The sequence below is a fragment of the Tasmannia lanceolata genome, unplaced genomic scaffold (assembly GCF_043159265.1).
Source record: "Tasmannia lanceolata isolate RefF3 unplaced genomic scaffold, GAP_Taslan_0.1 ptg000029l, whole genome shotgun sequence".
In the NCBI taxonomy this organism is placed as follows: Eukaryota; Viridiplantae; Streptophyta; class Magnoliopsida; order Canellales; family Winteraceae; genus Tasmannia; species Tasmannia lanceolata.
Genome location: NW_027518706.1, coordinates 3143223 through 3381383, shown reverse-complemented (window position 1 = coordinate 3381383; position 238161 = coordinate 3143223). Strand labels below are relative to the sequence as shown.

The following is a 238161-nucleotide window of genomic DNA, read 5'->3' as shown; positions in this document are numbered from 1 at the left end:
GTATTTCCGCGAAGTTGCCTAGCAAATCCTTTTTTTATATTGAAACGTTAAAAAGGGGCCAAATCTCGTGACTCGTAGACTTAAGAGAGAAGTAAACGAAAGAGGCGTTGGCTTTTACTTTGTCCGATTCAGCCGTTTTAAGGTAAAATAAATGAATCCGCGTTTGATGAAAGTGAAATTTTCGAACCCCGAACCCCCCCCCCTTTCTTCCCCCGGCCACCCTCTTGTTTATTTATGACTACACTTTTTATGGTACAAAGGTTGTTGGCCCAGTTAACAAAAAGGGGATGAATATATCATTTTCCCGTGTGATAAAGGAAGGTCAGTGTGGGGTCCACCCTTTAGGTAAGGTCGTTCCTAGGTAAGGTTGTGTGGTTAGGGAGAGAGAGAGGCGTGAGCTGGAATAAAGAGAGGCGTGAGCTGGAATAAAGAGGACTTAGTGAGGCTTGGGATCATGTTTTTGTATGCCACTGATATTTGCACGACCATTTTTATAACTGCACTAACTCATCTTGTCTTATATTACTTAAACAGCTGTCAAAGGTTATTATAGTTCCCAAAACCTCTGCAAAGTCAACTAAAAACCAAAAGACAAGCTGATATCGTGCAGTTGTTAAAACATGGTAGTCCCAATATCAGTAGCCTCTTTTATAGTATAAATCTACTTCATTTGTTGGGTTTTTAGACCTTAGTGGGCTTTATTGTGTAGTGGGTGTTGCAGAGGAGAGAGATCTCGATCTGGGTCTTTAATGGCATCCACTTTGGTTCTCGTCATCGTCTTCATCTTCGATCTCATTGCCTTTGCTCTCGCCATTGCCGCCGAGCAAAGGAGGAGTACGGTCAGTCCTCTACCTACCCTTTTCCTATAATATCAAATATCAATTGATCTTTGTTTCTTCTTCTTATATCTCCCTATATAGATTGATTATGTTGGGTTTTTCAATTAAACAAAAACTGGGTTCAACACTAGATCTGGGTTTTCATTGGATTTTTTAACGTGATAGCTAGATGGGGTTTAAACCAGTGTTTAAAAATGCGGATTCGACGCCGAACGCGGCCGAAGAAAATCCTTGTCGACTCGGCGCGGACACGGTTGACGCGGCCGAGTCGTTATTTTTTATTAAAAAATAAATGAAAAAAATACAAAAATCCAAACCCATTTAAGTAGGGCCCAACAAATGAATAGTTTAGATCATCTAACCAAGTGCAAGCCCGCTAATTTTAAAAAACATACATGCAAGAAAAACATTTTTGATGAGAAATTTTTCTTGGAAAATTTTTGAGTATAATGATATGATTATGATTTAATTGGAGGCATATTCTCATAAATTGAAGGTCCATCTAAGTAAATGTTGAATAGGTTTAGTTTAAGTTATCTTTTTGTTTTTTCAGGTGTTAAAAATGTAAGAAAATTTAGAAATATTTTTTAATAACCAAAAGAAAGAGGTTATATATATCAAAAAAGGAGATTTTATATGGTGTAAGCCCTTAAAGTCCCTTATTTTTCTAGAAGTACTGTACGGACCACACTAGAGGATGATCTAAACCGTCCATATGATCCAAACAGTCCATGGCCCATCACATGGACGGTTTGGATCATCCTCTAGTGTGGTCCGTACAGTACTTCTAGAAAAGTAAAGAACTATAAAGGCTTACACCATAAAAAAGAATTATATCCTTGTCTTCTTAAATGGCTGTCACCGACACCCAGAATGAGGTAGAGAATAAGACAAGCAAAGCTGCAAAAATCAGGCTGGAATTGACAACTTCACTGTGTACTGCACTGCTCAAAAAAATAATAAATTATATTTGCCCCTTTGTTTTATTCGAATCAGCCCTTGGTTTTACTCGGGACAGCCCTCTCTAGTGTATTTATGACTACTATTTTACATTGGAGGGGCTGTCTCAGGTAATGAAAGGGGGCGTATTTATCATTTCACAAAATCATATAATCAGATCCAGTAAAAAACGAACTACTTCTTCTTCTTCATGAGTTAGGTTATTACAGAGGGTTTTCTCTGCGGCTTTAGGTACGTTTCTCTCCTGTAAATCTGATCTTTTTTTTTTGAATGGTTGAAGTTAGGATGGAATATGAGTTCAAAATGGCCACGACTCGGCCAGGACTCGCCGAGTCCGGGACTCCAAAACGCGGCCACCGCAAATCCGCGTCGACTCGGCCGAGTTCCGAGCCGAGTTGCCGAGTTTTAAAACACTTTAAACAATAGATCTCATCCCCCCTTCACATAAACTCTCTGTTATTTTCATTCCTTTGTTATTTCTTCCTTCTTTTCTAAAAACTGATCACATTTTATTTACAAATTAAAAACCCACTCACCAATTCCTCTAAAACTCCTACCCAAGCCAGTCTGGACTCTAGATAACCTTAACTCTAAGGTCCTGTTTGTTTGAGATTGTCACAGGTGATTGTGAGCACTGTATTGGACTCAAAATTAAACATAATTTTGGGTCCTATAATCAGTTTGGGCCTCTCAATCGGTTGTCACAATCTCAAACGAACAAGGCCTAAGACTCTTATCCACACCGACAACTAGATAGAAAATACCAAAAATACAAACTAATTTATTCTACCTAAGTGGGGGACTAACTAGGCATATAACAAAATAATGATTGTGTGTGTGGGGATAGGCGAAGATCGTTCAGGATGGGGGGGCACAGGAGTATAGCCACTGCGTTTATGACTCGGACATCGCAACGGGATTAGGAGTGGGGGCTTTGTTCTTCCTTGCAATTAGCCAAGTCATTATTATGATTGCGAGTAAGTGCTTTTGTTGCGGAAGGGGTCTGAGGCCTGGAGGTGCCAGAGCTTGGGCTATCATCCTCTTCATCACCTGCTGGTATGTGAAACAACCAATTACTTTAAAAGCTTAAGTTATTAGAGATGGTGTTATTTAATCATTTTATCCTTCAACATTCCTGTCAGGTGCCCCTCTTTTGGGTTGGCTATACACGTGGATTTTTAACATCAAGGAGTTGTTGGGTTTTGAACCTAAGACCTGCCGCGAGCTAATAGCTCTCTGATACCATTTGAAACAACCAATTAGCATGGCATCAGAGCTATTGCCTCATGGCAGGTCTTGAGATCAGAACCCAACAACTTTCCTTGATTTTAAAAATCCATGTGTATAGCCAACCCAAGAGAGGGGCCACATGTGAGGGGGAGTGTTGAAGTAGCATGATTAATTATACTTCAACATGGTATCAATTACCAATTCCCTCTCTTGTTTTTCTCTTATTCCTTTGATTTGATGGGCTTGATGGGCTACTGACCAATTCCCATTTGTGTCTGTCTGTAGGATGACCTTCTTTATTGGGGAGGTGTGCTTGTTGGCGGGTTCGGTGAGGAATGCGTACCACACCAAGTACAAGGGGATAATAGGTGGGAACGATTATTCTTGCGAGACCCTCAGGAAGGGAGTTTTTGGAGCAGGAGCAGCTTTCATCTTCTTCACCGCCATTGTCTCGGAGTTTTACTATGTTTGCTACGGCAAAGCCAACACCGGCGGTTTCCAACCTTCCTATGGGAAAGAGTCCGGGGTCGGAATGAGCACTTACTAGTACCTTCATTTCCCCAACTGTTCATGAAATGATATGGTGATACACTATCAGACGATAGAGGGACAGAGAGATAGAGACTCTTTGAATCTAGTTTTTATGTGCTTTGGATTGGTTGTATAACTTTTGTATTATTATCCACTCTATGTTTCTTCCTTTTTTTTTCTGTCTTCATTTTGGGAGGATTCATTTGATAGATTTAGGACCTTGACAGCCGTGCTAGAGCATGTGATCTTCTTTTGTGTGTGTTTTTTAGTTTTTGTAATGTTGCTGTGGGTATCTGTTTTCCATTTCCCATTCTTATGTTGCAAACAAATAAATAGCAGAGGCAGGAGGGAGTTTATGATTTCTTCAATGGAATTCTAACAGCCTTTAATGGCTGATGGTGTTCCTCACTTTCTTTTTGGTGATGGGCTGTTAAAAGTAACCCAAGATTTGCTTCCAAGGCAAAATTACTTGTAATGAAATTTATCATTAGTCTCGCCCTGTGTTAAGCCCACCTGATTTCACTTGTTGCACCAGTGGATCTCTTCAGCTTGGAGAGCCATGTGAGGAAATTAGAAGAGGAGGGTTATTGAATCAATTTAAGAAGTGCTTTGCAAGCTCTCCTCTCATCTTTGAGGTCACCCTAATTTTATCTATTCTAGCATTGGAGGTCCTTATTAAGGGCACCTACATGTTTAGCAAGTTTTGTAAAACGAAAGTTCGTTTAGCAAGTACTTGTTTTAGTAGAAGTCAGTAGTCAGAGTTTAGGTTATTCCAAAAGTCCAGTACCGAACAATTGTAACCCAAGCATAGAGTTTTGAATCAACGAATTGCACAAGAGAAGTTCTCTGATGTTGTTAAGTTTTTCGCTTTGTTTAAGAACTGAATCAAAGAATCCTTAACGTCTTCTTGGTATTCAAGTTTGAGTTGAATCTTCTTGAATGCAAGTGTTTTTTTAGTTCAATTTGCCGCAAAACCAACGCTTAGCCCAGATGTCTTTGACATTCAAAGCCCACAATCTCAATAGTCATGGCTACTAATAGAGTTGTTTTTCTACTCAATGCATTTGCTACCTTAGTGTGCTAACCAGACTTATGCTTTAACACAAATGACATTCCCAACAGTGAAAAAAATCAACTTAGTGTGCATTAGATTTACCTTAGTATGTTGTGAATGACGATGCTTGGGGTTTAAATAGATAAAAAATTCTCTTTGGATCAAATAGCAATTCCAATGCTTCAAGACTCGAAGCACTGCATAAAGATTTTGGTCATAAGTTAACCACTTTTTGCTAGCATCACTCAACTTCTTATAGTAAAAGGCAATTGGTCTCCCGTCTTCGGAGTACACAACTCCTTTGCCAAACATATGAGCCATCACACCATTTCAAATAATTTCTCAAAGTTCATGCATAGTAAGACAAGGGCAGGAGAAAAAATTTCTTTGATCAGTGGAAAGCTCCTCTCAGCCTCCTCAAACTAATTGAATTTCTTTTACTACCACGCCCCAAACCCCACCCTGGGCATAGGACATGACAACACCGTACAACTGCAAGACGAATCCCACAAATGTACAAGGCTACATAGCAATAACAAAAATAACCTGACATTTCATAACTAAAATATCAAAGTTCAATTAATGCGGACCCATCAGAATCAAATCAAATCTCATATCTCCCCAAGAGTCAAAGCAAAAATAAATAATACGGTCTTTACATCTTATTCAAAGTACTTAGTTCCTAATGAACTGAAAACAACTATACTAATCTCTGAGTCAAAGTCCAATTCCAAAGTTAAGTGTCATGTTCCTCGTTAACCTCACGAGGGTCAAGACATGAAAATATGATATAACCGCAGTCAACTGAAAAGCTCAGTACATAATAAAGTACTACTCTAAATACAGATCTAAGCATGCCAAGGCTCAATAGGGTCAGATAGCCAGAATCAAAAACTAAATGCTGAAGTCTCAACTAAAGTAATAGGCACAGAAATAATTATAGGTGCAATTCAAATAGGATTCTGAATTAAAGATGAAATAAAGCAATTCAATGTTTAAGTTATGATCAGAATCAACATATGTTCAGAATTCAAATACACTTCAGAATCATCGGCATGGTCCAGAAGACATGTTATTGCTTATACACCGACAGTCCACGGTGTAGGAACTAGTTCCTCAGAGCTCAGATACAAGTCGATAGGGCCATTGGTTTATCCCACCGACGAGCCAGAAGTTCCAGTGTACTACCCCCATGGTGGGTTTCAGAATTGCCAATTGTGCTACCCCCATATGGCAGGGTTTCAGAAATACCCAAGCCTCCACAGAAGTGTCCAGAGATAGGTTTAGAGATTCATATTCAAATAGTTCCAAAGATTCAAAATTCAAACCGATAGTTTCAAAGGTTCAGAGTTCAGAACAGTTATCTCAAAGGTTCAGAGTTCAGAACAATTATCTCAAAGGTTCAGAGTTCAGAATAGTTATTCATACAGTTAATTCAATATGATTTTTCAAAGTTTTGCAAATTTTCAGGGCTCGGAAGTCCGATGGATACCTTCAGAAGTCCAAAGGCTTGCTTCGGAAGTCCGAAGGACACGGACCAACTCTACTGGTCCCCCTTCGGAAGTCCGAAGGTTTCCTTTGGAAGTCCGAAGGTCGCAGACTGGGATTTTCGAAAAAATTCCAGATTCGTCCCGAAAACTTCAAAATGCTACTTCTTCGTTTTAGCTCCGATTCGCACGTGGTTGGATTCGTTTGACTCGTATCGACGAGAGGAATCCATCTAATCCAATTTCATGCTCCAAAAATCTCAGATTTATTTATAATAATTTAATCTAAGATTTTAGGGCATAAATCAACCCTTGATTCTTAAAGTTCCAGAACTCAATTCTTAGTTTATTAGGGATCTTTAAATTCATCCCTAAATTCTTATACAATTTTTACGCAAAACCGACATAAATCTCACCTTGATTCACGGCTTCGACTCCGAAATCCCGATCTCCTTGATTTTCTTCTTCTCTTTTTCTGATTTCTCTCTCCAGGGCTGAACAAAACGTTTAGGGTTTGTTTTAGCCACAAACTGATGAATTTATAGGCTTTCTTAAGAAGCCCTAATCGGAGTCAAATTCAAATAGACAAAAACGCCCCTCTAATTAGAGAGGAACAAAATTTTAAGGGGTATTTTTGGGTATTTACATTTACTCCGTCCACTTCATCTTTAGTGCTACGATAGTGCTAAAGTTCGTAATGAAGCTCTTATAAAAGGATGCCAACCCATGGAAACTCCTCACATTACTATGTCTTTAGAATTATCCAATCCATGATGGTCCTCTCTTTCTCCTATCTGCATGTATGCATAGGGGCTCACAATAGCTGCATGTAAGCCCCACGCCTATATAAAGGAGGTTCAACACCTTAGACCTTCTAAATCAATGGCCGGGATTGTGAATTTCCAGTCTCTCAAGCAACGAAGAGACATGTGTCATCATCGTAAGAGAACTCTAGAATCGTCCTCAGAATGTGAAGAGGCAAATCAGGGTTTCGAACTTGAAAGCCCACCAAGATTTTTCTTTGAGAGCAAGGGGGAATATTCGCGAAACTTAAACAAGTTTAAGAGGGCCAGCTACAACAATTCAGCTCAGGTGTGATGAGAAACAGGTCGGCATATCTCGCTCGAATCTCGTTAAGTCCGACCAGAATAGATAAGCCGAGGAAGGTGTTAATCCGAGCATGAAAATGACCAGATCCATCCAAGAGTCAAGCCAATGAACTAGCCGTGCGGGACGGTTAACTGATCAAGATCATGAAGGCCGAGCTCATCTGATTGAGCTCACTTAAGATGCAGGGGTTCATCATCCTCTCTTCTCATTCGCATTCATGGTGGGCCATTCTTGGTGATCCAAGGGCTGGGAGAGAATTTTCCTTAAAGAATAGTCACCTTTTATTGCTTAATTATGCATTAGGCATCAATAAGTGCACTTGCACATTCATACTAAGGCTAATTGTCCTTTCATTTAGATTAGCTTTTATCTCCATTTGCATATCATTTGTAAAGAGTGAGGCATGTAAATTGCCTTTCCCTCTCATTAAGATTCAGTTTTTCATTTGTTTGAATTGAATTTGGGGAATGGAGATTTGTTGTAAAGGTGAGTTATCTTCTCTTTTAGAAGGACCTTTATGTGCTTGAGTTCGTGCAAGGGAGAATCTGAGTTTGACAATCAAACTCCTCACTTGCAAGTCTCTTGGTTCTCCTTGTAACATCAAGGACTCTTTGATCTGTATCTTCAGCTGAATGTTCCCACATTCAGCCCCTAGTTTGAAGAAAATTCAGTGAATTGGAAGCAGAACTGAACAGTTTCTGTGCATGAATCGTGCTTTTGCTGTTGATGAATTTCATTGCAGCTTTGTTTCAAAATCTTACAAGAATTGCATGTTCTTGATGAGATTTCTGTTCTCAATTCGAGAACTGCTTGTGGATTTCGAACTCAAATGACAAGTGTGTGGGTCCATGTGGGCCACACACATTAACAACAATATATAGGTCCAAAACTGCATTTAATGGGAATTCTCATACAAGTGCGTCTGATAGTATCAGTACACTCATCCATATGCAGTTTATTCATTGTACTCGGCGTACATGGTTCATGGAAGAGGAATGAAACAGTAGTAAAAAAAAGTGAAATCACTGTACATATATTTACATATAAACAGGCACAAGAATCAAATCCCATCAACGAACAAGTTGTGCAAAGTGAGATGGAGAGACAAACACCCTACCCATATCCTTATCCTCGTGTCTAAACTAGAACCCACCCTATGCCTATCTTGACATAATGTCTGTTATATTTAAGAGAACAAGTTATGAATAATAGAGAGAGAAAGTGGGAGACCCGAAGCAAATACTAAATATCCATAGCTTCAAACAGTGACAATTGATTTCTGTCTGCACAAACAGTCCACACCTCTAAAACATAGTGAAAGAGAGAGCCTAACCAATCACACCACTATAAACAACAGAACCAACAACACTAACAACATAGGTCCAGTAGAGAGAGGGACTACTTTCCTTGTGGAGGATCCTGTAATGGTGGTTTAACATCAGACAAGGCGAAGAGGGTGAGATCATCCCAATTCCAGTAGCTTGTGGAGCTGAAGAAATTGCCTGAGGGATTTGTCCATGGAGACAATTGTCGGCTGAATTGGACATGCTTGTCATTTCTGCTGTCTAACAGAGCGTTATTGAAGAGATTGGGGCACATTTCTAAAGAAGAGATGGTATTGAAGGAGGAGATTTGGGACATTGGAGGGAGAGAATTGATATAATTATGTTGCAGTGATGGTTGTGGGTTCTGATCAGCTAAGGTAAGAGGCAATTGTTGGTGCTGAATTTCCATATGGGTGTTACTCTGGCGTGGAGTGGAGATGGTGGTTGTGGTGGAGGAAGAGGTCTTGAGGCGCTTGTTCTTGCGGGCCCCACCGATGGGGACATTGCGAAGGGTGCCACCTTTGGTCCAGTGCCTCCTACAAGCCTTGCAGAAATGACGAGGCTGAGATCGATTGTAGTTGTTGTAGTAACAGAACTTGGTGTTGCTAGATTCGCATCTTGGGCATCTCAATGGGTCACCTGATTCCTGCTCTACTCTTGCTTCCACACCTCCTCCATCATCTACCAACAATTTCTATTCCATGTAATCAACACCCAACACCACCCTTATTCATTAGCTCTAATGATATATATAATCAATTGCATTGCAGAAGATGAAATAGGGACGAGTGCTATTAATACAAATTAAGAGAAATCCCATAATAGACATATGCCATATTCGTAAAATGCTCATCAATTGAAGTCCAAATTACATGATCTTGGGCTCGTTAGATAGGTAATTAAAAAACCTTTCTAAAGATACCAAAATCAAGCTAAATAGACAAAATTTGATGCTAAAAAAAATTGCTATAAATAAAAGAAAGTGTTTTCTGTACCTGGGTCCAATCAAGCCTTTCGCCAGATACCTGTTTGGAACTCAGACCCATCTCATGCCAATGACAAGCTTAATTGATGGAGGGACGACGAGATGTAGAGATCTAAACTCGACTCAACTTTGTTATATGGATAAAATTAAGGGGAAATTCTAATACATTTCTATATCTTAATTTCCCTCTGCCTCTTGGCCTTGCAATCGATAACACCCACTGCTTTGCTCCTACACATGATTTTATAGAGACCCACAAGAGAAGAAGAGAATGTTTGTTTGGCAGAAAAACTCAGGCATTAAGGAGAAGATACATGAACACAAGGGGAAATGAAGCACGTGGGAAGTAATACACAACAATGCTTATATTTTTCTTTTTTTCACTCCCATTCACTTTACAGATACTCATCCTCAAACATACTAATAAGTATATGATTTCACTTCTTAATATATTAATTAAAGAAATATTAAAAAAGAGTAGAGTCCAAAGATACAAGGACCAGGAGGCGTACCACGGTTGCCTACTTGCCTTCCGTATGTTGGCATTTGGCACTTGTTGATTACTGGGCTAAAACGAGAGAGAGAGAGAGAGAGAGAGAGAGAGAGAGAGAGAGAGAGATGGTGGGACCTTCTGTGGGCCTTTATTGGATATCTACTACATTTTTTCACGTGGGTAACATCTGTATATGCACGACTGTCACGTGCCATAGCCACTTCAATTTTTATTTTTAACATTGAAGAATGTTGTAAGTGGTGGGATCCATCCAGCACCTAATGGTGGGTGGGACCGTACATCTCCTGGATTGGAGGACCCATATATCCCCATTGTGTCTTCGTGATTTAGACAGCCCAGAATAGAACAATGGTAATGAGGTGTCTAACAATAAAACAACATGTTAACCCTATCATCATATCTACATTTATTAATGAGACTTACCGGGGGGGGGGGGGGGGGGGAGGAGCTACTCGCCCATGGGGTGGGGCTGGTGCCACAAAGACATCTGCTTCTGGCTATAAAGAATCTCCCCTAGCTGATCTTGTAGTTGATCGATTCGAACCGTGGGGGTGGTTGCATAGATGAGTTTTTATATGGTGTAGTATTTTTGAAAAGGTACTGTACGGCACACACCATAAGATGATCCAAACTGTCCATTTGATGTGCCACAAGGCCCACAATGTAGTTAGGTTGTTGGACGGTTTGGATCATCCTATGGTGTGGGCCTTAGAGTACTTTTAAAAAAAAAAAATACTAGAATATACCGGCTTACACCATATAAAATATAAGACACAATCTATCCTTCTAATACAAAGCAACAATGGTATTCTTCAATCCCTACCCTTCTCTTTTATTGATTCTATTTCTTCGCTAGTTAAAAAACTGAGAATTAGAAGCCTCGAAGAACACACCTAGTACGACAAAGTAATATCAGTGGAAGGGGCTAAATATCTCGGGTTTCTCGATGTAATGATTCATTACATGAGCTGGGAAAATGAGACTAGTTGTTAAACAACTAGCCAAATGGAACAGTCATGCACTAACATATCCGCTGATCAGTAGTTGTTGTAGCTTTGCTGGAATGGATAATCAACCACCTTTCCTTTTCTTCTCTCTTCCCCTCTCTAACTACCAACTTTTTTACGCTCTCAAGTTTCCCATTTTCCTTGATTTCTTTTTAGAGAGAGAGAGAGAGATTCTGAATGGCCGGTGGGTAGGGGTGCAACCTGGGTTGGGCTCAACCTGATTTTGTCTCGGGTTGGGTTGGCATTTCTTCGGATTGGGTTGGGAAAAGCCAACCTTATTTAATTTCGGGTTGGGTTAGGGTTGAGGCCTAGGCAAGCCGACCCGACCTCCGTCCTCTAATTCTATCTTGATTTTTTTTGGATTATTGTATTTTTCTCTTTGGCCCAAGGTGAACCCGAACCAACCCAACTTGACTTTGGGTTAGATGGTTTGGGTTAGGGTTGACCATCCTCAACTCTTGGCTTGGGTTGCATTGGCCTCAACCCGATCCAACCCGACCCGAGTTGCACTTGTTGGTAGGACATAGAAGTATTAATTTGTCCATACTTGGAAAGAAACTGTAACCCCAGCAAAAAAACGAGAGTGAATGAGAGGGTGGGGTTCTTCTTGCATTAATAAAATAGCCAGTTCAAAACCCACTTAGACCATCTAATCTGGCCACCACGTCCCTCATCACTCTCTCATTCAACACTAAAAAACTGCATCGAATTAAACTTTTCATTCCCTATTTGACTAATCAATTAGCATAGGCACACTTTTTGGCCTGCAGCCATAATTCGGTGTTAATATATGCTATTAAACTGTTAAAATAGAAGAATTAAGGGGCACCCTTGCAAAAATCTGGTGAAAGGGTGCCCCCATTGGTTGAACATGACCAAAATGGCACTTTAGTGATGTAGAACCAATGGGGGCTCCCCCTTAGTCTAGAATTCCTCATTAAAACATGGGTGTTTTTCGCCCACAGTTTCCTGAGGTCCAATCCATTGGTTCCTTGTACAATGCACTACCCAGCCGTCCATGTGTTATGGATATTTTTTTTTCAAGCTGTTACATCAAAATTCTTACTAATACTTCAAAAGGAGCTTAAGTTGGTGAATAATTATTTTAAAATTAAAACCGACATTTGCAAAGGAAATCTCTTGTCTATATGTTATACACCACTACTTGGGATTGAGACTCCAGCACCTCACCCAAACCATCTTTCTATTTACACTAGAAATCAATTGACGTCAATCTTGCCAAAGCAATTCATTGACCCCGATCGCTCCATCCATGCCAAATGGTAAACAAAGTTATCTCTCTCCCATATTTGAATTCTTCCCCTTGTATGGATTGGGATTCCTAACCGTGTAAAATTACTGCTTTTATCTATTGACTAGGGGTGCAACTTGGGTCGGGTCTGGTTGAAGCCAACCTGAACCCAACCCGAAACTCTAAACCGTCAACCCAAGCCCACCCGACTCTCAACCCGATGAAGGCTAACCCAATCTAATCCGAAAAATTAATATCTTAACCTGAACCCAACCCTAACCCGACCTGATTTACCAATTCGGGTCAGATTGACCCAGTTATGGTGATATCTTTCCCCCGTAGGAGTTTATGTTCTTAAATGAAAAACAGAAAAAAAAAATGGTAATTTTTTTTTCAAATGTCGGGTTTTGATGCGGGTCGGGACGCCTCAAGCTGAACATGAACCCGATCCGACTCGGGTTCAACTTCCGCAACCCGAACCCGACCCAACTAAAAACCAGCCCAACCCGTGATTTTTTCGAGTTGAACCCGACCTGAGTTCAACCCTAATATTGACATTCTTCCCATGCAAGAATAGGCAAGACAGCAAAAATCAAATCCATAGGTTCCTTCTTTTACATGGTATGGCTACGCGCATTTCTTTTTTCAACTCTCGTGATTACTTTCTCTCTCTTTTTTTTGGGTCCCTGCCCTCCATTGTTTTTCTCCTTGTTAGATAAATCCAATAATCTGACTACTAGGATTCTTAAGATTGTTGGATAATAATATAAATGAAGGGACTAACATTTTTGCATTGGTGTTGAAACCCTCTTCACACGCCTCTAGGTTTTGGGTTAAGTCAAAATATACCACAAAAGACAAGAACTTTTGAAAAGCAGAAGCTAGATTCCAATTTTGAATTTTCCCTCCAAACTTTGAGTTCAAAAAGTAACTTTTGATTTCAAAATTTCAACACTCCTCCGTTCAACTTCCCTCACGATTATCTATACAAGGGAATCATGACTAGATCCAAATTGATTTCTCTTCATGATGCCATTCTCCACAGCCATGATATGCGCATGCAGATGTAATCATTTTCACTCTAACAATGCCATGGCAGGAGCTCACTTTGGTTCTACCTACTGAGTTTTGGCCACGATTAAAGCTAGCAAAACTAGGAAACAACTAAATAATAGTTGAAAACGAACTTAATAATAGAAAAGGATAATAACTAAAGCTAGCTAAAGTAGGAAATCACTAAATAATAGGAGAAAATAAGGAAACCGTGTTTCCCAATTCTTTCAAACTTATGATTCCAAAAGATGGGTTGCATCAGACTCCCCGCATTGGAGAAAATCCATCCTCAGATTTGAATCTTCGAAAAGTCTACGTTTATGGGTGCAAGTTTGGCCCTGTCAGCCCTGACCCGCCCTAAGCCCGAACAGGGTCTGAGCTGGATTTTCCAACCCTGAGGGCGGGTCAGGGTTCATTTTTTAGGCCCTGACTTAGGGTCGGGTCGGGTCAGGTTTGTTAGAAAATTGATGTGCAAATCTGTAATTTAGGATTCGAGAATACCTTATAACAAATTAACCTCACAACTTGAAGACAGAGATCAATAATACTATTTTCTGCAATAATAATCTGTAAAGAAAAAGAGAAATCGTTAGATCACTTATCAAATTGAGGCACGAAGAATCTTCGCTGTCCTTAAGGCAAATCTCGCCCCCACTATGACGAATCAACGGTGCAGATGGGCGTCTCGGTGTATGCCTCCAGGATACAACAACTCTCGCTCCAAGGGTGTGCACTCACGCAACCCGGATGCCTAAGAACTCGCTTATATTTGCCAAAAGCCTTGAGCAGAAAACCAGAGAGAAAACCAGAGAAGAGAAAGAGCAAAAGAAGAATCCGTCAAGGATATCTTTCTGTTTTCTCTAAAACCGATTTTATAGAAAGATAATCGACACGTTAGGGTGAAACGTCGCACTCTTTTAGTGCGTGAGAGACGTTTTCCAAACGGTCACTAAACCACGATTAAGGAATCTCAAACGGTAAAAAAGAGTTAAAACAAAATAAATAAATTCTTGACCGTTAAAAGGAAAAAATAAATAATAGAAAAAGAAAAGCCTTACGTCCACGCGCGCGGCCGGCCGAGCCACGCCGGGCCGGACGGCGTGCGTGTGTGGTAAGAGCAAAAGCCCACCGGACCCAAGTGGGCGATCCGTGCGCGTAGGATCCCCATGACCTCTTGTTCATTCACAAGGCTAGGAGAGTGAAAGTATATATATAGCCACTCTCATCCTCTCACACTTCCATCTAGGACTAAAGTTTTCTCATGACTTTAGTCTTTTTGGAGGGTAGCCCAAGTAATTTAAATGAGAAGCCCAAAAGCATACATATAATGACTAAAAACACCCCATTGTAAGTTTGAATTACAAAAAGACTTTTTTCACATAAAAAGTCAACAAGGTTCAGGGTTAATACCTCGGGTCGGCCCGACTCTAAGTTTTCTACTATAGAATTGAACCATCTGTGCATGTTTCTTTTGCTAATGTTTTCTATTATCTTCGATTGATGTTTCTTTAGATTATTATTAATTGTCTCTGCTACCCGTCATGTTGTTGAATTCATATTGTCATATTTTGATCCCTTTCTCTATTGATCATTTTGTTCCATATGATATGTGGTTGCTTTATTTTTGGCACTTTTAACAGGTATTTGCACTAGGGTCAATCAGGGCCAGCCCGGCTCAGCCCAATCAGGGCCAATTAGGGCAGGCCAGGGCCGCGCTGAGCCCTATAGGGCAAGCAATGGGTTGAGGTTTTTTGGCCCTGACTCAGGGTCAGGACGGGTCACGGCCAAGATAATGGGATCAAGGGTTAGGCTAGGGTTTTGAAAAACCCGACCCGGTTGCAGCCCTATCTACGTTCTTACTAATGTTAGTCAGCATTATTCTCATGATTTATAAAAACTCGTCCTCGAATTTTAAAGTATCCAAAAACAATCATCAACTTTGTTTGCTGCCCTGCTAGGATTTCTAAAACAGTGCTAAAGAATGTATCCATGCTCAGCATATCTCTCATTTGTGATAAACCGTGCAGTAGGTCATCTAGGAAGACATCGGAGAATTCATCTAAGTAACAATAGAATGGTTTCAAGTCTCGTGGTACCTTCTCACAACTTCCATTATCAATAATAACATTGCAAATCTTTTCATTCGACGTACATCTTGTATGAAAAATATTATGCCGCAGCCAATCAGGCATTTCTTGAACTTTGGTTATATTCATAGCACGCCGAATAACCAACGCCTCGCCACGATCATTCCAAGTGATCTTGTCATCCTCATCTTCATTGTAGTCATCAAAACTCGGTTGTTCATCTAGAACCTTCGATTCGACCAACTCCTCAAAATCTTTTGTCAAATTTACGTACCTTTGGTTTGGGCACTCTACCATTACATGAGCGAAGCCCAAACACTTAAAGCACATATTAATATTACGGCAAGGTTGATTATGACCCATACGATTATAAACTTCCCTTTTACCCGGCTCACCGTGCGAATCACGATAAAAAAAAGGGTTAACATCTTCCAAGACGAGACTATTATCATCACGACTCAGTTTTGAAATGCGCTACACTTTCTGTAAGTTGTTAGACTTGCATCCGTAATTCTTCAACTTCATCGATTGAGTGATCTTGATGAGGAGTCTCAATACAAACACCCTGACGATGCCCATGATTGCAACCCATGGTAGTCGCCTCTTCACGGCAAATGCTAAGGATCAATGAAAGCTATGATACCAAACTAATGCAGAGTGGAAGAAGAAGAATAACAAACCAAAACTCAAATAGAATTTCCTGACCTTTGATATATGGTTTTTACAAAGGGAGATGATAAATTTCGAACACCCTACATGATAATTCACACCCCTTTTTACGTGAATTATGTAGCAGACTTTAATGCTTTTTCACGTTAAAGGGGTGCGAATTTATCATTGCCCTTTTACAAAACCATAAAATGAGAGAGAGAGAGAGAGAGAGAGAGAGAGAGAGGCTCACGGTCACTTTACATAAAATATTTTAATCTCCCAAAAAAGTCAATCTTTCTTAATCGTCCATCTCCTCTTTATAATAATTCTAAAAGATTCCTAAAAGCTAAAACTAACTAAAAAGCTAACCATTAAAGCTACCAAAACTAGGAAACACTAAATAATAGGAGAAAACTAACTAAATAATAGAATCGGATGATAATTAAAGCTGGGTAAACTAGGGAATAACTAAGGGGCCGTTTGGATACGCGGATGTTAGAATCCAGGTTCTAGTTTGAAAACAGTGTAAAAGAGGGTTCATGATCAGGCTGCTACATGCTGCCCTAACATCGTTTCTTGGATGGAGATTTCTAAAATCTGGAAACATGGGATGATCTACTGCTCTCTCGCTGACGGAAAGAAGGTGAGAAATCAGAAAACGACGGTGGGTCCGCTTCTTCTCTCGTCTCTCAACTACATTTTGAAGAAATCCCGGATTCTAAAATCCGTATATCCAAACGGCTCCTAAATAATAGGAGAAAATAAGTGTTTTTCAATTCTTTCAAGCTTCCCATTCCAAAAGATGCGGTGGACCTACCATTTACACGAGCAAGCCCTATGTGCCCTTACCCGACACTATTTCATATTTTTATTACGTCCAATTCATGGGCTCCCCACGCTGCCAATAACTTGAAACTATTGTATATATATTGTCATTAATCACTAGGCTTTGGGTGGCGAGCCCAAATATCCTCTGCCAAAAATATCATAACGAAATCCGAAATACAAATTCCCATTGGAGCATTGGAGTCCACATGGCAACTTTAGCAACCCATTACAATCTTATCCTATTAGTACTAGTACCAAATTCCTTGGCCTAGAAATCCTTCCCAACTTCTTCTTCAATTCCCACATTACCCATCTTGAAAGATTACTCATGTCCATGGCACTACAAGCCTCTCTCCTCCCTTCACATCTCTCCATCCACAAAGAGGTATGTATATCTGAGTATGCATGGCATCACCCATCAGATTCCCCCAACTCATTAAACTCAATTTGATTTGCTTTGTCTTGTAGGCCAAATTGAATTCATCAGCAAAGGACACAGCATTCTTGGGAATTTCATTTTCGGACCATCTCAGATCTGACTTGAGTCCTCTGGTTATCAAGAGCAAGGTATGAATGAAGATTTGCACGCCAAAATTCTAGTCCTCTTCTCTGTTTTTAACATTACTAAGAGGGTCTATTTGCATAGCATTTGGGTCCTTCAATTCTGGCCATCTCTAATTCATATTAATAACAAAGTCAATTCACATACATAACTCTTTATCCGCTCAAACATCACTCATCTTATTCGAATACTGATGTTCCATTTAGCACAATATTCACTAGAGATTGGAATGACCATGACAAGTTCAAAAGATAAAGAGGTTGTCTTTTTTAGTGCTTCTTTGGTTGAATTTTGAGGTTAACTGATCCCACCCCAAGTGGTATTTGCTAGTCTTAATTGGGTTCTTAGGAATTTGACATCATCATGGCTGTTTGAGCTCCCATCCCAAGTCAACTTAGGAGGCACTACCAGAAACTAATTTCGATTTACATCTCCCCTTCTTATTTAGAAGCACCCATTTAGTTACTTTAAACGTTTCTTTCCACTGCTCTAATTCCTAAGGAGTTGCACTAGTAATAGCTACTTACAAGGTTCAAAACAGAGAGGAGTTATGTGGTTTTGATTCCTATCTTTCCAAAGAAAAACAAGGCGGCCGGGAAGAGTACAAGCAGGGACCACTTATTCAATGATCTAGACCATTCATTTGTTGATCATCATCGCTGATAGGCATCATGGGTCATCCAACAAAAGGGAATCGAGTGCCTGAGTTGGTGAGCTCGAATAACATGGTTTCACCTTACATTTTCGATCTCTTCATCAAGGCTATGTTGGACAACAGTGAGAATAGTATTTTCATATATTGAAATGGAAAATTCTCTTTTGGAAATATTTATAGGGTATAAAAAAAAACTATCATCAACCTTGTGCCACTTCCTCCTTGAAGGTGATTGACACAAACTGCCTATCTTGTAATTTCATGATCAATAGACCCCCTAATTTCTAAGAACATTAGCACCCACAAGTAGCAATTTTAATAAGGGAATTTGTTATATCTAGCTAGTTTTCTCGATTTGGATAGATACTGTAAAGTGGAAGCTACTCAGCTATTACTTGAGAGAAATTTTCATTGCATAGCTATAAAGAAAGAAGTAAGAATGAGCCAACTCTGATTTTTTTTGTCAGTTTGAATATTCAATGAATTTCGTGTTTGCGTACTCATTTGTAATGTTTTCTCTTTTGTTTGCTAGTTTATTTTCATGTTGGCCGTGTGTTGAACTTGCAGAGGGAGTTGAACAAAAGAAAGATAGGTGTTGTAGTAAGAGCAGAAACAGCAGTTACGACTCCAGCAATCAACAATGCCACAACTGAAAAGAAGAAAACAGTGAGAAAAGGGAATGTTGTCATCACTGGAGCATCCTCCGGTTTGGGTCTCGCAACTGCCAAGGCTCTAGCTGAGTCTGGGAAATGGCACATTATAATGGCTTGTAGAGACTTTCTCAAGGCCGAGAGGGCGGCTCGGTCAGTGGGCATGGCCAAGGAGAACTATACTGTAATGCACCTTGACCTTGCGTCCCTTGATAGTGTGAGGCAGTTTGTAGACAACTTGAGGCGGTCCGAGATGCCACTCGACGTGCTCGTCTGCAATGCCGCTGTCTATTTGCCAACAGCCAAAGAGCCAACCTTCACAGCTGAAGGGTTTGAATTGAGTGTGGGGACTAACCATCTTGGCCACTTCCTCCTCTCTCGGTTGCTTTTCGACGACTTAAAGAAATCTGACTACCCCTCAAAGCGTCTCATCATCGTTGGCTCAATAACAGGTTCCTTTCTTAAATCAACCTACCCATGTTGTTTCACAACCAATTACATTACTCCAAAAGCTTAAGATGTTGGGGATGGTGTTCTTTATTCATTTATATTTCAACCTCCCCCCTCCCCCCCCCCCCTTCCTCCCTCACGTGTGGCCCCATCCTTTTTTTTGGTTGGCCATACACGTGGCACATGTGGCCCCTCTTTTGGGTTAAACCTGCACGTGAATTTTTAATGTAAAGGAGTTGTTAGGTATTGAACCCAAGACCTACCGTGAGGTAGTAGCGCTCTAATACCATGTGAAACAACCAATTACTCCAACAGCTTACGCTGTTGGAGATGTGTTATTTAATCATTTATACTTAAATACGTGTGAATAAGCTCCTAATTCAGCATTGAGTGAATGGATCACTGTTTAGAAACTCCTAGATTCCCCACCAGTAGCTATAAGCTATTGTTACTGTCATTTCAAGGTTTTTAAGTGTTACATCTGATATGGGTTTTATTTACTTTGGTGGATTAGGGAACACAAACACATTGGCCGGAAATGTGCCTCCAAAGGCAAACCTCGGTGACCTGCGTGGGATGGTGGGTGGGTTGAATGGGCTGAACAGCTCAGCCATGATAGATGGAGGTGACTTTGATGGAGCCAAGGCCTACAAAGACAGTAAGGTGTGCAACATGCTGACCATGCAGGAATTTGACAGGCGTTACCACGAGGACACTGGCATCACCTTTGCTTCTCTCTACCCTGGTTGCATTGCCACTACAGGATTGTTTAGAGAGCACATCCCCCTGTTCAGGCTCCTCTTCCCTCCCTTCCAGAAGTACATCACAAAGGGCTATGTCTCTGAGGATGATGCTGGCAGAAGACTAGCTCAGGTTTGAAATTCAGCACTTCCAAACACTTAACTATAGCTAATTCTCTGAATTATTGACAAGTTATTGAATAATGAATTTTTGTGCCCCTTGAAATCTTTTAAAAAAAGTGTGATTCAAAGACACTTGAATTTTTATATTATTTTTACTTTTCAAAAAAAAAAGACACTTGAATTTTTCAAATCAAATTTGAATTTTCTGAACTAAACACAATATTTTCTTAGTTAAGCGAAAAAATTAATGAACAATTCGTGTTTCAAATATTTGTGTCCCATGTCTTTCAGTGTGCCTTATTTGGAAATACACAAGCACTTTTTCTGACTATTTGCAGAACTTTCCTGATTTTTTGGAGCATTTGACTAAGCTGAATTATTCCTGAATCTGAACTTTATAACTACGCATAAACAGGTATTGACAATAGTTCTGCCTTGGAAGCAGAACCTTTACTTCAAGTTCAAACTTATTTGATTGGATTTTGGTTCAGGTGGTGAGCGACCCAAGCCTCACCAAGTCGGGTGTTTACTGGAGCTGGAACAAGAACTCTGCATCTTTCGAGAATCAGCTCTCGCAGGAAGCTAGCGATGCAGAGAAAGCTCGGAAACTGTGGGACCTTAGTGAGAAGCTTGTTGGACTTGCGTAAAGGACTTCCCACCGATGCGATCCACCCACCATGGGAGAGGACTTCAATTCATGGTTCAGATAGTGTGGCAGATCTGTTTCAGGAAGAACAAAAGTTTTGTATTACTTGGACAATAAAACATCTTGGATAACTGTTATTTGAAATCTGAAAATCTCAAATATAGATAGACAGATACTTCCCTCGGATGGATCGAGATTAAAATTGAAAAACTAGATCACCACTTAATTGAATCTGCTCCAACAAGCTTAGAAGTCCCAATAAGTTGAAGGGATGAACATCCAAACTTACTGTTGATAAATCTGACAAGCAAAATCCAATCAAATCGAGTGCACAAATAAATGGGACAGTAAAAATAAACAAGCTACAAGATGCACACACAGAAAAGAGAGGTGAGTTGGTTGAATGATAAAAGACGCGAAAGAATTTAATATAGTATGAAAAACTTTCAGTTCCATGGTGTATATGGCAATTATTTGAGTAAGTGGATGACTCGCAAAACTTAATATTGCTTGTCCTTTCTGTGCTTTTTCCTTTTTGATAAAACGCTATATTCATGAATTGATTAATTAACTAGCTGTGTTTGTTTGGCAAGAATAACCTAGTGTTACAAATGCAATATCAGAAGGAGCCATGTTGGTTTGAGCAAAGCATTGACGAAGTTTCTTTCAAACTTGTATTTTTATGAGAAAAAAAAGAATTTGTTTGGGAAGCCCAAAGCAAGATATGAGTTGAAATATTGTGAACGTGAGTGAATGGATAGCTGTAGTATGAAGAAGCGTGTAAGACCCACCCAAATTCCTCTTTCTTTCGAGATGTTCCAGATGAAAGAATTTTTTTACCTACGACGATCTCTGCAAGAGGGATGGGTGATGCGATTATGGGGTAGCCGGAAGCGCAACGAATGAGTTGGGGCTGATTGCCTTCGACCTCCGATCGGAATAATCTTTGAATCTACGAGGGGTGCTTGTCGAATCAACGAAGAGTTGTTCTTCAAAACCACAAAGAACGAGATAAACAACTTCTCTAACAAGAAAGAAGAAAAATTCTTAGATTTCAAAAAAAAAGAAAAAAAAGTGGTAACCGTGCAAACAACCCTTGCACTTGAGTATTTATTAGACCACTATTCCATACCCTAAGTAAAACTCCTCTCTGAGCCTTTGATCTAATCTAATGGTTGTGATTAAACACCTAAAAACTCAACTTCCTAAATCTGCTATGCTTGTAACATTAAACTTAACTGAAGTAACCTACTAAAAATAACAAGAGTTACGTTTCTTTTTGTTGCTTGAAGTTCGGAGACGTTCATTAGGTAACCACGTATATCCCCTCCACTTGAAGAGAATTGGACTTCGAGTTCAGTGGTGAATTCGTAGTACCATCTCCAACTTAAAAAACCTTGACATGTCGATGCTTTTCCTTCTTGGCATTGTACTTAGCATTAGCTTCAATCAATTTCTTCTGCTTCTTTTTGACACCTTTACGTATCTACTCCTTCTTGGCTTTGCCAAGGGATTCCTTTAGCATCAAACACGATTGCCTCTCCACTTGAGAAGCTTTGAGATCCCTCTCATCCTTCAAAGGTTGAAGGGAATAATGTTTAGTGTTCTTGCGAACAACAAAGACATTATCCCTTCCCTTGTGAATGGAATCCTTGTCAAATTGCCAGATCTTCCAAACAATAGATGACAAGTATCCGTATTTATAACATCACATAAAACCTCATCTTTGTTAGCACCAATTTCGAAAGGGATTCGACAACATTCAGTTACCTTATTTTCGTTACCTTTCAAACTCAACCGGGCTTGTAGGGAGTAAGGTGCTTCTCGGTCTTTATCTTAAGCTTTTCCACCATGTACTTCGACACAAGATTTTCCGTGCTGCCTCCACCAATCATTGGTTTGATCAATCTTCTGCTCGAATACTACGATGAGATGTTATGATTATGCTTAGGGGTGCAACTTGGGTCTGGATGGTCCAACTCCATTTTGGCTCAGGTTGGGTTAGGGTTTAGGCCTTTGGTAACCCGACCCGACCCGAACTTCACCTTCGTCCTCTAATTTTATAGTGATTTCTTATGGTTATGTTTCTTTCTCCTCCTTTTTTTTGTATTTTCTGTTTGACCCTAACCTGACCCGACCTGGAAGAAAACAAGTTAGACGGGCTGAGTTAGGGTTGAGAGATTTAGATGCAGGTTGAGTTAGGGTTGACCATACTCGACCCGAGGCTTAGGTTGGTCGGGTTAGGGTAGAGGGAATGCTATCTCGGTGTGGGCTCAGATTGGCCTCAACCCAATGCAACCGACCTGAGTTGCACCCTGCACCCCTAATTGTGCCCAACCACATAACATTAGCATCACTTGTCCAAAAAAACACAAGGTGCTGAAACCCAAGAAACCACTCCATTCAAACAATCCTAAACATCCAACTAAGCGTATTTTTGGCCATTAAATCTAGATCATTGTTTTATCCAAGACTCTTAACCGTCCATATGTTTTCTAGAGATCAAATGGTAACTATTGTCTGATTAAAACTAATTTCTAGGCCACATAGGAATTAAATGGGAACAGAACAGATAATGTCAGGGATAGATTCAATCAAAGTCATGTATAACTGGTAATTAAGAAATTTCTCATGTGATTCCATCAAATTAGGGCAGTCTTTCCAAAAATTTCTCCACCGACAATCATGTATTTTCTACTCTCTTGCTTGTTTTGAGTTTGTCTTCAAGGGTATCATGACCATACTTGTTCTGCCCTTTTCCTAAGACATTGCTCTAAGGATTGGGCAGTGGTCTTGTTCCTGCTATTGTATCGTCTTTCTTGATTTAATATACTGGTAGGGGTTTGCCTAACCCGAGCTTACCCATTAAAAAAAAACAGAATGCCTTTCCCAAGCAAACGGGAGGAAACTCAATCAACCACTCTATAAAGAAGAAAGAAGATGAATTTCCAATCTTAAAATTCCATCCCCAAAACATGAAAATGGTCAGACAGACACATGTAATGCATAAACAGCCACTTTTCCCCATTTCCATTTCTCAACATCCCTGCAATTCCATTGTTGAATAATAAAACAGTATTAAAAGAAAGAGGAAGCGGGAAAAAAACCCAGTTGCTTCATTAAAATTCCCCCTTCTTTAATTGGTAGATCTCTGCAAAATCTTCTGCAACACAAAACAATAAAATAAAAGGAAAGAGGCAGGGTCAAAACCAATGCTTCCCCAACAAAGAGGCCCACTTGCCTCCAATGCACCAATAAGATGAAGAGAAAGAGGAAAAGCAGCTTTTGTTATCTGAATTCCAACAGCCAGAAGACCCAGAAACATTCCTGCCTTTTTCTTTCTGTTAGAGAGAGAGAGATTGATGGGATTGGGTGATGGGAATGGAGATGGATTATCTAAGTTTTCTTGGCAAAGGGAAATATCAGAGGACGGATATGAAGCTTACACAGGGAGAAGAAACACCATAACATCAACAGAGCGGCAACAAATATGTATTTGCCTGTGCCATCTTTGCTTCTCTCAATTCTGTCCTTCTTGGCTACGGTAAACTCCCTTTCCTTTTCATCTTCTCTACCTTCTAATCTGCTAGTAGAGAGAAAGAGAGATTGATGGGATTGGGTGATGGGAATGGAGAGGGATTATCTAAGTTTTCTTGGTAAAGGGAAATATCAGAGGACGGATATGAAGCTTACACAGGGAGAAGAAACCCCACAACATCAACAGAGCAGCAACAAATATGTATTTGCCTGTGCCGTCTTTGCTTCTCTCAATTCTGTCCTTCTTGGCTACGGTAAACTCCCTTTCCTTTTCATCTTCTCTACCTTCTAATCTGCTAGTAGTGTTTCCTTCATGTTATTCGTCGTCTTCTCGACTCTGTAGTACACTTTTTTTTATGGTTAAGCTGGGGTTAAGCGGACCCCTACAAGTATATTAAATAAAGAAAGATGGTACAATAGCCAGAACAAGACCACTGCCCAACCCTTAGAATAATGTCTATCGGCAGAACAACTAGGGTCATGACACCCTTGAAGACAAACTCAAAACAAGCAAGAGAAAGAAATACACAAGCTGGATTTGAACGATTTGTGAGGCTTGGGACACGTGATCCCTAGAGCAAGACCCCATATTCAGGTAAAACCAGGTTTACTGTGATCCAGGTGGTCTATCATCTTCTGGCTTTACTTCCTTATTCTCTAGCTTTTCCTCAACTCCTAAACCTTTGGGGGTTCTGTTTTTCTTTGATGGAGGAGTTCTGTTTTCTATTGCTGGGGGTGCTCTTCTTCGCCAGCTTTCTGCTTTCCTTTTTTCCTTTAGACGTTTTGCCATGAGTCTTCTTCTTCAGTGGGTGGGATTGGATTCCAATTAGAAGGATGATCCTTCCATATTCCGGTTTCCTTCTTCAATGTGGAGAGTCCCTTCCTCCAGGGTATCTAAAGGCAAGAATCTATCTCCTTGACTCTTGAAGGCCTGTCTCTGTGAAACTTCTACATGGGACTCCATATGCTTCCAATTGCACTCCATTTGCTTCGGATTCCCCTTACATACTACGCTTTAATAGCTATTTCCTTATTCTTTTCCTTTCGCTAATGAGCAATACCCATTTGGGGAAATGCCAAATAACAGTTTTTGCAATGTATTCCTGCTTTCTCAGAAAAAAAATGTTCAACACAACTCTTTTTCCATATCAGCATCAACTTTTCCTTCTGCTCCATATCAGAGATCCAAGATTTGTCCATTCTCATTAGTATGGTCATTTTGGCAACATAATTGATTACATTTTATACCCAAGAAGAGGAATAATCTGTAAGTTAGAACTACAGTTTGTTATTCTCTTCAGCAGCGTAACTGACCTTATTCAGAGCCTGAGGTGTACGTTATCCTCCCGGTATTTATTAGTTGAGAAACTAAGAGAGTAGAATTTATACGACATGATCTTTCTTCATGAAAATAGATATAAGCAAGCTGATCTTGTTTCTCATGTTAGCCTTTTAGACTTTTTGGAAGAAGAAACATTCATTTGGAAATTCCGCTGCTCCTTGGTGTAAGAAAATGGTAACTGAATCCAATTACCGTGGAATGAAGTCAACAAACTGTGACTATCACAAGCAAACTTTCAGGTTTATCTGTTCATCCTAAAGTGTTCAGCTTTAATCAACCACCTTAGTTTTTCTGATATGCAAAACAGAAGGTTTTCTAGGTCAAGTTTTTGAACTTTTTCATCCCTACTTTCACCACGCTGGGCTGTCTTCTAATAAATAGAGATCAAGGAAATAGTCTCATGATGTAGATCACCATCGACTGTGAATCTCAAAGCTATCCATCTTACCAGTTTTTGTTAGGTCAGCAAGTGACATATTGAAAATGAGAGAAGGAACATCAGCCCAGTAACCAGACACAAGAACAAGAGAAAGACCCAATGAGGGGAAGTGGAACTAAGAGCCAGATGAAACTATTAAACTAAGCATCTTTCATCAAGAAATCTTGGAAGATGACAGTTGAGCAGAGACTCCTCTGCTATCAAGATAACCTGTTATATGATTTCCGTCCCAAGAAGTATGAGAATTTACCATTGGAAATCTAAGTTTTCTCTATACATCTTAGGCATGAAACTGATGGAGGAATTTAAGTTGCCTGTTATTTTGTGAGCATCTTTTTCTTAGTTGCACGGAAACTTAAAGCTAGTCTCCCTAATTTGAAATCAGTCCTAAGATCAATATTTAGATGTTTTAACTGAACAGCTTAAACAATACAAGTTCCGTGATGAGATGTATTGTTGCTTATGAGTTATGAAGCGGTTGGGCCCTAAAACCTTTAAGATGGAGAAATGAAGAAAAATTATCCTAATTCTTAACTCCTGCTTCAGTTTAGATTGTTCAAAACATGGGATTGACAGTGAAGCTCAGAACTAAAATTATTACACACAGGTGAACAGTGGAAATTCCCATATAATTATATTATTATTAAACATTCGAGTACATTCGCCAAAAAATAGCCTACACAACAATAATGAAACAGAGAAGAAAAATAATGAAGATTCGAATCAAATCAAATTACAATATAGCTTGTGGTTAGTACAAGTCCAAAGTTCCGTGGTCCACAGCCATCAAATTCCATTCCTTTTGGGGCATCAAGTCAAGGGGGGCAACCGAGTCGTAGGCTGAGTAAGAGAAATGGAAAGCTATATAGAATCTCTGCACTCAGTGGCCTCTACAAGATTCAATTACCTCGGTAACAGTCGCATGGGTTTCGGGCAATATCATATTCAATGTTAGATGATATGCCTTGTTAAAAGGTGTATTATGTACCCTTAAGGGCATAGTAGTCATATGTATGTTCTTTATATATATATATATATACACCAAGGGGAAGTGGACTTCACTTCTTCCTTTTCACTCTAATCTCTTCTCCTCTCAACATAGTATCAAAGCCCTAGGGGTTTTTGTGCCCTAGGGACCATTGGAGGAGCTCCCCTTCTCCTTCTTCTCCTTCCACCCTCGCCCCACCACCTCTCTCGCCCACCCTTCCCACTCGCCCCAGCCCTCTTTTTCCCGCCCCTGCTCCTCCTCCTCCCTCGCCCTCTCTCTCTTCCACCCCAATCTCTTTCTCTTTCTTTCCCTAACCCTCCCCTTCCTTTCCCTCATCCACCCCTTCCTTTCCCTCATCAAAACCCTAAATTTTCCCTACTAATCCCATTTCATATCCCTCATAAAACCTTAAATCCCTAACCCTCCCACCCTAAGTTTCTAACCCTCTTTCTGTCTATGGTCTAAATTTCTTCCGCCCCTCTTTTTCTTCTTCGTTCGCGACTCCGACCTTTCATCTTCTCCATTTGTGCCCTAGAGGCCCTATTATGTCTTCTTTTTATCCTCTCATTCGTCGAAGTCGCGCCACATTCTCTCACCACACATAGTGGTCTCTTTATGCCCTAGAGGCCTTCTCTTTTCTCTTCTCCCTTCCTTTGCTGTCGTGTGTTGTCTATTTCGCTTTCGTTCCTTCTATAGATCCTCCTACTGTAGACAATCCCTCTCTCGGGCAACCCCTTTCGACGGGTGTCCCTCTCACACACACGGCCTCTTCTTCTTCTATCCCTCTTTCCTCTTCATCGGGTGATACCTTCCTCCCCATGACCACGGTCAAGCTTGATGGTTCCAATTACATGCATTGGAAAGTGGCCGTGGAAGTGTATCTTATTGCCAAACGCAAGGTTTACACCATGCACCGTGACCTCCCGCGGCTTCGGATCCCACCTATGAGCAATGGGAAACGGATGATGCTCATATCCGTAGTTTACTCTGGCAGAGTATGATCCCACAAATCTCCGGGACTATGATGCAGCTTCCGACTGCAAAGAGGATTTGGGATCATACGACGGTTATGTTTTCCAACGTGGGTAACCTCTCCCGCATTTGTGCCACCTATTCTGAGTGGATGCATTTCGGCGTGGTGGCACCCCTCTTTCTACATACTACAGCCAGTTCCTCTCTCACTGTCAGCAGCTCGACGTCTTCATGCCTTTGACGACTGACTTGGTCGTCGCCGCTCAACAGCGGGATTAGCTCCGAGTAGTCCAGTTCCTCGAGACCTTGAGCCCCGCATTTATGTCTTTTCGCCAGCAGATTTATGGCTCCGGCACTATGCCTTCCCTCGAGGAGGCCTACCAACGGGCTCAGCAGTGCCTAGGTGGCACCTCTCTTACTCCTGTTTCTTTCGATGGTCTTGCTACAGCAGCTTATGCCCGTGGTTGTGGGATGGTTGGCCGCAGCCGTGGCCGTGACTCTAGCCGTGGCCGTCGTACCACGGGTTCGGATTTCTCTGGTGGCAGGGGGTATAATAGTCGCCCTCGTCCATATTGTACACATTGCCGATGCGAGGACCACCGTGATGAGACCTATTATGTGCTACACCTTGAGCGCCGCCCCCAGCAGCCATCTCATGCTAGCCGAGCAGCGCATCTTTCTACTCTAGACGATTCTACCCTCGAGCGTCTTCCTTCGGATCCAGCCCGGGTGTACCATCCTTCACTCAGGCCGACTATGATGAGCTTCAGCACCTTCGCTTGGCCACTCGTTCTCCCAGTGCTGGCTTTGCACAACCAGGTAGCACTCCTGCCTCTCTTCTCAGTAGCTCAAGCTCTTGGATCATCGATTCGTGAGCCTCGAACCATGTGACAGGTACTTCATCATCACTCAGTTCCTTTAGCCCGCTTTCATCCCAGTCTATGACCCTCGTTGATGGCCGCACTACTCCCATTTCTGTTACTGGGAGTACCTCTCCCATTTCTGGTACTGGGAGTACCTCTCCCTATCCTGATCTTACCCTCTCCTCTGTACTTTGTGTTCCCCAGTCTCCGTTTAACTTACTTTCAGTCAGTCAGCTCGCTAAATCTCTTAATTGCTATGTCTCATTTTATCCATCTTACTGCTTATTTCAAGATCTTGCGACTGGGAGGACGATTGGTAGAGGACGTGAGGTAGATGGGCTATATCGTTTGGATCGTGTTCCCACCCGTACCATTTTACACAGCTCTGTTGACGCTTACCAGTGGCACTGCCGCCTTGGTCATCCATGCATTGAACACTTATGGCGCACCTCTATAGTTTCTGTTCCTATTCAGTCTTTTCAGTGCAAAGCCTATGAACTTGAAAAACACCACCGTGTGTCTTTTCCCTCTAGGCTTGTTAGTCGAGCCTCACACCTTTTTGCTTTAATGCACTATGATGTATGGGGTCCTACGAGAACTCCTTCTATTTTTGGATATAGATATTTTGTTGTTTTCATTGATGACTATTCTCACATGACTTGGTTGTATTTACTTCACGGTCGTGCTGAGGTTTTCTCTGCTTTTCGTACTTTTCATTCTGAGGTTACAAATCAATTTGATTGTACCCTAAAATGCTTGCGCACAGATAATGCTAGAGAATATTTCTCCACTAACTATGGGTTCCAGGATTTTCTTTCCAGTCGCGGTATTATCCACCAGTCTTCCTGTGCTCACACCTCTAAGCAGAATGGTGTGGCTGAAATGAAGATGCGATCTTTACTCGATGGGGCTCGCTCTCTTCTTATTCAGATGCGAGTTCCCAAGAGCTATTAGGGTGATGTCGTTCTTACTGCATGCCACCTTGCCAACCGGCTTCCATCCTCGGTTCTTGGTGGCTCTTCCCCCTTTGCTGTGTTATACCCTGGTCATGATCCCTTTCCTATCACCCCTACGGTATCCTCGGTTCTTGGTGGCTCTTCCCCCTTTGCTATGTTATACCCTGGTCATGATCCCTTTCCTATCAGCCCTAGGATCTTTGGGTGTGTGTGTTTTGTTCAGCACCTTGGTCCTGGCTTTGATAAGCTGGATCCTCGAGCTGAGCGGTGCATCTTTCTTGGGTACTCCCGTACCCAGAAAGGTTATCACTGTTATAGTCATTGCCTGCGTCGACCCTTTGTGTCTGCCGATGTCACATTCTTCGAGTCCGAGTCCTACTTTGTATCTTCTCATGAGACTCCTTCCACAGTTCCTAACTCGGGCCTTTCTCTTCCCCTCACAGCCCTTCTGGCTCCTCTACTCTCCCCTCATGTATTGGTTCCTGAAACAACTCTTGTATGTGATCCCTCCTCTTCACTACAAGCTCCTGAGGCTACTGAGGCTCCTCCTCCCGCTCCTATGCAGGCATATCCTCGTCGGCCGAGATCTACAGCTCATCCTCGACGGCCGCGATCTACAGCTCATCCTCGACGGCCGCGATCTACAGCTCATCCTCCTCCGCCTGCACCATCGCCCTTGCAGCCGGAGCTCCCAGCCTCCACATCTCAAGTACCTATTTCAGATTCCACTTCCAATTCTCCCATTGCTTCTCGTACTCGCTCTCACAGTATTGTTCACCCCATTTCCTCTGTTGTTTCATATGATTCTCTCACTCCTATGTTTCGGAGTTTTGTTTTCTCTTTGTCCTCTGTTTCTTTGCCACAGTCTTTACCAGCAGCTCTTGATCATCCGGGATGGTGTGCGGCCATGGATCTTGAGATGGAGGCCCTACAGGACAATCAGACATGGGAGTTAGTTCCTCTTCCTCCTGAGGCTCAACCGGTTGGTTGCCGCTAGGTTTACGCTGTCAAACACTTACCTGACGGTACTATTGAGCGCCTTAAGGCGCGGTTGGTAGCCAAAGGATATACTCAGACATTTGGTGTTGATTATTTAGAGACTTTCTCGCCGGTCGCCAAGATTCCGTCTGTTCGAGTGCTTCTATCTCTTGCGGTTACACATGACTGGCCTCTACATCAGTTAGATGTCAAGAACGCCTTTTTACATGGTGAGCTTACTGAGGAGGTGTATATGGAGCAACCTCCTGGATATGTTGCTCAGGGGGAGATGTCCTCCTTAGTATGTCGGTTACGGAGGTCTATATACGGCCTCAAGCAGTCCCCTAGAGTCTGGTTTGGATGATTCAGTGATGCTATCATGCGATATGGCATGAAGCAATGTACAGTTGATCACTCCGTCTTCAGTTCTCATTCCATTGCTGGTTGTGTTCTATTGATAGTATATGTCGATTACATCATCATTACAGGAAGTGATTCAGAGGGGAGGTTGCGCATTCTACTAGAGGTCTCTCCCTCTCACAGAGGAAATATGTTCTAGATCTTCTTGAGGAGACAGGTCACCTTGGGGTAAAACCTGCATCAGCTCCCATGGATCCAAATGGGAAACTTCTTCCAGAAGAAAGAGATTTATTAGATGACCCTGGCAAATACAGACGGCTGGTGGGTAAGCTCGTATATCTTACAGTCACTCGTCCAGATATATCATTTGATGTTGGCACAGTAAGCCAACATATGAGCTCACCCCGTACTTCTCACTGGGCAGCAGTGATTCAGATTCTTCGCTACTTGAAAGGAGCGCCAGGGAAAGGCCTCCTATTCAAGAAGCATGGTCACATCAGAGTAGAAGGCTTCTGTGATGCAGACTGGGCAGGATCTCCAGCAGATAGGAGATCCACCACTGGATATTGCACCTTTGTTGGCGGCAATCTAGTGTCATGGAAAAGCAAGAAGCAGGACATAGTCTCCAAGTAGAGTGCCGAATCAGAGTATCATGCTATGCCTCATACCAGTGGGGAACTTATTTGGTTACGCTCTCTCCTTTCTGAGATTGGTTTCCCTCCATCTGCTCCAGCTCAGCTTTATTGTGACAATAAAGCTGCTACTCATATAGCTACCAATCCAGTCTTACATGAGAGAACCAAGCATATAGAGGTTGGCTGCCAAAGAGGCGAAATTCATGTTTCTTTCACGAGATCTACTAATCAGTTAGCAGATGTGTTCACAAAGCCCTTAAACTATACAAAATTGAGTGACATATGTAACAAGCTTGGAATGTACAATATATATACATTCCAGCTTGAGGGGGAGTGTTAAAAGGTGTATTATGTACCCTTAAGGACATAGTAGTCATATGTATGTTCTCTTTATGTGTGTCTATATATATATATATATATATATATATATATACCAAGTAAGGGGGAGTGGATTTCACTTCTTCCTTTTCTCTCTAATCTCTTCTCCTCTCAACATGCCTGAAAATGCAACACATCATCAAACCCAGCAGAGAACAAAATAGATGTAGTGAATTGAACAAGAGGCAAAGGTGACTTCACTGCCTTTCAAATTAGAAATATAAGAACTTACCACAAACCTCTCCAAAACGCGTACAACAACTCCCAAGTTACAATCGGGTAGGCAGCCAGCAATGGCGTCGCACACATCCAAACTAAGTGATTGACCACGAATACTCAGGTGTAAATAAGATGGAATAACAGAGAAATTACACTGAGGAACGGAAGACTTATTACCTTTCTGTCGAGAGGAATGCGAGAAGCAAGGCTGAATAAGCCTCTATGATCATCTTTTCAGCTTCTAGCTCTCCTTGCCTTTCTGTTCAAACACGACAGCAGATTTAAAGTACACTGGGCACTAAAAGAAAAACAAAGGAATTTGGAATGTGCATCCAAGTACCCCAAAGTGTCTTTTTTTTGGTAGGTAGAGAGCAAAGATGAAGCCACCACCCATATCAAGGTAGCTACCACCCAATCAAACTACAGGCTCGGCCCCAAAGATTTTTTCAAAACCTGTCTCTTCACCAGCTGCACTGCTTAATGTACAGCAAATGCAGAGTAATGCCTGCATGAACAATGGAAGTGAGATTGCCAATAATGTTACACCTGGAAAAACATTGTCCTTTTTAGGGAGCAGAGAGACACAAAAAGGACAATACTGAAGCATCCTAGGAGACTTCAGGTAAAACCATTAACCTATATATGCAAAGAGCACTCAAAGAACAATGCTGAAGTTCAGCTCCCAAACTTCAAAGTTATAAAGATATGCCTTCAGAAAATTAATGGCTGTGATAGTTCTTGAAAGTAGTATTCTTAAAAATAGTAGAAACTACAATGAATATAAGCTGATCCTTAGGCTATCAAGATCAACAATTTCCTTTTAATTTATTCACAAACTACATTTTAAATGCAAATTGCTACACTCGATAAATATTGTCAAAAGCAGTGTAAAAAGTTAAAATTCGAAGAGAAAGATATAGCATGATGTTAAAGTATAAAAAATTAAATAACGCCATTTCCAACAGCTTAGGATTTTGGAGTAATTGGTAGTTTGACACATGAGAAATGGAAAATGGACAGCTTATCCATGAACAGACAGAATTGAGAAAGTTCACAGAAAATTCTTCTGTCAGCATAGCAGAACATTAAGTGGTGATGATTCCACAACTGAAATAAAATGAAAAATAAAAATAAAAAGTGAAACAACATAGGCAACAAAACTTCAAGACTGAGTTTTTTAATTTCTGAACCGAGTGTTTGGTATTCCACAGCCATTTTCAAGCAGTATCTATCACGTAAAAGGATAGCTCATTACAGAGGTTGAACATTTTTACGATGAATTTGAAATACGAATAATTACAATGTCATCATTGCAAATGTACCAATTTTACAGCACAAATATCACTTCACCAGAAACATAGACAGAACAGCATGCCTCGTAAGACACATTGAAATGACATTACGGTGAGTTGAAACTTGGAAGTCACTAAAAATTTCTAATAGGAACATTTCATTTTCCCCATGTAGATTTTCAAAGAACTTACATCGCTTGCCAAAACATAGAAAAGAGCTGAAGCAGCAAGAGTGCTGGGAGGATCATCAAAGCTGAGACCGAGAATAGCATCAATGGTTTTTTTTTACCATCCTGTAAAGATACACAGAAAGATTTAATATGCATGAGTAAGCTCTTTTAAACAAAAAATTATACCAATAATTGAAGGAGAATAAAGAACTCTCTTGCTTATAAAGTAATGAATGTCAGGATGAACATTGCAAACAGATGGTGAGTAAGCACTTTATGGAATGTCAGGATTCTTGAAGAGTTCTCATATTGTATGAAAAATACTGCAAGATACAATCACTAAAAGCACTTCAAATTTATGCATCAATGCTGAGGAAAGAATATGAGCAATTAGAAGTTGAATTGAAAGCTAACTTTATTAATGTTATTGCCTGAGTGAAGGGACAGAAAGTCAGGGTCCGTGTTGAGACTCGCCTCCTACATTGCCGAAATACTGGACAGTTTTAGGTATAGTTTTGGATAATTGATTTGTTGGTATTGTTTGATAATTGATTTCTTTTACCCACATTCAATGCAGTGCAAATGATTTCACAAACAGAATTACTTATGAAAAGCAGTGTAATTGGTTTTTTTCTCTTAATGAAATCGTTATTTGTTTCAAAAAATTCTAAAGAAAGATAATACCCAACAGAAAATTTGTGAATTTCCAGTGGAGAATACCCATTACTGTCTAACAACAATTGCAAAAAACTCAAAACCCAAAATGGAATAACTATGTATAACAAATGTGAATTAAATTACGCTTACCCAAGAGTTCTAAGAAGCTTACACTGGTGTGAGGTCATACAAATGGACAACAAAGACAAGAGACTCGCCTGACGGATCCTATCAGGCTGGCCCGGCCCGAGCCCATCTAACGTGAAATTCACTTCGTCCACATGCTCCATCATCTCCCTGAATTCCTATGCTTCCATCAATGTCGAAGTCATCGAAGAATTAGGGTTTGAAATGGACGAATTAGGGTCCATGGATTCAGAAATTCTAAATTTTTAGGACCTCGGGCGAAAGGGGAAAAATGAAAGGGTATTAGGGATTTTAGCGTTTGGGTTCAAATTTAGCAGAAAGACGATTTGCTCCAGCTCAAATTCAGATTTCTTCCAGGAAGAAGAATGGAAGTATTATCTTTTGCTTTTTTGAGCTGTTTTTGAGGGTTTTGTTACGTTCTGTTTTTTGAAATTTCGTGCTTTTTCTATTTGGGGAGAATGATAAATTCGCACCCACTGTCGGATAATTCGCTCCCTTGAACGTGAATTGACCAAAATAACCTGCTTATCTCTGTAATGAAACGAGGGTATTTTGGTCATTCACTTCAATCGCATGGGTGTTTTTAAGTAGCTTTGTACGTTAATAAAAGTTGCCTTTCAACTACGTTCCACCGTATTATGGTGCAGCTCCCTTGAATTAGGCATCCGTACGGTTTGATCCGGTGGGCCCACATCTTCTGACCCTGCAATTTGTTGATATGGGCTACTACTAATAGGGCCCACCTTGCAATCTCTACGGTAGGATGATCATAATTGATTGATAGATAATCTCAGTCCAAATTCTAACGATTCTCCAGGCTTAATTTAATTGGATGGCTAGGATTGTGTCCAACTAGTAAAATGTTTTATCCACTCTAAGGCCCATTGCATTGATGATCTAGATTTTCTCTATTTCTCTTCATCCTCGATGAAATTTTTATTTATTTAAAAGGCTAGTTTTATAATTTGGTGGCTAGTTGCTTCATTATTTACCTGATAACATTCACAAACTCAAATATAATTTCTATCTTCCAACAAAGAGAACAGAGATCACATTTGCCTTCGAATTTGTTTTTGTACTCCAAAACAAGGAATATAATAATAAGAAACTTCAACCAGATTTTTCAGTTCAGTTAAAAAAAAATGAATAGAACAGACTTTCTGGGACATTTTCCCTTGCAGATACTGCTCTTTTTTCGCACTTATTTTTCCAACCCAAGTGTGATATCATAACTGGTGCATAGAATGGGACCAAAATTAACCATACCCATTTGTTTTTCTCTCTGTTATGATCCTTGTTTTAAAGCTTTAAACCATACCCATATCTCAATTTCCTCTCCAATCAGTATTCAACGACTGTATAATTTCTCAAAAATGCGAAGAACACTTAGTTAGCGGTTTTATTGAATTCTGTTGGGTATCCACAGGTGATTCCAAACTATATGCAATTCCAGCAGAGGATCATCTCAGAGAAACTAGCTGGCCCATATCAAAATGGACCAGTGGGGTCCATAGTTAGCAAGTTCCGATCCGATTAAAGGCGTAGTGCTGGCGAATTGCTGGAGCTTGTGGTTTTCATGCCTTCTCCAATTCTCACCAAGTCATGAATGACCCCTGGTGGGGTCAGTACCTTCTCATTGAGGCGAGACTGCTTTGAGAGCATAGCTATAGCCTGGGACATCGAAGGCCGTCGTTGGGCTGAACCCTGAGTGCAGAAAAGGGCTACTTTCAAATATCTAAGGGCTTCTTCTTCTGGGTATTGTTCTAGCTCTGGGTCCACCAGTTCTAACAGTCTCCCTTCTTCGTAGAGCTGCCACGCCTGTAAATCCAACCTTCAAAGTTAAAAAAAGGAAAGGTATTACAGCAACGGAAGCATCAGAATACTTTGAGAGAGGAGTACTGTGATTTTTGGTCTCAAATTCAATATTTTGATTCCCTAGAAGTAGCATAACTCCCAAAAGTTTGCTCGAATGACATTAAAAACTTAGGCCAAGTCTGCCAGCCTGGACTTGTTTTCATGATAAATTAGTGTCTCCAAGTGTTGAGAGGGGTAGGGTGAGTAGGAGAAGAGTGATTTGAGAGGGCAGGATTGAGATGAGAGTGAGAAATAGCTAAAAATCAGGAAAAAGTCAATCCTATTTTGAGTAGAGTTTTTTGTTTCCTGATTTTTAGCCACTTCTCACCACTTGGAGACACAAGTTTTATGAAATTTTCACCTAAATACAGTTGCGGCAAAAACTGTTTAAAGAATGGAAATCAGATGGTTTTCAGATTTCAGAGGTCAACTCATCCCCTTGAAATGAAGAAATGAGAACCATGGGCAAGACACTGGAAGATTACTAGAAAACAATGTAAACTAAAAAAAAGTTAAGCAGGACACCTTTTCTTTAATTGAGTTGTTATGCATCAAAAGCTAAGCACATGACCTTTTAACACTCATAAAGAGGTAGCCTTGGGTCACTTATGACTAAAGCATGTAGGTCAGTCACCTATCACCACCGCATACATGTCGATTATGGGCAGATGAGTGTCCCAATGGTGGACCTCGCTGTGGATGCACCATAATAAATGTCTGTGGGGCACATACAGTTTGGATCATGTGACCATATATAGTCATTTGCACGGTGATCATAGGGAACTAACCCATGGTTGACCAAGACCACATTTCCAACAAAATTCAGCCAAAATGTTATATTGGCCTTTTTCACTGATAGAAATATCAGCATTGTTTTGTTTCCTCCAAAATTTTATGATCTAGCCTGAATGGGTTTCAAAATTCAAATGCTAGAGATAAAACTAATTCTAATCCCAGAAGAAAAAATAGAAGTCCAGCATAATGAAAGAAGCAGATCAAGATCATCATATTATTGCAAAGAAGCCACCATAGATTTCAAGTGCTACAAAATATGTTAAAATGCAAGTAAAACTGACCCATTCCAAGAGATCTTTCTGCAACCCTGACCAGCTTGACCTTCCACTACTTCTGCCACTAACTATTTCAAGTAAAAGGACCCCAAAGCTGTATATATCAGCCTTCGTGGTCAATTGACCACGCAATGCATACTCTGGTGCAAGATAACCGCTGCACATAACAGTCGAGTTGGAATTGAATATACTAAACAAACAAAAAAGATGATGCAATCTTAATGTATGTCACACTATAGCATGGTTTTATTTGCTAATGACGAGATTGGACAATTCAATCAAGTGGAGCAACACACGATATGGACTATTGTCTCGGGAAACATCCTTGTTGCTTCTCAGTAAGCTATTATTAGAAGAAAAAAATATGATAGCTGAAGGGTAATATTTATATTTTTGCAATCAAATATGGTCTCTCTTTTCAAATTCGATTTGAGCAAAGACTAGCTTAGTGTTCTTGAAACTTGTATGCTGTTCTTTGGTGGTAGACCCGTGGTGTTGAGAAATTAAACACCAAACATCACTCTAGAAATGCATCGTTCTAAAGTTTTGGGTATTTTTGCCTAAAAAAATCAATTAGAAAGATAGCTAATGTCATTGGCAAGCCATTGTATTCAGATATCTGCACAAACATCTGAAGAAACTCAACTCACATTTGCTAGAACTTGTGTTGAAGTAACAGGTGGAGTTGGGTTTCCAAAAGAATAGTTATTACACCTATTAAACATGACTGAAAGCCATCATCCTAAAACCTTTGCAAAGCATTCAGCCATGGAATTGACTTTGGGCCTTTTCTGCGCAGCTTAAGTGGAGGGCAAAGAAGGCCCCATTGGAAGAATAACAACCAGACTCAAAAGATTATCACAAACCCAAAACAGAATCTTCCAGTCATGAAAGTCTAGAGTGATTAAGAAAATCAAGATAGAGCTAGTTCTAAAGCTCTCGGAGAATATAAGAATAGTTACTACACCTATTAAACATGACTGAAAGCCATCATCCTAAAACCTTTGCAAAGCATTCCCATGGAATTGACTTTGGGCCTTTTCTGCGCAGCTTAAGTGGAGGTCAAAGAAGGCCCCATTGCAAGAATAACTACCAGACTCAAAAGATAGCCACAAACTCAAAACAGAATCTTCCAGTCATGAAAGTCTAGAGTGATTAAGAAAATCAAGATAGAGCAAGTTCTAAAGCTCTCGAAGAATATAAGAGTACTCCTTCTTGGGATAGCTTTCAAGTTGTGGAAGAAATTGAAAATGTTTCCGCTGAAGATACTCAAAATCATATGTTGGATGATCAAAACAAACTGGCTGAAGAAAAAAAGCAATCTCATTGTGCTCTTCCATCTATTCGAAACAATTCTAATGAGGATCATGAGAAGATTGGTCGAGGGAGAACAAATAGAGGAAAATGGATTAATATAAATTAAATCTGGAGATAGACATCATTCCATGAATGTAGAACAATGGGACATGAATGATAATGATTAAACACGGTCGTTTAATGCAGAATTTGAGAATGATTTAGATGAAGAGGAGCTTAAAAATATTTTCTTTTATGAAGGTTCACCTAGAAGGAGGCTAATATCTACACCATTAAGAAAAAAAAGAAGCTATTCTCTAATGAGAATCCTCCTCCAAGTCCAAGAGTCAGAATTCTCGTTCGCACCTTCAAGCAAAAGCAACTTGGTCTAAAGCCAGCACAATCTATCATTACCATGATGATTAGGTATTCTAGTAATGGTTCAGCTCATTCTACTGGTCAATTATTGATCTGGGAGCTTAGAGTTTGGGCCGAGTTCAATTTCTCATTTGTGAATAAACTACTATCAATGATATTCTTTGGCTATGGTTTGAATGGTTTCATGGTTTGAAACTCCAGAATAACATCTAGTTTGAACTCGAAAAATTGGATGATGATGATGATGATGATTGGATTGTGAAGGGAATTCGATAGAAGACACATTGCCGTTGTCTTTTTTTTTTGCAAAAAAAAAATCTAATAATAATAATCATTACAATAAATGCAGATGGTGTCATTCGTACATGAATTACCTACGCACGACAGATTTAGAAAGCTTCTCGCTAAATCATTGGCACTTCTAGGGATGCAAACAAACGAAAGAGAAGAACTTGTATTCCAACGAATAGCAAGAGTCTCATCGATAAAATTCCCAAGTCTCCATGGTCCCACCCCGCAACTAGCATCCCATGATAATGCTTTTGATGAGCCCCCCTTGATGATAAACAGGCAATTAAACACTCTAGTGAAGATCCAAACCAGTTAGTGCCGCTCATATCTCTGCCTCAATCGAATCTTATCCGCCAATGGGTCTACAGGAGTATAATATGTTCCCGCGTGCATCTCTGAAGTCTAAACGCACCTCCATCTCATTTGATTGAGTTATCCATCTTGACAAGATCTTTCTCTTCAATTTATGGCCCTTAAATATGCCCATCTACTTTTTGTATATAAAATCCTTGTGAATTTCAATTCTCTAATGATCATTGTTTAGGAAAGGGATATATTCAAATGCAACTATTATCATTTTATTTTAAAAAGGGCGGCCCAGTGCACAAGGCTCCCGCCACTGCAGGGTCTGGCGAGGGCTAGACTCTTACCATTTTATTTTCTTTAGTAAAAATTGCTAGGGTTCCTGCCAAACCGTACCTTTCATAAAAAAAAAAAAGAAGCTTAACTTAGACAAGAGAAGCCCCTTCAAAATATAGATACAATTAAAAATATACACTTTTGCAAAACAAACCTCGTTCAACCTATCAATATATTTGACTTTAAATATTAAATGGTGTGTGTGTGTGTGTGTTTGTGTTTTCTAATGATATTCTTGTCCTACATGTATTATAAAAAAAGTCAAGGAACAAAGGAAATTGTTGCTTCAATTGTTTGTTAAACAGTCCCAAGGGGCACCATTAATGTATAGTGATGGGCCCTATTACCAAGTTAAAATCACTTTTTGTTTTGTGAAGAATGGTCCCTATCACTATGTTACAAAATCATGGGTATCTTAGTAAGAATTCAAATTGAATTGACATTTCTCTGGTAAATAAGCACGATCTAATGCCGAAGTAAAGAAAGGACATGGAAATATATTAAATGGAAAAATTCAACAAATATGGAAGGTCACTTACAGTGTTCCAGCAATTCGTGTACTGAGATGAGTAACATTGTCCGGGAAAAGTTTAGCCAAACCAAAGTCCCCAATTTTTGGTGCAAGGTTCTTGTCAAGAAGAATATTACTAGCTTTTATGTCTCGGTGCACTATATGCGGATCAAGTTCTTCATGAAGGAATGCAAGACCATTGGCAGTTCCCATACAAATATTAGATCTTCTATCCCAATCTAGTATTATCATTTTACTCTTTGAACCTACAGAAAAAGAACAATTAGCTATAATTATGATGCTTCAATTGGTATAATTGATATTAAGAATGTTTCACCCCCCCCCCCCCCCGGATTTTAGTCTTTGTTGTCCAAATTTACCTAATAATGCGCGATGAAGGCTGCCATTCTCCACGTACTCATAGACCAAAGCACGATTATCTCCTTGAAAACAACAACCAATTAGCTCAACAAGGTTTGGATGCCTAACGTTTGTAATGATATCAATCTCAGTCAAAAAATCATTAATCCCTTGGTTTGATTCGGTAGAAAGCAACTTCACGGCAACCTGGGTACCATTTTGTAAGGTTCCCTGGCAAATAGAACAAAAGAAGAAAATAAATAAAATTAAGAAACACAGGATAATCATCTGAACATAGAGAAAAAGTCGAATTTACATGCCGTATAAGAAAGTTGAAGTTTCAAGTAAGTACTATAGAGCTTGCAACAAACAACCATTAACAAGATGTGACATGTCATGAACTTCAACAAACAACTCCCCCAGCAATATTTCAGACAATGAAGCAGTCTCTAAATTCCATAGTCTTTGTATTTTTTATGGGAATCATTTTTCCTTGCCATATTTAACAATTAAAACAAGTGTGTAAGTGTGCAAACTGATCTACATGTTTAACAATTAACCAATCAGTTTTGAGATTTTAAATGCAAATAATAGTTAATTCCATGTCATCGACTGCTTCTCTTTAATAGACCAAGTACAGATAATCTTGAACCGAGTTTTGGATAACTGAACTTATAATATTCAGTAATTCCAAAAATGTATATCTGCTTCTATTCTCTATGTGAGGGCCCATCAAATGAATGCTTTGGATCACCCAACCAATGAGGCCCCACTGTATTTTAAGCCCACGGAGTAAATGAGTTATCTCTCTCTCTCTCTCTCTCTCTCTCTCTCTCTCTCTCTCTCTCTCTCTACATATATCTATATCTATAAAGTAAAAGAGAAAATAAGAGAATTATTTGAATTTCTCCCAAAATTCTATGAGAATTACACATCACTTTTTTTGACTTTTTTTAACAAAGGCACCCATTCAACCCACATATTTTCAATCCTACCCGCTCCTTTATGCTTTTTAACAAAGGCACCCATTAAAGCCACATAATTTCAATCTTACCCCCCTCCTTTATGCAATTTTTAATAAAAAATCTATAGGGTGATCTTAACCATCCGATTTAAGAGGAACAACATATTATGGAAACCTCTATAGATTGGAGGGCTAGGATCAGCCTATGGAAATGATTTTTGGGGCACAACCTATTTATGTTGTGTTATATCACATGGACGGTTTGGATCAACCTATGATGTGATCTGTACAGTTCTTTGTCGGGGTTTTTTTACTAGTGTGTGTGTGTGTGTGTGTATATATATATATATATATATATATATATATATATAACCATGTGGGCTCACATGGTTTGGATGATCCAAAGCATTCATTTGATAGGCCCTTACATAGGTAGGGTGTGCACAAAAAATCAGCTCCAAAGGATCATCCTAACCCTGCCATTTGTGGAGGTTAAAAATGGAAAGATTTGTGGGAAGTTTATAACTATCCATTTTAACCTCTCCAAAAATGTGGGCCCAGCACAGATATATCTCATATTGAGAAAATTGTTTCTGAGCTCGAGCTTCAAAACAGTGTGGGCCCACATTTTTGGGGTGATCTAAAGCATTCATTTGAAAGGCCCTTACATAGATAGGGTGTCCACAAAAAATCAGGTGGTTAGGATCATCCTAACCCTTCCATTTGTGGAGGGAAAATGGGCAGATTTGTGGCGAAACAGTATCTGTCCATTTTGCCCTCCACTTTTGGATGGGTTACGATGATCCTATGGACCTGATTTTTGGTACACACCCTATCTATGTAAGGGCCTTTCAAATGAATGCTTCGGATCACGCAAACAATGTGGGCCAACATTATATATATATATATATATATATATATATATATATATATATATAGAGAGAGAGAGAGAGAGAGAGAGAGAGAGGAAAGTGTTTCTAAGCATGTGCTTAGATAAACTTATCTAAGCACATGCTCAAAAACACATGTGGCCCACATTTTTTGGGGGATCCAAAGCATTCATTTGGAAGGCCTTTCCATGGATAGGGTGTGTACCAAAAATCAGCCCTATGGGATCATCCTAACCCTGCCATTTGTGGAGGGGAAAATGGGCAGAAACATGGACACACAGTGTCTGTCCATTTTCCACTCCAACTTTGATTGGGTTAGGATGATCCTATAGGGCTGATTTTTGGTACACACCCTATCCATGGAAGGGCCTTCCAAATGAATGCTTTGGATCCCCCAAAAAATGTGGGCCACATGTGTTTTTGAGCATGTGCTTAGATAAGTTTATCTAAGCACGTGCTTAGAAACATTTTTCTCATATATATATATATATATATATATATATATATTTGAAAGGGTTGGGGTGATCCTATGGAGCTGATTTCTTGGGTGTGCCACAAATTTTTTGGCCCCCACTGTATTTTAAGCCTAGGGTGTAGATAACTTATCCACACTAGGGTGTAGAAACTCTTTTCTCATATATATATATATATATATATATATATGTGAGAAAATGGTTCCTGCAAACGTGTGCAGGTAAGTTACCTGGAAACGTTTGCAAAAACAGTGTGGGGGCCACTTTTTTAGGGGGATCAAAACCATTCATTTGGAAGGCCCTTCCATGGATAAGGTGTGGCCAAAAAATCAGCCCCATTGGATTGTCCTAACCCAATCAAAGGTGAGGGGCGAAATGGATAGACACTGTGTGTCCATGTTTCTGCCCATTGTTCCCCTCCACAAATGGCAGGGTTAGGATGATCCAATGGGGCTGATTTTTGAGCCACACCCTATCCATGATCCATGGAAGGGCCTTCCAAATGAATGCTTTGGACCCCCAAAAAATGTGGGCCCCCACCCTGTTTTTGCAAACATGTGCAGGTAAGCTTACCTACACACGTTTGCAGGAACCATTCTCTCTCTCTCTCTCTCTCTCTCTCTCTCTCTCTCTATATATATATATATATATATATATATATATATATATATATATATATATATATAGGGAAATGTTATCAGCACTATTGTATTTGGATCAACCTATGGAAATAATGTTTGGGGCACAACCTATTTACGATGTGGTCCATCTAATGGACGGCTTGGATCATCCTATCGTGCGGGCCATACCGTACTTTTAATAAAGTGAGGAGTGCCCTCATCAAAATACAGCAGTGCTGATAACATTTCCCTATATATATAAGGGTTGTTCTGAAAGCCTATGATGTCTGGATAGTGGATAGTTCAAGAATAAACATATACACACACGCGCGCGCGCTCGCACACACACACACACACGAAACTTCAGCAGTAATTGAAAAGTGGCACTCAAACAGTATCCATATTGTATCTGAGTATCAGTCTACACAATGTAAGTTTCTTGGATAATTAAAAATCGGAGTTACATAGGCAAGATGAAATGTGAACATCTACAATCAGTGAAATGGTCATAAGAAAGCTAATAGAAGTTTATCTTGATGAAGCCATGGTCATTGCTTTCGTAGAACTAAAACAGGAAAGAACCATTTAAAATGTTTGTACTTGCATACCTTGTAGACTGTTCCAAAACCCCCTCGTCCTATCCTATTGCTTGCATGAAAATTCTTTGTTGCAGAACTCAGTTCATTGTAAGAAAAAAGCTTGATGTTCTTAGCTGACATATACCGTATCCAAAAAATCAAAAGAAAAAGAAAAATTAAATACCATTCAAAAAAAAGGGAAATTAAAATATAGAAAAGCATTGTATGACCAGAACATAGAAGCACATGCAGTTAATGGAACTAGACAAAGGGAAGAGTCAAAATACTTATGTTTATATGCAGTACCCCTCTTGTCAATGACCAACAACTCTCTGTGTTTACACTAACCATCATGAGGTGTTGAATTAATACACTTTCCATTTTGATTTTCATGTCGTTCATAGGAACGCATTCCTAGGTTTAACAGTTTTTTAGTAGAGATGTTACATAGGAGCCTAGAAATACATTTTTGAATCACACTGGACCACCTTTACAACTTGGTAAGAACAATAAGAAAAGAAACACAAGTAAAACAGGAGATTTAACCAGTCAATCTGGTACATTGGCTGCTTTTATACAGGCCAATGGACTGTTTAGTACGTTCAGTTATCGCAGTAGGATATATCGATCTAATCAGATGAAATTTCCTCCACTTCAGGCGAAAAAAATTGTTTTGCATTATAAGACTTGTAAAAGTGATATACAGTCACAGTTAGAAGGATGTCATCCTTCAAGAGTCTATCACAGTACAACATATGGTCTCGAATATAGAAATTTGTGGGCTTTCTTAGAGGATAAGGCAAACTGAACATTTAATAATATACTAGTTTAGGTAAACACAAATGAGATCCACACCCTGTGTGCTACAACAGTGAGAGACACTTGGAAGGAATGAATCATCATACAAATGAATTTCCCAAATTCGTATAAACAATAGTGATGGAAGTACTTACACTTTTGACAAAAAGACAAGGCCTAAGCTAGGACTAAAGAATCATTCAACTATACACCTCAACGATGATAACTATACCAGTATTCTTTCCTTAAGTGGCTGAAAAAGATACTAGCAAGAAAAAAAGAGGCCCGGTTAAACGAAACCCCAAGAGGAGTTGTAAAGACCCGGCCACACCAAGGGTCGGGAAAATTAATAACTTTAATTAAATCTTGGCCATCGATCCTTCGATCAAAGATCAACGGTCTAGATCCTTGATTTGGAGCCGTTCGACCGTCGGATTCGCACTTACTATAAATAGTAAATCCCATTTTTTCTATGACTAGTAAATCTCATTTTTACTATAAATAGTAAATCCCATTTTTACTATAGATAGTAAGTGGGCCACATGTGCCACAAAATTTAATTTCCCTTTTTGTCTCACTTAAATAAAAGATAAGAATTAGAGAGACCTAAATATAATGGACTTTCTATTAATGCTAGGGTTATAATAGGAAATAAATTAGAAGTTAGAGTTTAAGTTAGAAACAAACAACAAAACCCAACACTTGTGGGTTTTATAAAAACCCAAAACGTGGGTTTTATAAAAACCCAAAACGTGGGTTTCCTCCCAACTTGCGCACGCCCATAGCAAACCGAAAGAGAGAGAGAGAGAGAAGAAAAGAAAGAAAAAGAAAAATGAAGAAAAGAAAATAGAGAAGGCAGGGAGCCAACCATGGGCAAGATGCCAAAAGCCACCCCGACGAGAGCGTACGACATTGGGTTGGTGATGCATTAAGGTGACCTAGAGAAATCCTAGAAAGGGCCACACCTAAACATTGGTGGAGGGTCCTAGATGGTCAAGAGTCGGCGGCCGGTATATAATGCCAGGATATGAGAAAAAAAGGGGAAATGAAAAAGGGTATGTGTAATGTCGTATGACCTTGGCGGTAGCCATCTCATATGCTTGTGACATTTTTCTTTTACATGCATTCATATTTTTACTCTAGTCCTTATTCCTATTCATTAATTGTTTTGCCTATGTCAGTTCATTATTCATAAGAAATGTTAATAATATAATCTCATTCTTGTTTACTCTTATTATGTGAGCCCACTAAGTGAGCTTGCTCTAATTCAGTTTACTACAGCTTTTGCAGGTTGACATGATGGCATGAACACAAAATAAGGGAGCTTAAAGGGATCGAGGGAAGAGTGTTCGGCCAGGTGGCCCTGTTGGTTTGACTAGTTATCCTTGTCAGGCAATTGGCCTTAGCTTGTTTTATTATGTTGGTTAGTTTCAACTTATGTTAGGAAACTTTAGGATTTTAATGATGATGGCTTGTAATTTCAAAAGAAATATAATTAGTAATTTATAGATGTGTCAACTTGTTTCCATTTTGGGGTAACGATTCGGGTTATGGGATTTTGGAAAAAGGGAAAAAATTCATGTCTAAATATTTGCCCTAAATCCGGGTCGTTATACTTATAGGAGTCAATAAATCCAGCACTTAAACCAACACTAACGACTGCAATACCTCTCCGAAAATCAAATTGATAGCATTGTCTCCGAAAAATTAGGAGGCTTCAGAAATTCAGGATTCACCACCACAATTTGAAGAAAGAACCTTCGCAAGACTATAGGCATTCATAGAAACCTTTTGCAAAAAATAATGCTCAGTTTGGTGTCCCAGCTCTGAATAAATCTCAAGAACAAAGTTTTGGTTTTAAGTTGAAGAGAAAACCCAAATACCAAACCACTAATGATAGTAGAGTAGAATGGCATAACGGCTTAAGAGGATTTAGTAAATGATTTCTAAGAAAACCTTGAACAACCAAATATTCTAATGTGAGTATAATAGAATGAAATAAAGGCTTCAGGATCTTCATCAAATAATTTTGCTAAAAAGCATGAGATTTTGAATATAATTGAATCGTAGAAATAATAAAATAAGATAACAAATAAATAAATAAAACATAAGTCAAATTTCCACTGACAGCCATGAGAATTTTTTTTTGGTGACATAGTGTATCCCCCCCACCCCCAATTTTAGGGTGGGACTAATCCCTATGGATGCACGCAATCACCCGGACAGCTATGAGATTTTGAATATAATTGAATCGTAGGATTCATGAGTTGAATTGTAAGACACAATAAAGTTGCAGGATTAATGTTCAATGGGATTTAACTCAAGGATTTGAATAGTAAGTAATTAGACTCAGTTCAGAACTAAATTGTAAATCATAGAATTTTAACAATATTGAAAAATCTATATAGGAGAAGAAGGGAGCCTATCGAGAACATTTTTTTTTTTAAATGACATGTTAGACCACAAAAGTGTTCATAAAAGTCATTTCACAAAAACTTTCACAATAATGTTGTCGAGGCACTCATTTTTTAGAGAATCAGAAAGCCAATTACATATTTCCATGTTTGCTATTGTAAACCTTTTGATGAATGCTCTGGACTAACATTTGCAATCTTAATATCTTGTAACCAAACCAATTCACAAAATATATAAAAATGTTAAAATCTAAAGGATTGACACACTGTTCAATATAAAAATAACAATAAATTGCAAATGAAAGATGACTTCAAGTTATAATGGGGATCACACAAATAAAACTGATAGTAAAAGTTGTCATGAGAAAAAACATGAAGGTGAGAAAATAAAACTTTTTTCAGAAAATACGCATCAACAAAAAAAGTACAAACCTCAAAAACCTTTACTTACTGAAAGAGATAACAGAAGGTTGGAAAATAGGCCTAGGAGGATAGGAAAAAATAGTGGTACCACTGATGTTATCATGGACTATAACAAATTTAGTATGCTTTGGAGCACAAAAAATAACCATATTATATTGAATTAAGAAATAAATTCCAGGACCAAGCCAAAAGGATATGCATCCAAGTTGCATCTCAATTTCCAGGTCAGTGAAAGGAGTGTAGGATGCTATACTGACATAAAGAATCAATAAATTTGAAATATAAGTAAGGGGATTTGCTAGGGACCATCACAGAAGGCGTTTCACATCTGTGCTGTTGCATGTGAGAGCAGCCACACGGGCACGAATTTTGTCTTATTCATTTAATTCATCTGAGGTGGCTGCTCTCACATGCAACAGCCCAGGCGCGAAATGCCTTCTGCAATGGTCCCTAGCAAATCCCATATGTAAAACCTGCTACTTTACTATGCAATGTACAGAAAGGTGAAGAATAAATGTATAATAAATTTCTCACCATCAGTATCTTGTTTAGATGGACCCCTTCTCGATGATCTAAAGCAGCAACAACTCATATGCATGTGAGGCATCTGACTGAATCTTCTGAAATTCAATGTATGCCCCCCCGTTTATCTGCGACGTCGACCCCAGACCGTTGGAAAAATGAAAAAAATTCTATTATCTTCGTGAATAGTTTGGTTGGAATCATTCCATAAACTGTATAAAACCAAGACGTCGGAGTCAGGATCAAGGACACCTAGCAGAATCACATGTGAGAAAACCCAGGAACTGGTTTTATGCAATTTTATTCCTCTAATTTTCATGTCCATATTTCCTCCAACTTAACAACCAAAATTGAAAAAACAGAGCAGCATATATTATAAGTTTGATCGGAGAATCAATTTACGAGATATTTAGCTACAACCATTGACCCACATTAATCTTCTTGATTTTGTCCCATATTCCCACTAGATATAAACACAAAAGACTTCCCTTAATTTCCAATAAAATTTTAGGATTCTTTGTGTTAAAGTATAAAAGAATAAATAATGCCTTCTCCAACAGCTTAAGCTTTTGGAGTAACTGCTAGTTTCACATGTTATCAGAGCAAAGGTCTTGAGTTCAAACCTCCTTGGAGTCCAAAATCCACATGCAATCGTCAACCCAAAAGTCGGGCCACATGTCCCACGTGTAGGCCAACCCAAAGAAAGAGGGGCCACACGTGAAGGGGACTGTAGAGTATAAAAGAATAAATAACGCCTTCTCCAACAGCTTAAGCATTTGGAGTAACTGGTAGTTTCACACTTTGAAGTCTTCAATCTAGACCAGAGAGAGAGAGAGAGAGAGAGAGACAAAGAACACTCTTCCACATACATTAGTTGATCTTTCACTCAAGATGACATAAATATGCATATAGGCACATTGCGAATTTTCTTCCCTCCTCACTCACAAGATCCCAAAGGTACACCGGTGGGATCCCCAACCCAAAAGCAGACCAAAATATGAGATTCATTTTCAACCTAACATGTCCAAAAGTTCTTCCACTTGAAAATCTTCCAATTTTCCCTCATCGACCCCCAACTCCATCCATTGCACTCTTTCCAAACTTCTCAAAACCCACCTAAAGTACTTAGCTGCTTGATGAAGATGAGTGTGTCTCCGCATATGGAAGTATAAACCTAAGCGAGTGAAGTAAACCACCTTGAATGCTTCATTCGAACGCATGCTCTCCGATGTTGCAAGCATTATACTAAGCATTTTTATAACGCCCCGGCAACCGTGTAGATATTGTCTGGTTCTAGGCTGCAGCCCTCCCCGGTTTTGTTTTTCAGCAGAAAACGCGTCTGCACAGCGAAGGTTTGGGTCTACACATATAGCCCAGGAACTTTCTCTCTCCGCTTCCGATGTGGGACTATTACAATTTTGCCTAGTATAGTAAAGAGAAGAGGATAGGGGATCTCCTTGTCTTAGTCCACTCAAAATCTTGAGGAAGCAAGCTGATCAGTTAGCTATAATGGAGAAGTGCACAGATGATACACAAGCACTAATCTACTGACTCTCTTCCCCCAAAACCGGTTGTGGAATGAAACTAGTCCATAAAATTGCAAACAACATTAGCACAAGCCTTTTCTACATCCAACTTACATAAAACCTCTAATTTCCCCTCCCTATTTCTCGTAAGTCGTAACCAAGCCCTCAATCTAGATCAACACTTTAACCTCTGATCATAGACCACATTGATATTTGTTTACCACTTCAACCATGTGCAAAGGTGACTCCACTATAACCTTAAATGGACTACTCACTAAACCTATAGGTTTGAAACTCTTAATTCCACCACCCCTTAGAGCTCTCGCCTCCTACAATGGACTGTCTAACACTTCAATGCTATGCAAATGCTATGATTTACACGGACACGAGTGTCGCGTGTCGACACAGACACGGAGTGTTGGACACGGCGAACTTCCAATATTTAGAAACGGGGACATGCCTAAAATAGAAAGTACATATAATCATGATTTGTGGACACGGATTCGTGTGCCGAGTTTCGACAAGGACATGAGGTATCTAACATGGCAACCCTAAAAATCTCAAAATAGTGTCACACTCAAACACATACATACATATAAAGTTATTGTCACTTCTAGCAGTACACTTAAAAGTGTCTAAAGGAGTGTGGACACGACATGACACGTGTGTCGGCAATAAATTCAAAGTGTCGGCCAAATCACAGCACAAAGGTAACTCCACTATAATCTTACAAGCATTGTACTAAGCATTTTTCTAAGCTTTAAACTGATTTAATCAATCAGGGCAGTTGAGGACTGATTGCTATTGTAATCTTTATATTTCACAATACAGTGCATGAAGAGCTTTTCAGAGATAGAAACATGACTAATCTAACAAACAAGTGAAAAAGAAAAAAAAAAGATATTATCTTCCATGAACTTCTTCTATTTTGAATGGTTTCAATTCAATATTTCTTTTTATTAGCACAACCAAAGAATCATAAACTGAAGAATTGAGCTTTAAACAACCCAAAATCTCTGCATTAATTTAACATAGAAGAAGAAAAACTTATCTTTTAGATTCTAAACGAATTCAACATAAAATTGGAACTTCATAGGATTCAAGAATAACAAACCAAAGAGACCGAAAAGGATAAACAAATCTACAACAAATTCGAAGGGAATGAATACCGAATCTACTTACCATAACCATAACAACAGATGAGAGAGAAATCCTCTGGAGATTAAAATAATCGCCAAATGGATGTAATTTCAGACACCCCAGAAATTCAAAAGTGGAGATTTAAGTATGAAACCCCTTTTTCCTTATATAAGGAAATGGCCGTTGCCACGTTTAACTTGATTGACTTCGGATGAAGGCTGTTCTCATGTTTAACTTGTTTGACCACTTTCCACGATTTCTATGGCCCTGTTTGTTTCGGACTTTGAGAACCGACTGTGGGCACCGACGGTCGGTCAACCCAACAAATACGTTCATTTGTTGGGACGTGAATAGGTTGGGTTTGTTGGAATTTAACCGGGGGTGAGTTCTAGCTTTTACGGGTGAGTTCTACCCGGTTTGATTCCTTACAATTAGTGTATGAGCTGGGGCGTGGTAACTCCCGGTAAGATCTCAATAACCCCGGTGTAGGACGTTGGAATTCCCTCAGAGAAGATCTCGTGGTTCCTACGTTGCAACCACGTGGAGGGGCGAGATGGTCCACGTTGCTTACGCGTGGAGGGGGAAATTGTTGGGGTTTCACGCAAAAGCAACAGTCCCACATACATGTGAAATGGATGTAGATGGGTTATAAGGGAATGGGCACCCTCCCTCTAACAGCTAGCTTTTAGGGGTGAGTTCTACCCGTTTAGATTCCCTACAAGAGCAAAACAAAGACTAACTTTGATGATCCTTTATCAGGTAATTGCTAATTGATCTACTCCCCGCTAGGTGTGTTCGGCGTTTCTCAAACCCGAACTCCTCCGAAAGTCGAAAGTAGTGGCATCTAAAGCTTGTAAGTATGAAGGAGGTTGAAAAAGATGTTCTTGGGTTCCAAACTCAACTTGAAATCTAGCACCTACCCAAACCAAGTTCCTACTAGAACTAGATCTAGAACAAAAGACGAACTAAAACTAGAACTTAACTAGAAATTTTTTTTTTTTAAGATGACAAATATATTCATACTATGAAAATAACATTGAGGACCAGAAGTCCCAACTTGCATTACATAGTATGGCCGGTCAGGAGCTTACTCCTAGACCATAAGAAACTAGAATAAAATTAAAACATCTTCTTCTGGGTCCCAGCATAATGGATTTAACCATCCGATCATTCCGTTTACATTCCAAAAAATACCATCCAAACAAAAGAACCATCGTGCTTCCAAAATTTCACTTGCAAGAACCTCTCTTCACAAATCTCCTCAAGGACGAGCAGGGATCAAAACAATAAAATGCCTCTGGTAGCTAAAGACCGAGATCTTTCAAGCTGGTGAGGATCTGCTTCATTTCGTTCTCTCCTCTTCTTCAATGATCAAAACAATAAAATGCCTCAAGATGCGAAAGACCGAAGTCTTTCAAGTTTGATGAGGATCAGCATCGTTTCATTTGCTCCCAAAATCTACTTTGAAATTTTTTAATGAACCAACTAAAACAGACATCCCGCCTAAGAGACAACTACCCATAATCCTTCGGCCAATCAACATAAAGTACCCCCATCCCAACTACCCATAATTATCCTCCTGCCTAACAACTTATACTACTTCCAGAAAACTGATTCAAACATCATGCTTGACTGAGATTAACAATCAACAACTTAAACCCTAGGCCCACGCCCTTAACACCTGACAACATCTAGAGTCTTAAAACAACAAACTCTTCCCAGCATCTAATTGCTAATACCAAACCTAGTTCCAACACCATATACTTAATCCTATGCCCCAGACGCAAGAAGAGAAAAGGAAAAAAAAGAAGAGAGACCCAAAAACAAAGGACCCTAATCACAGGCAATTTACATTAGGGAAGTTGGCCTTCTATTTCCTACGGGCATTCAGCTCTCGCTTCCCCTTTCCCACTGCTTTTCCCTTTTCCATCTTCTCACGCAAATCCCTTCTTCCATTCTGAAAGACATTTTCTTCGTTTCAACAATGTTTTCATTATATCCTATCCCAAAAACATCGCCGATCTCTTTCTCCTTTGAGACTCTGGCCTCCTCCAAATTCACCTCAATCTCCTTCCCATTTGTATCTTCCACGTGAGCAAATTTCTCTGGAACTTAACTAGAACTTGAAAACTAGAAAGAAAAGGAGAAGAGAATTGGGAGAGAAGGGGTTGTACAAATTTCTCTAAAGATGGTTTGAGAGTGTCAGATGTGAAATTTGTTTACCCCTAGTCCCTTTAAATAGAGCTCCCATGGGAACTTGTTTCCCACTAGGAATCCCTCTTGGATTGAAAAGCGTGTGTGCAATGACAACTTTGCTTTCCACCATGTTTCTTAAATTAAAACAACAAGGGGTAAAAATGATTTTTACCGTGGTGGAAGTGTGTAGAAGCTTTCCAATTCAAGTGGGCTTTCAAATCCTTCTCTAGCTCTCCTTTCCTTCTTTGAATTCCAACCAATAGAAATCCACCAATCTTGTAGCCAATAGGATTTCACTTAATTCCCTCCTAACCAATAGTGTTTAAGCTTTTAATTAAGCACATGCACAATAAATCACTAAATCCCAACCAGTAGGATTTAAGCTTTTAACTTAAACATCCAACCAGTTGGATTTAAGCATTTAAAGTGCACATGTTATTTAAACATAACACTGCTATAATAAGGTGTATCTCATCTTCTGGTTAGTGTGCATGCACCCTATGTATGGTGCATCTCCTTGTATCACATACAATGGATCTAATCCATTCCTCACACGTAATAAAATCCGGTACCCGGATTGTCCAATAATCATTTAAGGGTCTAGTGAGTTATGACTGGGATCATCGCAGGGATTTAATGGTTGTTCATGCAGGGCCCACCATGGGCCCCACTGCGATCTGACACAATGTAGTGTAACTACGACCGCATTAGGCAATTGGCCCCCACTAGGACATTACCCTGAAGAAGACCATCCAATCCAAAGTGCATGTCCTTCCTCCAATTCGCCATTTTAAGAGTTGGGTCCCACGGGGAGTGGACATAACTTACCCCCTGAGCCCGCTCAATGGTATACCTTTCGATCTGTCACTTTAAGCTTGCAAATGCAATTGCAGAGTCTTTTCAAAACAATCAAAAAATTTCAAAACCTCTGATAAACACTTTTATTAAATCGGTTAACCAGCCTTTTACTGAAGGACTTAGCTAAGATCGAAACTGTAAATGTAATATCACTTGTAGAGAGATGGAGAATTCCTTGTTGGGCATCACTATTGATCCCATGGGTTTGCCTGATGACCCATTACCACTCTTTGGTAATCCTATTTAGATTATAGTTAGTTAGACCAGTCTAAGGACATATATGAAAGGATCCTGCCCGACGGAATAACCTTACCAAATCCTTGTCCACATGCTATTCCCTTCAGTGCGTGATCCAATCATCACACCCATTCCACTTGCTTAGGATCCACTACCCCAGTGATCGAGATTGGCCACTCCAATGAATGTATGGAGGCAAGATTGATGCATGTTGTGTGTGGGTATAAGGTGTATAACCTCAACCCCAACCATGAACATTCTAGGTCTGGAAAGAACCAGAAGGCCATATGTCCCTGCCACATAATCTCTATGCTCATGGCCTATCCTACGATGCTACCTAAGGACAAACGTATGTCAATAATCATATCACAAACTCCAAAAAATACCCAAATAGATGCCATGAAACAATCAATTTATTCATTAATTACAAGTTCAATACAAGTTGTACTGGCTTTTAGGGCATATACTCTAACAAAAAGCAGCATGTGGCTATTTCTTTCTTCGGCAGGAACTTCAATCTCGAGTCGGACTGGGGACAAGGACTAAAATAAAAAATTTATTTATCAAAAGCTTCCAAATATTTTACAAAGTGCCCATTTATAGACTTTCATAGGCCAATCCTAAATCTACTCAAACTCTGAGTCCTACACCAACTATAACTCAAACACTAAAACAACTCTATCCTATAGCTTTCATGGACTAATAGGTAATTAGGAAATTTCCAACAAATAAAATAAAAAATAAACTCAAATATATTTAAGTATCTTAAGCATTGCAATCAACGTGGGTTGTTGATATGGACGGCATTTGATATCTTTCGAACCGAGGATGATTAGCCACTGGAAAATATGATTCGGTATCATCCTGGGCTAGATTGACATTATGGATTGTTGGATTGGTGATTTGGTGATTCTAGGCAGCTTGATCAAAGACATGACAATATTGGCTATTGATCTTTGTGATTTGTCGAGATGCAATTGCATCATACCACCATTCCTTAAATGAACTCCACCACGAGTTCATATTGCGGTCAATGATACCTGAGGGAGTAAAAATCGGCACGTAGGATGTGCTTCTTGCTCCAACTTCCTATTGGAGGCATTTCCAACGAATAAGATATTTCCACCTGGAAAGTACTCCGGTATGCTTGGGCGGGCGGTAGGATTCAACTTGGATGGAGAGCATGCCTTCGATGTAATCTTGAAACTCAGGTGACAAAAGCAGAAAGTAGCTCTCGCTTTGATCAACATCAAGGGCTTTGCATTCATCGAGGCGGGCGGATATTCGTTCATCTTAGTGGTACGATCTTCTTCAAGTGTGATCTTGCCTCTAATTGACTCATTGTAGCCATCATCATCAATTTTTTCTTCTTCCTCGGGCAAATCCTCAAGGAGGTGTTTGTCGGGCAACTGCGAATATATTCAGTAACAGAAGGAGATGGTGTTTGGCATGGAGAAAGTTTGTCAAATCATTGGTACAATCCGTTAAACCTCGCTTCTTATCTCTTAAATGCCTCTTCTAATCTATGAAGTTTAGGGTAGGCATAGGACAAGCCTGAATGTGAATAGGTTGGGTTGGGTCAAAACCAGGCAACGATCACATGATGACACTGGTGCGAGGACCCATTGAAGTCCCCAATGTGATGAACCCAGTCCAAGGTCGGCCGAAGCCGATTTGGAGTTCTTGGCCAAAGTCCATGTCCACTGACTCTAGCCGATTTAGAGTTCTCGACCGAAACTCAAGTCATCGGCTGATCTTGATTTAAAGTTCTAGGTTGAAACACAGTCCTTAGCTGCCTCGGGCTGGCCGGGATCCTCGGTTGATGCCAGAGTCCTTGGCTAACTAACGTCCGACGATCCCCCCATAAGGTGGTACAATCCACGATTAACGGCCATGTCCCCTGGAGACCATACGATGTCCCGCCAGCCACCATACCATTGACCCACATTTCTTGGACGATGGTACGAGCCCTGTACCAACGACCATGCCCATGCCATACCAACCGTACCGGCGCCATGCCGTCGTCCCTTCACCGACGTACCCCCACATCTCCACCTATAAAAGGAAAACCCACACTCCAAATGGAGGCTAATAATGTCATCATTCAGGTGCCCTTGACTAACTTCTCATCTTGAACTTCGAGCCCTCTTCATTATTGCTCAGTTCTCATCTATTGCCTCATTTGACTTGAGTGTCGAAGGGTTTCCATGGAGTTTTGACCCTGGGCATTCCTAACCGCTATTTGTGAGTGTAGGACACAGGACGAGTTGACTACCCTTCTGCCGGATCTAGACTGAGGGCGAGACCCATTTGAGCACTTGGTTGGATTTGAGCCCCAACAGATTGAGGTTGAGCATGTCCGTTAGGTCATAGAGAAGCTGAGCACTATGCCTTCTTAGAGGGATAAAAGCAACCACCCCGTCACATATCCAGGGGTACGAGATAATTCAATTTCTAACATGTGGTAGCCTCAGAAACCCTAAAAGATACCCCTAGTGCCAGCCGTCATAGTCAATTTTGGAAGTCAATCATGCCAAGAAAGCTATCAATCAGAGTATATATAATCCCCTAAAACAGGAAACAAGACTGATTCTCTGGGGGATCAATCGGGATCTTACCCAATCTGGAAGGCAAACCAGAAGCCATAGAAAACTGGCTTATTCTGAGAATATCTCCCTGCCAATCAAGGGAGAGTCCTAAATAGGCAACTCTCCCGCTCACTTCAGTCAATCAATTAAGGAGAGTCCAGAAGAGGCAACTCTCCCTATCATTCCAATTAACCAATGAGGAGAAAGCATCCCAAGAGGCAACTTTTCTCTTTCCCTAGAGGGCCTCTACCTATATAAGCAACTCAAAGACTCAAAGGTACCCATTATGACTTAGGCATCGGAGGACCTTCCCGGAGAACCAACTTTGGGTAGGTCTTCTGATTGATTTCTCATGGTTGCAGGTAGATCTTCACCCCATGCGGAGCCAGCTCAGCCGATCACTGATTTTGACCACAACACTCTATTAAACAGTGAGTTTCTGGTCATTTTATCGACCTTATGGTGCCTTTTCACATTGAATTGCACCTTTTGGTGGAACCCGGTCATGATGGGCTAATTATTTGACTGTTAAATCTCATAAAATCACAATTCTACGTTCCATATCGATCATGGAGTGACTGTTGGCTTTTGTGAAACCCCCGTCTTCCCCCAATAGACATCAGATTGTGATCGATCGCCAAATTACTGCTCAAATCGCACCCCATTGGCCTTTGACTATCGGTACTTGACTGGTCATGATCCAACGATCTAGATTGCACTGATCTTTACCACGCGTTCCTTCGCTCTAGACACACCTAATCGAGCACTAAGCATTGTAAAACATCGGAACACAATCTTCAATAACTCTCCATCATGGCCTATTTATCTCCACGATACATGTTGAGAAACATGAATATACTGGAGCCTAGAAGGATGGAGAGTTATTGAAGATTTTTCATCATGGCCTATTTATCTCTAAAGCCAATCGGTCGAGTGGGGCCGACTTATCAAGACACCATCTGGTTGGACTGGTTCAAAGATGTGGCGCAACCGTTGCCAATCGTGGGAAGGTGGATGATAGTCACCCAGACAATGGAGGACGTGAGAACAAGGAAACCCATCATGAGAAGTTACCAAAAAGTTCCCTCCAAGAATAATGTGGGGTAATGAGGAACTGTTACTGGGATAAAGCTATATAAGGAGGCATCTGCATCCAATTAGGAGGTCCAAGAACCAAAATCCAAACATGCATTAGCATTTTATCCTTACTTTTCCTGCACCTGTACCTTTACTTTCAATAGCTGTAGCTCTTCTCAGATTAAGGAAGCAATGAATTCATCTTCTCAGGTGAGCTGGCTCTTAATTCTCTTATCCCTTGCACTGTCGTCTCATTGGTGTCATTTTATCATTTGGCCTAAATCAGACAATATGTCGATCCCGAGAGTTGTTTGCGTTCTGCAAGTATCAACCAAGCTGTAAGTCGTTCACGTTATGCGCATGTCGACGTGTTATTCACATCCAACATGTGTCAACACCCCTACATTTAGCATCGCGTCTGTGCTTAAAAAGTCCTTTCCATCTGTGCAAAGGCAGAGGGGCCCAAGGAAGAAGTGTCGTTCCCCTCTTCTTCTTCTCAATCGCCTGAAATCCAATCCTTAGGAACGAAAATGTATATGTCGTCAAACCTCTTGAATTGAGTTTCCGATTTCTTGGCTTGAGAGAGGCTGGCATTCCTACACACACATCACACGCTTCACACACAAACCCACACACCACATGGTTGCACTGGCCAACCGCGTCGGAGCAACGTTTAGACCGAACAGGCAGCAAACCCAAATCACCTTTGAATTTGTCAAGTATTTGAGATATCAGTATTTGTTTCTCTAGAATAACTGCACATTAGAGAGAAGACTTCAAAAGACGATAAAAAAGAACTTGGAAAATGCTTCAAGAGAATGAAAGTTGCTTTGAAAATTCTAAAAAACATAGTTCCCATTTGTATTTTCAGATTCTCTCTTAAATGGTGAGTTTCCTGGTCATTTTATTGAACTTCAGGTGCCTTTTCAAATTGAATTGCAACTTTTGGTGGAACCCGATCATGATGGGCTGCTTATTTGACTGTTAGATCACGCAAAATAGCGATTCTATGGCCCAGACCAATTCTGGAATGACTGTTGGCTAGACCTGGCAAAAAGTGACCCAGATTCGTGGGTCCACCCGGCCCACTTATAAATTACGGGCCCGGGTCCATAATTAATGACCTGTTTGAAAGTGACCTGGGGTTAGACCTGGCAAACGGGCGGGCCGGGCCGGGTTTAACCCGGCCTGTACAGGTCCGTGTCAAAATGACCCGAAAAATTTTAAGGGTCACTAAGCTTGGACCCGCACCAGGCTCGTACGGGCCGGGTCAACCCGCTGATCACCCGGATTTTTGACATAATTTTTTAAGATTATTTATTTATTTATAAAGAGATTTGCTAGCCACCTTCTCCAACGCTAACTTCTCCAATTGCATGTGATCATGCGCTGTTAGCCCATTCATGTTGACTTTTTGAGAGTTGTCTTATGTGCAAAAAGCAGGAAGTACAATTTGTGCAAAGGTGGCTAGCAATAAATAAAGATCATGCGGTACTAAACTTTAAAGAAAAATTACGGCAAAATGGTACCAAAGTAGAAAAAATACAAAATAAAATACCGAAAAATGTAACAAAATATGACAATTACGGAAAAAACTACACAGAAAATGAAAAAATATGACAACTACGGAAAAAGGGTAAAATAAAACCTTTTTCCACTTCTCCACGGGCACCCACGGGTCCACCCAGCCCGGCCCAGTTTTGACGGGCCGGGTCCGGGTCACCAATTGGTGACCCGGACCCATAATTTACGGGCGAGCCGGGTGGACCCGCGGGTCCGGGTCACTTTTTGCCAGGTCTACTCGGGGTCCACCCAGCCCGTCATAACTGGGCCAGGCCGGGTGAGCTCGTAAAAAAGTGGACCAATTGTTTAAAGGAAAAATTGTCAACTGTGACACAAAAATGCAAAAATAGTGAATGGGTGACACCCTTTTGAAAGTTTGTGAACGGAGGTCGAAACACCTTTTTCTGACATGGCCTTTTACCGAAATACCCCTCATGGCAAAAAGAACACGTTATACTAGATTTTTCTCTCTGTTACTTTTCACCAACCAAAGTTTACCGCCAACCTCTGTTACTTTTCTCCATTAACGCCTGAAACCCACGAAGTGTAAGTGAAGGTTAGTAGCAGAAAACTTCTTAGGATTAGTGCTTCCATTAATGCGTTTGAACCCTGTCTTTAGTGTGTGATAAGAACCATATCTGTATTGTATGTGATAACCCTATCTTTATTGTGATTGATAACCCTATCTTATAACCCTTTTAAAATGGTGAATTAGGGCTTGTGCTTCTATTATCTCTGAAACTGTTCTTATAGAGTAGGTACCCTACTAATAAAGTTGGTATTAGTGTTTGATGACCCGAATATAGATGGTTTATGTAAACTCTTTTGTACATGAATCACAATTTTTTGCACTTGATAATCCCATATTTGCTGTTGGTAAGTCCCATATATTTACCTGATAAACTTGTTTTGACACTAGATACACCTCGGAGAGGCTTGGTAACCCCCTTGGAGAGTGTTGAAAAGCCCTTGTACATTGTTGGTAACTCCCCTTCTATGTACTTGGTAATCCCTTTAGAAACTTGAAAACCCCCTTGTGTAGAGAGTTGAAAACCCCTAATTTGCAACTTGATTACCCTTTACAGAAGCCTCCGTACGGACTTGAATCCCCCATTAGGTAGTTGATAATCTCTTAGAACACCTTGTGGACTGACTTTCAAACCTCCATTGAGGTAGCAAAACCCCCTTTAGAGTCCATAACCCCACTTATGAACTTGGTAACCCATTGTGTACACTTGAATACCCCTCAAGAAGATATGAAGATCCCCTTTTAGCAACAACTCTGTTTAGAACCCCTATTTAGGATTTTATAAAAATGTTTGAAACAATGGTTTCTCTTCTTTTACACTATGATGGAGATTTGACGGATGATGTTTCTTGGAAATATGTCGGAGGGAAGAAGATATTGTTATCTGTCAGCCGCGGAATCAATTTCGACGAATTTCAAGCTGCAATCCGAAGAAGGATTGGTGTTATAGAAAGGCAGGTTTTACTATCGATAAAATATCGATATGTTGTGGATCCATATATAGTCACTTTAATCGACGTCGATGATGATGATGTCCTCCAAACAATGTTAAGGATGTTTGACAGATACATATTCAATTCTGTGATGATATACATAACTAAGAGCATAAATGAAGAATGTATTAATTCCTTAAATTCGTCAATGCTTCCCCCAAACAAACTCTGCACTAGGAGACCCTCTCTTAATCGTAGCATTCCTTCTACTTTGATTCCGTCCCAAAAACGTCTTCGTTTTGAAGTGGACTTGCAAAAAGACTACGAAAGTGAATTTGATGGGAGATATGTAAGTGAAGAAATCAGAGGTGCTCCAGCAGAACCTGTCATAAGGTATTGTAGTTCTTTGGCAATGTTTGAATACTTCCATATTTCAATTTATAATTCATATGGATCCAACTTGATTATATATTGCCGAATTATCCAAGTCTGAAATTGACTTAAATGAAACATTGGCAAGTGATTTGTATGGCAACCATGTTAGTGGAGGCATTGATGACTTCCAAAATGTGGGAGATCTTGAAGTGGACTTCAGTAATGTTAGTGAAGACGGTTTCTATGTGAGGGGTTTAGATTTAGAAGAAGAAAGAAATGATGATGATAATGACGATGGTAGTGATGATGATGATGATGAGGAAGAGGAGGATGATGATGATGACGATTATGAAAATATCGGTGTTAGTCCATGCGCTCAGCCTTTCAGTGCGGATTCTCCTATCAGAGAGGGATCTCAACCGGTTCCGACTAACAGTAGTCGGCCAATGAAAGCAGATGGGATGTTTGTTGGGGCCCATGATGTAGATACTAATAATCTTCAGTTTGAGCAGTTAACGGTTGGGGCAATATTTTCTAATATGCAACACTTCAAAAAGGTTGTCAAAGAGTACGCTATTCGGCAGAGGTTTATGTTCGTGAGGTTAAAGTCAACACCGAAGAAGTATGCCGTTCGATGCAAGGTAGAGGGTTGCAAATGACGTATAACGGGTACTAATCATATGACCTGTGTGTTAGTGAAGTCGTTTGTCCCCGACCATACGTGTAGAACTAAATTAAGGGGCAATGATCACCCTCTTGTCACAGCAGCTTGGGTTGCTCAGACATGTTTACGCTTATTTGCTTGCCCAGATGATGTGAGGACGAGGATCATACGAGAATATATCAAGATGCATTGGGGTATAATTATAAGCTATTGGAAGGCGTACAACGCGATGAACATCATACTTGAGATTAAGTGTGGGAATGTGGATGACTCTTATCGAATATTGCCTGCACTTACAGTTCAGATGATGAGAAGAAATCCCGGCAGCTATAAACGTGTTTTCAGAGCCAGAGATTTACGACCTAGGGGAGATGATAGATTTGTTCGCTTATTTTGGACATTTGGTCCTAGCATACGGTCTTTTCATCGAACACTCAGGCCTATAATTTTGGTTGATGGGACACATCTGCGAGGGAAGTATCTAGGAATCTTATTGATTGCAATCGGGGTCGATGGTAACAACGGTTTATATCCATTAGCATTTGGGGTTGTTGAGACGGAGAACGAAGATAGTTGGAGGTGGTTTTTTATGTTGCTGAGGCAGTACGTATTGGCAGCGGAGATGAACATATTCACCATATGCTCTGATCGACAAAAGGGGTTGTTGCAGGCAGTGCCTAATATATTTCCCAATTCTCATCATAGTTATTGCATGCGTCACCTCGCCGCCAATTTGCGATCCGAGTTCAAAGATGTTCTACTTGAGAGATTGTTTTGGAAAGCCGCACGGACATTGAGAGAGAGTGTGTTCAGAGAAACAATGGAGAAGATTAAGGTGAGGAATGAACGTGCACACAAGTGGATAAGTGACATTGCGAACGAACACTGGGCTAGTTTTTATTTTAAGGAGAATAAGTATGATGTATTGACTACAAATAGATCGGAGTGTTGCAATGCTGTCCTGAAGGATGCGAGAAGATTGCCGATTGCATCATTGGTAGAGCACAGCAGACATCAGACTACAGACTTCATTCATAAGCGTCAGAAATTGGGTCATAGTTGGCAAACAAAGTTGACTCATTACGCAGAAGAACATATAACATTAGCGAGGGAAGAGAGCCGCCAGTATACAGCTTATCGAGTTGGGGTTCATGAATATGAAGTACGGTCCCAGATATTGTTCTCAGATATTGTGATGACTTCTTTTTTGTTATTTTGTAAAGAATGGTTGTAATTGGAACATCAATACTTAAACAATTTTTTTGGATATAGATATGCTATTTGTTCTCTATTTAGTTGTCGCTCTCCTACATCTAAACCATGAAAAGGGACTTATCAACAGTCAGATTTGGATCACCGGCACAATCAATAGGATTATCAACCAATTTCCTAGGTTATCAACCAAAATCTAGGTTATCGACTCCCCCAAAATAGGTCATCAACCAATCGGAAGTGAGGTTATCAACACTCAAAATTGGATCATCAACCCATTCCCTTGGTTGATAAAGCTACTGGAATTCAAAATCCAGGTTATCGACTCCCTCAAAACGAGGTTACCAACATTCGAAAGTGGGTGATCGACCGAAAAATTAAGGTTACCAACCTCCCATTTTTTGGGTCATTGACCTTGGAATGTGGGTTACCAACCCATAAAAAGGGTCACCAACCATTTTTCCAGCCAAGTAAAGCTGCTGGAATTGGAACTTAAGGTTACCAACCTCCCTTTTTTTGGGTTATTAACCTTCGAATGTGGGTTATCAACCCAGAAAGAGGGTCACCAACAATTTTTCCAGCCGAGTAAAGCTGCTGGAAGTGAAACTTAAGGTTACCAACTTCCCTTTTTTGGGTTATTAACCTTCGAATGTGGGTTATCAACCCAGAAAGAAGGTTACCAACCATTTTTCCAGCCGAGTAAAGCTGCTGGAATTGGAACTTAAGGTTACCAACCTCCCTTTTTTTGGATTATTAACATTCGAATGTGGGTTATCAACCCAGAAAGAGGGTCACCGACCATTTTTCCAGCCGAGTAAAGCTGCTGGAAGTGAAACTTAAGGTTACCAACCTCCATTTTTTTGGGTTATTAACCTTCGAATGTGGGTTATCAACCCAGAAAAAGGGTCACCAACCATTTTTCCGGGGGAGTAAAGCTGCTGAACTTCTAAATTAAGGTTACCAACCTCCCTTTTTTTGGGTGATTGACCTTGGAATGTGGGTTACCAACCCAGAAAAAGGGTCACCAACCCATTTCCAAGGGAGTAAAGCTGCTGGAATTGAAAATGTCTAAAACCTGTTTAAACACAAACACACTTCATATTATGTTTAAATTTATAACTTCCCTGCTCATTCAGAAACACAAACACACATGTCTAAAACCTGTTTAAATTTATAAGTTCCAATATTCAAATTGAAACACAAACCCTGTATAAACTTCCATAAAACCTGCTTACATTTACAACTTCTCCACATTCATAAACAAGTTCACAATTCCATACGACCTGCTTACATTTACAACTTCTCCACATTCATAAACAAGTTCACAATTCCATAAAACCTGTTTCACCAACCAAGTTCTCCACCCATTCACAAACACAAACACACTTCCATTAAACCTATTTCAATTTACAAGTTCTCCACCCATTCACAAACAAAAACACAGACCATAACAACTTCCCTTGCCATTTAACAAATCCCCTGCCAATCTCCATTAAACAATAAAGTTTGATCATCAGAAAAAATAAACATCCACCAACATTAGAAGGTGTTCCTATATGAGTGTGCAGTCCCCAAACTCTCATCGTAAAAATCTCTCATAGAGTTGTAGCCGAAATTCAGGAATGTCTGTCGGCCCAAAGTTTAGCGGTTGACCATGGTAGAGATGCTCAATCGCTTTTAGGACAAAAGCGCCGCAATCAACCATGTATAAAAGCATGCATTGAATGGGGTTACTTTTAAGCTAACTACGAATGAGATATGAATACTAACAAAAATTCGAAAGTTTTAAGTTTGAACCCACCCATTGTTCTGCTTTCGGAAGCCATCCATCTGTGAATATGGAAAGCCATCGATGTTGCAACCCCGGCCCTTCAAATATTCCTTCATTAATGCTACCTGAATTTAAGACAATGAAGGAATATTGAGTGTTATACATATGGAAGTAACATTAAATGTTACGGAAGATGTTAATTTACTTACAGTGGGAGATGCTCGCTCCTGAAATGAGTCCCCTTCCATTGAGTTGAACTCGACCATCTTTTTATTCACCATATCAACAAGCACAAGAGCCCAATGAAAGTCTTGACAGCATGGGATTAAAAGCATCCCAATATCTTCTGACGGGATATGGTCAAGTGTACGATGCAATAGCTCGTTCGCCAACCGATCGGTGTCCAACTTATTTTTGTCATCCATTGAATCACGCCCTGAAGTCTTATATCCCTGTACAATGAAATGAATTTTGTGGGAACACTAGATCATGGATAAGTTGTAAAGTAACATGTATAGCTACAAAAAAGCCTCTTACATGTACTGACGAAGGAATATATACAATCCGTCCAATCAAGGCATTGCTGGAGGCGCACAAATACTTCCCATATACATCCAACACCTACAACTCAAAAAAATTTCTTAATTACCTCAACAATGGGTACTGAAGACAACACTTAATTTAAAAAATGACACTTACTTGGCCACTGAGGACTCCTTTCAGGTTCCACAACGTTTCGAGATCCTCGGCCAAGACTTTTACCCCGTCAACGGTCATGAGAATACCACTGCAAAAATATACAAAGGTTAGAGGAAGCAAGTATCTAACTTTGAATAATGGTTAATTGAAAACAAGTGTACTTGCCTTTGTTCTTGTTTTTTCAACTTCTCAATGAGATCAGTTTGCCTCCGTGCTACTTTCTTCGTTGCCCTCTCACTTTTTTTCTTTGTCACTGGGGGTACTGTATAGGGGCTACTCTTGGCGTAGCTTGGTTTCCTATCCCTTCTCTGATTTTTCACTCTCCTCTCAATGCTCCCTAATTTTTCCGTCCTCTTCCTCTTCTCTTTACCCTCAGGGCTATCGAGAATGGTAACAACATCTGACGCTCCTGTTACAACTGCTTTATTTACGAAGCCAACATCTTCAGCCTGACTCATCACATTTATGACCTCCATATCTTCCTCCTCTCTTCTTTTTCCCCATCTTTTCTCAATTCTTCCTTCTCCATTTCAGCTTCGTCTCTCTCCTGTCTTCTCATCGCTTCCCACTCCTTCTGTATAATTTCCCTCTCAGCTGCAATCTGTATTCGTAAATTCTCCTTCTCCGCCTCCATCTCCACCCTGACTCTTCTTAACCTCTCCTTCTCCTCTTCATTCTGTCCCCTCTCTCTTTTTATATTGTCCCATGCCTCTCCTATCTTCTCCCACTCTCTTTTTATCCTCCTATCCTCACTGGCTTCCTCAGCACCCTCCTGACCACCCTCCTCAACTACAGTATCCCTTCCTTCAAACGCAGGTGTGCCGATCAATGCTGGGACAGTAGGTGACTGCCCTAATGGTTCTCCCTGCCCAATGATTTCTTCTTCCTCGGCTTCCTAATATACGAATAAGGGATACAACACACAAAATTTGTAAACATTACCAAGTTAAATAAAACATAATATAAAAGAGGTCCATTGCGATACCTGCTCAGGAATGTACCGCAGTTCGTCCTCTCGTGGCGTCAATGTCACCACTACCTAACGATTTGAGAAAGTTGTTAGATCAGAAAATATTACAGACTATCTAAAATGGTATCTAGTAGTTAGGGTCTCACCTCAGATTTGTCTATCTTCCCATGCTCAATCATATAGTACTTATTCGCTTCATTTCCTTTCGACTTCCACTTCAGAATACGTGGACAGGCATCTGGATTTTTTGGTATCCACAACTTTGTGTGCTTGAAAAGCCACACCTGCACACACAAGACAGACTTTGTTAATATTTTATTAATAGGAAGATAAATAAAAAGGAAAACTATTGCAGAGGCCATGATACCTGCAATGTGAGGGAGCAACCTCCAAGATATTTTTCCCCTGCGACGGATGCGTTTAAATACTCGAGTAACCAATTGTATACTGCTTCCCCCCAGTTATAGTCGCACATCTTCTCTAAATCATCGATATAGGGCCAAAACAGCTGGTCGGCCCTATGTGCAGCCTGAGTGAATAACACAGTAGCGAATAGGTGTAGCACGACATATTTCACACAAGTCTCTATGGAGGGTTGGTACTCTAGACCAACTAAGGCCTTGATTTGCACAGAAAGGTCAGATGCCAGAACAGATCCTCTACGAAATGGCCACCTAGGCAGTAAAGGAGTGGGTTTACTCTTGTCCGTCCACGGAACCCTCGCCAAATTAATTTTTCCCCTCTAAGGGGAAGGCCTAAAGCCAATGCAACATCGCTAGCCCTAAATGGAACTGCGATACCTCCTAGCATGAATGTCTTCGTCGCCGGATCCCACTCACTGTGTAGTGCTCTAATTAGAGGCTTATGCATGACAGCCTCTTCTAGTGGATTCTGTTCTAGGCGGATGAAGTCCTTGAAAGGGGTTTTGCCTATAGCATCATAGTGGGACTGCCGGAACTGTGTACTCCGCATCTCCTTAATAAAGCACGGTGGAGAACATCGTGCAGGGACATATGGATCCTGTAAAACAACATACATAATCAGAGCGTCAACTTTTATCAAGTAACTTAGATTAAAACTGTAAAGATCAAATACACTTACATGTTTCGCCTTCACTTCACTCTTCTGACCTTTCACGTTGCTTTTCATCTTCTCACTTTTCACATCGCTTTTCATCTTCTGACCTTTCACTTTGGTTTTCATCTTCTGACCTTTCACTTCAACTATCTTCTTCTCACCTCTATTTTTCATTTTTGCCTTCTCACCTTTCAATTTCATTTTCCCCTTACTACCTTTCATTTTAATCTCCTCATTCTTTAAACCCATTGCGGGCTTCCTATTACACTTTCGACTCCGGCTCTCATTTGCCTATTAACACAATTAGAGAATAAAAGAGCATTCTATTGACTAACAATATAAAACGAGAACAAAAAAGACTACACTTACACGCGTCTTCATTGTAGACTTTGCCTTCTCCCAATCCAACTATATAACTGTCACAAAAAAGAACATAATTAATTGTAATGTAAGTTCATGTTTCTTAAAATGGGGTTCGCAACTCAAATATGTGATTCTCAAGTGTAGAAACCATACCAAAAATTACTATATGAACAATGATCCAAAAGAGGATTGGCAACAATCTGAAAATGGGGATTATCAACCTCCCTTGAGGGGGTTTTCAATAGTGGAGAAGGGGGGATTATCAACCTCAACAGGGAGTTCTCAACACTACAAATATTAATTATCAACCTCAACCGGGATTCACAACACTGGAAATGGGTATTATAAACTCCCTGAGGGGGTTTTCAACACTAGAGAAGGGGGATTATCAACCTCAATAGAGAGTTTTAACACTGGAGTAGGGGATTATCAACCTCAACAGGGGGTTCTCAACACAGGAAATGGGGATTATCAACCTCCCTTGAGGGGGTTTTCAACACTATAGAAGGGGGATTATCAACCTCAGGAGGGGGTTCTCAACACTGGACAATGAGGATTATCAACCTCAACAGAGGGTTCTCAACAGAAGAGAAGTGGGATTATCAACCACAAGGGGGTTCTCAACACACAAGAATGGGGATTATCAACCTCAACAGGGGGTTCCCAACACTGGCAATAGGGATTATCAACCTCCCTTCAGGGGTTTTCAACATTGGAGAAGGGGGATTATCAACCTCAATAGGGGGTTTTTAACAGTGGAGAAGGGGGATTATCAATGTACCTAGAAAGGATTCTCAACACTGAAAGTGGGGGATTATCAGCCTGAAAAGGGGTTCCCAACACTGCAAATGGGACATTATGAACTACCTAGAGGGGGTTCTCAACACTGGCAATGGGGGATTATCAACATCCTAGAGAGGGTTACTAACACTGGAAATAAGGGGATTCTCAACACTGGCAATGAGGGATTATCAATCTACCTGGAGGGGGTCCTCAACACTTAAATTGAGGGATTATGAACCTCAAAAGGGGGTCCCAACACTGGATATAAAGCATCCCAACACTGGAAAAGGGGGGTCCCAACAGTGGAAATGGGTTCTCAACACTGAAAAAGGAATATTATGAATCTCAAAAGGGGATTCTCAACACCGAGAATGAGAGATTATCAAAAGAGGGTTCTCCACAGTCAAAATCAAACAAAATAGGGAACAAAAAAAAAAAATTTAAACCCTAGACGTGTAAAGACTTCCAAATACTGACAATGAAACAATACACCACAAAGGTAACTTAATAGAACGAAAAAAAAGAGTAAAAAAATATGAAATACGACACCCTAACATACCTGCACGATGGGGATGGGGGAAAAATGAAGCCCACGCCGGAAAAAATGAATCCCTTGCCGGAAAAATGAAGCCCTCGCCGGAGAAAAATGAAGCCCTCGCCGGAATACACTTGATAACGGAGGAGAGATGTTCGGAATAATGCAGGAAACCGTCCCACTCCAGAGAAAAATGAGAGATCTTCACGCCGGTCACATCTCACGCCGGAGAAGATGGGTTTCAGGTGGTTCAAATGAAAATGGAGTAAAAGTAAAAAAAAAACCCTCTGTATAGTAAAAAACGAAGAGAAAAAAAGCCTCTCTACAGTTAAAAAAAAAGCCTCTGTACATTGGGTTTTTCGTTCTCAAGGGTATTTACGTAAAAGGCCATGTCAGAAAACGTATTTCGACCTCCGTTCACAAACTTTCAAAAGGGTGTCACCCATTCACTATTTTCGTATTTTTCTGTCACCAGTTCACAATTTTTCCTTGTTTAAAAGTGTTTTTCTGTCACAAGTTCTTGACATTTGTTTGTCCTCTTTGTTTGTCAGTCTTCTCTTTCTCTCTGACGAAGACTTAACAGGAGGTGGAAAAAGACTTTTGTCAGTCCTCTTTCTCTCTTTGACCAAAGACTTGCAGGAGGTGGTAAAACTGCGAGGATGAGTTTTTTTTATTTTAAACCCGGTCATCAAAACGTCATTTTTTTTTGATTCACCTCAGTTCCTGTTCTCTCTCTTATAAGGCAAAAAACAAGGGTGGAAATATCATTTTTTGAAACCACTAAGCTCCAAAACGGTTCACGGCATTGGAAAGAAGATGAATACAAAAATTCCTTAAAAAAAAAGAAGAAAAAGTGATCCACGGGTCGTGCGTGTGGGGTCCGAGTCCACCAATTAGCGACCCGTAAAATTTCAGGTCTTTTTTAACCAAGCCTGTATGACCCGGACCCGTACGAGTCGAGTGAAACCCGGTCCGGCCCACCCGTTTGCCAGGTCTACTGTTGGCTTTAATAGAACCCCTTTCTTCCCCCAATAGGCATTAGACTGTAACCCTCGTCAAAGTGCTGCTCAAACACGCTAGATCGGCCTTTGATTTATGCGACTCGTCATGATCGGACGATCCAGATTGCACCGATCATTACCACGTGATACTATGCTCCAGATCACAGCCGCTCGAGATCACCATCGGATCACAACAATCTTAATGAAGGGCTAAGATCAAAATTTTGAAAAATATAAGTGCTCCAGTAACTCCTCGGTATGCAGTTAAGCATAGATGATTAGGAGTGTCTCATAGATGGAGCCCATTTTCTGACCTCTGTTGTTCCTTTTTGAAGATTCTGTCCACAAAACTAGCTAAAAAGAGCAAAAACGCTTTAGACGACGTTGACAGAAATGGAAAAAGGAATCTCCTCTTTGTCTCGACGCGTACACAAACCCTAGCCACCCGATTCTATAAAACAAACCCCATCAAGATCCTCTCTCTACAGTTCTTCCTGTCTCCCTCAATAGGAACATTTTTTTTTAACAAGAACGTGCTAGGGTTTTTTTTTTTTTTTTTTATAATCTTCCTGATGAGTTCAGTCGTGAGCAAAGAGTCCAAGGAGGATTCCATCGATCCACCTTGTGAAACTAGGGTTTCAGAAAAGTCTGAAGTTACTGAAGTAGAAGAAGAAGAAAGAGATTCTTTATTAGTGAACAAGGAGGAAGAAGATCCTATGGAATTTGATCCTTCCACACCAGCTACACTCTTCCAAATTAGTCTCAAGCAATCACACTCGAGTCTCCGCCATAAAATGAGCGTCCCTGCTCTCTGTCGCAATTTCAGGTCTAAAATCATTTTAGTAATTGAATTCAATCTCATTTCTTGGATGTGTTGTGACTGTATATTGAATTCTTGCTCTTCTTTTTTTTTTAGTCATTGTTGAACATTTGATTCTTTGAAGTGCTTCGGTAGTATTTGAAATTGATAGTAGTTGAATTCTTGAATTTTGACCCTGATATATATGGGGATGATAATTTTGCTCCCCGATTTTCCCTTCTTCGCCCCCTTTACCGGTTGTGAATTACACACACACACACTCTCTCTCTCTCTCTCTCTCTCTCTCTCTCTCTCTCTCTCTCTCTCTCTCTCTCTCTCTCTCGCCTTGAACACTATCTTGTCCTTTCCACCTTCCTTTCTCCAAAGGGAGTGGAGTGAACCTAAAGTTTCCCTTTATATGGAAATTCAATTATCAAATTCTCATTCACTTGGGTTAGTTTCTCTGATAGCCACACTCATGGCCTAGGAAGCACGGGTACTCTCCCGAGGCTCCCGTACCGTTTTGGTTGCTTAAGATTTACATGTAAATAACGGAATACCTCCCATTTGGATTTATTAAAAATTCAAGACCCAAATCTAAAAGGAAAAAAAGTCAACTCTCCTGTTCTAGTACAAAATCCGAAGAAAAAGGGTCGGGTCAAAATTTTAACTTTCTTAACTTCCAAACGGTTGGGTATTTTTCAAATTTTAAAAATTTATAAAATCTATCATGTCCAAACATTATTAAATTCCAAAAGTCCGGTATAAAAAATCTCATAATTTGGTCTCTAAAAATTATTCGTCTTGTCAGGCACTGGTCAACACACTGGCGACAGACTTTTTTTTCTAATGAATGATGTATTGATGCCTCATGTTATGAAATATGGAACTTAATCACTTATGAAATTTAGAGTAATATTAGAATTTTCCATTTTGGTGATGTTACTGTTATTTGATTGCTCTCCAATTATTATTTTTTAATTTTTATAAATATATAATAAAATATTAAAATATATTATTATATTCGGCGTATCCGAACGTACCCGCACCCGGTTTTTTTTTGGGAAATCACGTACCCACATACCCGTGTCATGTTGTACCCGCACCCCGTACCCGTGCTTCATAGCTCATGGCTGACCTTAAGGCCATAATCTTAGAGCCAATAAGGACATTAATGACCTTTATGACAAAAGCAAAGGTAGGGATTATGTTTGCGAATTGTATACGCAGTTGCTTTATGTAGGACCATTTTATTGATAATATATTGAATGCACCTGCCTGAATATCCAACCAATCAATCTACGCAACAGGAAATAGGAGATGGTTCAAGATGCAAACGATAGAATGGAAATGGTAGCGGGGACCTTGAAATCTTGTCAACAAAGTCAGGTAAGAACCAAGGTTGGCAGTTCATCAAAGAAGAAAAACAACATTAGATGTGATGGGGGGAAGAGACATGTAACAAAGATGGGTCTTTAGAGAGGAAGAACTAAATATTGTGTGAAGGTGATTAGTGGTTGGAATCTACAGGTTGCAAAACTTCATCAAAAGTCAAGCCCATTATTGGTCACTCCCTAGCTCACAGCTGAAAACAAGCCTGTTTCAGCAATAGGATCCACACATGTGTATTGATTGTTATCCTTCACAAGAGAGAGAACTAGTGATGTCATCCCACTATAGCATCTAAGATGGTGTTTGGTGTTTTGTTTGTTTTGACAGAGGGGAGCTATTTTAGTCAGCCGAATCCCCTAGTGTCTAGGAATTCCACTGGCGATGGAGAGAGATGAATGCAAAGAGATTTTGTAGGTGTTGGTGGTGGGAGACACTTGGATTTTCACTTTTTCCCTTTGATTTGTGACTCCACCTAACCTTGAAGTGATAAGAGAGATTGGTTGTGCTGGATAAGGGGAGGGAAGCTATCGGGGAAGAAAGGTGAGAGAGAGGGTGGGAATTTATCATCACCTTTTTTTTGAATGACGGGCGTATTATTCATTACAAGAAGAGAAGCGCCCCTGACAGATGAGGTTGCGGGAAGAACAAGGGAGAAAGATACAAAGGAAAAACAAGAATGCGAAAAGTACAACAGAAAGCAAAAATTCAAAGCAGAAAAAAAATCAAAGATTTACAAGCTGGCGTGATTAATGTCCGATTGGGCAAGATGATCTGCCTCGCCATTCCTAGATCTTCGGACGTGTTGGAATCGGAATTGAAATCTAGCCAGCCGATCTTGGATTTCGTGAAATAACTCCATTAATCTGGACAGAGCGTGGTGACCCTATACATATATCTCAACTCAACTCAACAAAGCCTTTGTCCCAAACTAGTTGGGGTCGGCTAAATGAACCCTTTAGAAAAAAATTCATGAAGAAGGTAAAAGGAATCTACTCGGCTCTAATCCTGGTTCTAGTTGGGTTCTTCTACATGGATCATTTTCTTCCATTCTATCCTATCCAAGGTCAAGTTCTCTGTTATGTTCCTAGCTATCAAGTCTTTCTTCAATGTTTCTACCCAAGTTGTTTTCGGTCTGCCCCTACCTCTTTTTACTCCATCAATTTGGCAAGAGTCGCCTCTTCTCACCGGAGCATCCAAAGGCCTACGCTGGATATGTCCAAACCATCTTAAGCGGTGCTCTCTCATCTTCTCCTCAATTGGAGCCACCCCCACCTTTTTACGAATGTCTTCATTTTTAATTCTTTCTAGCCTTGTGTGGCCTTACATCCATCTAAGCATTCACATCCCCGCTACATTCATCTTATGCACATGCTGCTTCTTGGTGGCCCAACATTCTGAGCCGTACAGCATGGCTGGCCTCATAGCTGTCTTATAAAACTTTCCCTTTAACTTCGTAGGGATTTTACGGTCGCACAGAACTCCTTAGGCAAGCTTCCACTTCAACCTGCTCTTATTCTATGGTTAACATCCTCTTCAATCTCTCCTTCCTTATATAGAATTGAACCAAGATAGCGAAAGATATCTCTCTTAGGTACCTCCTGTTCAGTCATATTTACTACATCCTCGTCCCACCCCCTTACATTACTAAAGTTGCATTCCATATATTCTGTCTTAGTCCTACTCAGTCTAAAACCTTTAGATTCCAAAGTAGTTCTCCATAACTCTAATTTAGCATTTACTCCTGCTTTGGTTTCGTCGATTAATACTATGTCATCTGCAAATAACATACACCACGACACCTCATCCTGGATACTCTCTGTAAGCTCATCCATAACTAGCGTAAAAAGATAAGGGCTTAGAGTTGGTCCTTGGTGCAATCCTATTGTAATTGGAAACTCACTGGACGTGCCATCCGTGGTTCTGACACTAGTTACTGCTCCATCGTACATATCCTTAATCACATCAACATATTTAGTAGGCACTTTTTTCCTTTCAAGGACCCACCATAAAACACTCCTAGGAACCTATCATACGCTTTCTCCAAATCTATGAAAACCATATGATGGTCCTTTTTATTATCTCTAGATCTCTCCATTAACCGCCTAATCAAGAAGATGACTTCTATAATCGATCGTCCGGGCATGAAGCCAAATTGATTCTCTGACACCTTAGTCTATTTTCTTAGTCTATGCTCAATTACCCTCTCCCAAAGCTTCATGCTGTGACCATGGTTTAAAATTTCGGTTTCGGTACCGGTTTCTAACCCCTGAAATTTTTCGAAATTTGGTAATAATTAAAAAAGCTTATTTAATTCATTTCAAAATTGGTCCGAAATTTTGTAACATTTCTTTTAAAAAAAAATAAAAAAATTGCATTTTCTCGAAATTTCGGCCGAAATTCGAAATTTCGCCAAATTTTGGTTTCGGTCCCCACCGAAATCTGAAATTTCGGTCGAAATTTAAAATCATGGCTGTGACTCATTAGCTTAATTCCCTTGTGATTGGTGCAACTCTGAATATCCCCTTTATTCTTATAAATAGGTACTAATGTACTCTTCCTCCACTCATCAGGCATCTTCTTAGTCTTTAAAATATCGTTAAATAATCTAGTTAACCAAACCAAACCATATCACCCAAGCATCTCCAAGTCTCAATAGGAATATCGTCAGGCCCCCTAACCTTACCTAATTTCATATTTTTCATACCTACTCTTACCTCTGATGTTCGGATTCTATGACCAAACCTCCGATTTGTATCATCAAAAGCGTTATCAAGTTCTCCCAAATTCGCAATAGGTTCTCCATTAAACAACTTATCGAAGTAACTTCTCCACCTCTCTTTAACCTCGTTTTCTTTTACTAACAATCTTTTATTCTCGTCTTTGATGCATTTTATATGATTCTAGTCCCTGCTCTTCCTTTCCCTCATCTTAGCAAGCTTGTAGACATCTTTTTCACCCTCTTTCCTCCCTAACCTGTGGTAAAAATCCTCATATGCCTTGCCTCTAGCTTCCCTTACTGTCTTCTTAGCTTCTTTTCTATCAAATTTATACTTCTCAATGTTCTCCTCGTTTCTACACTTATGCAAACATTTATAACTCTCTTTTAGACCTAATCGACTTTTGGTCCTCCTCATTCCACCACCATGTGTCTTTAGACGGCGGTCCACTTCCTCTAGATTCTCCAAGTACCTCCTTAGCCACTTTCCTGATATAACTAGACATTCCATTCCACATAATATTAGTCCCCTCATCAAGACTCCAAGGTCCTTCTTTAAGCAGTCTATCCTTAAACATCTTTAGTTTCTCCCCTTTGAGATCCCACCACCTAGTCCTCCTATGTCTAACATCTCTATCTTTTCTCGTCCAACGTTTGATGCATATATCCAAGACCACTAGCCTATGTTTTGTGACTAAACACTCCCCGGGTATGACTTTACAATCTTTACACGCACCTCTGTCCTCTCTCCTAGTGAGGATAAAATCTATTTGGCTACAGTTGTTGCCACTACTAAAGGCTATGGATTGTGTATGATTTGTTAACATCAAATCATATGCCATTGCAAACCCTAAAATATCTTCTCCCGCCTCATTCCTATTGCCAAAACCCAATCCTCCATGAACCCTCTCAAAACCTCCACTAGTTCTTCCCACATGACCATTTAAATCTCCGCCTATAAATAACTTCTCTCCATGTGGTATTCCTTGGACTACTTCATCCATATCGTATCAAAATTTTCTCTTGACAGAATCATATAATCCTAGGGGTGCAAGTTTGGCCCTGTCAGCCCTGTCAGCCCTGAGCCCAAACAGGGTCTGGGCTGGATCTTCCAACCTTGAGGGCGGGTCAGGGTTCAATTTTTAGGCCCTGACTCAGGGTCAGGTCGGGTCGGGTCGGGTTCTGGTTAATGCCTCTGGTCACCTTGACCCGGCCCGACCCGACCCTAAGTTTTCTATTATAGAATTTAACCATCTGTGCATGTTTCTTTTGCTAATATTTTCTATTATCTTGGATTGATGTTTCTTTAGATTATTATTATTAATTGTCTCTGTTGCCCGTCATGTTGTTGAATTCATATTGTCTTATTTTGTTCCATTTCTCGGTTTATTGATCATTTTGTTCTATATGATATGTGGTTGCTTTATTTTTGGCACTCTTAACAGGTATTTGCACTAGGGTCAATCAGGGCCAGCTCGGCCCGGCCCTGCCCAATCAGGACGGGCCAGGACCGTGCTGAGCCCTGTAGGGTGGGCAATGGGTTGAGGTTTTTCGGCCCTGACTTAGGTCAGAGCTGGTCAGGGCCGAGATAATGGGATCCAGGGTTGGGCTAGGGTTTTGAAAACCCGACCCAACCCAACCCTGTTGCAGCCCTATTTAATCATATTTGAGGGGCATACGCACTAATAACGTTAATCGTCTCTTCACCTAATACTAATTTAATTAGAATAATTCTATCACCCTTCCTTGTAACATCTAGAACCTCATCTCTTAGGCTCTTATCTATTATGATCTCTACACCATTTCTATTCCTCTCCTTCCCTGTATACCATAACTTGAAACCTGTATTTTCTATTTCCCTAGCCTTTTCTCCTACCCATTTAGTCTCCTGAAGACATGCTATATTAACTCTCCTTCTATTCAGTGTATCAACTAATTCCCTTAGCTTACCTGTTAGTGAACCTATGTTCCAACTGGCTAAAAGAATCCTACTCTCTTGGTCTAGCTTCCTCGTCCCTCGCACCCGTCCACTAGAGTGCGAGGACCCTTTCCCTTTTTCCACCAACACATTGAAATAAAATCTTCCCCACATTGAAATAAATTGTCTCTGTCTTCTTTTGTACCATTTAAGGATATTTTTAAATTTTTTGAGTGCATTTTTGTGAATTTTCTTGGAGAAGATACCCTGCATACAATCGACAAAGACGTATCTTATGACCCTTTTTTATTGTAAAAATGCTAACGGATGGTGTGGCGTGGGGTGGAAATGAAGACGTCATTTTCTTATTTTTTGATAAATAACAATAAAATTATTAAATAAAGTATTAACAATTATAAGAACTTGCCCGATACATCTAACTCATCTGGAAATGGTAGCAGACTTTTTCTCCGTCTACACTTCAAACATGGCAGCGTATGGTAAAAATCGTAAATCAATGCCTTTAATTGATTGTGTAAGGCTTCGCAGAGCCATATTAGTGGTGTGGTGTTGATTACTGGGATTTTTTTGCCTATAGTTTACAGCTTCATGTTCCTTTTTACTTGATCCAAAGCCTCTTGAGATTACTAACTTGTTGTTGACTTGTTGCAATGTTTTTCATGTTTTTGGACAGTTCTGTCACATGGTGTGGAAGGCTTAATGCAATAGCATGTGCATCTGAGACATGTGCAAGGATTCCAAGGTTTGTATCTTGCAGGCTATACTTCTTCCCCCCCTCAGTATCATGAAAAACATATGAATGGAATTTCCAAGAAAGGAATTCATTCCCATTCCATTGTTGACTTGGTCTTTTGAGGAGTATGACTATAATAATATGCCTTGTGATATGCATATTGTTTATTTTCTATATATATCATATGGCTTTTATAATTAGTAAGAGAGACTATTCTAAACAGAATAACACAGGAAGAGGATAAAGCCTGAAATTCAGAAGGCCCTGAGATCAAATTCCAAGTTTAAAGAATCCTATATGAAAACGTTATGGTTATGCAACCCATCAAGAATGGGATTAGTCTCCTAGTGACTATCCACTTCTTTTCCATAAAGCACATTCATGAGGGTAAGTTATAGATGACCAGTCGTCTCAAATCCCTTCTTAGTGCCTTGGGCTTTGCCCTGAATCAGTGGCCTTGGATGGGCGATCAATAGTAACTATTTACCGATACTTGCCAATGGGGAAACCTCATATTCAATTAGGCCAGTGCCCCCTCTAGTGCTTATACGTATAAGCACTACGTATTAGGGGATGCAATTAATTGGTCTAGGATTTTCTGAGTTAAAAATACAAACAAATTGGAATCCAATATGACTGGAGCTCGCTGAAGCAAACAATGTTCCTTCCATGTTTGCCACACCTGTAAAAATGCCCTTACATTCTCCTTAAGCTTTTCACTACCCATCCTTCATGAAACCTTGACACAACCACAAAGAAATTACACAAGAGGTTTCTAAAACATCTCATTTCGAGACTTAGTTTGGTTTCCTTGATACTTCTCTTAAACTTGTAGCAACCTTCTATCCAGTCACTGTTCTGCCATCCCTGGAGGCTTTGGGCCAGAAAATAGCCTATCTGTTACTTTTTCGTTGCTGCTTGTGAAATTTCTCCCATTGATCTCCACTTCTAGTAACTAAGGGTTGTCATGACCATGGTTTCAAATTTCGGTTTTGGAATGCATTTCGGTCCTCACCGAAACCAAAATTTAGAAATTCTGGCCGAAATCAATCTACCGGCTATTTTATCTCGTAAAGGATTTCGACCGAAATTACCGAAATTTTGGGATAATATTAAATAGTTATAAAAAATCCAGATTTTTGGGTAAAATCCCTTGAATTTCGGATGAAATTTCAGGGTAAATGAAATTTCGGTCAAAATTTCAAAATTTCGGCCAAAATGAACTCCCGCTTCGGGTATTACCGATTTCGGTTTATGTCTCGAAGGTCGAAATTTAAAACCATGGTCATGACACAATGGCTACTTGGTCCTTTTATGATCATACTGGCTTGGCCATATTTATTAAACTCATTCTAAATAGGGACACATTGCAATGAAGTCCTGAATCAAGTCTCTAGGGTCCTCAACCAAGACACAAGTTTAGTTGGGTGTGAATCTTAAGAGGAAATTTCTTAGTTTAAATCCATGTATTTAGGCATGGCAATCATTTCTGTTTTCCCTACACGTAGAAAAGTAAACAAAAGCCGAATAAGAGCATTTGAGTTGGTGGAAAATGCTTAAACTTATAGGCATCGATACCAATTTCCTATATATATATGTGTGTGTGTGTGTGTGTGTGTGTGTGTGTGTGCGCATATTTCATTGCGATTCTTCCGTTAATAATTTTATGACTATTTAGTTTATTGATAACATGCTTCAACATGTTTCTTCAGCTCTAATACGAATCCTCCATTTTGGATACCCATACACATTGTAAACGCAGAGGAATGAGCTGTCTAAACTTATAGGCATCGATACCAGTTTCCTATATGTGTGTGTGTGTGTGTGTGTGCGTACGCGCGCGCATTTCATTGCGATTCTTCCATTGATAATTTTATGACTATTTAGTTTATTGATAACATTCTTCAACATGTTTCTTCAGCTCTAATACGAATCCTCCATTTTGGATACCCATACACCTTGTAAACCCAGAGCGACCGACTGAATGCGCTGTCTTCAATGTCACGGCAGGTATGTAAACCGGGTCCTTGGCATTCTTGAAGCATCTTTGATCCTTCAATTGATAGTCTAAATTAAGTTGATGGTAAGTTGGAGGTATTTGTTGTTGGAAAACATGTTTGCCAACTTAAATAGTTAAATCAAAAGTGGGTTACTTTGTAATTAATTAATTTTTGAATGGTGAAATATTATTAAAAGAAGGCACAAAAGGGGCAAAGACTGAGATGGTCAGGAGAAACATACAAACAGGAGTATTTTTGCAAGTTTGCAATTGAATTTTAATGCCCTCGCCTTATTAAAGTCCCTATTTCTGTTTCCAAGAGCCTATAAAAAAATAGATTTTTTTTCTATCAATTTTTGAATGATAACAATTAATTTATTGAAATAAAAGGCAAGCTTTTGAAATGGCTGATTGTGACGGTTAAAATGAAGAGAATACATCAAAAGATTTTTTTTTTTTGAAATGGTAATCAAATTTCATTGAAAAACAGAAATAAAGATACCAAAACCTTACACGCGGCAGAGATTGCCTCACAAATAAAATCTCCCTTCCCACATCTCCTCGGGGAAGGTAAAAGAAAACTTAGGACAAGGTCTTCAACATCCACCCATCTTTAGCTAGGGTATCCGTCTTGATGCGACTTCCTAGTTAACATGGTAAAATCTCAATCCATGGGCCCACAAACGTCAAGCTTGTCAATGTGATCAGGTACACTGGCCGAATTTGGGGTGAGATCCCGAGTACCCATATTCTTTATAAACTTGGTGGGGGCTGGGGGAGGAACGACCCCCCCCCCCCCCCCCCCCCCCAACAACCAACCAAACCCACACACACGCACACCACCACTCATTGTCATTGAGAGAGTGTTTCAATGGGAAATCTCTAAGCTGGTTAGAGTGCTGATCCGTCACGCTAGAATTCGCAGGTTTGAACCCCTCCCGGTGGAATAAGTCGAAGTTGCGATCTTGTAGTAATTGGGATCTGGCTACTACCACCCTAATATGATGTTATGGAGAGCTCACGACAATTCTATTATGTTAAGGAAGGGTGCCAGAATTGCCAATCTATTCGATTCTATAGATCAAAGGGGTTCAACAACCTCTCAATAGAATTTTCATTAATGTTGCTCCTCATCTTTTCACCTCTAAAGACCTTGAACTCCACAAGAGTCAAACCCCCTTTAGTAACTGTGAATCATCTCCTCCACACTTCCACAATTGCAATTCCACTTCTTCAAAATTTTGCTACTCTTTTTTTCCCTAAGAGCAACAAACACTACCATAACTAATGTCCACATGGTAACACCTATCGGACGGAAAGACCACAGGACTAGGCCTTAAACAACGTTGCTATAGAACCTGACATTAGCCAATTGATCTGAAGAGGTTGTAAAAGGGTACCATATCTCCAAAGTGAATCGACGATAGATGGACATATGTTCCACACATTTTTCCACTCTTAAACAATGAATGCATCTTTTATGAATTGTACCATATCTCCAAACTGAATCGACAATAGATGGACATATGTTCCACATATTTTTCCACCCTTAAACAATGAATGCATCTTTTATGAATTATTCATTTGCAATTAATTAGATGGTTGCTGGTCAAAATTTTGTCAAACCCATCTATTTAAATATTATAATTCGTGATGGATCACCCACACAACCACTTTGTATGGAGAAGGGATAAAGTATACGATAGAAGATATGAATGATGAAAAGATGGAGAATGAGAAATCATGGAGGTTATTATTCCAACTACACATCCAATGTGCCAAAACTCGTAGAGGGACTCATACAAATCATGCATAGGGATGATTTGAATTGAGATAGACCGAAGGGGAAACTCTAGATATGTAGAGACCAAGAGCAACAAGTGGTGAATCAGAGATCCATTGGGGGACCCACATGAAGGGAAATTCCTGCCTGAGATGATATAGATGATATGCTTCATAAGTTGCTGGTCCCCTATGATGATCTTCCCATGCATATCACACCATAAACTCACGGTAGCCCTGGGCGACACCGCTGAATTCCAAATGTTTGGAAAACGAGGTGTAGGGTGGACAAACGAGTAATAGGATTTAACTAAACTAAACTCAACTAAGTCTTTGTCCAAAACTAGGTGGGGTCGGCTAATGAATTCTTTAGAAAATTCTCATAGAAAGAAAATTTAAAAATCAGATTGGTTGGGACACCACACAAAATCGTCTTGTGAGTCCCGGACTGGTAAGTTGAAAGACCATAGTCTCTTATCCATGTCTGGATACTCCTACAAAGCGCTAGAAGAATCTCTAGGTCAAAGGATCGGGGATTTGGAGGAGTTCATAGATCTATTTAGATAATTCACCACAGACCCACATTGGGCATTGGGTTAATTGCCTTGGCAAAAATACTGGGGTACTCCTAAGAAAAAGAAGTGTAGTGCATCACCTATTTAACCAAAAGCGGGTATCCTCCACATTACCTACAGAACGATAGATGTTCTAAGAGAACAGAGCATATTTTTATGCTACCAACCCAAGTTGGTTGTTACACTTGCTTCCAATTAACAAGATGGACCCTCCCGAGAGGGGAATATCATTCCAGAGAAAATTCCTTTGGGGTTTGTTTGGTTTTGCGGCATAGACTTCGAGAGTAGTAGAATAAGCAGTCAATAGGGAGTAGACAAGCATTGACTTTTCCTGGAATTACCTCAGTTAATAATGGTAAGTAGTGTTTGGTTGCATGGCATAGAGTCGGAGAGCGGGGGTTTCATTACCAATATAGAGAGAGGGAAGCGAGAGATAACACCATTCCCAAGAAATTTCAAGCAACATTCCACTTTTTTTTGTGGATTTTTGCATGGATGTTATGAGGGGACAAGAAAGAGAGAAAAAGCACCATTCTCAAGAAATTTCAAGCAACATTCCACTTTTTTGTGGATTTTGGCATGGATGTTATAAGGAGGGGACAGAAATGCCACAACAGCTCCTCCGAGGGTTTGGATCTGGAACTTTGAAGGGGCCTTCACTATGAAATCGTTCTACTTCAATCTTGTATCTTGTTTTGCACCCTCCAAAATTGCCAAAGTGTGGGCCATCCAAGCTCCTCCAAGGGTTTGTATATTCGGCTGGGCAGCTGTCCTTGAAAGAATTCAGACGATTGATTTCTTGAGAGCTAGGAAGATGTTGATCATCGACCACTGTGCTCTACGCATAGACCTGGCAAAATGGGACCTGTACCCGCGGGTACACCCGGCCCGCAGGGGTACGGGTACCAATTTCATTACCCGCGAAAAAAATACCCGCACCCAACCGTACCCGTGACCCGCGGGTGGGTCTAGGTTGGGCGTTGGTGCCCGCAGGTTTACTCGTAAGTGTTAAAAAATATCTATTTGGTTGTTTTTTATGTAAGAAATGGTGAAACTGTGGCATCCTTTTCGATTTTTCCAAGTTCATTCAAATGTCCCAAGTTCCTGTGAATCAGTGCCACAGGTGACTGGTATCTTTGGTTGTACCAAAACAAACACTTGTTAAAATAAATGAGAAATTGTATGATGAATGGGCGTATAAACATGAACTCATCATCCCATCCTTAATATTTGATCCAACAACAATTGACTTGTTAAGAAGTTGCTGTTGGATTAAATATCAGGGGTTGTACATCGAACGTACCACCTTTATGTGTTCATACACCCATTCATCATATAATTTCTTTTGGTAAATATATATATAATTTCTTCTTTAAATTTGCCGGGTTACCTGCGGGTATACCCAACCCACCCGGGTGGGTTCCGGGTTCTTGAACGGCTACCCGTACCCGCGCTGGGATTTCTTACCCGTACCCGCACGGGTAACACCCGTACCTGCGCGGGTTACCCGTTTGCCAGGTCTATCTATGCATTGAGGCCGAGGAATCTGTGGGCCACTTATTTTTGCATTGTAAGGTGGCTAGAGAAGTTTGGAGTCAAATTCTAGCAAGATTTGATGATATATCGCGGTCTTTCTTGTTAAGCTCTTGGAAAGTTCGTCAGGAGTTCCGTGGAAGAAAAAAGGGAAGATCTTATGGAATTTATCCTTCCTAGATACCATATGGATTTTATGGAAAGAGCGTCATGCGCTGGTTTTCAAAGGTTATTCCAAGGGTCCACAATTTTTTAACAATAAGGTGATTGCTTCCATAATCTCTCGGGCAAGGACTATCCCTTACTTTAGATTTGTCTCGGCCTATGATCTTTGGTTTGGATGAAAGGAGACTTGCCGTGATTTTGAATGGGAGTCTAAAATAGTTCACGATTGGGAACCCCTGCCGGCCAGATTTTTTAAGCTAAACTTTGATGGCGTCATCTTGGGAAACCTGTGTCCTTCTGGTATTGGGGGCGTTCTTAGAGATGATCAAGGTGTGGTTGTGTGGGCTTTTTCAGGCCTTATAAGTTTGGCGGATGCGAGTGAGGCGGAAGTGCGAAAGGTCCACCATGGAATTAAATTGCTTGAAAGCATCGATCTTGATAAAGTGGAGGTAGAAGGAGACTCTCTTAATGTGATTAGATGGCTGAAGGAGTCCCATTCGTAACCTTGGCGCTTTGTGTTTTTTTTATGAGATTCAGGATAGTGTCTGGAGCCAATTTATCTTTCTGCCATGTTCGCAGATCGGCTAATGCGGTGGCTGGCTCTCTAGCTAGAGCTGGGGTTTCGATTTGAAATACAAGTGTGATAATCCAAGAGGGGAGAGGGGGTGAATTGGTCAATTAGAAATTTTAGGCTTAATTAAGGGAAATTAAAATTAATCTTCTAATTAAGCACTAATTAGTCTAACCCTTGTTAAAATATGTATATCAATAAAAGCTAGGATTTAGACTTTCTAATCATGCACATTTACTAACCTTTGTTCAAATGAATATCATAATGCAATTAGGGTTTATAACATTTAACACAAGTGCATTTACTAACCCTTGTTCAATTAAGGCATAAACACAAGTAAGGTTAGAGATTACCAATCACCACGCGTGGAAGAGAAGGAAAGGAAGAGAGAGAGAGACAATGCACACCACAATGAGGACACCAAGATTTTATAGTGGTTCGGTCACAACTTGACCTACTCCACTCTTCCAAGTTTGGCTCCTTGAGTACTCCACTATGGTGAGATTTCAAGCCTAATCTCGAATCTCTTACAATAAGCTTTTCCATTCTCAAGGGCCAAAGCGAAGCCCGTGGCAGGAACCCTTGGCAAGGGAATCAAACCCTCACACATGATTCACCTTTCTTCACGGGCCGAATCGGAGACCCTGTTCTTCACCTTTCTTTACGGGCCGAAGACAAGACCCTCACATGAAGAACAAATAAAGAGAAAAACTCTCTTGCCTCTTAATAGGTGGATTACAAAGTTGAAAGCTCACAATCACTCCCAAGAAATAAGCAAAAGAAAAGCCCTATGGAGTGCCTCTTGAAAGAAAGTGTAAATACAAGTTCAAAGAGGTTTTTGCTTTTGAAATAAAACTTGAAGCTCAAAGAGAAATGGGATTTGATCTTTCTCAAAATGGTCAAAAGCTTGTGGAGATAGGTTTTAATCATGTATATATAGTGTATTTGAAAATATGACCGTTTGGGGTAAAACTGTAAATAAATGGCTTGAAAAAGTCAAGCAGAAAACGCCTCAACGGCTAGTTTGCTTGACTGCGGCGGTCGACCGGGCTACAACGGTCGTTCGCTCCTATCGGGCGCCCTATTCTATTTTCAAATTTCTTACCGTCGCGGTCGACCGCCACATGACGGTCGTCCGACGAGGGCTTACTGTTTGCTCAGAAAATTTGGCTCAAAAACCTATCCCGGTCGACCGACCCACAGCGGTCGCCCGCCCTAGACCAAATTGGATTGTTCTGTTTGAAACAGAAGCACATCCGCGGTCGCTCTCGATAAAATTCGAGAGGCCTGGATTTCCAGGTTCCATCCCGCGGTCGCCCGGCATAGCCCGGTCGACCGGCCCTGAGTGAAATTCCATTTTAACTTTAAAATTGAGGGGCTTTTGGGCTATTGTCTTTGGGCTTAAGTCCATGGTTTTCAAACACATTTTTGGGTGTGTTGACACGAGGGGTGACCGAGAGGGAGAGGAGAGCGGAGAGGGAGAGGAGAGCGGAGAGGGTGGGTGACCGAGAGGGAGAGGAGAGCGGCGACACGAGGTTTAGGGCATGGAGGCATGCGGAGGCGGCGGAGAGAAGAAGAAAACAGAAGGTCTTCAATGGAGGTCCCTAGGGCACGCTAACCCTAGGGCTCTGATACCATGTTGAGAGAAAAGAGTTAGAGAAAAAATAACGAGTTGAGAAGTCCATTATGCCCTTAGGCATATCACACACTCTAACAAATAACTTGATAAGCATGCATTAGATTTTTGTTTTCCCTATAGGGATAGAGATTTTCAGCCTCTCTGGAGTACAAACATTCTGGGTTGTCATTTTCTGGGTGACTTCACTGAAAGCACATATTTTATGTACCATTGTGCAACCATGTTGGATTACAAACTTTTGCCTGGCTTGTAGTGTTCTTTTGAGATTCGGCCATCATTGTTCTCACTTTATGCCCTACTCACATGGCCTGTTTTCTAGAAATCATCCTAATAGCCTGTTCTCTGCCTTTTTATGTATGAATCTTAACATGTTGTTCAGTGGATGTTCTCTGTATCTGATATATCTTTTGAATTTTGATTTCAGTTAGGTGGCCGAATTTTCTTTGTGTTTGCTCAGTTTTTTCATCAGGTTCTGTCCAACTTCACTGGTCTGAGTGGCCTCCTCAAAGTAATGCAACCTCAAAATGGTTTTCTACAAGCAAAGGACTATTGGGAGCTGGGCCTAGTGGTATCATGGCTGCCGATGCAATCATAACTGAGGCAGGCACCATGCATGTTGCTGCTGTTCCAACTGTAAACCGATCTACAGTTGTTGTTTGGGAAGTTATGCCTGGACCTGGCAATAATTTTCAGGCAATTGCTAAGACAACTACGAGCGATGGGGTTCCACCTTCTCTGAATCCTCCTTGTTGGACGGGTTTTGCCCCTTTGGCTGCATATTTATTCAGTTGGCAAGAGTATTTAGTAGTGTCTGGAGGAAAGGAAGGAGTGACGCCGACTGATCAAGAATTCAGTGAGACAATTTCACTTCATTGTTCCCCAGTTTCAAATTTTTCTGCATATGTGAGCCGTGAAGCTGCTGCTCAATCGGATGCAACAACATGGGGTTCTGGAGTTGCTGCTGTTGCTTTTGATCCAACCCGAGGTGGATCGATGATAGCTGTCGTGATTGTTGAAGGTATCTATCTATATGTTCTTTTTAAAATTTAAACGAAGGCTACTAAATTATGTTGAGACTAATGGGGTGCACTCTCCACACTCTACTTCTATACCTTTTGATCCAACCCGAGGTGTACCAGTGATAGCTTTAGTGGTTGTTGAAGGTATCTATGCATATCCTTTATATTGAGCTGAAACACAATCCTAAGTTTTCTTTTTGAAATTTAAACGAAGGCTAGTAAATTATGTTGAGACTAATGGGGTGCACTCTGCACTCTGTACTTATATACTTCATCATTAGAGAACTTGTTACTTATTCTTGGTTATGCTATAGTTCTTTGTCAAGGTTTTTCCTTTTAATGGTGCTTCATTTGTGTAGGTATTTCTGGAGTTTTGACTTTTAAAATGTAAATAACTTTCATTCCTTCTCTCTAAAAGTATTTCTTATTTTTCATTGTCAGAAGATACAGGTTTTGTTACTTAATTTTTTACCCTATGCTTGTTTCCGTATTTTTCTATTGGTAACACTTTCTTTTGTTTCCAAAGTACTTGTGAATTGTGAATTGTGAAAGCATGTAGTAAGCTTGGAAATGCATGTAACTTTTTTTTTGCCTTCTTACAGGGCAATACATGTCCCCTTATGACCCTGATGAGTGGCCATCAATCACGGGATGGCGAGTTCAATGTTGGGAATCCTCTCTTCAACCTGTTGTTCTTCATCCAATTTTTGGTAGTCCCGCTTCAAATTATGGGGGGCAGGCACCCATGCACACAGTTTGGTCGACCAGAGTGAATAAAAGCATTCCACCAATGGGTGACTGCAAGTGTCCCCAAGCAGCTGCTGCTGGGGTACAAAGTTTGTCTGAGAAGGCGGCAAACCGGCTTAGTTTTGATCCCTATGATCTGCCGAGTGATGTTCGAATGCTAGCTCAACTTGTTTATTCTGCTCATGGTGGTGAGGTTGCTGTTGCTTTTCTCCGGGGTGGGGTCCACATATTTTCTGGGGCAAGCTTTGGTCCAGTTGATAGCTATCACATAAATGTTGGTTCTACAATTGCCGCCCCTGCCTTTTCTTCTACTAGCTGCTGCTTGGCTTCCGTTTGGCATGACACCAGCGGGGACCACACTATTCTGAAGATAATACGTGTTCTCCCTCCTGCTGTTCTCAGCACTCAAGTGAAAGTCAATTCTGCAACATCGGAACGTGCTATCGCAGACAGGTGTGTGACGCATAAGCATGGTTTTAAATTTCGGTTGAAACCCAAACCGATTTCACGAAATCTACCAAATCTCGGAAATTTCTGGAAATTGAATTTTTTTAAATGAATATAGTATTATTCCGAAATTTCAGATATAATAAAATCTTACTTTTTTTATTACAGTATTTCGGCCGAAATTTCGGTTTCGGCCAAGGCCAAAATTGGGACCGAAACCGAAATTTAAAACCATGCGTATAAGTTATGAATAATACAATATTATTTATTGCTGTACCTGCAATAATCCAATTCTCATATATCGTATTTGTTGTCCGAGTCTGACCAGGTTTTGGTGGAGTCTTTTGATTGGAGTTGATTGGTGGGATGCTGTTGGCTGTACACAGAGTGCTGCGGAGGATGGCATTGGTAAGATGATGGTCCTATTTTCTTTGATATAATAGCAGGAAAGATGATATAAGCATTTAATTTTCCTTTGGAAATTGAGTTTGATAAGCAGGTGCTCCTGTTTTCTCTGATATAATAGCAAGAAAGATGATATAAGCATTCATTTTCCTGAGGAAAAAGAGTCATCTGAATCGTATATTCTATGGTTGTTTTTAAGTCGGTGCTCATTATTTGTTTGTTGGTGCACACCTTTCACATGCAATTATCTCTCTGATTACAGCTTCTATCTCTTGTATATTAGTAAAAAAAGGCACATGCGATGCATTTAAGGAAAGAAAAGAAAGGATTCTTTAAGAGGATAAACAAGGAAAAAAATTCTAACGTCCTAATCTAAAATTAATATTTAATTCTTCATTTACTATACCCTTAAATATCTGCTTCAGTATCTTCATATATCTTTCTTTTCAAAAAAAAGAAAAATATGTATATATATATATATATATATATATATATATATATATGAGGAAAGGGATCCTGCAAACGTGTGCAGGTAAGTTACCTGCACACGTTTGCTAAAACAGGGTGGGGGGCCACATTTTTGGGGGGATCAAAACCATTCATATGGAAGGCCCTTACATGGATAGGGTGTGGCCCAAAAATTAGCCCCATTGGATCGTCCTAACCCAATCAAAGGTGGGGGGGGGGTGGACAGACACTGTGTGTCCATGTTTCTGCCCATTTTTCCCCTCCACAAATGGCAGGTTTAGGATGATCCAATGGGGCTGATTTTTGGGCCACACCCTATACATGGAAGGGCCTTCCATATGAATGCTTTGGACCCCCAAATAATGTGGGCAGGGTTGGGCCCCCAACCTGTTTTTGCAAACATGTGCAGGAACCCTTACCTGCACACGTTTGGAGGTAAGGTGTATATATATATATATATATATATATATATATATATATATATATATATATATATATATAGAGAGAGAGAGAGAGAGAGAGAGAGAGTTGCTGTGCTCTAGCGCAGCTAAGCTTAGCTGAGCTCGAGCACAAAAACAGGGTGGGGCCACATTTTTGCGTGGGATCCAAAGCATTCATTTGATGGGCCCTTTCATGGATAGGGTGTCCACCAAAAATCAGCTCCATTGGATCATCTTAGGGTGTCCATTTGAGGGGCCAAAACTGGACAGATTTGTGGACAAACAGTATCTGTCCATTTTTGGCCCCACAAATGGGCACCCATTGGTGATCCAATGGAGCTGATTTTTGGTAGGCCCCCCATCCATGATGGGGCCTTCCAAATGAATGGTTAGGATCACCCCCCAATGTCCCCACCCCCCTGTTTCTGTGCTCGAGCGCAGCAACTCTTTTCTCATATATATATATATATATATATATATATATATATATATATATATATATATATATATATATAAAGGGGAGAGAGAGAGAGAGAGAGAGAGAGAGAGAGAGAGAGAGAGGGTAAAGTGCAACAGAAAGTGAAGGGGGTTATGGTATGAGAAGAGAGAGTTAAGAAAGGCTTCGTTGTCAGTTTCGAGGGAGGGAGGGAGGGCTTATCATTTAATGATTGGTTTTCTAGAGAGGAATCTGTACCATTTAGAGAAGCTGAAGCATCACCTTCTCTATAGGGAATATTTAGAATTAGTTGATCTTAAGAATCACCTATGTTGGAGGGATTATTAAAACTTATTTGATTTTAAGCGTCTCCTACGTTGTACAGATTATTAACTCTGTTGTCATAGAGCAGCATCACCTATGTTCTAGGCTCAACTCAACTCAACTCAACAAAGCCTTTTTCCCAAACTAGTTGGGGTTGGCTAAATGAATACTTTAGAAAAAAAATTTCTATAAGATTCACTTCATAGAAGAGTGGCAAAGTTTACGGTCGGCTGCTAACGTGACGCCAACCCTCCTCCTTTATCCTGGCTTGGGGACAGGCTGTCAAACACAGGCGGAGTTATCACCTACGTTCTAGGGTTTATTAAAAATTATTTGATCTTAAAAATTAAGCACCTCCTACGTTATACAAATTATTAAAATTACTAGATTTTTCTCTAGAAAACCTCTCTTTAAATCAAAATCCATTCCTCCCACTTTTTTTCTATTTGTTCAAGCCGACAATCGGTGATTGAATGCGGTACAAAAGAAAAATCTCATGGAAACAAAATAAAACTCTGAAAATAAAAATAATACGGTGCTTACCTTTTAGCAGGATCAATGATCAATGGACTCTAAATTTCTTTAACCTCTTAGAAATTATGATGCTTACCTTTTAGAAGGATCAATGATCAATGTACTCAAAATTTCTTTCACCTCTTAGAACAAAAAAAAACCTTGAATAGGTCACATTTTTACGGATGTCTTGGTTCAATCCTGCATAAGGAGAGATTGAAGAGGATGTTAACCACAAAATAAGAGCAGGTTAGATGAAGCGGAAGCATGCTTTAGGAGTTCCGTGCGACCATAAAATACCTACCAAGTTGAAGGGAAAGTTTTATAAGACAGCTGTGACGCCAACCATGCTGTACGGCTCAGAATGGTGGGTCACCAAGATGCAGCATGTGCATAAGATGAGTGTAGCGGAGATGCGAATGCTTAGATGGATGTGCGGCCACACAAGGTTAGATAGAATTAAAAATGAAAACATCCGTAAAGAAGTGGGGGTGGCACCAATTGAGGAGAAGATGAGAGAGCACCACTTAAGATGGTTTGGCATATCCAACATAGGCCTTTGGATGCTCCAGTGAGAAGAAGTGACTCATGTCAAGTTGATGGAGTAAAAAGAGGAAGGGGTAGACCGAAAACAACTTGGTTAGAAATGGTGAGGAAAGACTTGATGGCTAGGAACATAACAGAGAACATGATCTTGGATAGGAGAGAATGGAAGAAAATGATCCATGTAGACGAACCCAACTAGTGTCAAGATTAGACTTAGTCAATTTGAACCAGGTAGATTCTTTCACCTTCTTCATGAAAATTTTCTAAAGGATTCATTAGCCGACCCCAACTAGTTTGGGACAAAGGCTTAGTTGAGTTGAGTTGATTATGAGTAATGGCAATCCATCTGTAAGCACACCTTGTATGAGTAATGGTAATCCATTTGTAAGCTTCTCGCATTCATTATCTTATAATTCTCTATATTGGAAGGAAGTGAAAATTTTTGGTAGATGTGGATGTAAGAAGCAATCATGAATTGTATTGTCTTTTAGATCCATATAGGGGTCGTGATAAAAAGAGGAGCCTTGAGAATGAATGACATTGTTTTGAATTTCAGGGGAGAGTGGAGACTTGTGAAGATTCAATTTTTTAGAATGAGGGGAGAGAGAGTCAGTTTAATGAGGAACATATCATGGGGAGTGGTGAGTTTTTTAAGGGCAGTTAAAAACATAAAAGGGAGAGTTGTAGGAAGAGATGCTAGTTGAATGAGTGGAAGTTATGGTTTGAGAGGAAAATAAATGAGGAGATCAATGATGAAGGATTCAAAATTTGTTTGTAAGTTTCTTAACAAATCATCGAGATGAATGAGGAAGGATTCAAAATTCTTCACGAATGGTTCTTTACGAGTCTCCAATTTTTTTAAAATAACAGTTTGAAACTCTTGGTGATCTATGTCACAAATATCTCCCATATTTTCAAAATATAGCGTTTTTATCGCGAGATTTTGATAAAACAACAAAATCCCGAACTAATCCCGTGATTTTAAAAATATAGCGATATTTCCATTTTTATCATAAAATATCCTGATAAAATCGCGATATTATCCCGATATTTTAATTTTACCGTTTATTTCCCGATATAAACCCCAAAAAATTAATAAAAATTAATATCTCCCGAGATTTTCCCTTGCCGAGAAATTCCCGAGAACGACATTTGTGACATAGTTGGTGATAGATGTATTTGTTCATAAGGGGATGTGTGGAGATTGGGGTTATGGGAGACCTTTTGAATTTAAAAATAACAGAAGCAGCAGAAAGGAGTATAGAATACATAGGATCTCTACTCCCTCTTTACCTTTTCTTTACCACCATTGCCAAAGGGAGTTCTTCGAACACCCTTGTCAAAATGGGGAAGAATCGTATGGAGCTGCCCAATTTCAACTGATAAAGAATGGAAAGAAGATTGCAGCATTCGTCCCCAACAATGGTTGCTTGAACTACATAGAGGAAAACGATGAGGTATTGATTGTGGTGTTGGTCTAAAAAGTCATGTTGTGGGGTGTGAAACTACAAGTTAAGGTGTTGGAGAAGGTGTTATTAAATCTTTTATACTTTAACACTCCCCCTCACGTGTGGCCCCTCTTTTTAGGTTTAGCCTTCACGTGGCACATGTGGCCCCTCTTTTGGGTTTGGCCATTGCATGTGGATTTTTACCATCAAGGAGGTTTGAACTAAGGACATTTGCTCTGATACCATGGGAAACAACCAATTACTCCAAAAGCTTAAGCTGTTGGAGAGGGTGTTATTAAATCTTTTATACTTTAACGTGGGGGATACACCGGAGTCCGGAGTTTGGTTCAAAGTGGTCAATGTTTTTGGCATGTCACTTTTTGGCACTTTTCAAGGAGAAGAGAAGCAGTCCTAAAAAAATTTCCCCTTATAATTTCATGTACTAAGATTACTAGTTTTGGACGTGTTGAAACCCTTGTTGACATGTGTCCACAGCCATGTCCCCGTCGATACATGTTGACACAGGTTTATGCTTGATGCAGCGAGTGTCCACGGATCATTTGCTTCTCACATCTGCGTCTCTTTACTATGGTTGTGAGACTCATTATGGCCATCAAATGCAGTCTGCTCTATTTACTTTTTTTTAAAATTTTTTTTGCATAGCTTCAATAGGTGAAATTGCTGCATTGCTGTGTTTTGATATAAAATTTGGTGTATGATTTCAGCTGAATGACCAGGATATGTGGGACTTATCTGCTAAACCATCTCTTCCTTGATAAAATGAATGAGATAGCATTCTACCATGAATAATATTCTGGAATTTCTGTTCAGCCCACTATTTCATCATTTAGTAAACTGATTTTTTCTGTTATGATTACAATGAGAATGTAAAATTGATAGCCTATGCTTAGTTTGTTGGAGTTCTGGTGTAGATTCTAATCATATTCCAGTCTTACTGTTGTTTCAGGTCTGGCTTTAGTTTTAAACTTAATCTCTTCTAGTTCATGCTTTCAATTCATTATGTCTATGACGCATGGATTCTACTAATTTTCATGATGTTTTCTTCATATGGAATCCAACGCAGCGCTAGTTTTCAGACGTTGCAATTTTTATGATGCCGAGATTGTGTCCATACTATGTGCAACTTCAACACAGAAAAGTCAGTGCTTGTAAATGTTTCTTGAGCTGGTAAACTCAAATGGAAACAGGGAAGGATTTGTTTCTCGGAGTCATGAATGTTCCCATAATTTGGGAACTTTTTTGTGTTTGTAAGGTTTTTATTTTCAGATTTCAGAGCAGAGTCAAGATATCATCTATCATGAGATAAGTCAGACCAGTCTGACAGGATATATGAAAAGATGGATCGATGGCACCTCTTACATAAAATGTGTTCCTTTTAAGCGCCCAGGAATGGAAGTTGTTTCCCAAATTATGGTTCTATGTTTCTCATTTGTCTCCCATTTTGCATTTGCGCTTTTTTCTTCAATGGTATTATTTATTGAAAAACCTTTACTATGGTCATACTGATCTATAATATATACTAACCATTTTTCTTTCCATTGTCACTCATTTTCTTTCCAAGAAATTATTTATTGAAAAACCTTTTGCATCGAATTTTTTCCAGGGTAGAATTTTTTTACACCTCAATCATAGCATGGTTGGGGCCCATCATTTACAACACATGTTTTATAAGGTGAGGTCCATTTTACACCCATGCATAACATTGGTTGGGTCCACAATTTGACACCTCATGTTTTGATATGGTAGAACCATCATCTCTACTTAAACCCATGCATATGGTGGCGCTCACCATTTTACACCATATGTTTGATAGGGCGGGGGTCCACCAACTCAACTCGAACCCCTGCATCAAGTGGGTGGCCCACAATTTTACCTCATGATTTGATGGGGTGGGTCACACGATATACTCTGAGTTCCAATGTATAGGGTGAGGGACACCATTTTACACCTCATGTTTTGATGGGATGTGGCATGATTTGACACCCATGCATAGCATTGGCCAAGAATGCTAGTATGTATACAAAGTCATTATTTTCAGGTCGATTAGTTTCCATTATTTCTCCTCTACTGTATTTGGTTCGGGTAGTATTCCTGGCATTTGATATTTTGAATAACAATCACTTCTTATGGATATGGTAATTCTTCGTAGGATGTATGATGTTTTCTTGGTAATGAGTGAGGCTTCATAAGAAAATATTTCTTATAAATGTCCTTCATTCTTGTTACAGTGTCTCTAAACACTGTGATTCCTTGCATTTGATATTTTGAATGATAATCACTTCATATGGATATGGTAATTCTTCGTAGGATGTATGGTGTGTTTTCTTGATAATGAGTGAGCCTTCATATTTCTTATAATGTCCTCCATTCTTGTTACAGTGTCGCTAAACAGTGTGATTGCAGTACTGGATGCTGATTTCCATTCCCTTCCATCTAAACATAGGCAAATACATGGCCCCGTATGTTTCTGTCTTCTTTCTGAGATTGTTAGCTTCCCTGGAAATATTTGAATCATTCTGTTGATGGTTGAGATCTGATCACACTTGCTGAGGATCTGTCTTCGCAACAAGTCCATTCTATAGTTACTTTCTTGATCAAAAAAATGTTTGTTACTTTCTGTAATCACTCGTCATATCTTGCTAACATTTTTTTGTTTCTGCTAATGATATTCATTTTCTTTTGGATTTTGGTCAGTAGAGATATTCTTATCTAGCTTCTGAAATAATAAATGTGGTGTTTTGGTTCCAAATTTGTTAGATATTAGCTTTCCATGGAATATGTGATTCTAGTAAATCTACTAGGAATTCCACCGAAGTAGAAAACATGCTAGAGAATCGAACAATCGTACACATCATATAGATCTTCACAAACAATGTTAGCGAGACCAACAATATATTTGCACGACCTGAGTAGGGAAAACCAAACACCATAGAAGAAAACTTGTAACTATTCATTGACCTACTAACGATTGGTATACAATAAATTTCTTGCGTTATATCAACCTAAATACATATAAATTTTACTATAGAGCATACCAAAAACAAAATAAAAAATTTGTATTGGATGTTGATACCCAATATAGTGTAGGTCAGGATTGGAGATTAGCCGGGTTCACACTTGGCTTGTGCTTTTCCTCGCTTTGATTCATTATTAGTTTCGAGGGCCGAAACCTCTTCTTTTTGTTCTTCGTTGTCCAACTGAGTTTCGTATTGTTTTTTAGAGAACAGCACGGTGAGCGACTCTGAGTCAAGTTCACTTTCCTGATTATTGTCCAGTGGTGGAACATCGGCCTGTTCTGAGATGGGTTCATATGGCTTGGGATCATACTCGTCATTTGTAAATCTGCATACCTCCCATTTATCTCCTAATATTTAGTGTGTGCCAGAGATAGATGATGCTCATAAGGGTTCGAAACCTAGTTTCCTTTTGCCTAATTCATTTAGGGCTTAGTCTGGTTGTCCTGAAGACATTGAAGGATGAAAAGAATCCCCTTCCAATGTGGAAGAAGGTTTGAATATAAATGGCCAAACTGCATCTCCATTTCCGGAATGCAAGCTGGAAGCTGATAATCCTAAGGTATAGAAAGAATGTAGAGCTGGGTCCAGAAGGGAGGAACCTATAAAGTTGGCCTGAAAAATACCGGAGGAAAATTGCTAACAGAAACTCAATCCACAACTCACCTCGGTCCCCACCAAAAAAAAACAGGGTGGAGTCCAAAGGCATCCCAAGACAAAAGTCAGAGTCCGCCGAAGCATGAGGGAGTTGGATCAAAATGAAGAAGAAAGAAGAAGGTGACAGAACGGAATCTGACACCAAGGATCCATGGTACAGATCTGATGTGGGGTCAACATCAGATTGAAGATTTTCTAAAGATTCAAGGATTTTGATATGCAAAAGTACAGCCTGGATGAGGGCACTAGACTATGCGAAATCAGGGGAAATGTCGAAAAAATGTCACATTCATTACCGGAGCTAATGAGGCTTTCAAAGGTTATTTAATTTCAATCTTTACAGTTATGGTTCCAGCTAGTTCGGATTCAAACATGACTGCATAAAAATAATAACTCTTTACCTGATAAAAATAATGTTTTAGTATAGAACTTAATAACTCTATACTTGACGAAGGCATTATTCAAGCCTTTTTTTTCCCTAATGGCCTATCAAACCTATTGAAACTTTACCAAAAATTAAATAAAAGTCACTAAAAATCTTCATAAATCCTAATGAACTAGTTCACCAAATTTTGTGATGAGTGGAGCTTTGTAGAGCCCACTATTGAGGCTAGCAGGATGTTCTATTCCCCACTAGCCTACTTTTCAACCTTAGTTGACCCTTTTCTTCTCTTGAATCATCTTTGTTGATTGGGATTTGATGGCGTCCATCGCAGAGGCATTTCACGGGTGGGCTGTCACATGTGAGAGCAGCCACATAGGCTCGCTTTTCAACAGATTTTGTCTTCATTCATGAGGTGGCTGCTGTAACATGCAACAGCCCATCCGCGAAATGCCTTCTGCAATGGACGCTAGCAAATCCCTTGTTGATTTATATAGTTTTTCATGAACTTACTTGCAACAGTATGTCATAGTCATCCTGGTTAATCTTCCCAAATATGGACCCTAGTGTTCTCTTCTCTCCAATTGAAGGCCATTATAGTTTCTATGCTGTTAACCAACAAAATAAAATTTATTCAATTCAAGTGCTTTCGTTGATTTATATTTTGAATGGTTATCACACATTTTATTTCTTTGTTTCTTTATGCTATTCTATGTTTTTGTCCCTAAGGAAGTTTTTAAATGCATTATCACTTCCAAAAGGAACAATGGATTAGATGTGCTCACGGTTTTAAATTTCCACCGAAACCGACACTAAATGACCAAAATGTTTTCGTTTCCTTCCCCACCGAAACAGAAACCAAAATCGAATGTGTAATAGTCGTATATAATTAGTATGTACGTATTATATAATTAGTATGTATGTATTATTATTATGTATTATATAATTATATTTATACGAAGTGAATGCAAGACATGGAGCATGTATTATTTTTAAATATTTATATGAATTACATATGAAATTTGGCAGGTACTAAACTGTTTGACATGAGCGACAGTGCATATCATTAGGTGTTTGATGTTTTTAAACCATTATGGATGGCTGCCTTGCTTATATGATGATTTCTAAGTGCATATTTGTGCTTATTCTAGCCTTTCTTGAAGTTTCATCTTTAAATTCCATCATTTGCATATGTTTTCATACGTTTCCTTGATTTTACAGGATTTTTACCGAAACCGAAACGTTTCTGTTTCCGTGGAGATCGAAACCGAAACCAAAATTTAAAACCTTGGATGTGCTTAAGCACGAGCATAGAAGAATAAGACAAACAACTTGTAATTTATTACTTAAACCTGAAAATGCTCTAAACATTGATTTGCAGCTTCTTATATTTTTTGCTGAAATTGTCAAAACTATGCAGATTGTTACTTAAACCTAAAAAGGTTCTATACTTTGATGCGCAGATTCTTATATTTTTCCCCAAATTGTCAAGACTAACCTCTAGATGCTGGTATTCCACAATATTTCATTATGGCTGTCCATTTTAATCGAGGTATTGGATGGAGATTCTAATATATGAAGTCAGTGAACTGAACTCTGTTTTTTTTATTTCCATGCAGAGTCTAGATAGGATAAAGTGCAGGCTGCTGGAAGGTACAAATGTTCAGGATGTGAGGGCACTTGTCTTGGATATGCAAGCAAGATTGTTGTTGGATATGTTAGGAAAAGGGATTGAGTCAGCACTCATAAATCCAGAGACGCTAATACCGGAGCCTTGGAAGGATTATCGTGAGAAATTATCTGGTATTGGTCTTGATGCAATGGCTGTTGACCCAGCATTGATTCCAAGCATCCAGGTTTGGTTTCGCACAATGTCTCCTATCATTGTCAAGTTTATCTGTACTATTATGATAAATAAACTTTTGTCGCATGGTGGATGCCCTTAATCATAGTTGAAATAGATATTTACATATGAATTATATGTGTGTGTACGTGTATATGTGTGCGTGCTTGCATTATAATGCACTATTAGAATATCTGTTGAGTCCACATATCATTTGAGTTTTCAGCTGTATCAATATGTATTTTTTTATTTCTCTCCTTCATGCTTTGTTAAAGGTTATCGAGACACGATATTACTTTACTGTTTTATTCAATTGTTTAGAAGGTGTTGAGGCGTACACCTCAAGGCTAGCCATGCCAAAATGCCTCTACAACTCAACTCAACTCAATTAAGCCTTTTGTTAATGTATAAAAGATAAATAACGCCTTTCTCCAACAGCTTAAGCTTTTGGAGAAGTTGGTAAGTTAACACCTTTGTCCTAAACTAGTTGGGGTCGGCTAATGAATACTTTAGAGAATTTTCATGAAGAAGGTGAAAGGATCTACCCGGGTCAAATTGAGTAAGTCTAATCCTGACACTAGTTGGGTTCGTCTACATGGATCATTTTCTTCCATTCTCTCCTATCCAAGGTCATGTTCTCTGTTATGTTCCTAGCCCTCAAGTCTTTCCTCACTGTTTCTACCCAAGTTGTTTTTGGTCTACCCCTTCCTCTTATTACTCCATCAACTTGGCACGAGTCACTTCTTCTCACTGGAGCATTCAAAGGCCTACATTGGATATGCCCAAATCATTTTAACCGGTGCTCTCCCATCTTCTCCTCAATTGGTGCCAACCCCTCCTTTTTATGGATGTCTTCATTTTTAATTCGGTCTAACCTTGTGTGGCCGCACATCCGTCTAAGCATTCGCATCTCCGCTACACTCATCTTATGAACATGGTGCTTCTTGGTGGCCCAACATTCTCAGCCGTACAACATGGCTGGCCTCACAATTGTTTTATAAAACTTTCCCTTCAACTTGGTAGGTATTTTACGGTCACACAGAACTCCTGAAGCATGCTTCCACTTCAACCAACCTGCTGTTATTATGTGGTTAACATCCTCTTCAATCGCTCCTTCCATATGTTGGATTGAACCAAGACATCCATGAAGGTGACCTATTCAAGGCATTTTTTTGTTCTAAGAGGTGAACGAAATTTTGAGTACATTGATCATTGATCCTTCTAAAAGGTAAGAGTAAAAAAACGCCTCAAAGCCAGTGAAGCGTGCGCCTTTTTTCCCTGAGACGTGAATGTTGTACACCTTCAAAAAACGGCTTATGGGTATTTTTGTGAGTCATCAATTTTACAGCCCAAACTTTTTTTATTTTCACCTTTTTTTGTTTTTTGTTTTGCTAAATGATGTATAATACTTAAGGTAACTTACATATTAACTATTAAGATCAATTTCAATTAGAAGCACCAGCATTTTAGAGATTTAGACGATTTTTTGTGTTTCGGGAACTTTTTTTCCCTAAACCTTGTTTTCGTAATTACTCTCCTATCGTTCGAAAGAATCAAAATGCTTGCATTGAATTTCTATCTTCAAAACAAAAATTGTGGTGTTTTAAAAATTTGTCCCCGTGCACTCCTTAATGTGTTGAGTTAAGCTTCCTATTTTATTTTTTTTTGGGGTTTTTTGGGGGGGGTGGGGGGGGGGGGTTTCCTTTGTAAATCCATCCATAGCTTTTCTTCAAAACAAACATTCATAGAGGGTTTAAAATACAATATGATAATAAATAAGTAATATAATATAATTGAAATACCAAAGGTTTCTTAGCGCATCGACGTAACTTAAATAAATAAAGTCCTTTTGAGTGATTTACTGAAATAAATAAATTCGTAATCTACTTTTGCTTTTGAGTGACTTCTAATAAGTAATAAATTGCACACTAATGCATGTAAATCTCGAGGTATGGCTATATTGCATCCTCATCATGCACTAGTTGACGAAGACTATGATGATGATGGTGGTGATGATGATTAAGGGGACATCCCCTGTGATGATGGATATTGACGAGGAGGATATATATTACTGTATTTGATGGTTTATGTTTTGCATTTTTGTTTAAGAATTATGATGTAAGAATTTTGAGAAATGTAGTTGTGTGCTTTATTTTATTACTGTATTGATGGTTGGATGATGACATTTTATTGGAAATGAAGTGTATATTTTCTAGTTTTTTTTTTTTTTTTTTTGTAATTTTTCATAATATTTTAGGGATATGTTATCAGCACTACCATATTTTGATGATCGCACTCATCGCTTTGTTAAAAAGTAAGGTGTGGCCCGCACCATAGGATGATCCAAACTGTCCATTAGATTGGCCACAGCCTAAATAGGTTGTACCCCAAAAATCACTTCCATAGGTTGATCCTAACCCTCTGATCTATAGAGGGACTGAGTCTTAGAGGGTTGATCCTAACCCTCTATAGATCGGAGAGTTAGGATCAACCTATGGAAATAATTTTTGGGGTAAAACCTATTTAGGTTGTGGCCTATCGAATGGACTGTTTGGATCATCCTATGGCGTGGGCAATACCTTACTTTTTGAGAAAGTGAGGAGAGCGATCATCAAAATATGGTAGTGCTGATAACATTTCCTCTTTTTTAAGTTAATTTTTTATTTAAAAATTGGGGAGATTTTGGTTGTTGCAATATGCTGCAGGCCTATGCTGATGCTGTTCTTGATCTGGCTTCTCACTTCATTACCCGCTTGAGGCGTTATGCAAGCTTTTGTCATACTTTGGCAAGTCATGCCGTTGAATCCCCAGCTGGAACAGACAGCACTCGCAATATGGTGGCAAGTCCAACCCGTAATTCAGCATCTCCTTCGGCCACTCAGGGTCAGTATGCACCTCAAATCTTTCAAAATATTATCTAGGCATCATCATAAAAATAAAATGTCCTAAACTTTTGGGATTTATGAAGAATTAAATAATTGGCCATATATTCTTTCAAAAAAGGATGACATGTTCAGTATTTGTTTGAAACTTTAGTTTTGGGAGTTAATCTTGTGAAATTGCTTGAATTCACGGTCTCCGTAAACATTTTATGTGTGATGGTTTCAAATTTTTTGTTTTTATTATATGGTCACTAAATAATGTAAATTATTCCATATTTGTATCTTCTTAGAATATTAATCTGTGATACCCAGATGCTTGTAGAGGCAACAATGGCATGGATTCAAGGTTTACAACCGCAAACGTGGACGGGACTGATGGCAGAGACTCTAGCATGGACGTCTTTTTTTATTATTTATATTTATTTTCTATTTTCGTCATTTTATTTGCAGCCTACTTTTTAGGCATCAAATCTCATCCGTTTGGCGTGTTTTAGGTATTATTAGAAAGGTTTTTCAATTGCCTATCTAATAAGCCCACGATCACATATTTTGATGTGTTCTGAGCAAGTGTTTTAGGAAGTGGTATAGGTCTATTACCGGATTACTATTTTTGGTAAGTTTTTAAATTTATTTACTTTACTTTGGATTAGATGAATGGTTGAGATTAGTTGCTTAGGTTTTAAGTTATCTTCTAGGGTTTCATTTCTTATAAATACAACTTATGAAAGCAAATGTAAGGGACTTTTTGAATATTGAATAGAATTGACGTTTTACTTGAATCCAGAAATTTGGGATTTCTTCTTCTCTCTTCTTGTGGTTTGGAACCATCTTTTATCATCTCCTCTCATCTATTCTCTTCTATTTCTTCAATCAAATCAGCACAAACAAGGTTAGTAAATCAGATTTTCTATTTTCTTCGTTCTTGAACCTTAAAACTAGAAAAGCCCAAAATCCATAGATTTCTCTTGTTCTTCAAGATCTTGTTTTGAGATTTTGAGGGATTGTTTTAGTGATTAAACCTCACCTAAAACTTACAAGAATCTCAACTTTCAAACCTTTTTGAACCCTATTACAAGTTCTTACCCTTTTTAAGCCCGGAAACTCCTTTATAAAGATCCGTAGCCTAAACCTACGATCAAATCAGAACCTGAACCCTATAATTATCTTTTGTTTACCTACCTAAACCCTCACCTAAGATCTGGACATCAGTTTCCTTCAATTTTCATATTTGCAGAAATTACCAAAATACCCCTATGACCTAAATCTGGACTGTTTTGACCCAATTCCTGCTGCTGGACATTTTTTTGTTTTTCTTCATTGATTATTATTAATTTCTCATGCTTTTGTTACATCTAATTGATAGGTCTTACATTATCTTTTAGTTCTTTTAATTGGTTGCATGCGTAGGCCTAGTTTCAGACTAATCCTTCTATTATCAATTCAGCTTACTAATCTTTATCGCTTTGATTGATTTGTATAAGGTGTTGGGAATTAAACCGGGTAGAACTCACCCCTAAAAGCTAGCTTTTAGAGGGAGGGCACCCATTCCCTTATAACCCAGCCCCATCCCCATCACTTTTCCGATGTGGGACTATTTGATTTTGCGTGGAACCCCAACATAAGGTTTAGTTCATGCTTAATTATAATATTTTCAACTATTTATGTTATTTAGGTCTCATTATTGCTGCTGTCCATAGATTAATTAGGCCTTAATTCAGCCCTAGGTTAGTTGTTAAGTGTTCTTTTAGTTTTCCGCGTATGCCCAAAACTGTCCTAAAGTCTTAATCCCTCTAGGAGTGTAGGATTCTCCCTAAATTAGGTATTGTCCTGCATCACTTACCTTATTGCTTGTACCAGATATGTCACTGATACTTTTGTTGGTCAAAATAACTATCTTGTTTCAAATATATGTCACTCTCTGACTTGACTACCATGTTTTTTCATTGTTACTGTTGCATTTTTGCAATTGTAATTTCGAGTATGTGAATCTTACATTTCTTATTTGAAATTTATTATTAACTGTCATGTTTCAAATGTATATCATTCTACAGATCTTATGTTTAATTTATTTTTAACCCCATTGTGTTAAGTTAGTTCTCGTCAAGTTTTATGCTATTTTATTTATAGGTGTCTTGTGTCTTATCATATCCATAATCTTTCTGACGATGTTATTGTTATACGTTTACAGCGGGTCCCACAGAAAGCTCTCAAATGCAAGCATGGGTACAAGGTGCAATTGCTAAGATTAGCAGCAACGGTGATGGAGTTTCCTCTTCAACACCAAACTCCATAAGTGGACCTTCTCCCTTCACTTCATTTATGCCAATAAGTATTAACACAGGAACATTTCCTGGAACACCTGCTGTCAGGCTTATCGGGGACTGCCATTTCCTTCATCGGTTATGCGAGCTGTTGCTTTTCTGTTTTTTCTTTAAGCGAAGGCAATTGCGTCGCTATATTGGGGATTTACAGAGAAACCTTGATTCTAATATGCAAAAGCCACAGCCTCCTGTTGGTGGTGGCAAGGTGGAGGAAATCAATAATGTAACATCAAGGATCACATCAGGGATGATCAGATCCGAAGAAGGCCAGGGAGGTCGGACCGGGCAGGGAGCAAAAGGACTAGAAGTGGGTTCTTCAAGGCGGTCTTTAAGGTTAGATTCTGGTAATGCTGGCCAAGGTTACACATCAGACGAGGTAAGAAGTGATTCTTCCTCCATCTCTTTATGCATTTTTTTCAGTCCTGCATCTTTTATAGGGCAATTAAAGTTTGTATGCCAATTAGAATCCCTAGCTGATATATATATATATATATATATATATATATATATATATATATATATATATATATATATATGAGGAAAAGGATTGTACGCTCGAGCGTACCAAGCTTATGGTACGCTCGAGTGCCCAATCACATGGGTCCCACATTTTTTCTGGTGATCCAAAGCATTCATTTGCAAGGCCCTATCATAGATAAGGTGTGTACCAAAATCAGCTCCATTGAATCATCCTAACCCCTCCAAAAGTGGAGGGCAAAAATGGGCAGATTTGTGGACACACAATGTCTGTACATTTTGAACTCCACAAATGGATGGGTTAGGATGATCCTATGGAGCTGATTTTTGGTACACACCCCATCTATGTAAGGGCCTTTCAAATGAATGCTTTGGATCATCCTAACAAAGTGGACCCACATGTGATTGGGCACTCGAGCGTACCATAAGCTTGGTACACTCGAGCGTACAATCCTTTTCCTCTCTCTCTCTCTCTCTCTCTCTCTCTCTCTATATATATATATATATATATATATATATATATATATATATATATATATATATATTATAGCTCAAACATCGTAATACTGAGGTAAGGCGGCTCAAAGTCATCGTGTATATGCATGCGATAAAAAAATAAAAAGTTCATACGAAACTATTTCAAGTTGTTAATATTGCAGTTCTAAACGAAAGGCTGTGAACATGAACATAAGAAAAGAACTGTAATATCAAAGCCATTAAATGAACTATTATTAAATGAGCCAACTATCACTTGCCTTGGATTTTTGAATGTAGAATCTAGATGAGATGCTCTATGGATTAATCAGAAAGTAACCTGTACAATTTACATATCAAGCGTGTCATCATACGATCAAGTGTTCAATTCTTTTCTACTAAACTTGTTCGTCTTATTCTATTAGTTTCCACTCTTTAAATCTATTCTAAACTATCGATACACATAAACCTCTTAAGACACCGTTCATATTTATGCCAATTTTATTTCTAAACATTCATGGAGGCTTCAATTCAAACCTAAGTGTTGATTTCTTCGTAAAACAATTGTTATAACACATTCTATTATTATTTATAAATATGATTTCTTACGAAAACCAAAATGAAATGATTATTTAACCCTTTTAGGTGCTGATTTTAACGACAATCATCCCTTTAAGGCTTATATAATACATACATATTCTACCTCTTTCATGCAAAACCATTTAGGTATATTGTATAACAATCTTATCGAAGATGTTTATACAAAACAGTCCATTTAAACATCCGTACGTGTTGATTTTCTTGGAAATCAGCACCATATGACTTAGATACATTATATATATATATATATATATATATATATATATATATATATATATATATAAACAACTTACGTGAGTTATATAATTTATATACGATCTAATCTTTACAAACTGCCCTTCACACAATGTTTTTTTGCTGATTTTATTGAAAAAGAACCATAAAAACCATATATAACACACCTAGGTATCATATCTTTCATGAACAACATCCTATATAATTTTTAGGGCAAGTAATCGATGAAATCTTAGAAAAACAGCCACTTTTAAGTGCTGATTTTTATTAAAAACGGCGATAAAACCATGTAACAATCACACGCATAGCTTTAAACGATTGAAAACAAACCCACAAAAATCTAGGTTTCATTCAAAGATGATTTTCATAAAGGAAATACAATATCAAGTAGATTTGCACCAAAGACCTTAAAGAATAACCCCAAAACAAGATTTCTTGATAAAAGAAAATTTCAAAAATCATCAAGAAAATCATCTAAAGCCCTAATTCGAATAAGTGAGAACAAACAAAATTAATAACACCTAATTTCGAACAAGAATTACAAAGATTTGGGTTTTCGGGGACTTACTCAAAGGAGAAAAATTAATTGACGAAGAAACCCTACTTTTCTCATCCTTTTCTTCTCTTTTCTTCTCCTTCTCTTCTATGTTTTTTTTTCTATTTTCTTTTCTTTCTTTCTCCCCACTCTCTCGGTTGGCGTGCGCAAGTGGGCGTGCGTGAGAGAGAGAGAGACCATGTTATTTTTTCCCTTTTGCTTTATGTTTTGTATTTTGTTTTTTCTAATCTATTTCTAATTCCTAGTTTGTTTCCTAGTCTAAGTTTCCTTCTAATAGCAAGAGTCCAAGTTATTTTAGAACTCTTTTAAAGGGTGTCTTTATCAATTTTAGAAGCTAACTAAAGTTTTTATATTAATTACAACAATTAGTGGGGCCCACTTAGGCGAGTGTACCACCACTTTGAGTTGAGAATTTGGGTTTAGTTAAAAATTTCTACTTTTTCTCCCGGGCACAGTTCTGATTACAGATTTTCCCCAAATTAAGTTATTTTCCATGGAAACTAAATTCTAAGGAAAATTTTATGATTATTAGTGACTTAGAGTGTTTAAGGAGTGATTATTAAGAGTCCTAAATAATTAAATGTAACGACCCAGATTTTTGGATAACTCTAAACACGGACTGTTAACAAACGACAACAATATTTTTTTCCAAATTTGAAAATTCAATTAAAAGCTTACTAAAGAGTCTATCGAGAGGATTTGACATAATTACCAAAAACAGAAACAAACTAAGAATTAGACGAATAGCCGCCACAGCCACACCAATTACTCTATCATCGCTCTTGCACACCCCTTTTTATTCTCGATTTCCTCATTAGCATGTCTCTATGTCGTCCATTGTCCATTGTAGCAAAACCTGTCTGAGATTTTTTAGGGGTTAGTTCAACGAACTAAGTAGACATACACACTTAACCAACTTTTGAATTTAAAGCATACAACTTAATTCGTTAGGTGAGCATGTAACAACAATCATTTCTAAAAAAAGCCTGAAACATTAATAGGGATCATGCTATGGCATTTAAACAATGTGAAACAGTTATTCTTGCAAGGCAAACAATGTTTTACAAGAAACTTATGTTTGTTATTATTATTATTTGTAATGCATGAGACGACTCATCCAAGACAATCAAGCTCCCTTAGCTTGTTGTCTCGCCCCTAATACATTCCACTACCCTCGTCTACAAGTAGTGGGCATGAGGGACTTTTTACGACGTGCCTACTGGCCACTCCGTATCTTGCCATCACGATCTAAGAGGATGCATTTACCGCGAAGGGGGTGCGCTAAAACACAAGGCCGGCTCGGAATTTCATTTTTTAGATGACTTATACCTCCGCCCAATCCCCCAAATTATTTTCCTAATGACTTTGTTTATTACCAACTTTTTTCTGGCATATCATTCTTCTCTCCTTTTTTTCTCCCTTTGCAATATCTTAAAGATATTTTTAGCAATTTTCTTGCTTCTCACATTTTTCTTTTTCCTTTAACAAGGAATCATGACATTTCATCTTTTGCATACTGGCATAGTATCATTTTTCAACATTTGCATGCTACTAGTATAACACAACAAGATGCGTATTAATAAGAAACCATCATCTTAACTACATCATTATCATGAACAATAATACTATGTCTACTAAGAATTTTCATTGTATGAATATAAATCAATCATTGTTCAAGAGTATAAGTTCAGGATACCGTCATCTACCATATCAACTTGAATTGTGTGAGAATCCAACAACTTCTATTGTGAGATAATTATTTGGTTCCACATGAAAATAAGATGCCAAGACATGCTAAGTTTATCAATGTCTCTAGGTTCTCCTCCTAGGTAAATCATAAGTGTCTTTTGTGCTTGTGTACTTTCATCTTAAATCGTCCTCTAATCTAAATTTGTAAATACCTATTTATCTATTTGTATAAAATTAGAAATTTATTTATATATCAGTTTATATATATATATATATATATATATATATATATATATGAGGAAAGTGAAGCTACACCGCCGGTGTAGCTAACTTAGCTACATCGCCGGCTTAAAATACAATGGGCCCACATTGTTTTGGTGATCCAAACCATTCATTTGATTGGCCCTCACATAGATAGGGTGTCCACCAAAAATCATCTCCATAGGATCATCCCAACCCTTCAAACTGCGGAGGCAAAAATGGACAAATTTGTGAAGGTTTTTACACGTTCATTTTTGCCTCCACAAATCGTAGGGTTGGGATGATCCTATGGAGCTGATTTTTGGTGGACACCCTATCTATGTGAGGGCCAATCAAATGAATTCTTTGGATCACCAAAATAATGTGGGCCCATTGTATTTTAAGCCGGCAGTGTAGCTAAGTTAGCTACACCGGCGGTGTAGCTTCACTTTCCTCTATATATATATATATATATATATATATATATAATCAAGATCTGCTAATTTATGTTTATGCGCATAATCCCTACTGTTTAAGAATTCAAGATTCATATAGTATAAAATCCAAAGAATTGCGCCTTATCTGCATAAGCCGGGAAAATAAAAAATCAAATATACTTTCACATATAAGTAGTCATATTCATCAAAGAAACATTTTTTTTTATATATAATGTGTACGAGTACTGCCGATCATAGATTTACAAATTTGTATATGTACGAATAAACTTTTCAGATTTAAAACTGCATATACATACACATACTAGAAATAAATTTTAGAATTAAAATCTATAGATATATACTTACATGTAAGCACAAATTAAATATATACAAATTCCAGATTTAAACCTAAGTGTATATGCCCATGTAATACAATAGAAATCTCAGATTAAATACGGTAAATCAGGCACATAATTTAATATGGAATCTCTGATTCAAGATTTTATACATATTCGCAAATATCAATATAAATAAATTTTTTAGATTTAACTATATAACAGTACGCACGTATTCATATGGTTAGGACTATGCACATATCCCACGGATGAGAAATCAAAATTGAGCATGGATATGCATATGCGCATAGGCACACTGTTTAACAAGGAAATTAGATTTTTGAAACATTACTATAAATAGAAATCTGGAAATTTACTATAAATAGTAATCTTGAAATTTACTATAAATAGTAATCCGAGAATTTACTATAAATAGTAAATCTGAAAATTACAGATTTAATTAATCTTAAAAAAAATTACCACTTTTATGAAAATCATGCAGATTATTAACACAAACCCTATCTTGTTAAATTTGTGTAGATTAAAAACCCTAAACATGAATAGACTATTCTTTTTAAAGAAAAGAAGAACGATTTATACTTACGAGTATAAGGTTCCGAACATCGAAACCTGTCTCTTCTAATTCTTATTCCTCTTCCTCTCTTTTCCCTCTTTTTTTCTCTCATCTCTCTCTCTCTCTCTCTCTCTCATCTCTCTCTCTCTCTCTCTCTCTCTCTCTCTCTCTCTCTCTCTCTCTCTCGTTTTGGGAGTGTATCGAGAAAACGTGAGTTATATATTTGTTTTTCATTAGATTTCCTTTTCTCTTTTAAATTCTTTATTTTATTAAATCACTAATTTACGTTACATGTTCCTATTGGTTAATAAAAGAGAGTTTTGATGTGGTATGGATTCTTTAAAAAGAGAATACTAATCTAACTCAACTAAAATTTTTAAATCAAACTAGTAGGCCCCACTTTTCCTAAAAAACATCTTAAATATACAAATCCCGTAATTAACCCATACCCACATCATAAATGAGACCAAAATCAAGTCAAACGGACAAGATTTGATGCCCTAAATTTAAGCTACAATTAAAGTGACGAAAATACATAATTTTCGAATTAATATCTTCCTCATTTTTCTAATTAAGCTATAAATTCACAATTTCCATGGAAATTCTTTTACTTGGGTTTCACAGAAAATTTTATGTTATACAATTTAGAGCTTTTAAGAAAAGAAAATATAAGAGCCATTGATTTTCTAAATCTCTTGATCATGGATAGATCAAGGGAGATCGACACTCGAATGACATGATTTGTCATCTATACCAGTCTGATCGACGATCCGAGGGATACTAGGATTGATCCAACGGTCCAAGAGACTCAATTCTTAGACCAGACTTGTGGGCCGTCGATCAAGAGTGATCTGGGGACAAAATTTACTAAAACTTAAACACATCACAGCCCTTGATAGGCTCGGTCTTTACATTAAACAACCCAAAAAGTTGCCTAATAACACAAATTACGTAATAAGGCCTTACCCTACAAGAGAAATGGCCATAACTTCCTCGAATCTCGTCTACATCTTGTGATCTTGGGTCCGTTGGATAGGTATTAGAAATACCCATCTAACAAGACCAAAATGAAGTCGAACGGGCAAGATTTGATGCCCCAAAAGTGGGTTACACTAACAGTGACGAAAATACACTATGATCTTTTGATCCAAAAATCTATGGCCAAGATTTAATTAAGATTTATAACTTTACTGGCCCTTGGTGGGGCGGGCCATTGCAATGGTTACAAGAGGGTAGTTCTATAATGAACACTCGAGACCGGCAACATTAGCCATCATTTCTCTGAAGGGACTCTTAATCTCCATAGAAGACACGATTCCCCTTTAAGCCATCAAATCGTATTAAAAGTTTATATGCCAATCGCTAAGAACCACGGTCACTTCCAGCTCCCGACCCAATAGCATTTTCAAGTCTCCTTCCACTGTACTACAATCATCAAGCATGAAATTTTCAGGCCCATTCTAAGTACCTCTGTTTCATCGTCATTATAATCTGCCATGCCAATGGTCCCAAGAAGTATCAGTTCCAACTGTCCAAGTTGCTATCAAGAACTTGATCTTCCGCAAGATTCTCCTAAATGGTTTGCTAATTCCCTAAAATATTCTTTGGTTTCTTTTCTATCCGCACTATTCATAAGACCACACAGTAGGGGCCACGTTCCAGCTGTAGGCAGTCCTCTCAGTAATCCTTAGCCTCCACCAACTCTAAAACAACTGTTAAATTTTTACATATTCTTGCAAACTTTTCACTTTCTGCATATTACTTTGAGAGTTCTGCATTTATCCTCTTAAGGAGAACAATTTGGGCTTCTCTTATTCCCATTAGTGGGATCTATTGGACCCTATTTCATATTTGTTTTTTTCAACATTTGACCCCATTTCATGTTACTTCGGTATCATTGGTCACCTCCCGTGAAGGGCCAACCTTTTTCCTTCTATCTTATACCAACTGATAGAAGATCGACCCTTTCCCCTAATTTCTATTTTCTACCCAATGATATAACTACATCTCTCTAGTTTAGACTGTCTGGACATGCAGCATGTTCTTCCATGATGTTGTGATTTTGTACGTACTATATCCTTAGTTTTGAATTTTTCTCACCTTTATTACCACTTTACAAATTTAAATATATGGGAATCTTATACGAACCAATCTAGTGTTGGTTCCTTTTCATAGTAGATATTTTTTGTTGACGTCTTGATTGCAAATCCACTGTTATGATTCTTAAATCAGCATCAATGAAGGTGAATGTTTCCTTCTCGAACCATTGAGTTAAATGTTCAGACAATTCTTGATACCATGAAATATTGGAGTGATCGGTGTAGCCGAATATGTCTGTGTTTTGTATCTACTATGGAACTTGTTGATATGATGATATTTTCACCCCGCTACAATATGTACGCCCCCCCCCCCCCCCACACACACACACGCACACACACTTAACGTGATTTGACGTCAAAAAACGTTAAAGTTGCCCACTGTTCACGTTATGAGTGGGGCGAATGCGTATTGCAGAGGGGGTGAAAATATCATCTCCCTATATATATATATATATATGAGGAAAGTGAAGCTACACCGCCGGCTTAAAATACAATGGGCCCACATTGTTTTGGTGATCCAAACCATTCATTTGATTGGCCCTCACATAGATAGGGTGTCCACCAAAAATCAGCTCCATAGGATCATCCCAACCCTTCAAACTGTGGAGGCAAAAATGGACAAATTTGTGAAGGTTTTTACACGTTCATTTTTGCCTCCACAAATCGTAGGGTTGGGATGATCCTATGGAGCTGATTTTTGGTGGAGACCCTATCCATGTGAGGGCCAATCCAATGAATTATTTGGATCACCAAAACAATGTGGGCTCATTGTATTTTAAGCCGGCGGTGTAGCTAAGTTAGCTACACCGGCGGTGTAACTTCACTTTCCTCATATATATATATATATATATATATATATATATATATATATATATATATATATATATATATATATATATATATGAGAGAGAGACAGAGAGAGGAGTGTTCCTACTCAATCGAGTAGATAAGTTATCTACTCCGTCGGCCACAAACCAAGTGGGCCAACATTGTTTTGATGATCCAAAGCATTCATTTGATAGACCCTGACATAGATAGGGTGTGCCAAAAAAATCAGCTCCATAGGATCATCTAACCCTTCGAACTATGGAGGTTAAAAATGGACAGATTTATTGTAATGACACGGCTTCCATTTGCCTGAGGTCGCTACGAAACAATTAAAATACCACATAATTTTTTTTTTTGTAAACACCACAAGCTAATCATATGTGGAAGCTATATAAAAACTAGGGTTGCAAGTTGGGTCGGGTTTTACCCGGCCCGCATCTACCCGGCCCGAAAAAGGCATGGGTCGGGTTCAAAATGGTCAGGCCTCGGGTAGGACCGGGTTTAAGTTTTGAAAGCCCGTATGATTCTCGGGTAGGGCCGGGTTCAAAGCGAAAAAACCCGACCCGCATTCCTTGCCCGCTTTTTCGTTTTTTAAAGTTAATAAACATTTCTTTCCAATCTTGTCCTCAAATTCCACCCACGTCATGTTAATGTTTTGGTTGTTCTTCCCACCTCTTCAACTTGATTGGGTTACTTTCGCCATTTCCTTGCATTTCCTACCCGTACATATCTGTCAAAAAAATCATACTAGCTGTCAGCTCTCAACAGTGCTAGCTGTCGCTCTCATACTTCACCTTTTTCCCAAAGAACTTGCTACCTGTTGCTCTCCTCGTTGTCTACCTTTTCCCCCAAATTATGTTTGTCGGCTTAAAATTCGTCCTTCTAAGGTAGTGCATTGTTCCAGAACCCAACTTCCCTTCATGAAGCACCATCTCCTCACAAGTCACATCCCTTCCACATACATGAAGTGTAAACATTGATTAAGAGGTTAAAAAAAGCTACGAGGGTTAGAGAAGAGGATCAAAAACTCTTTCTTTTCTTTTGTCTTCTCTGAAATTGGTCTTTTTATTTTTCTTCGACATGTTTTTTAAATTTTAATGTTTGAGTACATAAGCACCATCGCACATGTCTTAATTCACATTTTAGCATTTCTTTTACTAAAGCAATTTTTGAAGTTGATGATTGAGTGTTTGAGGTGCTTTCCGCTCCCATTTGTATAAATTCACGGTTGGTGGCCTTCTCATTCCCATTCATGGAGAAAATGACATTTACAAGCATGGTAAAGGCGATAATGTAAAAAAACCCGACCCGGCCCGACCCGACCCGAGAAACTATATCGGGTAGGGCCGGGTTTAAGAATCATGGGTTTTCCAAAAAAAAACCCGACCCGACCCGACCCGGGATAGTTCCTCGGGTAGGGTAGGGTTCTTGAAAACCCGACCCGCCCGGCCCGAGTTGCAACCCTAATAAAAACTTAACCAAATTAAAGCATTTCCATAGATCTTCTTTTCTAACAATTAACATAATATTTATTCCCAAATAATAAAATCAATATTCCAAATCATTAAATTCAAACCCAACTAAAACTAAAGTCTGTAAAGCAAATCAATAAAACCAAATCCAAATGACTACAACTTTCGGTTATGACAACTATGTCATTCCATAAACTCTAGACACCAACTCTCCCAATCCCGCATGTGTTCTCCAAATGTTCTCGTTTGCAAACGCTCCTTCTTCAACACCTACATTCCTTGTAGTGTAGGTGGGTTAGAGCAAAGTAAAGGCAACTCACAAAATAATAAAAACAAGAAACATGACTTTACTACACTAATTCCTACAATAAAGGAATAATAATCGAACATAGATCTTTTTGCATTTTTCTTATCAATCAACTACAAAATATTCAGCAATGGGATTTAAAAATACAAATGCATGGCACACAATCAGAATGGTCCCTCCTTTTCCCCCAATGATCATGCGGCAATCCCCATCGCTTCTCTTCTCATGTACAGCGGTGGCTTTTTTGCCTCGCCGGTGATCATTGACCATCAAGGACCCCCCATTCCTTGATCGAATGTGATCCACTTTAGGATTTCTATCGGGTCATCTTAAAGATTCCATCCATCATGCATTGCCTAACAGCTGTCGTACGCTCTTGGACTGGTCGGCTATTGGCTTTTCGCCCAAGGTTGGATCCAAGGGTTCTCCTTAGTCCTCCCTCCCATTTCTCAAACCTTAAGTATATGGCATGCAAATATGCTTTTAACAAGGATATTCTTTTACTACTGTCTATATATTCTATCATTGCATTAATTTCAAGCAACTGTTATCCAATTTCATGCCTCATTCTATTGGTACTTATATAGCATATCAACAACAATTATTTCAAACTACAAATGATCAATTATACATTTTATCATTATGAGAACTAGGGTAATAAGAGTCACATTATCTTCATAATGATTATTAAGCGAGTAAACCAATACTTGCCTCGACGTTTGGGTTTTCAACAAAGGAAACTTCTAGCAACGAAATCCACCTGACATATATAACATACACACAATGTCATACATCTTTCCTAAAAGTCATCAATCACTTTTTTTTAGTTTGTTTTGTCCATTTCCTTAATGCGTTATAGATACTTTCTTCACCAAATTTTCCAGTCAGTTCATATCTACCATTTTCATTTTAAACCTTAACTTTTAACTTCTTAAAAGTTGTTTTATTGTTTTATTTCTCAAAATGTTTACTATTGATTTTTCCATTATTTTCCTTAAATTTCAGAAAAGACAAACCCCTGTGCGGTTATCGAAATTCTCCTCTTACTCGTTTTCTTAGGTCATTAATCATTAGAAACTACCTTATATTATTTTAAATTACCTTATATTATTTCTCAAAATGTTTACTATTGATTTTGTTGCGGTTATCAAAAATCGGTTTTAACCTTAATTTTCCATATTTTTTTCAGATTTCAGCGTAATTATTTTCCTCGTATTTGTTTCCAACACCTTGATAACTGATTTCAATTTTTCTATTATTTTTCCATATAAGACGACAAAATTTGGTGCCGTTATAAAAAACATGGTTATCATCAAATCAAATTCTTAGATCTGATTTCAGTAATGTTTCACAATTATTTTTCATTAGAAGAAAAGTTTTCACCATGTTTAGTACGATTTTTGAATAAGACGAGAGTTCTAGGTGCAATTATGAATTTTTGATTTTGACTTCAGATTTACATATTTTCCAGTTTTACAGCAACTATATTAGATTCTAAGTTGTTTTCCATTCAATCTTTACTTTATTCAAATTTTGAATAAGAGAAGCTCTTTTGGTGCAATTATCAATTTCATTTTTTTATCCATTCAATCTTTACTTTATTCAAATTTTGAATAAGAGAAGCTCTTTTGGTGCAATTATCAATTTCATTTTTTTTTATCTTATATGGGTATAAATCTGTGTCCAAAACTGAGATTTATCACCAATTATATAAATTTTTTTTTATCTCAAACCTATATCTATACTATTTGGGAAGAAAAACATGAAAAAGGTTTAGTTTCGGCACTTACCGGGCGAGTTGCAAAAACCTTAGTTTTTCATTTCTCCTTTCTCCTTCCCTTCTCGTTTTCTTTTCTTCCTTTCTCTCTCTTTTTCTTTCCTTACTTTCTCTCTTTTTCTTTTCTTCTCTCTCTCACTTTTTTTTAATCGCCGTACGTCTCTCTTTTCTCTTAACGTAAATTTGAGAGGGAGAGGGGCGGCGGCAATATTATATAGTGGAGAGGTGAGGGGAGTTCCCAATTTGGATGGAATTCCATCCCAGCTTATCTTTCCTAATTTATTAAAAGTTTAAGTTACCTATATTTTCTCCGAGTTAGAGATATTCTACTTAATTAGATCTTAAAATTAAGGATAGGATATGGAACATTCCTAATTGTTTAAAGGAAAGAGGTACTAATGAAACCTAGTGGGGCCCACAATGTGACGCCCACTATGGGATGGGAATAATAGCCGTGCACACTCCTCTTGGAGTGGGCGGCTAATTGTTTGGGGATAGTTGGGTTTTCCCCAATTATTCGTTTATTTAGATAATATCCTACCCTATTATATCTCCTAGTTGATTATTTCCTATAATACTCTGAATTTCCTCATTTAATTAAGTTTCATTATACTAATACGCCCACTATTTAGGGTGTAGATATCAATTTTTTTAATATTCTTTAAATAAGGGTGCCATTATCAATTCTTTTTAAGGAAATACTTCACTAATTAAAAACAATTAAAATAAAAAGTAGTTGTTACATTTATGGAGGTTTATACCCATCCATTTTTAACCTCCACAAATCGAAGGGTTGGGATGATCCTATAGAACTAATTTTTTAGGCACACCCTATCTATGTCAGAGCCCATCAAATGAATGGTTTGCATCACCCGAACAATGTGGGCAGATTTGTGGATAAACTGTGTCTGTCCATTTTTTTTCCCATTTTTACCTCCACTGTTGGATGGGTTAGGATCATCCTATGGGTCTGATTTTTTTGTGGACACCCTATCTAGGTAAGGGACTTTCAAATGAATGGTTTGGATCACCAAACAATGTGGGCCCCAACTGTATTTAACCCGACCGAGTAGATAAGCTTATCTACGAGACCGAGTAGCAACACTTTTCCGTATATATATATATATATTTTTTAAACAGAGGATGTTTTGATAATCTGGTAGTCCAAGTATAGTATTAGAAGATTTCGATAGATGCAATGCTCCTATTCCAAAGTAACCACTTGAATTCTCCTGTGGAGGCTTTAATATGTACCATGAAAGTGTGTGTTTGACTAATCTGATCTTTTTCAAATCACATAATGGATTTGTAAGTGATGGTTTCAGCATTTTCCTTTGTAGATGAAGAAATAATTATATTAATCGTTTAGCTTTTCAAAAATGGTCGTCTTCTGCTATGCTAATAATTCTTATCAAAGGATATATGAGTTGGTAACCTTGAATTGTTGCTAGTGAAATCCTTTTGATGACCTTTTAACATCCATTGGCCTTGGACAACAAGCACCAAAATAGTTGAACCATATGTAGGATTGGGCTTTCCTCTTATTCTTTCTAGTAGGTAGGCAAAGTTTAAACTCCTGACGTCAATGTTAGACACAACTTGAAGTTATCATTCCAAGGGAAAATGCTCGACTCCCTTCTCCCAAGATTGTTAAAACTTAAAAATATACGTAGAATAAAAGTAAGGTTTATTTATAAACTAAACAGTTAGTGAAATTGTAGTAGCCTATCTACTTCTTTATTAATATTGCATTATTCACGAGTCCAAGGCTTGCCTGGGTTCAGTGAGCAATTTGTTCATTTTGTTTGAACTATTCACACCGAAAGGAAGTTAAGCGTAGAGGTTTTTTTTTTTTTTTTTAAAAACATGGATCAATTGTTATACTTTTCCATTCAAATTTTGTTTGCATGCTAGGTCCTATTGTCTCAGCTCAAACAAACTCCCATTGTCTTTAGGTTTGGAATTTCTAGGACTCAACCTTATCATGTGTTTATGCTTATCATGTGCTTATGCTAGATGTTGCTTTCTCATATGACACACACACATAGAGAGATATTTGGATGGTCATATGATTTCCATATATGATCATTAAACATTGACGGTTTAAGTGAGAGAAGTCGGAGCATTCCCTGATAGCTCTAGATTTGTTACTGCAATGCAGGTGAATGTTCTTTTCCTCATACTGGTGAATCTCTGTCGGCGAACATCATCTCTTGCACACCCCTTGCCTGTTTCTCAGGTGGGTGCGAGCAACATTAGTATTCGCTTGCATTATATAGATGGGAACTATACTGTCTTACCAGAAGTTGTAGAAGCGGCACTGGGCCAACATACGCAGGTATAGACATTTTATCACACGTATTATACTAGTTTACACTGTGTCTAATGAGTGAGTTAAATATATTTTTGGAATTTGGACGGGAGTTGTTGCTGAAATTTCAGTAGTAAAACTGAATGTCAGAGACACATCTAAAACTAGGATATTAAGATAAAAATGGTTGAAACTATTTAAAATTAGGAATATCATTATGAATAGTATTGAAAACAAAAACTAAATTTTCTGATTTGCCTGTGTCAATTACTGCAGAAGATGGGCTAATCTCTGACGTTTATATCTTCCAACTTTTTGTAAGTTGGAGCAGACAGTGCCATTGTAACCTATTTTACATGTATATGGTGATGGCCTTAGAGGTTACGGGAATACCGTAACCCCAAAAATCTTGGGGTACAGGTACGACAGGTACCCGGTGTTCTTTTCTTGCGTACAAGAATCTAAACTAGGATATTAAGATACACATCTAAAACTAAATTGGTAAGTTCTTTTTTTTTTTTTTTGAAATGGTATAAATTGGTAAATTCTTTTCATTGTAAATTTCAAGGTGTAATATAAAATGAAGAAATAATAAAATACAGTAATCAATAATTAAATTTTTTGAATGGCTAGCAAGCAATAATTAATTAATCTACTCAAGAATGATAATAGTAATCCAATGTTAACCTATAAAAAAAATACTATAACATTCTATGATCTAAATTTGAAGACAACAGGTAAGGTTGATTTAGTTATCCGCGTTTGAGTCACTAGTGAAGCATATTTTATTTAATTTAGGTATGAACATAGCATAGTGGAACTGTTTTTTTTTTTAATGGCCTCTTGACAGGTGGTGTGTTCAAAAGGCAGGGACCTAGTCAACGTGAGCTGATGACTCACGCTTACTAGGAATTCCTCGTTGAAAGCATAGTGAAAGTTTTAAAACTAATAAGTGGCTAGAGAAAAATACAATGTCTCAAAATTTTCTTTCTTTAAAAAAATTACAGAGTTCTCATTATATGTGAAAATAAAAGAATCTAGTAGCATTATGAAGTGGCCATCATCTGAATTAAAAAAATCTAAAATAGTATAGTATTATAAATATCTGAGTTGTACCCCTTCCCCTTATGTGAGCTTCCTTATTCAGTACTTAAATACTACTGGATTTTGAAGGATTTGATTATCATAGCTTGGCGGATAGATGCTTAGTCTTCATGGCGATGTTATAGATATCATGCCTTTGAAATTTAAAAGTTGTTATTAACTGACAAAAGTGGCTTATGGCTTCTCTGTTACTTTTCGCTGCTTTAACTTTTGGACTGATTTGGATTGCAATGGGCATACAAAACAGAATATGCCCCGGCCTAGAGGTGCAGATGCTGCTGGTTTGTTACTTCGTGAGTTAGAACTCCACCCTCCTGCTGAAGAATGGCATAGTATGTTTGGGGGCTCGTGGTCTGACCTGGAGGATCTAGGTCTTGTGGATGATACCCCGAATCCAAAGCTTATCAGATCTTCTGACCCTTTTGAATTTAATTCATCTGAAAATTATGACAGTTACTATGAGACTCAAAGCAGCTGGCCAAGAAAACGTAGGTTGTCTGAGAGAGAGGCAGCATTGGGCTTGAAAACTTCAGTGGGCCTGGGTGTATATCTTGGTATTATGGGATCCCGGAGGGATGTTGTCACGGCTGTGTGGAAAACTGGGCTAGAAGGGGTTTGGTACAAGGTACAATTCGAACACTGCTTTATTCTTCTTCTTTTTTATATCAATTTTTAGTACTTTATGTCAATGGGTAATAACTTGAAATTGCCAATTTACTGCGTAAGATTTAATCTTTGCATGGGTCTGTCTTAGTTGAGTTTTTCTTGGCGCGGTTCCTTTCTAAGCTTATGTTCCATATCCCTAACTTGCGATTACTAGAAAAGGCGCGAGCATCAATGAAAGGGGACAACCAAGAAACCAACTGAAAGTTTGTATTTTAATAAAAAGGAGATAACTGGGGACATGATCTTTGTGCTTTTTGGAATTAATGATATGCATATCACAGGGCAGAAACCCCAAAAGCATATGTTTTCAACAAGAATTGAAAAGCCATTGGCAGTATGAATTAGCAGCCCAAATCATGTCGCTCTGGTTAGGGTTTGAACCAACATGGCTTGGGTTCATTTCCCATGCTCCATATAAAATAATTATATCGGGCTCCCGGATCTGTGTCATGGCTTGGGTTTTATTTTCATTTTTTCTGTTCTTTTCTGTCGTTCATCTTGTTTAATTTTGTTTTCTTCTGTATGGTGAGCTTCACTCCAAATCACTTTTGCTTTCCCATGCAGTGCATAAGATGTTTACGCCAGACATCCGCGTTTGCGGTGCCAGGCACTACTAGTCCCGCTAAGAATGAACGGGAAGCATGGTGGATCAGCAGATGGGCTTATTGCTGCCCAATGTGCGGTGGAACTTGGGTCCGAGTCATTTAGTTCTCTAATCCATTCTTTTCCCAGATGAGAGGTTTGTGTATAAAATTTAATTCTTCTTTTTCTGGGGCATTATAGTTCTTAGCAGAGCAAAAGATGTGATCAAGTGGAAAACCATTGTAAATTAGGTACAAGAAGTACTCTCAGTGGCTTAGAGTCTTCATTCTTTTGGAAGTTTTGGACTCCTACAATGTGCATAGATACATGCTGTCTGAATTTCATGCTTTTAGTTGAACTTAATTGCTATTTTTTTCATTTTTTACTGAAATATTATACTCCTAAGGTGAAAGTATTATTGGAGGATTTTATTTGTCTTTTGGATTTGCCAATTTCTTGTTTCTTGAAGTGAATTATGTAAATCATCTGCAAACCTGCTTGGGTCAGGGGAATGATGGGTTTGGATTGCCGGAATCAGGTTCTGGAATCGGGATCTGATTCCAATTCCACCCTGTTCCGACATTCGGTTCAATAAAAGAACGAAATCAAGTGGGTGGTATCGACAATGGGGTAGAATTAGAGGGGGGAAATGCTGGAATTTGTTTCATGGTCCTAGAATTAGAGGGATGACTTAAGCCAACCCTATTCTATCGATAGGGCTTCAATTTGATAATATCTATTGAAATTACCTATAAACATATCATTTCCCTCTAAATAGTGAAGGGGGGAAATTCAACAAATGTTTTTCTTGCAATCCAAACACAGCATTTATAACAGCATTGAAAATGTATGAGTAAGGCCATGATTGTTTTTATTTATTTTTTCCAATTGTTTTTCATGCTTTTTCACCTGCTATTCATTCGTGGCCTCTCAAATCTCTCCTCCCTGTAAATGACTCGTAGTGCACGAGGCTCCTGCCATTGCGGGGTATGGTGAGGGCTAGATGTACGCAGCCTTGTTTGTGGCCTCTCAAATCTCTCCTCCCTGTAAATAACTCTTTATCATATCATTTCCTCCTAAAGGGCGGCCCAGCACGAGGCTCCCGTCATTGCGGGGTATGAGGAGGGCTAGATGTACACAGCCTTACCCCTGCTTTGCATAGATGCGGTTTCCGTAACACGAGCCTGTGACCGCCGGGTCACAATGGAGCAGCCTTAGTGTTGTGCCAAGACTCGCCCTCTAGCCACTCTATTGTGGTCAGGTCGATAAATATTGTTGGCCATTATAAGTGAGAAGTGATACATTCGTCCCCTTTACACACAGTGTGGTGACCCGTGGAAGAAAAAGGGGTGAATGCATCATTTCCCTTATATAAGTCTGTCCTATTGGTCTTGGTCCCACCCTCATTGGAAAGGAAAAATATTTCTAAAATTTCGTACTTTATTTAATACGAAAAAGATAGCTTGAAAGTTGAAACAACCTTATTCAATTTATATTTAGAGGGACATGCTCAACTCAACTCAACTAAGCCTTTGTCCCAAACTAGTTGAGGTCCGCTAAAATCCTTTAGAAAATTGTCATGGAGAAGGTGATATGTAGAGGGAAATGATATCACCGCTACGGTATTTTGATGATCGCACTCCTCACTTTATTAAAGAGTGCAGTATGACCCACACCACAAGATGATCCTAACCATCCATTAGATGTGCCACAGCCTAATATAGGCCGGCCCCAGAACTCATTTCCATAGGTTGATCCTAACCCTTCGATCTATAGAGGGACTTAATATTAGAGGATTGATCCTAATGAAATGATTTTTGGGGCACAGCCTATTTAGGCATTGGCCCATCTAATGGACAGTTTGGATCATCCTATGGTGAGGGCCATACCGTACTTTTAATAAAGTGAGAGTGCCCTCATGACTAATCCGCATATGCCACGTGTCCACTGAGTCCCACCTCCAAAAAATAGATTAAACTCTCTCTCTCTCTCTCTGTAGAGACTTGTTGCAGGGGAAGGAAGAAGAAAGGAGGAATGAGCTCAGGAGGTAGTAGTCATAATCAGGGTGGTGGGGCCCACTCATTAGCATTCAGGGTGATGCGTCTCTGCCGTCCATCATTCCACGTGGAGACCCCACTTCGTCTGGACCCACTCGATCTCATCTCCGGTGAAGATTTTTTCGATAACCCTAATTCCTCTTCTCTCTTCAACTCCTATTACAAAACCCATGAAGATTCTTCAGATCTCACCTACAAAAATCGCCTCATTCTTCAAAACCCTAATGACTCCATTGGCCTCTCTGGCCTCCTCGTCCTCCCTCAAGCCTTTGGGTATTTAATTTCTTCTCTCTTTTTTCCTATCCTTTTTGGGTTTTTTTTTTCTTTGAGATTGAGATTTTAATTTCTATTTTTCCAGAGCAATTTATCTCGGAGAGACGTTCTGTAGCTATATCAGTATCAATAACAGTTCCAATCTCGAAGCTAGGGATGTTGTTATCAAGGTAATCAATTCTCATTTCATTTCTACTAAAATATTTAATAACCCAATTTAAAATTGTTTTTTATTGTTTTGAATCTTTGTCTAACAATCGATTAGTATTCATATAATTATGCAATTTCGGGTTATAAGGCTTCCATGGTTTTAAATTTCCCCTAAATTTCCCCATAGCGACCGAAATGTTTCCATTTCCATACCCACCAAAATGAAATCTACATGACTCGAAATTTTGACCAAAATTCCCAAAATGGAAAGTTGTTATTATTTGCATTTCATTTCATTTCATTAATGTAGACAAACAAGTTGGGATAGAGAATCATTGGTCATTATTATTTACAAGCGTTAGAAAAATTACTACTTTTTATACCATTCAAAAAAAAAAAAATTACTACTTTTTATATGTAAGGAAAAGAATAACAAACTAATATAATTCCAGTTTTAACATATGCCATGTTCTAAGTAATTAACAGCATTAAAAAAATTACAGCTTTTTTAAAATGTAGGAAACGAGATCAAGACGTTGAAGCAATAGGAGATGTAACAATGCATCAGTTTTGTTGAGTGACAACTTTGAGTTTGTTCCTAGTTTACCATTATGGGAATTAAGTACACTGAGGCATCGACAAAATGACGGAAACAAGTGTTTATCCACAAAATCTTGGATGACCCAGATGAGCACGGTCCCTTTTCTTGCTATTACTAATGATTTTCATGAGATGGTCCTACATCACATACAGGCTCCTTTGTAAAATCCTTGTAGCAAGTGACATCTTACTATGATCCTCCACAATGTAGGAGTATTAAACCCAAATAGCAATGCTGACACATGGAAAATTGGGCTTGTGACTGGAATGACATTCCAAAAGAAGTAGGAAACATAAGATGGAGACAGGAAGATAAATCTTATAATTTTGTGATAACCAAAGGGGATCCTCAAGTGGGTTGCATCCTTCTTCATAGCTGTGATGTATTGTTGGTCAGCAGTATCATTATCAGTTATCCAAGAACATATAAAAGTGTTTTAATGGATATATTTCCCATTCTCTTTATTTTTTTATTTTTTCTTAGACAAGCCACCCAATTGATTGTTTTGACAATTTCTTGCTGTATGACATTTTCTTCTACAACAGTGACTAATAGGGGAGTAGTAATTTGATGCCTTCGTCCCAGTCGAGGACCATATTGCCCCTTCCATCCCCAACTCTTCCTTTTAGCGTATTTATGCTGCATTCCACCATGGTGTCAACTGGGTCCCTTCCACAAGCATTTCGTTTTACAGAGAAAAATATTTTAGTGGATTCAACCGTAGTGGAAGTAGCCCCATTAGAATGGCTAGGTTGAAGTTTCAACCAGTTTGGCATGGTGGCTTGATTAAAGAAAGACTTCTAAGGGTTTATATGTCAGTCCCATTTATAAGTTATAGCTGATTCCTCTCCTCAAATAAATCATTCAGTTTCGAGTTGTGTTTTGTGAACAATGACTCTCTTTTATAAGTTGCTTGTAGAGTATCGATTGCTATGCGGTATAACACTAAAACCTTTCAAAATTTTACTTAAAGCTATAATTGCAACTTACAAAAGCCAGTGAATGCAGGCAGAAATTCAAACTGAGAGGCAGCGGATACAACTTTTAGATAGTTCGAAGTCACCTGTTGAATCGATAAGGTCAGGGGGTCGATACGATTTCATCGTGGAGCATGATGTGAAGGAATTGGGACCTCACACGTAAGCCACGTCCAGGCTTGCCTATGATAGAAAGGCATATTTATTATTTTTTATTGTTTTTTTTTTAATTTCCAGTTATAACTGTAGTCTTTTTTTATTCATTTTATAAGCCAGAGCTGATAGCATTACCTTTCCATGCAATTGCTAGGCTGGTTTGTACTGCTCTGTACAATGATGGAGATAGTGAGCGGAAATATCTTCCACAATTTTTCAAGTTTGTTGTTGCAAATCCACTTTCAGTCAGAACAAAGGTGTCATTCCATAGCCCACTATGCTTTATGTAGTGAATATGATCTAAATATGTATCTAGAATGGAATTATGGCCAAATATTCCATGGTTTATTTTATAAACTGCATCAACCTATGGTATTTATTGCTTGAAATACAGTCCTATCATTTTCTAATATATTTTAGTCATCGCACCTTCTTTGGGATCCTCTCCTTGACACTTTGCTCTTTTCCTTATGCAGGTTCGGTCTGTCAAGGTACGTTTTGTGACTGGATTTTATGAGTGTAAGTCCTATCATTTCCGTTTGCTTATAAGTTATAATTTTATTGCTTTCTTGAAATTTGAACTTGTCAGTTCATGAGAGTTCCCCATATCGTTTAAGAAGGGTTTCTTATCAATAGAATTTCAATTTTAGAGAAGTTTATTCTCTGGTCCTCATTGTTGATTCAAGGGTTTGTTCGACGGTAGAAGACGATGATCTTCTTCCTCCATTTCTACGGCTTCTTTTTTGCGTCAATTTCCTACAATGGACCAATTGATGTGAATTTGATTATAGTATGGCTGCTTTGATGACAATTTATGATGTGAAAAAAAAAAAACTTCTAATATTGATGCCTCTAAAGCATAATTAATGATGGGAATGAATTTCCTAATTCTCCATTGCATGATGATTTGCCATTCATGACTGTATGAACATATCAGTAAATACCTTTCTCCTTGATACTCTAATTAATGATTTTCATGTTTGTGATGCTCTTTCAGTGGTTTATTTTTTTCTTCTTATAGCTGGATCATATTCCTCAGGAAAATACTTTTTTGGAGGCTTGCATTGAAAACCATACGAAAACAAACCTTTTCATGGATCAAGTCGAGTTTGAGCCTGCACAACATTGGAGTGCAACGATACTTAAAGCTGACGAGCATCATTCGGGAACAAACTTTCAGACTAGGTGATGGGCGAAAACCATTGGTTGGGCATTAACTTCTTTAATACTGTAATTGGAGCTTGAAAGGCTTTTTTATTCCATGTCACTTTCCTTTGTTTATGTATAATTTCGTGATTATGACTTCATTATACCCGATTTATAATATATTATTTTTTTTATGTTCATCATCCTTTCATATGGATAGAGAAATATTTAAGCCGCCTGTTCTCATCAAAGCCGGAGGTGGAATTCACAATTATCTTTATCAATTAAAGGTATCCTCTCATGAGTCTGCTCAAGTGAAAGTCTCAGGAAGCAATGTCCTTGGTAAGCTTCAGATAACATGGCGTACAAATTTGGGTGAACCTGGACGGTTGCAGACACAGCAGATTCTTGGCAGTGTAAGTTCTCATCCCTTTCGATCCTTTCAGTATCTGACCTTGGTTGTTGGGCATTGTTCATCAAAGTTTAAGTAGTTTGTGGTCATATTAGCTGTATTTTTTTTATTACCCTACACCTTAGCATCAAATACATTGATTGGAAATCGTGACAGGTATTCTTTCAGGTATATAACCACTTTAGTTTGTCCTCTAGATAGGTTCATGTGCTCATGTTGATCTGATACTTGTGCTCGCTTACCGCCTCTAAGAGATTGCCTTGCGTAAAGATTGTCTCGAGTGGACAGTGGGACAGGGTTGTTTGGAGTTTGGTCATTGGAAGGAACCTTAAAGAGGAGTTTGACTGCCTTTGTGTCCTTCTTAGGTCACTAGAAGAAATCCATATTTCTCTCGATGTTTGTGTTGGACCCATCAAGGGTTTTCCCTGGTTATTCTTTTTCAAGGCCCATTTGGGTTGCAAGGGCCATCTTTCGCTGCTAGAGTGGAAGTGTTTTGTTGGGTCATGGTGGCAAAGAAGATGAACACATGTGACATTTTGAAGAAAGGGTTTGCATTGGCAGCATGTTGCTCAAAGAACTAGAAGAATTGGTTAGGCACTTCTTCATCCATTGTAAGTTAGTGAGGATATGGCAACTCTTGGATGTTTTGGCATGAGGTTGTTTTTCTTAAGGCGGTCATGGGAGGATTTGGCCAATGGGCCATCTGGCGTAAAAGGGCAAATTGGAGGAGATCTTCCCCTTTGTGGTTCTTTGGTTACTTTGGAAAGATTTGATGATTTTTAGGAGAAAATTAGCTCTTTGCGGACATTTTTGCAAATAGAAAAAATTTGATCTTCCATGGGGCTATTTCTGGAAAATATTCGTGGGGCACTTCTTTGCTACATCTTCCCACCTGGAATATAATCATTAATGTGTGTGCGCGTGTGTGGGTGGGTGGGGAGGGGTGTTAAGAATGGCACGTTGTTGTGATATGGATGTCCTCACCTTGTAATTCCCTCAAGTTTAGATTTGATGGTAGCTCTTTTCGGAATCACGGTTAAAGTGATGAAAATTATATTGCATGGGGACTCATCCATAAGGCATTGAACAAGTTCATGGATGCAACAATCTAACAATATGGTTATGGGTATGTAATCAGTATGCCTAATGCTTCGTTTGGTTGTAGAAAAGCTCGGTAGCCGTCGGAATTTGGTATTGATTTGGCATGCCATTCCATGTTTGGTTGCCAAAATAGCATTGGACTCCCTTGGATGTCTCCCATGTAATAATTACTTCTGTGATGATGTGGATTCCTCTAAAACGCAAATCCTTCCAAAACTAAAGAATTTTGTTTGATTTTTCTTGGGAATGATGCTCTCTCTCTTTCTCTCTCTTCCCTCTCTCTTTCCTCTATCCCTATTTTTTTTTTTGAAAGTTGATATATTTCATTAATATTAAGATAGCAATCGGGACCAGTAGTCCCATCCTGCATTACAAAATATGAAGGTGGATTGGGGCTACATGCCGGCACCAGACCAAGAAAAAGATAACATTGACATTGGATTATGTACATCCCTGTACTGCACAAAAAACTGTGAGTATCGTTCAACCGCAAAATATTTACCGACTAATCAAAAGTAGGTCACCTGACAAGCACACCCTGCTTAGCCACACCTTGGAACCTAAAACTTCATCTTACGAGAATGGGAATTAGATGATTTTACCCCTTTGACCTCTTCATTTCGAGACTTCTTCATCCCCAGGCAGGACCCAAAAAAATGACCAGACAGAACGAAGCGAAAGAATGAATCTCTCAGGCTACTACCTTTAAGAGAATTCTGGCTATTTATCAACCAGCGAGTAGTCCACAATTCCTGGGATGAGCGTACGTCAGATTCTTAAACCGGAATATCTAAACTTTGACTCACATGGCCAACCCAGAGACCCTTAAAACCAACTTAAACTATCCTAAAATCAAACTCCTTATCTCTTAGAACTGAAACATATAACTTCTATTGTCCTCTCCTAATCCTTTTATCCTTTTTTTACTTTCCTTTCCTCATTCTATTTTTCTACTCCTTTACTCTAATCCTTCCTTTATTTCACTGGTTTTTTTTTTCCTCTCCTTTTATTTTGCTTCCTCGGGGCCGGAAGACATATCATTCAGGGTTAGTCCCTTCAGCCCTCTCAATCTCCTTCTCCCTACCAGCTTCTCTGTGCTCCTTCAAAGCCCTAATAGCCATATCGCGAAACAGATTTTTTGTTGCTTCCAAATTGTCATCAAAATCGAATCCAAGAACATCTCCTACTTCCAAGAGCTCTTCCATTTCTTCACAAGGGACAATTGCGACCTCTTCGGAGTCCAGAAGTCTAATGGGCTAGAATCCATCTCCTGTCTATACTCTATCCACCTCCTCATCCAACCGCTTGCGGATCTCAGAGCTAACTTCCCTGTCAAGAGTGTCTCGAGACTCCAGCAAGACTTCATTGGAGGAGCCTATTAACTTCTCCAGCCTTTCAATCTCAGCCGCCTTGTTTTCTTCCCAACGTTGACGACGCGCTAGACGCTCTTCTTCAAGGGCCTTCTGGAAAAAATCCATCTTGTAGATTTGAACAAAGGCTTCTTTTGGATCGGACATGCCTAAAAGCTGGAAGAAGCCTTCTTTGTTAGCCAAAGCTTCCCGCTTGAATTGCTTCCACTGGTTCTTCAAGATGGACATATAGATTTCCTTGGGCGTAGGGCATTCTTTGGACGCCAGAACCTCATCATACTGTAATTCTCGGAGGGACTGAAGATCACTTACCTCAAACAAGATTGCCTCCCGAGAGATTGAAAGAGAGGGAGCGGGAGAATCCATAGAAGGGGTAAGAGGACGAAAAGGCTTGTCAAAGTCTTTAAGGAGAAATTTGAACTTGGATGCTAAACAGAGATTTTTCGGTGCTTCTCTCTTACAAGAACCCAAAATATTTCTTTTGAAAAGAGACAACCCGCCCTTAGTGGCCAATAAATATTTTTTCTCGATATTCATCCTGCGTCCCTGCAACCCTTTTTGGGGCTTATCGCTTTTTATGATGGCACTGCTTCTGACCGATCGACTATCAGTATTCTTTGCTGGATTCTTTTGGATAAATTTATTTTTCTTCCTGCTGAAAAAACCATTTTTTGATATTTACCGACCTCTCAACTGACACAGGGTGAAGGTTGCTGTCAAATACATCCTTTCTTACGCCTTTCCCCTTTGGAATTCGAGATTTGGTTTTTGAGTACCTCTAACCCGATATTTTCTTCGGATTGACCCTTATCCCATACGGTGATGGGAGGGCTAATCCCTTCAACGTTTTGAGCAACTATTCCCGAGGAGGAGGAAAATTCAAATTTTGGGGTAGGTAGTCCAAACGGATCTTTCCCAGTGGAATTGACCAGAATACCTCCAGGGGCTACCAAAAGTGGCCCAACCGGAACCGGAACTTCTGCCGGAGATGAATCTACCGGATCGTCTTTCTCCGAACCCGCCGGTTGCCTTTCTCCCGGGGGATCATTAATGGGCTTTGAAAGCTCTTCCACCAACCTAACTCCAACTGGGAAAATCCTAGAGTCTACCATAATGTTAATGAAGGATGGCAAACAATTCCATAAGGGAGTTAATACCTTAACGGTGGCGAGTTCCATACAATGATTGTGACTACCCGACAATTGCAAGTCCAATATCTGACCAAAATGCTGACCCAACTTCTCCACCGTGGCTAAGGACCAAGCATGAGGGGGGATATTAAAAAATCTAAGATTCACCGATCTTGCACCCGTATTCAAAATCGGAGACCAGGGGTGGAGGGACAAGAGATATCCTCCCAAGGCATCACCCCCCCCCCCCCCCCCAATTGCAAAATGGAGGTAGCTTGATGCTGAGACTCAAAGGGAAAAAGCACCGATAAAGGGCTCAAGCAAAAGGGCTTGCAGAGTCCATTGTCTTTTAGCCCAAGACCAGAGTTCCTCCAAGACGTCTCTATTTCTCAAGGTACCAATCAAATAATTTTTCAAAAAATTCTTCCTTTCGTTAATCACTGCACTAGGAATAGATATTACTGGGTTGCCTTCCCTAGAGGGTTCCGGGATATTTTGGAAGGGCATCTTCGGTATCCATACTTGCTCCAGAGCTCTTTCTTCCGATTTCAGTGGGATTCCTAGCCTTTGCCTCCAAACATTTTCTTCATATACGTCTACTGCCAAAGTTACTGTAGCTGCACTTAAAGCATCTCCAGTCACTAGGAGATGAAACAAATTGCTTTCCGCGAACGAAACAATTTCTGAGATCAAGACGGCGAGTCAACAGATCCACATCTTCTTGGCTTCCGATTGATCGAGGAAAAGATTTGGGAGGGCGCCACGAGGGAACATCTCTATTTCCTCTTTGGCCTAGAACTATCAAGGAACTCCGACAACAACTATTTGAAACCCCAATCGAGGAAAAAGCTTCCTGGGTAGAATATCCACTATCAAGCAAGTCCAGAAAAGTCGGGGATGCCCAACCCAGGTTAACACCACAAATATAGAGATTGGAGCTATAATAAAAAACCACCTGAGAGTTGTCGCGTTGACGATTAAAAAAATCTCGAACCATTTCAGGATTCCCACTGGATTACTAACATAGCAAATCTTAGTTAAGGAGATGATGCAAAGTGACAAAAAATAGAGTTTTTGTTTTCCTTATTTTTCAGCCACATATCAAACTCTCCTCACGAATGTCCTCTCAATTCTCTTCTAAATCAAGCTGAGATAGATAACTTATCTAGGCTTCTTGGCATCTTCGATCGGATTTTCATCCCTCCTCATGAATTCGAATGAAAGGATTTGGATCTCGAAACCACAAGGATCTTTCTCTGTTGTTATGCCCCTCTATCCCTATATTGGTAATGACATCCCTACTTATTCTCCCACTTTCTGATGATATGCCGTGCAACCAAACACTGCTTCACTATTCTCCGAGGTAATAGACAAATCAAAATGCTTTTCTCCTCCCGTTTGACTTCATATTCCACTACTTTTCGAGCCACACCGAGCAACCAAACGGAGCATAAGGGAAATCTGTGTTGTAAACCTTCTTTTTTTTTATGTCTGTTTTTTGTATCCATGGTACTGACAAACTGGGAAGAACATTCTAATAGTCATTAATTGATAAAGGTACCAAAACACAATTGTTACTTTATATAAGGAATTAAAGATAAAATGCCTAGAGTCATAGACACCCATGACAACAATGTAATAAATAAACATAAGGAAAAAAATACAATAATAGAAAATCACAAGCACATGTGTAGCCGTGTAGGAACATCACAGCAGGGAACATGAATTGGTCAATAGTCTGATCAAGCTATCAATGTTGTCTAGAATAAGAATGTTAGCTCTCTTCTGATGTCAGCTTGCTCCTCATAAAGAGACAGCTGACCTCAATATGCTTGGATTTTCCATAGACTATTGGGTAGAGGCAATATGATGGTCATTATTGCTGTCACAAACATCAACATCGAGTCACCAAAGTAGGCCCCAATTGCACAATGCATTGGTTTTAAATTTTAACTTATTCATTGTTACCGCCCATCAAAATATGGTAACCAGAAGTAATCTCTCCATCGTTGAGAAATCTAGCCCAATATGTGTCACTTTATACCATGAAGAAGAAGGGATCTGGTCTGAAGCCAACTCTTTACAAAACATTGATAAGTGACTGGAGACTGGAGAAATGGTTAGGATAAGCTGCTGCTTAATTTAATAGATTTTTTAATCTAATCCACACAAGGACTATGAAGTTACTCTGAAAATTAATCTGGTCTGGATTTCATAAAAGGCGTGAGATGATCTCAGGTTATGTTGGATTCAGATTATGTTGGTATCTAAGTCTCATCCTTTTTTTTTGGAATGGTACCTGAGTATCATCTTTCCGCCTTAGCATTCAAAAAAAAAAAGTTTCGTCTTTCATCAAGAACAATTGAGTAAACCTTTAACATGGTTAGAACTTCTTCCATTCAACTTTTAAGAAAAGCCTGGATTACCATTTTGGAGCTGAGGCATAATGGGAATTTGATGGAGAAATGGTTGATAGAAAATGTCTAGATGAGGCCCCTAAAATTGTCTGCTGTAAATTTCGAACAAAAGGAGAGCAGCTTTGGAAAGAAAGGTTAGGTGGATGGGAAATAGAGTTTTAAGAGAAAATATGAGACTATAAGGGTAACTTCACAAGGAGATGGGAAGAATAAAGTGTAGATAAAAAAAAAGGGACATTTTCAAAAATAAATAAATAAATAAAAGGGAACCTGGTTCTTCCAAGGCCTTAACTTAGAACCAAAAGGACGTTTGAAGGTATTAAAACTCAAAAAGTAGCCACAAGCGGCAACTATTTTGAGTAGATAGATGAAAATGACCAATATTATGAAGTCACAACTAGAATATACGGTCTTTTGCTTTTACTGTATTTCTTGTTTCCCTATGTTTCTTCTTCTTCCTTGGTGGGGCAATCTTTACTTGATGTATCCTTAGCATTTTCGTTAATAAATTTGCCATTAATTAAAAGAAAAGAAAAAAAAAAGTAAAACAAACAAACTAAAAAAAAAAAAAAAAAAACAAACCAGAATACTATCGTTCATATTTACAATCATAGTTTTATGCTTGACATAAACTGATAGTATTATTCGATTTTAGTAGTATTTCATGCACATGATTTGTGTTTCTTTCATAGGTGTTTCCTTCTTTGAGGATATGACTTAATATGAAATTACCAAACTTTTTTTGTTTTGCAGCCCATTGCACACAAAGACATTGAGTTACGGGTTGTCGAGGTCCCATCAGTCATCATTTTGGACAGGCCGTTTTTGGTAACCGTCATAGTCTCTAGTTTATTTTGTATTATTCTAAGCAGGAAATGTGCCTCTTAACCAAGATTTAAAATTTCGGTTTCGGTACCGGTTTCGGACCTTGAAATTTCGACCGAAATCTGGTACAAAACCCGAAACTAAATTTTATTCAATATTAAATTTCGGTGAAATATTAAATTAATATTAAAAAAAAGATTTTTTGGGTCAAATTTCGGAAAAACCGACCGAAATAAATGATACATTTCGGTGTCGGTCTCCACCGAAATCCAAAATTTCTTATTTCGGTCGAAATTTAAAACTATGCTCTTACCTACCAGTTTTCTTTTTCTTTCCTTTTTTTCTTTCCCTCACTAAGCTGGGAGTCCTTTCATATGTTGGTCTGTCAGTGGACTTGCATGTGTTCACAATATTACTTGAGAGGACATATTCTCTAGGCCAATCATTCCATGGGCAGATTCAACTGAAAGATAATCTTCAAATCATTATTTTTCGTTCTTCAGTGGCACATTGTAACTTCTACACCTTATTTCAATGCATTACTTTTTGTTCTTTAGTGGCACATTATAACTTCTACAACCTTTTGATGTAAATGTCCACAGCCAAAGGTACTTTTGTAATACATTCATACAACTAAAAAACTTATATTGTTATTTCTGCTTTTAAAATAATTGTCTTATGTTGGATTTTCAAAACATTTTATTTGGCATAAAACAATGTTGCCTTCAAAAGTGTATTCCTATTGCAATGGACCCTAGCAAATCCCCTAATATCAATATGCATGTGCTAATAATGTATCTGCTCGACTTGGGAGTTAAGCTAGTTTTGCGTTGTACAGGTATGTTTAAGTCTTGCAAACCTGACAGACAGAAAAATGGGCCCCTTTGAAGTTCGTTTATCTCATGTTGATTCCAATGAGGAGAAAATTGTTAGGGTTAATGGTCTCCAGACACTGGTAAGACATCTTACCTACTTGAATTCTTGATCACCATCAGTAGTATTGAAAAGAGTTATATGATAAATCTGACAAGCTCAATTTCTTCTACTGTTTCTCCATGGAAATCAATTTCAATCTACTCAAACGGAAGCACAGGAAATGTTTAATTTATTTTTTATAATCTCTTTGAGAACTATGATTTTCTTGTGCAAATTGATTTTGAGAGACCATGCTCGGTTCCCACCTTTATTTTTGCAATTATTTGCTGGAATACAAAACTGCTAGCTGGGAAATCAGAGGCCTAAAGTGGGAAAAAAGTTAGAAGTACTTGCCAAGCAATAATACTTTACTGGTTTTTAGTATCCTGATCAGATATACTGTTAATTTGATGTACTCCAATTTTTCTGATATTTCTTTGCTGATTTTAAGAATGCTGTTGTTCGATTTTCTGCTTTCCTTTAGGTTCCAATCCTTGTTCCGTGCGTTCCTGATTAAATTGAAGAGTTATAACAATCTTTCTCAGGACTCGGCTTTAGTCGGCTTAAAATAGGTGTAGTGGCTGATAAATTAGCTACATCAGTGCTCAAATTCCTTCATCATTCTTGCACTGGATTCAATGTTCTACCCCAAGGTTTTAAATTGAGGTTTCGGTGTCAGTTTCGGGCCGAAATTTCAGCTGAAATCATGTAAAAATATGATTAGGATTTTGTTTATTTTTTTCAAATTTCGACCGAAATGTCTAAAATTTCGGTGTCAATTTCGGCGATTTCGGCTAATTTGGTGGAAATTATAACTTTTCGGTGTAGTACATTTTTAAAATTTTGGTGGAAATTTTGTAAAAAAGTCCAAAAATGAAATTTCGATTGTCGGCGACATTTTGGCGGAATTTCGGAATTTCGGCGAAATTTCGGCGAAATCTTGTAAAGAAAATGACTTCATGTGAATTTCATTTCGGTTTGTGCCGAGATTGAAATATTTCGGTCGAAACTTTTCAGCCAAAATTTAAAACCATGATCAACCCACTCCATGTTTCCTCAATTACAAATTCAGTCACTAATTCCACTTGATTACTATAGATTGAAATATTTTAGTGGAAATTAAAAAATCCATCCGTGAAGATGCCTATTAGCTGCACTTTTTGGAGAGGTCTTGGATTTGGCACTTCTAGTTCAAATTCTTGCCCTTATCCCTGACGAGGATCTACTTCCATCTTTCCTTGTAATGTACTTCACTTTGTTGTCTTTAAATACACACAGGCGTACATCACTTAATTTTTTTTCCTCTATTTTTGTAAGGAAGAATGTATGTGACTTTTATTTAGCCAAAGTGAACTTTTCATTTCATAAAGTTGATCAGAGAAAAGAATGGATAGCTGTACACACATTGAACTTTTCTCCAACTTCCAACTATATATGAAGGCTCCATCCTTGGAAGCAAGTATCCCTTTATTTAGATGTTGCATATTCGTTAGCATTATTGTCTAAAACATTTATATTTATCTTGTTTTGAGTTGATGATTTTGCTATTTTGACACCCTGTTCAGGTTTTACCGCACTTGGAGGCATTCAGCTCTTCAGATTTTAGCCTGGTAAGAAGAATATCTACAATGTTTACCTTCTAAATCCTTTGCTAGAGCGTAAAATGTTCTGGTCTAAACGGCCACTGTGCATTTCGATGCATTAGACATAGGAACAGTTTGGGTTTTAGACTTGCCAATGCCTTGAGTTTCTCGCTTCCCGCTTCCTCAATCCATTCCATGCATCCGTGTAACTACTGTGACTAAAAGTTGTGAAAGAGATGTTTCCCATCCATGTACCTCATTTTTTTCCTCAGTTAAAAGCAATGATATTGACATTTATTTATTCATGTTTATATGTATATAGACTACTGTTTATTCAAGACACTGGATAGTAAGCAGTACAACCTGAGTTTACCTTTTCATTTAATAATCTATCTTATCTTATTATCAAACTAATTGCATGGTTGCGTGTCTAACACCTATATTTTATGTCTGATAATAACATGTCTAAGTTCATCGGATCTCACTGTTCGTTTTCAGAGCTTTTAATATATTGATTGAAAAATAGTATATTATGATGTCTTTCTTGGATGTGCTTTTGCAGAATCTAATCGCTACTGGACTCGGCATTCAGAAAATCTCGGGAATTACAGTTCTTGATGTGAGAGATAAGAAAGTGCATGATCTCTTGCCAGACGTGGAGGTCAGTTTCTAGCTATGGTTGTTGAATTCGGCATATGATTTCAAAGTATGTAAAGGTTTAAATGCTCAAATTCAAGATTGGGGCCTGAGCTGGTGCCGAAATCGGCTGAGTACCCGATTTCTTGAGTAAAACCCTAAGGGGCCATTTGGATATGCGGATTTTAGAATCTTGGATTTCCTCAAAATCCTGGATGGGAGACAAGAGATGAAGGAGACCATCCATTTCTCCTCTCTTTAGATTCTTGGATTTTAAGTAAGAAATCCAGGTTTTAGAAATCTCTCGCCCATCCTGTGATTTCTAAAACCTGGAAACATGTGATGATCTCCTACTCTCTTCCTGACGGAAAGTAGGGCGAGAAATAAGAAAACGACGGCTGGTCTCCTTCTCTAGTCTCCCATCCACGAGTTTGAAGTAATCCAAGATTCTAAAATCCGCATATCCAAATGGCCCCTAATCGTGCTTGGATTTTCCCTGGATTCTGAATACCATGTTACCGCTTTAACTTTTTAACTTGACCAAGTCCTAATCACGTCGACCCAACTTGACAGAATTTTCTGTAGTACCCATTCGAGCTTCCGAGCCTTGGTTTATAGTTCCTAATATATGGCAGGATCAAATGCACTCTAAACTTGCCATGATTAGTGATTGGGGTTTATCTTTTTTGACCAAAAAGAAAAAAGGTTTTAACTATTTATTGCTGTTGGTTTCATCTTGCAGATATTTGTGAATTCAGACTGATTGTTTAGCCAATCTGCATTTTGGGAGATTTCCTGACAAAGTTCAGCAAAAGGAGCATATGGAGGCCATGATCCATTCCTTCCTATTATAGTGGTGAAGCTTCTACTCATTGAATTTATCAAGGTAACACCCATCAAAATACATCAAACTTGTATCTGTAACCAAGAAAATTGTATTCCCACAAGTGATTGTATCAAATTGGAACTAGATGCCATTGAATTGCAGCCTTTGATCATGGCATTGATTAATCTTGATCATGTTGTTGAAAATGTCTTTTTAAAAGAAATGATCTCTTCTATTGCTTGTTTCTTATAAGAAATAGTCAGGTTTTATTTTACTCCAACTTATTGTGATCTTTAAGTGCATGTTTGGCAGCCATGAAAAAATTTCCATGGAATATTCATCGGCCCAATTATGAAAGATGCGAACCATTAAAAAAAAAAAATGGAATATGGGCAGAGGAGGGAGAATGAGAGACCTGAGAAGACAGGATTGATTTCTCTTTCTTCCCACTGATGGCTTTAATTGCAAATCGGATTTTCTCTAGAGATGCAGCAAATTATCTGGATCCCCAATCTAGATGAAAGCCAGGATATTAGGATCTTGATGATTAGGAACCCAATCACGGCGAAATAAGGTGAGTATCCTGTTATCAGTATTTTTCCATGGGTTCTGCAAGTAGCTTTTTGTCAAGATAGAGATGGGAATGGTGAAGAGCTTATGAATAGAAGAGGGTCTAATGGGAATTCCTCATCTGAAGTGGATGTAGAAGGGAAGAAGCTCTTCAGAGGTAGCAAAGGTGAGAGCTTTTCTGTTTCAAAGATCTTGCTCTGGTCTAAGAAGGGGAAATTCCTAAGTACATCAGATACCCACACCTGACGCCTCAAATCAAGCTTTTGTTGAGACATGCTTTGTTTTCTCCCCCATTGCTAGTAGGTTGATGGGTCGCACGCCTGGCACACATGTTCTGGCCTTGTGTGTCCATAACTCAATATGAGTGAGCTGCCAACTCATTGATCGAGCAGATATGAGCAAGAGCTGAACTTAGCAACGTGACTCTCTAACAGTTCCAATCATGGTTTAAAATACCGTTCGGTCCCTGGGAAAACTGAAATTTCGACCGAAATTCCAGAAATTCCAGAATTTCGGTCGAAATTTGGTAAGAAATTAAAAAGAGTATTTATTTCATTCCGAAATTTCGGAACAATTAAAAAAAAAAAAAAAAAGTCTCAAAACCGAAATTTCGGTCGAAATTTGGTATTTGGCGAAAAATGGGATTTCAGGAAATTTCGGTTTCGGTCCCCACCGAAATCTGAAATTTCTGATTTCGGTCTCGGTCCCCACCGAAATCCGAAATTTCTGATTTCGGTCGAAATTTAAAACCATGGTTCCAATAGTTCACCAAGTCCGCATCCCGCAGGCTCAAGCGTTGCAATTGCATCGGTTCTCCGCGGTGTTACTTCTTTTCATGTTGGTTTGCCATGGATTGAAAGAACATCGGATGTATGAAGGTATTTCTCATGTATTTTTTTTTATCAATCACTCACTTGGAATGGAACCCTCTAATTTTTCTTGGAAGATATCTTCTACCTCTCGCCATTTTTTTTTTGGTTTTGATCAGCCCCTTAAAAAAATGAAGAAGATGTGCAGAGATGGAAAACTACAGCTAAAGAATAGGAAAAGAAAGAAATGGGTTACCGGTTACCCAAAACATCCGGTTTCACTACTTTTAATCTCATCCGTCAAATTGATCACAGTTATGGTTACTTCAGACTGAGATTATTTTCTTTTTAATCTTTCAGACTGAGATTATTTTCTTCAATTGATTACTCACATGCTTAGCTGTAGCTCTCACATGCTTACTCACATGACATTTCGGATTTCGGTGGGGACCGAAATCAAAATTTCCCGAAATTCCATTTTTCGCCAAATACCAAATTTCGGTCGAAATTTCGAAATTAAATAAATACTCTTTTTAATTTCTTACCAAATTTCGACCGAAATTTCGGTTTTCCAAGGGACCGAAACCGGTATTTTAAACCATGGTTCTCGCATGCTTACCTGTAGCTCTTTATTATTGCTGATTATTACTTTTGTTATCATCTACTTACGTTTGCTCACTGTGCAGGTTCGTTTCTTTAGCTATAGTTGTGCATGTGTATGCTTACTGTTCTCTAGATGAGACGAGTTAGGACTAGATATGATTGGTAGAGATCGGTAACATGATTATCTGTTACTAGATCAATATTAGTCTTCTCCGCTTCTTTCTGAGAGACGGCGGATTCTAGTGTTCATTCTAATGACAGATGATACTGGTACCAACTCTCTTTAGGCATTGAGTTAGACATGATGTATGGAGATAGGTAGTAGGGTTATCTTATATTGTGTAAGACTAAGGGTTCCCATGGGTTAATCATTCACCTTACCTTCTTGTTTTGATGATTAGGAAACTCAAATTGATTAGCATTTATGGACTAATGTGTTGCCTTGAGATGTTGTGTCATATACAGGAATTTTATGTCATAATCGTCATTACACAACTCAACTCATCACATGGCTTCTGGATACACTCATGCATGATCAAAGAGCTTGCACCTACATTGGAGGCATCCTCATATCAAGATGTTCAAGTCAAGAAGCTCAACATGAAGATCCTACAAATTCCCAACAAGTGTCAAGAAGAAGCTTGAAGTTGAACAAGCCATTGGTGACTCCTTATGCACCTCTCAACATGCAGTGAAGATTGGAGGAAGTCACAAGAGCCAAGACAACGTTCAAGATGTTCACTCGAGCCGAAGAAGTCCAATGAAGTGCAAAGAGAAAGACATTCTAAGAAGACTCAATGGTATTCACTTTAGAATGAATTTTGGAGTCCTCTTGATTTTATGTTTAAATGTACTTTCAATAGGTTTTCAAATGGTTTTCATACCTAAGTTTTTATATCTTTGAAAACCATACACACCCAAATATGTGTTTGAAAACCTAAGACTTAAGCCCAAAGCCCCTGGATTTTAAAGTTAAAAATAAAATTTTACTTAGGGCCGGTCGACCGGGCTATGCCAAACGACCGCAATGGATCCGGTCGACCGCGATAGTGTTTTTTAGCCGAATTTTTATTCAAACATATTGCCCTCACTGGGCGACCGCCATAGGGCTAGTCGACCGCGCCGGTATAAATTTTGAAATTAAAAAGAGAGCCCGATAAGGGCGGGCGACTCCCGTGCCTCGATCGATCGCCGCGACCTGGAAATAGAGCCATTGGGGCTTGCGCAGGTTGACTTTTTCAACCCTGTATTTTACAGTTTTACCCCCAAATGGTCATATTTCCTTGTGGGCTATATATACACTATCTAAACTTTTCAAAATAACCTTTTGAACCTTTTGCAAGATCAAATCCTATCTTCTTGAACCTAAACTTTTATATGAAAGGTTAAACCTCTTTGAACTTGTATTTTTACATTCTTTCAAGAGGATCTCCATAGGCTTTACATTTGTATCTATTCCTTGGAGAGTTTGTGAGCTTTCAAAGTTATAATCCACCTAATCTAGAGGCTTTGCGAGTTCTTATCTTTTAATTCTTCATTTGTATTTAACGGTCTCCGATTCGGCCCGCTAAGAAAGGTGAATCATTGTAAGAGGGAGTGTTCCCTCGCAAGGCTTCGTGTAGAAAGGGTGTGATCCCTTTGAAGGAGAAGTTGGTGTACGGCTTTAAGATTCGCCCGTTGAAGAATCTTACATTTTAGTGGATATCCCAAGAAGGTAAACTTGGAAGAGCGGAGGAAGAATCTTACATTTTAGTGGATATCCCAAGAAGGTAAACTTGGAAGAGCGGAGTAGGTCTTGTGATAGACCGAACCACTACAAATCGTGTGTTCCTTGTGGTTGCTTCTCTTCTCCTTCTTATCTTGCACATTGGCGATTGGTAATCTCTAACCCTATTTGTGTTTATGTTTTAACTTAACAAGGGTTAGTGAATGTATGCTAAAGAAAGATCTAAACCCTAGCTTTCATCATATTGAATATTTGAACAAGGGTTAAACCATTGTTGCTTAATTAGAAAATTAATTTTATTAATCCATTTAATTAAGCCCAAAATTTTTAATTTGCCAATTCACCCCCCCTCTTGGATTGTCACATCCGTATTTCATTTGGTATCAGAGCATAGGCTCTTAAAGAGATTTTTTTTTAAATTCAAAATCTACAAGAGATAAAGATCCATGACAATCCAAATAGATTTTGAGTTAGGATAATCCACTATAATTCCTCAATTCTTTGATCACAAATTATAGGGCTTGGAAAGTAAAAATGTTTACCTATTTCAAATCTATAGATTTTGACATCTTAGATGTCATTGAAAGGGGATTTTCTATTCGAAGGAAATGCACTAAAAATGATGCAAAATTATTTTTGTTAAATTCAAACGCTATTATCATAATATGTTGGACTATGTCCTAATGCTTTTGATAAAATTTCATCATGTACAAATGCAAAAGATATTTGGATCAATCTTAAAAAAATTTATGAGAAAAATGATAGTCTCTCTTCAAATGATAAAAATGTTGTTTTTGAACAAAAAGAGACTTTACAAAAATCTTTTGCAAAGGAAAATTCTTTCAAACATTCAATTTTCGATTTAGAAAAGCAACTTGAAAATTTAAAATTGAAAGTTAATGAAAGTTTGAAAAGAAATAAAAAATTAAGTCATTTGAGCAAAATTTTGATAAACAAAAATGATGACTTAATTAAACAATGCAATATCCTTGGAAAAGAAAAGAAAAGTCTTGCAATCACAAACAATGATTTAAATGAGAAATTCAAACTTGTTTGTGAAAATGAAGAAAAATTAAAAGCTAATTTATCTCAACAAACAAATTGCTTTAAAAGTCAATTAAATGAGATTAAATTAGTTAATAAATAACTGTAATTAAAGAACCAAAGATTACAAGAAGATAAAGACAAACATATATGTTCACATATGTATTTTTGTTGTTCTAGTTGCTCTTCATCTACCCTTGCTTATTCATGTTCATATTGTGGTAGATTAGGGCATCACAAATCTAGGTGTAGACTTAGATTTGTGAAATCAAACAAGTTTGTGTGGATAAGAAAAGATTCACTTCCATACACAAACTTGGTTGGAACCAAATTGATTTGGGTTCCAAAATCTCCCACTCAATTCATTGTTTGAAATTATTGATATATGGGGTTGTGCTTCAATTGCTATATCATATGAATTCTCTCTAAATACTATTTCAATGTTGCATTCATTATATCTAGATCACTTGCGCTTTAATGATATATCATTTCATAATTAAGCATAGAAACATACCATTAGTCATATTTTTAATAGAATGTATGCTTGCTTGTTGAGCTTCATGATCACATCATATATCTCTTATAGTCCATAAAGAAAACAAGAAATTACCTCTTTAGACTATATGTTGTGCTTTATTGAAAATCTTTTAATAAAATCTATCTAAGTGCAAAAACACACACATATGCACTTAGCATGCACAACTAGAAGAGCTAACATGTCAAATCCTCTAGACATAGGTCAAACAAGTGTCACATTTTGTATCTAGCAAAATCCATCAAAAACATATCCATAAAGAACTTCATTGAAAACATATGTCCATTCATTTTCATGAGCTTAAATGTTAGCAAAATAGAAATGAATTTTTAGATGTCATCACATAGCCTAGGGATTGAGTTTACATGTTCATTAGAATCCAAAAAATACGAGAAAAATATGAGAAAATCAATTTGTCCACAAAATTCCTTGAAAAATATCAAGAAATTGAAAACAGAAGTGTGGTGGTCGACCGAGCCTCGGAGGGCGACCGCGGTAGAGGGCGACCGCGGTAGAGGGCGACCGCGGTAGGCAAATAGGAGAAAAATAAATAGAAACAGGTTAATCGCGGCGGGCGACCGATGATGGTTGCAAAATGAAAAATAAAAAGGGACAGGCGAGTCGCGGCGGGCGACCGCGATAGTCCGGTCGATCACGACCGTCGAAAATTGCTTTTTAAAGGGCGTCCGCGAATCACTTTTTCACTTCCACTGTTTCATTCTTTCCTAGGGTTCTTGTGCTCCTCCTCTCCTAAAATCATTTTCAACCAAGATCTTCAAGATTAAGGTGTTTTGAGTAAGATTCTTCATCTTCTCCTCTTAAATCTCTCTTTTCTCATTCTCTTTTTCTTCGTTTCCTCTATTAAATCGTCCATTTTTCGTTTTCTCCATCTCTCTCCCATTTCTCCCATATATTTCGTGTTTTCCCTCTATTTTTCATCTTCTCCCATCCTCCATCATTCTTCACCTAATCCCTCATCTTACACCTCGATTTCTCTCATCTCTCTCAAAACCCCAACTCTAGAATGTCGACTTCAAGAAATCCATCGCTCAAAAGGGCAAGCGAGTTAGAACCGAGCCGGAAGAAGAAGTGTTCCCCACCGAACACTTCTTCAACAAGCAAGCCAAGGATCGTCACAAGGCCTTCGTGGATCGAGTCGTCATCTCGGGGCGAAAAGTTATTTTTCAAGACTTTAACAAATTCGATCTTCCACCACTTTTTGATTTCCAAGGTTGGTCCTTCTTTCTTACCTGGATGGATGTGCATGACGTCATGTACATAGCTGAAGATATGGATGTAAGTTGTTGGTTATTTGTGCACTTCAAACTAATGCCATCTCATGCTAAAAGGCTATCACTTCTGTTTTGTTCTCAACAAAAAAAAACTATGTATATTGTGGGTTCTATTATGAACCATGTAACTTCAGCTTAATAAAAAAATTGTAGAGGTTTGGCTCGTTCGTGGAGTAGACAAATTGCCGATCCACGTCAAATTGACTCTTTGTGGATGAGTTTTATTCATTTTTTAGTTGCTTTACTGACTTCCAAGGAGGGTTCTCGGTTAGGTCTTTTTTAGGCGACTTAATGAGGGTCGTGATGCTGTAACTCGACGTGCAAATATTTGGAAAATACTAGCACCACCTTGTATCACTGCTTTCCTATGGAAACTAGTTCACCATTGTATCAATACTTGTGATCGGCTAAAAGGTGAGGTTTTCGGCTAGCAAGCTACTTCATATTATGCAAAAGGAGTGTTGCATCACTCAATCACTTCTATTTTCATTGCCGCTACACTTTCCAGGTATGGATCCGGATTGTCAAATTCTTTGGAATGTCTTGGGTGCTTCCTTGGCATGTTACAAAGCTAATTCTCAACTGGAGTGGCGCTTCTTTTGGATGTTTCGGGGAATCTATGTGGAAATTGATCCCTATGCCATTGCTTGGCACATATGGAAGGAGCGCAATAACCAAATATTCAGTTGAAAAGAGCGTGGCAGACCACACATTGTTCTTGACGTAAAATTGTCCATACTCAAATGGCATCTAGCTAAAGGTGGCAATCCATATTCTGTTGGCAAAATGTTGCGCAAATGGAATTCATTAGCTAAACTGCATTTCTCCCCAAGTTGAACCCCGCCACCTGAGGGTGGTACAAACTAAATTTTGATGGCAGTTACCGTCGTATCTCGGGTAGGGTGGATGTTGGCGGGATCATTCGTGATCACAACTGATCTGTTCTTATGTCATACTCCGGACCGTCTGGTGTTTGAAACGCGAATGAGGCAGATGTGACGGCACTGCCTCTTTGGTTTGAAATGGTATGTGCAGCATAATCTTGGACCACTGATCATTGAAAGGACTCTGCTAATACAATCGCATGGCCTAAGAACAAGAATTGTGGACCGTGGAGAATGGCCAACAAGATCGATGAAATTTGGGACCTGATAGCCATTATACGCCCATCAACCACACGCATGCAATGATCTGCTAACCACATGGTGGATGATCTGGCTATGGAGGGTGTTGAACGGGCTCATATTGTTTTGTATTGCATAATCACTATTTATTCTATGCAATGACTATGATTCTATGCAATAAAATTGTTAATTTTCAAATAAATAAATAAATCACAACTATCAATCGTTGTCAGACATCTGATATTCATGAAAAAAAATTGACATAATTTCGCTGAGATTATAAATCATTTTATTGGAAAAACAAGTTGAAGGGAGGATATAAATGCTAGCTAATGAGAATTATTATCTAACAAAAGTGAGGATTCAAACAATTAGACACTACCTACACTGCCTGAACACATTAGAGATATCACAAAAAAGACTCATGGAAAGTAGAATTAGATGGCTAAGAAAGGAAATCCACATTTGGGATAACCGCATTGGCGGAACCATAGGCATTGAGGCAATAGGAGGATAACTGCAATCCGGGAACATCAGAAGTAAAATGAACATTGTCTAGTAAAATGCCTTTGCATGGAACTGTTTCACTACATGCCAGACTGATGGGCACTTCTTTACTTGTAGTCCCTCTAAGTCCGATGAAGCTTACATCACTCACTTTAACGGCCGAGGTCTTCCTCAAGGAAAAGCAATCAAGATACAAAACAAAAAATCATCAGTTTATTCCAAATGTACAAATAGTAAGTAAATAGATCAAGTTATAGAAAATAAACTAGACGAATGATTCAACTTTTGTTTTTGCATAGGGTGCTGTTAGGAACTGGATTAATTTTTTTTTGGGTATATACCATTTACATGAAAATTAGTTTTCAAGCATTTGCCAAACCAATTATCAATGGTAAAAATTTTAGAAATTTGAAAATTTTCTTTGTGTCGCAGGAAAATTACTCATGCCCTATACCTAAGACTGTTTTTTCGTCTGCTCTGTTTGGTTGCTTGTTTTGGGGGGATGATTGTAAGAGTTTCAAATGCATGAGATCTCTCAGAGATCTCCCCAAAGCATGTTTGGTTGCCATTTACTTATTTTTCTCCTATTCTCCCAGCTCAAGCAACCAAACAGAGCATAAATGTTTTGTTTCGGCTCCATTTCTTTCGACATGAAATGGGTGTAAAAAGAAATTTTACGACCATTCTTACACCTAAAAATACCTAAAAATGAAGATAAAATATTTTTAGGTCAATTTTACATTCAGGAAAATTTTTGCCATGAGCGCTGCTACAGAAACTGCGAGTGGAACCAGAACGAATTCCTCCACGCCACATGGGATAGGAGGGATAGTTTTTCCATTTTAATGAAACGAAAAGCCAGAAAAAGGAAAAGATTGCTAACATGGGAGAAGACTATTTGTTTGGAGGGTTAAATAACACTACATATATAAAGCGAAAAAAGTGAAGAGTCTGTTCTTTGGAGGGTTAAATAACACTACATATATAAATGGGTAAAACAATTTTATTTATTTATCATAATGAGAAACATATAGAATTTTATCTATGATAATGAGAAAGATATATAAATGGGTAAAAGGGTGTCACCTTATTGGGACAGTTGTGATCCCCGTTACAATAGTATTGGTCAATGACTATAGGAGTTTTGACAGACTTGAAGTTGAGATTCTCAAACAAGATATCTCTGGCAAAACCAGACCCTCCCTAAACAAAATAGAGTAGAGTTATCAATTATTCGAGATCATGGAGAATATACAAGAAAACCAAATGCCTTTTTGATAGAAAAAATACAGTAAAAATGCATTCAAGCATTAATTGGGACATGGTTGGATTTAAAAATTGCATTCAAGAAAAAAAAAAATACTGTAAAAATCAACACTGGAGTAAGATAAACACAGCCAAATAAAATTGATTGAAATAAGGGACGGAGTCAATCATTTAGGTCATGTTTGGCAACCACGTAAAATTAGTATTCCATGGAATATCGGTGGAGTGGACTAATGATGAGCTGAGGAGGAGCGTGGGGGGAGAGACATGAGATGACTTGAGTTGAAGCAACTGAAGGAGTTCCCAAAGGGAGTAGGCATACGTCGTACAAAAAGGTCTCTAAAGATAGGGTGTCCTAACCAGCCAACAGCTATTCCATCCCCATTATCCTTTGAGCCTGCTTTGAATAATCCCCTCTTCGCCGGATTATTACCCATGTAATCATAAAAGCTAATTTTTCAGGAATTTTATACCAAGCTTATGATAAGCTCAGATTTTCGGCTAGCCCGGCGCCAACTCTTCGATATATTTCTTGCCGGAAGTATCCCTGATCTCACTGATCGCGAGTGGGACCAAATAATTTGATGGGAGTAGTTGCTCAACCATACCGCATAGTTCCAGCAACGACAAAAGCTGCAAAACAGACAGCAGTGATATTGCTAGAAAGTATGGTTTCAATATTGCCCATATGTAATCAATCCTTTGTACAATTGGGTCATTTCAGCATATAAATAAGCCCCTAAATAAACTGCATGCATACAATAATTTCATCGACATATCACTCTTAAAAGCCTTAAGAAAATGTTGGTACCATAGAATAAGCAGAACCAAAAGAACTTATTGCGCAATTCATGAGTTTTTATTTTCATGAGTAGAAATAGTTTCTTTATTTCAGGATTACAGATTCAAATGAGGCGGAGATCATGGTTGTTCATTAAGGCTTTAGGATGATAGATCCAAGGATCCTAGCTCAGGTAGTAGTGGTGGAGAGAGACTCCATAAATGTTATAAGGTCGTTGAGGGGGAGTACTCCTTATCCCTGGCGGTGGCGGTTTTCTCACTGGATAGACGAGATCTTGGATAGAGTTGAGGGCTCCTCGATTTCTCCCCCCTGATTGTTGTTGCGTTGTGAGCTTATAGGTGCTCCTCACTCCCACCCTCTCAAGTCCCTACCTCGCGGCCCATCTCTCACAACTAGCCCCACTAATATTCCATTGAATACTTTTTTGTTGTTAACTTACACTTAACTAAAAGATAATGATACAAAATAGCCAATAAATTTATGTGTAGCAATAACTTGTTGTAGATGAATCACTATCATATATTAATAGTGATTAAAATGGATAAGAGTAAAGGAAAAATGGCTGATTTCAACAGAAAGCTTCAAAATTTCCTCACATCATATTTATGGAATCTTAGATTGTTTTTGTGTGTTGAGAGATCTCATTTACCTGCCATGTCTTGATTCTAGCTCCATTTGTGGTTTGCTTGAAACTGCAGTTTTTCACGTGTACTTTCTCCACAGTATTCATAGCATTCATACTCCCTAAGCTTCCAATACTAAAAGAAACACAAGAAAGTTAGAGGGGGAAATATTATCCTGCCCCTATAGGAGGCATTCTGATTCCGCCTCACCCGGATTTAAATCTTATTACATTTTTTGAATTAAACTTTTTTTTTTTTTTTTCTCATTCCGTTTGAGGGAGAATCGGATATGAATCGGAATATATGATGTTGATTCTGATTCCTGATTCTTGCAATCCAACACAGCATTTTAAGGGTTTGAAATGAATGGACTGTGTTTCAAGAGACATACCTTATACCATGACCGGGCCCACATACTATCCGTGAAATATTAACATCAGAGCAACCAGTTCCAATAGAAATGCAGTCATCACCTTCATATAAGAAAAAAAATAAAAATAAAATAGAACAAATAAATCATACATTACACTCATGAGAAAGTCCAATACCTATGTAGTTATCACTTTTATTGTACAAAAAAATTAAAATTATATAAAAAAAAATTTTAAAAAATGAGAAAAGTGTTTCTGCGCACAAGTGGCTTAAAAGGCCACTGGTTGGTTCGTACGGCGGGTCTTCCTCTGCGGGATCCACAAAAGGCGACCAACCGGTTGCTTTTTAAGCCACTTGTGTGCAGGGAGCTCCAGGCGCACGTGTGCAGAAACACTTTTCTCAAAAAAAAAACTAATATTATTAATTGGGAGAGGAGTGTAAGTAACACATGATGATGTGAAAAGGTAATGAAAGTAAAACATACCCGTCCCTATGGTAGAGTCAAGGATTTCAACATTTTGTGAGCCTGAGATGTGTATGCCGTCTGTGTTTGGGCTATCTTCAGGAGCAGTTATATTTAGATGAGAAAGGAGGACCCCGTTGCACTTCTCTAAGCCCAAGTGTTTTTGGGGGCTATTTACCATATTCAAACCACTTACAGTGACGTTGTTGGAATTCAGGATTGCGAGTGTCTGTCCTCATCAGATAAAGAAACGACATTGAGCTAACTTCAAGAAATACTTTTTTGGATATTGATATTGACAATACCATGTTTTGATAATTGTACTAACTCATCTTGTCTTTTATTATTTAAACAGTTCCCTAAAAGTGTTTAAAGCCTATTAGAAAAAGAAAAGGCATGCTGAGTTTATGTAATTGTTTTGAAGTAGCCTACATTTATCATTGAATTTTTTCTAATAACAGCCTCATTACCTTACATTTATTCTAAGGACATGTTTGGATGGGTAGAAAGGGTTTTTTATGGAATGCCTTATTTTCTATAAATGTGTTTTTATTTGGTGCCCGAGCATCAAGTCCCGTGCCCTTGATGTTTGATCCAACAGCAGCTCACTTTTTAAGAGGATGGGGTTGGATCAAACATCAAGGGTGGTGGTACTTTTATCTTACTACTCTCTATAAATTGGATGGGGTGATCGATCTTAATCATGAGAGTGGGAGAGAACCCTAAAATGTCATCTTCCTGTTAAAATGGCTGCGATCACCCATCATCCATGAGACCCACTAAAACAATACATACTTACAGGGGTAAAAACAACGGTCCAAATCATAGGGTAATCTTACTCAATTTGGAAGGAACTAGACCAAGCCCTTTCCCAATCACAAGGCGAAACTTGTCCAGGGGCATTACGGTAATCTCACACCTAAACCCCTCTTTAGCCTACTACTATAAATAGCCTCCTAAGGCTTATAGGCAAGGGTTTTGATCCCAAAAAACTTACAATTGTAGTCTATCTTTCCATCATCTGAAACTGACTTGAGTATCAGAGGGTCTTCCTGGAGTCAAAAACTCCGGATTAGCCTTCTAACCATTTACTACGAGCGCAGGCGGTTCGTAGCTCTTCCGAGGCCATATCAGCGGATCACCGATTTTGGCCACAACACATACCATGCTGGCCTGGCCCACTAACTAATCCCCATAGTATGTCAAGTAAGGTAAGGCTTATTAATCAAAATTGGATTAATAACAATGTAATTTGGACTCATTTTCATGGAAAGAGAAACACCCACACATATGTATGTATGTATATTGGATACTTTACTCAATAAGTTTCACTTTAAAAAAAAATCGAAGATAAATACTCACGGTAGGGGCTCCATCGCATTGCTGTGTAAAGACAAAAACAACAGAAAAGAAATTTTAGTGTTACTCGAGCTGATAAATATAAAAAATTAAACATTGTACGTATGAAAGTCATAGTTAGTAGGTCTCACTTTGCTAGATCTACAGTCCCACCAGATGGAACCTTGACCGTCAATCTGTCCCGATCCTTCAACAGTGAGCCCATTCACTTTGTGGATTCTAATCCAATGACTCTTGTCGGATCCCCATGCTGAAATGTCCTTGGGACCAACTATATTTCCCAGAACCTGCATATAGTAGTCATTAACTTATCAAAATTGAAAAAATTTCAGCACGGCTATGTTTCTTTCAATCTAAAATGGGCGTAAAGTAAATTTCACCAAATTTCACGTCCATTTTATGTAGAAAATGGGAGTAAAATTTGTTTTACGCCCATTTTACATGGAAAGAAACGGAACCCAAATTCAATATGTATATGTATGATAAATAACAAAAGGCCATTAGGGAAGTGACATTCCCCCCCCCCCCCCCTCCCCCCCTAACAGAAATCGTTAGCTTTTAAGCCTTTTGGAGTTAACTGTGGCTCCTCCACCCCTTTGTCTTTCCTAACGATATATGTTAAGAGCGTGGGGGGGGGGGGGGGGGGGGGGGGGGGGTACGTGATGTATTCGCCCTTTTAATATTTTTTTTACCCGGGAGAACCTCTCTAGTGTATTTATGGCTACTCTTTTACACGAGTGGGTGTTGTCTAAAGTAAAAAAAAAAGGGCAAATATATCAATTCCCTTGCAAAATTTGTTCAACGCTCATTTTACGTACGTTGAAAGGAACTAAGCCTTAAGAAGATTTTATTTGCCAAACTTATTCCTTAATCCGAAATTTGTAACTAATTTTAGATCAGGGGAACATTGATCCTATTTAGGTAATGTGTGCTGCAATCTATTGATAAGAAAAGAAAACGTAGAAGTTTTCTCTTTGGAAACCTGGATATGAATATCTTCAGATTTGCAGGGACCTTCTATTGATAGGGGATTCAACATAATCGTCTTTCCGGCTGGGATTGTTACTTTGGAAGGGCCATACGTTGTGCAGGACGCATTCCATGCTTGTATAAATGCCTAAAAATCAACATAATATTAGAAGACACGACATTATGTTCAATAAAACAAAGGATATATAATCAACAAGTATAATGCAAAGGTACATTAAATATTTGTGCGTGCATGCATGCATGGATATGAAATTATAGAGAGAGAAAGAGAGAGAGGGTTTTGCGTGGGCTGTCGAAAAATGTTTACCTGGGTATCACCTGTTGGGCCATTTACAAAGGCTCCAAAATCTGCAACATTGAAAACATGGCCGGACCTTGGCCCCAAGCGCGCCCACCCCAAGGAAGCTAGACATAAGAGAAAGAAGACAATTGAAACGGCCTGCCAAAAATGAGAGAAAAATATATGAAGAAAAGTTAGTCATTTGTTCCATTGTTCTAAACCATAGTTTTAGCTTTCTATCTTTCACTCAACTAAAGTAGTATCCACCTAAGATGTACAAAAGTAAGTAAAAGAAACATGAAATGCACGGAGGAGAGACATGGTTTTGCACAGTGTTTCAAAACCCAGATGCAAATGTGGGTCAGTCAACTTGGCAAGACGGGAGTACTCAGTTTGAGTCAAAGGAATTTGTAAGGTAAAAAGCAGACTTTGGAACGCAGCCAAGGCAATCCAAAGATGACCTCGGGGACTTTACTATCTTTTTGCAGAGAAGAAATGGAAAAGAAGATGAGAAAGTTTACAAAATGTTTCTCACCATGCTACCCATGCAAAAAACGATTATGTGCTACCTATGAATTCAGGGCTCTGAAACTGTTGGGCACCTTAAAGATGATATCTAATGGATCTTTTTATATATTTCACGAGTCAATGCCTGTTAAAAATAGAAATGGATTATAAAAATTAAAATCTGTCGAGAAGATTTGGGTTTCTTTCTTTACTTTTACTACTTTAAGTAACAGCACAGATTTTAAACAGTTCTATAATCTCTCAAAGGTAAGAAATTGTTAATTTCAATTATAATTTTGGGGTAGATTGAGTGGATTTTTGTCTTAGATTGAATTTTAATACCACCAATCAATGTTATCTATCTCGATTTCCTTCCCTTTCTCGAATTGTCGCTTATTCCTTCTTCTAAAATCTAAATATGGATGCTTACTTCCATATTTATGAAATCACATTCTTCCCTCCTTATTTTTATAAATTTGAACACAAATAATTTATCATTTTAGATTACCTTTTAATTGTTGTTAAGGCATCTAAGTTGCAATCTAACTATGGCAGTGTGTCCTACGTTTGATTGATCTGAACCTTTCACTTGCTAGGCTTTATTGTTGTTAAAATCACGCCAAACGGCTAACATCCAATAATATATCTAATTCTCTTGTTGAACATGGAAAGTAGATATTAATGGATGTTATGATTTATGGGTAATGGTAGATCTAAATCAAGTTCTCTCAAGTTGACGGTTCAGATCAAGCAAAGGTGGGGACCCACTATGCCGTAATGGGCATGCCTCAATGCTGTGAAATTTAGCTTTCCTTTCATACTTTCTATTCACATGCACAAGTTAACAAAATTTCAATGAGGGATCTTCTAATCTTGTATATTATTAACACATACGGGTGTTTTATACTTTCTTAAAGGGCAGTGATAAATTCACCTCCCTTTAACAGAAATCGTTAGGTTTTAATGCTTCTGGAGTACTTAACACTTGCTCTTCCAGCCCTTAAATATATCCCAACGATTTCTATTAAAGGGGGGGTGAATTTATCACAGCCCTTTCTTAAATTATTGAAGCCTGGGGAGTTTTGTTGATCTTTGGTCCCTACCCATCAGTTCCCATAGGTCTATGATGATCTTAACAATCCAGTTAAGATCACAGGTCCAGGATCAACCATAGGCCGGGGGACCCACTGACTCAAATTACTAAATTAGAGCTTCATTGCTCCACTAACTAAAGAGGCGAGGTCAACAACCCAAAATTAATGACTTCAGAATACGGGTTTGAACAGATTTGGTGGGTTGTTCTCACTGCTCAAAATCCCTACCAATCAACGATCACGAGTCCAAAACTAATAAGTTTGAGTCCAATAATCAGTTTTGAACTCGCATTCGATTCTCAAAATCCAACGCACACTCCTTATAATCATGAAATGAATGTGACAGAAATGTACACACCAATTGGTTGAGATATATATGTTATTAACTCTAAAACTTCACATTTCTTAATGCCATGCCTGCTTGTTGTTTGGCATAATTCTAGGGATGATTGGATTGCAGGAAAAAACTTTTCTTGATGAATTTTTTTTTATGTCCAGAATTTAGAGGGAAATGATAAATTGTAGAGATATCATTTTACATTGGGCAGTGCTATTTTCCCACCCTCTGATGGCTATTCCCCCCCCCCCCCTTTAGGGGTGGAGGAGCAACCGAACTCCAAAAGCATAAAAGTTAACGATTTCTGTTTTTTTTTTTTTTTTGTGTGTGTGTGTGGGGGGGGGGGGGGGGGGGATGATCCAAACCTACCATTAGATGGGCCATAGCCTAAATAGGTTGTGCCCCAAAAATCATTTCCATAGGTTGATCCTAACCCTCCGATCTGAATGTTAGAGAGTTGAAGCTAACCCTCTATAGATCGGAGGGTTAGGATTAACCTATGGAAATAATTTTTGGGGCACAACCTATTTAGGATGTGACCCATCTAATGGACAGTTTGGATCATCCTATGGTGGGGGGCATACTGTACTTTTAATAAAGAGAGGACTGCCCTCATCAAAATAGCTGATAACATTTTCCCTAAATAAAATTTGAATTGGTGTGGTTCAAGTCACTGTTTTTCATGTGTCATCAAACAATGGAAAAGCATGAAAATTTGGCAAAGGTTTTCTTTTCCAAACTTTTTCACCCCTACGTGACTCAAACACATGACGTAGTGGCTGCATTGATACCAAATAAAAATATATGATTTCACTAATCGTAGATACGCTACAATCAAGCTCTAGTGAGTGTTTATATAGAGCACTCAAGGGGGGGAACAAAGAAAGCTAAAGATATAACAATAGATGATTTTATTAATCTTGGTTACCTTACAATCAAGCCCAAACGAGTGTTCATATGGATCACTCAACGGGATGAACATAGGAAGCTAGAGAAAATGATAGAAGGAAATTATCCTAGTCTAAATAAAACTAGTGTCCTATTTGGGCTATGAATTCACATTTAAACTGCATTTAAGTGTAAATTAGTTGATTCCATAGTTGGCAAAACTTCGTTTTTTTGAAAAAAAAAACGCATTTTATTGGTGTGCCGTGTAAAACTCCGTTTAAAACTTTCACAACGAATAAAACTCCGTTTTTTTTTAGGCAAACGTTTTAAACACGTTTTTTGGGCCAACTTTCCAATTTTACCCCCACCATATTTTGTAAATGACAAAATTCTACACTCATTTTCTTGTGTTTCCATTTTTTTTGGTTACGTTTTTTTGAACCAATAATGTATTAAACTCGAATTTTTGCCATCCCCTTTTTTTTGGCGAATAACGTTTTGCTAACTATGGTTGATTCTCAAACCTTCTAGGAATGATTACTACGAGATCATACAAGCAATCAAAAGACTGGTGGAAGTGTCCCTACTACTTTGAAATCAATAGGGCCCGTTTGGATGCCGAGAAGATTTTGATTTGGATTTCTCACGTTTGCAGCCCTTTTTGTGTTGAGATTTGGATCCTAATCAAATTCTTAGATTTCCAAATCAGCAACTGACAGTGAAAAAAAAATCTTATTTCCAAATATGCTGTGGAAATAAGTAATTGGAAATCCATAGATCTGGCAGTTTCCTTCACCCTCTTTGCTCCTCAACCTATCCCCTCCAATAGGAAGTACTCCCTTCCCTCTCTGTCTCTCTCAACATGAGCTGATAGATCTATTCATTTTGTATTCAAAACTCAATTCCAAATCCAAATACAAAATATGAGGTGTCCAAAGAGGCCCTTAGTCATTCCAAAGGGATTCTCTGTGGGCCTATATATTTTGAGTGGTGTTCAGTATTGATATATTTAGTGGTACACGGCCTGTCTACACGAAGGCCCAATAAATGAATGATTTAGATTACCAAATAATGTGGGGAGTGATAAATCGAACCCCATATATCTTAAATCGGAGTTTTTATATGGTGGCCGACCGTCCAACGTAAAGGGCAGAGAGAGAGAAAACTATCCCTCTTGATTTTTTATCCAGGTCAAACCTCCTTTTTTTTACTTTTAGGTTGATAAAAAATCAACGTGGTGGATATTTTCTCTCTCCGCTCTTTACATATAAAGGGCAGCCACCATATAATTTCTCCTTAAATCAACCCCCTGTGTCTTTCTCTCTCTAACCCAGAGGAGAGAGAAAGACTCGTATGGGTCGATTTATCACTGCCCAATAATGTGCGCCAAACTTTATTTAGTGATATTTTTTGCCCCTTTTCTTCCCTGGGCCACCCCCAATCTAGTGTATTATGAATTTATGATTACTCTTTTTATACTAAAGGGGGTGGTGGCCTAGGGAAGGAAATGGGACGAATATATCATTTCCCTTCTTTATGCTACATTTGCATGCATGCAAACGTCACAATATTAAAACTCATGTTTAGGTGAAACAGTTTGAATGCTTAAAAAATTATATCGGGTATTTTTTGTCCTTATTAGGAAAGTTTATCTATCAGCTAACATGACTGATATTGATAAATGATAAATGATATTTCCACCCCTTTTGTTTGTCTTCTCTTGAAAATGGCTTTATTTTCGCCTTGTTTCTTTAACTCTTTTAAAAGATAAGAGTCATTCTCTAAAAAAAAACCAACAAAAGAGTGTAAAGGGAAATGGAGTGAAAGTAAGCATTTACATTTAACAGGAAAGAAGCTTACAATAAAGAGTGCTGTGCCTTTAGTCCTTTACCAAAACAAGGGAGTGGAAATATCATTTTCGATACCAAATTAATAGACGTGAAATCACATGAATCATTTTAGGGACCGTTTGGATACATCAGATTTTGTATTTGGATTTGGAATTGAGTTTTCAGTACAAATGAATAGATCTGCCAGCTCATGTTGAGGGAGACAGAGAGGGAAGAAGGTAATTCCTGCTGCAGGGGAGAGGTTGAGGAGCCAAGAGGGTGAAGGAAACTGCCGGATCTGTGGATTTCCAATTTCTTATTTCCACAGCTTATTTGGAAATCTGATTTTTTTCACTGTGGGTCGCTGAATTGGAAATTCAAGGATTTAATCAAGATCCAAATGTCAATGCAAAAAGGGCTGCAAATGTGAGATATCTGCTGGCATTAACATTAAAGTGGAAGCCTGATGCAGACTCCAGCTCGAACTGGACAACAGAAGTGAAAGGGACATATATTTGCCTCCTTTTCGGCCATGGGCCAACCCCATGTAGTGTAAAATAGAGTAGTCATAAATATGGTTTCAAAACCCGTACAGGTGTGGCTCTTTGGCTTAAAGTCTTGGGTATGCTCCCCAGAGATGAGAGTTCGAATCCCCTTGGGCTTGCCCGATGCGCACAGTTTACGGGTGATTGCGCGCATCCGGAGGGAATTAGTCCCACTCTACAAAGTGGGGTGGGGACACCCTATGTCATCAAAAAAAAAATATGGTTTCAAATTTCAGTTTCAAAATGCATTTTGGTCCTCACCGAAATTTCAAAATTTTGGCCGAAATCAAAAGAAATATTAAAAAAATATTTTATTTAATACAAAATTTCGGTTGAAATTTCTAGAAAATATTATTTAATTATTAAAATCTAGATTTTTGGGATAAAATTTCGAAATTTCGGAAAAAACAAAATTTCGATCAAAATTTCGGCCAAAATAAAGTATCATTTCGGGTATAAATAATTTCGATTTCGGTTTGGACCGAAATTTCGGATTTCGGTCGAAATTTAAAACCATGGTCATAAATATAGTAGAGGAGGGTGGCCAAGGAAGATAAGGGAGCGAATATATCACTTCCAAATGTGAAAATAGAAAAAAGGAAAACCCCATTGTTACTATTTTTAAAGATATTGTTTGGTTAGATGGGATTTTAGTGGAAGTAGTAGTCAAAAAGGAGGTGACAAGGGTGGGATATGTGTAGACTTGTCTAGAGAAGATTGGAGGGAATTTTGGGGAATTTTGGTAGTGTGTTTGGTTAGATGTCAAAACATGTGGGAGAATGGAGGGGTGTCATTAACAAAATAAGTAGTAGAAGGGAGAGAAAGAGGAGAGAGAAAGAGAGAGAAAAGTAATGATTACACATGGCATATCATATTCTATTCTTCTCCCCTCTAAAATTTACCAAAAACAAGGTTTGGCATTGGAAAAGTAGGGGAGGGGATAATCCCGTCACATAGGCGCCACCTAAGCAAAAAGCTAATAATGATGTCTCTTCTATGTCTAGTAGTCCAATGGGATTTGAGCTAAAAAATGACAACCAAACAACATTTGGTATTTCATATTCCTAGAAAATGCTCAGCCGTCTTCCCTACTTTTTGCAACCAAACAGAGAAATATACTGAAATCACATGAGAGTCCTCGCCATCACTTTTTTTTCCCTTACCAAAAACACAAAATCACGCTCAAGCGAGTCATTTCATAAAGGCTAGGATATTTTTGTCATAAAATGATGGTCATCTAGGGGTGTAAACAAGCCGAGCCGAGCCGAGCTTGGCCAGGCTCGGCTCGGCTCGTTAAGCTCACAAGTGAGGCTCGGCTCGGTCAGGCTCGTGAGCGGCTCGCGAGCCTTACCGAGCTCGGGTTATATTATGTTCACACCCCTCATCTTCCCTGGACAGCCCTACTAGTGTAATTTGACTACTTTTTTTACACTATGGGGGGTGGTCCTAGTAACAAATGGGATTCCAAAAATGAAGTGACATATTTTGCCCCCCCCCCCCCCCCCCCTTCACTTCATGGACAACCGTTTTAATGTATATATTAATATATAATATATATATTTAAATATATTAAATTCTTAACGAGCCTTAACGAGCCGAGCCTGGCCTAACTCAGCTAGTTAAGGATTCGAACCGAGCTCGAGCGAGCTTCCGAGCCCGAGCCAAAATTGACACCCTTATGGTCATCTATTTGTTGTTAAATATATAGTCAACTAGGAGAGGGAACCTCTAATTGAACAATGCATACATACACTATGAATAATGGGAAAACATGGGTTGCCATGAGCATGCCCCAGTGCTATTTAATTAAAGTCCTTGAAAAACACTTGTACATACAAGTTTATATCTATAGTTCTTAACCTAGAGATTTTATATGGCCGAGCCCGAAGTCCAAAAAGTACAGTGGGCCCATTTCAAAGGATGATCTAAACTGTTCATTTTTTGAACCACGACATAAATAGGTTGCACCATGTAGATCATCTCCATAGGATGATCCTAACCCTCCGGTCTATAGAGGTTTCTATAATGTGAAACCTCTTCACTTATCGGAGGGTTAGGTTCATCCTATGGAGCTATCAGTTGCTTTGAAGTGGGCCCCACTGTACTATTCGAAAAATAATGGTCTTCACGTAGCCATCATATAAAATCTCTCAATCTATTACCTTAGTGGGATTTGCTAGGGTCCAAAGCAAAAGGCATTTCGCGGCTGGCCTGGTATGTCAGGATGTCAGACCAGCCACTTCACTAACTCAGCTTGTCTTTTCTTCCACAGCTTTGGAATTCTAATAACCTTTGACAGCTCTCTATATTATAAAAGACAAAATGAGTTAGTGCAATTATTAAAACATGGTTGTAAAATTGAATGCAACATTGGGAGTGAACCTTGCAAAAGAGACATTGCTATTTCTAGTCTTTTCGAGGGGGTACGAACTGAACAACCAGAGAAAACTAACCGTTTCTTTCGAAAATAAAGGAATCCCCATTCCACCGCTAACTTTCAGTTAGTATATAAATAGTAGTCTCAACAAAACAAGAACCTCTCTCCCTCTCTCTCTGCTCCTTTCAAACACGAGAGAGAGAAAGGGACACAGAGCATAAAATGGGAGGAGAAGATCGAGAAGAAGGTGTTATGGCAACAGACTTCTTCTGGTCTTACACGGATGAGCCACATGCTTCTAGAAGGCGACAGATTTTGTCTCAATACCCTCAAATCAAAGAGCTATTTGGACCTGATCCATGGGCTTTTCTCAAGGTTCAATCCAATATCTTTTTATCTATCTCTATGCTCCTCTGTGTATTCTTTTTTTTTTTTGGGTTCTAGTTTAGATTTTCCTATTTGGGTCTCTCAATAATGTGAAGTTGATTGTGGGTTTTGATTGCTTTGTTTATATATGATTAGTTTTTCATAGAATTTATGTGAGTTTTTTCTCTCTTATTTTGCTATTTGGGTCTCTCATTAATGTTAATTTGAATGTGGATTTTGATTGATTTGTTCTGATATGATTAGTTTTTCATTTTTCCCGGATTTTATGTGAGAGTATGTTTTCTCTCATTTTACTATTCGGGTATCTTAATAATGTAAAATTGAACGTTGGGTTTGATTGCTTTGTTCTGATATGATTAATTTTTTTTTTCCAGATTTTTGGTGAGTTTTTTCTCTTATTTTACTATTTGGGTCTGTCAGTAATGTAAAATTGAATGTTGGCTTTGACTGCTTTGTTCTGATATGATTAGTTTTTCCCAGATTTTATGTGAGTTTTTTTTTCTCTTATTTTACTATTTGGGTCTCTCAATAATGTAAAATTGAATGTTGATTTTGATTGCTTTGTTCTGATATGATTAGTTTTTCCCAGATTTTATGTGAGTTTTTTCTCTTATTTTCCTATTCGGGTCTGTCAATAATGGAAACTAGAATGTGGGCTTTGATTGCTTTGTTCTGATATGATTAGTTTTTCCTAGATTTTATGTCAGTTTTTGCTCTTACTTTCCTATTTGGGCCAGTCAATAATGTAAATCTGAATGTAAATTGTTTTTCTCTTTGTAGATAGGCCAAATAATGTAAATTTGAATGTTGTTTTTGTTTGCTTTGTCGTGATATGGGTGGTTTTCCCAAATTTTATGTGAGTTTTTTCTCTTATACTGTAAGTCTGCAGAGGAATGGAGTTTTGGGAGAGTTTACAATTTGGGTTTTTTTATCCACACCCATTTTTTTCATTGTAAATGTCGAAAAATCGACTAACTGTGGCTTTCGGATTCAATCTCTATTCGTGCCGTGTCGGGTTTTCTCCCAGTTGGTCTAAACTTGATTAATCCTCATATTCCTTCTCCATTTTTTTTCTTTTAATGTGAATCTACTGAAAAAAACTTGTTTTTGTGGTGGTCTGAGTTAGTTTATTTCCATACTCATGTGGGTTCCCCATTGGAAACTGATCAACCCATCTCTCTACTAAATTCATTGTTTTTCTCTCTGTAGATCGGCCAAATATGGATATTCAATGATTTAGGAGTTGATTTCTCTAAGGACCCTGACTTTGAATTAATGTTGCTTCAAATTTCATTTGGGCTTTCTCTCTTTTGATATAAAAATGCGGAATAATTAGTTCTATTGATATTCTGTATCAATTTTCATTAGATTGGGATTTCTTCATTTATTCCGAATTCACTTGTAATTTTTATATTCTGTGCGTGTCTTCTCTTTTCTTATGAATCTTCCAAAGTAGAGTTTTGTTGACTTTGTTATTTGATCTGCTTCATTACTCTCAAGTCTCAAATGCCATATGGGTTATTCCACATTTTGTTTAAACCTAACAGAAAGGCCATTTTTGGGTGATTTTACCCGCATTTGTGGAGATTTTATATTTTAGAAATCAAGTTCTTTGGCTCTTTTGTGGAGTACAATATTTTTGTTTTCCTTTTTTCTTTCTTCTTTTTTGGTTTTGTGAAATAGTAATTTTTCAATTCAGTTATGTGGAAACTCAGTCCTAAAAGTCTGGCTTTTATGTTAGTTGCTAACGAATTGCAAAGCCCGTGATGTATTTTCTTTCTTTCTTTTTTTTCTTTTGTTGGTGATGTACTTTCTATATTTGCATCTCTTATGATGAATCTATATTTACAGAGATATGGAAGCCTTGATTCTGAAGTTAACTGTCTAGTAATTCTATTCCTGTTATCGGTGATTTGGTTTTTTCTGATCAAGACGGTCCAACACTGCTCCATTACTGAACTAATCTATGGAACCACGAACGGGTCTTATCATCGCAATTTAAATTAGACCCAGAGATATTGGTCGGTGTAATCTGTGTGTACACAAGGTGTGAAACACATCTACTCTTGAAAGCTCGATAAACTGTCAAATTAGTGCTGCCCTAAGATAAGATTGAAAGATGTGCTATTGTTTAAATACTAATTAGTAAAAGCAAAAAAAATAAGAAAATGGTCTTGATTCTGTCGTTGTGGAAGGAGACTCCAAGAATGTTATTAATTGAATGAATAACAGGAGTTACAGGATGGATTATCATTGGAGATGTGCTGATGCCATTGAAGAAATTCTTGACAGAGACGAGGGATATTCAGTCTCTTTCCATCATATTTGGAAATCTTCCAATAATGAGGCTGATCAGCTAGATCATTCAGAGGTGAATAGGCATTCATTGGAGCTATTTGATTTTACCCCCCTCGATCTATCCTTGGATCTACTTCTGTTTATTTGGTTTATGTTTGTACTGAACACCTAGGTACCCGACCTCTGGCCAGGTTTTTTTTTATTATATATTTATCGTTACAATCAAAAAGCGCAAAAAATAAAAGAAAAATGCATCTATCTCAATTGGGAGGAGAATGCCACCTGCAGACACATGGTCTGCTAACACATCCTAAACATGAGTACCCGTGTTTGCCATTCCTATGGTTTCCGGTATGAAGATTCGGAGAACCATCTTGACTGACTTTTCACTTAATCAGTGTCTTTAAGTGGAGTTTGTGTCTTTAGATAGCAATCCTTGTTCAAGAAGAGAGATAATTAGAGTTTTTCCCTAGGAGCTTTGCCAATGTATGTCCAACACCGGTCTATACCATGAATTGTCCTTGTTACTAGCAACCCAGGGGAACACCATTGGCAACAAGAATTTGAAGAATGGAGTTTTTAACTAGGATTATCTATTCTATGGTGTTGTAGGAGTTCATCATGCTTTAATGAAGCTATTGGGTATGTTTTCTGAATGCATTGGTACGGAACGCATGCATAGACTATAGAGTCAAATACTCAATTGTAAAGATTTTTAGGACATATTGCAGAAAATTTTCAATTTCTTTTTCTGTCAAGGAAATAGAGACTCCTATCCTACGTGAGTGTAATGGGTGGATTTGCCTCATCTTGGTTGTTTTGGCCTTTAACATTTAAATACATTTCCTTTTTGAGTAAGTCTTTTGATATTCTACGTAATATGAACAAAAACTGTGGAACAACTGCGGATGAATTGGATCACAAAATTGCATGAGGGATATTCTGAATGGAATCTAATCTGATGGTAAATAGAAAGTCTTATTTTGCAGAGTTTTTGGAAAGTAATAAAGACGTAAAAATATTTGAAACTTTTAGAACAGAAAGATATGGCCAAACCTATCATCGTATGACCTACCACATCAACTTTTATTCTGTGTGTGTGTGTGTGTGTGTGTGTGTGTGTGTGTGTGTGTGTGAGAGAGAGAGAGAGAGAGAGAGAGAGAGAGAGATTCAATGGCATTTTTAGGTAGTAATGAAGTCTGTTGACTAGTTATAGACAAAGAGCATAAATTTCACTGCATTTCAATCTCACTTTACTTTTAATCCATTAGATAAAATCCGTTTAAAACCATTACCAAACACAAAACTCTACTCCATACTTTCTTGATTGATCTCTGTAATTCCTTTATGGATTCTGTCAAGTAGGAACGGTTAGAATTAGTGAGGTATATTATATGGGAATCAGATTGAACCAAGATCTGAATGGTAGATTATAGGATTTTTAACAACACTATACACATTAAGCTCGGATTGCTTCTATTTATTTATGTGCCCTTAGTATTAATCACAAAGTTTTCACTGTGTACTGTTAAACAACTATAAAACATATTCAAGCCTAAAACAGTATAGAATGATCCGAAAGTATTATTTTTGTTAATATTCATGTGAGCATGATACTATGAAAATTGTACTCTGAAATGATATAATCTAACTTTAATTAAGGAAATATTCCAATTCAAAACATACATTGAGATGGGTTATCTAAAAGTAACCTATTTTTATCAATAGCATAAAGTATGTGTGTCTCCTGTAAAGAATGCCTTTGGGGTCTGTACTTCATAAATTGATAAGATGAGTATTGTATTTAATGAGTTCTTTAGTAGAGTTCTTTGGTATGCATGTGTTATTACAGGAAAGATGCAAGTAATAAAAGAATATGGTCAAATATTTGATCCTTAGTAGAGTTCTTTGATCTTAGTGACTAGAGTTGTATTTTTGATGAAATAAAACCATAAAAGGTGACCAACTTACGATATTTTCAACTTTTACATTCGATAGAACTTAGGCAATTGTTCCAATTGTTTTTATATCTGCAGAATGGCACTAATGTTCCACCATATCCTCTGTTTCTAATTTCATCATGGAAATGTGTTTTGGTAGATGCCCATATTTTCCTTTGGACAAATATTATCTGGCAGAAGCACGAGTGGAGGCCCCTTGCTCAATGATCCAAACTGTTTTTCCACTGGACATTGCTTGTTGAGAGTCAACGATGACTCTACATGTGCGTCGGAGGGGCCGGGCGGCGCTTGGGCCGACGCAGGCCCACATGGATCTTTCCTAGTTAAACTAGGACCTTAATTTTGGAAGTTTCTAATTTTGTTGGAGTCTTATTTTAAAGAAGTTTCTAACTTGTTAAAGAGGTGGAGTTTTTAGTAGTTGGGTGTCTTATTTAATAAGTTTCTTATTTGGAGAAAGGTGAAGAATAGAAGTTGCTTTTTAAAAGGGAGAAGTGCAAAAATGTGAATGGCAAGAGAGGTGTAAATATTTTTTATTAAAATATTCCTTTATTCAACATTGCTGTGGATGGATCATACCCCATGATATTTTCTTCATTTTGCTGTCCTTTTCAGTAATAAGCTCTTATAATTCTGAATTCTGATGCAGATTACTGTGGTTGTTTTGCTTCAACTATCGACTGCGGCTTTCCTCCACAATTCTGGCTGGTTGAAGATACTAACAGTTGCCTATTTTTTCGGCTCTTTCCTCAACCATAACCTCTTCCTAGCCATTCATGAACTCAGCCACAACCTCGCCTTCTCAACTCCGGTCTATAACCGCTGGTTAGGAATTTTTGCCAATCTCCCCATTGGCATTCCCATGTCTGTCACCTTCCAAAAATACCACTTGGAACACCACCGCTTCCAAGGTGTTGACGCCATCGACATGGACATCCCAAGCCACACCGAAGCCCATTTAGTCACCAATGTCATTGCCAAATCCATATGGGTCGTCTTCCAACTCTTCTTTTATGCTCTTCGCCCTGTCTTTCTCAACCCCAAACCCCCTGGATTGTGGGAATTCACTAACTTAGTCATCCAACTATCCCTTGATGCTGCCATGGTCTATTTCTGTGGTTGGAAATCTCTTGCTTATATGATACTCTCAACTTTTGTTGGTGGTGGGTTGCATCCAATGGCGGGCCACTTCATCTCTGAGCACTATGTCTTCAAGCCAGATCAGGAGACGTATTCGTACTATGGGCCCATCAATCTCCTTACGTGGAACGTAGGATATCACAATGAGCACCATGATTTTCCAAGGATCCCAGGTAGCAAGCTCTACAAGGTGAAGGAGATAGCACCAGAACACTACAAGGATTTCAAGTCATACAAGTCTTGGACACAGGTGATTTACATGTATATCATGGACAGGACTGTGGGGCCCTTTAGCCGGATGAAGAGGAAGTTGTCCAAGAGCGGTGGGGCCATGAAGAAAGACAGATAGCTTCTTTCTTCCATTTTTTATTTCCTACATTCAATCTCAATTTTTGTAACATTCCATGAGGGGGAGGATTTTTTTTTTCTTTGAAGCATGTGAAAAAAATGAAGTTTTCCTTTGACTATCACTCCCATTTCCTAGATCTTAGACTTATTTGAGAAGCATTTGAAATTTTGAACTCTCTCTCTCTCTCTCTCTCTCTCTCTCTCTCTCTCTCTCTCTCTCTCTCTCTCTCTCTCTCTCTGATGTAGGACCGGGAAGAGAAATAGAAGAATAGGGAAAGAAGATAATAGGGGGAGCAGAATAGAAGAGAATAGGAAGGAGGAAGAAACCTGTAGAGGGGATAAGGCAATCAATCTTCAATTATTCATCAAAACTTAAAATCTCTAATATATGAGGCCTATTTATGGGCAATTGAAATAAAATTTCATGGAAAGTAAATAAATGCCCTAAATCTAAATAACGAGGAAAATAAAATCCTAGAAACTAAATAACATGTAAATAAATCCTAATGGGAAAATATGCCTCTTATTTGGCCTACTATCTGCATCATTCTCCCCCTCTTGAAAAGAACTCGCTCTCAAGTTCTTATCCGCCTGGATCAAATATGGAGACTACCCACTCAAGCAGTATGAGTCGCAATCCACCAAATCCTCAAATGCCGTATAACGCTCGTGATATCTGTGAAAGTGGTATGGAACGCGAGCGTAGTGATATAGAAGACATCATCCATGGAGAACCATAAAGAAACAAACCTCCCCTGACAAATAATGCCCAGGGAATATAGCAACATACTCCTCCTGGACTGAAGTGATGGCCATGGATAGCATCAATCCCTGGTCGTGAAATCGGGTGAACAAGGTTTCATGTTTTAGGGTTGCGATTGATTTCTCCGGCGAAGGCAAAGGTGAAGTTTGGGCTTTCTAGTTGATGGCTTGCGCGAAAAGGAGGGTGGTGATTCCAATGGCAGCAACTCTGGTCTTCGAAGACTTGTATTTTTTTTCACTCCAATTGCCAGAAAACTTGGATCTTTGCTCTGATACCAATTTTGATGTAGGACTCGGAAGAGAAATAGAAGAAAGAGAAGAAAAATAGGAAAAGAAGAGAATAGAGGGAGAAGAATAGAAGAGAATAGGAAGGAGGAAGAAACCTGTAGAGGGGAGAAGCCAATCAATCTTTAATTAATCATCAAAACTTAAAATTCCTAATATATGAGGCCTATTTATAGACAATTGAAATAAAATTCCATGAAAACGAAATAAATGTCATAAATCTAAATAACATGAAAAATAAAATCCTAGAAACTAAATAACATGGAAATAAATCCTAATGGGCAAATATGCCTCTTATTTGGCCTACTCTCTGCATCTCTCTCTCTCTCTCTCTCTCTCTCTCTCTCTCTCTCTCTCTCATTATTCCACACATTGAATGGTACTCTTAAAATTTTCAAAAGGTTCCTATTAGCCATAAGATGTGCTACTTTTAAGGTAGAGACTGCAAAACATGTAGGGGTGCAACTTGGGTCAAGTTCAACCCGAACCCATCGCCCGAACCCGATGGGTTCGACCCTATTTTGGCTTGGGTTGGGTTAGGTTCGGGTTGGGAAAAGCCAACCCGCTTTAATTTCAGGTTGGGTTAGGGTTAGGGTTGAGGCCTTGGAAACCCGACTCGACCTAAACCCGACCTCTGTCCTCCAATTTTTTAATGATTTTCTTAGGATTATGTTTTTTTCCTTTTAGTTTACTGTTTCACCCTAGATGAACCCGACTCAACCTGAACCCTGCTCAACTCAACCCGACCCGACCCGATTTGGAGGCGGGTTGGGTTAGGGTTGGCCTCAACCCGACCCGAGTTGCACCCCTAAAGACACGGTAGTAGAAATTCACATTAGCTAGGGGTGCAACTTGGGTCGGGCTCAACCCGAACCCGGGGCCGACAGGTTCAACCCGATTTTGTCTCGGGTTGGGTTGGATTCGGGTTGGGAAAAGCCAACCCGATTTAATCGGTTTGGGTTAGGGTTGAGGCCTTGGCAACCCGACACGAACTTGACCTCCGTCCTCTTATTTTCTCATGATTTTCTTAGGATTATGCTTTTTTTCTTGTATTTTTCTATTTGGCCTTAGATGAACTCGAAACAAACCCGACTCAACCAGACCTGATTTTGGAGGCGGGTTGGGTTAGGGTTGACCATCCCCAACCTGAGGCTCGGGTTGGGTCGGGTTAGGGTTGAGGGAATGCTATCTCGGGTCTGCTTAGGGTTGGCCTCAACCCAACCTGAGTTTCAGCCCTAGTCATTAGCAAAGAAAGGCAGAAGAGAAGAGCCATGCTGTTAAAGTATATAACAAGGAAAAAATGATAACTAAATATGTTGCATTTGGGTAATAAAAACCATTGATTAAAATGACAAAGTATTCCTTAATTAAGGGTTAATTTTTCAGATAAATGCCATCACCTGTGAAGCCATTCCCAGCTGCTGGAATCATTTGCCATCCGGCCATCCGGCAAATTCAGTCGGTTAAATTTCAAGGGCCTATGCTTTTGAGTTAATAAAATTTACCATTACTTCAAAAATAAGATGAGATCCCTATCCCTGTCTACTCTCCACAAACAAAACATTTAAAAGGGAGAAAGAGGGTGGAAGAAACCACAACAAGTAGGTGTAAATTGCATAAAGTCTTAGAAAATAAATGAAGAACAAATCAGCAGTGCCAAAGAAGAAAGAGATGCATTTACTGCTCTATATATTAGAGAAGTTCCAAAAGTAGAGTTTTCTACAGGGACATATATACATAATCAAACATCAGAGCTTAATAATCTCATCAATCGCATTCTCCTCAATTTCACATGCCCAGTTGGGTAACAGGCATTTCATACCCTGTCTCTGAACGATGCATATGTTGAAATTTTGGGCAAATAGATGTCACTAGATCCCTAATTTCCGTGATGACCGCTAACTCCGTTGGACCTATTGACTTATTAGAAGCCCATGATAGTCTAAATTGGCAACAACCAAGAAATCCAAATAGCAAAGTAGCATATTAGTTGTGTGCAAGAGACCTCAAATGTTAGATGTGTACCTAGGGGTGCAAGTTTGGCCCTGTCAGCCCTGACCCGCCCGAACAGGGTCTGGGCTGGATTTTCCATCCCTGAGGGCGGGTCAAGGTTCATTTTTTAGGCCCTAACTCAGGGTCGGGTCGGGTTTAGGGTTAATACCTCGGGTCAGCCCGACCTGGCCCGGCCCTAAGTTTTCTATTATAGAATTGAACCATCTGTGCATGTTTCTTTTGCTAATGTTTTCTATTATCTTGGATTGATGTTTCTTTAGATTATTATTAATAATAATTGTCTCTACTACCCGTCATGTTGTTGAATTCATATTGTCTTATTTTGTTCCCTTTCTCTGTTTATTGATCATTTTGTTCTATAAGATATGTGGTTGCTTTATTTTTGGCATTGTTAACAAGTATTTGCACTAGGGTCAATCAGGGCCAGCCCGGCCCTGCCCAATCAGGGCGGGCCAGGGCCGCGCTGAGCCATGCAGGGCGGGCAATGGGTTGAGGTTTTTCGGCCTTGACTCAGGGCTGGCCAGGGCTGAGATAATGGGATCCAGAGTTGGGCTAGGGTTTTGAAAAACCGGACCATGTTGCAGCCCTATGTGTACCTCTAAGCGTGGGGTCTTTTCATAGAGTCAGAGTCCTGGGCAGTTAGAATACTTGCCTTTCTCGGAGTCTTTCCTTATCAGTCTACATCCTAGGCTCTGTTTGGTTGCAGGTAGTTACATTGTAGATTAGTGGTATGAGTAGTCTATAGGGAGGAGACAAACATTTGATCCCTCTAAAATTTACGTTGTAAAATAGTGATAAGTAGTGTTTAGTTGCCAACCTCGTAGAGTAGTGGGAGGGGGTGTCATTATAAATATAGAAAAAGAAGAGAAGAGAGGGAAGAGAGAGAGAGAGAAAACACAAAAATTTTCATGAAGAATTCCACCATTTTTTAGAAATTTGGCATGTAAAGTATAATGATGGAACATGGATGCCACGTCACCAGACAAGCAAGAATTACCTATGAATCTTGTATAGTAGTCTTCAGGGATTGTGATGCTAAATTGGCATCCAAATACCATAAAGTTACCAAAAAGTCCATTTTTTTTGCTTGGGAAATGAATATGTCAGGCATGTGGCAACCAAACAGTCCCTAAGGAGTCGGTTTCTATGTTTATCATGGAGATCTCCGAGTTTCCTCTTGGGACTCGGTTTCTTATATAAAACCTTCGAACTTAAAGGAAAGTTTTGCTCGCTAGGTTCGGTCTTTCCCTAGGGCACTATCCTTTTAGTTTGGGGTTGCTAATATTAGAAAACTAGCAAAATGACCACCTTGCCCTTGTATCATAAGCGGCATGTTCGGTGTCAAGGTTAGCTGCGTGCCATGTGTCGGGTCACTTATTGGATGATGGATTTTACCCCTAGCAGGTGGTGTTGAAGATGTATATGGTCCAATGCCAAATAAGATCTACTTATTGAAATCAAGATCAACAAATATCAACAACCAAAATTATTTTTTTTTTCATAATAACGAACAGTATTCAATCGTAGGCTCTGTTCACTTGCCTTTTTGAGAAAGGAAAGGAGAAGAAAGTAAGCCAAATTTTCTCGTGATCGTACATGATTTGACATTTTCCGTCGTTCACTTGTTTTCTCGGGAAAGCATAATTCCACAGGTGGAAAATATAAATAATGACGTGGAAAATCAACTTTCTTGCACTTTCCCTCTAAATTTTCTCACCAAAAGGGTGAGAAAATCACTTTCCTGAGAAAACCACTTTGCCTGCATACTTTCTTTTCCTTTCTCGGCCAAGTGAACAACGAAATTTTCTCACAGTTTCTTTTCCTTTCTTTTCCAGTTTTCCACGTTGGATTCTTTTCCTTTCTTTTCTTTTCCTGCAGCTAGAAAACAAGTGAGCAGAGCGTTAGGGTTTAGCATCAAGAGCCCAAGACAACGCATATCAAATGGTCATTTGGTGCCCCACAAGATCAACTGTCACAATTCTACCACATGTGCACGATAAATGATACACTTAACTGAGTATAGATCTTTGTTAAAGTTCATAGGCTGGACCCACAACTGTAAATGTGGTGTCCTACAGGATCAACGAATTTCATGGGCCAGATAATGCTAATCGTCTGATCGGTGACCTGAAAATTGACAATCGAAATAAAAAATGTGGGCAATTTGGTATTTTTCATTATGACAAGAATAATTGATTTACACTTCAAAATTCGACCTTATTATGTTATTTCAACAAATTGTTATATTTACTTGGTAAAGAATCCCTAATAATTAAAAAGAAAAACTTACATTTAATAATCTTGCAGGCCACCAAGTTTTCCAACTATATCCATACAGAAAAAAAAAAGTCATGTGCTATGCATGAAAACTATTCATAAGAAAAATGTGATAAAAATATGAGCTTTTATAATTAAATTTTTATGAGGTAAGAATAGAGGTAGAGCATAAAATGTAAGGTGCTAAATACCTATAAAGAAACCTAAATCTATAATGTGTATAACATGTATAAGATATTTAGTAGGGCTGCAACTCGAGCCGGGTTTTACCCGACCCGCATCGACCCGACCCGAAAATAGCCTGGGTTGGGTTCAGGTTTCATGGGTTTCGGGTCGAGCCGGGTTGAGCATTCAAAAGCCAGCATGAATCTCGGGTCGGGTCGGGCCTGAGTTACATAAGTTATAGTATGTACATTTTTTTCTATTGTTAGTTAAAAGTTAAAAGTGAAAACCCACGCACCCACTGTTACTGTATGTGAGTGTAATTTCTGCTTCTATGAGTTGAGTTGATTCAAGTGTTTGATTCAGCATTGTTTGATTGTAATTACAACATTGTTTGATTACAGCATTGTTTGATTCAAGTGTAATGTGAGTGTAATTACATCATTGTTTGATTCAAGTGTAATGTGAGTGTAATTTCTACTTCTATGAGTTGAGTTGCCTTGCCAAACAAGAATTTTCTTGCGTCAACGTGAAAAAACCCGACTCGACCCGAACCGACCCGAGATTTATCATGGGTAGGGTTGGGTTTGGGAATCGTGGGTTTTCTGGAAAAAAAACCCGACCCGACACGAGATATTTCTCGGGTAGGGTTGGGTTCTCCAAAACCCGAGTTGCAGCCCTAATATTTAGCAGCTATAAAAACTTTTATTTTACATATATAATGCATTTAATAGTTAAAGAGACTTCTCATTGACAAGGTTTTAAATAACCAAAGGGGCCACCCAAGCTTTCCAATTTTATGTAGTGTAGACTAAAACTTATAAGGTATTTAATGCATAAGAAAAATTATAGCTATAAGATATTAATAGTTAAAATAAAAAGTTGCCTTTGTCAAGTTTTAATTAAAATGGGGGCCAACCAAGTTTCTCCTTATATGGTGTTTTTGCAGAGTAAAGATGTCAGCTCTTTTGCTTTATTTGTAAAAACAGTTCTAATTTTACAATTTACAAATAGAGTCTTCACATCTGCTTGAACGTTGCAAATTAGGCCATGCCATCAATTTGTTACCAAAATACCCATTGTGTATTTTTTTAACTTATAAAAAGATCAAAATGTCCTTAAATGTGAAATTGTCTTATAAAAAGTCCAAAATACCCATGACAATAAATCATATGTTTTGAATCAAGGGTGTGGAAATTTCATTTCTATATATATATAGTGGCATTCTTGGCCCTTGCTATGCATAGTGTAAAAAAAAAAGGGCCTCACCCCATCAAAACATGAGGTGTAAAATGGTGGGTCCAACCCTATACACAGCTCGAGTGGAGATAGTGGGATCTACCCCGTCAAAATCATTGGCATTTTGGTCTTTTTAGGAGATAATTTTCGTCTTTTCACATTTAATCACATCCATGGTCTTTTTATAAGGGAAAAAAAATCTACCACGAGTATTTTGGTCACAAATTAATGGCATGACCTGAATTGAAAAATTCACTCAAATGTGATGACTATTTGTAAAGGGAAATGATATCCCCCTCCCCTAAACGGATAAAATCTCCACCTTTAACTGTTTCTGTGAGAATGGTTCACTGCTCGAGCATAAATTCACCCCTTTAACATTTTTCTTTGCCTTTAAAACTTAACGAATAACGTTAGGGGGGGGTGATATCATTTCCCTCTGTAAATTGTCAAACTAGAAGACTGTTTTTGCAAATAAAGCCAAGTAGAAGACTTCTTTTACCAAAACAAAAAAACCTTACATGTAAATAGCAAAATAAGAGAGAGAGAGAGTCCCCCTTTTTTTTCAAAACCTAAAGGGTAAATTAGTCATTGTAATGTTTATGTCATTGCTCCACAAATAATGGTCATAAAGACAAGAAAAACGAGTCGTTCCTGCGTTATTAAAGGAGGTTTGACGAATTAAATAAAACGCGTATAAGCTATCTTTTTTCTACATCTTCAATGAAGCTTAACTAAATATGTCACATGCCACTCTTTTCTCCCTCTATTTCTTATGTTTTTATTATTGCATGAAAGGGACTTCCAACTCTCCTTCAAAGTCACGGGTTTGTTCCCTGTTGACGAGTGTTCGAATCCCGCCCCCCGACTCACCTGATACATGTAGTGAGTGGGTCGTTGCGTGTACCCGTAGGGACTAGTCCTACTCCCGAAGGGGGTGGGGACATCGTACGTTATAAAACAAAAAACAAAAAAAAATCTCCTTCAAAAGTCACTTTAACAATAACATTTTTCTTGTCTTTTTACTCTAAATTTGTTGAGTATGGACCCGAAGGATATCTCATATCTGCCCATACATGAACATTACATTACCCAATATACCTTTGCTTACCTCATGAAAGGGACATCCACCTCTCCTTCAAAGTCGCTTTAACAATATCACTTTTCTTGTCTTTTGGCTCTGAATTTGTTGAGTATGGACCCGAAGGATATCTCATATCTACCCATGCATGAACATTGCATTACCCAATATACCTTTGCAGTTTTAAAAAATAATAATATAAGATACATTAATATCTCAAAATTATGCTTTTTACAGTTTTGAAAAGAGAAAAAAAGGCAAATTTTAATTTTCAAACAATTTAAATCTCGAATTTGTAATACCACTTTTAGCTTTAAACATCCTAAATAATTAAAAATTGTCACATTTATCCAATCAAATGTGAATTTGACAGATAATTCAGAATTTTCTACTATATATATTGTTCTTTAATCTTGTACAATTCAAAATTATTGATAACCGTTCCACTACTTTTCAAAATCTTTTTCGAATAATTGCTTTGCCGTATTGTTCCCAAATCCAAACATTGAGAAAGAATTGGTCCACATTTCAAAATCTTTTTTCAAATAATTGCTTTGTAGTATTAGTATTCCCAAATCCAAACATTGAGAAAGAATTGGTCCACATTGACCTTGAAACCCCTGGTGCATTGGTCTCGGTTTCTGGAGGCAATGGGACCAGTCACTGCGTCACATATGTTCAATGGAAGTTGGTAGGACTTTAGGAGTGCTACTAGGGTCTTAACCCGATGGGTTCAACCTGATTTTGGTTCGGGTTGGGTTGGCATTTTCTCTGGTTGGGTTGGAAAAATCCAACCCGATTTAAATTCGGGTTGGGTTGGGGTTGAGGCCTTAGCAACCCAACCCGACCTCCCTCCTCTAATTATATCAAGATTGTCTCCGTATTATGTTTCTCTTTCTTGTATTTTTCTGTTTGACCCTAAATGAACCTGAACCAAACCCGACTCAACCCCACCTGATTTGGAGACGGGTTGGGTTAGGGTTGACCATCCTCAACCTGAGGCTCGGGTAGGTTGAGGGAATGCTTTCTCGGGTTGGGTTAGGGTTGGCCTCAACCTGACCCAACCCGACCCGAGTTGCACTGAGTTGCACTCCTAGTAGACTTATATCCACGCGGACCAACTGATTTTTTTGCAAGCAATAAGTACGGATCAAAAAACATATTGTCATCAATTGGGGTGTCCTATGTAGGGATAACAAGCCCTGGCTTTAATTCATAAGGATAGGCTTGATATCCTGATATCCTTCATTCATGTCTGGAACAATCCCAATTGGTAGGGTATACTATACAAGCAGTGAAGCCAATCCCAGGAATAGTTTATCCAAGGATTTCTATCCCCGTGGAGAACAACCCCAATAAGTAGGAGTTTCGAGTTTCCTTAACTCTATGTCACTAAAAATAGAACACTAAAAAGAAGAATGTCCACAAGCCTTAATGTATTAATCCAAAGAGATGACCTTTAGGCCATGTATGGCTACCATGAAAAAATATTTCATGAAATACTTATTTAACTAGTGTATGAGGGGAGAATGAAGGGCAGAAGAAAAATAGATATTTGAGGGGGATAGCATGGGATGGGGCAGGAAAAAGGAAAACAAAAAACCAATTTTAAATAGGAATATTTCATTCACTATTTTCTAACCTTCTTTACATGCGCTCCTCAGTCATCACCCTCTAGAATCCCTTTCTCATCAGCCCTCTCTACCCTTCTCTTACCCTGACTAAACAAATATTCTATGAATTTCTTTTTAATGGTTGCTACATGCCCTTAGGGTCTCATTGGGTACCTCAAAAAACTATTTGATTATAATTTTATATCAAACAATTCTGATGTCAAATATGACTATTAGAAAATAATGCTTGGTAGGTATAGTTTTAAAATGAAATAGTTAATGGTCCAAAGAGCCCTTAATGCCCAATTTACAAATAACATTACCTTCAAAAAAATTATTTGCAGGTAAAGACCAATTTTTGTGGCATCTAAAGAAGCCCTTAGTCTATGGATGTTAAGATGCAAGGGATGTGACATTAAGTCCAAGCAAATTTCAACATGCTTAGGAGAAGTATATGAAAAAGATAGCTATCTTTAAAAAAGGAGAAGGATATGAAAAAGATAGCCATCTTTAAAAAGACTATCTTTATAAAAGCAGATTCCAGCTTGCTTAGAAGTTGGATGAAGAAGAATATACTCTTAAAAAAGCAAACTCCATCTTGCTTAGGAGAAGGATCCTCCTAAAAAAATATTTTCATAAAATTTATTATGCAGACTTCCAAAGTTGCCTTAATTTTTCATTTCAAATACAACTAGAATAGTCTCTTTCAAAATGGGGTCTGATTTTGGTGGTATCCAAAGAGACCCTCAATTTTTCTCAAGGGTTGGATTTGCCTTATCTAAAGTTAGAATGTAAGGTGAATCATAAGACCTTTTTTATTTTATTTTTTTAATTTAACAAGATTGGTACTGATGCTATGTTAACAGTCATATTGAATCTATAGCTAGAGCTAATTTGTTGGAGATGGACTAATCCCATCTATAAAATATCACAAATGACCGACATTCCAATAATGAGTTTAAGGTCGACCTCTTTTCATACCTCTAATATTTTTTTCTTATATAATTTTACATGCATATGATTATAAAATTAAATATGATGAGAAAATGGTACATGCACAAACATTATTCATGCAGGAAATACATGCTATTAAGACTGTATATTTATAAGGTAAAAATAGCGTCGTGGTTTAAAATGTAAGTTATTTAATCACTATAAAGGAATTCACCTCTATATGGTATTTAAGAGAATTTTACATTTATAAAATTTATAATTGTTATAAAAATATTTACATTTATAAGGTATATATCTATAAAAAAAAAGGGGAAACACTTCTAAAATGGGATTCCATTTTGAAAATAAAGAGCAGGTTTTACAGGAAGAAGATTTTGTTCAGCATGTTCCATTTGAGATACAGATTGAAACAAATAGTTCTCGTGGTCTAGAATCCACAAAGTAGGAGTTTGTAACATTGAATACCCACAATGAAAGTAAACATGTTAGTAACAGAACCTTCTTCAAAAAGGTCAAAAGGGTAAGCTACATAGGTTTATTCTGTAAAATGAAATTTCAATAAAATAAAGAGTCCTTATGTCCGGTTACCGAGGGCCTCGTTTCAAAAAACAATATGCCGTCTAGCATGAGTGAAAATGACTGTTCAGAAATGCCATCATCGGTAGAAAGAAGACCCTTTCTTTAATCAAACATCCATGAGATAAAATAAAGTAGTAGGCGTGCCTTGACTCTAAGCTGACTCAACGGACCTGGCATGCAGGCTTCTAGATTGTAGAGAGAGCGGGGGCGGCGCGGGGCTAAAAGCGCTCTCATTCTTGGTAGTGTGCGGCGCTGGGCTAAAAGCGCTCTCATTCTTCGTAGTGTGATTAGCCTACTACGATCTCCAGTGTAATAGCGCACATGGACTGGAATTGACTAAGCACAGTTAGCTTGGTGCTACTTGTCCTTTGCGTGCTGTGCTTTGAGAGCAGGGAGGGAAATATAGCGTGAGGGTGGCCACGGCCCCAAGGACTTGGAAAATCCCTTTTATAGTACTGACATGGCTAAGGGTGTCAATTTTGGCTCAGGCTCGGAAGCTCGGCTCGTTAAGGCTCGTTAAGAATTTAATATATTTAAATATGAGGAAACTGTTGGTGAGCTTAAGCGCACCAAACTTATGGTGCACTTAAGCTCCCCAATCACATGGGTCCCACATTTTGGGGAGTGATCCAAACCATTCATCTGCAAGGCCTTATCATAGATAGGGGGTGTACCAAAAATCAGCTCCATAGGATTATCCTAACCCCTCCATTTGTGGAGGACAAAAATGGGGCAGATTTGTGTCTGTCCATTTTTGTCCTCCACAAATGGAGGGGTTAGGATGATCCTATGGAGCTGATTTTTGGTACACCCCCCCATCTATGTAAGGGACTTTCAAATGAATGCTTTGGATCATCCTAACAAAGTGGGCCCCCATGTGATTGGGCGCTTAAGCTCACCAACAGTTTCCTCTTTAAATATATATATATATTATATTAATATATACACTAAAAGGGGGAGGCAAAATATGTTACTTCATTTTAGGAACACCATTTGTTACTTGGACCACTCCCCATAGTGTAAAAAAAGTAGTCAAATTACACTAGATAGGGCTGTCCAGGGAAGATGAGGGTGTGAACTTAATATAACCCGAGCTCAGTAAGGCTCGCGAGCCGCTCACGAGCCTGGCCGAGCCATGCCCGAGCCTGGTTCGAGCCCGAGCCCGAGCCGAGCTTTTGAGGTTAACGAGCCGAGCTTTTGAGGTTAACGAGCCGAGCTTTTGAGGTTAACCGGCTCGGCTCGTTTACACCCCCGGACATGGCCACGGCCCCAATAAAACGCGCATAGGCTTCCTTTTTGGCTTATTTAATGAAGCTGGTGTGGCTAGACTAAGCATGTTCTATGTTACACTTTCCTCCGTCTATTTGCATTAAATTGCATGAAAGGGACGTCTAATCTCGTTGAAAGTTGGAAGTCGCTTTAACGACACTTTTTCTTTATTGTCTTTCTAGAATTTGTAGAGTATGGACCGTGCATTAACGTTACATTACCTAATACAACCCTTCAATTTTAAAACAAAATATAAATATATCAAAAACCTACTGATGTCCAAAATACCCATGACAATTAATCATATGTTTTGAATCAAGGGTGTGGAAATTTCATTTCTATATATATATAGTGGCATTCTTGGCCCTTGCTATGCATGAGTGTAAAAAAAAAGGGCCTCACCCCATCAAACATGAGGTGTAAAATGGTGGGTCCAACCCTATACACGGCTCAAGTGGAGATAGTGGGATCTACCCGGTCAAAATACGAGGTGAAATGGTCGGCCTCACCCGATGCATAGGTTTGAGTCAAGCTGGTGAGAGGCCCACGCTATCAAAACATATCATTGGCATTTTGGTCTTTTTACGAGATAATTTTCATCTTTTCACATTTAATCACATTTATGGTCTTTTTATAAGGGAAAAAAAATCTACCACGAGTATTTTGTTCACAAATTGATGGCATGACCTGAATTGAAAAATTCACTCAAATGTAATGACTATTTGTAAAGGGAAATGATATCCCCCACCCCTAAACAGATAAAATCTCCACCTTTAACTGTTTCTGTGAGAATGGTTCACTGCTCGAGCATAAATTCACCCCTTTAACATTTTTCTTTGCCTTTAAAACTTACCGAATAACATTGGAGGGGGGGGGGGGAGGGGGTGATATCATTTCCCTCTGTAAATTGTCAAACTAGAAGACTGCTTTTGCAAATAAAGCCAAGTAGAAGAAATGCAAGATCTGTCCATGCAACTAAGAATGTTTGTTATTAAAGTAAATCCTGTTTGTTCTCGGGATACCGCATGTCTACTCTTAAGATATTATGCTTGTTATTAAAGTAAATTATGTTTGGTAGTAAACAAAAAATCATCGCCCCAAAATTATGTTTGTTATTAAACTAAATCATGTTTGTTCTCAGGATAATACTCATGTGTACTCTTAAGATAACCATGTAGGTAGGGCTGTAATAACCTTTTGACATACTAAGGTCCTATTGGACTCAAATTGCATTAATTTAGAGTCCTATAATGGGTCTAAGTCTAAGGGCTCTGTTATCATAAAAGAACAGGCCTAAAAGGCAAGATGGTCTGTGAAAATATCAAAATATGTTAGTGCTAATATTATTGGGAAATGACATAGGACAACCACATTTTAATATTTTCACAAACCATCTTTGTCTTTTAGCATAGAGCTGTCAAAAAGTTATTACATTTCCCAAAAAGCTCATTAAAGAAGAAAAGACAGCTGGGTTTGTGCTAATATCAAAATATGATTGTTGTGCTGATAACATTTCCCGTATTATTTCCCAAAATTAATTATACTATTTATATAAAGAGAGAAAACGGTTCTTACACACATGTGTAGATAAGTTATCTACACACTAGCTTAAAATATAGTGGGGGCCACATTATTTGGGTGATCCAAACCATTCATTTTTAAGGCCCTCACATAGATAGGGTGTCCACAAAAAATCAGATCCATAGGATCATCCTAACAATTCGAACTGTAGAGGCAAAATATGGATTAATTTGTGAAGGTTTAAAAACATCAATTTTACCTCAACAAATCGTAGGGTTGGGATGATCCTATGGATCTGATTTTTTAAAGACACTCTATCTATGTGAGGGCCTTAAAAATGGATGGTTTGGATCACCCAAACAATGTCAGCCACCACTTTATTTTAAGCTAGTGTCTAGAGAACTCTCTACACATGTGTAGGAACCGTTTTCTCATGTATAAAAAAAAAAAAAGGGTATTTTGAAGTCTTCTTTGAAAAACAGTATCGTTTCTTACTCTGAAGAAATATTAAAAAATTTCTATAATCCGAAAGTTATTGCTTGATTTACGGTGATTTTACTTTTTAAAAAAATCGCTGTTGAAATCTGGGTCGGGAAATTATAACATTTTAGCCTTTGAAGGATTTGAGGTTTTTGAAAATGAAAAGCCTCAAATCTGATTTTGAGATAAAATAGTCAGTTTTTTAGAGATATTGAAGCTTCATTGAAGAAATTCATGGTATTAAAGCTCCATAACCAGTAAAATAGTGTTTTTAATGGTGTTATAGTTCTATTGAACTTATTTTGATGATATTCCTGGTTTTACTGGTAAAATTCACCAGGTTTTGGAGCAGTTTTTGAGGTAAAAAAGTGGGTTTTGGTTGCTTTTTTTTAGGAAGAAAGTAAGGGAATTTTTCGTCCTTTTTGGAGACCCATTAAGGGTGTCAGGATATCTCATATCTGTTTTTGGTCGGATTCTGAAAAACCCATTAAGGGAGTTTCCAAAAAAAGGGTTCCTTTGAAGTCAATAGTAGTTTTTTATAGCACAGAAAGAGAAGAGATTTTGAAGTCTTTTGGGTTTTCAGGAACCAGTTGAAAGAGAGTTAAAGGTATGTTCTTTAGCCCTTTTTTCCCTTATATTTTCTTCTGCATTTTTGGTTGATTTAATCACTCTTTAACAGTTCTAATTTAGCTTACAAATCCTCTGTTTCTAAAGAGAATAGGGCTCTTAAAATGTACAAATCATACCCTGTTTCTAAAGAAATTAGGGGTCTTAAAATGTGGAAATCTGTATATGTTTTGATAGATATGTAGGTGGGGAAAGGTTTGGTGTTCTTAAAGTAGTAGTTTTTGCAATGCAGGAATCATTTTGTTTTCAAGAACACAACAGTTTTTCTGCAAAGAAGTTTAGAGAAACTGTGGGAGAGTTAAGGGATTTTCTGCCTGGTTTGGAGGGGAAGAGTGGATTGGTAATTGAAGAAAGGTCATTGGTCTTGAGGAGGAGAGTTTGAGATGGCGGATTCAGTAGAAGAAATGCGGTCATTGGCCTTGACCCCAACATGGTCTGTTGCTGTTGTGTTGACAATCTTTGTCGTTGTTTCATTATTTGTGGAACGCTCCATTCACAGTTTAAGTTCTGTAAGTAGTTTTTGAATTTAGCTGATTCATTTCTTATGCTTGCTCTCCTATTAATCCAACTCTCGCTCTCCATCTGAGTGATATGTAAATTCTTAATCTTTCAATTAAAAGAGTTCTATACATTCTCTTTACTGTTAAAGTCGACATTCAAGATGAAGAACTGTGCTTGTAAAATTAGAATGTTGTTTGGTTGACTAGCAGAAACTGTTGAAGGAGAGTTGTGTTTATAATAGAGTTCTGTTACGTGGCAGTAGAGTGGCACCAATTATTTCAGAATAAACCTTTTGTTGTGCCACCTTGGGGTTGTACCCGAGAGTTTGGTAATGTCTTTTAAGTTTATTTTCAGCGGCCTCATGTGATAGTTGGTCGAAGTAGCTAGGTTATGGAGCAATATGAGATCATGACTTATCCCATATAGCAAAAAACCTTTTAGTTTCAATTGCAGTTGATTTTATAAATTCTACCATGCTATGTACGATTTCACCAGGACTAGCTCTGTCACGCAATTCCATGTCTTGGTGGTTTGCATTGTTCAGAAAAACTCACTAGCATGTTTTGGCTTCATGGTTGCTTATTTGAGAGTGGTGGAAATGGGTAATTTCTACCCTTGTCATTGTGATACCTCGAGGTTGGACCCTGATGTTTGGTAATGACTTAGTCTATATTTTCAGCAGTCTCATGTGATAGTTGGTCTTAATGAGATAGGTTAAGGGGTGATATCAGATCATGATTTATTCCATATGGCAAAAAAGTTTTATTTTCAGTTGCAGTTGGGTTTATAAAGTCTACCATGCTCTGTGCAATTTGACTAGGACTAGCTCTGTTACTGCAATTCCAAGTCTTATGACCATTTGGTTATTCTACAAGCAGCATGACTGGGAAAGGAGAAGAGAAGAATAAAGAACGCCAAAATAAAGAAATTCGTGCATGGAGACATTTTTTTTTCTCAAGAAAGAAGAAAGAATAAGAAACCCAGAAAACAAGTCTGCATGTTAATAATGTTGCCTTAATTTCGACAAATAAAGGAGTACAATCCTTTTTTCATGCAAATATTTTGCACTAGTTTGTACTCAGATAAAAGATTTTCTATTTGAAATAATTAGGAAATGAAAACTAGATGTTCCAAACGATGATAATCATACTTCATGAAAGCATAAACTAGTTATCACTTCCTTATTGTTTTTTTTTAATGGCAAATAATATTATTAATATATAAAAGAAACACAGGAAAAACCCAGCGACCGAGAAGAACAAGACAAATCAAAGCAATACTACACTAAATCACATCAAGGAGGGAGGAAATCGAAGATTTCCAATTCCATTCTAGATGCACCCTCCTTAGCTAGTCTGTCACCTCACTATTAGCCGATCTTCTTCTAACATCATTTCCTTATTGTATTCCAATGGAAATCTTTTATCTGTTCATGGTTGACTAGTTGAACATCAATTTTTCTTTTCTGTAAACCAAATTATGAAGATATAAATCTCAGTAACCTTTCTTTTCTTGTATGAAGATATAAATTTCAGTAACATTTCTTTTACTACTACTATTTTAGGGTTCACCCTCAAATGTCGAATAATTTTTGCAGTTTTTGTCTCTTAATGATAATTGTAAGTTTTAATCTCGTGGTCCTTCTACCTGTTTTTGGATTATTTTAAATCAAGACTCTGACAAATTTATTAAGAATACGTTTTCTATGTCTGAGTTTTTTAGTTGCCCCCATTATGTTAATCTAATCTAGTTAGATCGCTGCTATTTGATCTCCGTAAAAAAAAAAAAGTTTTGCATTGAACAGGCATCAATTTTCTTCTAGTGAGAGCTTACCATGGTCATCTATCTTTTCAGTGGTTGCAGAGAACTAATCGAAAACCATTATTTGAGGCGTTGGAGAAAATGAAAGAAGGTAAGTACCTTTTAGAGATTCTTCGAATTTTAAAGTCCCATGATTCCCAGTAATAGTAGGAACTCTCCAACTTATTTTATCATTTGAATCCCTTCACTGCAATTTTTTGGTATCATTGTACTGTTCTATTTACCTCATTTCTTTGTTTTCTGTGCCGCAGAACTGATGCTTTTAGGTTTTATTTCACTCCTTCTCACGGCCACCTCAAGCTTGATTTCAAATGTTTGCATTGAAACAAAGTTCTATAATAGTAGATTCTCTCCATGTACTAAGTCTGAGATCGAAGATACTACACAAGATGAAAATAGTACACCTCAGGATCGTAAACTGTTGATGGGCCCCGTACTTCATTACTCATTTAGGAGGCTGTTGGGTGATTTGAATCAGAATACATGTAAAGAGGCATGTAATTAAAGTCATTACAAATTCTGACAGTCTCATAAACTCTAGTATTTTATAATGCTCCTGCTTATGTCCTAATTATTAAAAATTAAAACTACATTCTTTCAATTCTTCACAAGGAAGAATAATTTGTTAATTGAAATTTATCTCTGTGAATGCTATATTCTAAGGAGCTGGTTTGATGTTTTTTTGCCTGATTTGAAATTCGATCTGATGTGCAGGGTCATGAGCCATTTGTTTCATCTGAAGGTCTGGAGCAGCTACATAGGTTCATTTTTGTCATGGCAATAACACATGTATCTTACAGTTGCTTAACAATGCTGCTGGCAATTGTAAAGGTTAGGAAATCTAGATGGCGTTTCTCCTAAACTTTTAGGGGCCGTTTGGATATTCGGATTTGGATTTCCTCAAACCTGGATGGGAGACTAGAGAAGAAGGAGCCTGTCCATCGTTTTCTGATTTCTCACCCTTCTTTCCGTCGAGCGAGAGAGTAGGAGATCGTTCCGTGTTTCCAAGTTTTAGAAATCTCAGGATGGGAGAGAGATTTATAAAACCTGGATTTCTTACTTAAAATACAGGATAATGGTTGTAAAATCCAGAATTTTACACCGCTTTCAAACTAAAAACCTGGATTCTACAATCCACGTATCCAAACAGCCCCTTAAGTTTATGAAAACATTCAAATTTTCTTCACATAAAGATTTTCCTAGAGAAATTGATGATTATTTCATTTAAGAGCTGTATTTATTGCATTTATTGGTGTCAGATCCATACTTGGAGGAGATGGGAGGATGAGGCTCGTATGGACCAGCATGATTCATTGAATGGTAAGCTTTTTAGTGGTGTCAGGAGGATAATGCTCAGCTTTATTTAGACGAGATGACCTCATGAATTTGCAAATTCGTAAGTGGATGGCGAGTATTAAAAATCCATGTTGTTTCAAATCATAAGTTGCTCCATTTAACTCTGAAATTTAATCTAATAAATTCAACAATATTTGGACACTGCAATCATAAAATGGACTGTTTCAAATGGTCTATTACACCAAATTCCATATCTGGTTGTCTTTATGGTGCAATTTAATGAATGAACATCATAATCTGTAGTTGATTTCCGTTGTCTTATTATTGATATTTAATTTTACGTTGTTACAGAGGTTACGAGAGCATTGACACTCAAACGACAATCAACTTTTGTAAAATTCCATACATCAAATCCTTGGAGCAGAAATAGATTTATTGTTTGGGTGGTATGTGTATAAATTATTACTCTCGCTAGTCTTATAAATACACGCTCATATATTGATGTATATAAACATTTTCTGTACTCACCTTTTCATTTTTATGGCTTCTGGATGTTCAGTTGATAATGATACTCCTCTTATTATACTCATGTTTTTGAATTACCTCTACCAATCCTCGAAACCTCAACCTATAAGGTTTAAGAAACGTTCCAAGCCATTGCGGCAAAGGAGAGAATTGAATCAATTGATTCTTATTATACTCATGTTGCAGACCTGTTTCTTCCGCCAGTTTGGTCTGTCCGTGGTGCGCTCTGATTACCTTGCACTCCGTATGGGTTTCATCATGGTATGTAATTTTCTCTATTTTCTAAAGTCTGCAAAGGAATTTCAGTAAATTTAATTTAGAGAGAGTTGTATGTTTCAATCCTGTTGCCATTAAATAACTGCCTCCCTTTGCAGTAAAAAGAAAACAATGATTAACTTAAGAAATATCTCCCTTTGCATTCTTGATGGCATATCTTTCCATACGTTAAGATTTTTATAATAGAGTTTTAAAATAAACATTGTCAATATTGCTTTATAAAATACTGAACTTATAATAGATAAACTATCTCTGCTTCAAGTAGGCTGCTTTCTTGGTTAATATATTTATGAATTATTAAAAAAGCACAGGGCACTCCACTTTCTGAAGGTTCCATCCAGACATGCTGGGGCTGCAAGTAGAATATGGCTCTTAGGATAAAAGCTGTAATTTATCTTTTTCCTTTTGGTATCAAATACATGTTGATATATTTTTGTTAATATAGAGGTATGTTCCTTTATCGTATGCTTTTATGAACTAATTTTTTGTTAAGTTAGAATAGTTCAAGTACATGGCTTATGTACACAATTACTTTATTTTATTATATATTTCATGTCTATTTAGTATGGGGGCCATTGTGGATGACCATAATAGCACTTCTATAATTAGAGGTTAAGGGCCTCCTTGGATGCCACAAAATTTGACCCTTATTTGAGAATAATTTTATTTTAATTTGACCATAAATTTGGCCTCTTTAGTAATGTAAGGAAGCGGGACGAGGATGTAGTAAATATGACTGGACAGGAGGTACCTAAGAGGGATATCTTTCGCTATCTTGGTTCAATTCTACGTAAGGAAGGAGAGATTGAAGAGGATGTTAACCACATAATAAGAGCAGGTTGGTTGAAGTGGAAGCTTGCCTCAGGAGTTCTGTGTGACCGTAAAATCCCTACCAAGTTGAAGGGAAAGTTTTATAAGACAGCTGTGAGGCCAGCCATGCTGTACGACTCAGAATGTTGGGCCACCAAGAAGGCAGCATGTGCATAAGATGAGTGTAGCGGAGATGCGAATGCTTCGATGGATGTGCGGCCACACAAGGTTAGATAGAATTAAAAATGAAGACATTCGTAAAAAAGTGGGGTTGGCACCAATTGAGGAGAAGATGAGAGAGCACCACTTAAGATGGTTTGGACATATCCAACGTAGGCCTTTGGATGCTCCGGGGAGAAGAGGCGACTCGTGCCAAATTGATTGAGTAAAGAAAGGTAGGGCAGACTGAAAACAACCTGGGTAGAAACAGTGAGGAAAGACTTGATAGCTACGAAAATAACCGAGAACATGACAAAATGATCCACGTAGAAGAACCCAACTAGAGCCGGGATTAGAGCAGGGTAGATTCCTTTCACGTTCCTCATGAATTTTTTCTAAAGGATTCATTTAGCTGACCCCAACTAGTTTGGGACAAAGGCTTTATTGAGTTGGCCTTAAATGCATGTGAAAGAAGGTACTTTATCTGTGCAACCCTTTCACCCGATTTTTTCCTTAATGATTGTACCAACTGATGGTTATGCCGTCAAACCACAAAACTAGAACCAGTGTTGATATTTTCAAGAGAAAAAGTTATGCTCTCAAACACAACTTGAAATGGTGGTGAGATTTCTTGGGAGAAAAGTTTTGCTCTCAAACACATACACGCACATCATGGTAAACTCTTTATTTTTTCATGGTTTTTTGTCTTGATAACTCTGCACCGTTTATCTTGCTTTCCAATTGTTCTATTGACTATAAAGTGGGCTGTGTTAGGAAAAATAGTGGCTGAATTGATCATATCATGAATGAAAATACTTTTCTTCCCCTTGATGATCTTCATTCTTCTTCTCTTGATCTTCATCTTTTCTAGATCTTGACCTTCTTTTCTTTCCATGATCTTGATCTAGGTCTTTCTTACTTTCATCTCCCTTTGTTCTGGATGAGATCTACCCTACTTTCCCTCAATCTAGCTTTCTTGAACCTTTCTCATCCTATTTCACATTCTCTTACCTGATCTTTCCCGGATCCTATTAGTTTCTCCTTCACCTTGCCTTGAACCCATTGCCGATTACTACACCGTAGCTACCCATAGGTATTACGTGAGTCATAGATTGGATTATTTCACATATCTGATTTTTATCATATATTATTTGAGATATGTCATATGTCCAGTAACTAGCTGTTTTGTTATAGATTTGATGTATGGAACCTGGATGGGCAGCTGAGTTATTCTATTAGAAACCGAATTCTAGAATCATTGTTACTACCTCCACAGAAAACCAAGAAAAATATGATCCATATATCATGAACAAAATTACTAAGCAGAATTCTACAAGGTTGAGGCACATTACAAATACACCATCTTTAGATAAATACTGCCGTCCCTCCTAGAATAGATAGTCCTGATTTAATTGGGTCGTCGGTGATTTGCCTCCAAGATACAACAACCCTCTGCTCCATCGGACGTCCTTGGTGAAGAATTTAGGGCACTAAAATTGCCCAGTCTACTTGTTGAGAAATGTGTAGTTGATGATGGATGGGCCTATATGGTTAAGTATCTAGAATCTCCCCAGTGGAATTGTCGGGGGACTGAATTCTCAATTGATTGCTAAAGGTTATATACACAGACATTTGCTTCTAATTACATGTAGACCTTTGCTTTTGTTGCAGAGCTCAATCTTATCATAATTATTATGGAATAGGGTATGCTTCTCCTCGTGAGTCGGATAAGGTTTATGAGTTGAGAGCGGCTATCTATAGTTTGAAGTAGTCTCTTCATGCTTGGTTTGGCAATTTTAGTTCTATTGTTATCAAGTATGTATTTTCCCGTAGTCATGTGGACCACTCGGATTTATATGGAGGCTAAATATTGTCATTGTGATTCTACCTGTCTTTGTGGATGATATCATTATTAAAGGGAATGACCAGAAAAGTATTGATGCAGTGAAGTGATACTTGCAAGAACATGTGCAAAGTATATTTTGGGCAAGTTACATTATTTTCTTGGCATTGCAAGGTCAAATATTTACCAAAACTAAAAATTTTCTATCAGCAAATCACAAAGGAAGCATGTTATCGATCTATTGTGAAAGACAGGTATATTAGGGTCAAGACCTATTGATACTCCTATGGACCCTGATGTCAAATTGTTGAAGTGAGATTTGTTTGAGGTTTCTGGTAGACATCTCCACGTTGTTGGAAGTGATTACATGTTTTGATATTTATTTCTTGTTAGTGAAGGGAGTCAATTTATGCATGCTCCTACTATTGTTGCAATTTGATCCCTAAAGGGTATACTAGACAGAGGAGTCATTCTAAAAAAGAACGACCACTTAAGAGTGAAAAGTACAATTACTTATAACACAAAGTAGAATGTGATTGGAGGAAACCTAGTTATGTAACTACAGGTTATTTTACTTCATGTGCTGAGTAAATATTAAAGAAGTTATGTCGTTGAGTAACTACATGTTATTGTACTTTTGTTTGAGGAAACCGAGCTACTTGTGTAGAATATGGTTGCATGATCTAGTGCCAAGGCTATTGTCATGGGATGGCTCACACTGCAAATGAGTTCATGTTAGGGGTGTAAATGGACCCACTCGACTCCACGGATCCAATCTTTTTTTTTTTTGGTAGGTAAGCTGAGATAGAACCTCCAATCTCAGGGTTGAAGAACAGTCTTTTACCATTTGAGCTAGAGGCTCAACCCCAAATTTTAATCTTATTAAAATTTCGACAGATCCAATCTTATTAAAAATGAGTATGGACACAAATTTTAATCCAACAAACCTTAGTGGATCCACATGTCAATATTCAATTGGGATTTGAAAAATTATATTTCGAGATCCGATTAAGATTCAGAAAATTATGGATCTACATTCAAGGCTTGTGGATGTGCTCGAAATTCCAACTAGGTTTTGATTTTAAAAATGCCCTATCATCTTTGTATACTTTACTATAAGCTATAAGGGTATTATAATAACATTTTAAAACAGAATTTAAATTATAAGCATATTTTAGAAGTTTTTATAATATTATAGAATTTTTTTACAAATATTTGTTAGTATTCTTTCATTGCACTAGGTAATAACATACAGTCGATAAATGTTTTAGTGATTGTAAAATATTTTTACATTTTTAGGTTGAATCTTGGATGGTCTGAATCTGAGCAAAGGTTGAATCTTGGATGGTCTGAATCTGAGCAAAGTTGGATTTGAACACCGAGGGTAGGGTACGATGAACACTCCTGCTAGAACCCAAGCGGATCGTGACCTGGACACGGGTGGATCCAATCCAAAACTGGCCCGTTACACCCCTAGTTGATGTTGTTAAAGACTGTTATGGAAGAGATGGATTTTTATGATGGTATCCTGATCACAGGCATCTTTACAGAGGGAAGGAAGAGAGCCTATGGTATTATAAACCTGCATAGACATGTGAGAATGACCTGAGAGAATCTGTTGGCTCTGATAGCCAGAAATAGAGACAGAATATGAGATATAAATTATAAACCTTGCATTCCCTGATGATATAAACAATATTCCATGGAATAGAATGAGGTTTAGTAAAGCAGTACACCAAAATCTTGGAATTGCCAATGAATTTGGTATTTGGTAATTAGATGGCTATTTCCATTGCAAGTAATCGAATGTTCTGTGAGAAGACTGAGCACATTGAAGTAGTGGTCACTAGCAAATTGATATCTACTCCTTTTGTTCGATTGAAAGATCAACTGGAAATATATTCACAAAGTGTGTTGGTCGCAATCAATTTGGTAGTATTTGTTCCATGATGGCATGGATGATATCTGCGTACTAGCTTCAAGGGGAGTATTTAGAGTTAGAAGTAGTTTAATTATTTGGCTTATGTCTATGATTTTTATATTTTATTTCCATTTCTGATATCTGTTTAGGATGAGGTCCATCATAGATGGACCTAATGACAATTTTGGTGCTGGAATTCAATTATTTTCCCTCGAATTTGGTGGTCCCCTCCAAGGCTTTCTTCTTTATGTAATAATTTATCTAGTGCATGTCAGCATTTTGGGTTTTCCAATAGCTACATCTGACACTGGAAATCATGTTTATAACTTGCATATACATAGCAGTAGTTTCCTATTCTCCATTGGGACGCTCTTTCGTTAAATTATGCTCGTCAAATTGCTTCGTGATTTTGTATCCTTCTGATCTGAAGTTTGAGTTTATTATCTAACCTTATTGATACCTCCTATTTCTTGTTTTTTAACTGCAGAACCATCGCCTTACGTTAAGATATGATTTTCATAGCTACATGATTCGTTCTATGGAAGAAGAATTCAAAATGATAGTTGGCGTGAGGTGAGATACATATTTCTTAAAATTGCCTGTTACCCCAACAGATAACAATATGGATCTCTGCTACCTCTTAAGTTTCTTTTCATTGTTCTGAGCCCTGAAATTGTGGTTACCACTATCATTCATCCTTAGTGTGGAAAAACCATTCATTTTTGTATACTGTAGTCACCCCTAGGGCTTCCGAAATCTAGTATATCTTTTCTAGTACGGGAAATTAAATGTGCTTTCTTAACATTTTCACTAGTGTATGAATTCTTGATAGATTCAGCTTATTATTTTCTGATGCATCAAGGATTCAGCTGTTTTATCTATAGGCCTGGGAAATTGTCCATATTTTCCACTATTAGGGGGAAAACTTTGTTTATTTACTGTCTACCTATCAAAAAACATGGTCTCACTCAAGAGTAGGTCTTTCTATTTCTTAATTCGACTCAATCGAACTGATTAAACTTCCCGATTTACTAAAAAATTGGAATTTGGGCTTAGTTTGTAAAGGTGGTCAAATCGAGTCAACCCAGTACTTCCATGAATTAAATTGATGGTGCTCTGAGCTAATCAGCAAATTTCTGAGCATTGCTCTCTAGAACTGCTCAGCCTACCCTCACTTTGAGTAATGAGTTTGTGCTTTAGCTTTTCACTTTAAAATAAATTATGGAGGCATAACATATTAGTATTTCTTTGACTTTTCCAGTGGAGCTTTCTCAATTATCAGGAGGTCGCCACTTTTTTCTCCCTTTTATTTAATTGCACATGTATCACATTTCTTAAGATCACTTATGATTTTTTTTAGCCTTGTATTGATTGCAAATTGGGCAGTCTAACATTCTTGTTTTGTCGAATGCATTGCAGTGCACCATTGTGGGGATTTGTTATTGCTTTTATGTTGTTTAACATCAGTGGTGAGACTTGTTCCACAATTTCTCTCTTGTACTTTAGGACATGATGCCCTAGTTCTTAGAAAGTATTCCACAATTTATGTTGTTTAACTTAATCATCCCTATCTTTATCCTATTGCAGGATCTCATCTCTATTTCTGGATAGCCATCATACCCATTGGTGTAAGTTGTTACTCTGATGCCATTGTTTGTATGCCTCCAATGTAATTTGGATACAAATGTGTTTATCGGAACCAACCCAATTAGGTGCCAAAACACTCCAGTATGCTGACAAATCTACCCGACTAATTGTAAGAATAAAAAACAAATTTCTTCTAATATAAAGATTCTTGAAGGAAAAGAAGAAAGGTATATCTAATACTAGAATCAATTATAAAATAGAAAAAATAGAAGAAATAGAAATATGTCCTTGTTACATATTATTACTAGATTCTGAAACCCTACTTTCTCCTAATGCAGCTTGTTCTTCTAGTGGGTACAAAGCTTCAGCATATAATCGCAACTCTGGCATTGGAGAATGCTGGCGTAACTGGATTCTTCCCACAGACAAAATTGAAGCCTCGAGATGGCCTTTTCTGGTTTAAGAAACCAGAACTAATGTTGTTCTTAATTCATTTTGTTCTTTTCCAGGTTGATAATTTTTCCCCTTGGTTTGATGTGGTAAAAAAAATTCTTTGCTGTCGTCTCCTCCAACACAAACTACCGGAACTAACTTAATGCGTGTGTTTTTCTTTTGTGAACATCTCCAGAATGCATTTGAGCTGGCTTCATTCTTCTGGTTCTGGGTATTTTCTTGGCCACAGTTTAATTTCCATATTTGGAATTTGGAGATGATTTTTTTTTTGAAAGGATTTTTAATTTTATAATCAATGTTGAAATAATTCAAATCAACTTGTGAGTTGCTCTGCATGTTTCCTGTCAGCTCAGACTTTTTTTTTTCTCGGAACATGGCAGCTTAGCTGAATTGATGGAAAACTAGTTAAACCCACCAAAAAATGGAAAATGAATCATGGAATATAGAAAAAAAAAGTACAATTATTTGTGGTCCTCCCTACCCCGACCCACACACAATAGTAAAAACAAAAAAGGATGAGAAAAACAAAACAAAATGGAAATTTACTTATTCAATGTCATTGCTAGGTCCCAGAGCAAAGCAAACAACTAAGCTGGGTACCCCCATGTTTTTCAAACATTGACTTGTAATGTTTTCTTTTGAAATGAGCCGATTTGTTTGATTTTATATACAGTGGCAGTTTGGTTACAACTCATGCTTTATTAAAGATCATTTGCTTGTATACTTGCGGCTGATTTTTGGGTATGTATATAATACCAATTTTCATGATTATAAATGTTTCTGATTATTTTTTTCTATATGAGAATTATTTCCAAAATGTGTTATCAACAGGTTTGCCGGACAGTTCCTTTGCAGCTACAGTACCTTGCCACTATATGCACTGGTTACTCAGGTAATGAGACACCAATTTCTTGATTGATTTTTGGATCATGAACACTATTTCATTTTTTGGGTCTAAGTTGAAATTGCAGAGTTAGATTAAATTACCTCTCAGAAGCTTCTTGAAACTCTGAACAGATCAGTGCTCAAGAAATCAGGAAAACTCATAAAATGCTCCTTTGATATATGAGATCAACTCAGCTGGGAATGAAAACTTACCTACTTTCTAGAAGTTACCATCTTAATGAAATGACCAAATACACCCCTGTACATGTGGAGTTCTAAAATGGACAGCACAGTATGCAAACCTCCACACATTCTAAAATTGGAGGGTTAGGATCATTCTATGGCGAACATTTTTCGCGCACATGCTATCTACGTTGGGCCCCAATAAAGAAATCATTTAGATCACCCAAATATGTGGAACCCACTGTGTTTTTTTGCTACACTCGCATGAATGTAAGTGCACCATACAAAAGCTCGTTATATAGGATGTTATTACCTCAAACTACTGTGATTGAGATGCAAACTGCACTACCTCCCTATTTTGAAAGCTAGTGAGGACAATTTTTGGCTTTTATGAGCAGTTTCATCCCCCTCTCCCCAAAAAAAAAAAAAAACCACCACCAACACACACACACACCCAAAAATAATAATAAAAACCTTGATTGAACTCCCAGGACACTCCTTGGCATGTCTCCTACCTAATTATGCATGTCTGCTGAGGTGGAATTCTTGTCCTCTCTTTGATTAAATACAGTCTATCCATGAAAACCACCACCAAATCATTCTGCCTATAAGGAAAAGTCTATAAAACTGAGCATTCCAAATGGCATTGCCGTTTTGCTTGTCAAAAGAATCACAGAGGCCACATTGAAGAGATCTGGAAGGTCCTCCCTAAGGAGGGTGGCCCCACTCCGAGGATCAAGCAAAAAGCGAATTCTCTTCTCATACCCAATTTTAAACTAAATCCCTTTCTGGAACTGGACAGATGAGATATTTCCTCTCAACTTCCATAACCAGTTACCAATTGTTCACTGCCTTGAGATTCCTGATACCATGACCACCCTGCATCACTTTTACCCAAATAACTAGATACTTTCCACCTTTTTTTTCATTTCTCTTGTATGTAAGCTGAGATAGAATCTGCAACCTCAAGGTTGGTGTGCAAAGACTGTCTGTTGAGCCCTGGGGAGGAAACTCTGTACCTTCCTTTGACCTATTTCTACATGTTTCGACTTTTGAGTTTCAGTTATTCCTTTTCCAGGGAACAGAAAAGAAACCAGGTTTTTTCCAAAATTCAACATTTTCATCAATTGTTCTTTTGTATTTTTAGACTAAGTCATCCAATTTCTGGTTTACAACATTTGACTCTTGCAGTCCATATTGGAATCAAATGCATGGTGAATAGATTTCACCATAAATCAGTTAATCCTTCCAACATCATTCCTACTTTGTTTTTATTTTTATTCTAAAATGGAGCTGAAACTTACTATTAACTTCACAAATGGGCATGCTGGATCATGCATTGTTGAATTGATCTTCCAAGTTCTGTATTATAGTCTCAATCTTATGGTTTTCGCATTAAAATCACCAATTATCTTATTTTTTCCTCCTGTGCTCTCTAGATGGGAACAAACTACAAAGCTGCACTGATTCCTCGGAGAATTCGAGACATGATCCATGGATGGGGAGAGGAGACAAGGAGGAAGAGGAGGCGTGGCACTGTAACTGACGATTCAACTATACGTACCGAGACAAGCACTATATGCTCAGTTGAAGATTCTGAAGAGAAGCTTCTCGAAGATTCTTCCGACCATAGATCCATCGATATAGAACTACAGCCAAATTATACAACTACACCGTCACGAGTTGCTAATGAGAATGCAAGTAGGATAAGTGCTCCCCTCCTTCACAACTCGACCTCTCTTTCTTCCGGAACTCCCTCGAATCATCAAAGAATCAGAGTTCCGAGATCGGCCTCAATGCCTCGATGATCAGGTACAGACATAAATGAGATCTTAGTGTTACCTTTTCTTTTTTGTTATAGATTTGATTTTTGTTGTTTTTACTTCATATTATATACATGGCATTGGTATACCAAGAGTTGACATCATGAAACCTCACATTTAAAGAAATAATACTGTTAGTTTTTCTCTCACTATACATGTAAATGAATATTGAAGAACCACCATAGTTGTATACTGGTATGAAAAATATGTTTTCCTTCTGAGTCTGATTCCTTATGATTTAATCAAGTGTTTTTCATTATGCCTAGAAATCATTGATTGGATGATCCTAACCGTCCAATTTGACGACTTGGATGAGTCGCTCATTGTCTCATGGAGTTTTTGAATTTTTAAACAATGGGCTAAAGTTTCAAGTGGGCAAAATGTATTTATCATATTGGGTACCTTACCATCATGCAAATCAGCTGACTAAGTTGGAAAAATACATATAGGTATGCATTCATCGAGCTGAACCCCCATCAATTCAGATTCTTAAGCTATAATGAAAGGCTAACATATGGTGAGTTACATTATCCTCTTCATTTTTGGACATGTACTCATGTATTACATCAGTAAGCATGTCAGAATTGATTTTGAGTCCAAAACTGATTATTGGACTCAAAATTAAACTCAATTTTGAGCTCGATTATCAATTTTGGACTCAAAATCGATTCTCAAAATCCAAAATGAACAAGACCTAAGGTGATTCGCCCCCGAGTTTCGGAAGAGTTCAGATGGATGTGGGATCCATCAAGAATTTAACCAAATTCTATTCTCTCAAAATTTGTCACGATCAGACCTAGATCTCAATGTTAAAAATTCCATAGATTTAAAAATATCATTAGATTTGACATGTGTGAAAGTTCTAAAGAGATCCAACGGTCGAATCTTGGCCGATCTATCGGGCCAGTTGCTAAAATTATCAATTTTTCTAGTTTGAACAATTCAAAGTTTTTTCACTTGAAATCTTTATATTGGATTTCATCTAGTTCACTCCTAGAATTCAATACCAATCCCTTCCACTCCTCTGACCATTTCCTTAGAAACATCCTGCACCACCAAATGGACAAATCAAGCGATAAATGCGCACCAAGATAGATTGATGTCCACTCTCTACTATTTTGATAATGGCACTCCTCTCTTTGTTAAGCAATTTTGTGGTTGTCCATTGGCTAGGGTGCAACTCGGGTCGGATTGGATCAGGTTAAGGCTGACCCTAAATCAACCCAAGATAGCATTCCCTCAACCTTAACCCAACCCAACGCAAGGCTAGGGTTGAGGATGGTCAACCCTAACCCAATGCCTCTAAATCTCTCAACCATAAGTCAACCCATCTAACCTGAAATCAGGTTGAGTTGGTTCAGGTTCACCTTGGGGGGATACAGAAAAATACAATAACCCAAAGAAAATCGAGATAAAATTAGAGGAAGAAGGTCAGGTTCGGGTCGGGTTGCCAAGGCCTCAAACCTAACCCAACCCAAAATTAAATTGGATTGGCTTTTCCCAAGCCAACCTGAGGATATGCCAACCGAACCCAAGCCAAAATCGGGTTGAATCCATGGGCTGGGGGTGCAACTCAGGCCGGGTTGGATCGAGTTAAGGCCGACCCTAACCCAATCCGAGATAGCATTCCCTCAACCCTAACCCAACCCAATGCAAGCTTAGGGTTGAGGATGGTCAACCCTAACCCAACCCGCTTCTAAATCTATAAACCCTAATCCAGCCCATCTAACCCGAAATCAGGTCGGGTTGGTTTGGGTTCACCTTGGGAAAGCAGAAAAATAAAATAACCCAAAGAAAATTGAGATAAACTTAGAGGACAAAGGTCAGGTTCGGGCCGGGTTGCCAAGGCCTCAACCCTAACCCACCCGAAATTAAATTGGGTTGGCTTTTCCAAACCCTAACCCAACCCGAGAAAATGCCAACCAACCCAAGCCAAAATCGGGTTGAACCCGTGGGGTTCGGGTTGAGCCCAACCCAAGTTGCACCCCCTACTATTGGCAGCGTTTATTGAAGAAGAGATAATTACCCTTGTTTTTTTTTAAAAAAAAAGGGAGTGCCAATATCATTTCCCTCACCAGTGAGTTTTGCTAAAAATGAGCTATGATCCATGAGGGAACGAGCAAATTCCATTGACCTAATGATCTGGATCGATTGGTTCTTTTATGCCCTAATCACATGGGGCCATTAGATGGACGGTGCAGATGGGTATAGATGGCTCTAGTTATTTAATTTTACTTTGTATATTATAAAATGAGAATCCATGTAATAAAAGGTCCCGTAGCTCAGTTGGCTAGAGCGTTGGTCTTATGAGCCGAAGGTCGCGGGTTCGAGCCCCGCCGGGACCATTTTTATGGTTATAGGGTAATGCACTCCCCTGTTAACGTGATTTGACGTCAAAAAGCATAGAGTTTTTGTAGGATAATGCACCCCCCTGGCAACGTGATTTGACGTCAAAAATCATAGAGCGCTGATTTTTTTTCGCCTTTGCCCCCTTTCCTTCGTTGGACCACCCACTTGTAGTGTAAAGGGTAGTAATAAATACAGTAGAGGGGGCTGGCCTGGGGAAAGGGGTGGAATCAATCACTTCTTCTTCTTCTTTTTTGATTGGTAATTTGGGGTTTGCACAGTATAAAATCTCATATATCTCTATCTTATACGTGGCAATATGAAGAGCATTTTTATATGTTGACGGCAAGGAAATATTACTGTGGGGCCCACCTATTGGTATGATCTAAATCGTTCATCTCCGTTTGGAGCCCACCTATTGAGAAGATTTTCGGGGCATAGCCTATGGTAAGGACCAAAATTGAAGGGTTTCAACGATCAATAGAGGTGGGCTCCACTATTAATTTTCTTGTGCATGTATTTTCATTCCTCACTATACATTTTCTGGGGCATGTATTTCCACGAAAATACATTTGGGGACCACGATATTATACAAAACAATGTATATATCTATTAGGAGAGGGTGCCCATTCCCTTATAAGCCCATCCCCACCATTCCCATACCTCGGAGGAACACACCGGGTTGCCACTGCCCGGCTCTGATACCTCTTGTAGAGAATTTAATCGGGTAAAACTCACCCTTAAAAGCTAGCCATTAAGGAGAGGGTGCTCATTCCCTTATAAGCCCATTCACACCATTTCACTTTACGATGTGGGATCTTTGGTTTCACGTGGGACCCCAACAATATCGGCATATCAAAGGTGTGCCAATACCAATATATATTGATATATCAGCAAATATTTCATAATAATTAAATTTTAAAATCATGATTCAGCAAAAAACAAAAATAAACAAAAGGTAATTGATATTTCAACTCATTTTTTTCAGTAATGGCACTCTCCCCTTTATTCTCACTTCTGTTATGAGCTCTCAAAGCTGTTATAATTTTAAAAAAGCTATCATTAGCCAATTAGAGAGGTGTTTAATGAGGTGAGGAGTGCCTTTATCAAGCAAACGAGAATTGATATAAAAAAGCTAACATTATGCTTTTCTTCAAGAACTTTCCATGCACCTACGTGGAGAGACAACTCAGTTTAAACTTAACATCAAAGATTCAGAAAAAAGAAGGCTTTTTCTTACAATCTTGAAGTTCCTTGTTTTCTCTCTCCATCCATCCAAGCCTTGAAGGCTAAGTAAAGAAACACACGATGCTCAACAGATATTTTATTGAATCCTTACCTTTATTAGGGTTCCTTTGCATTTGGTTGGCAATACATATTTAAATTGTTAGGGTCTGTTTGGATACAAGTTAGAAAAAATCACATTTTTATTGTGATTTTTAAGTTTTATTAGAGATTTTATATGTTGTGTACGTCCAGAGTTCAGTATTTTTCAAAAAGTACAGTGGGCCCACTACGTAGGATGATCCAAACGTTCAGTTGGTGGACCACAATGTAAATATGTTGTCCTCGTCTATATAGGATGATCCTAACCCTCTGATCTGTAGAGGGACTACACATGTAGGAAGCTCTATAGATCAGAGATCTAGGATACACCTATGGAGATGATCTATGGGGTACAACCTATTTATGTTGTGGCCCAACGAATGAACAGTTTGGATCATCCTACAAAAGTAAAAAGTACTGCACTTCACGGGCACACACAACAAATAAAAAACCCTCAGGGCCCGTTTGGATGCCGAGAATATTTTGATTTGGATTTATCATATTTGCAGCCCTTTTTTGCATTGTAATTTGGATCAGATCAAATTCTTGGATTTCTAATTCAGCAGCTGACAGTGAAAAAAATCAGATTTTCTAAATTTGCTGTGGAAATAAGAAATTGGAAATCCACAGATGTGGCAGTTTCCTTCAACCCTCTTTGCTCCTCAACCTCTCCCCTCCAGTAGGAAGTACCCCCTTCTCTCTCTGTCTCCCTCTACATGAGCTGCCGGATCTATTCATTTTGTATTCAAAATTCAATTCCAAATCCAATTACAAAATGGGAGGTATCCAAACGGGCCCTTATTCCAATTGCCTTATTTCTTCCTTTCGAAGCAAAGAATCTTTTTTCCCCCATCTCGTTATCAATCTCCTTTCCTAACACTTTAATTTCTCAGTGCCTTTAGTAGTTATCCATCTCATGTCCGTATTCTATTGTCTTCCTTCATCAACTAAACAATAGCTACCTCACTTGAATGTATCATGACTAGTCTAGACTATTTAATGTTTCCAACCTCATCCCATGTCTAAATTTACGGATGACTAGTAGTTTCAACTCTTTTCACCCACATAGTGCGCGGTACAATCCAAAAGACCAAATGCCCTTTTCTCCATCTCCACCTCGTTAACCCCAGCAAAGTTAGAGAGAGAGAATTGTGGGCTGTAAAGTGGGGCGAATTTATCATAATAGGGGGCGAATTACCAGGTAATTTTATTTTATTTCAGTTCATACTAAACAAATGAGATAACTCAACATTCTCTCTTCCGTGATTTCTCTCTCTGAGTGAGAGGAGAGAGAAACACGAAACTCTCTCTTCTCTCTCTCTCTCTCTTCCCATAAAAAACCCCAAAACCCTAATCTTGAATCAAAGTAAGCATTTCTTCTCCATTTTATATCTCTTGAATTCCTCATCTCTCCTCATTTCATCCATCATTCATAAATCGATGCCTAGGTTAACTCTCAACACTTTTCTTTTTTAGATTTCCTCCCTTCTATATGTTTATACTATTCATGCCCTAATTTCAACAACCCATTTCTTTAGATTTTTTCTTTATACAATTTCATAATGGAATGATATGATTATGGTTAATGTAGACTGATATCATCATAAATTAAAGGTCTATCTACATAATTAATTAATTTACCAATTTTATCATGGATTGATAGTGGGAACTTTTACTGGAAATCATTCAATTCCATCTCCTTGTTGCATTTCTTCTGATCTTTTGGGTGTCATTTTTGTTTTGTTTTTCAATTATCCTGTTATGCATTATGTTGATTATATACATAAAATGCCTTGATTAATTCATTGAGAGTTGGTTTCTTGTTTATAGCAATAACCTGATTTTTGTTTGTCACAAATCGCCATCGTAGACATGGCTTAAAAGTTGGAAGATTCGAACTATTAAACTGAATTCATAGTTTTAAATTTCGGCCAAAATCCAAATTTCAGCTGAAATATTTCGGTGTCGGTTTAGACCGAAACCAAAAGCACATTGAATTGGAAAAATCCCGAAATTTTGCCAAAATTCCAAATATTTGGGGAAATTTTGCCAAAATTTCCGTTGGAGTGTTAAAGATTTCCATCGAAATTTCCACCAAAATTGCTGAAATTTCCACCGAAATTTTATACATTTTGGTGGAAATTAAATTTTTTTTATTTTTTATCTAGGTTTACATGATTTCGGCTGAAATTTCCACTCAGTTTTGGTGGAGGCCAAAACCAACACGCAAACCGACATTTAAATCCTTGAAACTGATTGGACTACCACCTTAACTGTCCACCTGTTGATTATGAATTGTTGACAATTTTCTTCTTTTACTTTTAACCATGTGCTTGTGGGTCAATCTATCAGATTACGAAGATGGTCCATAAGTATGATTTTTGTACTGTGGCCCATCCATGGTAGTTCCCACCTGATGGACGGTCCAGATTGTCCAACCATACAGCCGTGTGCATGGTGGACAATAAATGACCTCCTCCTTAAGTACTATTTGAAAAAGCATAAGCATAATTAAAGCTAATTCTTTTGATTTTCTGACTGCAATATTTGAAGGGAACGTTTAACTTTTCTCTGGTTCTATTTTGTTCCTACACTCTATTTATTATATTAGAAAGGAACAGGAGTTTGGTTTGAACAATTTTTCATGATTATTATGTTGTCTCGTGATTAAATAATGACACTTTTGTAATAATAATGGATAATATTATGATAGGAAGATTCATGGAAAAACATGGATCTTTCTATCATACTATAGCCCAAACCCCAGCTTTCCCTCCCAAAAAAAAAGAGGAAGATTCATGTGGTTGTTCCTATCATACTATATTCATACGGGTGTCTACAGTATACCAAAGTACTCATAGCCCAATCTCTAGGCATGACCGTAGATGAACTCTAAGATTATTTTTCCTTTTGTTGGGTGATGTGGTAATGTGATACTTGATATTCATCTTTAACGAGCTTCAATATTATTATTGAACTGCCATTGACCATGTCCTCATAAACCGCATTAGATGCAAAACTTCTTATCAAACAAACTATAACCGAACCTTGTTATTAAAAAAGATATATTTCTTTAAATGTGCCACATGAAGAGCTTCAATTGAAGCTCTTCATTTGACACATTAATTGAAGCTCTTCATTTGACACATTTTGAAAAAAGAAAAAAAAGTTAACACCTTAGTTATAGATCTTCATTAGAACAAGATCTGCGTCTTTTTTGTTCTCGAGGAATGATCAACGGAGGTTTGATAATAACTTTGAAGCCCCGAAATGATGGATATCGGTGGTTCCTTTTGCAGTGCCACTCAACAAAGGAATGGTTAAATAACTATTAGTTCACCAACACCAATACTCATACCTAGAAATTAGGTGATGAGGATCACGGCATGCGTATGAAATATAGTATAACAGGTAGAACTATATGAACCTTTCTAACCCCACAATCTTTTATTATGTGGCATAAATCAATCTATAATTTACCATTCAAAAAAATAAAATAAAAAAATCAATCTATAATTTATGTATTTTTTTTGTGCATAAAGCTCATGATTTTGCTCCTAGCATATTCACCAAAGATATATTTAGTTATTTGTAAATTTCTAAAGGTATCTAAGCATTGGTGCCTAGGATTTTGGGGGTTTCGGAAATAGTATTAGAAGATTTATTCTTACTATTGAATGTCCTCCCAGGTTCTAGTGAAACATTTTACCCATTGTTCGGAATCACCACCTTCTAGGTGTGAAGTTCTGTCTGATTGACGTGGGATCTTTTCTCTTGGGTTATATCATTTACTAATTGGGAATGCATCTGTACATATATCATTCCTGGAAATAATGCTTCTTTTTCCTTTACCTTTTCCTGAGATTCATTTATTTCTTGTCTAATAGAAAATTTTTCCTCTTGCCTTTCTATGACTGGTTTATATTGTTGGCGTGCATGGATTTTTCAATGTGTGTTTCAAATATTTAAGTAACTGTTGCTTACCATGGGCCCTTTTCCATGTGTTGGCATGCAGAATGTGCGATATGGATTCGTACAGTTCATGCAGTTCAGAATATGCTGATGAGGGGAGGGCCTTGGAGAGGTTGCTGGATGCGTTCGGGCCATCTTTCACCGTAGAGGACATAGCCTCTGCATATTGCAAGGCAGGTCGCAATGTGCATATGGCTGGTGAAATTCTATATGGGTTGCAAGAGAATAACCCCCCTAGAGCTGCAACTCATTCATCCAATGGCGAGTCAAGTGGCTCAAAGTTGCCTGGCAACAATGCTGAGACCTCAAGTCAATTAAAAAAGAATTATAAAGTGCCAGAACTGTTGCTTGACAACAATGCCGCCGATACTTCAAATCATTTGCAAAAGAATTTGAAAGGCTCAAAACCGAGGAAGGTTTCTGTTTCAACTGGCACTGTTTCGAGCGTTTTGGGTAAAGGGTATGGGCCGACTCCTTCTATTATGAATGATCTGTGTAAATCAACCAAACCAGTGAAATTGGAACTGAAAGAACCATTAAAAGATGACACAGATGTGGTTGCATCGGATTTTTTGCCGAGAAATGGGCCGATGAACAACAACACGGATGTTGAGGAGTTTCTTTTTTCCATGCTTGGAGATGGGTTTCATCTTGGCATGGATGTGATTCAAGACGTTCTTGGTGAGTATCTTTCTTAACTAAAAGTTCTCTTCTATTTACTTTTTACTCTATTTGCTTTGAGTCTAGGGTAAATCATTATGAGGTATACTGTATTTCTTTTTTGCTCTATTTGCTTTGAATCTAGGGTAAATCCTTATGAGGTATACTGTAGTCCACATTGCAATCAGTCCTATGGGCAATTGATGCTATAGAATAAAGGAATAATGTTCGTAATCTGGCTACACATAATTATGAGATTATATGTGACAGAGAAAGACTACATTATGCTTGTTTGTCTTAACTACTTGGTATTTGCTCAAGATTTTGGTTTAGCCTAAGTAAGAATGATAAGCTTACAATAATTTAAATTGTTTGTGGTACAGCTTTTCTTTGTTTCTACTTGTTACTTGTATTAGTGGAAATTCTTGTTTGTTGTCTCAAGTACTCTTTTTTTGTACTCAATGGTCCACATGAAAAGCAGGGGTTGTTCATCACTATTATTGCTAGCTTGTTGACATTTTGTGTTTACGTTTTTTTTAATGATAGCATTTTGTGTTTTCTTTGGTATGGAAACTAAACATCTGGAGCAGATCGTCCTCAACCTTCATCATTGGGCTCCCGTCAAAGAAAGACAATCTGTGCAAGCTGCTAGACCTAGACCTTTTTTGAGGGCATCATCCTCTCCAAATGTTGACTCCAAGGCCCATAAATGAGAATTACTCACCTATGAAAAATTTAGAAGCTAACATGCATGAGAAACTTTTTTTTTTTAAAGAACAATAAAAATATTCCATAATTTTAAAAGGATTTCCCAACAAAATTAAATAAAAATATAATAAAAAAAAAAACAAATCAAATATTCCATATCTGTAACTTCACTTCCTGTGAATGTCGTTCGATGGCCGCGGAAATGGAAACATGTCTGCCAAAGTCGACACATGTTTCAGCCAACATTTGATTTAAAATTTTTCTCTATCTTTTCTCTGAATACCCATTGCAAAATTTTAAGGAGTACTTTTTATTTCTATTTGCAATTATGAAATGAAAATGTACCAAACCTAGGAATCAAGTTATACCTTGTTACTTACATGTACATTATGCAATAAGCTTATCCTTACCATATTGCATACCTGGGGAAGTAGCATACTTACTGCGTACTAGTTCTCGTACCTTGTATCGGAACAACCCGATTTCTTGGTAACATGAATAAAAACAATGACAACACAGCCAATTTCTTCACCTTCTGCTTCCCATACTAGGGATCAATGGGATAATAGCCTAGATTAAGCTAGTTATTGTGGGTTTATGCCACACTTTCTACGTATAATGCAATCCTTTTTACCACTGGAAATTCTGTTAAGTTTATTATTATGTGGCTGTTATTTGAAGCAGAAAACACTTTTCTTTTATAATTCATATAGTCAAAGGTGCATAACATGTGTTCCATGTCTGTTTTTATTACTATATTTGTATATTTCATTTGTAATTGTGTTTCTTCTTGGTATTACCGTACATAATCAATCATTAAAATGAATTTGCAGGTTCTTGTGGATATGATGCAAAAAAGGTATGTAACTGTTATCCTTATGTGTAAGACAATTTTTTCTGAAAAAGGAAAATTATTCTCTCGCTCTCTAAAACTGGAAACTGTTACTTCCACATTTTAAAAAATTGCATTCCCCCATATAAATTGGTATTGCCCACTGACTTAGAATCTTAAGAACCAATAACACCCACAACATATCTCAGTTTTCTCATTTACAAGAGCTACATGTGGATAAGTGGGTAAACAACACTCCACCACACGCTCACCTCTCATTGTTCTCAACATAATTGGGAAATATTCTTCACATTGCTCTTAGGTGATCAAGTAGCTACTAAGGCTCTTCAGGCAAAAGACCAAATGCACTCACCACATGCTTGGACTGTGAGAGATTATACTATAGTACAAGATATACACGTGGCATGCCTAAGACTAAGAGTGTCTATGAGTTGGTTCGTTCATGGAAAGTACAAGATATACACATGTGGCTGGCCTGAGAGTGTACACATGTGGCTGGCCATAGAGTGTCTATGAGTTGGTTCGCTCATGCAAAGTACAATCATAACTGCTTTGCTTGCACAGAATAATACTTAAAAAGGAAGAATGTGCATTGTTTGGTGGTAGGAAGCCAGGGCAGCTAGCCCAACTTACATAAGATTAAGACAAAAGCTGTGAATGGTCAAAGACAAAAGTAGAAGATGGGTCTAAGAGGAAAAAATAACGAAATCCAGAGGAAGGTAGACCTTATCACTTGCATCACTTAGTTGGATAGGAAGGAAAAGTCTCTACCTTGTCTAAAGAAGAAAGGAAATCAAGAGAGAAAGCAAAGGAAGGCTATAATTGGTTGATTCTATAAGAAGAACTCTTCTAGAAATAGAGACCCATAGCAAATTGGCTTAAGCAAGGTGATAAAAACACAACTTACTTTCACGAAATAGCTAGTGTGAGGATGAGAGGTAATAGAATTGTTAGAAGTGTGTTTTTGTGTGTGTAATGCCACAAGGGCATAGTGGTCATTGTATGTTTTCTGTCTTAATATAAATACTTGAGTGAGGGGGAGAGTCCCTTAACTCATTTTCTTCTCTCATCTCTCTCTCTCTCTCTCTCTCTCTCTCTCTCAACATGGTGTTAGAGCCCTAGGGTTAGTGTGCACTAGGGACCTCCATTGGAGACCCATCTTCTCCTCCCTCCACTCGTCTCCTCTCCTCTCCTCCTCCCCATGACCTAACTTCTCCCTAAACGGTCAAAGACAAAAGTAGAGGATGGGTCTGAGAGGAAAAAATAACGAAATCCAGAGGAAGGTAGACCTTATCAGTTGCATCACTTAGTTGGATAGGAAGGAAAAGTCTCTACCTTGTCAAAAGAAGAAAGGAACACAAGAGAGAAAGCAAAGGAAGGCTATAATTGGTTGATTCTATAAGAAGAACTCTTCTAGAAATAGAGACCCATCGCTAATTGGCTTAAGCAAGGAGATAAAAACACAACTTATTTTCACTGGATAGCCAGTGTGAGAATAAGAGGTAATAGAATTGTTAGAAGTATGTTTTTGTATGTTTAATGCCATAAGGGTATAGTGGTCATTGTATGTTTTTTGTCTTAATATAAATACTTGAGTGAGGGGGAGAGTCCCTCAACTCATTTTCTTCTCTCATCCCTCTCTCTCAACATGGTATTAGAGCCGTAGGGTTAGTTTGCACTAGGGACCTCCATTGAAGACCCATCTTCTCCTCCCTCCACTCCTCTCCTCCACCCCATGACCTAGCCGTCTCTGTCTCTGTCTCTCTCTCTCTCACGGCCTCCCACCTCCCTTCCCTGCCTTCACTTTCTCCCATCTCTCTCTCTAGATCTCCCACCTCCCTTCTCCCCCTCCCACAATCTCCCACCTCCCCCCCCCCCCCCCCCCCCCCGCCTCTCTCTCTCGGCCTCCCACATCCCGCCACCCCTCCTTATTGCACCTCCCACCTCTAGACCCCCCTCCCTCGGCCTCCCCATCCTGCCTCCCTCATTCCCGCCTCTCCTTCTCCCGGCTCCCTAGTCTCCTCCCATCTTTCGCCTCCAGTCCCTCGGCATTCAATCCTTCTTACTCTCTTCTATCTAAAGCCCATAAACCCTCTCCTTAGACCTCCTTCTCTTTCCCTCACTTCATTCATGGTCTAAATCTCTTTTGCCTTTTCTCCTCTCATTCTTGCGGCTCCGATTCATTTTCTTTGATGCCTAAGCATCCTTTTCCCCCTCTGTGGGCACCTTCTTTGTACTCGTGCTATGACTCTTAGTAGTCTTCATCTTTATCAGAGCCGCGACATCATTTCGGCATCCATTATGTGATTCTCACAGTCTATTTCTCCTTTTTTTTGCAGGTGTGGTTGTGAGCTTCTCTTCTTCCTATGGATCCTCCGGTTACTTCGGGTCCTTCTGCTAGCCCCTCGTCTGTTGACAGTGTTACTGCTCTCCCATCGGCTCCATCGTCGAGTTGTACTTCGACTGTCTACTCCCCCTCTGTTGAGCAGTCGTTTCTCTAGATGACTTCAGAGCGCCTCGACGGCTCTAATCATCTTAATTGGTGTAGGCCTGTTGAGACCTATCTCCTTGCTCGGGGTAGAGTCTCTCTGATTGAGCGTGATCCTCCTCTCTCCACTAACCCGGCCTATGATAGGTGGCATCAGGATGATGCGATAATTCGCACCTTACTTTGGTAGAGCATGTCTTCCCATATTGCTTGACCGATGATGGACTTGGCGACTGCCAAAGCTATTTGGGATCACACTGCTCTCCTTTTTTCCAGGGATGATAACCTCACCCGCATTTGCGCTGCCGATTCGGAGTGGATTCTCTTTGAGCGCGGGGATTCGCCTCTCTCTGCCCATTACAGTCTCTTTGTCTCTCTCTGCCAGTAGCTGGATGCCTTTGTGCCTCTCACTTCTAATCTGACGGTGCTAGCTCGTCAGCGGGACCAGCTTCGAGCTGTCCATTACCTTGAGTCCTTGGGCCCGGATTTTCTACCTTTCAGGTAGCAGTTGATCGACTCGGGTTCTCTTCCCAGTCTCATAGAGATTTACTCCTGTGCCCAGCAGTTCCTTCCTTCCATTTCGTCTACTACTCTTTCTGGTGACGGCTCAGCCCTTGCTACATATGATGATAGGGATACCTCCAGCCGTGGCTTTGGTTCCTTTGGTCGTGGTCGTGGCCGTCAAGGCCGTGGCTGTATTTTTGGCGGTGACCGTGGTACTGGTGGCCGTGGACGCCCATTTTTGCACTCACTGTCAGAGGGAGGGCCACCAGGTTGAGACCTGCTTTGTTCTTAACCCCAAGCTCCGTCCATCCAGAGCCGCACATCTCTCTGCTACTAACCCCCCTGAGGGCACATCTGGCTCCTACGGGTGGCCTATTCCAATCCAATAGCCGGCAGACAGACAGGCTTGACCTGCAGGTGAAGGTACTTTTGGCGCTGCTTCTTCTTAACTGGATTTCATACCGCTTACTTGGAACAACAAGAGCAACTAGACGCTTTCAATTCAAATGGCCTATTTTCCACAATTTTACAGATTCGGGAAAGACAAATGAGATGGCAGATGCTTGACTTGGTGATTTCATTACTGCAACGAGAAAGACCTCTACTCCTGCTTCTGGCTTGCCTCTATTCCAGGCTAGCTCGCAAAACCTAGACTCCCATGGCTCGCTTGGAATTGGAAAACGTTCGTATGTTGCTAACCTCTTATTCTCCTCCAATCTCCGAGCTCTTCTTGAATCGAGGAGATAAAGCTTAGCTAGCCATCTCTCAGGCTTACAGTTGTAAATCCGACTTCTCGTTACTACCGAATCCGTAGAAAACTTTCAAATGAGAAAAGAAGACGAAAGGTACGACGTTGTTCGTTATAACCACCTTTAGTTCGTGGGTAAGCTACCCAAAGATGAAAGGGAATCCTCAAGGTCTAGGCCTATTAGGTAAGGGTCTGGGTCTATTGGGTGGCGGCATTAGCGAGGGGATGGAGGTAGGTCAGGAGTTCCTCTTCGAAGGTCCTAGTTCCTGTTCCGGGTGAAGGCTTCGGTCTATGGGAAATAGAAGGCCTGGTGGTACACGAACTAGACTCGGCGAGCCCCTTGAATGCCTAAGGTAGTTTGAATAGAATTTGATTCGAAAGGTCAAAGAATTCTTTCACCCTCCCACCCGATCCTCCCCCGCCCACACCCCACGGAATAATTCGTAGGTGCGGGACTTGCCAAAGGAAAGAACGAATTCATCCCAAAGCTGGGACCCAAGCGCGAGGGAGTGAAGATTCATATCCCACGGTGTGCTCAGTGCTTGGCAATGAGATCTGTTCCGCTTACTCTCATGGTCAAGCCTTTACCGTCCGAGTCTCACTAATCCCCTCTGCTTATGGCCTTCCAGATGATCTTTTTCACTTCACCAGAGCAGATTATGAGGAGCTCCAGCGCCTTCACTTCAGCAGCCGCCCACCCACTGTGGGTGTTGCTCAGTCAGGTCGTTCGCCTTCTTCCCTCCTCACTAGCTCCATCTCTTGGATCAATGATTCTGGAGCATCCAACCATGTTACTGGTAACTCTTCATCACTTACCTCGTTTCAATCATTCCCTTATCATTCTCTCTCTCTCTTTTTTTTGAATGGTAGATAATATTAATAATAGCGAAAGGAGACCGAGATGGTCAATACAGATAATACAAGATCGAAAAAGAAAACAAAAGAAATATCAAGGGGGGAGATAATCAAAACACTCCAAACTTTCTCTGGATACCCCATCTTTAGCTAATTTATCCGCTACCCCATTTGCACTTCGCTTGACATGATAAGCAACTATTTGATATCCTCCAATATTATCCTGAATTTCATCAAAAAGAGCTGCAAATCTCCAACGAAATGAATGAGTTCCATTGAACCACCTAATTACATTATTTGAGTCTCCTTCTATATCCACCTTTTCCAATTCAACATTGCTTAGAAGTTTAATTCCATGGTGTATTGCCCGCACTTACGCCTCATTTGCATCCGAGATACCTATTGGGCCCGAATATGCCCAAATGACATTTCCTTGGTCATCTCTTAATACCCTCCCTATTCCGGATGGACCCGGATTTCCCATACTTGAGCCATCAAAGTTAAGTTTCAATAGTCCCTGGGTGGGTGGCTCCCACACTTGATCCACTTTGGGCTCTTCCCTAGCTCCATTGCAAATTACTCTCCAACCATACCATAGATCATATGCAGACACAAATGCAAAGCTAGGGAGGGTTCTCACCCAAGATATTGTGAATGCATTCGTCTTATTAAATAGGAATAGAGGTCTCTTTGATACTCCTTTGAAAACCCGTGCGTTTCTCTCTTTCCATAGAACCCATAAAGTTGCAAGAAATGCTATCTTCCATAGGATCTTTCCTTTTCCCTTCCACGGAGTCAATTCCAAATTTTCTAGCAATTCCGCTAGTTTGGCTGGGAAGACCCACGCTACACCAAATCGTGATAACAATCTACTTCACATCTCTCTTGCTACCTTGCAATGTAATAGTAAATGATCCACCGTTTCCCCCGCTTGTAAGCATAGAGCACAATGATCGATGATTAGCATCTATCGCTTCCTCAAAAAGTCGACTGTCTGTATCCTTTCTAAAATTGCCGCCCATGCAAATACACAAACCCTTGGGGGTGCTTGGATCTCCAAATCTTGGCTACATTAGAGGATACAGAGCATGAGACTAAATGGTGGTAGAAGGATTTTACTAAGAAATCCCCCCGAGTTCCAAATCCAAATTCTTTTATCTTCCCCAGAGCGTTTAATGTAGCATTTTTCCAAAGTTGCCAGCAATCTATCCACTGACTCAAACTCTCTGTCAAAGAAATTCCTTCTAAACATTGGAGTCCAGGTGACCCCATTCTCCCTGCGAATAAAGCAGTCCTTGACCAACACATCTCTCACTGCTGCAACCGCATACAAATCTAGGAACAACTCTAGCAAAGGTTGAGTCTCACACCATTTATCACACCAAAATCTCATATGATCCCCTGCATATACTCTAAATCTTATTCCTTCTGCAAATTTAGCCTTAAAATTCATCACATCTCGCCATAATGTGGGTCCCGATTTTCTGAATCGGTCCTCTGATTCCCATCCACCTGCCGCTGTACCATACTTGCTTTCAATCACTTTGGCCCACAACTGGGACCCCTCCTCCCCAAATCTCCATAGCCATTTGCCTAAAAGTGCTTGGTTTGTTACCTTTATCCTTCGAATACCTAAGCCCCCCGCCTGTTTAAGTCTGCAGATGTTCTTCCACTTTAGCAATGGGATACCTTTCTTCTCATCAGCCCCTCCCCATAAGAATCTCCTCTGGATTTTTTCCAATCTGTTTGCAATGCTCACAGGACATTTGATCATTGATAACTGATAGATAGGAATATTGGCTAGTACTGCTTTAATCAGAGTTAATTTGCCCCCTCTAGATACAAGATTTCTTTTCCAAGTGTAGAGCCTTCTTTCTACCCTCTCAATAATAGGTTCCCAACATTCCTTTTTTGGCCTACCCGCTCCGAGTGGTAACCCCAAGTAAGTAGAAGGAAAACTATCCACCGAGCATCCCAAGATCCCTGCCAGACCTGTAATTGATTCTGAGTCCATGTTAATGCCGAATACCTTTGACTTATGAAAATTTGATCTTTGTGATTACTTCATAGCATCGCAGAATGGCTGTGAGGTTCACAACCTTTAGAATTTCAGGTGAGCTGAATAGTAGAGTGTCATCGGCGAACTGTAAATGAGAGATTTCTAGATTTCTGGACCCAATTTCAAAACCTTTGATCAGCCCCTTCACTAACCCTTTTGCTATTAGCCTGCTCAAAGTTTCCGCCACTATCACAAATAAGAAAGGAGACCGCGTGTCCGCCTGCCTAAGATCTCTTGATGATTTGAAAAAGCCTTGAGGGGAACCATTAATGAGAACTGAAAACCATGCAGATGAAACACATTTCATGATCCATGATCTTCACTTAGTACCAAATCCCATCCTTTCAAGTAAATAGTCAAGGCAGCTCCATTCCACACGGTCATACGCTTTCTCCATGTCTAGTTTACAAACATTTCCCTGTTTGCCTAGCTTTGCTTGGTAGTCAATCGATTCATTAGCAATCAACGAACAATCTAGGATTTGTATTTTTTGAATGAAGGCACATTGATTTGGAGAAATTATCTTGTGCAATACTTTTTTGATTCGATCCGCCAGAACATTCGCTAATACCTTGTACAAGCAGCCAACCAAGCTGATTGGGCGGAAATCCTTCACCTTCGTTCCACCCTTAATTTTTGGGATGAGAGCAATGAATGTTGCCCCAGTCCCCCTTTCAAGCTCCATCCCGTCATAAAACTGATGAAAGAAGCTCATAATATCTTCCTTGACATAATCCCAGCAGTGTTGGAAGAAGGCTAAGCAAAAGCCATCAGGACCCGGCGCCCTATCCTTCCCCAAAGAGAACACCCCACGTTTGACTTCCTCCTCTGTAAAAATACCTTCCAATGATTCGCTATCCTGTTGCCCTAAACAGCCGAATTCCATCTCTTCAGGGATGGGACGTTCTATGGCTTCTGTAGAGTATAGCTGCTTGTAGAAATCTACAATTTCTTTAATAATTGCCCCTTTGTCCTCCGACAAGACTCCTTTCCATAGCTTCTATCCGATTTCCCCGCCTTCGCACTCCCGCCATTGCATGGAAATAGGCAGTATTCTTATCTCCTTGTTTTAGCCATTTTACTCTTGATTTTTGACGCTAAGAGATTTCATCTTGCCGGAAAATATGATTATGCTCCTCCTTGAATAAACCCACTTCTCCCACTTCTTCGGCACTAGCTTGACCCATCTCTTCCTTTGACACTATGTCTTTGATTCGAGCTAATAGCCATGATTTTCTTTCATTTTTAACCCTCGCATTCTCCTTGTTCCAGTCCTTCAGTTTTTTTTTTCACATATCTAAGCTTGGAGTTAATGAGTAATGACTACATCCGCTTTTCCATATACCTCACGTTCTTTCCACCATTTCCCCAATTTCTCCTCCATTTTAGGGATTTCCAGCCAAGCCAACTTGAATCTGAAGGGAGAAGGGCCCCAAGATTCAGTCTCGGGTCTAATAGAATCGGGCAATGATCCGAAACCGAATGCTGTAGAGCACATTGGCATACTTCCGGAAAACTGTCAAGCCAGCGACGACATATAAGAAACCTGTCAATCCTGCTTCTACTCTCATTCCTGGCTCATGTAAATTCTCGCTCTGTTACTCTTGCCGATGGGACTAAAGCCCCCATCTGTAGTATTCGTACTCTTTCACCCCATGAGGGTCTTACCTTATCTTCGGTCTTGTGTGTTCCTACATCTCCATTTAACTTGTTATCTGTTAGTCAGCTTACTAAAGCCCTGCATTGCTCTGTCTCATTTTTCCCTTCTTACTGTTTGTTTCAGGATCTCTTGACTGGGGCGACGATTGGATCGGGTCGTGAGCTGGTATCACCTTCAATGCCATCCATCTCCCACCATTTTGCGTAGCTTTGTTGATTTCTATCAGTGGCATTTCGTCTTGGTCATCATTCTCTTCAGTGACTCCAGTAGACCTCCATTGTCTCCTCTACCCTACAACCAGTTTAGTGCGAGTCCTGTGAACTCGGGAAACACCATCGCGTGTCGTTCCCTCCTAGGCTTGTTAGTAGAGCTTTGGGACCTTTTGAGTTGGTCCATTCTGATGTATGGGGTCCCTCGAGGACTAAGTCGTTTTTGGATATACATATTCCATTATCTTTGTGGATGACTTTTCTCGAATGACATGGGTGTATTTACTTAAAAATCGATATGGAGTTTTTACTGCCTTTCAAACCTTTTATGCTGAAATTACTAATCAATATGATTTCCCTCTTAAGTGTTTGCGAACTGATGATGCCAGAGTGTATTTTTCCACAACGAATGGGTTCAAGAATTCCTAGCCACTCATGGCATCATTCATCAATACTCTTGTGCATACACCTCTCAACAAAATGCTATAGCTGAGAGGAAGTTGAGATATCTTCTTGACATGGCTCACACATTACTCTTTTAGATGCATGTTCCTAAAGTGTATTAGAGCGATGCCATTCACACCTCTTGCTTCCTCGCTAATCGTCTTCCCTCTTCCGTACTAGGAAAACAATCTCCCTTCTCGGTGTGTTTGGGGGTGTTTGCTTTGTCCATAACTTGGGTGTGGACAAATTAGACCCACGTGCAGAGCGGTGTGTTTTCCTGGGGTACTCTCGTACCCAGAAGGGCTACAAGTGTTACAGTCCTAGACTTCGTTGGATCTTTGTCTCCGCCGATGTCACTTTCTTTGAATTTGTCTCGTATTTTACTAGTCCTGCTCCTCCCTCTACTGAGTCACCGGTTCTGCTTCCTCCGGTTCTGCTTCCTCCGATTCTGCTTCCTCTTCGTGTCCTCCCTGACCAGATCCCTCCTCTTTCCCCCTATTGCAGGACCAGACAGTTTCCCCTCCTGCTCCTCTTCAGGTCTCTGCTCCCTTGCAGGTATATCAGTGCCGATCTCGACCTACAACTCCTCCTGAGCCCATATCGTCCCAGCCTGAGATTCCGGCGTCCACTTCTCAGTTATTGCTTCCTCCATGTGATAGCCATTTAAACTCCCCTATTACATCCCGTACACGCTCGCGTACTACGGCTCATTCGATCTCCTCTTATGTCTCTTATGACCACCTTGCACCTACATTTCACAGCTTTGTGTCATCATTGTCTTCTATTTTGTTGCCTAAGTCCTTGTAGGAAGCTCTTGCTCACCTTGGGTGGCGTGTTGCTATGGATGATGAGATGACCGCCCTTCGGCGAATCACACTTGGAATATAGTGACTCCTCCGCCGGGTGCCCATCCTGTTGGTTGCAGGTGATTTATGCCATCGAATACCTTCTTGATGGGACAGTTGAGCGCCTTAAAAGCGAGGTTGGTTGCAAAGGGCTACATTGGTGATTTGGTTGAGGAGGTCTTGGGTATGTTGCTCAGGAGGAGTTGACCACCTCAGTTTACCGCCTTCGTAAGTCATTGTATGGTCTAAAACAATCCCCTCGAGCTTGGTTTGGGAAATTTAGTGATACCCTCATGAGATATGGTATGAAGCAATGTGCAGTTGATCACTCCGTGTTTAGTCACAAGTCAGATGCTGGTCATGTTCTCCTCATATCTATGTGATGCAGGACAATACCTAATTTAGAGAAAATCCTACACTCGTAATGGGATTAAGGCTTTAGGACAATTTAGGGCTTACGCGGAAAATTAAAAGAACATTTAACAACTTACCTAGGGCCATATTAACTCCTAATTAATCTATGGGCAGCAACAATAATGAGACTTAAATAGCATAAATAATTGTAAAGATTGTAATTAAGCATGAACTAAACCTTATACAAATCAATCAAAGCGATAAAGATTCGTTAGATGAATTGATAATAGAAAGATTAGTCTGAAACTAGGTCTACGCATGCAACCAATTAAAAGAATTAAAAAGTTAATGCAAGTATGGAAATAATAATATCCAATGAAGAAAAACAACAAAAATGTCCAGCAGCAGTAAAAAGCTCAAAATGGTCCAATTTTGGGTTGTAGGGGTATTTTGGTAATTTGGCGGATCTGAAATTTTGGTTTAATACTGCTGTCCAAATCTTAGGTTAAGGTTTAGAAGGTAAAATAAAGGTTAATCTAGGGTTTAGGCTCTGATTTGGTCGTAGGTTAAGCTATGGATCTTTAAAAAGGGTTTTCGGGCTTGAAAATGGTGCAAATTTTCAATAAGGCTCAAAAGGAATTTAAAGCTATAGTTCTTGGATGTTTAGGCTAAGGTTTTATCATAAAAACAATCCTTCAAAGTCTCGAAACGAGATCTTGAAGAATGAGAGAGATCTATGGATTTTGTATTTTAGGGTTCAAGAACAAAGAAAGAAGAAAATTTGATTTATTAACCTTCTTTGTTCTAATTTGATTGAAGAAATAGAAGATAATAGAGGAGAGGAGATGAGAGAAGATGGTTCCAAACCACCAAGAGAAGAGAAAAAGAAGTCCAAGCCACAATAGCTCTCACAAAAGAAAATCTCAATTTTATTCAATATTCAAAATCTCCTACATTGCTTTCATTAGATGTATTTATAATAAAAAGAAATCCTAGAAGATAACCTAAAGTTAAGAATTAATCTCAACTATTCATCTAATTTAAAGCAAAGCTAAATAAAGATAAAAACTTACCAAAAATAGTAATCCCGTAATTGACCTATACCCCTTCCTAAAAACACTCATAACTTACTCAAAACACATCCAAATCATGTGATCTTGGGCCCATTAGATAGGTAATTGAAAAACCTTTCTAATAATACAAAAAAACACCAAACGGGTGAGATTTGATGCCTAAAAGGTAGGCTACTAATAAAATGACGAAAATAGAAAGTAAATAATAAAAAAAGACGGCAATGTCCGTGGCCCATGCTAGAGTCTAAGCCATCATTCTCGTCCACGTCTGCGCTTGTAAACTTTGAATCCACGCCCGTTGTTGATGTCCCCATCACTATGTTGATGATATTATTATTACAGGGAGTGACTCAAGTGGCATACAAAGATTGAAAAGTTTCTCCAAAAAGAATTCTCTACAAAGGATCTTGGTCGCCTCCGATACTTTTTAGGGATTGAAGTGTCCTACTCAGGTACTTCTCTCTCCCTATCACAGAGGAAATATGCGTTGGATCTCCTAGATGAGACTAGATCCTTGGGAATAAAACCAGTTTCTACTCCCATGGATTCAAATACAAAACTTCTTCCTGAAGAGGGTGATTTATTAGAGGACCCTGGTAGATATAGAAGACTTGTTGGGAAGCTCATATTTCTCACTGTTATTCGTATTGATATTTCATATGCAGTGGGGGTTGTTAGTCTATTCGTGAGTCACCCTCATACTTCACATTAGGCAGCTGTGATTCAGATTATTCGTTACTTGAAAAGTGCTCCATAAAAAGGCCTACTTTTCAAGAAACATAGCCATATGAAGTTGGAATCCTTTTGTCGTGCTGACTGGGCTGGGTCACAAGCTGACAGGAGATCTACTACTGGCTATTGTGCTTTTTGTTGGGGGTAACTTAATGCCCTGGCGCCGTAAGAAACAAAATGATGTTTCCAAGTCTAGTGTTGAAGCAGAATACAAAATACAGAAGTATGTCACATACCTGCTATATGAATTGGATTTCCTTCACCTTCTCTTGCCCAGTTGTTTTGTGACAACAAGGTTGCTATCCTCATTGCAAACAATCCTGTGTTTCGTAAGCATACCAAGCACATCGAGGTAGACTGTCATTTCATTCATCATAGGATCCAGCAGGGTGAATTATGCACTATCTTCACTTGATCGTGATACCTCCCCTATACCCTTGAGCAAAGCTAAGTTCAATGAATGAAGTTTGTAACAAGTTAGGAATGCATAATATCTACATTTCAGTTTGAGGGGGAGTGTTAGAAGTATGTTTTCGTGTGTGTAATGCCATAAGGGCATAGTGGTCATTGTATATTTTTTGTCTTAATATAAATACTTGAGTGAGAGGGAGAGTCCCTCAACTCATTTTCTTCTCTATCTCTCTCTCTCAACAAGAATCAATTCACTTTGGATAAATGGAGGAATCTGCAAGGATCATCAGCCAAAAGGATTTCAAATAGAATCAAGAGAATCATGGAAAGGAAAAGCTTGGTATGGGGCTCACAGGAACAAGCTGCATTCATTCAGGAGACAGATCTTCGCTCCAGCTTAAAGAAGCTGTCCACTCAGCCATCTCTCCCACTTGACTTTCTCCATTTCGGGGAAGCTTTCAAAGATAGATATTAAATAAGATTCATGGCGTTTACCTTAATATAATAAAAAAAGGGCTGGCTTTTCGCTCAGTTGATTGCTGAAGAAGGCTCGTCTTGGTAAGTCTGTTCTAGGCACTCTTTCTTTCCACCTGAAGGCTAAGAACGCATATTTGTGGTTTGGAAATTGTCTGGGCAGCGAGTCCTGATGAGTGCTGATCCAGTTGATTTAGATCGTTTGGAAGAGAGAATAAAAGCTTGCTCTGTGGGGAGAATTCCCCTTAGCCCAAACATGAATCTTAGGAAAAAAGATCTTTTCGATCTCTTTCCTTTTTTTTACAACCCCTAATATCGTACATCTTTATTGCCCCTACTCTAAATCGTATCTACCATATTTGTAGATATCCATCCCTAAGCACTAAACTAAGGTTGACCCCTACTATTCCAAGTTTCGCATCTTGACCCAATACCGAGGGATAGGCTAACCATTCCTCCTCTGCTATGGTCGACGTCATTCATAGCTTGATTGGTTCGTTCGTAGGGACGAAAAAAAGCGTAATTAATTACCACTTGCATACGAGAAGCAGGTACTAGCAGGCGCTTCCTGGCCCTATACTTATCAATCATTGTCGCCTCGTCTTCGACCTATAGTGGGACTTAAGTGCACCAACCCGCATGAACGGCGGGTCTCGTGGTTTTATGCCAACACCTTGGGGCGGAATGCTATTTATAGGCCATTTTTACAACCGGCCATTGACCCCATTTTACATGTGAATAATGCTAGGACAAGCCCCTAGCTTAAAGCTTTACTCCTCGGTGGGGACGACCCATCCCATACCGAAAGGGAAAGATCTTCAACAGATTGATCAGGAAAGATCTCTAGGGGACACCACGTCGCCTGGAGAGACAACCAACCACCGACAGGGGACACCACGACGCCCGGAGAGAACACCAACCAACGACGGCGGACAGCGTCTCTTGGGAAGATAATCAACCAACGACAGGGGACATCACGTTGCCTGGAGAGACAACCAACCAACGACGGGGGACACCACGTCGCCTTGAGAGACAATGCTGAAAGCAACGCTAACGACCGGGCATATAGCCGGACAACGAGAAGTGGATTGCAACGCAAACCACAATGAATGCGTAAAACTACACAAGGGAACTACACACGTGTAGAACGAATCGGAAAAGAACACGAAGAAGGAACAATGAACAATGCGAACAAGCATCTAACAATGTGAACCACTAACAAAGAATGGTGAACAACATAAACCAGAGAAGACAACATGACAAAAGAGGAAGAACAACCACCAACCAACCAACTACAAGAAGGACGATGAACATAAAGGGAACCGCTAACAACACTCCCCCTCGGGCTAGACTACATCAGCCGGGAGACGACAACAAGACAACAACACGACAACAACAAGACAACACTCCACTCATGGAACTACACGAGGCCTTCAAGACTCCCCCTCAAGTTGAGGCTGAAGGCCTTCAACTTGCAACGAAAAGAAGAACTTCAGAGGCATAACACCTCTCTTAGACATTTACCAAATATGTGGAGTGCACCTTGGACACCAAAGCAAGCGCCATAGAAGACCACGAATATAGAGAAGAGTAGGGGTGTAAACGAGCCGAGCCGAGCCAGGCTCGGCTCGGCTCGTTAAGCTCAAAAGCTCGGCTCGGGCTCGGGCTCGGCTCGGCTCGCGAGCCTTACCGAGCTCGGGTTATATTAAGTTCACACCCCTCATCTTCCCTGGACAGCCCTATTTAGTGTAATTTGACTATTTTTTTCCACTATGAGGGGTGGTCCAAGTAACAAATGGGGTTCCAAAAATGAAGTGACATATTTTGCCTCCCCCTTTCACTCCATGGACAACCCTTTTAGTGTATATATTAATATATAATATATATATATATTTAAATATATTAAATTCTTAACGAGCCTTAACGAGCCGAGCCGAGCCGAGCCTGGCCTAAATCGGGCTCGGCTCGGCTCGTTAAGGATTCGAGCCGAGCTCGAGCGAGCTTCCGAGCCCGAGCCAAAATTGACATCCTTAGAGAAGAGAAAGCAAGGGATAGGATTGAGTGGAAAGGGGTGGAGGAGATTCAAAAGAGAAAGAAAGAAAGGATTTAAAACAGGATTGATGGATTTAAAGCAGAAGAGAAACCATACGTCAACATTCTGATCATTTCAGTCTTTCCAGTATGTTCTATTTTTTATCAATATATATTTTTTAGAAAGTGATTTATTTATGCTGATTGAGAAAGGATCGAATGCACATGACTACCAAAACATTTAGGAACTCCCCTGCATAAGGTCTACCTGATTCTTCAGAGAAAACTGATTGACAATTTGTGAAAATTTAATCACAGTCCAATGCTTTACAGGAAATTTCCTGTTGACAAAACCACGGTAATATCAAAATTACAACAGCGTGACTACATATCAACTTTAATGGGAACAAAAACCAACTACAATTCCTCACATTTGGTCTGTACCCCAAGCTCAGTAGGCTGCATCCTGACTCTACTTCAGACAATAATGCTCATATACTGCTCTAAGATCCATGATTGGCTGGGCTCTAGTTGGCCTTCTCCAATCTTTGCATTCTCAACGCAAATAAAACCTATGATTTGAGCACGGAACACCCCCCCCGGCCCCCCTGACCCACCCACGCACCCACACACGCACACACCTACCTACTTGGGGACATGGCTAAAATAGAAAGCACACACGCGCACACATACATTTTTAATATTGAGCAATGCTTTGCATTCTCAACGCAAATAAAACCTATGATTTGAGCACGGAACAACCCCCCCCCCCCCCCCCCCCCCCCCCCCACACGCACCCACCCACCCACACACACGCACACCTACCTACCTGGGGACATGGCTAAAATAGAAAGCACACACGCGCACACATACATTTTCAATATTGAGCAATGCTAGGAAACGGGATTTCATGTGGGAAATAAAAAACGGGGATCATTCACTGGAGCCACATCCACTAAAAGACAAAGGAGCTCAAATTCCCATAAGAGCAATAGATACATCTTAAAAAGCTCAAATCAACAGTCACATTATTCCCCGTTTTTATTTACCACGCGGAATCCCATTTTAAGAGTGTTTTCCTTTAATATTGGGCAGTGATAAATTCACCCCCTTCTATTACAATATTCACCCCCTATTTTTCAAAATGGACTGTACACCATAAGATGATCCAAACCGTCCATTTGATGGGCCACAATGTAAATAAGTTGTGCCCCAAAAATCATTTCCATAGGATGATCCAAGCCTCATGTGGATAAAATTAGGATTTTGAGTATTGACTTAAACTATTTATATGCATTCAATTAGTAAATTATAATTGTTAAATATAAATCAATTACAATTACCTAAAGCTATTAAAACCAAGTGTTAATATAATTAGCAAAATAATTTCCATAGGATGATCGTAGCCGTCTGATCATGTGGATAAAATTAGGATTTTGAATATTTGCTTAGACTATTTATATGCATTCAATTAGTAAATTATAATTGTTAAATATAAATTAATTACAATTAGCAAAATCTATTAAAACCAAGTGTTAATATAATATTTTTAATATTTAAGGACTTGTGAATTCAAATTGTGTTAGACCAAAGATTGGAACTTCAATCCATTAAAAAAATACATTAGAATTTCAATTGATTACATGTTCAAGTGGTATACTTTTTCTTAGGCACTATCTGTATTTTTAATATCCATCTTTTTAAACGAATACATTTTTTTTTTAAATAAATAGTTTTAACACTTCTTTTTATGACTCATTTAATTTTTTGGACTGTCCCGTGCATCGCACGGGGTGCCCTATATTCTCATATGTAACTCAGCTGCTCTCTGAAAGATGCTTTTAAAGATGTATTTATCCCTTTTATTGGGATTTGCTGTCCCTGCCTTTGTCTTTTAGTGGAAGTGGTCCTTAGAACAGCCGCAGATTTTGACTTTCTATCGGGTCTTGTATTAAACATTTAATTCTTCTGATGTGGCGGGGATTAGATGGGCATTATCGATTTGAAAGGGAGTGCTATGGTGACCTGAAAGTACACTTGTCAAATTTATAGAATTTTCAAAGAAAAGGAAAAAAATTCACTAATACTAATTCTCTCTCTGGTTAACATTTGCGGCTAAAGTACACACGTAGCCATGGGGATTAGATGGGCATTCAAGGTTTGAAAGGGAGTGTTGTGGTCTGTTTTGAGCTGAAAGTTCACTCGTCAGTTCTATAGAATTTTTGAATTAAAGAAAATGGAAAAGTTTGGTATCCGTTATTGTATATAATATATAGATATATGATATAACAACAAATATTCGTTAAAGAAGAGCTAAAAAGAGTTTATAATATAGAGACAATGTAATAGGGAGCTTACCAATGTGTTGGATGTGAGATGCAATGATGGAGATTGAAAACTAGAGGAAGGAAAAAAAAAAAACACCACCAAAAGACTCTGAAGGAGCGAATCATGCTTGAGGGAGGTGGATCATTGGAAATGCTTGCATTGTTATTACAATAATTTTGGATGGAGGAAAAGTTGTAGACGATGCCCGCCAACTATAGCGAATTTGTCCCCCTCTCCAAACCCCAAGAGAGGGGAGGCAGCCCTTTTGAGGGGAGAAGATCCTATGGGAATCTCGGGCTTGTCTCAGACAACAGACAAAACTGATTCTGCTTTTCCTGTCAGTACCTTAATCTCAGGTGGCAGAAGAAATGCCGCTGGTTTCATCAGGCCAGAACCTCTCTACAGTGGGTTCCTCGTTCTAGTTCCTCTATGGAGGCCTCTAATAGTGGTGTGAATGACCCTTGGCCCAATTCGGGTAAAATATCCCATCACAACAATTCAGGGTTTCCATCTTTATCTATCTCGGGCAAGGAAGTGGAGAATCGTATGGGTTCACTAAGAGCTTGCTTGTTAGGGAAAAAAAAGAACCCTAACGAATCCCTGCAGGAGCTCTGGAATTGGGCTAAAGTGTTCTGGGATATCCCATCTTTACATTGCCCCTCTATTTTGGCGTCAAATGATGTCCTCTTTATGATGTCCTCTTTATGTTTGAGTATGAATTCCAAGCCTTACAGATTCTTGCTAAGGGATCTGAGGCCCTGGACAATCATTTGCTCTCCCTCTCACCATGGAAAAAGGAATTCATTCAGGGAGAGGAGATTTTTTTGGTTCATTTCTTCGGTATTCCTCTGCACGCCTGGGTTGTTTCAACGGTGGAGGCGCTAGGAGGTCTCTTTGGTAAGGTTGTAGTAATCAAAATGGAAGGTCACCATCAGAATTGCATGAGTTTTGTTTCGGCCAAAATCGTAGCTCCCCGTTGGCATTTTTTTGCTCCTGTGTTAAGCTCAAAGTCTCTGATCAGATCTACACCGTTGGGATTAAGCTTTCGAAGGTGATCCCTGATTTAGCTTCCCCTGGTTTGGACTCTTGTCAGCCGGGGGAACAATCTCTGGTGATCGGGGGTCCTTTGTCCGGCGAGCCGTTGAACCTCATTGGGATTTCAAATTTCAAATCTTCAGATCTTCAGGGCTGCGCTCTCGAGAAAGACCTTTTTGATCGCCCCGAAAATCCGACGGTTTGTCCGGTGATACCTAAGCCTAGATCTATCCCTAGGCGGAAAGTAGACTGCTTGGACACGATTACCAAGTTAGTTGGTCAGCTCTCAAAAGTCAGGAAAATGTTTTACTATCGAGCCTCTGCTGGTGTTTATAATGGTTCAAGGTCGGCGGCCAAGTGGCCTCATTCTCATCACAGTGAAATGATGAAAACACTAGAGAACACCTTGGCCTCGAATCCAGGATCAAAGAAGAATAGATTACTTAAGATCCTAAAATCCTTCTACAAAACGGGAAGGATTGATTAATTTCGTATTCCCAATTTGGACCTATTCCCTGGAGCAGGATAGGGGTTTTGGGCCGAGGAGTGGATATATTTCTTCTTTTCTTTTCTGTTTAGAGGCGGGGAGGGCAAGGAAATGTCATATCTCCTCTCCACGTATCTGCCTTTACTCCACCTTGGGAAGATGCACAGGCTCTCCTGGATGGGATGGCTTGCTTAAATAGTAATAATTAGCAGTATCTGCCAAAGTTATTTGGGTCTTTGGGTTAAGGATAGGATCTTCACGGTGATGACATAATTTATTCTACAATCTTTGTAAGGCTTTAAGGGTTTCCTTTACTTCCAGGAAAGTAAGGATGGACAATCAAGACCCTTTCCATCAGGAATTATCTTCTTGTCCAGGGGGCCGAAAGAGGAATCTCTTCATGGAAATCATGGTGCTGAAATCAATTCTTCACAAGATAAGCAGAATGGTTTATGATGAAGAGTTAGCCTCCACCAACGCCTTTCATGATATCTTTGGAGATTTGCCAAATAATAGGAGGCGGCGGAGTAGATTATGGGAAGCCTCGAGGGAGGTGGCCATCTTTTTCCTGGAGGGAGAAATTGAGACTCGATCTTCCCCTGGCTTCTTGGAAAGAAACCCGGAAGTAGTTGCCATGGGTTTGCTGATTCCCCTCCCCCAAAGCTTTTTGGATTAACTCCGGAAATGTTCCTATTAAATGGTCTTGGTGGGTGTGGATGAATTCATTTTTTTGGGGAATGTTTATGGAGGAAGACGATGGACAAAAAAGAGGCAAAATCGCAAGACAGGTTTTTGGCACAGTTGGGGCAAACCCCTTCCCAAGGGGAACATGAAGGGTGAATCGGATAATGACGAAGATGATGATGAGGACGAGGATGACGGAGAGGATGATAGCTAAGTAGCCTATCCTTTTTTTCTGAGAGGAAAGAAAACTAACTATTATTTATAACTATTTTGTACTTCATCTTTTTGGTTATCTTTGAATTGGCTTTGGGTATGCCCATGCCAAAACATGTTAATATTTCGTATTGCAGGCTGGGACACCCGGTCCCGAATGCTATCTGAATATTAATGAAACTTGTCAATTTTTTTTTTTTAAAAAAGAGTTTATAATAAAAGTGTGGACACCCTATGTCATAAAAAATAGCAGTACATTTAAAAGTGTCCAAAGGAGTGTTGACACGGTCGGACATGTGTGCCAGCAATGACTTCAAAGTGTCGGCTAAATCATAGAATAAAACCCTTATAGCAGCCCTCCTTTGTCTGCACGTGCGGGTTCCACATATTGGGGTGGGGACACCCTATGTCATAAAAAAAAAGTGTGGGTTCCACAAAACAACATCTGACTAGTTTGTGTCCTTGATGGTTATCATATGGACCCAGACCCTTGTAAAGCTTTAATTCCTTAGGCGACATTGAGGTAAACTCAATCAGCAAAACCAGGAAAAGTGACTACCTCCCTCCTCTCTTCATTCCCTTCTACTGGATTAGAAGGGTCCGGATCCTTGTTCAGCGTTCTGCAACCTTTTTTAGACCTTTCACTGATGCCCCTGTTAGTTACAGAAGCACGAAAGTAAGTGTGCATTGCACTGCTAAAAGAGAAGGGCTTCTTTCTTGTCTGCATTTGTGATTACTAATTTTGTCAAAAGGCCTTAGAATTTAGCATGACCATGTATAAAGCTTGAAATGCAAAATCCCCCACATAGAGCGACTATAAGGACTATCCTTCAGCTCTAAAGTTATAACTGGATTTCCGTCAATGCGGGGACCCAACTCCACTGATTGGTTTGTGCCCATTTAAAACTGCATCCGGTCGAACAAAAAGGATATCTGTGTCATCTGCTACTTTCCATGATGCAATACAGCCTCCTCCAAATAAATAGACCTCAGACCATGAACAGAACTCAGCAAAACCATCTTGGGTAGTTTGCCTATCCCTTCTGTGATTTGCATCCCCAAAGAACCAGCTTATTGGCTTAAGCCGTAAACACTGGAAATTGTTGCCATTTCATTTTTGGTACGTGATATATGGTGTGTATTCCTCAAATGTGGGAACATATTTCGATCAATATTTTAAAAAAAAACTTATATTTTTACTATTTTTCTTTGGAAAGTTAGATGCCTTTCAAGGCCTATTGAGTTGAAAAACAATCTTTTGGATGGCCTAATGAATCTTGACTCCATTTTCTCCAACTGGAGGGCGCTCCTACCAACTGTTAACACAGATGTGGGCCAAAATGCGACCAACGCAGATCCTAGTCGACTCGGTTTGGCGCGATCAATTATTAGTTAACGCGGCTGTGTACTCTGATGGTGCAGTGAGTCATAACCAAGGAGTGTCAAAGGAGTTTTTATTTAATTTGTAAGGAAAAACGGGGACTAGGACAAGAATGCGGCCAAGATAAAAGGGGGTTGACACAAGCGAGTTGGCGATGACATTTAGGAGTTTTGAAACTATGCTCCTCCTACCTAAGGTGGAAAATGTCTAGCCCTATTAATCTGAGAGTTTGCTTGGCTATTGGGTGGTGCTTGCTAGTGCATACATATCCTAGCAACAAGGATTCTAAGTTAACAATAGCAAGAATCTCTGTTTATATGGATTATATATGCGGTATTTAAATTATGTTGATTTTACGTAGATGTTATCAATGTATTAAGAAATTGTAACTTACAATTTTGTTGTCTTTTCCCAACGAATGGAATATTGAAATGTTTCATTGCAGAAGAATCACAGAACACCCATCGGAACAAATTGAGAGCTAAAGTTAATGGTTTTATCATTTGGTTCTAGCCTAACATGTATGACTATAATCTATCAAATTCAACTCTATACTTACATTTTTTAATGCTAATTAATTTTGAACTAATTCTTAGAAAGAAACACATATTGTCTATCTTATTCATTGTGTGTTCTAGTTGTCTCTTCTTTTATTTTTTTGAAAGAGTGAGACATATTTTCAAGATCATTGAGGTTAGGTCCTTATGATTGTTTTGGCCCTGCAGTGCATGAACGAATTGTTGGATTTGTCAACAACTGCCTTGGACAAAACTAAGGACACGCTTGGTGATGTCACAGAAAAAGTAAGTTTCACCTGTAAGATTTCCAGGTACCAGATGGTCAAGAAGTTGATTATTTGTGGGTTGCTTATGATGCCTTTTTTTTTTTGTAAACAAAGTATTCTTCGTACGCTATAAGGATCTTAACCTGCAATCTGTTCATAAGAACTAGTAATCTTTTCTTAGGAATTCTCCATAAAACATTAACTTATTGAACCTGGGCTACAAAAAATGGAGGTAGATTTTTCAAGTGAAGCGACTGTACATGATGATTGATTGATGGAACAGTGTCGAGTAAGTTTGGATTGTTACTATTATCTTCATCATCATCTTTATTACTATTGTTATTATTATTTATTTGATACGTAATCGTGGATTTGACATAATCCTACCTCTTCCTTTCATCAAATAATTAGCATCCAAATCGGTTAATTCAGTCATATATATACGCTCTCTTCTATCATCAACAATCACCTTGTATTGTCTGTTGTCATTAAATGAGTCTCAACGCAAACCTTATTAATTTGTTCATGGTGTTATTTTACTTTTAGTTGACCAAAATTTTTAGAGTTTCTTGAATCCTTCTTGCTTTGCTTAAACAAGGAAATACATTCTTTGTTTTCTTTTGAATGATAAAAAAGCGCAGTGATAAATCGACCCCCTAATATCTTAAATCCACCCCATCTCTCTCTCTCTCTCTCTCTCTGCCTATATGGGGGTCGATTTAAGATATATGGGGGTCGATTTATCACTCCCCTAAAAAAAATGCTTTCATTTTTTTAGTCAATCGTGGTATTTGGAGGGGTTGTATGCGCCCAAGGTGATTCTTTTAATTAATTGGTGAATTGTAGTTTGGTAGGTCATTTGAAGTTATTGCTTTATTGTATGATCCTTATTCTTGGTCACATGATCTGAATTATTTAATTTTTTTAATGATTTCAGTGGTTCATACTGCCAGCCTCTATTCGAACCCATTAAATTTCTAGCTGCTGGAAAATCTTCAGACCTTGTTCATATCTTGCAGAAATATTCTATTTTTAACAACCTGGACAACTATACTTATTCCTGGCATCCCAAATATCGTCACTTGTTGTATAATTATAAGTTCATGATAAGATGGCTATATTCACTGCATAGCGGTGGTATTTTCCATGTTCCACCTGAAACTTTATCATGGTGGTGATCTTATTGCATCTGTTTTTCTCTTCTAATTTGACACTGGTTGTTCTGCAGCATGCAAACAAGTGCTTTAAGGTGGGATCTCACTCGCACTCTATGGATTTTGCTCCACGGTATGTTTGTGTTTACTTGCCATCAAAGTTGCTTTAGTTTTGGTGAGGGGTGTCCAATATTTTGCTCGCCGGGGGGGGGGGGGGGCATTTAAAATGGTTAGGCAAGCTTAATTTAAAATGTTGTTTGTATTGACACAGTGATGAAGTCACGTGTACTAGAAATGGAGCAGAATCATCTTACCTAGCCAAAGAGAAATGTGATCTCCCAAGGGAAGTATTAGAATCATTGTTTAATGTTCCCGATAGACCTGATGATACCCCAAAGAAGACGCGCCTAGTAAGGGCAGTGAAGAGAAGAAGAGCGGTTGGAACAGTGGTAACTAAGCCTCCACCCGAGATTGATGTTGACCATTCACCTGCCATTGTAGAACCACCAGACCCTATTGAAAATGGTATGCACTTTGAGCAATATCGTAGCATTTCTAGGTGGTTCTTATTTTTTCTTAATTGTGCCATTAGAACATGTGAAGAATATGGAAAGTCTTGTACATTGTCTTTAGGAAGCTGTGAACATGCAGAAAATAGGCTCTTTTACGGCCCCAAAAAGAAAGCAATCTCATAAACTAAATCTTCTACCATATTTACCCCCTACCTCTCTTATCCAATTCACCCTTTGACCAGATACTATCTTGAAGCACCCAATTTCTGCTTGACAGAAAGATTGCTCTATTGATGCCCACAAAACAAAATTCCATCATCAATGCATTATAAATGCAACATATGAAAATCTGACTCATCCTCCAGCATCCTTCTATGGGGCCCTCAAACCACATAATTTTGCTACTAATCTGCTTAGCACGTAGGTACCAAAGTAAACAAAAAATTGAAAATAACAGGTCTCCTTGTTAAGCCTCTGGAGATTTGACAAAGTATTTCATAGTACCATTCACTGTTATTGAAAACCAAGTAATGACACGCATTCCTTCATCCACCTTCCAAATCTCACCAAACCCCAATAATATATATGGTTTAAGCGTCTTGCCTATAGTCTATTTAAAGCCCCAGTCTATTTAGTCATTAGCTTTCTTCTTATCCAACTTGCATGTTAGTCCTCTTCTGAAGTGAGTGAACATTCACACATGCATGATCACCACTGCTACTTTCGAATGTCCTCTAATGAAGGCTCCATAAGGGGAGATTATGCTACTTAACACCTTGTGCAGTCTAATGGATAGACTCTTATCTCTTAATTAAGTTATCACTTGCAATGTTAGTCCTTTTCTGTTTACTGATGTCCTATGATTTGTGGACACGGACACGAGTGTCGCGTGTCGACACGGACACGGCAAACCTCCAAAATTTAGAAACGGGGACACGGCTAAAATAGAAAGGATATATATGATACAACAACAAATATTAGTTAAATAAGAGCCAAAAAAGAGTTTATAATCAAAGAATAGTTAATATTAAAAGAGGTAAACACAATATACAGTCATAAAACAAAATTTCACACTTGACACGACACAAAAACGTGTCCACACACCCACATTAGTCTAACATTAATAGCAGTACATTTAAAAGTGTCCAAAGGAGTGTCGACATGGGTGGACACGCGTGTCGTGTCGGACACGGCAGGACACGTGTGTCAGCAGTCAATTCAAAGTTGGTTAGATGGTCGACCAATTCACCCGTATCTGTACTGCTGCAACATAGGATCCTCTAATCATATTCCATATGGATATTGTTGAGTAGGCTTCAATGTTGCTCTGCTTTAACAGTAAAGAATCATCTCTTTCTAATAAATAAGGATAGCTTTGGTAATTTTGGAAGTGAGGGAATGCCGTAAGCTAAGCAATCTAGGATAACCATACTTCCTCCATGTCTTATGCGGCAGATAAATATTGACAAGTACTTGAGGCTATCTATTACTAAACCAAGGAGCTCGGGTATTTGCAAACAAATCCATGGTCAACACAAATCTTACTCTTAGATTTATTCCTTTTATCTGTTTCATTTTTCTTTAATAGACCTTTCCATAGCTTCCAATTTGCTTCCTATTTCCAGCAAATCATGCTGGAAAACCGAGGAATTTAACTTCGTATACCCAGCCCATAGAGAGTTCCCATTAAGGAAAACCTGCATCATCTTCATAATTAAGGTTTAAGGACAAATTTGGTCTATGTATGGCAGACTACATAGACCTGGTTTTTTTTATCAGTTCAGCTCTCAGCTTTACCTGAGAAATAAAAGCCAACATTTCCAGTTTCATCTTTTGAATCAATGGGCAAACAGTGACCTTTTGTATCTTCCTTCAACTGTGGGACCATCCAGATAGAAAGAATCAGTCAGTACTTTTGTTGATTTTATCTTATGATACCTGAGAAAATGAGCAGATTATTATCGGTGAAGAATAGATTTGGAGAGGGGGGTCCATTGACCTTAAACAGTTAAACCTGAAAAATGCGGAATTTTCCTTCTTCTGTTAATGCTCTAAAGTTGTCTGTCAAGGTTTTCGCAGGACAATGTGGCAATCATATACATCTATTAATTTATTTATTTTCAAAGAAATGTTTGGTTACAAGCTTATTTTCCTTTTCTGTTGCAATTATAGATGAAGAGGAAAAATACCAGATCCTTCGTACTATAGCAAAGAAGAATTGGGACATAATGAAGGCATATTATGAGGCTGTAAGAACAAATTCCATGGCATTCCCATGCATGCTTGCTTTTTATTTATTATACATACCAAAAATTGAACACGCTTATGCGCCCTTTTGAAAGATTATTAGTGGGGTTTGACATCAGAGAATGATTTCACAGGCTGTGGATGAATTTCAGAAGGGAAATCGTACCCAAGCAAGCTACCTACTAGAACAGGTATGCTATATATCTTATGTGGTTTGCTTGCATCTGCATTAAGATATTGGATAAAATTAAAAAGTAACCCAGATATTCTCTTATTTAGTTGTCCGTTTTTACTATTTAGACAATGCATAAGATCAACCAATTGAAGTAGGCTGATCACCTAGAAAGAAGATTGGCCCTCTCAATAAGAGAAGGCATTTGAAGATAGATTTCGTCACAGCAACTGACCTATCCGTATTTGACTATATCAACCAATCCAATCTTTTTGAGAATAATTTTTCTTTGGAGAGCACAGTACGCTGAAAGTTGTAAACAGTGTTCGGCGGGGGTCGGGAGGGGGTATTCTCTATCGTTGGCCTCTATGATAGAATCAGTTGGGGAGGCCCTATTAGTAGAGGGGAGGAGGGGGGAGGGGGGGGGGGGGGGGGGGGGGGGTGGTGTTGTAGTGGGGGGTTGACCCTGTGGTGGTTCAATTACTAGGAAGTGTCTACTAAAAAATTCTGCTTTTCATGCGGAGGGAAAGCAAAAGGCCAGTTCAGAAAATAGAGGAGCTTAAGTCACCCCTGTGGAGTCAAGTTCCGAGGCTCTGAAAGAGTAGCGGATCCTGAGTCAGCTTCTAAATCTGCTGGTTCCCTTCCCTCTGCTCTGAAAGCAGGATGGACTTTCAAGTCAATTAGAAGCGCAAAACCCAGGGCTTTGGGCCACGTCTCTCCATTGAAGGTGTCCCCCCTCTGGATGGGAGCGCTTCCCGTACTTTTACTCCTCAACGGATCCGAGGCCTGGGTCTCGGTTGCCCCTCCGAAGCCGGAGCACTATCCCACTCTGTTATGCCTCTCTCTGTCCACAGAGGATTTTTTCAGAAATCCTACCAGTTGGCCTTCTTTTGGCAAATTTAGAAGATTGATGAAGTTGGCCTTATTTTGGAAAATTTAACAGATTGATGTCATCAGTTGGTAAAAGCGCTCATCCCAAACGTTCTTTGTTGACACCGGTGTCGGTGTCATCAGGTTCGTGGTTAAATGAGTTTTGTGGATCTTATTAGGAAAAACTATTTCATTCAAGAAACAGATTTAACTGAAATGAGGCTTTTGTGATAATAATTGTCTTATTTGCAAGTTTTCTAGTTCTATTTTATTTTACCTTGCTCGGTTGTTTCTTAGTTGATGGATCACAACATTATTAGCTGGAGGAACATGAATAAACCATTCTTAAGAAATCCCACACATGGAAATTCTAGTTCTATTAATAAAAAAATAAACCATTCTTAAGAAATCCCACACATGGAAATTCTAGTTCTATTAATAATTTTTATTTGCTTCTGGTGCATAATGTCATATCCCTTCATAATTTGGTATTGTATAATTCAGTGTAATCATAGAGCCATAGAGGGCGAGCCTTGGCTCAACAGTAAGGTTGCTCCATTATGACCTGGTGGTCATGGGTTTGAGTCACAGAAACAGCCTCTCTGCAAAGCAGGGGTAAGGCTGCGTACATCTAGCCCTCCTCAGACCCCGCAATGGCAGGAGCCTCTTGCACTGGGCCGCCCTTTTTTTAATGATTCATTGTAATCATATTATCAACTTGACCATTTTGTGGATGTGTAGGGTAAATTTTATAATGAAAAGGCTCGAGAAGCAGACGAAAAATCTGCTAGAAAAATTCTTGAAATCAGGTCAGTACACAGCTGCACTTTACCTGTAGAAAATATTCTATTCTTGGTTTTACTTGTTTTTTTTTTTTTTTTGGTTACAAACTTTCTATAATGATTAAAATAATCCTACCACAGAAGCGTGCAAGTTGAGAATGAATTGACGGTTAAATTGCATGATCATGACTTAAAAGAGGCAATACGTCTTCTAAAATTTCATCTCAAATCACTTGCCAACATTCCGTGTAAGTGATTATTTCCCTGACATTTTGATGTATTTCTTCCGTTGATAACATTACATTGGTTTGATATCTTGCTTTCCATCAGCTATTCAGTTCCTTAAGGTCATTGTTGAGTCCAATGCTGAGGATATCACAAAAGGGGCTCGAAAACGATTGGTAAGACTTGTTTATTGATCTGATTTGGTTTGAAAGTTTCATATGGGCATTTACCATGACCTTTTTGTGAACATGTAAAACCATTTGTTTCAAAAAGCGGAGAGAATCAACCATCATATATTCAATCTATGTCCAGATTCCAGAGTGATGTACAAAAACCACTTTTCACATTATGGTTTTGTTGAGCTTCCTGACTGACCAAAAGAAACGTAGGCCAGTTTTGATTGATCTGGTTAATTTTATTATTGGTTTTATGAACAGAGAGAAGAGGGTTGGTTATGTTTCCTTTCTTTGATAAAACTATGCGATCTTTTTCTTCAATTATTGGAAGAAAGTAGAAACTATCACCGACAGTATTAGGAATCTGTTCACTTTTTAAGTCTTGCTTCACCTAAATAAGGGTTCTATTTTTTCCCACAGAGTTGATATTTCAATCGATTGAGGCTTGGAAAAATTTGAAAAAGTGATGTCTAGTCCAGTTGCTTTGACTATTACCACATGGTCTAATTTATCAGCTTACCTTATGTCCTGTTATAGAACTCCAGACTAGATTATAGAATTGTTTAAAATATCAAGTAGGATTTCTTGTGGAATTGAAAATTGTAGGGAGAAAGGGTTCATCGAGAGAACCTGGAAACAGTTCTAAGCTGAAAATGTGGGTTATGGTTTGGGATTTAGAGCTTGAGAGTTTATCTCTTCTATTTTTTCAGTTCGAGGAGGAGTACGTTTAAAAGGACAACTTCTTTTTCATGGTGATTTGAAATCTTGGTATCAAAGTTGCATAATACGAAATGCCTAGAAATTGCTCTTTTAGCAATCAAGAAGTCATTTTTTTCTTGTTTAGAGGATGTAAGTGACAGTAGGATTTGTTCTGGTCAAATAAGTGGTTTAGGAGCATTTCTTTTGTATGTTGCTTTCCCTTCATTTTAGGAAAGAATTGAAACCAAGGTGCTGATGTGTCGAGTATCGGGGCAGTTCCGGTGATTGTCGTGTTTGATTTGCTATCTATCTATCTTTACAACCTTGCTTGAAAAGTATCTATTACGGACTTGTGCTTCTGATACTCCAGAAGACATTGGAGAGGCTATTGATCTCCTGAATGCTAATCCAGATTATGTAATTTGGAAACCTATTACTGCAGAAAAGGAAACTACACATAACAAACCTCAAACTGAACTGATTTTTTTTCTTTCAGCGATATTATTGAGATAACCTAAGAAGAAATGGAAATGGGGACAAAAGAAGATACAAAACATAAACGAAGAAGCAAAAGAAAAGAAAAGGCCTAGAGTAGACAGGAGGAACTACAGCACAAATATCTATGATATTTTCAAAATATTGCTTTTTTATTGCAACATTTTGATAAGATGACAAAATCCTGAAATAATTCCGAGATTTAAAAAAATATAGTGATATTTTCATTTTTATATTTTTTCTTAAATTTTATATATATATATAGAGGAAACTGTTGGTGCCAAACTTATGGTGAGCTAGCTTGCCCAATCACATGGGTCCCACATTTTGGGGAGTGATCCAAACCATTCATTTGCAAGGCCTTATCATAGATCTGTCCATTTTTGTCCTCCACAAATGGAGGGGTTAGGATGATCTTATGGAGCTGATTTTTGGTACACCCCCCATCTATGTAAGGGACTTGCAAATGAATGCTTTGGATCATCCTAACAAAGTGGGCCCCCATGTGATTGGGCAAGCTAGCTCACCATAAGTTTGGTGAGCTTAACAGTTTCCTCATATATATATATATATATATATATATATATATATATATATATATATATATAGAGAGAGAGAGAGAGAGAAAGAGAGAGAGAGAGAGAGAGAGAGAGAGAGAGGGAATGGTTTGTGAGCAGCTACTCAGATAAGCTTATTTGAGCAGAGCTCAGAAAGTCACAAATCATAGGGGGGCCCACATTTGAGGGGTGATCCTAAGCATTCATTTTGAAGGCCCCATCATGGATGGGGTGTGTACCAAAAATCAGCACCATTGGATCATCTTAGGGTGTCCATTTGTGAAGGGAAAAATGGACAGATACTGTTTGTCCACAAATCTGCCCATATTTTCCCTCCACAAATGGAAGGGTGAGAATGATCCAATGGAGCTGATTTTTGGTACACACCCCACCCATGATGGGGCCTTCCAAATGAATGCTTAGGATCACCCCCAAAATGTGGGCTATATATATATATATATATATATATATATATATATATATATATATATATATATATAGAGAGAGAGAGAGAGAGAGAGAGAGAGAGAGAGAGAGTAGTGTTCCTGCTCAGATAGCTTATCTGAGCAGCTGCTTCAAAAACTCATGTGGCCCACATTTTTGGAGTGATCCAAAGCATTCATTTGGAAGGCCCTTCCATGGATAGGGTGTGTACCAAAAATCAGCCCTATAGGATCATCCTAACCCAATCAAAGGTGGAGGGGAAAATGGAAAGACACTGTTTCTGACCATTTTTTCCCTCCACAAATGGCAGGGTTAGGATGATCCTAAAGGGCTCATTTTTGGTACACACTCTATCCATGGAAGGGCCATCCAAATGAATGCTTTGGATCACCCCGAAAATGTGGGGCCACATGAGTTTTTGAAGCAACTGCTCAGATAAGCTATCTGAGCAGCTGCGCAGGAACACTACTCTCTCTCTCTCTCTCTCTCTCTCTCTCTCTCTCTCTCTCTCTCTCTCAGGAACACTACTCTCTCTCTCTCTCTATATATATATATATAATTTTATTTTTATCGGTTTTTCCCGATAAAAATAGAACTAGGATTAGAGCAGGGTAGATTCCTTTTACCTTCATGAATTTTTTCTAAAGGATTCATTTAGCCGACCCCAACTAGTTTGGGACAAAGGCTTTGTTGAGTTGAGTTGAGTATCGGTTTTTCCCGATATAACCTTGAAAAAAATTAAAAAAATTTAATATATCCCAAGATTTTCCCTGGCCGAGAAGTTCCTGAGAACGATATTTGTGACATAGACAACAAGCTCAGTCCAAGCAACAACTTCTCAAGAAGGGAATGCATTATGTATTAGCACTCCGTGGAATATGCTCATATGCTCGAGTAGGGGCAAAATGGCTTTGCAAGTGTAGAATGTTAGCTAAATGATAAACCACGCACATCGTGTTACTAAGAAGATATTAATCTTCAGGAACTTAATCATTGGAACTTAAGTTGGAAGAACTAACTCCCTATAGGCCTTGAACAGCTCAGATAGAATGGGTTTATTTGTTTCCATTTCTACCCAAACTCAAAACCAAGCACTTTGTTTATAGTAGAATATCATTTAAGGAGTCTCTCTTATTCTGAGAGAAGACAAACGATGCCTCACGGCAAATAAATCTCTGTATGCAAATCCTCCCTATACGTAAAACCTTTTTTATTGATGGAGATTCGCATTCTCTTTATTCTTGCTGGGTGCTCAGTTCAGATGTAGCTGGAAGGTGTGTGCCCTTTATGAAGATTGTCAACATTTTTTACAAGCCTACCATGAGTGGACAATGTTGCATTTCTTCAGATAGGTAATTAAGGGGGTGACTGGCTTCCTCTTTTTGTTGGTGCATATTTGAGGATTGTAAATATCTCTTAATACCATCGTTGCTATGAAGGAAAATGACCATGTATGGCATGGACCCATGCCCACATCTATGGTGATCATGTACATGAATATTGTCGGTCATCACAAAACGGGGGCCTATTGCCCTTTATCTCACTCAGTTGATTATAGACCATTTGATCAAGCATGATGAAAAATACACCCAAAAGATGTCTTTAAGCCATTAAGTTTTGGATGCCTCAATCTTGCAACTGAATCTCCCATTCGGCATCAGACCAGGACCCACTGGGTCATCCTGTGGGTAACCCATCAGATCACTAACTGAATGTTTGTTCCCGTTTTGGTTCATGCAACAAAGTTTTAACTTTAGGGTATCAAACATTTGGTGTACCTCACAGATCAACCGAAAGTTCTGTCTCTTACTAACTACAGTTTGTCTCTCTTTGCTAGACAGCTTGAATCTCTCAACTTTGCAACTGGTACTTATTTTAGGAATATTTTCTCTTTATATTGAATCTCTCCACTTTGCAACTGGGTACTTATTTTAGGAATATTTTTCTCTCTCTTTATACTCTTGTTATTCCTTAGCATTTGATTTCTTGTCGTTAAGTTTCTTATGCTTGTGGCACCAGATTCGTTTAAGTAAATTATGTTAGTAAGAAAGGCTAAATAAGTGAGCGATGGCAATTTAATTACTATTGTGATTTTATGTTACCAGGTGATAAAGCTTTTGGAAAATGAATCCATTGAATGGAAGGAAGAAGATGGAAACCCAGGGAAAATAATAATTCGTGTCGATAAAATCGACGCAGAAAGATTGAGTTTTGCGAAAAAGTGACCAACTGTGTTCAACAGAGAGACTAGAATTGAGATTTTGAAGGTACTACTAACAACTGTCTGCTTTCAGATTTGTGTAATGGCTTTTGGAAGGTGTACATGCACAAGAGCAAAAAATGGTTTTTGGAATGTTTTCACTTTTGAATTTTGAGGAGCCATCGTATTATACTGGGGGGTAAGAACACTAGAGATTACTGGAAATTGGTTGGAATTGGAATTGAAAGAACTGTAAGTTTCTTGCCTGACATTTTGGCACTATTTTTTGGCGGGAATTATTGCTGTGCTCAGACAATTTGATGATATGGAAAAAGAAAATGCCATTGTTTGATTAATGTCTCAAAAATGCCTACTCCATGGATATCTTGCTGCGAAAAATGTATAAAAGAGAGATGTTTTCAGTGATTCCTTGTTCTTGGGGCAATTTCTGCCCCCCTTGCGACCGTTGTTTCTTTTGCTTTCTTGAGAGAGAGAGAGAGAGAGAGAGAGAGAGAGAGAGAGAGAGAGAGAGATTATGGTGAAATTTTACATGGTGTGGCCGTGTAGACTAGTATTTTTTAAAGAATACTGTACGACCCATTTCATAAAATGATCCAAACTGTTCATTGGTTGGGCCACAACATAAATATGTTGTGCCTCCAAAATCATTCGGTTTTGGTTGGGCCACATTGTATAAATTCGCATGGGTAAGCTTAGGGTTTGTTAGGAAAGGCTTCTTATTCTCTCATGAAAGAGACTCCTTATTCTCAATTTTCGCATATTCTAGCTTTCCATGTACAGGAAATGGAAGAAATGGGGCTGGTTGAATTCTGGTTTTGATTTTTGCATCCAAACTATGCAAATTTGACAAATTAGTTATCAATTTCTCATACATTATTTGTCCATCTTGCAAGAAATTCAATTCAAATATTGAACAAATGCACACTTAGCTACCATTTACAAAAAAAACATGGGTTTTTCCCAACTTTTTTCAAACTTGTTCT

General features: G+C 38.7%; 11 protein-coding genes, 1 non-coding gene and 1 pseudogene across 21 annotated transcripts; 9 read left to right on the top strand and 4 right to left on the bottom strand.

Moving 5' to 3' along the window:
* The first annotated feature begins 681 nt into the window (after window positions 1-681).
* Window positions 682-3928, top strand: LOC143859268 (uncharacterized). Its single transcript, XM_077369977.1, has 3 exons — window positions 682-839; window positions 2647-2855; window positions 3315-3928. Exons 1-3 carry the CDS (start codon window positions 750-752, stop codon window positions 3574-3576), a joined length of 561 nt encoding a protein of 186 aa, XP_077226092.1. The 5' UTR covers window positions 682-749; the 3' UTR covers window positions 3577-3928.
* Window positions 3929-8174: 4246 nt separating this feature from the next.
* LOC143859221 (uncharacterized) lies at window positions 8175-9932 on the bottom strand. The gene is made up of 2 exons (XM_077369915.1): window positions 9532-9932; window positions 8175-9230 (listed from the first exon to the last, which is right to left on the bottom strand). The coding sequence occupies exons 1-2, from the start codon at window positions 9580-9582 to the stop codon at window positions 8610-8612; spliced, it is 672 nt and encodes a 223-aa protein (XP_077226030.1). The 5' UTR covers window positions 9583-9932; the 3' UTR covers window positions 8175-8609.
* Window positions 9933-17141: 7209 nt separating this feature from the next.
* On the top strand, window positions 17142-20925 carry LOC143858920 (protochlorophyllide reductase-like). Its single transcript, XM_077369624.1, has 5 exons — window positions 17142-17298; window positions 17382-17480; window positions 18698-19232; window positions 19745-20103; window positions 20585-20925. The coding sequence occupies exons 1-5, from the start codon at window positions 17242-17244 to the stop codon at window positions 20738-20740; spliced, it is 1206 nt and encodes a 401-aa protein (XP_077225739.1). The 5' UTR covers window positions 17142-17241; the 3' UTR covers window positions 20741-20925.
* LOC143858921 (cold-responsive protein kinase 1-like) lies at window positions 20338-51759 on the bottom strand. 6 transcript variants are annotated; one of them, XM_077369628.1, is made up of 13 exons: window positions 51462-51759; window positions 48766-48965; window positions 44627-44730; window positions 41092-41302; window positions 40740-40977; window positions 37603-37753; window positions 33891-33991; window positions 32747-32911; window positions 32584-32665; window positions 32420-32501; window positions 32244-32307; window positions 21580-21728; window positions 20338-21039 (listed from the first exon to the last, which is right to left on the bottom strand). In XM_077369628.1, the coding sequence occupies exons 2-8, from the start codon at window positions 48836-48838 to the stop codon at window positions 32884-32886; spliced, it is 906 nt and encodes a 301-aa protein (XP_077225743.1). In that variant the 5' UTR covers window positions 48839-48965; window positions 51462-51759; the 3' UTR covers window positions 20338-21039; window positions 21580-21728; window positions 32244-32307; window positions 32420-32501; window positions 32584-32665; window positions 32747-32883. The 6 variants fall into 6 exon arrangements, with proteins under 6 accessions (XP_077225743.1, XP_077225745.1, XP_077225742.1 ...); XM_077369630.1 differs by lacking the exon at window positions 21580-21728; XM_077369627.1 differs by lacking the exon at window positions 32244-32307.
* A 10695-nt stretch (window positions 51760-62454) lies between these two features.
* Window positions 62455-63672, top strand: LOC143859429 (uncharacterized). The gene has a single exon (XM_077370140.1). It carries the CDS (start codon window positions 62455-62457, stop codon window positions 63670-63672), a length of 1218 nt encoding a protein of 405 aa, XP_077226255.1.
* A 14453-nt stretch (window positions 63673-78125) lies between these two features.
* Window positions 78126-121813, top strand: LOC143859428 (mediator of RNA polymerase II transcription subunit 16-like). Its single transcript, XM_077370139.1, has 13 exons — window positions 78126-78169; window positions 78369-78437; window positions 80350-80438; window positions 87117-87710; window positions 88314-88911; window positions 89234-89313; window positions 95886-95965; window positions 99179-99415; window positions 102108-102285; window positions 104473-104981; window positions 118866-119042; window positions 120367-120744; window positions 121350-121813. Exons 1-13 carry the CDS (start codon window positions 78126-78128, stop codon window positions 121491-121493), a joined length of 3177 nt encoding a protein of 1058 aa, XP_077226254.1. The 3' UTR covers window positions 121494-121813.
* A 1532-nt stretch (window positions 121814-123345) lies between these two features.
* Window positions 123346-138198, top strand: LOC143859164 (trafficking protein particle complex subunit-like protein). Of its 2 annotated transcripts, none has more exons than XM_077369851.1 (12): window positions 123346-123697; window positions 123783-123867; window positions 125457-125587; window positions 125736-125838; window positions 126058-126072; window positions 126603-126766; window positions 126948-127143; window positions 133911-133985; window positions 134821-134937; window positions 136463-136507; window positions 137043-137141; window positions 137859-138198. In XM_077369851.1, exons 1-12 carry the CDS (start codon window positions 123402-123404, stop codon window positions 137877-137879), a joined length of 1347 nt encoding a protein of 448 aa, XP_077225966.1. In that variant the 5' UTR covers window positions 123346-123401; the 3' UTR covers window positions 137880-138198. The 2 variants fall into 2 exon arrangements, with proteins under 2 accessions (XP_077225966.1, XP_077225967.1); XM_077369852.1 differs by having other exon boundaries at window positions 123347-123697; window positions 126621-126766.
* Window positions 138199-146090: 7892 nt separating this feature from the next.
* Window positions 146091-153250, bottom strand: LOC143859427 (putative polygalacturonase At3g15720). The gene is made up of 10 exons (XM_077370138.1): window positions 153245-153250; window positions 152335-152466; window positions 152020-152154; window positions 151169-151324; window positions 151041-151061; window positions 149700-149907; window positions 149235-149316; window positions 148870-148978; window positions 147239-147355; window positions 146091-146318 (listed from the first exon to the last, which is right to left on the bottom strand). The coding sequence occupies exons 1-10, from the start codon at window positions 153248-153250 to the stop codon at window positions 146091-146093; spliced, it is 1194 nt and encodes a 397-aa protein (XP_077226253.1).
* A 6800-nt stretch (window positions 153251-160050) lies between these two features.
* Window positions 160051-166137, top strand: DES-1-LIKE (fatty acid desaturase family protein). Its single transcript, XM_077369976.1, has 2 exons — window positions 160051-160259; window positions 165177-166137. Exons 1-2 carry the CDS (start codon window positions 160107-160109, stop codon window positions 166014-166016), a joined length of 993 nt encoding a protein of 330 aa, XP_077226091.1. The 5' UTR covers window positions 160051-160106; the 3' UTR covers window positions 166017-166137.
* A 14103-nt stretch (window positions 166138-180240) lies between these two features.
* On the top strand, window positions 180241-195181 carry LOC143859058 (MLO-like protein 11). 2 transcript variants are annotated; one of them, XM_077369730.1, is made up of 17 exons: window positions 180244-180487; window positions 180591-180857; window positions 181110-181386; window positions 183233-183290; window positions 183451-183692; window positions 183914-184030; window positions 184459-184519; window positions 184847-184941; window positions 185207-185281; window positions 190517-190602; window positions 191449-191498; window positions 191617-191657; window positions 191955-192125; window positions 192245-192280; window positions 192743-192810; window positions 192901-192961; window positions 194577-195181. In XM_077369730.1, the coding sequence occupies exons 3-17, from the start codon at window positions 181261-181263 to the stop codon at window positions 194943-194945; spliced, it is 1656 nt and encodes a 551-aa protein (XP_077225845.1). In that variant the 5' UTR covers window positions 180244-180487; window positions 180591-180857; window positions 181110-181260; the 3' UTR covers window positions 194946-195181. The 2 variants fall into 2 exon arrangements, with proteins under 2 accessions (XP_077225847.1, XP_077225845.1); XM_077369732.1 differs by lacking the exon at window positions 192743-192810 and having other exon boundaries at window positions 180241-180857; window positions 194577-194817.
* Window positions 195182-197231: 2050 nt separating this feature from the next.
* TRNAI-UAU (transfer RNA isoleucine (anticodon UAU)) lies at window positions 197232-197305 on the top strand. The gene has a single exon. It is a non-coding gene; the product is annotated as a tRNA-Ile (tRNA).
* A 2369-nt stretch (window positions 197306-199674) lies between these two features.
* On the top strand, window positions 199675-237583 carry SDE5 (silencing defective 5). 3 transcript variants are annotated; one of them, XM_077369814.1, is made up of 12 exons: window positions 199675-199833; window positions 202648-203285; window positions 204806-204831; window positions 226566-226643; window positions 227853-227911; window positions 228050-228303; window positions 230463-230539; window positions 230672-230728; window positions 232321-232388; window positions 232503-232609; window positions 232692-232762; window positions 237063-237583. In XM_077369814.1, exons 2-12 carry the CDS (start codon window positions 202649-202651, stop codon window positions 237180-237182), a joined length of 1554 nt encoding a protein of 517 aa, XP_077225929.1. In that variant the 5' UTR covers window positions 199675-199833; window position 202648; the 3' UTR covers window positions 237183-237583. The 3 variants fall into 3 exon arrangements, with proteins under 3 accessions (XP_077225929.1, XP_077225928.1, XP_077225927.1); XM_077369813.1 differs by lacking the exon at window positions 199675-199833 and adding an exon at window positions 199862-199998; XM_077369812.1 differs by lacking the exon at window positions 199675-199833 and adding an exon at window positions 199947-200080.
* Window positions 224968-225515, bottom strand: LOC143859376 (uncharacterized; annotated as a pseudogene).
* Window positions 237584-238161: the final 578 nt, after the last annotated feature.

What these genes read in the sequence shown, in the direction of transcription:
- LOC143859268 (XM_077369977.1), top strand. Translation starts at nt 750, where the DNA reads ATGGCATCCACTTTGGTTCTCGTCATCGTCTTCATCTTCGATCTCATT. An exon ending in CCGAGCAAAGGAGGAGTACG is followed by an intron (nt 840 to 2,646) that starts GTCAGTCCTCTA and finishes GTGTGGGGATAG; the next exon opens with GCGAAGATCGTTCAGGATGG. An exon ending in ATCCTCTTCATCACCTGCTG is followed by an intron (nt 2,856 to 3,314) that starts GTATGTGAAACA and finishes GTCTGTCTGTAG; the next exon opens with GATGACCTTCTTTATTGGGG.
- LOC143859221 (XM_077369915.1), bottom strand. Translation starts at nt 9,582, where the DNA reads ATGGGTCTGAGTTCCAAACAGGTATCTGGCGAAAGGCTTGATTGGACC. An exon ending in AAAGGCTTGATTGGACCCAG is followed by an intron (nt 9,231 to 9,531) that starts GTACAGAAAACA and finishes TACATGGAATAG; the next exon opens with AAATTGTTGGTAGATGATGG.
- LOC143858920 (XM_077369624.1), top strand. Translation starts at nt 17,242, where the DNA reads ATGTCCATGGCACTACAAGCCTCTCTCCTCCCTTCACATCTCTCCATC. An exon ending in CATCGTTGGCTCAATAACAG is followed by an intron (nt 19,233 to 19,744) that starts GTTCCTTTCTTA and finishes TTGGTGGATTAG; the next exon opens with GGAACACAAACACATTGGCC. An exon ending in CTGGCAGAAGACTAGCTCAG is followed by an intron (nt 20,104 to 20,584) that starts GTTTGAAATTCA and finishes ATTTTGGTTCAG; the next exon opens with GTGGTGAGCGACCCAAGCCT.
- LOC143858921 (XM_077369626.1), bottom strand. Translation starts at nt 48,838, where the DNA reads ATGCCTCACATGCATATGAGTTGTTGCTGCTTTAGATCATCGAGAAGG. An exon ending in ATCTAAACAAGATACTGATG is followed by an intron (nt 44,731 to 48,765) that starts GTGAGAAATTTA and finishes GGTATATGTCAG; the next exon opens with CTAAGAACATCAAGCTTTTT. An exon ending in AGAAAGATCTCTTGGAATGG is followed by an intron (nt 36,491 to 37,602) that starts GTCAGTTTTACT and finishes TTGGATTTACAG; the next exon opens with GCGTGGCAGCTCTACGAAGA.
- LOC143859429 (XM_077370140.1), top strand. Translation starts at nt 62,455, where the DNA reads ATGACCTGTGTGTTAGTGAAGTCGTTTGTCCCCGACCATACGTGTAGA.
- LOC143859428 (XM_077370139.1), top strand. Translation starts at nt 78,126, where the DNA reads ATGGTAGCAGACTTTTTCTCCGTCTACACTTCAAACATGGCAGC. An exon ending in ATAGGCAAATACATGGCCCC is followed by an intron (nt 95,966 to 99,178) that starts GTATGTTTCTGT and finishes ATTTCCATGCAG; the next exon opens with AGTCTAGATAGGATAAAGTG. An exon ending in TAGAAGGGGTTTGGTACAAG is followed by an intron (nt 120,745 to 121,349) that starts GTACAATTCGAA and finishes TTTCCCATGCAG; the next exon opens with TGCATAAGATGTTTACGCCA.
- LOC143859164 (XM_077369851.1), top strand. Translation starts at nt 123,402, where the DNA reads ATGAGCTCAGGAGGTAGTAGTCATAATCAGGGTGGTGGGGCCCACTCA. An exon ending in AAGGAATTGGGACCTCACAC is followed by an intron (nt 125,588 to 125,735) that starts GTAAGCCACGTC and finishes TGCAATTGCTAG; the next exon opens with GCTGGTTTGTACTGCTCTGT. An exon ending in GCTCTTCAGATTTTAGCCTG is followed by an intron (nt 136,508 to 137,042) that starts GTAAGAAGAATA and finishes GTGCTTTTGCAG; the next exon opens with AATCTAATCGCTACTGGACT.
- LOC143859427 (XM_077370138.1), bottom strand. An exon ending in GGGACTGTAGATCTAGCAAA is followed by an intron (nt 151,062 to 151,168) that starts GTGAGACCTACT and finishes GTCTTTACACAG; the next exon opens with CAATGCGATGGAGCCCCTAC. An exon ending in AATGCGATGGAGCCCCTACC is followed by an intron (nt 149,908 to 151,040) that starts GTGAGTATTTAT and finishes TGATGAGGACAG; the next exon opens with ACACTCGCAATCCTGAATTC.
- DES-1-LIKE (XM_077369976.1), top strand. Translation starts at nt 160,107, where the DNA reads ATGGGAGGAGAAGATCGAGAAGAAGGTGTTATGGCAACAGACTTCTTC. An exon ending in ATCCATGGGCTTTTCTCAAG is followed by an intron (nt 160,260 to 165,176) that starts GTTCAATCCAAT and finishes ATTCTGATGCAG; the next exon opens with ATTACTGTGGTTGTTTTGCT.
- LOC143859058 (XM_077369730.1), top strand. Translation starts at nt 181,261, where the DNA reads ATGGCGGATTCAGTAGAAGAAATGCGGTCATTGGCCTTGACCCCAACA. An exon ending in TTCATTTTGTTCTTTTCCAG is followed by an intron (nt 192,126 to 192,244) that starts GTTGATAATTTT and finishes GAACATCTCCAG; the next exon opens with AATGCATTTGAGCTGGCTTC. An exon ending in TACTTGCGGCTGATTTTTGG is followed by an intron (nt 192,811 to 192,900) that starts GTATGTATATAA and finishes TGTTATCAACAG; the next exon opens with GTTTGCCGGACAGTTCCTTT.
- SDE5 (XM_077369812.1), top strand. An exon ending in TGAAGGCATATTATGAGGCT is followed by an intron (nt 230,540 to 230,671) that starts GTAAGAACAAAT and finishes ATGATTTCACAG; the next exon opens with GCTGTGGATGAATTTCAGAA. An exon ending in AGAAAAATTCTTGAAATCAG is followed by an intron (nt 232,389 to 232,502) that starts GTCAGTACACAG and finishes ATCCTACCACAG; the next exon opens with AAGCGTGCAAGTTGAGAATG.